General features: G+C 37.9%; 19 protein-coding genes and 1 long non-coding RNA gene across 46 annotated transcripts; 9 read left to right on the top strand and 11 right to left on the bottom strand.

Moving 5' to 3' along the window:
- Positions 1-3,387: 3,387 nt before the first annotated feature.
- LOC115766132 (protein scabrous) lies at positions 3,388-24,118 on the bottom strand. Of its 2 annotated transcripts, none has more exons than XM_030710071.1 (4): positions 24,104-24,118; positions 14,656-15,088; positions 5,058-5,594; positions 3,388-4,782 (listed from the first exon to the last, which is right to left on the bottom strand). In XM_030710071.1, the coding sequence occupies exons 2-4, from the start codon at positions 15,079-15,081 to the stop codon at positions 3,853-3,855; spliced, it is 1,893 nt and encodes a 630-aa protein (XP_030565931.1). In that variant the 5' UTR covers positions 15,082-15,088; positions 24,104-24,118; the 3' UTR covers positions 3,388-3,852. The 2 variants fall into 2 exon arrangements, with proteins under 2 accessions (XP_030565931.1, XP_030565853.1); XM_030709993.1 differs by lacking the exon at positions 24,104-24,118 and adding an exon at positions 19,398-19,913.
- A 23,215-nt stretch (positions 24,119-47,333) lies between these two features.
- LOC115766278 (zinc carboxypeptidase) lies at positions 47,334-48,974 on the bottom strand. The gene is made up of 4 exons (XM_030710185.1): positions 48,778-48,974; positions 48,574-48,710; positions 47,732-48,504; positions 47,334-47,648 (listed from the first exon to the last, which is right to left on the bottom strand). Exons 1-4 carry the CDS (start codon positions 48,934-48,936, stop codon positions 47,452-47,454), a joined length of 1,266 nt encoding a protein of 421 aa, XP_030566045.1. The 5' UTR covers positions 48,937-48,974; the 3' UTR covers positions 47,334-47,451.
- Positions 48,975-83,701: 34,727 nt separating this feature from the next.
- On the bottom strand, positions 83,702-89,401 carry LOC115764131 (alpha-protein kinase 1). The gene is made up of 6 exons (XM_030707006.1): positions 89,308-89,401; positions 87,935-88,275; positions 86,766-86,838; positions 85,608-86,695; positions 84,032-84,689; positions 83,702-83,927 (listed from the first exon to the last, which is right to left on the bottom strand). Exons 1-6 carry the CDS (start codon positions 89,399-89,401, stop codon positions 83,761-83,763), a joined length of 2,421 nt encoding a protein of 806 aa, XP_030562866.1. The 3' UTR covers positions 83,702-83,760.
- An 11,428-nt stretch (positions 89,402-100,829) lies between these two features.
- On the bottom strand, positions 100,830-102,880 carry LOC115760407. Its single transcript, XR_004017640.1, has 3 exons — positions 101,898-102,880; positions 101,590-101,773; positions 100,830-100,953 (listed from the first exon to the last, which is right to left on the bottom strand). It is a non-coding gene; the product is annotated as an uncharacterized LOC115760407 (long non-coding RNA).
- Positions 102,881-107,198: 4,318 nt separating this feature from the next.
- LOC115771249 lies at positions 107,199-115,813 on the bottom strand. 2 transcript variants are annotated; one of them, XM_030716853.1, is made up of 7 exons: positions 115,680-115,813; positions 114,547-114,724; positions 113,025-113,444; positions 112,283-112,854; positions 108,552-110,048; positions 108,384-108,496; positions 107,199-108,324 (listed from the first exon to the last, which is right to left on the bottom strand). In XM_030716853.1, exons 2-7 carry the CDS (start codon positions 114,702-114,704, stop codon positions 108,109-108,111), a joined length of 2,976 nt encoding a protein of 991 aa, XP_030572713.1. In that variant the 5' UTR covers positions 114,705-114,724; positions 115,680-115,813; the 3' UTR covers positions 107,199-108,108. The 2 variants fall into 2 exon arrangements, with proteins under 2 accessions (XP_030572713.1, XP_030572723.1); XM_030716863.1 differs by lacking the exons at positions 107,199-108,324; positions 108,384-108,496; positions 108,552-110,048 and adding an exon at positions 110,297-111,356.
- A 314-nt stretch (positions 115,814-116,127) lies between these two features.
- On the bottom strand, positions 116,128-116,579 carry LOC115760237 (ubiquitin-like protein 5). The gene is made up of 3 exons (XM_030701495.1): positions 116,500-116,579; positions 116,304-116,442; positions 116,128-116,233 (listed from the first exon to the last, which is right to left on the bottom strand). Exons 1-3 carry the CDS (start codon positions 116,536-116,538, stop codon positions 116,190-116,192), a joined length of 222 nt encoding a protein of 73 aa, XP_030557355.1. The 5' UTR covers positions 116,539-116,579; the 3' UTR covers positions 116,128-116,189.
- Positions 116,580-116,646: 67 nt separating this feature from the next.
- Positions 116,647-117,250, top strand: LOC115760226 (anaphase-promoting complex subunit 15). Its single transcript, XM_030701483.1, has 3 exons — positions 116,647-116,845; positions 116,901-116,988; positions 117,049-117,250. The coding sequence occupies exons 1-3, from the start codon at positions 116,726-116,728 to the stop codon at positions 117,186-117,188; spliced, it is 348 nt and encodes a 115-aa protein (XP_030557343.1). The 5' UTR covers positions 116,647-116,725; the 3' UTR covers positions 117,189-117,250.
- A 6-nt stretch (positions 117,251-117,256) lies between these two features.
- On the bottom strand, positions 117,257-118,759 carry LOC115760216 (succinate dehydrogenase [ubiquinone] iron-sulfur subunit, mitochondrial). The gene is made up of 3 exons (XM_030701471.1): positions 118,583-118,759; positions 117,899-118,332; positions 117,257-117,839 (listed from the first exon to the last, which is right to left on the bottom strand). Exons 1-3 carry the CDS (start codon positions 118,643-118,645, stop codon positions 117,446-117,448), a joined length of 891 nt encoding a protein of 296 aa, XP_030557331.1. The 5' UTR covers positions 118,646-118,759; the 3' UTR covers positions 117,257-117,445.
- Positions 118,760-119,156: 397 nt separating this feature from the next.
- Positions 119,157-119,958, bottom strand: LOC115762775. The gene is made up of 4 exons (XM_030705161.1): positions 119,807-119,958; positions 119,560-119,686; positions 119,449-119,502; positions 119,157-119,380 (listed from the first exon to the last, which is right to left on the bottom strand). The coding sequence occupies exons 1-4, from the start codon at positions 119,928-119,930 to the stop codon at positions 119,230-119,232; spliced, it is 456 nt and encodes a 151-aa protein (XP_030561021.1). The 5' UTR covers positions 119,931-119,958; the 3' UTR covers positions 119,157-119,229.
- A 29,827-nt stretch (positions 119,959-149,785) lies between these two features.
- LOC115762564 (rap guanine nucleotide exchange factor 4) lies at positions 149,786-212,091 on the top strand. Of its 3 annotated transcripts, XM_030704884.1 has the most exons (20): positions 149,786-150,272; positions 152,736-153,379; positions 159,027-159,169; positions 159,316-159,410; positions 194,462-194,608; positions 200,556-200,607; positions 201,210-201,304; positions 202,155-202,241; positions 202,307-202,448; positions 202,557-202,749; positions 203,096-203,241; positions 203,930-204,074; positions 205,811-205,987; positions 206,183-206,344; positions 207,943-208,304; positions 208,366-208,619; positions 208,686-208,856; positions 209,808-209,941; positions 210,009-210,358; positions 211,170-212,091. In XM_030704884.1, exons 2-20 carry the CDS (start codon positions 153,345-153,347, stop codon positions 211,298-211,300), a joined length of 3,021 nt encoding a protein of 1,006 aa, XP_030560744.1. In that variant the 5' UTR covers positions 149,786-150,272; positions 152,736-153,344; the 3' UTR covers positions 211,301-212,091. The 3 variants fall into 3 exon arrangements, with proteins under 3 accessions (XP_030560744.1, XP_030560823.1, XP_030560902.1); XM_030704963.1 differs by lacking the exons at positions 149,786-150,272; positions 152,736-153,379; positions 159,027-159,169; positions 159,316-159,410 and adding an exon at positions 190,149-190,208; XM_030705042.1 differs by lacking the exons at positions 149,786-150,272; positions 152,736-153,379; positions 159,027-159,169; positions 159,316-159,410; positions 194,462-194,608 and adding an exon at positions 200,391-200,419.
- Positions 181,748-186,134, top strand: LOC115762126. Its single transcript, XM_030704235.1, has 4 exons — positions 181,748-182,860; positions 182,928-183,331; positions 184,332-185,460; positions 185,526-186,134. Exons 1-4 carry the CDS (start codon positions 181,759-181,761, stop codon positions 185,942-185,944), a joined length of 3,054 nt encoding a protein of 1,017 aa, XP_030560095.1. The 5' UTR covers positions 181,748-181,758; the 3' UTR covers positions 185,945-186,134.
- A 2,939-nt stretch (positions 212,092-215,030) lies between the features above and the next one.
- LOC115772089 (aldo-keto reductase family 1 member B1) lies at positions 215,031-216,178 on the top strand. Its single transcript, XM_030718053.1, has one exon. It carries the CDS (start codon positions 215,152-215,154, stop codon positions 216,085-216,087), a length of 936 nt encoding a protein of 311 aa, XP_030573913.1. The 5' UTR covers positions 215,031-215,151; the 3' UTR covers positions 216,088-216,178.
- Positions 216,179-216,773: 595 nt separating this feature from the next.
- Positions 216,774-217,542, top strand: LOC115759775 (CDGSH iron-sulfur domain-containing protein 3, mitochondrial). The gene is made up of 4 exons (XM_030700845.1): positions 216,774-216,883; positions 216,945-217,104; positions 217,190-217,283; positions 217,342-217,542. Exons 1-4 carry the CDS (start codon positions 216,836-216,838, stop codon positions 217,463-217,465), a joined length of 426 nt encoding a protein of 141 aa, XP_030556705.1. The 5' UTR covers positions 216,774-216,835; the 3' UTR covers positions 217,466-217,542.
- A 706-nt stretch (positions 217,543-218,248) lies between these two features.
- LOC115772106 (microtubule-associated protein RP/EB family member 1) lies at positions 218,249-226,510 on the bottom strand. 11 transcript variants are annotated; one of them, XM_030718110.1, is made up of 8 exons: positions 226,396-226,510; positions 221,972-222,124; positions 221,759-221,904; positions 220,639-221,041; positions 219,328-219,482; positions 219,189-219,271; positions 219,058-219,130; positions 218,249-218,995 (listed from the first exon to the last, which is right to left on the bottom strand). In XM_030718110.1, exons 2-8 carry the CDS (start codon positions 222,090-222,092, stop codon positions 218,945-218,947), a joined length of 1,032 nt encoding a protein of 343 aa, XP_030573970.1. In that variant the 5' UTR covers positions 222,093-222,124; positions 226,396-226,510; the 3' UTR covers positions 218,249-218,944. The 11 variants fall into 11 exon arrangements, with proteins under 11 accessions (XP_030573970.1, XP_030553845.1, XP_030553863.1 ...); XM_030697985.1 differs by lacking the exons at positions 220,639-221,041; positions 226,396-226,510 and adding exons at positions 219,861-220,128; positions 222,600-222,720; XM_030698003.1 differs by lacking the exons at positions 220,639-221,041; positions 226,396-226,510 and adding exons at positions 219,861-220,128; positions 222,600-222,720 and having other exon boundaries at positions 219,346-219,482.
- Positions 226,511-226,730: 220 nt separating this feature from the next.
- Positions 226,731-228,902, bottom strand: LOC115762813 (probable methylcrotonoyl-CoA carboxylase beta chain, mitochondrial). The gene is made up of 4 exons (XM_030705174.1): positions 228,667-228,902; positions 228,349-228,602; positions 227,405-228,291; positions 226,731-227,348 (listed from the first exon to the last, which is right to left on the bottom strand). The coding sequence occupies exons 1-4, from the start codon at positions 228,802-228,804 to the stop codon at positions 226,873-226,875; spliced, it is 1,755 nt and encodes a 584-aa protein (XP_030561034.1). The 5' UTR covers positions 228,805-228,902; the 3' UTR covers positions 226,731-226,872.
- A 258-nt stretch (positions 228,903-229,160) lies between these two features.
- Positions 229,161-234,434, bottom strand: LOC115759426 (putative homeodomain transcription factor). Its single transcript, XM_030700328.1, has 9 exons — positions 234,187-234,434; positions 232,812-232,879; positions 232,611-232,750; positions 232,049-232,541; positions 231,086-231,987; positions 230,727-230,905; positions 230,451-230,671; positions 230,259-230,388; positions 229,161-230,190 (listed from the first exon to the last, which is right to left on the bottom strand). The coding sequence occupies exons 2-9, from the start codon at positions 232,835-232,837 to the stop codon at positions 229,705-229,707; spliced, it is 2,577 nt and encodes an 858-aa protein (XP_030556188.1). The 5' UTR covers positions 232,838-232,879; positions 234,187-234,434; the 3' UTR covers positions 229,161-229,704.
- A 1,069-nt stretch (positions 234,435-235,503) lies between these two features.
- On the top strand, positions 235,504-265,475 carry LOC115761853 (putative leucine-rich repeat-containing protein DDB_G0290503). Of its 13 annotated transcripts, XM_030704243.1 has the most exons (27): positions 235,838-236,042; positions 238,310-238,466; positions 238,545-238,711; positions 239,215-239,250; positions 244,232-244,414; positions 244,537-244,680; positions 244,746-244,879; positions 244,941-245,121; positions 245,195-245,509; positions 245,959-246,273; positions 246,331-246,975; positions 247,036-247,218; positions 247,284-247,421; positions 247,490-247,672; positions 253,505-253,636; positions 253,840-254,163; positions 254,223-254,411; positions 254,476-254,613; positions 255,095-255,364; positions 255,884-256,066; positions 262,031-262,162; positions 263,137-263,293; positions 263,359-263,525; positions 263,584-263,740; positions 264,248-264,414; positions 264,499-264,681; positions 264,757-265,475. In XM_030704243.1, the coding sequence occupies exons 1-27, from the start codon at positions 235,838-235,840 to the stop codon at positions 264,942-264,944; spliced, it is 5,373 nt and encodes a 1,790-aa protein (XP_030560103.1). In that variant the 3' UTR covers positions 264,945-265,475. The 13 variants fall into 13 exon arrangements, with proteins under 13 accessions (XP_030567130.1, XP_030566400.1, XP_030561664.1 ...); XM_030705041.1 differs by lacking the exon at positions 255,095-255,364 and having other exon boundaries at positions 264,757-264,944; XM_030705804.1 differs by lacking the exons at positions 239,215-239,250; positions 244,232-244,414; positions 244,537-244,680; ... (1 more) ...; positions 244,941-245,121; positions 245,195-245,509 and having other exon boundaries at positions 235,506-236,042.
- Positions 265,476-266,731: 1,256 nt separating this feature from the next.
- LOC115764124 (zinc transporter ZIP1) lies at positions 266,732-267,622 on the top strand. The gene has a single exon (XM_030706996.1). The coding sequence runs from the start codon at positions 266,732-266,734 to the stop codon at positions 267,620-267,622; it is 891 nt and encodes a 296-aa protein (XP_030562856.1).
- An 814-nt stretch (positions 267,623-268,436) lies between these two features.
- Positions 268,437-269,748, top strand: LOC115764118 (zinc transporter ZIP1). The gene is made up of 2 exons (XM_030706985.1): positions 268,437-269,508; positions 269,669-269,748. Exons 1-2 carry the CDS (start codon positions 268,437-268,439, stop codon positions 269,707-269,709), a joined length of 1,113 nt encoding a protein of 370 aa, XP_030562845.1. The 3' UTR covers positions 269,710-269,748.
- Positions 269,749-270,189: 441 nt separating this feature from the next.
- Positions 270,190-286,096, top strand: LOC115762163 (tubulin-specific chaperone C). Its single transcript, XM_030704318.1, has 3 exons — positions 270,190-271,137; positions 285,046-285,684; positions 285,766-286,096. Exons 2-3 carry the CDS (start codon positions 285,439-285,441, stop codon positions 286,078-286,080), a joined length of 561 nt encoding a protein of 186 aa, XP_030560178.1. The 5' UTR covers positions 270,190-271,137; positions 285,046-285,438; the 3' UTR covers positions 286,081-286,096.
- The last annotated feature ends 2,262 nt before the right edge of the window (positions 286,097-288,358 follow it).

Genomic DNA, 288,358 nt, shown 5'->3' with positions numbered 1-288,358 from the left:
CCTATCAAAATCTATACTATAAATAATAACAGCATTTTCCATAGAAGGCAGCTTGTGTTCACGTTGTTTAATCCAATGTCGCATCAAGCTTTCGATTTCAGCATATATAAGACCTTCAAGTCAAAGAAAACTATATGCTTTAGAAAGTTAATGTGGCTTCCACATTTAAGTAGCTATTCAGAAAATTCAGCTACCTTGTGCGTGGCTTATTGTTAATTGCCGGAAGTGCGAACGCACAGGTCTCCAGGCCTCGGACTCGGGACGCCGTGGTGCTTACGACCGCAGAACCATGAATAGATTTGCATTTTAAATGTGTGCAACAGCAGCAGCTTTCGGCTTTTATTTGTGCTCCTTTTACTTATTTAAGCGGTGGTGGCCTTTGTAAATACTTGTATAAAAAAAAATACGTATATATGAAATAAAAAAAAAGAAGCTAGACGGAAGGCTGGTTTGGGTTAGGGGTCAGTTCCTTTTGATTTTATTTTTATTTTATTTTTTTGGGGGCAGTTCACACTAAATTTGACTTTATACGCAGAGATGTTCTTAGGTTAAATGGTGCAGAAGCGCTGTCAACTGTTGACTGACCTAAGTAAAGTTAAAAAATGTATATGTATGGCATTTCTAAATGTTTATAAATGCCACATTTAGTGGGTGTGTGTGTGTGTGGGCTGACTCAAGAGTCTCGCTCGAGCACAGCCCAAATGCCAAATGTTATTTACTTTTTTTTTTGTTTTCGCAGCCAGCAAATAAATGTCAAGCTTCAAAAAAAGGCAACAACAGAAATATACTTATAAATAAATAAAATAAAAATTGCCATGCAATATTCTTATTTTTTATATTTCCTTGCGCTTGACAGCCTTGCATTAGCCTGAAGTTTTGAGGGCAAAAGTGTCAGCAAAATAAATGCATAAATAAGGATCAGTGCGTCAATCTACAATGACATTTTAACTTCTACCATGCCACGCCCAAAGCGCCCTTATTGCTTACCCAGTCAAAAAGTCAATGCTGAAAAATATTCAATATTAGAGTCGAGCAGCAGCAGCAGGCGCAGGGCACGGGGAGTTGCAGTCGGGAGCAGCATAAAAAATGCGCACTCCTCCATTATTAAAGTGTGTGCTCTCATGCTTGATAAATTGTAGCTGAGCTTTTGCTTGAAGGATTTGCTGCAGCTCTGGTGTGAAAATGTCTTATGCTTCGGGGGCTGCCATGCATATAAGACAGACAGCGAGACAGACTGCCAGACAGCCATACAGACTGTGAGACAGTCAGACATTCAGTCAGATGTATCAAACAGTCTGGCAGCTGGCATTTCTCTATGGAAATTCACAGCTAAGAATTTGCACTGCTTTACGCACTGCTTGACTGGGCAGAATATAAGGCAGACAAAAAATCATAGCATACTTTTTAGCGCATTTTTTGGTAGCAGTTCATATTAACTTAGGAGTTAATAGCTAATTGCACTTTGAGTCGAATTGGCTGTGATTTTTTCTAACTATATTGGGCTGGCAAAGCTAAGTGTACGCTGACAAATAAAAAACAATAGAGTCAAATACGGCAAGCTCCCAAAAACAGCTGTGGCCATTGTTCTCGGCTTGGCGTTCAGATTTCTCAGTTGCCATATTTCACATTTTTTTGTTTTGGTTGCTTTTGTTGTTACCCTGTGGGTGCATTTTTTATGCTACGCTTTATACAGATTCCCTGTGTGACTCTGTGCGTGTGCGTGTGCGTATGACTGTGTGTGTGTGTGTGCTATGCAGCCATAAATCTGCGCATCCAGCATGGTTTGAATTGTTGTTGTTTTTGTCATTGACAACACTCTGAGAGCCGCAGCAGTGCATTGTCATGTAGCTTACATGCCAAGATTTACGTTGCGCCTTTCTTTTTTTTATTTTTTATTCCCTTGCAGAAGGTATTATAATGCAGCATGTATCAAGCATTGAAAGCGGCATTTCCGACATAAAAATATATTTGTACGCATAATAGAAAATGTTTCAAATGCCTATCAACTTTGAACAGTAGTTGTTCGCCTTCAGGAATTTCCTCTTTCACAATCGTTTTGTTTTTTTTTTTTTGTGAATAATTGTTTTTTTTTTTTTTTATTTTCTACAATGTCTGCCTAAAGAGTGAAATTTCTTATTTGAGAGAAGGTTAATGGAACTTGATTTTGATAAAATTTCAAACGGTAAATCGCGATACATTTTATTTAAGTTATATATAAAATTAAGCAAAATAATAAGAATAGAGAAAATTAAGTTCACATATATCTGAATTACAAGATCTCTATCAGTTTGAGCAAAATGCCTGTTAGGTAATTTAACTGTTTTCAATCCTTACAAAGTAATTCTTACTTGTTGTTTTTCTTACTTAACCAGTCGAACGTTGCTTAAGAAAATACTTTGCCAGTCCCTGGGAGATAAGATGTTTTTGCAGCTGCCGAATGCCATAAAGAAAACCCGTTGCTGGGAAAAGATTTCACATCAATTCATTTATTGTAAAATACGCTGGCTATGGCCAGTATTTTTCTTCTTCTTTTGAGTCGCTTAATATGTAACGTACATAAAATTAATGTATACAGGTATATGTATATATAGATATATATATATATATATATATACTTACACAGGCATATATATTTATATGTGTATATATATATTTAGTTGTTGCTTGACCAGGACTTAAGCTAGCTGCAACTTTTATTATTATTGTTATTAATAATATATTTTTGTATTTATTTGTATTTTTTGGTATATGCAAGACTGCAGAAAATAGTTGGTTTTTGTTATTATTATTTTTTATTTTTCGTTTTTTTTGTTTTTTGTGAGGGGTTTTATTTTTGCTCTCGTTATCTTTGGCATATACGTTGGTTGTTGCATGAGTGAAAATGAGAGAGTTAAGCTGAATCTTTTGTATTGGGAGCTAAGCAAGCATGAATAGGATCTGATAGCTGATAACATTTATAATACAACAATTACAAATACCAACTGTTAAATTACCATTAGGACTATACTTAATGACTGTTTCAAGTCTACACAATGTACTTGATATGGACGCTTAAATTGTAAACACTAGAGCATACAGACAGCACACAAAGTTTCTCATAAAAATGCATTCAAGAGAAATAATCATATTTTGAAGAATTTTCGCTTTGTGTGTGTGCGACTGTTTTGACATTTAAGTATATATTATTATTTGTCTGAGATGCCTACACTTAAGACTGGCTTTTGACTTAGAGCTAATGTTATTATGGAAATAACTGCAAGACATACACGCACTTATATTTGTTTTGCTCATGATATATGCCCAAATAGAGGAGAGTTTTCTTTACATCATTTTTTTTTTTTTTTTAGTTTGTTTTTTAATGTGTTTGAGTGTTGGGCTTGGAGTCGTCGAGATTTTTGTATCAAATTTGAGCTGCGCGAACTTATGCCTCTATGAGATCTGCTGAAAGACAAAACAAATATGTACGGGTTGCATATTTCCATGGACAAGATACTCTCTATAGCTAGATTAACTAGATTACGCATACGCCTAGTGTACTCTATTGTTAAGCACTTTCTCTTTTATGTTTGTTTTCCTTCCATTTTATTTGACGAGGCTAATAAGCTCCATTGATATAGTATTAACTACAACTTAGACAAGAATTTAGCTATTTACAAAAGAAACACGCACCACAACTACCCTAACTTGCCGCCTGCTCTGCTCGCCGAGTTTCTTTATGGTAATTTTTTACACATATATATTTAAGTTTTATTTTTTTTTTTTGCGCGTTTCACACGCACGCACTCCAAACTATAGTAGGCATGGCTCTGGTGGTTCACTGTAGCTGTTTAGCTGGTTTCGGCAGCTGTTGGCTTACGCCTGCGCAGCGGCAACGAACTGCACCACAGTGTTTGGCCGTGTGCTCGGCACGACAGTTTTCGTTGTTGTTGTTGTTGGTGTCGTGCCAGCAGATGCTGATTTAGTTGTTGTTGCTGCTGCCGCCACTGTAGGCGCCTCATTGCCATTGCTCGGCGCACATTCATCGCTGGGCCGCCGCTTGACCAGCATTTGGCTTGACCTGACCGCAATCCATTCGTTGCGGCCGGCATCAAACCAAGTTAGGCCAAGATTGTAGCGCCCATTGAGATTGGCGTGCTGGCAATGAGAGAACCACCAGCCACCCTCATAGTTAGCAGCACAGTGCGTCTGTGATATATCGCGATCATCGTCAATGGCCGAGAATTGCATGCCCTGCTGATAGTTGAGCGCATCGGATGCATTCCCACTATACTCGCCAATATGCAGTCTATAGCCATCCGAGCGAGATGAGATATAGAAATGCTTATACTCAGCCACCCAATTGTTGTCATAGATGTCCTGCATATGCACGCGCAGCTGGGTGCAGTTGTTCAGCGTCAGATGATGCAGCTGCTCATTGCCAATCCAATACTCGCCGCCCGGTGTGCCAAAGCCCTGGGCATAGTCCGCCCAGGAACGATTAAAATCGGCGCTGCCATCAAAGCGACGCTGCACTGTCGTCCAGCCATCCGCGTTGCAGTGCGTCATCAGCGGATGATGCTGCCCAGCGGGCGCTATTAAGTGCAGGCCATCCACTTGCGTTGACAGCTCGCTGCAGTCCTGCGGCAGTTTATTCACAATCGCCTCATACTGGGCCTCGACGTTCTCCAATTCGGCGACCAACGTTTCGGCCAGCTCATTATCCGTTCTCAGATCTGTCAATCCTTGCGGCTGCTGCGGCTTCTGATGATGTGGACGCTTGTGCGGCTTGTTGAGGTGTGAAAGCTGTGGGTGACAAAAGAAAATAAAGTAAATATGTTTACATGCCGGAAATCGAGCGCAATTTTCTTAAAATTAAACAAATAAAACGATTGCAAAGCGAAGTTTTGAAAACTTATGGCATTGAGTTAGGTTAGCGTTTCCAGATGTAATTATATATACTATCGGCATCGAAGATAGGTCTGCCGATTATTGAGTGTATCGATTAATCATCAATAAATACTGTTTAGCTGTAGCCCTAGTCAAAGTCAAGTTGACTATATGCTGTTGCGACTTCTTACCTTGTTGTGCAGCTCGTCGTTAACAAGGGATTGTATGCGATCCACATTCGTTTGCAGCTGGTCGACATTGCTGACCAGCTTCTTGACACCCTCACGCTCGTCCTGCAGCACGCTGACGCTTACGGCCATGGCCTGCAGGGAGCGTGCCGCATTTTTGTTCTCCTCGCGCACCAAATTCTGCTCGGAGCTGATTTGCGCATTGGCAAACTCCAGCTTGGATATCTCGTGGCGCAGCTCTGGTATGCTTTTGTCCATTTTACTCTGCAGCCCCTCGACGTCCTCCAGCAGCTCCAGCATCGAGGTGTGCAGCTTGTCCAGCGTCGCAATCTGACGGCTCAAATTGAAATTGGCATTCGCGATGCGATGCTGCTCCAGCTCAATGCTGCGCACCCGCTCGTCAATGTGATGGTACTTCAGCTCGTTCACCTGCCGGCGCAGGCTGCGCTGTGCTAGCTGCAGGCTGTGTATCTGCTGCTGCTGGAAGCGGCAATGGCGGCGTCTATGGTCGGCCAGTTCGCTGCTCGACATCGACCGTGACTGCAAATGGAAATGGAAATGGAATGTGTGCTTGGGATTAGTTTGATATGCTCAAGTTGCGTGTAAAGTCGCTTAAAGCATTCACTTAAGCACTTTTGCCTGATACCCTTTTGCGTTTGATAGAAACTAGGTATGTTGGCTTGGTGGGAATTTATGATACAGGCAGAAGGAGGCGCCCCGTAATATATGCCGATTTTATAGTTAACTTTATTTCATATTATCGATAACTTTCCGTCTTTCGTATGTATCAAGAGATTATGATTCAAGGTACCTGTAAATGGCTTTAAGTTTAACTAGATTCTAAATTGCGCTTGTACAGGGTATCGCCTGGTCGTGCGCTCGCGACTGGAGCTCTTTTGTTTGGTTTGTCCTCGTTGTCGTTGTCTTGGCGCACTTGTAATATGCATGTGTACAGAATTATGTGCAGGGAATTGAATCCTAAATCCATTTATAATAAATGCATTTCATAACGCACCGCAGCAGTGCCATACAACTTTGCCACAAATACACGCACACACACACACACACACACACACATACATATACAGATTGAGGACTTACAAGGATGAAAGGCGTGTACAACAATAATGTCAGCGACAGCAACGCGCTAAATCCCTGGCGTTGAGTGTGTATGTGTGGGTGTGCGAGTGTTTATGCATGTGCGTCTGTGTGTGCATAGACACGCCCACAGACACACACACACATGGACATTAACCTAAGGCAACTTGGCAGCTGTCTATGTTAGCCTAAAAAAAAAGTGTGTAAGTAGGGTATATAAGCTACTTAATCGACATTTTTATTTTTTAGTTTTAAATAGTTGGATAAGAAATGCTTATTGGGGGTTGTATGCCGATAAAAAAAATTCTAGAAAATTCTATTAATCTCTTCTCTCAAAGTTAAATACAAATTTGGTGTTAAGGCACTTGTGACACGTCTACAGGGTATTAGCTAGTCGTGCACTCACTATTGCAGCACTCTTTCTTGTTCTTTCATAGATGCAGAGCACCATATAGTAATATAATTTATCTGAGTGACAAGCGTTAACCAAGGTAATGTCATTTGGGTCACATTTGTGATTTGTGAATGCAAATGTAATGAATACACCAGCAGCATTGAAACGTATACAGATGTAGATACAGGTACAGATACAGATACACATAGAGATACAGGTGCAGATACAGATACATATACACGCAGATATAGCTATATACATTCCTGTAGCCTGCACGCTTCGCTAGCCTTTCATTAAAACAAGAAAAATGATAATAATTATAATATTTCGTATTCCATCCGAGCTTTTGTACATCCCCCAATTGAAATGTCTCTCATAATTGCCTAATAAAGCAACTCTCAAATACGAAAGTAAAAGAAATATGTTGCTAATGAATAAAAGTAGACGAAAATGTGAAAAGTGAAGAAGTGAATAGCTACTTTTTTGCACACTGCTTAATTATGCGACACAGAAATGAAAACAAAAAGCTATTGCGATGGCAACAAGAGACAGAGACAGATAGAGAGAGAGAGAGAGATAGATTATAGAGAGCGAAAGAGAACAAAAGTTGATTACAAGCTTATAAATCAAAACTTTTTAATACGCTTTTTGTTTTGTTACATTTACAATAACAAAACAGGCAGCTCCATTAATTCGTTATTATTAATAGATGACTTTTTTGTACTTGTTTTTTAGTTTTTTGATTCTAATAAATGGATCATCATTTCTAATCCATATATCATTCAAACATTTACATAGGTTTTTTGTAGAGTTCCCACTAGATTTATTTATAAATGGAAAACTATTTTTGGTATTTGAAATAATTGAAACCTGTTTTTATTGAGATCATCTTTCATTTAACTGCATTCTGATTTAGTTGTGATGTGTAAAATTTGGTAAAATATATTATATATTTTTGGGTATTATTAGGCGACTTGCTGAGTTTGTCAAAGATACGAAAAATGTTTAAAAATTATATTAATAACGGTCGGGTCCCAATTCCGAGCAGTTATGAAGGTTTATACATACATATATAAACAGAACAGCTTGGTAATGTCAACCCGAATGCGTTCGACATATTGTCACAATTATTTAAAATAAATATTTATTTTGTAAATATTTTTAGCACTTTCAATGGTTTTAAATTCAATTATTCAGATCTTTGCGAAAAATATGAGTTTTGCGAGCATGCCAAACTTGTGCTGCCAATCCAAGTGCGATTGAACGAAATTTTTCAGCTCCTGCTTATGTTTGCCTTGCCTCAACGCACGTCTTGACGGGGGGCAAGAATTTGCGAAGAGGTGGGTGAATGGGCCACTTGGCAAGGACGTTGTGCATGGTGAAAAAAAAGCGAGGAAGCGCCGTTTGCTGTTTTATGCGAAAGGTCACGCACATTGGTAATACGCCACGTTCGACAATGAGTCCAATATATATGCATATGTATACCTATATACTGCTAAAGTATATATATAAATTTATATGTGTTTAAATGTGTAGCTGAACAATGCAGGAAGTCGGCTGCGACTATCAAATAGGTGCTGCACGATTTACGGCGTGGCGACGTCAACAATATAATTAAATGTGATTTATGTGCTAACGTCCACTGCCCCCTCGCCCACTGTGCCGGCAGCCTTAACGTTTACCAATTAACAAACAGTCAAAGGACGAGGCCAAATAAACAATTTTAAAGACATCTTGTGGCAAGTGACAGCAGCGCTAATTGAAATCGAAATTGAAGCATAAATATTTTATGCACGTGTGTACGTCTGTGTGAGCGAGTGTGTGTGTGTGTTATAACAATTAAGAAATGCTAATCAGGCAAAACGAGCAGCCGCTGGGCTAATTAATTTTCAAAGCCGCACACACACATGACACACACACTTGACACTAACGCAAACACACACAGAAACAGAGACACACACATAAAATGCATAAACCGCTTGGGTCGCAGCAAGGATTAAAGTGAAATTTTACATGTTGTGCTCAAGTGAAGGCTAACAAGGATTTGCTATTAGCGTCAGCTATGCAGCAGCAGCGCTCTATGTGTGTGTGTGTCGGTGTGTGTATGTATGCATGTAAGTGTGTGTGTGTGTGTGCAGTGCAAATAGAAAAAAACCTCGCCGGCTGCTGCTGCTGCTCCGCGCTGAATTGTCGTAAAAATTTAATAGGACTTTTGTGTGCCGCTCAAAAAGTTACACACACACACACAGAGACTATAAGCGTGTATGTGTGTGTGTTCCTGTGCCACAAAATGCCATTAAGTTAATGCGCATTTAGGTGCCAACATTGGTTGGTTGGGAAAGCTTGCCTATTTTTTCATATATTTAATTTAAATTTTTTGTGTCCAAATGGCAAACGTGTGCAAAAATTGGAATATAGCGCGCGCACTTTTCGAACTAAGAATTTTAATCAAGAGAGTTGCTATAAAACTCAAGAGGCGCTTTCAAATTAACGAAAATTTGACAAACCAAGGTTCACGCAAATACCAAGCACAAAAGCACCGCAAACATAAATTTATGCATGCATGCAAATATGTACACATAAATATAGATGTTTACAAGCTGCGCCGCTTGGGAAACTTAGAAGCCCGACCGCCCGCCCAATAATAGAAACATGACGCACTGCCACACATATGAATCTCAAGTGTATGCCAAGTTTCAATAAAGATAATTTCGCTCATAAAATAAATATCAACTACGAGCACTGCACATGTATGTAAATGTAGACCCGAAATGAGGAAAAACAAAAAGGACAAAATATGTATGGCAACCAGAAAATACAAGCACTCCAACAATCAAACAAATTGCCAGCTGCAGCTGAGTAGCTGGAAGGTGGATATCGGTGGCAAGGAAAGTAACATAAAACAAAAGCCAGCACAAATATCAACATAAATAAGGTAAAATGCTGGAGCCCACTCGTGTGCTACGGAATACAACAAACCAGAGCAAAAAAAAAAATAAAGTAAAGAGAAACAGGAAAGAAAATCAGATAGCTTTCAGCTTTCGGATGAACACTAGATACCCTATAAAACATTTCCGTGATTAAATATATATATTAAATATATGCTATTTACTTGTTTTATTTGTATTCATGTGTTACTTTGTATTTATATTTGTGTGTATTTATTTATATTTATTTTTATTGATTTGTGCTCATATATATATTTTATTTATTTTTATTTATTTGAATACAATTATATGTATTTGTATTTCTATCCATTGATAGTTCCCATTTAAATCTATATATCATGCAGATAAAATATTTTTCAATAATTTATTTACAAAGGTGAGAAACTTTAGCCTTATCGACGCATCTCCTAATGTTGATCATGAATATATATGTTTCAACACATAACTGTCTTTCTTTGCCACAATATTGGAATACCCTCTGCAAGTGATACTCTAATAAATCCAAAAAATACATTTTTTTTGGTCTCTTGCGCCCGAAACCGGATCCTCTTGTCTTGCCGATGGCTGCTGCTGTCTGTTGCTGTCTGATGCTGTTGCCTTCTACTCCTGTGCCTGGTTTTGTGTCTGTTCCGCATTTGTTTGCCTGGCTAATTTAACAGCAAGTTTCTCATACACGATATATGTTTACCCATATATTGCCAGTTGCCACTACTGCTGCTGCTGGGGCTTTTGCTTTTCTTTGGACGCCCCAATGCTGGCAACAGTCGCATCAATAACCAATGATAAATATTTGCGTTCAACTGTTGCTAGTGACAGCTTCCATCATGCGATTTGTTATGCCAGCCTTCAGCTCGAGCTCGAGTTCGAGTCCTTGTGTGTCTGTTATCATCTCGTAGTACAGCATTTCGCTTTGTTATAAATCTGCACACATTGCAATTAGAACATCATTTTTTTTTTTTTTGTATGTGCTTGGGTTCAATTTACGGGCCAGGCAACTTGTCACTGGCAGCTGCTCCTTCTTGATGTTGCCAACAGTCAGTTCTGGGCCTAGGCCAGTTGAAAGGTCTTGCCATCAATTCGAGTTCAATTAGTATCAGGCAATTCGACTAAGTGCCAGCCAGCAGCATCAAATAAACATATACAACGGCAAACCAGCAACCGGCAACCGAAGAGGCTTTTACAGTCAGCTTCTCATAGCTGTCAGAATGATTGGCAATTACCGCAACCCCTGCCATGTCCGATACCCAAATAAATATTGTCCCCAATTTAAAGTTGTCTTGATACAAATTCTTTTATCAGTTAAATAAGTTGTTCAAGCAACTTGATAGACGGTTTTCGGGTGGCCTAAAGTCTATAAAAGCTGACTACTTAGTACAAAAGTTGGGGCGGGGCGCAGTCATTGTCTGTGAACATTTGTCCTTTTTTCGTCATAAAATAAATATAAATAAAAGCAGCACTTCTACAATTTGTTTGAAAGTTTAAGCCGAACTGTTTGAACTGAACTTTCAGCTGCTTTGAAACTGTTTCTAAAACCGACTTTAACTAGTTAAAGCTTTCTTTTATATTATTTCAGACTACAACCTAATTATTTTCTATAAATAAAATTGGCTGGAACTTCCATACATACTTTATCAACACTGCTTGAATTTAGTGTTGAGTCACGCCCAAATTGGTTTTATATCATTTTATTCCCATTTTATTCCCATTTGATCATAAGCTCAAAAAATGTAATTCAATTCGAACTAGTGTATCTGTAAACCATTTAAGACCCGTTTATTTTTTAATTCCGCTTTATGCGCCAACAATATACTCATGCATGTACGTTTTTATATAGCGCTAACCAACACTGAAATTCAATTGTAAGCCTTGCGCTTCTTCTAATTTAGTTCTTTCAAAGCATTCCATTGGGGTTTTTTGGGCAACATTTTTGTGCAATTCACTTGCTTTCCTTTTTTTCGGTTTTTTTTTTAACTTTTAATCAAATTAGGGACAGCTGATTTAATTTAAACATACACGCACACACACACACACATACACACACACTGACAGAATTTTTTGTTAAATTTATTTTTATGCATATTTTTGCGGCCACCTGCGCAATTTGATTGTTGTGCCATGCGCTTTGTTCTAATTTAATCTAATTTCTGCTTTGCTGCGCTTTTATGATAACAATTTTTAAGAATTGCTTTTTCTTTTGTTTTAAGTTTATTATTTTTTTTGTCTAGAGGTAGGAACAACAACTGGTGTTTGCTGTTGGTCCCTGCTCGGGTGCCGCTGTCCGTGAGTGAAATTTGGTGGGAAATATGGCATTAAAAAAATAAGCAAAATAAATAAAAAAAACAACAGCAACAGAAAAAACCTAAAAAATTATGAAAAGGATCAAATTGTGCTGAAGCATTGCGCGCATCATAAACGCACACCAACACACAACAAATACATGTATAAAACTGATTATCAAGGCACTCAAGAGCATCTGCTGTTGGCTGGCCAAAATAGGGACCTGTGCTAGGGGCCCAAAGTTGTTGGCCAGACAAAAGACAGCAGCCGTCACTGGTCTCTGACAGCGCAGCTGGCGTTGTATACCAATTTCTGCACCCCTCCCGCCCCCACTCCTTCCCATCAGTCCACCACTTTGTATCTCCCTATCTCTTTGCCACTGAAACGCTGAGGGCGATTAAAAGGTGATTTCCTGCTTTTTGTTTGCAATTTTTAGCAATTTCATTCTATATACAAAAAGTACGAGGCGTGCCCTTTAACATTATATTAATGTGTGTATGTCGAGTGTGTGTGTGCGTGTGTATGTTTCTGTGTGTGTGCTTTCGCCTGCACTCCAACAGATTCGAGTGCGTTTGTTGTGAAAGCCGCTTAAACCGCCTGACTGCACGTTTTATCGTTTTCATCGGTTTTATTGGTTTTGTTTGCCCTTTTTTTATTTTTTATTTTTTTAAAGCAATTTGTGGTCAAAATTTTTAGTGGCTGCTTGTGAATGTAATTGCTTTGTGTGCTCAACGAGGTTCACTTTTCAATCAACTAGCATTGGGGAGAGGTGAGCAGGCGGGAGCCAGCCAGCTACTACCCTAAGCTAGCAAATTTTCGGCTAAGCATGTTCTCTGACCAGTTCGAAAACTTCAAGGCAAAAGGGCAGCAGCTACTTGTAACTTATAAAATATTACAGGCGAGCAGCCTGAGGAGTGCTGAGGTGGGTCAAGCAGAAAACATATGGCTTTAAACCAGTTTTTATTTTTTATTTTTTTTGCATACTTTCTTTGGCAACCGCATGAATATGGACGTCACTTAATCCTTTTAATGAAGCACAACGTTCCAATTTTTTAGCATTGTTATACTCGCTCACAAAGTAGAGAGAGTTTACTGATTTTGTGAGAACTTATGCTTGGAATATGTTATGTTTAATATGAGAAATATCTATATCTTTCACAATTGGAGTGGAAAACTGTTAATAGACTCTAAATCAAAAGAAGTTAAATATACATTTTTTTCTTGAACTTGTGAAATTCCTTCTCCTTAAATCTGATATAGGGCCGCGTACGGGCATTATGCAGTCGGTTAAAACCAACCGCAACGTGTTGTCTTTGTTTTTGTTGTGGTTTTATGTTATGCACCGCTCGCATTTTGTCCGCCCATCTCTGGGACACATTTTGCGGCTTTACCTGTTGATTGTGCTCAAATATCTCTGTAGTTTGTTTGCAAAATGTACAAAAAGAAAGACAGAAAAGGTCTACTTGGCTCAAAATTTGATGTGCTTGGTCAACAGATATGCTTTTTAGTTAATCGAAAACCAGGTAACCTAAGGCTTGTTAAAGTGTTGTGAATACATGAAAAGTGCTGTAAGCAAAATATCAAGTCAGCCGAGCTTTGAGATTTATTATTTTGACTTAATACAAAATAAGTCTCGCTTTAAGCTTTTTTGTCAAAATAAGGCAACATTTTACGCCTTATGAGCAATAGCAAAAAGCAAGCTTAGAGCAAATTTTTGCAAAACTATTTTATCTTAAAACTATTTGGTAAAACAGAAACTAAACTTTCTGTGCATGCAAACTCTTTGAACAAAATGGCATTGTTTGGGCATAATTAGCAATTTTTTGGCTGCACTTTGAGCCTTGAAAACCAATCCTAAGCATGCCTTTTACTCTTGCATTGCAAACTTTAGTGTTTAGTAATTTACAAAAACTAACAGCACTGTTTGCTGTTTAACATATCAATTAGACAGCACTGAACTGTTATTGCACTGTTAAAGCGAGTTTTCCACTTTACAGCACTATTTACATTTGATGCCAGCAGCTGCATTATGTTGCGTAATACGTCAAAAGACAATTTTAAACTAGTTTGTAACACTGTTTACGACTTAATGCCAAAAGTGGCAACCTTTTGCCAATTTTCATCGCATGCTTGAGCATCATTTTATATAGCTACTGCTTTTTAGCTACAGGGTATTCGGCCGTATGCCCTTGAACATTTAATTTAACTTTCACTTTTGCCTTGCGCATTTTATTGACTTTAATTATAATTAAAAGTTGTTAGCATGTTGTTGCTCAGTCTGCGTTGTCTGCGATTTGCCTGACCTTAATGTTAATGATTCAGTTAGGTCGGGAAGACAGGAGCGGTTAACAATGGGGACTGTAGTCTGCGTAGCCTAAGTGGTTGCCCGGGGCGAGGCGTTGGCATTAAATATTAAATATGTTGACGTCCTGCGGTGCGTATGAGTAATTTAAGCAGCATATGAGGCGCCATTAAAAAGTAAGAACACCCACAAACACACAGAGAGAGTACTCCACTCGGCTTGGGCACTCGGCTCGTTAGCACATCGTGTCTCAGATGGCGCCTACTAAAAACGAGAGTCGCCCCCACAAAACAAAAAAACACGGGCAGCTATGGCAGTCAGGTATAAAATAAGGCATAAAATGGGCAGATAATGGCAATGGGGCGGCAGGGACCAGGCTGCCGGCGCGACGGGTCGCTTTATGAGCGCACTTAAAACGGCAGCAACAAAAGCAACATTTCAAAGCCATAAAAGCTGAAGCACACCACCTGAGCGTACATGTGTGTGTGTGCGTGTGTGTGAGTGCGTGCTTATCTGATCATTAGCATAAAGTTGGCCGACAGTCAGGTACTACAGTATGTTAGTATGTGTGTGTTTACTCACCTCTTGGCTGGCTTCCTGACTGCTGCTATTCTCCTCAATGCTGGCCGACTGCTCTACTGTCTGCTGCTTGACAATTGCATTGGAATTGGCTTTGGCTATGGCCTTGGCATTTAGCTGCCTGTTCAGCTCGTGCTTGTATTCCTGCTCCTGCTGCAGCAGCTCCTCGCGCAACTCCTGCACAATCACCTCGGTTTGCTGTTGCCGCTCCCGCTGGGCGGCCAGCTCGAGTTTTAGTTGCTGATAATCGTTGCGTATTGTTGCCAGATCCTCGTAGGCGGTGCCCTCATGTCGCACATCCTTGGCAACATTGGCGGCAGTGCGCTGCAGCTCCACCAGTTGTTTGCGTATCTCCGATATCGACTGCTGCAGCCACTCGACGGTCAGGCGCTCCTTGTTGCCGCTGTGCGTGGCGCGCAGCGTTTCCATTTCGCGTCTGTTATATGCAAAGAACATGTAAAGAGAGCAGCAAAAAGAGAATTAGCATATTTTTTAAACCGTCCAAACGTATTTTGTAGTTGGCATGTTTAATTAGCCAGCCAGCTGGTGGGCCGCAACGGCGGCGGTGGCCGAGGCGACGACGACGGCATGAATATGCAGCGAGCACACGGCGTATGCGTAACATTTTAATTGACTTTGAAACGGGCAACGTGCGCTGTGGTGCTGCGTTGGCAGAATCTAATTTAAATTGACATTTTCTGGCTAGCGGATGGCTTAATTGCCTGTGTGTCCAAAAGCAGCGAGTTAATGGGATCGGGATAGAGCGTGAGGCTTACATGAGAAAGCAGCGTCATTTTCATGCAGTTTTTCAATTAGGCACGTTTAATGGCGTTGTTTAAGCCTTTACAATAAACTCGTGCCTATGCAAAACTCTCGCAACTCTCGCCAAATAACTGCCAAAACAATTTCACACGCACGCACTTAGAAATCACAGTCAGAGTCAACTGCAATTCACCAAACGAAGTAGGAGGGAAAAAAATATAAAACTTTGCCACCACTTTACAAACGAAAAACCGAAGAACAAGAAACATGAACAACAAGTGCGAGAGCATGAGAAAATATTGTTCAAATGTAGCAAAATAAATTTTGCTTAGCCCAAAAAACACAAAACAAACAAAAACAGTGGAAAATAAAATTGTTTTAGCACTTGTGGCAGTTGGCAGGCCAGCCTCAAAGCTTGAGCGCATTTTTGTGGCATTTCAGACAATTAAAGTAGTCAGTCGGAACAGCTGAAGGCAACCACTTGCAAAGTGTGAGAACGTGAGAGAGCGTGCTGAACGGCCAAGGGGGGGAGAGGTGGGACGGAAGGGGGAGCGGGGGGGTGTCTTTCAAGTTCTGCTGCGCCCCACTCTATCACAAAGAAAACTTTTTTTCGGAGGCTGCTGCCACAGCTGTTGCCCCTACTGCTTCCCCTACTGCTGCTCCTACTGCTGCCCCTACTGCTATTTTATTTTTCACTGTCAAAAGAGCAAAGCTACATGAAATTTTCATAAAAAACTTTTTCGTTCTACAACATTTTGGTTGGCAATGTTGCGTATACGTAATATTTCAATTTGCGTGCGGCTGACTTATGCACGCGTGCATCTGTGTGTGTGTGTGCGCGTTTGGTGCATGTGTGTGTGTGTGTACACTGTAAATTTGACGACTTGAGAAGTTTTTCTGGTTTTTAACTACACGCTCAGTTACAGCTGACTTGAGCGAGCAAAAAGTTGGTTAGTTTTTATAATTATTTAAGTAGGGGAGCATTTAATTTAAAAAATCTGCTACTTCTTGTTAAACTGTTAGCAATTATTAGATTATTAATAAGATAAGTTAGTTAGTTGTGCTCGCTTGTGGCTTGTGAAAGAATCAGCTCCATTTGCATGGCCAAATATTATTTTGCAAATACAAGACTATTTTTGTATTTTTTGCGGACAAATACATTTAACATTTTATTCAAATTGTAAAGCTTTTTTTGACAAAAATGTGTATTCAAATGTTTCCAAATGGAAAGCCAAATACTATTATATTTGGGGATATTTATTTTTGTTTTTTTTGTAACATTTGTAGACATATACCAAAAAATATTTTTGCACAATTTTTGAATAAATATTTTGTTACATGTTTTTATATGCAAGGCCAAATATTATTACATGTGAAGAAAAAAGCTTTTATTAAATTTTCTTTAAGTCTATGAAAATGTGAAATCAGAAATAATTCGGTGCTTCAAAATTTATTTTAAATTCTCATTTTTGATTAAAAATAAAAACCTTGAAATATTTTATTCTATTATGAGCTTTATCTGACCGACAACACACAAGGTTTAGAGAACAACATCTATAAACAATAAATGGCATTCATGTTCGATCAATTGTTACAAAACAAAATTTAATTTATGCCAAGGATAAAAACTAAAATTCTTAAAATATATTTTAATATATTGCTATGCAATTTAAATTTGCTGCACAACCAATTTTTGGACAGCATTCGTTGGCTCGTTTACATGTCAAAGCTCAATTTATCTAAACATTTGATAGTAAAACTAAAATGAAAATAAAAAGAAAGTCAACTATTGTGCGCTCTACGCAGCACACAAAAGCAACTACGAAATTTGCACAATTTTTCGCATGGCTGCAACAGTATATTTTTGCTGCGCTCTTTTCATTTTTTGCACCTTTTGTAAACAACGATGAAAGCCAAATAAAATAAAGAAGAGAGCGCAGCACACGTCATTCAGTAAAAATTGGAAATTCTGTCAATGACATGAGGCAAATTGAAAACACGCAGGCAAAAAAAAAAGAGGACGACTGGCTGGCTCTGAAGAAAATTCGATGTGTGTGCGGGTGTGAATGTATGGTGTGTGTTGGGAAAAATTGTGAGCGCTGCGCGCACATTTTAATTATCAAATGGAAGCTGCAATGGGAAATGCGCTGAATGCCTCATCAAATTTAGACCAAATCAGTAGCGGCAAATGGCTGCCAGTTAAATGGATTACAGCAGTAGAAGCTGCACCCCTTCACCCCTTCCCACACCCTATCCATGCATATGTCCCTACGCAGAGGTCTGGCTCGTGCCGCAATCAAATAACGACTTAGTGGAGCGCAAGGGGGCACGGGAATCACATAAACCATAGTTGACATGACGTTTGACTGGCCCTGGCGACTTGTGTGTGTGTGTGTGTCTCAGCACACACGCGTGTGTTGAATTATTTACGGTGTCAGTGACAAAGTTTACGACGTTCACGACATGAGCAAACAGCAACAAAAAAGCTGCGAAACTAACCAAAGCTATTTGTACAGTAAATTAAGTGAGCGCCATTTTTGTTGGCCTTTGCTCTAGATCAACAGCGGTGTGTGTGCGTGCGTTCGTGTGTGTGTGCGTGTGTATGTGCGTGTGTCTCTGTCGATGAGACAATCATTATTAGTCAGCCAGTCTGCAAAGACAACGACAAACAAATCGAAAAGAAACTCGGGGCTTGGCTTGGCCTAGGCCTGGAAATCAGAAATCATCTACGTGCCGACCTCCCAGCGATTTCTTATCAAATGTTAAGCTGCTTAAGGAACTGGATTTTGGACAGTTTCTTATTTGTTTAAATTAACTTGCGACAAATACAAATAAAGCAAACCCAGAAATGGCAACGAAGCTCCAAATGCCCTTGCACACAATTGGCAGATGGGACTTATAGATAATGCGGAATTATTTATTGATAATTGCAAACAGATATATATTCGATAAAGTCATGCGATTTTGATTGGATTTTAGTTCGATTTTAGATCTGATAAAGTGAGCTTATCCTGATAGGATATGTGTTCTTTGCAAATGAGTTAAAGATTTTTGAAGAAACAAAAGTTCTTATACTTTTACTTATCTTCCTATAAATTTTACTTTTGGTGAGTTTAGTTCATATTTTTTTATTAAACTTCTACCTAAACTATGTTAGCTATATATCGTTTAGATCGGACCTCTTCAATGACATGTGCTGTCTGTAGCAAAAAGAAGCATTTATATTATTTTTCATAAATTTGTGTTTAAATACTTATTAATTATTTATACTTTCAGTATTAATTTATATTAATTTATATAAATATGTGCGTAGATCTGAGCATTTGACGCATATTCAGTATTTATTAAAGATTAATAATTCATGAATATATTTTCTAAATTAATCAAGTTTCTTGACATATTTATATGACCAAAGTATTATGTATCATCATTTTAACCTTTTGACATTGCTTTGCATAAAAATTAAAAAATTAAATATGTATCTGCAAAGTTATTTTGTGCTATTTGTATGGCCATGCTGCCCGCTTAAGCGCACGGCAAAATGCCTGACAAACTAACAATACACTCGGTTAGTGTATTAAATGAAAGGAAACAAAAGAAAATCCAGCGAGGCGCAAAAGTGTTGCCTAATTCGAGGCGCTGCCAAATTGGCTGCCCGCGTCCGCACAAGACTCGCACATGTGGGGCTGTAAAAATTAGCAGAGACACGCCCACTAAATGAATGCACGCCTCTGGCCTAGCTGTTTGCCTGCCTGTGACAGACAGCATTACGAGTCGGAAAAAGTTTTTGTTGAACAACTTCAGCTGGAAGTTAAGCCAAGTTGGGCCAAGTAAGAGCCCAAGTTGCCAGCTGCAAGTTGTTGCAAGTCGCAAACGAATTGTGGGTCAGCATAAAAAATATGCTACAAAATAATGCAAGAAGCGAAAGAAGAAGAAAGCGAAGAAAGTTTTGCCCGCAATAAAGCTATCACTTTGCAACTCACCTCAATTGATCCAATTCGCTGCGCATATCCGCATCAACGCTGGCCGCATCCGTGGTGAGCCGCAGGGATTTGCGTAAATTATGCTCCAGCAATTCGTAATCCTCGCGCCGACGCATCATCAGCGCATTCAATTGCTTGGTCAGCAGGCGCACCTGATCGCCCAGCTTCTGATTATGCGGCACATCCTGCTGCTCGTCCTGCCCCTTGTTGCCCCCTAGCTGAACGCCATTCGAGAGCAGCTCCAGCTCCTCCTCATTATCCTCATCGTCGACAAAGCGCAGCAGCTCAACGCTGGATGGTGGCAATGTTGCAGCTGCAACTGGAGCCGAGCTGCTTGCCTTGGCATCGCGCAACATGTTGTTCACATCGCTGACGACGCCGCTGGTGGCGCCACGCGCGCTTGCCACCGCCAACGAGACGATCAAGAGTATCAAACGCAACATTTTGTAGCGGCACACACAAGCGCTGCGTATTCAAGTACAATTTTATTTGGCTTTACTTTAAATTCGAGTTAGAATTTGTGGTGGCACAGTTTTTAGTATTTTTGTGGCATGGATTATTTATGCAAATGTTGGCCACGTTTCATGACGGGCCACCTTATAAAATGCGGCGCTAACAATATTTGAATTATGCTCGGCGCCTTCTCTTGTGCTGCTTGCCGCACGTTTTGTTTAGCTCGCGCTGCTGTTTTGTTATTCGCCGCCGCCTCCTTCGCTAAGCGGCTTTAAGCACACAACACAAAAACACACGCACGCACGCACACTAAGACGACACGACTTAACTTCCCTTTGGGAAACAGTTTGTCTGACTTTCACTTGATTGGCTGCAGCTCGCTGCGTACGAAGCAATCGGCGCGACGTTTGTCATAGGACTAAAGCGGCGCGCAGCAGCTGCATCCTTTTATAGCCCGCCAGCCGCTGCCGACGCGTTGCGGCGTCGCTCAACTCAAAAGAGAGACAGACAGAGACAGAGAGAGAGAGAGCGAGAGAGCATGTGCCTGCCGAGTGTTTAAGCGAGCGAGCGCGCAAAGTGTGAATGATTCGTGCCTAGTTGAAGAGCATGCAACAAGCAGCCAAAACAGGTTGTCCCAGCAGGAACAACTCGACCAGTGCTAAGAGAGCGCCAAATGCGAAGGCGAGAGCGAGAGCGAGCGGGCACAAATTTAAGAGCGCATTTGCTTGGCTCGCACGCTCTTGATTGCCTGCAACTATGGCAACTATTGGCGTCTGTTTTGTAAGCAGCGCAGAACTATCGGTAATTGATAATAATTGTTGTTATGATAAACAATTATGTTTAATATATTTACTTAACCTTTGCTCTGCTACAAGCTCACGTGTCTTACCTTATTTTCTTTGCAGTTTTCTTCGGCTCTGGTGTGTGTCTTTCTGTGTGTATGTGTATGTTTTTGTGTATGTGTAGCCTTCTGTTTTATATCCTTCCGCATATCCTTCTGGCACATGGCGCGCCTGCGGTGAATCAACAAGCAACAGCAGCAGCAGCAGATGGTAGACCTTATGTGCTCGACCAGGTGAGTTTAAACGTGTGTGAGCGCGTGAAGATATTAAATGTACTTGATAAGTAAGGGTATCCGTAATAGGTATCAGATTTTTTTTATATTTCACTTAATAATAATTGGATTTGAATTTGTTTGCTCTCTTGTTTGCACAGTTTTGCAATAAAAGTATGATCTATTTTTATATAAATTTAATCTAATACGCAGTCTTGCAGTTATTTATAGAGTATCTACTAGTCACGCTCTGTCTACTATAGCATTCCTAGGTATTTTAAATTGTATGTATGTTTACATGGTGATATGATATAAAAAGGTTATCTTTTGGCACTTTAATTTTACTTTTAGAAATCAATTTAGTTTCAAAAAAATATTTTTATATAATTTCCAAGCTGTCATTCGAACAAACAGGTTAAAGAAACATGTAATATTGCTCTGGTAAAATAGGTACTGCACTTTATAAGCAAATGAATTTAAAAGTCATCTTGCACTACCCACACCACAAAGGGCCTCCGGGTAAGCTCGATGTTCGGGTAAAGCAATTCAACCTAACTCTAATCCTTTTAAAGTTTTTGTTATGCATACCTGTTAAAATTCAGATAACTAATTCTTCACGTTTTCCGCGTGATTCTCAGATGTTTTGAGAGGGACATTTAAACGCGCCCTCTCTCGATTTACTTTAGGAATACTTTGTTCGTCGACTTCACAATGTTATATCTTTATCTGCATCTTCTGCAGTTGCTCGAAAAACAATTTTTCACGTCTATTGGCGAATATTTTTGAGTTTTTGCCGAGTGCAACTTTTTGAATGCAGAACGCAAAAACTGAAAGTCATTTGGGCAAAACTAAAAGCTGAAACAGCTAAACCAAAAAAAAAAAAAAAAAACGCAACTGAATGAAGTTTATTTAGCGGCATTGTTGGCCAGAGTTGGTGTGGAATTTTCAGCATTTGTGCTGGGCCAGAATGGAATATGCGAAAAATGGCGCATTCGGTAGCCATGTGACGGGTGCGCGCACCTATAAACCACCAAGGAGCAGCCGGCGGGGGCAACTGGACGGACGCCGGGTGAACCCAAAAAACCAACCCATTCTGGGTGGTACGCTTCGCTGCACACAGCCAAAGGCGGATGCGGGGCGGCGGGCGATGCGGACTTGATGGCCATGTCGTGTTGGCCAGTTGCAACAGTTGCCACCTCTGCTCCTGCACTGCACTCCCCTCTCTCTTCCGCTGGCATTGTTGCCATTTTGTCTGCGCTTGTGTATTGCAATTTGCAATATTTTCGCTTTTATTTTTTAATGCAGCGTCTGTTGGGCTTGCCGCTTCGTTCACGAAGTTGGGCAGGGGGCAAAGTTGAGGGTCAGAGTGCTGACCAGCTACATCAATGGGCTTATAATCAACTGCCAGTGCCACATGAGTTGTTGTTGCTGTTGTTGTTGTTGTTGTTGTTGTTGTTGCTCTTATTGCTGCTGTTTGCATATATTTTAAGCGTTGCATGCAGTTTAGTTTTCCCTACTTTATTTTTAATTTCTGTTGCCTTTTGTTTTGTTGTCAATTTGCGGCGCGGTGTTCTAGCTTGTTGCACATTGCATTAATGCAGGCAACTCGTGCGGCTAACAGCGCATCCGGCAATTCCCCACATCCCAATATAACCAGCCAGGAACGCTAAGCCCCCCTACACTTGGGCGTGGTGGTGGTGATGGTGGTGGTTCTGCCCTTTCAACTCTGCAGCTTGCAACGCGTCAACTTGCAACTTGCTTCCATTTGCATTGAGCTCTGCGTGCTTTTTACCATTTCATTGTCGCCTGCTTCTTGCATTTGTTGCTGCTGTCTGTTTATATTGTTATTGTTATTGCTGGTTTTTATGGCGTTGTCTCTCTGCCTTATGCGGTTCACGTTATGGTCAGACCATATTAAGCTAATGGCCTGGAAGTAAACCTTCTGCCGTCTGCCTTCTGCCAGCTCGCCTCTACTGCGGCTGCTGTTGCTGCTGCTGCTGCTGCTGCTGCTGTTATTGTCGTTGCATTTAAGCCATTAACGCTCCACTTCGAGGTTGCGAGTACTTTTACATTTGAGTGTTTTAGAATTTTATACAAGCTACCTCAGCATGTATTCACAGCTGACAGACTGCATGTGTTGCCTCAAATAAATATTAATATTCATGCATTTAGTTTTATGGTTGGGAAAATGTTTAAAAGGAAACCTATTCAATTACATTTAAAATTAAATATGCATTTAATGTTAGTAATGTTGCCGTCTTCTCATTGAAAATAAAATATATTATTTCTTTTATTTTTATTGCCTACAAACTTTTTAACAAATTTTCAAAAGATTTGATTGTCCTTTCAAGTCTTAAAAAAAAAAATAAAAGAGTAGAAAAAAAAATGAAAAAAAAAAATTGTATTATATAAGAATATATATTGTATGTGTTACATATTCAAAAATATCCTGTGCCTAATACATCAAGTGATGTTTTACATCGAATAGTGGACACATAATATATCGCGCAGGTCTGTTCTGCTTTGTAGGGAAACTGATTTCTTTAATCTCATCAATAGCTAATCATATAAAAAATCTAGAAACGATTTTAAATATATTTTATATATATTCAAAAATTTTAGAGTAAATTAAATCATGTTTAATACCTTAAATCCGACTATATATGCTTGCCTATAATTTGCAATTCAAATATTTATGCCGTTTATCGCAATTAAAATAACAATCAATGCCTGGCAAAAGGTGCGCGCAAATTAGCGCAGGTGTTTTCGGAGCTGTTCTCGACTGTTTAGTGAGCTTGTTTTGATGAGGGTAAATCGCCCAGAGACGACTGTTGATTCTTTGCATATAAACATGCAGGCAGGCACAACTCACACACACACGCACAGTGGAACACGCGCACAGTTTGTTGACCAATTTGGGCCCGGCAACGCCTCGATACAAGCTGCAATGTGCGTGGACAGGTTTCTGGTTTCAAAGGCAAAAAAAAAAAAACGTAATACAAATACAAAACGCACGCGATGCGCCCGTCTACAGTTAACCAAAAAAGTATCTGCGCAGTCGCAGCTTGAAGGCTGCGCACTAATCATCTGGATGACAACAACACCAGCAACAATAACAACAACAGCTGAGCAATGCCAACCGGCTGCTGGCTAACGGCAGGTGCAAAAAATTTTTACCACTCAAACGAAAATTTCTTACCTGATTTAATCTTAGCCGCCGTTGCTTGCGTTTCGCTTCAACTTTTGTTCCATTGTCGGGTTGCCTTGTTCTTTGCCTACGTGTATTTTTGGTTGCCAAGGTTTCGTATTGCTCTTGTTGTTGTTGCCGTGGTTGTTGCTACTCCTGTTGTTGCTGTTGTTGCTGCTACTCCTGTTGTTGCTGCTGCAGTTTCTGGGTTTCATCGCTTGCTCCTTGGCATGGCATGTTGCCTGCATGCTTCGCTGCTCGCACACACATACACACTCACGCACAGACATACACACACAGCGTACTCTGATGATGTTATCACTCAAGGCTGTTGCTGCATGGCTGCTTCCAGTATATTTGTTTTTGTACTTTTGTTTTCTTGGCAACACCAACCCAGGCAACAGCAGCCGGCAGCCGGCAGCCAACAGACAGCAGGCACCAGGCACAAGCAGAGGCAGAGGCAGAGGCAGAGGCAGCTAGCGGCATCGAGTTTTGCTTTTAGCCAGAATTTTATGCTGCGTTCCCCTAATGAATGCCCCACGCGAATGCGAAACGCTGCCAACGCCTGACAGCTGCCTACACTGTGATAAAAAAAAAAAAAAAACAAAAAAAAAATAACAAAACATGCCGAAAAAAAAACACGTGAACCAATTGAAAAACCATAAAAATCCTTTAGCTATGGCACAGACTTTAGCTATGTGTGGTCGCTGGCTTCTGTGTGCGTGTGCATCTTTGTGTGAGTGTGTGCGTGTGTCAGTGTGTGTGTGTGTGTGTGTGTGTGTGTGTGTGTGTGTGTGTATGCGTACGTAGTCAGAGCCGCAGCGACAGCTGCATCTACAACGCACATCCTAGGCATAAACGGCACAAAAAAGAAGCAAATATACACCAAGCGACTAGCAGATACCCTGTAAGGAAACTTTGTCTTAAGTGGTCCACTGTTATTGTGGTTATACTATATATAAAGAAGTGGGTATGCCAGAACCATGATACTAAGCCTAACATATGTAGTTTTTATAGTCTCCAAATCGGAAAAGATGCACAGACTGCTTCGTTTTTATTATGGGATGTTTACAAAATTTGTGTAAAACTTTATTTGTTAAAAGTATTGGAAAACCTACATCCCAAATCATATATATCTCACCTATGTGGGCATTGAAATACTTACTTCCATTTGGTCTTGTCCAGAGTCCGGGCCACTGAATAGGCTCACACAAACCTCAGAGCTCGTAACAACCTGCTACCTACACTTGCAGCAGCTGATGCAACCCATTTTAATGAGTTTTTATGGGCTGCAGGGTATGCAAAGGATGTTTTTGCAAGGCTGACTCCTCTAAATATCCAAGCAGCTGTCGAGCAGTCGGCCATTCGGTTGTTCGGCCAACAGATTTTCACAGCAGTTAATGGACAAGGTGAAAGACAGCTATGGAGAGCAGCAGCAGGACGACTTTTGTTAACACACGCTCACGCACACACACACACACACACTCTCCCAGACTGTGTGTGCGTGTCTAGGCGCGCAGTTAACAATGCAAATGCCAAGCTGCGTGCTGGTTAGCCCGCAAAATGCAGCTGCCTTTGAGCGAAGCGTAACTGATATCAATCGCCAGCATTCATATGCACTCCAAGTACATTCCATCTACCATATGAAAGTCAAGCCAAGTCAAGTGAGCAGCCCTTAAGCTGCACTTTACACATCAATCATCGTCTCACAACTGACAGCCAAACGAAGAAAATCCATTAAAGGGTTTAACTAGTTGATTATTGAATCATTCATTTTGGCAACTTGCGCCTGGAAAAGTCTAGAAAGGTGCTTCATTTTTCATTGCGTTTCACATTTATAACAATACAAATATTATTATTTTACTTTTTCATTAAGCAAAACAATTAATAGTTTTTTATAAGTTTACTGGTCACAATTACTATTTGTATTTTTTGTATTTTACCATTAAATTATTGAAATACCATTTAAGAAATGTATTCTTTAAAGTTTCTATTATTTCACAGCTATGAATGATCAATTTTATAATTAATTCAAAGTACAAACTGTTCAACCTTTTACTAAATTATTATTAATGTTTTTTTTTTTTTATATTATATTATTTATTAAACGGCTTTATTGTATTTCTATTTTTCTGGTTACATGAAAGTTTCGGCTTTCTAACAATTTATTTATTTATATATAGCTTATGAATTATTACAAATAAGCTGATTTATAAATTGGGCTATGGCAAAAAATATTTCTAACAATATTTTAGAAACTGGAATTGATGTTTGTTCTTTAATTTTTAATGAACATTTTTTAGGAGTTGATTTGCTATTAAAATTAATTTTAAAACTGGGACGTAATACAGACTTTATTTTAATTTATTTTATTTTGTTAATTCTCTTATGAATTGCGTGTAAAACGGAAAATACAATTAATAATAAAATTAAGTTAGCAAATTGTTAATCGAACTATAGCCAAACGTTATATAAATGTAGCTGCCTTTAGGGCAAGGATGAAAGAACTGTTCTTGTATCGTAGTATTTAATGTTAATATATACATTTAATTATAAAGTGTTTTCTCTTTCTGTATTATTCAACGATTGGCTTTCGATATCAGTTCCGATTCTCTTAAATCTTGCTTGAATTACACGCAATTGAGCCAATGATCCACGCCAATTGCGTAGCGAAGCTTTTAGCAAATTTACGGCTCTTCATTTAAATCACGTAGCTCACAGCAGTTGAAGCCAGCAGCAAAAAAAAAAAGCTACGCTCGCATTCGATAGAGTTAATAACAAGCTGTAAACAATGCTGCCATTTGCCTCTTGGAGCCGACCTCCTGCCCAAACAACGCCCCAAAAAAAAAAAAACAAAAATGAAACAAAACTGATTCGAATGAAATAGTCGAGGAAATATTGAAAAGCACGGCATACAGAAAAATCTGCGCTGTTGTTGTCCTTGTTGTGTGTGGCACATCGAATGCAGCCCAGATGTCGCTCAGATTACGAACTTAATTGCCCCAGTGCAGGATATGAAACCGTTTCGCATGCAACACACACAAAAAAAGGATCCCTCAAAATGCAAACAGCACAAAAAAAAAAAAATACTAAATGGGGATAGTGCAACATTTTTGGCTGGCTGCTGCGGACGCCGCCGCGAGCAAAAACAAAAACAAACACACACAGAGAAAAAAAAAACAAACCAGGAAACGACAAAAAAAATAGTGAAAAATGTCTGGGGTAAGCATTGAATGTGAAATGCGAAATATTCTGGCGTACCTCTCGTAATGCCCAAATGCGATTTGTAGGCCCCGTGTGCGAGACGCCGGCCCTTTGGGCAAAATTTGCGCGAAAGCGGCTTTTGAATTTTTTAGGCATCAGCGAGCTAAAAGCGTCCTCCAAAATATTATGGCAATTGATATGTGGAGATAAATAACTAGTGAGTGTGTGCGTGGGTGTGTGTTGGCTTTCCATTTTGCTATAAATGCAAATACTGCATGCTTATTCAAAGTACAACCAACAATTACCTCTAGGCACTTGTTATCGACAAACGCTTTAATGCACATTCAAGTTGAACAACTCGTAAACTATGTGAATATGTGTTAGTTCCATACTGAAAAATATATGTGAGCAATGGATCAAAGACCTCTAACCTCTAAAACTTGTCTCGTTTTATAAATAAAAATGTGCATATCAAAAATGTTTATATAACGTGCCAAAAAGTCTTCTAAAGACTTCGACCCATGCTTTTCATTTCGATTGCTTTCATTAGTTAAATTGTTAATACTTTGCGTATTGCCGAAGCTCTACAATAAGGGGCTTAACATACTTTAAATTAATTATAAGGACTTCTTTCTTTGTTAACCTGGCTTATCCAAGTACCCGGCTGGGGTGGCTCCTGTGAAGAGACCTATGCTAATGATCATTAATTAAAAATACTTGATATATCAGATATGTCAATTCAAATGTGTGTCTGTGATTTACATTAGACTTTCAAGATCATATTTTGTTTAATAAATTGAATTTGAAATGTATTTACGGTAAATAAAATACATTTATAACTGTAATCTAAGACTTAAACCATATTTTAGGCAGAAGCCGTGTTGAGATTCGAACCAGCAACCTTCATGATAGATACTCATAATTAAGAACAAATCCTGAATTAAGATTGCATTGAAGACAGCTTAAACTGACTTTCAGTTTCACTGTCAGAGTGTCAATTTCTGCAGTTGTTACACATTATGCCCTCAATCCTTTTACAGGGTATACGCAAATGGATTGCTTTCAACTGCCACATGTTTCGATTGATTTGTTATCGGTTATGGCTTATGGGTTGAGCCTATACAATCTCAACTCACAACGCCCACAAGTGCTGGTACTTATACTCAATCTCAATAGCCTTAACCGTGTGCATTGTAAATCTTTGCAATTTAAATCAACCTAAAACGTTTGTCATTTTGACTAATGGCTTATCAAACCCGAAAACCCGAAAAAAAAAAACAGAAAACAAAGAAAAACTCCTCTGGGTCTCGGCTGCGCTACAACTTCAAATGTTTGACAAAATTTATTGTATCGTAAATTTCGCATAACACAGAGGACTACAAGAGAAAAAATAAATAAAAGGGGGAGGGCAACAAAAACTTTACACACAGCTCGCAGCTCGTAAATTTTCACGAAAATTGATGTAAACTTTTGTGAGAAATTCGTGATGTTTTTGGTCCTAAGGTGATTTGCTCTGAGACATGCAAATATGCTATGCCGGGTTACTGGAGGACCAAGAGGCGCTAGGCTATAATGAGCAGGACATGCACAAGTGGCGATGGCTATTGCCATGGCTGACGGCACAAAGTCTATTGAGCAGGTCGCATTTTTGTTTATTTTGCCGCTCAGGCAAAGAGGCACACTATAAATTAACAAGCAGCTACATAAATATTTCAACGTGCAACGACACCAAGTCGATGCCGTCTGTGCGAATCCAGTTCTAACCCAAAATGAAAGCAAGAAATGAAAGCAAACAAAGCAAAAAGGAAATGAAAACTGTGCGCAATGATGAACGTTTAGTGGTGGGCCGAGCTTAAGAACAATAAAAGCCGGAAATGCTTAACAGCAGCAGCCGTACGGAGACCCACAAAACAACCTAACAATGACAAAGTTTCCGTTTTTTTTTTTCTTTGGGCAACTTCAGCTCAGGACCTGTCTACGCCCACCTTGTTGTGCATTGTGTCAAACTGGCGTACAATAAATGCCAACAGCAACAACAACAACAATACCTTCAACAAAAATCGGACTACAATAAGCTGCTTCGCATATGAAGGCAGGCGCCTGCCTTGGAAAAATATGAATCGCGTGCACATGGCAAAAGGACGCGCAAGAACAAAAGCTCAGGACAACTAAAAGTTTCGCTATGCTTGTTATTGTTGGTGCCATTTATACCCAGTCAACGATAAAATGAATAAAAAAGCAGACAAAATTTACCCTGTAAAGTAAACACACGTAAAGAGCAGTCATCTTATAGTGTGTGTGCAATTGTGTAAGTGTGTGTGTGTGTGTGTGTGTGTGTGTCTGTCTGTTAAGATGCTTAGAGCCGAGGAACTATAAGAGCCAAGCGCACGAAACTTGGAATATGTCGGCTTATTTATTATCATTATTTATTTTGAAATTTAATATGCACATGAAAGTAATAAAATTTTATTGAATATACAAATAATATAGTTATTTTATATTATTGTTTATTTATTAATGGTCGACAAAACGAGTATCAGCCAAATCATTTAATATTATTATTTAATACATAAGAATATAAAAATTCAATGCAAGAGGACTAATTAGAATACAATTATTTATAATAGCATCACCAACACGATGCTTAATTTATTTTTTTATATTATTAATTTTGTATATATTATTTTTAAAATATTTTATTAGCCTGTCCGGCCAGCTATGCCCCTTTTTACAGCCAATTTGGTTGTTTATATAAAGTTAAAAGTTGACATGCCTTAAAAATTTTTATTTTTTCTTAAACAACTAAACATAACTCAGAATCTTACTGAGCAAGGGCTAAGAACAAAAAATTATATTATTCCTTTTTAATTTTTATTTTATGCACAATAGCACTTTTTCCTACGGGGTATTTTGTGGCATATAATACAGCTTGTTTTTCCATTTACTTTAATTTTTTCCTTGTTGTTGTGCCATTATTATGTGCCATTATTATGTGTGAGCGCTTGTGTGTGTGTGCCTGCTTTTGTTGTGATTTATTTATTTTGTTGTTTGCCGCTTTGTTGTCACTTTATGCTTTTATTGTGCCCGTGCCCAAAAATAGCAACAAAACAAGTATACGACGCATGGGCCGCCCACTCAGCCCGATGCTGTTCTTGTTAGCACTTTCCTTGTTGTTGCTCTCTGCTAAGCAAGAAATCATAAAGTTAAACTTTTCTTATTACCTTCACAACAGCCAGAGTCACAGCAAGCCACAGCCCTGGCCACAGCCACGGCCACGGCTCGGCTGTGCTCGCTCAAGTGCCATTAGAGTTATTAACAATTGGGCCTCATAAATTTGAAGAGGACAGGCGTCCAGGTCAATGGCTTCAATTAATAACTCTCCAGCAATGATTGTGTGTGTGTGCGACAATTTGATTGGCATGATGTATGAGGCAGTCCGAGCTGCAAATACGGGCAATATGAAGAAGCAGCTGCTGATGCAAATACCCTATAAATGATAGCCAACGGAGAGCAGAATGGGGGCCATCAGTTCAAGGGAAAAGTCAAATCATAAGCCGGAAATCGTTAGGTATATCACCTGCTGCTCAGTTACAGCTAAAGGAACAAATGCGAAGCCCAAAGATGAATCGAAATTGAGGGCAAGCTGCGTGTGAGTGTCTATGTGTGTGTGTTTGAGGTTTCCTGCGCATATCCGCTCGATTTGCAGCTCGAAAAAGAAATGTGTGAGGATAAGAACTGTCAGCTGCCAGGCAGGCAGGCAGCCAGCCAGGCAGCCAGCCAGGCAGCCAGGTATACAATAAGCAGGAGTCTTGTTTCCGTTTGCCAATAACATATGCGTTGTCTCAACTGTTATCCTTGTGCATGCACTCCCTCATTCATTCATTTATTCACTCATTCATTGTGAAGGCTTCTCCCTATATATTTCTCTTCTTTTTCCAATTGCTCGATTTTTATTTATTTATTTTTAATTATGAACGAAAATTTTTGTGCACATGAAAAATCACTTTTGTTGACACTGAACTTTTGATTAATGCAGCAACAACAGTGTTGCATCACCAGAGGCGGCTGTGTGGGCGTAGGCGTGGACGTGGGCGTGGTCGTGGCGTGGTCAACAGTTGCCGTCTGCTGTTGGCGATAAACAATGCGGCCCGGCTGCGTGTCCTGCTGAATGTGTCCCGGCAACCGCACATAAAATGCCAACTTCATCAGTTGGAATCAGTGTAAGCAAGCGTCGCCCACACACGCATACCCACGCACACACCCACACAGTTGCAACATGCAAACGACTCACACACACACACACCCACACATTGATAGATTGGGGCACATAGCCGGGAGTCGCCGCATACGGCTCGCTTACCGCATTGTCCTGTCAGCGTCATTGAGAATGAAATATGAACAGCACAAATGTGAAAAGTGTGGACATTGAACGGCCAGTGGACGTTGTTCATTTGCTGGATTGGTCAACGTGGCTGGCATTGTGTGTGGCATGCCCCAGTATATTCAGTGCCCTGGGTCCTGTATCCTGTGTGTCCTGTGTGCCCTGCACGGCAAATTGCATGCGGTAGCGAGTTGCATGCAACAACAACAGAAGCAGCAGCAGCAGCAGCAGTTACATGGAAATCATTTAAAATGTTGCATCCGAAATGCTGGACGCCCACTTATTCATTTTTGTTGGTTGCAACCGCAATTTAAACGTTGACAGGCGCTGCCACGCCCACAGCAATACACGCCAACACGCACACACACACACACACACATACCCACACAACGGTTGAATTATGGTCGAGTGGAAATCTGTTGTAAGCCCTGCCATTTAATTTCTGACTGCCATTCCAAATGGTTTAATGAGTTTAGACTTTTCGGCCCAAATGCCATGAAATTAACTACTCATTTAGGGGCAACGTCTATAGCGGCATTCAGTCCCGACTGAACCCTGACTTTACAGCTTGTAGTTAAGGCCATTGTCAAGCGTACATAAAACTCAACAAAAATTAACGTAATTTTTTTGTACCCTATGCCCATTTAAGGGTTCAAAATGGGCGTGATAAAACTGTGGCAGACAGCAAGCGCTCCTTCAAGTGTTTAATCTGGATCAAAAGGTCGATATTAATAGATGTGATCAGATTCCTGACCGCTAGAGGCGTCAACTTTCACCTCCGATTTTCACGAAGCTTGGCGTTTTCTTCATGGTTTTCCCTCTAGATTAATCTGGCATTCAAATCTGAACATCGATTTTTAGTCGAAATTCATGTCCAAATCTTACCCCAAGATTCGTATCTAGACATGGGTCAAAAATGACCACCCCCATATCTCGGTCAAATCTCATCCGATTTTCACGAAGCTTGGCGTTTTCTTCATGGTTTTCCCTCTAGATTAATCTGGCATGCAAATCTGAACACCGATTTTTTAGTCGAAATTCATGTCCAAATCTTACCCCAAGATTCGTATATAGACATGGGTCAAAAATTACCACCCCCATAACTCGGTTAAATCTCATCCGATTTCCACGAAGTTTGGCTTTTTCTTCGTGGTTTTCCCTCTAGATTAATCTGGCATTCAAATCTCGACACCGATTTTTTGGTCGAAATTCATGTCCAAATCTTACCCCAAGATTCGTATATAGACATCGGTCAAAATTTAACACCCCCATAACTCGGTCAAATCTCATCCGATTTCCACGAAGTTTGGCATTTTCTTCATGGTTTTCCCTCTAGATTAATCTGGCATTCAAATCTGAACACCGATTTTTTAGTCGAATTTCATGTCCAAATCTTACCCCAAGATTCGTATATAGACATGGGTCAAAAATTACCACCCCTATAACTCGGTTAAATCTCATCCGATTTCCACGAAGTTTGGCTTTTTCTTCATGGGTTTCCCTCTAGATTAATGTGGCATTCAAATCTCGACACCGATTTTTTGGTCGAAATTCATGTTCAAATCTTACCCCAAGATTCGTATATAGACATGGGTCAAAAATTACCACCCCCATAACTCGGTCACATCTCATCCGACTTTCACGAAGCTTGGCGTTTTCTTCATGGTTTTCCCTCTAGATTAATCTGGCATTCAAATCTGAACACCGATTTTTTAGTCGAAATTCATGTCCAAATCTTACCCCAAGATTCGTATATAGACATGGGTCAAAAATGACCACCCCCATATCTCGGTCAAATCTCATCCGATTTTCACGAAGCTTGGCGTTTTCTTCATGGTTTTCCCTCTAGATTAATCTGGCATTCAAATCTCGACACCGATTTTTTAGTCGAAATTCATGTCCAAATCTTACCCCAAGATTCGTATATAGACATGGGTCAAAAATTACCACCCCCATATCTCGGCCAAATCTCATCCGATTTTCACGAAGTTTGGCTTTTTCTTCGTGGTTTTCCCTCTAGATTAATCTGGCATTCAAATCTGAACACCGATTTTTTGGTCGAAATTCATGTCCAAATCTTACCCCAAGATTCGTATCTAGACATGGGTCAAAAATGACCACCCCCATATCTCGGTCAAATCTCATCCGATTTTCACGAAGCTTGGCGTTTTCTTCATGGTTTTCCCTCTAGATTAATCTGGCATGCAAATCTGAACACCGATTTTTTAGTCGAAATTCATGTCCAAATCTTACCCCAAGATTCGTATATAGACATGGGTCAAAAATTAGCACCCCCATAACTCGGTTAAATCTCATCCGATTTCCACGAAGTTTGGCTTTTTCTTCGTGGTTTTCCCTCTAGATTAATCTGGCATTCAAATCTCGACACCGATTTTTTGGTCGAAATTCATGTCCACATCTTACCCCAAGATTCGTATATAGACATGGGTCAAAATTTACCACCCCCATAACTCGGTCAAATCTCATCCGATTTCCACGAAGTTTGGCATTTTCTTCATGGTTTTCCCTCTAGATTAATCTGGCATTCAAATCTGAACACCGATTTTTTAGTCGAATTTCATGTCCAAATCTTACCCCAAGATTCGTATATAGACATGGGTCAAAAATTACCACCCCTATAACTCGGTTAAATCTCATCCGATTTCCACGAAGTTTGGCTTTTTCTTCATGGGTTTCCCTCTAGATTAATGTGGCATTCAAATCTCGACACCGATTTTTTGGTCGAAATTCATGTTCAAATCTTACCCCAAGATTCGTATATAGACATGGGTCAAAAATTACCACCCCCATAACTCGGTCACATCTCATCCGACTTTCACGAAGCTTGGCGTTTTCTTCATGGTTTTCCCTCTAGATTAATCTGGCATTCAAATCTGAACACCGATTTTTTAGTCGAAATTCATGTCCAAATCTTACCCCAAGATTCGTATATAGACATGGGTCAAAAATGACCACCCCCATATCTCGGTCAAATCTCATCCGATTTTCACGAAGCTTGGCGTTTTCTTCATGGTTTTCCCTCTAGATTAATCTGGCATTCAAATCTCGACACCGATTTTTTAGTCGAAATTCATGTCCAAATCTTACCCCAAGATTCGTATATAGACATGGGTCAAAAATTACCACCCCCATATCTCGGCCAAATCTCATCCGATTTTCACGAAGTTTGGCTTTTTCTTCGTGGTTTTCCCTCTAGATTAATCTGGCATTCAAATCTGAACACCGATTTTTTGGTCGAAATTCATGTCCAAATCTTACCCCAAGATTCGTATCTAGACATGGGTCAAAAATGACCACCCCCATATCTCGGTCAAATCTCATCCGATTTTCACGAAGCTTGGCGTTTTCTTCATGGTTTTCCCTCTAGATTAATCTGGCATGCAAATCTGAACACCGATTTTTTAGTCGAAATTCATGTCCAAATCTTACCCCAAGATTCGTATATAGACATGGGTCAAAAATTAGCACCCCCATAACTCGGTTAAATCTCATCCGATTTCCACGAAGTTTGGCTTTTTCTTCGTGGTTTTCCCTCTAGATTAATCTGGCATTCAAATCTCGACACCGATTTTTTGGTCGAAATTCATGTCCAAATCTTACCCCAAGATTCGTATATAGACATGGGTCAAAATTTACCACCCCCATAACTCGGTCAAATCTCATCCGATTTCCACGAAGTTTGGCATTTTCTTCATGGTTTTCCCTCTAGATTAATCTGGCATTCAAAACTGAACACCGATTTTTTAGTCGAATTTCATGTCCAAATCTTACCCCAAGATTCGTATATAGACATGGGTCAAAAATTACCACCCCTATAACTCGGTTAAATCTCATCCGATTTCCACGAAGTTTGGCTTTTTCTTCATGGGTTTCCCTCTAGATTAATGTGGCATTCAAATCTCGACACCGATTTTTTGGTCGAAATTCATGTCCAAATCTTACCCCAAGATTCGTATATAGACGTGGGTCAAAAATTACCACCCCCATAACTCGGTTAAATATCATCCGATTTCCACGAAGTTTGGCTTTTTCTTCATGGGTTTCCCTCTAGATTAATGTGGCATTCAAATCTCGACACCGATTTTTTGGTCGAAATTCATGTCCAAATCTTACCCCAAGATTCGTATATAGACATGGGTCAAAAATTACCACCCCCATAACTCGGTCAAATCTCATCCGATTTTCACGAAGCTTGGCGTTTTCTTCATGGTTTTCCCTCTAGATTAATCTGGCATTCAAATCTGAACACCGATTTTTTAGTCGAAATTCATGTCCAAATCTTACCCCAAGATTCGTATATAGACATGGGTCAAAAATGACCACCCCCATATCTCGGTCAAATCTCATCCGATTTTCACGAAGCTTGGCGTTTTCTTCATGGTTTTCCCTCTAGATTAATCTGGCATTCAAATCTCGACACCGATTTTTTAGTCGAAATTCATGTCCAAATCTTACCCCAAGGTTCGTATATAGACATGGGTCAAAAATGACCACCCCCATATCTCGGCCAAATCTCATCCGATTTTCACGAAGTTTGGCTTTTTCTTCGTGGTTTTCCCTCTAGATTAATCTGGCATTCAAATCTGAACACCGATTTTTTGGTCGAAATTCATGTCCAAATCTTACCCCAAGATTCGTATCTAGACATGGGTCAAAAATGACCACCCCCATATCTCGGTCAAATCTCATCCGATTTTCACGAAGCTTGGCGTTTTCTTCATGGTTTTCCCTCTAGATTAATCTGGCATGCAAATCTGAACACCGATTTTTTAGTCGAAATTCATGTCCAAATCTTACCCCAAGATTCGTATATAGACATGGGTCAAAAATGACCACCCCCATATCTCGGTCAAATCTCATCCGATTTTCACGAAGCTTTGCGTTTTCTTCATGGTTTTCCCTCTAGATTAATCTGGCATTCAAATCTCGACACCGATTTTTTAGTCGAAATTCATGTCCAAATCTTACCCCAAGATTCGTATATAGACATGGGTCAAAAATGACCACCCCCATATCTCGGCCAAATCTCATCCGATTTTCACGAAGTTTGGCTTTTTCTTCGTGGTTTTCCCTCTAGATTAATCTGGCATTCAAATCTGAACACCGATTTTTTGGTCGAAATTCATGTCCAAATCTTACCCCAAGATTCGTATCTAGACATGGGTCAAAAATGACCACCCCCATATCTCGGTCAAATCTCATCCGATTTTCACGAAGCTTGGCGTTTTCTTCATGGTTTTCCCTCTAGATTAATCTGGCATGCAAATCTGAACACCGATTTTTTAGTCGAAATTCATGTCCAAATCTTACCCCAAGATTCGTATATAGACATGGGTCAAAAATTACCACCCCCATAACTCGGTCAAATCTCATCCGATTTTCACGAAGCTTGGCGTTTTCTTCATGGTTTTCCCTCTAGATTAATCTGGCATGCAAATCTGAACACCGGTTTTTTTAGTCGAAATTCATGTCCAAATCTTACCCCAAGATTCGTATATAGACATGGGTCAAAAATTACCACCCCCATAACTCGGTTAAATCTCATCCGATTTCCACGAAGTTTGGCTTTTTCTTCATGGGTTTCCCTCTAGATTAATGTGGCATTCAAATCTCGACACCGATTTTTTGGTCGAAATTCATGTCCAAATCTTACCCCAAGATTCGTATATAGACATGGGTCAAAAATTACCACCCCCATAACTCGGTTAAATCTTATCCGATTTCCACGAAGTTTGGCTTTTTCTTCATGGGTTTCCCTCTAGATTAATGTGGCATTCAAATCTCGACACCGATTTTTTGGTCGAAATTCATGTCCAAATCTTACCCCAAGATTCGTATATAGACATGGGTCAAAAATTACCACCCCCATAACTCGGTCAAATCTCATCCGATTTTCACGAAGCTTGGCGTTTTCTTCATGGGTTTCCCTCTAGATTAATCTGGCATGCAAATCTGAACACCGGTTTTTTTAGTCGAAATTCATGTCCAAATCTTACCCCAAGATTCGTATATAGACATGGGTCAAAAATTACCACCCCCATAACTAGGTTAAATCTCATCCGATTTCCACGAAGTTTGGCTTTTTCTTCATGGGTTTCCCTCTAGATTAATGTGGCATTCAAATCTCGACACCGATTTTTTGGTCGAAATTCATGTCCAAATCTTACCCCAAGATTCGTATATAGACATGGGTCAAAAATTACCACCCCCATAACTCGGTCAAATCTCATCCGATTTTCACGAAGCTTGGCGTTTTCTTCATGGTTTTCCCTCTAGATTAATCTGGCATTCAAATCTGAACACCGATTTTTTAGTCGAAATTCATGTCCAAATCTTACCCCAAGATTCGTATATAGACATGGGTCAAAAATGACCACACCCATATCTCGGTCAAATCTCATCCGATTTTCACGAAGCTTGGCGTTTTCTTCATGGTTTTCCCTCAAGATTAATCTGGCATTCAAATCTCGACACCGATTTTTTAGTCGAAATTCATGTCCAAATCTTACCCCAAGATTCGTATCTAGACATGGGTCAAAAATTACCACCCCCATAACTCGGTCAAATCTCATCTGATTTCCACGAAGTTTGGCTTTTTCTTCATGGTTTTCCGTCTAGATTAATGTATCATTCAAATCTCGACACCGATTTTTTGGTCGAAATTCATGTCCAAATCTTACCCCAAGATTCGTATATAGACATGGGTCAAAAATAACCACCCCCATAACGCGGCCAAATCTCATCCGATTTTCACGAAGTTTGGCTTTTTCTTTATGGTTTTCCCTTTAGATTAATCTGGCATTCAAATCTCGACACCGATTTTTTAGTCGAAATTCATGTCCAAATCTTACCCCAAGATTCTTTGAAATTACGGCTCGAACTTTTCCTTTGATTGCCGACATGATTTCGATATTTTTTATTATTATTATTATTTATGTTATATTAAAATGTATGTTAGATTCATGTCTGTTCAAGTCATGAAAATTGCATAGAAAGGCTATAAAAATACTTAAACTTTTGAAAATCGCATAGAAAGGCGATAAATCAGACATACAATCTGTTACTATCAAAGCCTTTTAGCATTACTTGAATTCATAAAAATGGCAAACAAGTTATGCGAGAGAGTACAGGGTATCTGACAAGCGAGGCACTCTTGACTGCGGCCTCCTTGTACTTGTTTTTTAACTTATTACTTGCCGCACGCAAGTTCCACTTCGTTAGGCAAGATAAAAACGGCCAAGCGAATATTTTATTGGGGTGCCAAAGGACTTGAGTAACCAGCACTGCAAATAAAATATAAACTGAACCTAGGGGCCAGTCAAGACAAGGGGGCACAAAACCGCTGAGTCAAAACATATTATAAAATGCATAAAGCAAAATAATATTAAATTAACTTTCATAAAAAACATAAATATTTGCATGAACGCAATTTAAATAAAAAATTAAAAAGCCATTTGGCCTTTGATCGTTTAATGTTTTGAACAAACTATCAAATTATTTATAATCAATTGTTTTTGCTTTCGATAGCTTTTTTGTCAGTTGATAAAACAATATTTTAATTAGCCTTGTTATATGTTTGTTTGACTTTGTGACTTTGCCCAAAGTAATACACATTAAATACTTTTACGAGAAATAATTGAAATCAACAAACACAAAGTTCAACAAACGTCAAGTCATATATAATTTGTTATTTTTATTGAATACGTTTAATTAATGTTAATTCGTGTTAATTATAAATGTAATAAAGAATATAGTTAACGCATTTAATGCAAATTGAATACATTTTTCCAGCTTTCACTTTGAGAAAATATCTGAGAAACCAGCACAAAACACTTTACTAAGTAATAAAGACAGAATATTACTCTGACAATTTTTTCTGATTATATTTTATTTCTCCTTTCGCATTTGAGGGAACAAAACATTTCTATCTTATAAGGCAAACCCAAAAATGTTGATAATGCATGCAAATATTTTAAAAAAATTTTTATCTTAATATCCCGAAATCGCGGCTAAAACATATTAAACATAATTTATTCCGTTAAATATGCTTAATAAATTGAATTTAGTTTGTATTTTTACATATTTTTATGCCATACATTTTTTGTTTAACAATTTAAGGTCAGCTTTCGCCAATTTAAATATTGTTCATATTTTTATTTTCATTTGTTTTTCATTCATTATTTTGCTCACATGGCTGAGTCTGAGCTAACAGAAACATAAACCAGGCCCTAATGTTTGGTAACGGACAAAAATTGTGCATAATTAAAGGTTTGACATAAACTACAGATGGGGGAGTAACGAGAATGGGGCGTATGCATGTGTGTGTGTGTGTGTGTGGGCGTGTCAACAGCTCCAAACCGCAGACAAATAGCCGGCACCAGGCAAGAACTAAATGCAAACGGCTAACGGCTGCTCTTGTGTGTTTACATGTGTGTATGTGTGTGTGTGTTGGTTTTGTCCACTCAAAGTTGCTTGTCATTGAACCATGAACTGTGCACGAGACCAGTGAGACAGAGATGGCGAGAGAAAGAGAGGGGGAAGCGGTTGTGGATGTGAAGTACTCATCAGCAGCTCAACAACTGGAGGGCAGTTGCCGCTCCGGAGTCGTTATTCATGCAGGGACCATGCCAGCAGAAACAACACGAAAAACCTCACGTGTATTTTGGACAGCGCGTATTTGCTTATGCAAAAGAACAGACGAGGGGACACGGTGCCACATGGCCGGGCTTGGGCGAGTCCAGGGGGCAAGCCAGTTGGACGCGAGACTCTTACGCTGTTTGATTTGCCACAGGCGGAAGGAAGAGGAATAGAGCTAGGGGCAGCGGCTGCAGGTGCTGTTAAAAATGAGCATGTGGCAAATACTTAAATATTTATATTGAATTTACATGAAACCGTCAGAGCGGCATCAGCATCAGCATCAACGCAACAACCTGCATTGGAATTTAATTAAAAAATAGTCGTCGCTTTATTTCGGAGCCATACATATTGGAGGCGCTAGAGAAGGGTCTTATATGCAGTCCTCGCTGGGCATATGAAACGTGCTGTGCGGCTGAATGATTAATGCCAATTTAATGGCCATTAATTGAGGACTCACTGCTTTGATTGATGGCAAGAGCAAAAAAGAAAAACAAAAATTTAATTAAAAACAAAATACTATGAAAAGCAACAAAGAGTCAACTTTCAACTGGCGACCTTTAAATACACTTGCAGCTTTGTGATTGACATAAACTGCAGATATATATATATATATACTTGATCCGTATCCGTATTGACATAGTATTGACTGTCTCTTTATCTGACTGTCCATTTAGATATCTTGATAAAACTTTAGCTAGATTGGTTAGGTGCATTGGAAAAGTATATAGATAAATATATGTTCGATCTGTCCGTGTCGACAAAGAAATGACTGTCTGCTTGCTACTAAGGAAACTAGTCTAACTAGTCTATATATATAAGATAAAACTTAGCCTAGGTTGGTTATGCAATATTTTGCATATTATATACCCAAATCTCTAAGATCTATCTAATAAACTATTCTTATGTAGATGCTGCTTCAAAGTCTTCAGTTTGGTTAGGAAATACTTAGAAACCGAAATATATACACAAAACCTTTTTTAAGCAAAACTTCCTACATAAAATAGTTAGTAGATTAACTTATAATATATTGCCTGCAATAAACAGTAGGGTATTCAAAAGTTGTTATTAAATCAGATTGAAGCCAGGGCAAGTAGCTTACAAAGCAAACGCAACGCATATAACTTCATACATTGTACATACATATTTCCATTGAATCAAATTAAACTCCCTCAGTTTTGTGGGGCCCTCTGGAAGGGTATTAAATTAACATAAACTGAAAAACCATGTGCACTTTTCTACAGTTTTGGTTTAATTGGCATGCGCTAGTGCGGCTTGCAACTTTGTATCTGTATCTCTACCCAAGTATCTGTATCTGTAGCTGCAATCTAAATTATACTGGCTTAACGCAGACTCATTCACAATTATGGCCAATGCAAATATACCCAGGATACACAAGCACACACACACGCAGACAAACACACACAGACACACACACACACACAGAGACATACACGGTCTAGTAGGGTGTATGATATTATTAAAAGCGCATTTATATAATGGACGCCTGAGAGAGTCCAGTCGCAGCAGTTAGCCAGGAGCCCCGAGCACTTGCGGCAGTTGAAATTGGTCACGCAGCGCACAGGAAATAACGTTGCAAGGAAGCAGCTGCCTGGCTGGCCCGGCAGGATAACGGCGCATACAACGGGTAGTATGAGGTATCTACTCTTTTATCTCTTATCTGCAGTCTGTTTGAGTTGTTGTGCATTAAAATGCGCGCACTCGACCGTTAAATGCTGGGCTTTTATTATTGAAATGCATAAGTGCGCATTAATGCGAATATTATGCCAAAATATGAACGATTGACAGACTGACGAACTGACGACAGACTGACAGACTGACAAGCTGACAAACTGACCGCTCTGCCCTGCTGTGTGTGTGGCCTTTTAATCATTAAGCACTTGGCTGCGTTTGCGCTTTAAATAACGCATGTAATCAGAAACCTTTTGTTTTGAAATTGGATCACTGCAAAATACGCACAACTGGCGTCATTTATTGGGGGCACACTTCAAACAGCTGTCGTCGCCAGACACACACACGCCTCCTGCTGTTGCTTTTGCTGTTGCTGATACCACAAACCACACGCAGTACACTTCTACTCTCTCTCTCTCTCGCTCTCTCTCTAGCTCGTTCTCTTTCTGTCGCTGCACTGCTCTCGCCATATGGCTAACTATTTAGCCACAGGCCTCATGCCGCACCGGCTGGCCACAATTTATGAATATGACACCGCCCGCCGTCAGCGTTTGTTGGTCGCCTGCAATTAATTGCAAACTTGGCCAAAATTGATGTTCACTTTTGGACATTTTTATGCCCTTGCAATGGGTATTATAATTGCCGCACAAGATGTGTAACCAATCCAAGGTGACATCTACGACAACATAATTTATATATGTGTTGTCAAGGTTCCAGATCAATGGGCGGTTCGATGTACAAATAAATATAGAGTGCCAAGTATTCTTGAATGAACCCATACGAATGTTATTATTGCATATTGACCAAATATTATCAACATCGTGCTTTTATATCAGATATAAATATACAAACTAGCGAAAACTCATATAAGAAAGGTAATTTTCTGTTATAAAATTGTATTGTTTGCCGAAATATCTGGGAAATTATACTAAAAGAAAAAGAGGATAGTTGCGTATCCAACTGGTCTGTGGGGTAACACATGAGATAGAGACGTGTTGGTATTATTATTGGTATTATTTATATAATTAGAGTATTAACTGGTAGAGTATATTTGGTATTTCAACATCTCTCGCTCCAGTTTTTCGGCAATGCCGGTTTTGTCAGGTGATAGAATGCTGCTAGCGAATTGAATTTCCCTTGGACCAAATGACAGCACAGCGACCTTTGTTACACTTTTGTGGGCGTCTGGGCGGGGGAGGTAATTGCAGTTTCAGGATATTGTTTTTATGGCTGCAGAAAATGTCTGCCCGTCTGCCCGTGGCTGCAGCTTCAGTCATTGCATGCAAATGTCAAAGGCACTAAAGCGCTTAACGTAATTTCTGGCATGCCATGTGCCAAAGTTCGGCTCCAAAGTTGGCCTAAACAGTTTTGCCAAGTTACAAGCCATTGACAGGCCAAATGGGTTACAACAAGCCGAGGAAAGTTCACTGCCTGCAGCGGTGCGAGGACAACGGGTGTGACGGGGGCGGCGAGTTGTCAATAACAGTTGCACGCAAGGTTTCAACTTCATTTTGCCCCGTAACCAGTTGCCCGTCGGCTTGTTGGCCTGTTCGGCTTTTGGCCTGTTTGCCCGTCGCCAGCTTATGTCATGTCCTTTCTTCTGCTGTTTGCAGCTGAACTCACGCGTGCACTAATCCTTTTGCAGCTGCAATCTGCGACTGCTCCAAGGATCACGGGAGTATCCTGCCTGCCTACCAGCCAGCCAGTTCCGAATGCAATACATCAAATTTGGCAGGCTGCCTGCCACATCGCGATCAGCGGCAGGTGCGTCTCTCCCCTACACGCTGTGCTGATTGTAGGGGCCATCAAACAGATTGCAAAGCACATTTGCAACATGCTACGTGCCACGTAAGCTGCAATTAAGTTTTGTTAATTTTAATGAAGCTTTGTCGCATCTGCTGTTGCCTGCTGCTGCCTGTTGCGGGCTTCTGCTGCTGTTGCTGCTGCTCCTGCTTCACCTGGGGGTTAACAACAACAGAAAAAACTGGCCACAGCCGTTGGGCAACATTTTGTAGGGATTCAACGTTTTGGTTTTCATGCGTTGCGCTCTCTTTTGGGCAAAAGCAATGCAACAGCAACAGCTGCTAAACTATTTTAAGGGTTGTTTTTCAGTTGTTTTCTTTTTAATTTTTTTTATATTTTTTTTTTCGCCACGCCTTTGGGCATTTAGTTAACGTTTTTTAATTAAATGTAAAGTATGTCGGGCTAAAGGTGGTTCATTATCTAGATTTTCGATAACAACTTCTTGTTAATATAATTAATATGATAAAATACAATAAAGATGGAAAATTTTTAAAGCAAAATCAGCCATATCAAAATGTTATAATTTATTTATTTTTATTTCATTATAATTGTCAGCAAAGCGAATGTCAACCTAAGTTTTAAGTGCATCAATTTATAAAAATTTAAAGCTAAAAGCCTGTTCAGAATACAAAAGTGTAGGAGTTGTTAAGGGTTAGCTAATCTCCAAATAATAATTCCTTATCTTTGCTGATAAATCTGTGCTTCTCATTCATTTTTTAACATTCTGAAAAATTTAGTGTACATTATAAAATGAATATATTTTTTAGATAAGCTTTATTGTTAAATTTAAATAATTTGTTCTTTACTTTAAACTTTTCCAATTTCGTGCCTGCGATTCTCGATTGCTGTTGCACATTTTGTTTGCCCTGCTGAGATTCTAAATCAATTGTCAAAGTTGGCTAATCGCCTTTATTTCGCCATTACCAATTGATGCAACATCTCCTTAGCTACTTTACCTGTCGGCAGTGGCAACCAAGTGCTTGCCACCTGGCTGCAGGAATAATAAAAATTGATGTTTAAGCTTTGCATGTGAGCTGCAATTTTTGTTAACGTTCGCACTTTGGCCAACGGCATTTGCCGGCAACATTCTGCGGCATGCAGCAAAACTTTTATCCAAATGCAGCAAATACCCAAAGCCAAAAGCTGTTGCCGTGGCCGTGGCCGAGACCGAGGCCGCAGCGGAAGTCCAGGGCCATCAACAGCAACCGGGGGCCAACATAAAATTGCAGCGACTACAAAGTGGTTATTTTGTTTGAAGTAATCCACAAGAAGTCGTTAAAACTGTCGTTGGCTCTAGATTGATGATGGTTTCACGTGTCCAATGCAGCCATGCCAGTCGCATCCTAGCGCCAAGCCAGAGCCTTGCTTTATCCTGCCCTGCTATTTATGATAGAGTTCCCGTTGGTGCGTGGGTTGGGGGGCGGCTGTATTGGGTTGTATGCACTTGAAGAACTTCACACGCGCAAAATACATTTCGCTGCGATAACCAAGCAGCAGTTCCTGCCCGCACGCACACATAATGAGGCATGCCACCATATAGTACGATCGACTTTAATATCGGCACATCATTTTCGTCTCAATGATTTTCTAGCTCTTTGACATGCAAATACTGCAAATATACAAGCCGCACACGGGATACATGTATACACATGCTCTCTATAAAAAGAGAATGCCGGAAATGCGAGAAATGTGCTGCCTTTACACATGCTGCACTCGTATCACTAGCTCGCCTTTGACACCTGATAAGAGTCGCTCTCAAAGTGTGCGAACAACATACCTCAGCTTCTTGTAATCAAATATGCAAACCAAATAACAACCCAAAGATACAAATCCTGTAAATATAATGTAGGCGGTTATCTTTGAGCTGGCAGCATTAACGCAGTCAAGCAGATTCGTTTTCTTTGACTTGCGAACATATTTTCAATTAACTTTCGCCTTTTTATATCGCGTGGGCGCAGCCAGCGAAAACAATAGCACAAAGCGTCTGAGAAGGCACAGGTTATTGGCAAAAAAAGGTCCCCTATTTCCTACATATGCCACCCAAAAATTAACATAAAAGAAAACCTAGCGTATAGCGTGAAACTTTTATGCTCATTGCCACATAATATTTAGTGGGGCCAACAATATGCATAATTTGTGCCCTTAATACCCTTAAATTGGGTCATCAAATGTTAGCGCATTTCCGAACTGATTAGGTAGCCGAATTGAGAAGCTTAAATTGAAGAAGAGCTGACCAGTGTGTCATATATGAGGTAGTTATAGTATAAATCGGGTGATCAATGAGCTATAGTCGTTATATATAGTTAGGCACCAAATTTTATATTGTTTTGCATGCATTTCTTATCATTAAGTCCTTTAAGAGAGAAAAATATCTTAACTATATATAATTAGTGTAATTTTATAATAACAAATATATTTAATAGTTCATATAACGTATACTTAAGCGTATTCTTTTAATAATGAATATAAATAACTAAATCCCTCTGCTAGCGTATTTCATCTTCGACGAACACTATTGTTATTTTTGTGTCTGGATATTTTCTACTTTTTTTTCTTGGCGCAAATGTGCGACACGTGACCAGCCAAATGAAATCAATGGAGCTCAAATTCAGCTTGTGAACCTGCCGTGACTCGCTCAGCTTAAGTCCTAATGCTAATGAGCCAGATAAGAGGCCACACTTTTGTCATAATTGTGTGGCAAAAGTAAAGTTGCTTGGCTCAAGCGACATAAGTACATGTTATTCTGACAAGCTACACTTAAGTTTGTGACTTAATTGCAGCTGGACGCTAACAAGAGTGTGCGTTGTAATAAGCGAGCCAATAAGAGGGTGTTAAAGCTAAGTGGAGAGGCTTTTAAATAAGACCGAAAACCACTTGAAATCTTAGTAAAATAATGTAATCTATATTACAATGCTTTGTTATCTAGGGGTTATAAATGAGCTTGTCAACAGAGCGAAAAATGTTTGTTCAAATGGCTAAAACTGCGTATAATATTTCATTCTTAAATAATGCACTGTATTTTAACTGACGTCAACATTAAATTGAGAAAAATATAAGGGGTATTTCCATTAGTCTTTTAAATAAAAAAAAATTAATGTATAATTAAAATTTCCTCAGCTAAACTTAACATTTATTATATAATTTCTATCATATAATTATAACATACAATTTCATTTTTATTTATTTGGACATACCGCACCGTTATCAACATTCAAATATTGCTTAACAGGCTGCAAATATAAATTTAGCAGACTGTTAATCAACAGTTGCTGTTAAAATTGTTGTCCCAAGCTTTTAGTCAGGACCTCACACAGCTAAATTGATTTTAAGCAAGCAGTGTACAGGCGCACTGTTTTCCGTACAGCAGGCACTTAAACCGGAAATTGAACTGCTTGAAAGGCGCTATGTATGCAGTACTCTAAAGCCCTTTACTGCTTTCCAACAAGCAGTGCACTGCCTACTCAAATATTACTCATTCGCTGTAGCGCAATTGGAATGCTCATCATATTAAAATATATGTATATATTTTTCTATTATTTATAAATAATTTCAAAAGCGGCTGCTACAATCTAATCCATTTGTTATCGGCATTTGAGAATTTTAAAAGTTTCCCACTCGACCGATTTCAATCGAAAATGCCCTCATCATTTGCCTTGGCAACGAGCGATTTAAGACCCTCGGTGACCTCGGTGCCAACTTCCGTAATTTGATTGGATGGCAGGAAGAAGCCAAATGTGCCCTTATCACGCAGCTCAATGGTACAGGTGAATGGTATGCCTTTAACCCCGTAGGCCCAGTCCTTAGCAGCGCCAGACACAACATCTACAATAAAGGAAGGCAGCGCGTCAAAGGTCAATAGCATTTCGCATGGCAGAATTCGTGTACAAACAGCATTCAACACTTACAGTTCAATAAACCGCTGGCGCCATAGGTAAAAACAGAGCCATACGCATCCACAGCGCCATCCGCAAAGGCGGCCGCAATGCGCATCATCTGGTCATAGTTGGGCGGAAATTCTGTGTTCGAGTGTCCATAGGGCAACAGCACATACTGCCCATAGGCATGGAAGGCCATGTAGGCGCGTATGTAGCCATCCTCAAAGGAGCTAACAAAGTCCTGCAGTGCCAGAATTTCCCTTTCGGTATTCGGCTCATCGCCACCAAACCAATGATCGCAGGGATCCTCTATATTCCAGCCAGCGCCGCTCCAATGGAAATCAAAATTACGATTCATATCGATGCCAAAGCAGGGACCCGATGTGTTCGTATATCCATTGGGGCGACGATTCTTGCGCCACAAGCGCTCCACCTCGTGCGTATAGACAAAACCATCAGGATTCACCATGGGCACGACAATCCAATCGTACTCCTCCGTCAGGCGCTGCATCTCAGCATCTTTCGAGTTAATTAACTGGTTCAATATGTAGGTGACTGTGGCCGAGGATATCCATTCCATGGCATGAATGTTGCCCTCAATTAAAATGGCCTTGTTGCCCTCTCGCTTCGACAGCTTAACGCTTTTGATGGGCCGCCCTTCATGGGAGTGACCTATGACCTTACACTCGAGATAGTCGTGCTCAGCGCACTGGTCATCCACCCAGTCGTAGATTGTACTCAACGGATGATAAGTTTCCCAGTCCATGGGCGCATCCTCATCAACTGACGACTCGTCAAGCAAACTAGACAAGCAAATTTTGAGTTTTACAGCTTGTTTTCATAAAAAAACAGAGATTGAGCCTAAGCCTTACGCCTGCAAATCCTCGACGATTATCTCATATTCCACCTCCAAATCGTGCAGCACTTTCTCAAAGGCTTTCTGGAAAAGCGGGCCAACAATAACATCATAGCTGCGGTTAGATCCGCCAATCTCATGCAGTATATGAACCTAAAAGTGGCGAAAATTGTCATTTTTTTTCCAATTCGTTATCCGTTTTTTGTGTCGCTGCACCTACTTGTATGTGTTGATGAACTTTTTTAAACTCCTCCAACTGTTCGTTATCCTCAACAAAAGCTCGGTACACTTTGAAATTGTCGTACCGCGCAGCCAATGGTTTCCTGGCGTTGGCCAATGCTGCCAAGGACAACAGGGCTAAAACTAGCTGCACTTTCATTTTTGATATCCCTTTGTTCGCACGTGTTTGTTTTGTGAAACGTTCGAACGTTCATTGTACCGTGCATATTGGCCGGGCACTGCCTTTTATATGGAGCACTTGGCTCTCGTGTCGATTAGCTCTGAAGTGCATGCTCGGAGTGTCGCTGACAGAAAGTGCAATAACATTGTGTTATCTAATAAGTTATTGATAGGACAAGCTTTTGATCAACCATCTGCCATTGTTGCGAATTGCAGAGTGCGCGTCTGCAGTGGCCTGTGCCTGCGCCTCTTTGTTTCTCTTATCTGCATGCGACACTTAACCTACCACAAAGTAGCAGACACAATGTCAACAAACCAAATTTCTTCTGATTATTTCGTCTACCCTTGAAACGAAATGAAAGAAAAAAGCACAGTCAAGTTAGATCCACACAGTATACAAGTGCAAGTAAAGCTACGGTCAGACAGGCTGATTATTTGTAAGCGAAACCCTTTCCTTGCTTTAGGCCAGACACAAAGTTGGCTATTTAAACTGCTGCCGATTAGCTGTCTAAACAAAATCGTACAGACTAGTTTTCTAGCCTTACCGATGTCACATTACGATTACAGCACTAGCTATTAAGCTTTTAAAGTCGCATAAATTACATAAATCACATTTTTAAATTCTAATTGTAAGAACCTACTAGACCCAGCTCGCAAACCCAATAAACTTCTGCCGCTAGACACTGCAAATAAACATGAAAGACCAAAGTCGTCGGATATCTATCTAGCAAACCGATTTGTCTAACTTTAGAATGACTACACGTTAATAGTCGGCTTGTCTAACCGTAGTCTTCTATACTCAATACTTAAAGACTATATTCCAAAAATAGAATCAATAGTAATCAGAATTGAAAGGAATTCTTATTCTAAATAAACTGAGAACTAAGATAAATAGCTTAACTCTTTGGAATGATATACTTATCTGCAGTAAACAGGTTTGAAATAAAATAGAAGATGCAAATAATAAAGAGTTGCATATATTTTATAACCCACATATATCACAACTATATCATTTGTAAAATATTTGATTTTCACAAGTTTTAGCCCTCATGCAAACAAAATCTGAACAGCGCTTTTAAGGCTGTAATAAAACTAAGTCCCCAATCCACACCATTTCGCCTGCATTGCGCAAATACACTCTCAGATATGTTTTTATATCAGTTGCGAACCGGTTCAGACAAATATTTGTCAACGTAATTGATAAGATATGCTCACGACTGTTAAGAAGAAGCACTCATTGTGCCAACCTTTTTGATAGCCCAATGTCTGCGCGTGAAGAAGCACTTTTCAAGTGGCACTTGACAAAAACAAACAGAAAATGCCCCGAAATTGAAGGGCATTTGAGCGGGAATCGTCATCTTGCGTTGAGTGGGTGCAAAGTTTGCAAATGCTTTTTAATTGCCTGCATTCAATTATCAAGTTTAGATTGTTTAAATATTGATTACAATTTAACTGATGCGCATGCTGCAGTAACCAGCCAAACAAATACAAATACAAGCCATGTTGAAGCGATTGACGTTTTCAATTGATTATGCAAATGCATTTAATTAAAGGCTAAACAGCTTTGTCAATATATCAACGGATTAGTGGACATTATTGTTAAGCCAGGAATTCAATTACAAATTGCAGACCAAATCATTTTGACGTTTTAATTGAATACGGTAATAGGGAATAATTTAATTGTTGACGTAAATGTTTTTATGCGTTTTGATTTTTTTTAATATTTAACAGTACTATTTTTTTAACTTGATGTTTTGTTGAAGTAAATAATTGATTGATTGGTAACAATTACTTTTAATAACAGACTGTGAGAGTAACATAACAGCGCTGCAGCTGTTAACAGCCGGAACTGCTTAACAGTTGCAGAGAGCACTGCTTCATTTGCCGGTCTCAGTGAAATGAAGGAGTGGGAGAGAGAAAGTGCGCTCAAAAGATATAATGAGTGATAAATTAATAAAATTCTTTGATGCTGTCTAATAAGAAAAGCGATGATTGCAAATTGAAAATTGTTGCCAGATTTTATAAAGCCATATTTCTAGTCCCAGCTCCTGCTAACCTATAAAGAGACTGTGCATTAATTCAGTGCTAGACTTTTATGTTTAATTAAGCAGCGCAATGATTACAAAAATGAGTATTCGAGGCATTTGTTAATTAAAAGCAAGTAACAAATATGCCCACGACACCCGCGACTCATGACGCCCTAAAAACACGTGCTAAATAAATACGCCAAGTTGTTTAAGTACCAGCAGCCTGTCTCCCTGATACACGACCTCCCGCTGACGACACGCTGCCTGCAACGAGTGTGTCGTAAATATACACGCGCTTTTCTTTGTGAGTGTGTGCCTCAGTTTTTCTTTTTACTTTTTTGATGCTTACACGAAAAGAAATATATGGAAGGCGGCACCAAAACATGTTCCTCTTTTGTTTATTTTTCGGCTGAACGTAAATGTGTAAATTGATGAGTCGTAAAAAAAACTGTTAATTAGCTTTCTCGAGCAATAAACTTGCGGTTTTCTTTGTGCCAAGTTTGCAATATTGAAAATTTGCAATTTATAACTCATACGCCATGTGGTTGGCCTGGCTGGGCAGGGCATATGAATAGCTAGCGTAAACTTTTTGGACTCTGCATAAATTGACTTTCTTGTTGGCTTTGGCTCAACGACGCTTCAGATGCCAGCAATAGCTAAACGTGTCTCTGCTCAAACTCAAATTGGCAGCAGCACCAGGGGTGTCCCAAGAAAACGGGGTGGCCAGCTGTCTGAGATGTTTGCTCTGCCGGCTATGCCCTGCCATACAAAGGCAAATATTTACAACAGGCAGGCAGCAGGCAGGTTGAAAGCTTCCTGAGGGCTCGACACAACTTTGTGGTCCTTGTGTGCATAGTTTCATGGTTTCGGGCATGTGCGAAAGTTAAGATCGTATGGCCCAGACCGCCCCCACGGGTGCGACAAATAGCGTGTTTTAAGCAGCACTGGCAGCAGACGAGCCGGAAACTTCATCAAAAGCGCACGCAAAAACAACAACAACAACAACAACAAAAACAACCAGAGGAGCAGGCACAAAAAATAGTTTGTTCTTTGGCACATTTATGAAATGTGCACCAAAATACGTGTGTGTGCGCTGCGTATGTGTCTGGGCGTGTGTGTGTGTCTGATTGTTGTCAACACACAATAACTTTCACTTCGGTTGATCTCTAAGCGGCTTAAAAACTTGCCCAAAACTGTTGAGCTGGCAACTGAGCCAACTGGCAACTGCCAAATATTTGTGCAGATAATGAAAGTAATACAATGTTTGTGTCTGCGTGTGTGCAAGTGTGTGCAAGTGTGTGTATGTGTGTGCTAGTTAACAGTTGAACAATGTGCTGAATTCTGCCGCGTGTGGCATCATCAGTTAACAGTTTGTTGGCTGCTTTTGATTTTATTGTCAATTCACTTAGCAGCAGCGGTAATTGACCCTAATGCGTCCTGTCGCTTGCTTCTTGTCTTTAAATCAATACAACACAATTTTTTTTGGCAGCAAAATTCAATTTTCTAACACACACACACGTGCCTCACACGACACAACACACACATACACGCAAACACTTACAGACTGTGGAAAATGTCAAAAAAGCACGTTTCAGTGTTTTGGGATTTTGTTTTTGCATGTCATGTGCCGCCAACTTTGAACTCTGCACAGTTCCTGTTTTTTGTGTTTGTTCTTTTTTTTCAAGCTGCTGTTGTATCTGTTGTTGTTGACTGTCGTTGTTTAAGTAGTAGTAGTAGCAACTACGTGACTATCATCAAACATTTACTTTTTGCAATAAATGTCAGTGGAGTTAGGCGAATAAATGTAATAACCATAACAATAAAATGAAAGTCGTCATCCAGCAGCTACCGCTCTTTCCCTCTCAACAGCTTCTCTCATAAAAAAGTTATGCCATTTCTATTTATTAAGCCCTAATGATATTATCCAAATATGACGCTGAAGTATACGATTAATCTAAGTAGAAAAATTCAAATTGTTTTGTTTCATTATCATATCAAAGGTATACATACATTAAGATAATCATAATATAATGTGAACAAATAATATATTTTTAGACTAGACATTTCTTAGTGCCAAATATTGTATCTTACTGCTAACTTAAATCTTTGACTCAACTTACTTAACTCGCTTCTCTCGTAGGATCTTTATTGCCATACAGCTCTCATGTGTGAACGTGTGCTTTCAGCTAGTGTCATTCGCCATTTGGCGTTCGCATTAGCGAATTGTGTTATATCAATTTGAAGTTTTATGGCAACTGAAAATAATACGAAAGTGTTTTCACAGGCGCCGCATCGATTTGAATGGCGTGAATGCGTGGCGTGCATAACACAATCTTATGGCCTTTGCAGAATGCTCACATATCCAAACGCACCAGCGCCCCTCTCTGTGGCAACCCGTCTTGCTCTATGCATTTAGCATTGTTTCAGTGCAATCGTCTGTGGCTAATCTGCAGCTATTTGCTCTGCCGTTTGTCTATCTACGTTTGGGTGGGGCTCTCTGTCTGGCTGGTTCTCTGTGCTTTCAGACAGGCCCGGCCCGGCCTGGCCCATAAATTAGGCAGCTTCACAGCCATGGCTAAGTGCTTTCGGTGTTTGGGCTCCGATGACTACTCCTGTGACTGCTTTGGCGACTGCTGCCTGCTTTGTCGCCATTTCAAACTGCTGGGCTCCTGTTTTGGCCATTGTGCTTGGCAAGATTTATGCCCGAGCTGCACACTTTCACATGCTGCCGTAGAGTCAGTTTTAAAATGCCAAACCACGTCGCGCAGTTGTGTGCAATTTCTATTCATTTCAGTTCCCGACAGCTATTCGCAATGCTGCTTTGAATTCATATATTGAAATTAAAGAATGGCCATAAAAATTGCCATCAATTCTATTTTATATATTTTATAAATGTGGCTACAATTGATTTGTTTACTTTGCCTTTGATTTTAATTCTTTAACATTTTCATTGTTGCATGCAGTTTTTGTGCTAGCTCAGGCATTAAATTTAATTTCGTAATATATTTGAACATATTTTTTCCTACAATTTTTCAAATGAAAATATTTGCTTAACAGTTTCTGGAAAACTTGTTTTAATTTTATGCATATTTTGTGCACGTTTATTGAAGGCATTGTTTGGCTTTTCACCAGCTGAATGTTGTGCAATTAGTAAAATAACAGCAGCAGGGCGTATTTTTGTTCTAGTTCAGCTTATTGAATAGCCCAAAACTCAATTATCACATGTTCAGTAGAAGAGAGCTTCACCTGTGAAACACCTGCGACAAGAGAATCGACGAGACGAGACGAGACGAGCTAAGAGACAAGAATTGGCTTTTTTGCCAGTTTCAGTTTATTTTGGCCAAATGTTAATTAAAAAGACCAGCCTTTGCAACCTTTGGCTCTCCAGCCTGGCATTATGTCCCATTTTCTATTATATTTCTTGCCTGACCGTTTCCCGTTTTAGATAACTAAGTTCAGAGCACTTGCTGTTGCCCGGGCCAGTGTCCGGCTTATAGCGCTTAAATAGGCCGCATTTTCTCATGCAGCCAACACCCATCAGCAATCAAAAAGCCAGCATGAAACAGATAGTTCATATTTCTGAAAATTACCCACATGCCAAACAGACCGCTGGCAAGAGTCTGTCCTCAGGACTCAGACAACCAAAGAAAAGAAGCTAAAAAACAGACAACACAAAAAAAAATGGACAAGGTTTTTATGCAACGTTCAAATACCCTTTTGTGTATGCTAAAAATATATGTATTCCTTAAACGTATGAGTTCTAATATAAGTTTATTTAAAGACAAAGTATAAAGAGACCAAAAGAAAATTGCCAAAAATATCTTAACGAGATGATCCTTCTTTTACAATCACAGTGCTTACTAAATTTACAACTTTTTAAGGAATTTAAAAAATATTTATTTAAAATATGTTAGACTTTAATATAAATCATTTATATAATAAATATCGTCTGATTATTCGTCTGTTGAAAACTCGATAAAAATAATAAGCATGACAAAACGCAAATAAAACAATAATACAGCAATAAAATTCATATCCATAAATTTATGAGGTTTTCTTTTCTTTTTTGTTTACTATATTTAATTTTTATATAAAGTTATCAAACTCAACAGTTTGTATTATTGAAACAAGTTTATATTAAAAAACTTTTTATTTCTGCAGTCTTCTCTGTCAACCATATTGTCAAGAGAGTCTCTGTCGAAAATGCTCAAAATATTCTCTTCATTTTAGTTAGTATATGAAGTAGTTGTATCTATGACAAGGACATAATTACGAGCACACACACACACACAAACACACACGCATACACATACTCACACTCACGGTTTGTGTAACTACAAGCCAAAGTTCTATATTTTTTTCTCCGTTTTTTTTTTGTTTTTGTCATTTTTGTTTTCAATTGCTGTGCTGCTTGTGTGTACCTGCATACACACACACACATACTTTTAATTACACTGCACATTTGCACTTCAAGTGCAGAGCAACCAGCTTGACAGCAGCTGGCACATATGGGCAGGGTGTATGGGCGTGGGCATGGGCAAGGGCGTGGCAGGCTAACATTCATGCCACGTTGCACAAACACAAAAAACCGCAGACAAGGCAAAGAGTGCAAAACATGCCGCATCCTTGCGTCAACAGCCTTGGACTGTCGTTGCGAGTATTTCGAAATTGGGAATTTTGAAATTCTTAAAAGCCATTGAAAAATAAAACAGAATCTCAGCTGGATTTACGGCAAAAGCAACAACTGTTCAGCCCCAAATATTTATGAAAAAAAAAAAACAAACCAATTTGTTTGGCCACGCGACTTAATGCTCGCACCTGCGACTTGCTTTAAATTCATTTTACTTTTTTCCCTTATTTTTTTTAAATTAGTGTCCGGCTGCTGGCTGCTCGCATTTTTCTTAATATTCAACGTTTTATTTTGATGAGACTTCATTTATTTTCATTGCCCTGCAGGCGTGCGCGCGCTGTGTATTATTTAAATGAATTTACGCAACAAATTTAAGATTCAGAATTTAGAACTTAGCAGCTGCTAAATTTAACCTAATTTCATGAATTTCTTGCACTTATTAATTATCTGTCTGTTGGCTGTCGTTCAGCTGCCTAAAGGGGGCTCTACCCAGGAAATCAAGCCAGCAACAAAAGCTGCTGTTGGCTTAACAAACACTTGACAGCCAGGTATAAACTCCAAGGTAAACACGCGGCGAATGTTAAGTGTCTGCCACGCCCACACGCAAACACACAGCAATTTGTGAGCTTTAGGTCGTATTAGCTCAAATGTTTGCCATAGAAATGTTTAATCCCAACTTAACTGAGCATTAAATCAAATATTACGCATACGCGGCGTAGGCCAATCAAATTAAATAAATTGCAGGCGCTTGCATTTTGTGGCCAAAAACTCACGATTTAATTATAATTTAACCGTTGAAAAAAAAAAAACGCCACAAAAAAACCGCAAATGTTTTTTCGCTATTTAATTAAAAAATAACAATTTAAACATTGTCTATTAAATTGATGCTAATATTTTTTGCATTTATTTTTATGTGACCTTTCAAGCGCTTTTTTCTGTATCATATTTTTTTCTGCTTATTATACTGCATAAACTCTCAATTATTTGACATTCAATGGAAAGCTTATGCTGCCTTATGCATAGAACTGTGGCAGATGCCAAAACACAATGCATGGCACTGATTACAATGCCCGAGCGATATACAAACTTGACTTGACTCCGGCACGCTCGATAAGCGTGCAACAATAACTCTATGCAACAAATAAGCAAAAGAGAAATGCAGAAAAAAAACGTATAAATGCGGCAAGTGGAGTGTGCCAGACTGAGAAATACGATGTTAATAAATTTGTAGTAGCATAAACTGCACCTAATATACAGTATATCTAAAAGCTAATTGTATACTTAGTCAAAAAAATTAACATTCTATTTACAATCAGATAGTTCATTTAAATTTAGTAAGAACTCGACTTGAGATCAGGGGTCTACATTTATAACTGTGCTCAAAAATAGTTCTTATATTTGTTAAACCTTGTTCTGACAGTAAACTAAATTGAAATGAAGATCATTCTATAAATTTGATAAAGCTCTCATCTGCTATAAATACGTACTTAACTTCCTTTTTGTGTTTACCCTTAAAAGACATTTAAACCAAATATACAAATTCCACATAGAGTCAGATAGATCTGAGTGTATTTTTCTTCATCCCATTTCATAAATACAGGGTATAAATAGGGGGGCAAACCTTTCGGTAAACAAAAAAAAAGAGAAAAACATCTTCATCTCAAAGTATGCTGGCAGCTAGTCAACCTTTGGCTTTTGGCTTGGCAGCACTGATGCATTAGTAAATTGAAAGCAAAGTACGTTGCCATTATGTAGACGACGTGCAGTCGAGATACTAACATAAATACGCATACAAATACAAAGACATAACTGTAACTCTATGTATGTGCTCAGGTATAGGTGTGTCAGTGTGTGTGTGTGTGTGTGTGTGTGTGTAGCTAGACAACAAGTCAGGTAAACGAGTTGTAGATGCTTTTCAGCTCACTCACCATTCAATCAAATCAAGCACAAGTCCTGAATGCCACTTGAACTTTGTCATTTGCCTGGGAAAATCATCAGAGCTTAATGATGTGCGCGTTGACCGCATTTTCAGATTATTATGCGTTGCTTCTGTATGATATGTATATAAATATAAATTTAAATATATATAAATATATAGTCTATCTAAGAAGCTGGAAATATGCTCGGCGCACTTAAACCTAAATGAATTATCAATCACTTGACAGCTGGAAGTGTTAAGAAATTTGCATAAACGACGCGCTTAGAAAGTTGCCTCTTCATGCTTTTTAAGCCCTAAATTTTTTTTGGCCAAGAGTTTTGGGCCATATTTAATCAAGTGTGCATAATGCGCGTTTGTGCCCAACTGTCAAATTTAACACTTTGCTATTAAAAACGAATGGTAATAAAATTAAAAACATAAAAAAAAATCGAAAAAAGGGCAACGAAAAATTAATCAAGCGCATAAAAAGCGTTGGCCAAGAATTTTTGCAGCGTCATTTGTTTTTGCTTTCTTACTTCTTGCAATACATACACACACATATACATATACTTATGTATGTATACATATTTTTTTGTCTATCTCTAAGTGGCGCGTTTTCATTCTCATTCTCATTTCCATTTTCATTTTCATTGCCATTTGCTTGGAAATTGTTTGCTTGTTACTGACAATTAGACGCACGAGTCAGCAGAAAGCGTGTGGCAAAAGAAAATGTTGTTAAACAGCAGGCGGGAAATGGGTGGGTAAAAAAAAAAAAAGTGAAAACTAAATGGAAAAACGCGCCCCTCTGCACCCACACGGCCAAACGGGTGCTGAGCATAAAACAAATTGGAAATTTACAAGGCTTACAAATGTATAAGGTCAGCTTTTATGGAAATTGCCACGCTGCACTTAGATGTTACGAAAGGATTTTAATGCGCATTTACGCGCAACATATTCCGTATTCATATGAGGGAAAAAGAAATCAAGAAAAAGGAAATCAACACGGCAACAAGTTGATGCCTGCTGTTCAATTACGCACAGGACTCAGTTTTAGGTCATTTCGTAGTTAGTAAATTAAATTGTCAGACATAAAATAAGCCTGAAAGTAAGACAAAAGGGTCACAGTGTGGCAGGCGAGCATGCTGGGAGCGAGAAGGACCGTCGAGCTGGCAAGCAGGCAGCTCTTTCAGTTATTTTGGCAGCTTAGCAGGCAAACAATAAACCCAACCTTGTGGATACTGACAGCTGATGTTCGTCGTACGGTTCATACACAAACTAAACACAAAGCACAAGCATTCTCATGGAAAACCCAATTCATAAGCTCTGACATGGCCATCTTAATATTAAAGTGCGTGTGATAAACGGTAAATACGAAATGACCCAATGACGGTAGCTGCCAGCGGCTCTAAAGCATTTGGCAATATTATAGTGTTGAGAAACGGAAAAATATGTGCTTTAGGCAATAATATAGTGTTGGGTAACCCTAAAAGATGTGATTTCAATTTTATTTAACGCCACTTACAGAACACACAAATTTGTTTTCAAAGCATATGCAAGTTTTAAATGCTCACCTTAAAGATGCAAAAAGTACTAGAAAGCTTTAAAGCTTTTTAAATACTTGTTATTTACTCATTTATAATAATTCAATTTATATATTTCCAAGTATTTCAAATAATCCACTTATATCATTCCAATTATTTAAAAGCTTCAGCTTAAGGCTCATATTATACACTTATCAATTATTCGAAAGTTGAAAGGTGCTTAAATGTCCAAAGTTTCAAGCGAGCTTTTACGTGCTTACTTACCATTTTACTGTCCGCATCCAGTTCTTGTTTAAGCGGGCGTAATAATTATACAATTTAAGCTGGTGTCATTAAACTATTTGCCTTTGACATGGAAATTTCAATGTGAAAGTGTGCGCAAAAACGATGAAATGCTTACAATTTTCAGGCAATCAAGCTGAAAATGAAGTGCCTGAAATTTAACGTAATTTGCAACGCGATTTCGCAGCAATTTGTGATGATGTTGATGGAAGGCCAAAGCCACAGCCAAAGCCAAAGCCAAAGCCACTGGCAAAGCTGAGGCCGCATGACCACAAAACTAACAACAAGAAACTAATAATAAAAATGTAAAAATAAATCTTTTTGGCTTTGGCCTTTTTCTTTCCTTTTCTTTTTTTAGTTTTTTTTTTTTTACTTCGTGCTGCAGTGAAGTTTCAATTTCTCGCCCTTTCTGACCCATCCGCTGCCACCCCCCCGAAACTCTACACTTGTGGGTTATAAAGCAGCTCAGATTTATGCTTTGGCTGTGTGCATCAGGCGCTGTTTCTATTGTGTCTTGGATATGAACAACCCTCTTATATTTTATGCGCATAATGGCCAACTACAACAGCAGCAACAACAACAAAAACAACAGCAGCAGCAACTACAGTGCGCACTCATAAAAAGGCAAAGCAAAATGCTGCTCGTGAGTGGTTTTTGGGTGGTTTGGGTGCGGCCAACAACGTAACGTGGCCGTCAAACCGCTGTCTGTGCCTGGCCTGAGGTTGTTTTTGTTATTTTCATGTTATTTACACAAAATTGCGCCTGGGGTCATTCTCGGTAGCTGTCATTGAAGGTGTTAAAGTTCAAATTGTGTCGTTTTATGAGTGCGTCTCCCTTCCTCTTACTCTCCCTCTCTCTCTCTCTCTCTCTCTCTCCCTCTATGTGTGTGCCTTTCGGATGATTACTAACCATAAAAAAAGAACCCAAGGAAATGCAGACTTTTACTTTTTACTCTATGCAAAAAGTGTTTCAAATTTATGCAGCTGACGGCAGTTTTTTGGATTAAAGCCACACATAATCCACGTACAGGGACTTGGAACATATTACATGTGCTTTATTAAATTGTAAGCTGCTAGCGAAAGAAAAATTTCAAATCAATGTTGCAGTTGTCGATTTGAAGCCAGTGCAAAAAATGCACAGAACTAACACAGCTTCTCGGAAAATACAACTAAAATACACGCACACACCCGCACATGTTGCCCCATTAGAGCAGATTGGGTACGTCTTTAGATTTACCAAGCATAAATGCAACATTTTCAAAACTGCCAAAAACAGGTTTTCTTTGAATACCTCGTAATCTCTAATTGACCCAGAAAGAGTTGTAAGCTCAGCAGGTGCACACGGTAAACCAAAATTAAGCATTATGTAAAGATCGTCTATTCCTCGATTTCTGTCGGTTTCTATTTTTTATTATTTTAGACTTGGAAACTTGTCTATACTCTCAGCTGTATTACAGGGTATCTCGATTTCAAGAATATAACATTGCCTTTTTTTCTGAGCTTGTAAGTTAGCAAGAAAAAAATATGGGATACATGCTGGGAGCACACAATTCCACATTTGCTGATACAGTTGGTATCGATACATTGATGTAAAAACATACATACATAGGCATATGCCACATACTGTATTATTACGCATATATAGTTACGCAAATGTTAAACTGCACTGTGGAATCGTGTATTAAAGGCCAATTACCGTGTCCGGTCATGAAGCTAATTGAATTTATGCACATGAGCGGCGCATGAACTTATCCATGCATATTTATATTAATAACACATAGCCAAGCCTCGTTGTCTGACATTTAAAATTAAAAAGTAAAAGCTCAACATGTCATTCAATTATCGTTGAAGGGTTTTTCGAGAGCTTTCGTAGTAAAAGTCGCACAACTCTTAACTACAGGCAGTTAGGCAAGTTTTTGTGGAAATCAAGTTCTTACTTGTGCTGCCTGGGACTAGCCTGATAAAAGGAACGGGGCAGCACAGAAATGTATTCAAGTTCCTAGCTTAAGGTATTTAGCACATGTTTTAGGCTGCACCCCAAAGCAACCAAAACATTATGTTGTACACCCTTTAAAATAGACAGCTGTGCAGGCTATATTAGCTTTTAAATAAAGCATGTAACCTTAACAGAAATATTGAAAGTCAAAGCCACTTCTGTTTATACTAATATTAATTTAAATTATTAATACAAATTAATTAATTGTTTTTATTAAAAAATTTAAGTTTAAAATGCTAATAAAAGGCATACTAGCATTTAAATGTTGTTTGTTTATTTCTTATTTATTTAATTTAAATTAAGTTTAGTAACGATAGTTAATTATAGTTTGGAGAGAAATGGATATCAAAAAACAATCGGGATTAGATGAAAATAATTTTGATAGTCTGTTCACAATAACGAATGATCATTAAAGCATTTGAAGCATATTTGAAAACAAAAATAAATTATAAATTTAATATTAAAATTATTATTACAATAATTTAACAAACTTCTTTCAAGTTATCCCACAAACACATCGAATTTCATGTATGTATATGTGTTGTCTTCCAGAATATTTTATAGGGTAACTGTCAGCTCAGCAACGCTTTAAGAAACATTTTTGCTTTTTTGGCCCTTCAATATGTATTTACTTTCAATTTTTGACTAAAAAATCATTTATTACAAGCAAAAGCGAAGACTAAAACAGACACCACAAGCACACATACACTCATAAATAAATATATATAAATATATATACATTATATATGTATATATACAGTATGAGCGAATAAACACACGACACCCACACAGACATTTGCCGCTTATCACTTAGGCAGCATTCATGTACAATTTTCATTTGCAATAGGGAGCTGCGGGAAGAGAGGGAGAGAGAGTGTGAGAAAGAGATACATGAGTCAGGATCCTTCTTGGCTCCACAACCAATACTTGCACACAAGAAATGAAACAGCGGCGCAAACAATGTAAACAAACTGGGGCAAAAACCAGGCGACTGCAAACAAGCCAAAGACGCAGAAAAGCGAAGAAATTTTCTTGTTAACAAATTGCAAAACATTTGCTTTTGAAGACAAATTACTCGGTGGCGAAACAAATTGCTTTGCAGCTGCTGCTTTTGAGAGGCGTTTGGGCCAACGCGTTGGCCACATTTAAATTTATTTATTTTTTTACTTTTTTGAAATATTGAGCGACGCAATTGATGAACTTGAACTTGAATGCGCGGCAAATGCGCCGTTAGCTTATCACACAATTTAATATTAAATATTTCGCTTTCGAGTATATGAGCAATATGCACTTAATTGGCCAGCACAGTGAAAGGAACCTGAGATAGCGTCTAATTAAGTAGGTAAATGGACTAATAATCGATTACAAAATCAGGCAAAGCTGGTAAAATCTTCAAGCCGAAGTGCGGACTAATGAGATTGCAATCAAGCGTTGCCATAAGCGCGCGTCAAGGACTCGATGCCTGGCCCATTGTAGCACAACGCAAACTGGCAGCTGATGGCTGACAGCTTTCAGTTGGCTCCATTGAAAACTAGCTGCCAACTAAAAATCTAAACGAATATCCCCAGCACAGCATACAGCCCCAGCCCTCAGATGCCCACCCGGTTTTTGTTAGCCATTGGCAAACTTGCTAAACCCATTTTCAGGGCCAATGCAACTACAACTCCCATAGAATTTATGTTTATGGAAATAATGTTGGTGAAACCGAAGCGACTTAATTGCATTGTGGCAGACGTCGGCTGAACGGGGCGTATGAGTAATTCGGCATTGCCACAAAGCGCTGGCGAATTGCAGCAGCAATTTAATTGTTAATTCTTGCGTACCGCATCAAAATTGAGTAATTAGTTTTGTTGCAATGGCTCGTCCTGCCTCATCTCCCTGCCTTCTATGCATATTGCAAAACTGCATCGACTACAGTTCGCGGTGGCTAACTAAGCGTTGCCTTGGTGACAACTGTGATCCAGAATTCTGCCGCACTAAGTGGTTACGGGCATGCACCGTTGCACTCTAGCCAAATGTTAGCAGCCAAATAGCAATAAAGCGTAACTTCGCTGCGATTCCTAGCTACGGGATTGCTTTAAAAGCTACTAACATTCAAATACTAGCAATAATTATGTTTAAATAAAAAATCATAAGGATGTTGTATACATAACATAATAACATATATATAACATAAATATATAAAGGAATAAACAGATACATGGACATATACAGATAAAAATACAAATACAGATACATTTGCAAACACATATACATGTGCATGTGCAGATACATTTTCGTGTATGTGCATATACACCTTCATATACAGATCTTCGCCCGTCTTTTATTTATTCATATAAGTATGTTTATACTTACAGAAATCTTTTCTTTTTTTTTTAAATAAAGCAAACTCAAACATTTAGCAACTTGTATTTGCTCTCATTGTCAAGATATGCCCTTTTCTCATATAGCTACTTAAAATGTTTCAGCTTAATAGAAATGTTCAATACACTTGTCCCACTTAGCGAGGGGAAGTTATCTCGCACAGGTGCGAACATTCGCAGTCACGTTAACCGCCCAAAACTAACAGCTAAAATCATCTTCCGCATGCCTGAGCCTCAACATGCACATAAATTTAACGGCTAAGTGATCTATTTTGTGGAGGGGTCCCTGTGTCTGTGTGTGTGTGTGTGTGTGTGCGTGTGCGTGTGTGTGTATTTGTCGGTGTGTGTTCGAATTCGTGTGTGGCATCATTAGAGCAACGCATCGGTCCCAGTCACGAGCTGACCCAAGTAAACAGTGGAGCATTCATTTAAACAGCAGAGGACAGCCAAAAGCATACAATGAAGCTCCGCTATAATGGACCTTAAAGCGATGCGTTGGTTAAAAGTAAACAGATGCCACTTTTAACACTTTTGCCATTTCGGCAGTAAGAGTTAAGCCCTTGATATACAAGGCATTAATAAGTTAAACCGTGTCTGACTGACTGATTGACTGATTGACTGATTGACTGATTGACTGACTGACTGACTGACTGACTGACTTACTGACTGACTGAGGGGGCGAGTGCACACAGTGAAAAAATTACATGGCTGAGCGCATAACTTGGCCGTCGGCTGTGCCTTGCATAATAAAGTTAAGTGCGGTCTCCTAGCCGGTTATGCTCAACCCGTTCAACCACCTCTCCCCCTCCTCCTGCCCACCACAATCCTGCCCAGAAATTGTGGTAAACAATGCGGTCGCAATATGCAAATGAGAAATATTGATAAAATGAGCCGCTAAATTTGCATAATTTTACGTGTTGCAAAACTGTTTTCTGTTTCGTTCATTTTTATCGCCCTCTGCTCAGCTGAGAAATGATTCCAGTGAGACCCTAAAAATAGCAAAACGGGTACTCGTAATATGCGTATATTTGATTATCAGGCTAGTTAGTTGATTTGCCAGCGCACACTCATAGATTCACATTAACACCCATCACTCACACACACACAGACACACACTCACGCACAGTTTCAACGTACAGTAACGCAGAATTTATATTCAAGGCGCCATGTGCATACATAAATATAATTCCTTTTGCCAGTGCTGCCAACTCGTATCGATTTATGCCACGCACGTGCTGCAAGCGTGCGGCTTCCTCCATCTTTGCATTCGTGGCGAGCGCTGCTGCATCGAGTCACGATCCGCACGCTTATTGGCATTTGTTGCACTTTATAAAAATCCGCTTAAGGCTTTTGCTCTTTTTTATTTTAATGTTACTTGAAACTATAAACGCAATCAGAGTGAAAATGGAAAATATACAAAATAAAAGCAATAAATAACTACATCAACAATAAACGTAAGCCACAAGACTTTTGTTGCAGTTGAAAGGCAGCGTCTTCCACCCACACCACAACAGATGTGTCCAGCTTTGGTGTAGTGCCATTGAAATATCAATTATAACGAGCACATGCAACACATGCAACGCGTATGCAACATGGTGAGTTGCACAAAAGCCAGCCGAGCATTAAAATGCCGCTTAATTGTGTTGCGTGTTCGAGTGGGATATAAACACATGCACATGCACACATACATATATAATGCATATACATTCTCTTATTATACTTTAATGCTATTAACTGTAATGCTACAACAGAATTTATGCCTGCGTAATTGTGCGTTGAGCTTTGCTCACAATTCGCCCAGTCAGCAAATATTTGTAGCATACTTTGCAGGGCATTCAATTTAACAACTGTATCACAGCACTCAATGAGCATATTTCATTATGAATTTTTCCGAAAGTATGCTAGCATCGATATTTCAAATTCCCTTTTTCTTGTAGAGCCGAAAAACTAGTGAGCCTACTGCCACATGGCAGTGATAAATGGAGCTGTCTACTCCATTGATCAAATTTCACTTCCCTTAAATTGTCTCGCACTCTCTCATTTTTGGCTCGTTTGTAATAAGTCGGATAGTAATTAATATGATTTAAGACGGGGCAGTTCGTAATATCTAGAAATGGAATTCATCTCCAATTCCATTATTATTGTATCTTTCACATCGCAGTTAAACTTATTGTTTTAGTTTATGTCCCAATCCTCAAATAATCGAATATTTGTTAAGTGTTTTTAAGCTGCTTTAACATAGATATAATTACAGATTTATAACGGAAGCACTTGAAATACATATTATTTAAATTTTAAATATATCAAGATACTCAAGATATAATATCCTTGCTTTTTTATTTACTTTTTTTTTAAATATTTAACAAAATTAATTTCTCACTCAAGGTAACTATATTCAATTCCACTCGTTTGTCATAAAAAAATTTGTATATAAGATATATTAATTAATTTTTTTTTTATATATTTATTGTAAAGCATACAACATACTTTTATAGCGTTTTTATTTACTTTTATTTGAAACAAAATCTTAAAAAGATTAATTTCGCATTCAATCTCTTTCGTTTGTCATAAACATTTTTTTATATATGAAAAAATTATATTTTTAATATCCCTAAAAAATGAATATAAATGGAATTTTCTTTTATTATTTTTCAGCAATGCTTAACGAAAACCCATTTATAATAATTGGAATTAAAAGTTTGTCACTTGTACTATTTATGAGATTTGGCTGGGGCTGCTGCGCCTTCGATTATCATATTTGGAATCCATTGTCAGCGAGTGAGTACATCAAATCAATTTGTCATAATTATGCTGCTGCCTATATAGAGGCGGCAAACGGAAGATTCTCATAAATAATTCCATACACATTGTAGATTTGCGAGTTTATACTTTACACTTAATCAGCAAATTTAATAACTGCCACGTGCAGAGTCACGGATTTTGGCAGAGTTCGAAGCAAAGCGTGAATTCAATATAAAATCGTATCGTCAATCACAGCCAGGTCGTTGCAATGACGCGGGCGGGGCAGGCACAGGGCGTGCACAGGGATCGAAGCCAGACAAAATAAAGGCCCAACAATGGCATTGCCACTTGACGGGCATTATTCAAATATGCGAGCCAAAGTCAGCCTGGTGCAAAGGGGAACTCGGCTGAAGTAGGGGGCAGAAATGGTGGCCGCCTGTGACAGCCGCTGAATGTCACGCGCACGCTTCAAGTGGCTGTCAGAACACGTGCGGGGGGGGGGGGGGGGGGGGGGGGGGGGGGGGGGGGGGAGACGGTGTATGGTAGGGATGGGGATTGTAGGAGACGCTGTGTGGCTCCTTCATCTGTGAAGCACGCTGATATTGTGCATCCACTGCACAGTTCTTGGAAATTTGCAACGTTGCAGGCTCAGATCCAGTTGCTAAGCTGCATTATGTGTGCAACCCCCCCCCCCCCCCCCCCCCCCCCTCTCGCCACTCACTCCCTACCATGCCCTTGCGTATCCCTTGTAAGTGTATGGCTAATAAAAATTATAAATGCCCTGGCAATGGCACTGCACAAATGAGCAAAACTCGTTTAGAGTTAAGCAATTTATGGCGCTTTTTAAATGCTTTATTAAAAGACATAAGTTAAGCACAGAAGGAAGCTTATGAAAAATGCGACAGACATTTTGCTGAAAAAAAGGGCGAAATCTTTTAAAGCGCACGACAGGCAGATACCCTAAGCTAAGGATTCTCTGCTCTTGATGATGTATTTATTGTTTTTTCATTTAAGAAACGGGTAAAGCTTCATAACAAATGTTCTGCCTCTACCTCTAATAATGGGTTTTGGAATCTAATTATACAAAATTAATATTAATAATCATACTTGAGATCTTTTAAGGCAAGTTAGGCCAGCTCGTCTAGCAAATAATCTATGTCCCTCAGTCGTTCTCGCTTGACTTTCTCCTTCAAAACGAAACAATTTATGGTTTATAGAAATCATAACAAAAATTTCAGGCGTCTGTATTTGCTTGTTTCGGTGGATTTTTGGGCGAATTAATATCTACCCATCCCTTTTTTTATGTCTCCCCTTTAAGCGCAGATGAGCTACTGGGTATAAATGTAGATACTTATCATGCAGTTCGCACTGAGACCCACAAACAAACACACGCAAGGCCACACACACAAACACACACACGCACACAGACATGCAGCGGAGACCATTTTAAATGAGTTTTCAGCTGACTGCTGGAATTTACAGCTGGACAAAATAAAAAAAAAAGAGGAAAAAGACTTTGAAAAAAAAAAACGGTTCTAAACACTTTAGCCGAGCTTTGTAAACTTTTTTATGGCCCGTTATTTAATTTATGGCTGGAAATACATTTCAACAACAAAATGCCAAAGCGCACCTGTTACACATCCACAGTCACAGCAACAACAACAGCAGCAACGACAACAACAACAAGCTACAACAATGGCAATTAGACGCTCAACACACAAGCTACAATAATGTATTCATAGCATGGTGTATGAGTGTGTGCGGGTGTGTGTGAGTGTGCGTATGAGTGTAGCTTTTAGCCCTTTTCATTATTATCAGCTGAAATATGAACTGCCAGTTTTTGGCAACTTTTGTGCGCTCGCCGCACGCATAACTCGTTCTTCTTTCTGTTTTGTTTCGCATGGGTAATTAATTGTTAACAATTGCTTTTATTACATATTCATTTTTTGTGTTATTTTTTTAAATTTGTTATATGTTTTTTTTTTTTGTATTATTTGCCGTCCACACACACACAATCGGTGAAGTGGCATGCAATTAAAGTTTTGCTCAGCAGCTACGAGTGCAGCTGCAGCTGCATAATTGAAAAAAGGTTTACATTTTGTGCCAAAAATTTTGCAAATATGAACGTTGGTTACAGCGCGCACACACACACACAAGCAGCAGCTGCAGACACTTTTGGCCAAACAGCACTTTGACGTTGAAAATGTCAACGAGCAAGTATAACAGCAGCAACAGCGAGCGGCGACAACAACAACAGCAACAACAACATAAACAACCAGTCAGCAGCCATTCAACACTCACACACGCACACACACACACACACACACACATACACACACACACATACAAACACACTCGTGCTCACATAAAGATGTCAACTGCACATGCAATGTGCGAACGAAAACTTTTCTCTTGTACTGTGTGCAGCAAAACAAAATTTAATAAACGCCAACGTTTTCATATTAAACCCCAGCGACAACAATCAACAACAAACGATAACAACAACAACAATAACAATAACAACAACATAAATAACAACAAACAATAACTTGACTTTGAGGCATGCAAGTAAATAAAATATAAAACACACAACAGGAAAAAAATTAATACAAAATTCAATAAAGTTTGTTTTCGAGAATTTCATATGACAGTCAACGCACAAAATGTTTAGCAATAATCCTCGTATACACAATGTATATACATATATATATATATAAATATATCCATAGATGTGTGTATATCTTTATAGACAGTAACGTCAAGAGTTTTTGCATCCGACAACCTAAGTTCGAGACAATAAAAGCGAAAACTTCAACAGTCAACTGGGTTGCATTGGCGGTTGTATACACTCTCGTATGCTTATTAATTTTTTAATACAAATAAGATTATACTATTTTTTTTATATATAAAATTTGTTTTTTTTTCTTACCATCTAAACATTTATTTGGGTGACATGAAGAGAGCTTTTTAGATATGAATATAATGACTTATTACTATTTTATCTGTAGGACCTTACATTTTTTTTTCTCGTTTTTCGAATTTTAGTTAGACTCAAAAATAATTAACATATTTGTATGTGTTTGTTTTTTTTTAATTTTGAAAGGCTTTATTTATCGTAAGAAATATAAAATATATTAGTCTATATTCTTAGTACTCTTTAATTCACATATCATAAATTATTTTCATAATTTTCGAAGTCGCTTGCTTTTGCTTTCACTAGAAGCTGCATTGTCAAACTTTATGACTAGCTTATTATATCCTTCCCGAGTGTAAGTGAAAAGTGCATGCCCAAAAAATCATCGCAGTCTGTGTGCTTCTTAACCTCCCAACCCCAGACGGCTTCCACAGACCCCACACATTCGTTTTTGCCATCACATCCAATTGAAGCTGGTAAAACTGAGCGTAGAGCGAAATTGTTGGAATTTCATTGTGCGCTGTGCGATTTATGTTATTATTGATTTCGCATAACACGAAATTCACAATCATTGCCGAACTGCGTATGTTTCTGTGTGTGCGAGTGTGTGTGTGTGTGTGTGTGAGAGAGATTCAATTGATTCAAGCAATTTAATATTCATTTGTGCGTGTAAATCAGATTTGCAAATGCAAACAGCTAAAATCGACAGCAAATAATTGATTTGTCGAGCAGCGTAATCAGTGCAAAAATTATTTTGATTATTTTTATTACAAAATGCGTTAAGCGCTGGCAGATTTTAGGCATAAATATATGATTACCCAAGGGTTGGGAGTTGGGGGAACAGCTGACAGCTCAAGTCAAGTGTTAGGCACGTGCTGTTTCATATGAGGCACACTTAATGCGTATTGTTGCGTACTGCTGCTGCTTGCTGCTGATTTATTACTGCGAACTGATTTATTAATCAATTTCATGCGCCAGTTTTAACATAATCAGTGCCAGGGCCTAATTTGATTATGATTTATGATGGCCTGATAAACCTGACATTTTATGCCTTCGCTGACATTAGTTCGTTGTGTGTGTGTGTGTGGGTGTACGTGCGCGTGTGTATGTGCGCGCCCGAAGGGCTGATTAAAGGCTTAGTTACATATGTGCAACTATAATTATACACTAACTCAGTCAATGAATCGCAATTATCAGCCTTTCATTTAAATCAAAGCCCAAGCACACTGCCAAGTCTCGTTAACAGCCCTGTTAATGCTGCTTCAGCTGTGTTTAGTACGCTTTGCGCTCACTGTTAACTTGGCCAGTTGCCTCGCAGCTAATGCCATAAGCGAGGCATATTAATATATGCATTCTAATCAGCGCTGGGCTCTGGTCGCTCAGTCGCTGTGCATAACAAGTTATATTACGCATACATCGCGTTATCACAGCCCGCTTATTGAAAATGATGAGCTCAATGTGGTCATAATAATGCCGCACAGATATGATGTAACTATGGCTAAATATGTGTATGCTATGCCCTCTCTAACTCTCGTCTATCTGTCGGCTGGCTTGGGCAATTTATGTGCCCTGCCACAGACACTGAAACTCTACTAATTTTGCAAGCTGCGAGCTGCCAGTCTCGAGCTCTTGGCTCTTTGCCACTTTGTATACACAACGTCGTCGCGTTTATTTTTGGCTTTATTTATTTGCCTGTATTAAATGTCTCTGTCCTGTCCTCCACACCCTGCCCCCATCAGACAATTCTCGCTCTATCATTTGCAGTGTGACTGCGACAAGCAAGCAAAGAAAAAAACCCATTTGAATTTCTGCATGTTTGTATGTGTACATATGCTGCTGGCGAAAACGCTCTTTGTTGGCACAGTGTCCGTGTCTGGGCCAACAGCCGGCATTAGTGCGGCTAATGCTATGACATATACATACATTTATATGCATATGTATATACACATGTATGTACGACAGGCAGATCAGTACGAGTATTTTGTCTGTTGTGTAGTTCAAAGCGCGTTAACTCACTCAACCAAATCGGTCTACAACAGCGAATGGCAATAAGTAAAAGTAAGTTGTCAATAACAGATGAACCACATGTTATCCTATACTCAGAGCTATTCAATGTATATTTTCACAGCGCTATCAAAACTAAATCCATTACCAGGAGAAGTACATTTTTTTCGGCATTTCAATATTATTCATTATTATACTGTTGCTTGTACGTTATTTTTGACCGATTTTAGCTTAAAAAATTATCTTAAATAGATTTTGAGGTAGGCACGAATTATAAACATCAAAAATCGTTCGCTTTCATGAGATTTTTATTTAAATAGGATGGATGTAACAGGTTTATTGCACTTCTTGCAAATGTACTACGAAATTAATATAATCACAGTCAGTCTGATTTTGTTTTCCGTCAGACTAATTCAGTCTAAGATCAATCTAACCTTTTTGACTGCCAAGCAGGGTGTACCAATACCGAATCAATTAAGCCCATTGAGCATTGCAGAGACTTGAGCCCAAGGACATGATCCCAGGGGGCCCGCATCTTCAAGGTCAACATTTTGGTCCCTTGCAGCTCACTTGGTACATTCAACTTGAGTTGTGGCCATGAGATTTAGCAAGAGAGAGGCCCGCATCAATGTGCATTTTTCTGTTTTTCAATTTCAGTTGAATTGCTGTTGTTTGGCCACAGTGAAAAGTTTGCTCATTTGGCCTCGTGACATTTTGGAGGCATTATGTTGGCTGGATTTGCGGCATTATCTTTTGATTACCTCATTTCCTTTCATCTGCCTAATGTGGCACACGTGTCCAATGACAATTTATATTTGCCGTTGCTTTGGCGCCTTAGCTAAATCAAGTGTTCCATTCACAGTTTTTGATATTGTTTTGGCGCTGCTTATGAAAAGCCGCAACTAAAAGTCACATAAGACTGGCCAAGTCAAGTTGAGGCAGTTGACTTCGTTTTCTCAGTCGGTTTCAGTATTTTCTCTTTCGTTTAGCCAGCAATAAACTTTGGCAACTCTTTCAATTTGTTGAATGTCTTTCTGTGTGTGTGCTTGGGTTGTGAAACGACTTCTTGTTTAGTTGGCAGTTTTGAGAAGCAGCTCGTATTAGCCCCAGACTGCTCAGAGCACCTTTGGCACAAATTGCTTAAAAGTGTTTTTTGTTGTTGTTGGGCTCACACACACACACACACACACGAAAGAAAAAAATGGAAAAATAAATGGCTAAGCAGTAAATCTTTGTCGGTTTAGGTTATTGAATATTTCATGCTCCAGCTGATTTATTATTTATTTCTTTTTAATGCCACTGCCGAAGGTCAAGCAAAACGTTTTTCGATGAACCTGAAACCCGTTTTGATGACGCCCGCCCACCACACAAACACACACACACACACACACACACACGCACATTGAAAGCAGCCCCAACTGCCGACCAATTGCTGCCTGCCTGCATCAGATTTGCTTCATAAACGTGGCCAATGTCCCAAATGTCAGCTCAGCCATGGCCACTGTCCATCCGGAGTTGCGGCGCTTCCTGCTGCTTGCAGCGGAAATACCAGCTACGATTTCCGCAGCGCCATTGTTAAAGTTCCGCAGACAACAAAAGTCAGTTGTGAACCCCACCTGCCCCTGCCCCCACTGGCTCACCACCCACAGCATCCACTTCCCGACATGCTTTGTTAGCTCTGGGTCGCATAATTAGAGCGCGTCCATCGCGACGGCTTGCCTAATGAGCACTTGGTTGGCTTTCAGCGCTGCATTTGATGGCCCCCAAAACTTTTCTGGCTGCGTTTTGTTCTGCGTGGGCGTTCCTAAAAAATTACAGGCCAAACAACTACGCCCACGCACAGTCAACCGCCTGCTATTAACAGGCTGCCCCTGCTGCTTAATAATGCAAGTGTCCTGCTGGCCGTGTGTTATCCTTGCAGCTCGATCCGTTCGCCGTTCTTTGTTTGCCTCTGTGGCCGTCGTGGCTGGTGTAAAGTGCATAAAAACGCCGATTTCCGGCCAGAGGCAGCCAATGTTCGTGGCATTTGCATGGCCACAAAGTGCCAAGCCCCCACTCCCTCCCAACTTGCCGATTCGCGCATCCGCCAGTGTATTGAAGCCTTGCCACCAGCCTGTTGCCACCATTTTTTCCACTCACAACTATTTGCCGCTGAGCCAACAAATTATAAAGGCTAAAAGCGCGCGATTGGAGAGGGGTTGGGGGTCAACGCGGCGCGCGGGCTGGTCTGCTGCAACTACAAGTATTTCATTTTAATATTTGCAATTATTAAGCTCGAACATTTTAGAAATTCTTGCCCATAAATTATTTACAAATCTTGCAGTCAAAGTTTTTGCATGGGAAAATGTTTATTTTAAGCGCAAGCAAAACTTTTTTGCAACAATGCAGTGTATGTGTGTGTGTTTACTCTTTGCATATGTGTGTGTCTTTATGTAAATCGGTCGTTGCGCTTTTCCGCTTTTACTGCCACTCCAAACCCACTGCCCCCGCGCCCCCTCCCCCGCCTATGTTCGGTGCCTGTTGCAGAAAGTGTTGAGTGTTTTGTTATTGAAACATATGAGTATTTTTTACATTTGTTTACATTGCAGCCAACATTGAGGTTGTATACCCTAGATCGTATGTGTACAGGGTATGTAGTACATACATTTTTGTCTATGTGCTGTTAAAAATATGTAATGTATTTATAAAGTGCCATAGAATAATATTGAGAGTTAAGTAGAAGGTTAAAGAATAGAGCTCTATTCAACTATAGCCTTTTTATTTTCCCCTTATACATCGTATATCTTTTATAGACACTGATACTTATATACTACTACTTATATACTACTAACATATTTTGTTATTCCAACAATACATTTATTGATTGAATAATATACGTCATATAGTTCTTCTTTTATTTTGTTTATTTTCATTATATTACTTCTTACAATTTTCTGGTTTTATGTTATTTAATTCTAAATCACTTTTAACTTGATATATTCAAGTCATTTTCTATACTTCATCGATTATTTTATTTTATTGCCCAATTTCTTCATAAATTTAGAAATTCTTATGGTTTTCCCAAGCCTTCAACGGGATAACTTCTAGTCGTGCGCTTAGAAAAACTGCTTGAGCTCTTGTTGCGCTTTTAGAGTAGTAAACCAACTTGAATTGTTAGTTAAACAACAAAAAAGGTAACACAAAACCGTGCCAAGATGTGTGTTCAACTTACCCGGGCCCCATAACGGCTCCAAGGTAAAGAAAAAAGGCTCAAACTGGCATGGGTGTAGGAGGCTAACGGGCTAAAGGGGCGCGGTCCTAATGTATGCGCTAAAAGCCTGAGCAGCTGCCTGGGCACCAATTGTTAGGAAGCGTATTAAAAGTTTCGAGTCTTAAAGTTTTACGCGAGTAAGCGACGCGTCACGACGGCTGCCTTGGGGCCCCAAAAACTTTGGGCGCCCGTTCAGTGGCATATAAAATGTATTTACCTCTTTCGTAGAGCCTAAAAGTATGCAGCAGATACAAACACCCTCGCACACATACACACACACACTGACAAAGGCAACTTAACACACAATTGCGCTTTTGCATATTTGTAAACACAAACGGCAACAACAACGCGTTGGCCAAAAGCAAACTAAAGCAGGCAGCTGCGATTGCCAGCGCGAAAGTTGCCAGCCGAACCGGGTCAAGAGCTGTTAGCTCGAAAATTACACCATTTTTGCATTTCGCAATGTGTTTCGCGTTTCGCTTTTCGTGTTCAGCTCTTGGGGGTATTAACAGCCAGAATTGAATATTTAAAGCCAAATCATTGGCAATCCCAAAAAGAGAACCGAATTCCCAATAAGCGCAACCACAAAAGCGCCCTACACAAAAGTCAACATGCAACATGCGGCAGCAGCAGCTGCAGCTTTCCCCTTTTTTCAGGTTGTTTTCGCCATTTAAGCAGCGATTTTTCACATGAACAAACGCCACATAAATTGCACAGTTGAGCAAAACAACGTTGACTAACACTCGCCACCATGGACAGCTTGTATTTGTTTACAACAATTTAAATCGAGCTAACACGCGCTTATCCGCAATTGCTAGGGCTCGACTCGAGTATAGGCGTGTTGTGAAGTAATGAAATAATAAAATACAATAATTTGCAAAATTTAAAAGCTTTTTAAAGTACTTGCATCTAATTTGTATCAATTTGAGTAGCTTACAAAAGTTTAATCGACTTGCAACTTATAAGAGACAAAAGGAAACTATTTTCAATGAAAGTTAGTTAATTATGCAATGAGGAAGCTTAATTTTCTTAGCTTATATGTAAAATTTAACTAGATAATTTTTCATATTTGCTATAAGCAATTAATACCAGCTACAGTTGTCTTATAATTTCAAGGTTTGTGACAACATTATTATTGCGTGAAGCATATAAAGTCCTTCTCATAAACATTGAATTTAGAACGTGGACTTAATCCTTACTTAATCTTATTCTTGACTGTGATTCTTGAGGCACACCCTTAGCGTTTCCATATATTTACTTAAACAACAGTAGCTGATAAATATTCAAAACTGTTTAAAACAAGAATTGTTTATTAAATGTAGTCGGCATTTATTATTCTCATGCTTGAGATTAATTTTTCTTTATGGCAAGAATTTTTGTTTTTTTATCAATTTATATATTACGCAAACAACATGTTCAATCTCATTTTCATCATTCAGTTTGAGTTGTATTTATACATTCATTCCAATATATTTAAAAGCAAAAAGTTACGCTCATAACAAATTCTAAAAGCTCCCGTTGGAAATTCTTTTTAGAAACCATTTCAATCAAAGTAGTCAATTAATTTGAAAAATGTTCATATTTAGTTTGCATTAATAGGACTTCCAGAGGCTTAAATATTCTCTAATTCCATTTTGCGAGCGAAAACTGTATTTTGTTAAGCCTTAAATGAGAAATTGTGCTCGTACGGACATAAAAAGTATTCGTTTTTGTAGAAAGCAAAGGCTATGTAATCCTAATTGGGATCTGGGATAGTTGAAGAGAATGTTTAGCTATATTGTATGTGCTTTAAAAAATAAATATTTTAGCAGCTTTGCCATGCTCCGTCGATTTTGATTCCTATTGTTAGGTCTAAGCCGAACGTCATGGGAAACGGATGCAAATCTCTGAAATGATATCAAATAGTAAGCTATAAATACACTACTTTTGCTATAGTCTACTTTATACAGGGTATATACCCCACCTTTGTTTAATTGTCGTCCTGGCACTATTTAAAGCTGTCCCTCTTTGCGCCCGTTGCCGCCGCTGCTGCTGCTGCTGTTGGTTGCATTTAAGTAAGTGCCTAACAAATGGCAAGCTTGAGTTCCTTGCGCCTAAGGCAAATGTGTGCAGATGAAGATGGAGATGATGATTAATTTGTATGCGGCGGCAACTCGAGAGCAGCAATTCAGGAACCATACGAGCGGCACATGGACTGGCCCAAGGTAACAAACACATCTCTGCCTCACTCTCGCACTCCCTCTCTCTATCTCTTTCTATGTCATTCGCTCTCTCCCTCGCTCTTCGGTCGCGGCGAACAATGCCGCAAACGTTTGTGGAATTTTTTGTTTTTTCCTAAACGTGGGCGGTAAACGAGACGATGAAATGGAGCGAGGCGGGGCTTGCAGACATTGTGCCAAATGAATGATGAATGCTTATAAATGAGCGTGAGGGCGACGTGTCGACCTTTTACCGCTGGGCCTCACCGCAGGGCATTGCCGTATGCAGTTGCTGGGTGTTGGGTGTGTGCTGCTGCTGCTGTTGCTGCTGCTGTTGCTTGTGGGCGTTCTGCATATTTATGACCCTTTAGACTTCAATTTGTTGCTCTGACATTGACAGCATTTAGCGTTGAGTGGCTCAAATGGCTCAGTCAACCGGCTTTTATTAAAGCGCAAGGTAACCCCAACCACCTGCGCCCTGGCACCCCAACCCCTTAATAAGCCGTAACAAAGCTGGCCTGCGGGTCGTATACGCAATGAGCCAACTTATTAATTATAGTGGCATTTAATTTGTCAAAGGTGCTTATGTCTCTGTGTGTATCTGTTTGTATGCGTGTGTGTGTGTGTGTGTGTGCTAGTGGTTTACGCGGCTGAAATGTCAGGCAGTCACACTGATACGCACTCACACACACTCACACGCACACCTCCATTGACACACACTACTAACTACACACCTATTTTGACCCAAATTGTGGCGTGACATCTTAGCGAAATGAAACCGCGCGCTTGCGGAAATCTTCATTTGATATTCGCGTTTGCTTTGCGTCTACTAATTAATGTCACCTGAAATGTGGGCAACTGGCACGCCCACACGCCCATGCGTACGGCACGTATTCATTTTTGATTTAAGCTGCAAAAAAAGGAAAAACTAGCTACAAACTTTTACCAATTCCGTAGGCAGCAAAATTTCAATTTTCAGCTAAAAACTTTGGCAGGCGCCATCATTAGCCAACGGTGGCGGCTGCTGTTAGCCGTCATTAAAAACAGTTTACAAAAGCAGCCAGCAGCTAAAAGCCTTTTTTAGAACAGGTTCGGGGTGGGGAAGGGCTGGCAGCAGCACGTGTACGCCAGGGCAGGGGAAATACATCAGCGAAATGTTTGCCTACTTTAATTCGGAGCAGGCCTTGAGAATATAGCTCCAGAAAAAAATTAGATTAGAGCGAAACAAAATCAACAATAAAAAAAACGAAAAATCAAAAAAATTAATAAGTGACATGAATAATTTCCGTCATAGCGATGAGCGTGTGCATGTTGTGCCTATTAATGAGAGTCCAAATCCATATCAAAATCATAATCTGAATGCAATCGTCTGGCTACATCCTTTGGAACGACAGCAGCGGGACAAACGCGAAGCGACCTACAACAAGTTGAAGGCCGAGAATGATAAGCTGTACGAGCTGCTCCTGCTGGCCAAGCTGCAAGCGGTGCGCAAGTGGAACAAGCGCAAAAATTTGTGAATAGCCCAAGAAATCAAGGAAACCAAAAGGATGTGGTTGGGTTATTCCAGGAAGCTGAAGAAACAGGATATGCCAGATCAAGTGTTTGCTTATCTAATCGTTCATTTGGTCGTTCGCTTATTTTATTTTATTTTGTTTTGTTTACTTTTGCCTGCTTTGCGAAAGTCAAAAATCTCTTGTATTAAATTGCTTATAGCCAGCGGGCTAAATATATAGTACGACATATATATATATATATTGTGCGCGTTGTCTTTGTGTTTGCGAGTCGAATGAAATTCATGTACTTTTGTGCCTGTGACTTTCGCTTTTCTTTCGTTTTCAGCTGTCTGCAGCTGGAAAATGCATTTTACTCTAGTGCCCACAAAGTATGCAATGGATAAGGCAATGGCTGCGGGCAATGCCATTTCTAAAGCCCACAACTGTGTGTGTGTGTGTGGGGGTATAACGAGGTCAGTGCTTTGGTACAAAAGTTGTCAACTTGAAAATTACACGTAGTGCAAATCAGTAAAAATACACACTCGCTCGCACACACACACCCACACACACACACACTCGCTCGCTCGCACACACAGACCCATTTTAATGGTGTGCGCATGTTGTGTATGTCTTTGGTTGCAGCTCGCCCAACTGTTGCCCTCTATTTGAGTTTATCAGCGTGTAAAATGCGCAATTCAAATGCAAATGTGCAGTGTAATTAAAATTGTGCAAATGCATGCTGCGTTTTTTCCCATTGACTTTTGTGCCCTTTTTTTAGCTGCCACAATTGCTCAGCCAATTTAAGAATATATATACCATTTAAAAATGTATGTATTATATTAGGCAATTACCTAAATTATATTCTTATACCCTCTGCGGAAATCGTTTTAATGCAATGCATTTTTTACCATTTACTGTCGGCCAGTTAATATATACAAGTCTAAAATGTCTATATATTTACAAAAGTAAATCTCAATAGGGCTATTCTAAACTATAATTTATAATTTATAGCAAGCATATTAGAGCCCTAAATGCTTATATATCTAAAAATGTGAATATCTCTTATTAGATAGAAAGAATAGTTAAAAAAATTAGAGCGAATACATTCCATTAAAAATAATACATCATATATGTTCTTTATTGCTTAGGAGAATCTTTTCAATTTAAACAAACATATAAGTGATATCAAATCAAGCAAACTGGCCAGACCTCTCCCTGAAGTTTTACTACTGCGGTAATGTAATCTAGGACATGCCTTTCACTTTTACTTAAACATTGGCTTCTATGTTCACCCCACCTGTCGTGTTAAGGCCAAAATTGATGGCCCATTCTTGGCTAACTAATAAAACATATATATAAAGAAAAAAGTATATTAATTGAAATATAATACTCAAAATATTGAAGTGCTTTAGTCCTTATAATTTTTTCAATGTATTCTGTTTAGAGAGAACCTTAGCTCTGAGTTACTTTCCTATTAAAAAGCTTTTCTGAATGCGCTTGGTTATTCTTAATGTCTCCCATTTAATTGTAATATTTCAATTAATTATAATATAATAATTAGCTTCTAGCAATAAAAATATGCGTATTAAAACTAAATAAAATATAATATTATATTTTATTTTGTGACAGTACGAATTCAAAAATGTTTTAGCTTTTTGTAATTTATTTCTAAATCTAGCTTACGCTTTGTTCAACTATAAGCCAAAATTTGAACTGTCTCTCATAGAGAACTCTATCAATTTTAATAACATACATTTTAATTATCTTTCTAAAATGAATTGCGTTTTGAAAATGCCACAGATATCAAACAGTCAAGCTCCGGCGTATAGTTGATGATAATTTGATTGCTTTTTGAAATTTTGTACAATTCACTTGGCTCATAATTCGGGCCAACAATATTTTCGGTGGGCTTTGAAATGGACAACGCATGTTGCACACGAGGCTGCCACTTGCCACAAATAAAGTCGTAGATATTTTTTGAAATAAAGCTGCCGTTATCACAAATTGACAGCAAAAGCATTGTGCGCCTATGTGGCAATGTGGCAGCATTATGGGGCAACACTTTGGGGCAGCTGTGCATAGCAAATGGTTGCGTTTCGGCTTTCGCCATAGACCATGGACCATGGGCAATGGGCTATGGCTTCATGCGGTCACTCAACCAGGCTGAACACTTTGCCTCGCTTCCGTTTTCGCACGCACACACACGCACACACACACATACGTACACAGATAGAACGGGTGGCACACACATTGTTAAGTGCTTTGTGGTTGCTGGCAGCGCGTTGATTGCGCTGTGGTCCAAAAATCTAATAAAGCGCCAGCATATGAAATGGGCCATAGTTTTCTTCTTCCCTTTATTTATATTATTATTTTTTTTTTTTTTTGTGGAAACGGTTGGTACATGTCGATTTATGCTTTATTAAATCATATTAACAGTCAATCGGCTGCAACGAAATGTTAATTTCCGGGCATTTCGCTCTGTTTTAAATGTCGAGTTGGTTTTTAAAATTTGAAAAAAAGAAGAAAATCATTTTGAATAAAATTTGCTAAATACTAGACAAAGCTAAACAATAAAAATTCTAAAAAATACGCAACTGAACCGAATCCGATACAATGGATGGAAGTGGCGATAATCAGCTGACGGTCCGCTACAATCGACGACCGGTCAATCGTAGGGTGCAAATAATACTCCAGGACTATCAGCGCTGGGAGCAACCGGCGGCGGCCTTTGCCAATCCAAATGTCACCCTGCATGGCCATGCGAATGGCATTGCCCTGATGAACCAGGAATTTGTAATGCCCATGCGTATGGAAACGGAGGCCGATGATTCGGGCTTTGAGTCGGGCAGCGAGAGCGATTTGTTATAGCCCAGCTATGGGGAATATGTGGTAGCCAGTCCAGTTGCATGCATAATAAATTCTATGAAACCGTGCCAGCGACTTACCTTAATTCCAAAAAGACGAGAGCTTAACTAAAATGATTATAGACCCATTTATCATAATTTGGTTTATTCATGTCAATTTGATTTGTTTCTCGGAACACAAAATCCGTTTTACACATACATATATAATACGCAACTTGCGTGTAATGGTCTGTTTGTCTGTTTGTATGTGTGTGTGTTCGCGTGTGTGTGTGTGTAAGTCCTGTAAATATGTTTGTAAATAGATTAGTTAAGAGATTTTGCAGTTACATTTATTTTACACATACAATATTTGATATATTCGCAAATATTTACTTTGTATACATTTTAAATACGGATTACGAGTACACGATTTCAATTTGTAGTTCCTTCTCTCTATTTGTTTTTACTTCGTTTTTTTTTTAAGATTTTTGTATTTGGTTTTTTCAGTACATTTATGTTGATTTTTATAAATATACATGTTTCCGTTGTTTTGATTTATATATTCCATGCATTTAGTTTCGAAATAAGTTCAAAGTTTCTCTCGTCACGTTCGTTTAGTATGCAGCATATATATAAAAATTGAGTTCCTATTCACTTTACGTTTTTTTCTTTTTATCTAATATCCATAATTGTGCCTACTTTAAAGTGAGTTAATTATCACGCCTAAAATAAAGTTTCAATTTCTCAATAAAATGAACAACGGGTTTTATGGGTTCTTTCGCTCGAAGTACAGCTTTTTATGAAAGTGAATGTTGAACTAATGGACTAAATAGTTGTTTTTTGATGACTAAACGTTAATTTGATATCATAAAAGTTTTTATTACTACAAGATATGGTGTCTTTCTTAGCCACTGTGGCTTCTAAAAACGATATACTTATATATATATATCATCCATATATAATATTCTAAAATATTAGTTTTCTTTTTTTAATTGTTACGTATTTATCATAATATCTTCAAGTAGTGATAAAATTATAAATAAGTTCTAATTAAACAATAAAAAGTTGAATTAAAATAACATGAATCAATATTATCTTAAACTAGCTGCAACTGATTATACAGATACATAATTCATTATTTGTCATTGTTCAGTTTTTACGTTATGGATATAGTTGCTTAAAATACGCTTCATTTGGTATATATTTTCGTATATAAATATATCGTAAATTAGTATGAAATTATGTAAGAGTGTTAGAGTCGAGAGGGCTCGACTAGAATATACCCCGTACCCAGTGCGGCAATGTACCTAATGGCTTTCTGAAGTATATACAAACTTACCATGAACTTAATTTGATGAGGTGCTCAAAACTATCGATAGGAGTGTCGATACTACCTATAGCTTTGCCCACTATTGATTATAATTATAATGCTTTGCCATCAACTGTTTAATGAATAATGAGATACCCTGGGTTTCTCAAAAATATCGATAAGATCCATAATATCGATCATCGATAACACAAACTATCGATTCTATGCACTGTCGATAAGTTTACATTAGTCTCTAGATCTTGCTTTTATAAAAACGGACCCACAGACAGATAGATAAATATGGTTACAATGATTCGAATGTTGATTTTAGTCAAGAAAAAACTTTTGTAGATTCTAGAAATTAACTTTATAAAAAATAAAAACATTTTATACCCCATAACTGGATACAGAGTATGACACGTACCTAAACACTAATCAGATATACGTACTTATGATATTGTAAATATTTATAGATTAGTATTTGTATATATAGGTATGTTTCTGCAGTATGTATGTGTATATGTAGGTATTTAATGTTGCACAGTGTGAGTGTGTGTGTGTGGGCTTTAAGTACATCTATAAATTCTTTAAAATTTCTATTGGTGTATACATTTATTTAAATTTGATTATGAGACTGGGAGGAGGGTTGAATGGCGGGGTGGGGGTGGGTAGGTTTGTTGGCTTTTTAACTACGTTTTGTTGTTGTATGTAAAATGCATAAACATTCAGCTTATAAACTAGACTTTGCTCTCAGCAATTTGATCTGTTCCACCTAACGCACATATACATATCAGCTATAAGTAAGCGAGTAACTTTATATGCATATGTGTGTTGTAGTTGTCGTTGTTGTTCTTCTTGTTGCTGTTGATAGGTTTTGTATTTGATTTAGTGAGTGTGCAATGCACTCATGATAGGGAGGGCTTTACATTGAAATCCATAAATTGTATATAGCTACTGCTGAGTTAGTTCAAAGACTGAGTTAGAGTTGAGTATGCGACTATGTGTGCGTGTGTGTGTGTTTGATAGAGAGTGTGTGTAACTGTTTAATTAGTTTTATGTGAGTTTTTGGCTGCTGCAGTTGAAATTTTAAAAATTGCCCACGTTTAATTCCAATCCAATTAAAATTCAATTAATGCGCATTAATTTGTTTTTACCTTGTTTTTGTTTCTCCAATTTGTTCAATATATGTATGCGTGTATTCGATTATATTTTGTTTTTTTTTGCTTATTTTTTTTATTTGTATTGAACTTCTGTCTCTTGGCAGATTTTACAACTTACAGCACATACCCGTAACCTCAGTAACCAGTCGCATCGAACAGATCGGGCAGGACGAGCGGCGGGCAGTTGTGGGGACTGCATGTGACGCTGGGCAGCTCATCAGGTGTTACCGCATCCGTGCAAATGCACTGCAAACAGTTGCCGGTGTCCTGTGGCAGAATTTCACCAATTTTATACAATTTGCCTGCGACAAAAATCAATAGAGGGTAGACAGAGATGAAGTGTGCATTGTTGTTGCAGTTGCAGTTGCTGCAGCTATTCGTCTTGTTGTTGTATTTGTCAACTTACCAAGCACATTGCACATACGCCCCGTTGCCATAGGCGTTGTTGTTATAATCGTTGTCAGCGTGTAGGGCGGCACACTATACTGATTGCTGCTGCTGCTGATGGCCACACGCGGCGTTGTTGTTGTTGTGACTGTTGCTGCTGGTTGCATTGTTGTTTGTTGTCTCGCAGCAGCAGCTCCCACGTCTGACGTTTGGTTGTCTTTTGCAATTAAATCCGTTTGCGCACTGGCATCAGCTTTGGGCAACTGCTGCTGCTGCTGCTGCTGTTGTTGATGTTGCTGATGTGGGTGCACATCGACAGCAGTTAGTGTAATGTCAATATTGACTACGCTGCCATTGAATTCGCTGCTGTAATCATTGTAGGAGCTACGAAAGAACACAGCATCCGCATTGTCAGCTATGTTGTTGCCGTGCCTGTTGCCATTGTCTTTTCTGCTGCTGCTGCTGGTGTTGTTGTTGCCTTTGTTAATGCCAACATCATCGATTATTGTTGATGCTGGCGTTTCCTGCTCGACAGCAACTGCTGCTGCTGCTGCCGCTGCCGCAGCTGCTGCCAAGTTATCGTCAAGCGTGTTTGTGCTGTCAACATTCAGTTCCGTCGATGTCAGCCAGCGATGAAATGCATCGTCAGCTTCCTCAATTTCCTTATCCTGTTGCAGCTATACACAACAGTCAAATTGGATTATTATAATAAACGTAAAATATAAAAGCAATTTAATGGACTCACACACACCCAAGCCCTAGCCCAGTACCCAGTCCCAGCCTAATGGCTACTAAATATTCTTCATCAACTTTTAATTCTGCTTCTGAGTTTGCTTTGGGGTCATCTTCATGAACATTAAACTCAAATAAATAATAAAACAGCTCAGGCATAAAATATTCTTAAGCAAAATGCTGTACGAACTACAGATTGCAGCGCATGTCTATTAAGTGTACGATCCTTAAAAACATAATTGGCTGCACTTTGGCAGCAGCTCGTGGCCATCCGCACTCTCGGGTCACTGACTGCAACAGCAACCACTGTCATTTGCTGTGGCTTGCGGAGTTTTATTCACACCCTTGCCGAGGGTATTTAGGCTAAGTTGCCTTGACTGTGCCGCTCTTAAGGAAACTTCCTTGAGCTCTTGGGAATATATATTATATATATATGTATATATGTACTTATATTCTTGATCAGGTCACCAGCCTCCTGATCATTTTAAACCCTTGAAGCTATAAGATAATGTGAACAGACAATGTTATCTTACATGTAAGATATCGTATCGTAATGTATGTATAACAGAAAATACTTCGCTTAATGCTGACTCATCAAAAATATAAAAAAAATTAAATTCTCACTTAGATTTTTCTTTCGGCAAAACATTACATAACTATTATTATAATATATCTATTTCTGTGGCTATCGATTATAAATTGACTTGTTAACTGAACAATTTGTTTGCTTTTCAAAGCCATCTGGACAACATCTTGTTATATGGCAGCCATATCTTTAATCTAGCGACTGTCTGCAGAGTATTCAATCACTGCCAGCCCGAAGCTAACACTTATTTCTTCTATTTTATTTTATTTGCACTCACATTTGTATTTGCTATGGCAACCGTTGTGGCTGCTGGTTGGCTGCGCGGCGTTGTCATCATTTCGATTGTTGTTGCTGCTGCTGCTGCCATTGTTGTCGCATGGACCATGCTGCTGCTGCTGTCGCTGTTGTTGCTGCTGTAACTGCTGCTGGTGGCTGTCAATGTTGTTGCTGGTCGCTTGGTTGGTGGCTCGGGCAAAATATCGCTGTCTGTTTCCGCCTCATCAAAGTTTTTATCAGTGCCCAAGTCTGTGCCGAGTTCAACAATTGCGTTCGTCTTTTGCAGTATCTTCTGATGTTGCTGGCGCAGCTGCTCTTGCTGCTGCTGTTGCTGCTGTTGTTGTTGCAGCCGTTGCTTTTCGTGCAACAAATGCTGCTGATGATGCTGATGCTGATGATGCTCATGCTCCTCCGTTTTGTAGTCGTAATAAAGCAGGGCCGGCAAATTTTCGGGAAAATTTAAAATTTTGCTGGACGAGTGAGGCTGATGGGCGTGCAAATGTTGCTGCTGCTGCTGTTGGTGTTGGTGTTGCTGCTGTGGCTGCTGCTCCTGTTGCTGCTGCTGCTGAGGCGGCGCCAATTGTTGTTGATAATGCGTTTCCTTTGCTGCTTGATTAACAGAAGCTGCTGCCATATGGAGTGGCTGCTGCTGCTGTTGAGGGGGCATCTTATGTTGCTGTTGCTGCTGCTGTTGCTGTTGCTGGAGCGTTGCCGTTGCCAACTTTTGCTGCGGCTCATGTTTGTGTTGCTTGATTATATTGTAGTTGCTGTGGTTGGCAACGCTGTCGTTCTTTTGTTTTTGTTGCTTTATGTCTGGCTTTTCATAATCCGGCGCCTGCTTGCGGCTGTGGTAAACTTCGTAGTCATTAAAATTCTTTTGATTCTTGTGATGCTTGTGCCGCTTGCCAGCTTTCCTCTCCGTTTTGTGCAGTTTTGTTGATTTTCTCGTTGTGGTCTCGTACCGATACGGATCCGAATAGTCACCGCCACCATTCGCTGCAGCTGCCGTTGCCGTTGCCTCTGTCTCTGTCTCTGCCTCAACCTCTGCCGCTGCAGGTGCTGTCGCTACTTTATTTACATTCGCCTTATCTGCGCAGAAAGCGAAAAGTTTCATCTACATTTTGTGTATTAAGCCACATAAAACTCGATTCAAACTAACCGCATTTCTCCCACCAGCAGAATATTTCGCCGTCCATGCAAAGGCAAACCTCGCAGGGATCCAAACGCGGCACCTGCCACAAAGCAAAACATAGAAAAATGGGCAAAAACAAGGGTTTAACAAATCTCTAAAATATATATATATGTATATACATTTATCAACCGAAAACAATATTGAACATGGTGTGTGATGTCACGTTGTTTGTCGTCAGCAAACAAGACCAAAATCTGTAAAATGAATATTTTGGTTTGGCCCTAACGAAATATGTGTAGTGCAACTGCATTTTAAGCTAAGGGTAAAAGCTACCTATAAATTTCAATCAAAAACGCATTTGGAGCCCATTTAAATTTCCTAAAACTCCGAAATATATTTTGGGATATATGTACAACAAAAGAGCAAGATTGATAAAAAAAACATGTTTACAATATAAATATAAATATATATTTGTCGAATCGCAGAAAATTCGTTGAATTCTGCAATTATTTTCTGACAGTTGAATAACAATTTCTGTAAAGAAAATTACATTTTATAATTATCTTTTTTAATTGGAAAATTTTCTGCGAAAAATTGAACATGCTTACAGCTTTAATTATTGCGTAAACAAATTCTAAGAAAAATTATTTGTACGCTGAAATAATTGCCATAAAATATATTACATAACGAGTTAACTGACTTTGATGCTGATATCAAAGAAACATTCTCTTTGTGTGTTGACAAATGGCATTTTCCTATTAAGGGCTTAGAACGATTTGAAGAAAATATACCAAATTCTATAAAATATATGGGTTTTATATAATAGTCTCACTTTGTAAACTAGTCGAGCTTCAGTTAATACGTTCGTATATTAAACGCTGTAGCTGTACAATATCCCTTTTATGTTAGCATATGCATGTGCTATAAATCCTTATCCGACATTTAGCAAACCTCTAACTGTATTTTCATTGCCAAATCAACATTTATCAAAGTCCTAACTGTAAAATCAAGGTCTGAATAAGTCATTTGATGTTGTAGCTGACAGCAAGAAAGCCGTTTAAGGCACACGGTGCAACCGCATATGAATATTCCTCACAGGTAACAGCGAATAACATGGCGAAAAGCACAGGTGTAGCAAATGTATAAAACACGGTTGGCTTTCTATATATCTGTGGATGTGTGTGTGTTGCGCTTACCTTTTGGCCGTGTGTGTACTTGTGGCCATTTGTGAAACATGCCGCTGCCCTACTGTGTGGCTCCAAGTCGTCCGCAGCCTCAGCTGCAGAACTGGAGCCAGCGGCAGCTGCCGTCGAGTCGGTGTTGGAGTTGGCATTGAAATTGTTGTTGTTGTTGTTGTCGTTGTTGGTGTTAGAACTGGAGATAATGCCGGATTCAATGTCTGCTCTCTGCTGAAGCTCAGCGTCGCTTAGCATTTGCTCGGACAGCAGGCGTGCATCGTATTTGGCCTGGGACTGTGCCTCGTCCAGGTCGTAGTTGAAGTCATCCACGTGCTCGTCTAAATACTCGAAAGGCAAAGCTGTGGTAGGGCCAGGTCGCAGGTAAAATGTGGGGGGTGGCCAAGCAGAAAGAGAAAATAAAGTAAAAAGGTGCCATAAGCCGCTGTTGAATTGGCTATTCGACTCTGATGTTTGTAGATGTTGTTGTTGTTGTTGTTGTTTCTGTTGCTGTTACTTTAAGGTTATTTAAAGCTTCGCTAGCTGGTCTAAAACCGTTTTGTGGGCCATCATGGAGGCTAAGCTGCAATCAGCAGCCTGTCGCCACCTTTCGAAAAGGTCATAAACTGCCGACAGCCAACTGCTTACTCACATTTTTTTCGTTCTGTTTTTTATGCTGCTCACATATTTGATAAATTATCATAAAAAATAATGAAAAGCATAACATTTGTGAGCACTTGGAAATAAATCAAAAGCTCGCATAAAACACAAATTCACACACACACACACACACACTGAAACAGGAAGAGATTTGTGGTTGTTTGTGTGTGTTTTATGGCATTTGTCATTAAATCAAAAGGCTGCGCTCATAATGACATCAAATGAAAACTTGAGAGCCGAAGCAAATCACAAATTGAAAATGTAAAGCAAAATTGAAGCGTGAGCTCATAAAATGTGCATAATTTATTTGACACAGATTTTATGCACTATACTATATTGCAATATGCGTCGAGTACGACTTTGTATTTTTGCAAAAATTTAAATGTTTACTCGATTCAATTTTTATTATTGAGAAATGAATTCATTTAATTACTGAAAAGTTGCAAACCCTATTTAAGATTTCTGGTAGTTTAAATCTACCTCTAAACAAATATTTCTTTGTTTGGAATAAGCCAAAAACATTTCAACCATATTGGTTTACTCTGTGTGGATTGTCTGTGTTCTGAAATAATATATCGAAAATCTCAAGGAATATTTCAATTTAACTGATGTCATTAATTTCTATTTCTCAATTGAATTCCGTCCAAGATTTCGTACAGCGTTAACTGTAAGCGGACTGTATAATGTATTACATTTAGCTGGCAGCTAACATCCGGGCACTTCTTGAGACTCACCCTCGGCCAGGTGCTGTTCGAGACGCAGTAATCCAAAAATGCTGCAGCTGTGGCAGAGCAGCAAACAGAGCCACAAGCAATTGATGCTTGTCATGCTGGTGCCTCGGCTGGTGCCTGCTCTGCTAATAATCCTTGGCATGCTGTTTTCGTTTCCGTTTCCGTTGCCGTTGCCGTTGTTTGTGGATTTCGTGCACTTAGTGGCACATTCTATGGCGCTTGGCTCACAAAATAAACACGCAACCTTCGCACAATAAACGTCAACAAAAACAACGACACAGTTCACAGTTTTTTCGTTGTTTATTTGCGACTTCTTTTTTATTTATTTATTTTTGCGCTGTAGTTTGTTTTTACACAAGTGTTGCAGTTAGTTGTCTGCTGCGGGGGCTTTTTCTTGTTATTTTTATCAAATGAACACGCGGCACACTTCACACGGCGCAGTGCAACTTAAGCAGGCGGATGCCCTCAAAAGTAGGCAACATTTTTTATTCTTCTCTTGCGCAACGCCCATTTATAACTGTCTGCCTTTATTTTAATCATCTATTACCATTCCCATTGCTTATATTCAATTCATTTGCCAAGTTGGTAATCGCACAACTGTGATTTGCCCTTGCTACGTGCCAGCCAGACCCCTACAAGCTGCAACCCCATCCAATCAGACAAGCAGCTAACCAACAAGTGTTTCTTCACTTTTGCGCTACGTGCCTTATGCAACCCAGGCAAAAGTTGGCCAACAGGCGAGAGGCTACAGAGCGCCAGCCCAGCTGCGCGTGAAGTAAACAATTTGAAATCAAATAAACGCCATTAACTAATCAAAAGAAATTGCTGATGGGTTATTTATGCTGCCCTCGGGTAGATAAATACATTGTTCAAATAAAAAAGCTCATTAAAATTTGAAAACATCTTGCAAAAAGGATTATAAGTTATCAAGCTGCAGAGGTAGCCAGCTTAAGTACCTTAAATATATGAGCTTTCTAAATATAATTTAAAAAAATGATAATTGTAATATTTGCACAAATACCAATAGTACAAATACTAAGAAAAATAATACTAATATTTAAAGCCCTTAATTAATTACGCCTGCATCCCTCTTGATCATATATAATGTTGTTTAGCCCTTGAGTATCCCTTATGGATATGGATACTTATCCCATCAATTGCGAAGTAAGATCAAGTATTATGCTGTTTTACTCTTGAGTATGCCTAATTAATCAGTTTGTGTATCAATTCTGTATTATACTTCTAAAGAAAATGATAAACTAGTTTCTGAAAAGGCACAAGTCCCTTTAGCCTATGATATAATATATTGTTACCCTGAGTAAACATCTGCATTAACAAAAAAAGGCGACTTTCGAGCTTGAATATCAAATTGTAAATATTTTTCAATAATTATAATATTCAATCCCCTAATCGCAGCTCATACACCAACATTTTCAATACTCAGTTAAAGCCCTTTTTAAGCCAATTCACACATCTATGATATTTACAGCATCCAAGAAACCTATCTGCAGAACAAAATGAAGTCTCTTCTCTAATAAATATTTATGACCTCTCCCTCTTGCTTTTACCCGATGGCCAAAGCTAACAAGGAACGAGCATTGAAAGGATTGCCAGAGCAGCGAGCCGCTAATGCAGAGCTCAAATTCGCATAAAGTGTTTATCGGCAAACAATGCTAAGGTAAATGCACTGTCAGAGTGCTTAATTTATGGCATAAAAGGATGGAGAGATGGGCTGGATGGCGGAAGGGGGATGGGGGAAGCAAGAGCATAGAACTGAGTAAAACAAAACACTTGAGCTAAACAATTCGCTCGAGGCGAATGCGGAAGTGAAATGCCAAAAGCGAAAAGTGGCAGAAAGAAAAAAGAAGGCAGGAAATCAGAATGTGGAACGTGAAGTGCGAGGCGATGTCAGACGTGAGAGATAAAACGGAAATTCATTGCCAGACGTTTGAAGTGTGAGAAATTAGCACAATGCACAGACACACACACACACAGTCAGAGGCACACAATCACAACACACACGCACAGTGCTTTGGATAACTTTTAGTGCCACTGCAAAATCCATGTCTGTCCGCTGGGGCGTATGCGCAATATTTGATTTACGTTTAATTTGTAACAACTTCCGCTGCACATGTTCAGCCACTGATTAAATTCCAATTTTAATTCATATGCACACATGCACAAGCTCACACACCCACATAAAGTATGTTTTTTAATTTGTTTGCATTCAATTAAAACGCTTTGATAATTACATAATTAAATTAATTGTTAATCAAATGCAGGCCATGCAAATTATGCCCTGTGATATTCAAATTTGTCTCTCTGACACTGACACTGGCGCGCTGTCTGACGCCTGACAAATTGCCTGACTTGTCACACACGGCGGGTACGTAATATTTGCTAAACGCGTCGTTAAGGCTCAACGCAGCGTCGCCCACTGTTGCCGCCAGATGCTGTGCACTGCCTATTTAAGCAACAGCAACAGCAGACAGCATCCAACAACTCAATCTGCAGGCTCTCTCTCTCTCTCTTTCTGTTACGCTCTCTCACTCTCACTTTTGCGCTCTGCCTTACGCTTTTGCTTTTTATGAATGAGCTTGTGTGCGCTAAACACAGCTCAACTGAGCGGCTCTGTTAACAGTTCGCTCACTGTTAAAAGACTGTTAGCTGCATTCTTTTGTGCGTATGTATATGTGTGTTTTTTGGGTACGTTGACTGTAAATTACATTAAAATGATTCAGTTTTGTGCAGCCATTTGCTCGGCGCTGCCTCTTTGTGCAAATTGCATCTGGGCAGCCTTTGGGCAAGTTGTTGTAGTTGTTGCTGTTGTTGCCATCCATTAAACGTTAACACTGCAACAACAGGCGCAACTGTACGCTCACAACCATATAGGTTTCATTTTTATTTTTCTTTATTCTTTTTTATTATTTTGATTTTTTGCGCTGTGTAAAGTGTAAATATGTTAATGTCCTGACACACATAGACACACACACGCATCTTGACAGAGGCTGACTGACAGGCGATGTGAAGGCTCGCACTGAGGCTGAGGCTGACGCTTGTTAGACATGACAATGGGTGTTTATGTCAGGATAACTGTCAACAGTTGCATGTTTCGCCAACTCCTCCTGTTTTACGCCATATATGTGTGTACGCTTTCAGCTGCTAATTTCTTTTATAAATTTCATGCGCTACATTTACATAAAAATCGCATAACGCATCATTTTCACATTCCTAAAGTGTCCCGCTGTCACACGCCACTTCTCACATATATTAGCCATATGCATAAAGATAAATTCTGTTGTGCACGCAACAGTTGGCACATGTCTCATAGAAGATATACGATATGCTAAATATGATATATGGCATAGATATGTCATGAATGGCAACGCAATCGATTGGTTTCCGGCCCCAAACTCAGCCAACTAAACGGAAATCAATGTGGGCTGACATCTGAAAAATGTCAATTGCCAGCAATATTTTCACTTGGCCAACAACAACAACAACAATCATCTATGTGAAATTATGAGCCATAACAGCTTGACAGCATAGACTCTTGGTTGTTGTTGTCTTTGCTGTCGGGCATATTTGATGGGCCTAATAATTTAGCTAAGTTCAAATATGTTCGCACAATAATGTTCAAAACATAAATTTCTCAAATTTATAAAATAACAATTTACGTGCTTATTTACATACAATTAATAACAGCGTTTATTCAAAGAATGTCATTAAATTTGTTTATATATATTCGAAATAGTCTTAACTGAACAACACACTCAGTTGATGAATATAAAGATATCCTTTATATACTTACCTGTAATAATAATAATAATATATTGTTGTCTTTGCTGGCAGAATATATTTTGCAAAAAAACAAGTTCCGATTACTATTTTATAGAAATTATAATTAAAAGCATTAACTAATTAAATCAATTAAATTAATTCTTAAAGAAAGTTTCTCAAAATGTTTCAATATATTTTAAAGCGAATTCCTTTAACAGACGTATTTATAAATATATTCCTATAGTTAGAATCTTTAGTATTGGCTCAAAACATATCAATAAAAAATGTATCGATAGCAAGAATCTATATCATATATAGCTTAGCTTTAATTTTGCTTGAAATAAAAGGAAGTAATTAATGTGAATTCTTCAAACGATAACAGCTCAACTTAATCAGACAGCTCAATATTATATAGGAGGTATAAATTAATAGGTTTTATGAGCATAAATTTGCCTTGAAGAGAGCTCACAACTTTTCAAGGTTTGCATAGAGATCAGATAAACGGTAGCTGGAGAATGGAAGGGTATTTGAAAAGCAGTTATCAAAAATGTTCTCCTTATTTATATGCCATTGCGCACTTAAAGTTACGACTTGAAAGAAACTTGATAAATTTCATGAAAATGCGAAATGGCATTTGCCGTGGGGGCAGGTCTCGAAAATCAAATCACTTAAGTAATTGTTTTACAGCAACCCACGCTCCCGCTCCGGCTCCCAGCCCCTTCGGCCCAGCATCCCGTCGTCCCTCTTAAAATAAAATCTATTCATAGAATCAGGCACAGGCCGGGCTAAAATTTAATAAAACTGTCAAATGCTTTTGTTTGATTTTATTAGCCATAATACTCGGTATTTATTATATATCGCTTAAGTCCTTAAAATCCTTTTGCTCCGAAAATGTCACAAAGTTATGCCATAAATATTAATATAAATTGTTTTAAATTTTTAAGTAGCCCGAAAAGATTTATAAATTAGCCAAGGCGGCTGGCAGGCCATAAAAATGATTCATTTAATTGAACATGTGTTTCCTTTTAGCCTACGCCAAGACAAGTGTGGTGACGTGGGCAGTGTGGGGGCGTGGCAGGCCAGTGTCTTAAGTTTATGCAAATTAAACAACAATTATAAATTCTAAAGGACAGCTTTGTGTAAGAGACCCTTTGGGGGCGAGGTCAACCACAACATAGAACAAAGCTCAGGGCCTGCAAATGCAAATGCCGTATGTAAATATTTAAAATGATAAAATACAAAAGCCCTTACCCCGCTCCCAAACTCAGCCCCCTTCCTCACCGCCAAAGCATTAGTCTTTATGCAAATTGTAGAGCAAATGTTGCTGCAGGCTGCTGCAGACACTTGTCAATGGCATTGTAAGGGCTAAAACCAGATTAAGATGCCATACAAAAGAAAGAACAAGAAGAAATGATTTGCATTCTGCATTTATTGGTAGTGCAAACGTATGTGGGTAATTATATATATATTTTAGGCCAATTTACTTTTAGCCAGCTTACCATATAAGATGTTTTTAATTAAATTAACATGGCTTGGTTATTTTATGCCTTAAACAAAATATTTATCCATCGGAGATACCACAAAAGCAAAACAAAAATTTACCACATTTATTGAACAAATTGCAATTCAACATTTTCAAGCCACAAATGCAATTTTGGCCGGCTTCCCTATTGTTGCCGATTTGAGGCCATTTGTTATTGTATTTTATTGCTTTTGAATAACAATTAATTTATATTTTTGATTTGCAGCTGAAAGTAATTTAAATTTATTAAATGTTTGCACAGAGAAAATATAAGAAAATCATACTTGGAGCGATAAAAGCCCATAAATGGAGTGTTAAAAATGTGCAAAGTTTTTGCTCAGTTGCCAAGAAAAGTTGACAAACAAACTTTACAAACACACACAAACACACAAACACACACACATACACACACACACACAGAGATATGTTTATATTTTAAGCGAAAAGTTCTCAAAAACTAGCTACAAAATGCAACCCAGTTGTATCACAAAAATGAACTAAAAAAACTTTTCATTTTCCACAAAAGGCATTTTTATCGCACATTCTTATTGTTGTTGTTGTTGTTGTTTTGAAAAGTTTTCTTGCACTCGGCATAAAATAAACTGACCCACAATAGGGCGGCTTAAAAAAAGGCAATTTGTGTAAAATTAAAAACGTAAACTTGAAATCAAATTATTTTCACGTTTCAATTACAAAGAAAAACTCTAATTGCAATTGCCAGAGAAAATAAGAAGGAGGAATTAAGAAAAAAGAAATGAAACGAAACGAAGAATGAAGGCAAAAACTTATCTAAAGTACCTGCAATTAAGAATCGCGCCGAAGAATTAAAAACGTAAAAAGCGCTGCCCATTAGAGGTGCAGCAAAACGAAACAAACGAAGTAGACGAAGAAACTATGAAAGATTACTAAAAGCAATTTGAGAACAACAGCAGCATCAACTATAGACAAAATGCAAAACTTGCCAGCTGCCATTTGCCATTTACCAGTTGCCAGTTCCCAGTTGCCAGTTGCCAGTTGCCGGTTGCCAGTTTCTATGGCAATTATCTTGCAGCGCGCCGTAAAGTGGCTGAATAGAAGCCAACGTCATTGGCAGCTCCATCGGCAGCGGCATCAGCGTCATATCAGCGATATCAGCCCAAGGCAAGCAATTCCAACTTGGCCGCAAGAGAGCTGCTTGTTAAATATCCGCAACCAGCAAGCTGATAAATCAAAGGAAAGGAAATCAATATATAATCAGAATATTGCCATTTCCTATCAGCAAGTCAGATTTATTTAATAGAATCTAACGTTCTATACACGAATAATTTGATTATCCTCCATGATAAATAGAGTGTAAGCTACCATTACTGAACATCCACTGTCTCGGTGTTTTTATTTGCCTTTGGAAGATATCCAGCTATGGGAGCATTCCCTATTTTTTTTCTTACTAAGTCAACAGGTGATTTTAAGGTTTAAGAAATCTTATCAGTGGTACAACCTTAAGAAAACCATTAGTAAAGGAAAGTAACATTGCTTGTAAAAAAAAGAAGCGAAAGTGTCAAAATTGTAAGCTGTGCCGCTCGATTGAAGCTGTGTTCAAATGATATGGTAATTAATTGAAATTTTTTTTTTTCAGGATTAAGAATGATGCACATAGGGGAATCAAAAAAAGAAATCTAAGCAAAAGAGGAAACGGAGTGAAGAAGGGGAGAAAAAGGACGACTATGTATTAAAACTTTGAAGATATGCTAACGATAAAACAATTAATGAGAGGCAAGTATGAGAAGAGAGCGAAATAGCACAACCTAATTGGCTTAACTGCTTTAATTGATTGTACAAAAGCTGTTATAGCAAAACTGTTTCAGCTAATATGGATATCGTCTTAACAACGTCTCGTGATTGAAGACAACAGCCTGAGGTTTGCTTTCGAGCAGTAGATATATTGCATTCAAAATATTTTAGAGAATAGAGAACACTTTTTTTCAATTTGAGTCTTTAGAATTGATTGAGCTTAGTTGCCTTTGGCTCTGCAACTCAAGAAACCGCCCACGCCATTCGCCTAACGTAAGACAATGCGCCACTTGGCGTACTTTGAGAACTTTATTAAAGTGCATGCTAAGCGCACCTGCGGCTGCAACACTCTTACGATCCGCCACAATGCGGCAAGGCACTCGGTTGAGGCACGGCCCTGTTACAGAGAGTATCCAATTTGGCTTAGCTGTCGCTTAGGCTAAAACTCTTAGTGCTCGGCTTATAAAATATGCATTGAGCACAATTAAAATGTCGCCAGCATAATAATAATAAAAGAAAAAAAGAATAAACCACATAAGCACACCAGCACACAGTCACACGCACCCACAAGAGACAGAGACCCAGAATGACCCACAGGGAGCCCCTTTGCACGTACTCGGACCCTCTAATGAAAGGGTTCATTAAACAAACAAACAAACATTTTGCTGTCCCACCTGTACGCAATTACCTTGGATAAACAATGAGTTTGCGACTTGATTTAACAGTTGTGTTTACTTTGCATTAACGGGTTTTCCATTCAAATTAAACCAAAAATGACAATGTTAGGGCAACCACCCAAGCAACCGCCCATCCACCCGCATATCCACCCACAATTATTGACAGCTATATAAAAGGTGCTCGTAACCAGGCTAATCAAATGTGCGACTCGTATTTGGTTTTTTTTATGCGAAAATATAAAAGAACACAAATATAAGGAGTGCAGTCGAGAGTGCACGACTAGCACATACCCTGTTTAAGTTGTTATTTGTTTTAAGTTCTTTTCAATATCTTTCCCATTTCTAAAGTTGTTTTTATATAACCTGCAGCCAAACAATCAAGAATGTATATTTAACTCGGATACGTCCCTCTCAGTCGGTTGCTCAACTTTTTTTTTACATCTGTTTTATGGCACAAGAAAACATTTATTCCGCAGAGTCACAGCCTTTGCGCGTCCAGTCGATGTTTTATGGCGTATAAATCAGTGTTAATGTCACAGATACAAATGCAATTGAATTGCCATCGTAGCCATGGCCAAGTACACAAGTTAGATAAGGCCATACAAAAGACGTTTCTAATTGTATTAACAAAGCTGCTAAGTCCTGGTTACGGTCGAAGGGTATACAAATGGTCCGATTCAAGCGGAATCTATTACGTTTTACTGCCTCTTTGTGCCGCATTTAATTAATAATTAATCGCACGCATGCGACAAATGGTTTAATGTTTAATTAAGTCGCCACTTAATCTAATAATTAATTGATCAATTAAAACTTATGTGTGGAATGCGCGGCTTTTTCAATTTAAATTTAATAAATACAAGAAATATTGCGCATACGCCGTGTTATCCCAGCCCGGCAGGGTTTTTGCTTGTGCTTGCGTTTTAGCGCACAGCACACTAATTGTATTAATTACGAACAAAACATGACAATTATTCAAAGTACTTAAAATTGCACACGCTGCACGTCGAGCAAGCTGAATGTCCCCTGCGAGCTGTGCCTGAAGGGATCTGCGAGACAGCTAATAAACAACACGCTGATTCAATTAATCGCAATGCAAATAAATAAATAACATCTACCCTTGCTACCCGTTCTTTCTCTGCCGCTGATTGGTCGCTTGTTTCAACTTTTGACAATGCAGCAATTGGGGAAAAGCTGCCACGTGCAACTTGCGACTTGCAGTTGGCAGCAGTTGCAATTGTGACATTGCGCCATGTGCAAACAGCTTGTATAAAATAAAAACTCAACGAACTTCGATAAATTGCAATCGCGTAAATAAAATGGGACAGCAGATATCACAGCAGAAATCACAGTGCGGAATTGTGTCAACAGCAGTTTTCCGCAGCCATGAAAAGTACTTTGCCGTGCCATGATATATGCAATACACACGCCACATATATGTATCCAGAGAGTATATATGTAATGTATGTCCATCCATTTCTTGCTGTATCTGTAACTGTTTGTATTTAAGTATCGCTGCGGCGTCATAATGATGTGGCGGCTACGGCAACTGTGACAAGTCGCTCTTAGCCATGCAGCTGCAATAGCTCTGACAGCTCTGAATTAATGCCGCAAAAAGGCTCTTAGCAAGCTGGCTTGGCTAACAGATACCCAAAGCTGAAGAACACTGAGGACTGTTGCAATATTTATTATTTTATTCTATGTAGCTGCCAATATGATTCCCAAACTGACAACATCGACTGCTCTACAGCAGAATATACCCATAATTTTGCTTATTAAAAAAACACATGTTAACATGATAGTATTTTGTATACGATGCTCTTAAGGCTGGCGAAAGATATTTTGGCATTTGTATATGTTACACTTTAGGTTTAACTTTTTATTTTCTACAATTATACCTTGCATATATTGAACACCTAATCATAATTCACACGGAAATTATCCATAAATGAGTATGTATATTCATTAACAGAATCTGCATCCGCTGCTTAGTAGAATGCACTTTAACTGCTTGATGAACTGCTTGCATTGCCTTTAACATGAGCTGCAGCAGCTGCTTACAACTACACTGAAGGTATGTAGTAGAATAGAAGTTGACTGTAAGCCATTTGCAGTTTTGTTGTCGACCTGATCTGCATTTATGTTTACATAATCAGGAATATCTCGGATATTACAAGCGATTTATTAAATTTGTTTGAATGCCAATTGAAAGTAGGGATCCGACCAAAATCAAATAGGTATAACATTTCAAAATCAGACGATTTTTACCCGAGATATTTAAAAAAAATCATCAAAACAGTTTTTATTTTTGAACCGACCCCGATTTTGAGAAAAAACGTGATGCTTGCTTTTTCGACGATTTGGGTCAAAAATTAGATTTTCATCCATCTAATGCCAATTCCATAGTACTGTTACTTACGAGCCAAAAATGACTTTACAAACGAATCGTTTTTTGGTCAACTTTTTTAAGCACATCGATTATGAATTTGTTGTTCGTGGTTGCCAATTTGCGTCGATTCTCATATCAACATTTCGTAGAATTCTGTCGATAAAAAAGAGTCACGAATCCTTAAAGGTGCATATATCTTCCCAAAGTCTAAGATAATTAAGACGATGTATTTTAGTTTAAAAAAACTAATATATTTTTCATTTTGTCTTTTTCAGCATAATCTGCCAACATTCATGGACAACATATAATCAATAAATAAATATGTCGTCTTTAAAATAACAAAATAACTTGGGAACGGCGGACCTGCGCGAGATTATGACATAATTTTGTATTTTTCAGCCAAATCTGCCACGCCCATTGACAACATGATCGCTATTTTTGGTACCTAGTTGACCTATACATCCTTGGTTACTCCATATCATGGATAAAGTCCTAGCGAACCTAAAGGAGAAAGTTCTTGCAAAATGCGTAGGAACAGAGTCCAAAATGTGTATGATTTTCTTTTACAGCCGCCCCCAGCAACAGTCCCGCCCCCTGGATGGTTTCAAGTTGACTAGCATATCCTTGGTTATACCATACCATCGATATAGTCCTTGGGAACCTAAAGGACCAGATACCTGCAAAATGTGCATTGCAATGGTCCAAAAACATGTATGATTTTTCTTTCAGGAGCCCTTTTACACTACCTGCAGCTGCAGCTGTTGTGTAAAATCCGCCTTACGGCACTTATTTTACATAAACTGCTATTTAACATTACTCATTTTAATTGAGTTACATTTTTGCCCCTTAATGCTATGCAATGAAAATTTAAGTTCAAAGCACTCGTCGACCTTCTTTGCATTTCTGTTCGCCTGGTATTTGAGTGGAATTTTAGTGCAAATTTGGGGCGTAGCTTTCGAAGAGGGCGCCCCGTGAGGGTATGCAATGAAATTTTTCGGCAAAAAATATTGTACGTCGACCTTCTGGGCATTTCTGTTCGCCTGGTATTTTTGCCAGTCTGACGCCCCCTTTTAGCAGGGGCTGTTAACACTGGTATGTTAACTAACAGCGACTTTACAGTATACGTTAAATAACAGACGCTTAACAGTGAACTGTTAAAAAACTTGCAAGTCATCATTTTTGCAAAAAAAAATTTGGTGCATCTGCTTGCTGAGCATTTCTGTTCGCCTGGTATTTTGGCAGATTTTAAGCAAAATCTCGGCAGCCAGCGGTTGCCAACAGCCGTTGCTGACGGGTAGGCAAACGACCGTTGATTTTTGAATTTTTAAATAAAAAAAACAGGTATTTCGTTTTTTATTTTAAATAATTCATTTATTTATGTTTAAATTTACAAAATTTAGTTTATTTAAACTTAAAATAACTATATCTGGATTAAATAAATTCCGATCCTGGGAAAATATGCTTTATCAGTCGTGGAGGTCCTTAGAGCTCATTGTAGTCCTTAATTTGTGAGTCTGAAAAGAAAAAAACACATTTAAATTAAATAATTATGTATATGTATATAAAAGCATTTTATGTAAGGAAAATAGGCCATAACTCGGGCATGTCCTTGCAGATTTTCAAAGGACATGGTGCGTTAGGATCCTTTAGACCCCCTGCATCGATCTGCATCAAAAAAATATGGGGTAATCTAAGAGCCCCAGGACTTGTATTTTGACTTGTAAAATTTCAGTCGCGGAGCGCACGAAAATGGCCCGAAAACACAAATCCTTAAATATCTGCCAAACTACAAGGACGATCCTAATGAAATTTGGCCAGCTTGTAGTCCTGGTTAATACAATTTTTTTGACATATGACTCGCAAGGATATGCAAGGATACAGCCGAGCTATGGCCTATTTTTAGTATGCAAAATTGTCCTTAAAACTTTTTTGTCTGAAGGACTTTCGTCCTTCGGGTTGTAAATTCTTCAATGGGAAGGAGAGGACTATCTACTGGCCAAAGGACATCCCGATAGTCCTTCAAATGGCGAAGTTAGCCGGGATATTTTCGATTTTGGCCAATTTTGCGACTAACCCCCTAGGATAAATTTCGATGAAATTTTTTGTCGAATCCTGGAAATCCTTGAATGCCAATCGATAGTTCTGCTCACCACGAGTTTAAAAATGCATATCCTTCCGATATCCTTAAGGATTTGGCCAAGTTGTGGCCAATTAAAAAATGTCCTTTTTAGAAAATTAGCCATATATCGGAAACGGCAAGGACGATTTTGTTGTCCTTTGGACAGTTTATGGTCCTTGTTTATACGATTTGCTTGACACACGACTTGTCAGGATCTGCAAGGATACGGCCGTGTTATGGCTATGTTAATTTACGAAAGAATTTTACTCATATCAAGGCTGTCTAAAGGACTTACGTCCTTTTCAATATATATTCTGAATTGGAGGGATGAGGACTTACGGTTGGCCAATGGGCATCATGATTGGCAAGGATACGGCCGGGCTACAGCGATTTATCTCTCCCGACAAAACATCTGCTTTCCTCAGCTCCTTGGAGGATTTTCGTCCTTTTTATTACATATTCTTAGTTGGCAGGACAAGGACTACGTGTTGTCCAAAGGACATCAGAATGGTCCTTAAGATGGTCGATGTAATGTCCTTTCATTTTTATCGATTTGGGTCAAAAATTAGATTTCAATGTCAATCGATAGTGATGATCCTTACGAGTCCAAAATGGTTTATATGATCCCAAAATCTAACATTATTTGTCCGACATTATTCAAAAATCATCAGAAAAGGTTGACTTTAAAAAAGAATCGTTTTTGGGCAACAGTATTCTTCAAAAGGACTCTGTTTGAAAATAATAGGTATTAGCTGAAGTGATATTCTAAATATATCTTAAGCTGTATACTCAATAAATATTATTTTAATTTGAACACTAAGATTGGTTGTTGTTTTATGTACTCAGTGTCAACAGCGGACAAACAACAGCCGGGCTTATAAACACTCCATTGTATTTTGTGTTGATTTTCATTTAAAATGTTTGTCCTGATTCCTGTTGTTCTGCAGACCCACGCAGGACATGCTGCCCGACTGACAGCATAAAACACTTTTCAGTCCGACCATTCAGTTAAATAATTGTTTTGCAGCTTAGCAGCATTTACGGTCAAATGTGAGGGCGGACAAAAGATTGGCAGGACATGGGCGGCATGTGTATTAAATAAATGAAAACAGCAAATAATAAACGCTGTAAATACTGTGTAAAATTTTTTAAATATGACCAACAACATGTGTGCTATAAATCTATCTGTAAAAATCAAACAATAAGATGCTTGATTAAAAACACAAATCAATAGAATGGCCGCAACAATCAGACAAAAAAATGCCGCTGGCTAAAAACTAAAATGATTTCTACAATTATTATTATTTGCTGCTACAAAGCTAGCAAAATAGATATGCCAATTGAAACTGTGATAGTTTTTTTATACTTTAAAGCTTACTAAAAGCTTCAAGTTGGCTAAAATACATATATGTTGAGGAGAAGGAGGAGGAGGAGGGGGCAATGAGCTGAATGTCTAGCTCTTGGCGCGTTACATTTCAATTCATTGTTGTTAGCAAAAAGTTGGTCGTTAAATTTCGCTGACAAAAACTGAGCTTGAGGCACGTTTTATTGCGATTCCCTTATGTCCTGGCGCACTTCTAAGCGTAATTGATTGATTGATGGATGGCCAAATGGATGAACGCTTGCCTGTCCACCGACCGAGCAGCTGCTTCGGGCCACAAACACAACAATCAGCAAGGACATTAAAGCCAACTTCTGCTGCCAAAGGCCGCACAATTTAGCACATTTAATCTTTAATTAAAAGCAGAGCATAGACAATTCCCCACTCCCCCCCCCCCCCCCCCCCCTCCAACCAACACTCTCCAGTCAGCGGCTTAAATGATGCGTTAAGACGGCCTTTAACTGGGCTTGTGGCTGCTTTAACCGCAACGAACTTCATTCCAAAAGTAGTTATAAGAAGAACAAGGCGTACTGTCTGAGAAATCGTTTCAGTTTCTTACGAAAATGCGCGAGCATTGCAAATAAATTGAATTACGAGCGAACAAAATAAAAGCCAATGGCCAATGGGACCCAAGAAGTTGCGCAACTGAAAACGACAAATATGCAAATGGACACTTGACAATCGACTGACGAGGCAGATGGCAGCGGCCCAGCGGGTGACAAGGGTTTGCGGGGGAGGTATGGGGCCACCGGGGTAACAGCTGCAGGGCTTGGGCCAAAGGCGACATTTTTGGGCCAAAAGCGAAATCCTATTAAAATTCAATTGCCTGTAAATGAACTGAGGCGCCGTATAACAGAGCCGAACTTCAGAGGGTTCCAAGACAGGACAACGGGCCCAGCAGCCCAACGGGACCAACGCTTGTTGTTTGTCACTTAATTAAGGTTAATGTGTGCACAAAGAACAGGACACGCCCACCCGCTGACAGACTGACGGACTAACTGACTAAGTGACTGGCAGCAAGGATTAAGTTTGGATTTGTAAACAAGTTTCATGCGTAATTTAATTTCCAATGAAAATATCCTGTCAGCCAGCTGTGGGCAACATTTATTGCATTTGACTACGGCATTCAAGCTGGAGCGGAGTGGAGAGGTGCTGGGCAAGCCAGCATAATGGCCAAATGGCTTGCGATGAAACGTGTGACAAGTTTATTTCATTATGGCCACAATGCAACAACATTTCCTCAGCTCAGCTCACGCTGGCTGCACACATGTCGAGCAGCCGGGAGCCGCAAATGGCAGCCAAAATGGCATAAAATCAATTTAAAGTCGTTCTTTCTCTTCGACCAAAACACAGACCTAACGGGCCTGTAAAATGATTTAAAAGTTAGCAACAGCAAATTTAATTATGGCCGCAACTCAAACAAATGGCTCTAACTAAGCATTGCCAACTTTCAACCACAATTGCAAAACACACACACACACACACTCATACACTCGCACACAGATACATGAATTTGAAATTTCAAAGTTTCCGCGCTGAATGTATGCGCATTTCTAATGCTCATTTGTTGCATGTCACTTCTGAGCGCAACAATTTGCGTTTATTTGCCCGTCAAACTGTTTTGAGGCGCTTTCCGACACAATATTTTAGTTAAATTGCAAAGAAAAGCAACCTCGAGCCTCGGACAATTGGGTATGCTCGACTCAAGCTGAGCCACGAGCTTAAAAGTGTGCTATATTAAGGATCAACATCTGTAGGCAAACTTTTCAAGCTAGCAAAGAGCTATTTCCTCTATTAAGATAACAAATCAATATTCTCAGCTAACGCATAACACACAAATTTCTTTAGGCTCCTTTTTTTTTAAGGATATAAAAGCATTTGAAAATGCCCTAATACCTATCTAAAAATATATCCCCCTTGACAGCTTTGTTTACAATCAACAAACAGATACTGTGACGCGTGCCGCTGTATTTCCCAGTTGGAGCTCAATTTCCGGCGGGAGTTCCCCAAATGCGCATAAAGGTCGCCGGAAACTTTTGTCCCATATTCTTATTGCAAATACTTGGACAAAGTATTTTATATTGTGAGCGCCCTCAATGGTTATCAGCAACAGCTGAAGTTGTCTCAAAGTTTCTGATTTTCTGCTCGCTGATAAGTGCCGCCTGAGCGAGGCGTAGCGAAAGGGCGCGGGGCGGGGCGAAGGTAGAAGGTAGGGCATAAACGAGGCAATAAACTATGCAATAATTTCAGTGTTTAAGCCAACAACACGCTTTATGGCTAGCACACTTTCAGTTATGGCAAATTGTTGGCCAGAGTTAGGGCACAATGCACACACACAACACACACCTACACACAGATTCAATACAGTAGAAAGGAATAAAAAAGTGGAAAATAAGAGTTGGGTGGGGCACAAACTTAAAAAGGCAGTTTTATTTGTAATGCCGCTACTTAAAACTTTTCTCATTAGTCACTATTTTTTAGCGGCTGTTTAATTGTTACACACGCACCAAAAAACTTTCTGAGTAGTTCAAGTTGTTTCCCATTTTTTTTTTGGCATTTTTTTATGTTCACTTTTTTTGCTCTGAAGGAAAGTCAAACAAATGCCGCTTGCTGCGGCTCTCAACAGCCCAAGATTTGTGTAAACAAATTAAACGTGCCACACGCCGAGCCCCGCAGGTGCAAAAATATGCCAAAAAGAAGAGGAAACAACTAATGAGCAGCGGATCGCAGCACAGGTCTAATGGGGCACAAATAAATTCCATTTGCCAGAGCCGAAAAGAAAAATTAAAAGTTTTCTTTTAGCTGCTTTTAGGCAAGTATATTGGTCGTTACCACCTACCCAATTTAAGACAACTTGCAAATAAACACGTAGAAGGAATGTGCGAGAGGTGGCTGATGCGGAAACGGAAAGGGCATTGTCATTCAGCAATTACACAGACACACACACACACGCGAACAATGAGCGAGTCACGTGAACGCGTGTCGTGTTTGCTTTCGTGATTCGAATTTACAACACACGGAATTTGGTGCGTGATAGAACTTGCGACAGATTGGGATTAATTTAATCAAATATAAGTGTCAATGATGTATAAGAAAAGATTATTTCTTTATCCATTTTTAGATCCAGACTGCAAATCGGTTTTGATCGGAACTGTTTTGAACCCGAACATTCAATTTAAATACAAAAATAGCCAAAAGAAGAATGTGGTTTGGGCCTAAAAATAAAAAGGGAAGCGAGGGAAGCTTCACGGACCGAACCTAAAGGCTGGAAGCTAGTTGGAACCCTGAACTTTGGCATAATTAAAACAGAGAGTTAAGAACAAACCTAATCCAAAAACAAAAGGTGTTTCATGTTCGTGCTTTAAGTATTTGTCACGCGCTTATCTCTATCAACACATAGCCAGGGGCACGTTCCTAAGTGAGCACCCCACAGAGCACAGACAGACACCCACCCAACCTTTGCATAGCTCTCAACAAGTTTATGCACTGCATTTTCATCTATTTTGCAAGTGATTCCTGGCCCAAAATGTAGCAAACATTTAGTCGGTCCATCAGTTAGTCAGTCCGTCAGTCAGTCAGTCAGTCAGTGTTGGGAATTCGTCAGTCTTTCCATGCCTCTGTTAGTGCGGCTTCTAATTAAGTGCGTGCCTGCCCACGCTTATAAATATGAACTCCTTTGGCAGCTCCTTGTGCCCGACATGTATGGACGCACACAAACAAACAAACATACAGAAACACAGAAACACAGAAACACACACACACACACACATGCTTATGGTTAGCCCGGTTACATCAAGTTCGTGGAATATTTAAATATATACATATATATAAATTTTGCAGTCTCGTGTGCAATTGCACAATTAATTTGGCCAAGTGGAATGGCTGACAAATAACACAATCTGCACATGTGCAGCAAATTAAATTGGAATTGAAACATGCCTGCCAGGACATTGTCTTGGCGCACAACACAATTCTAATTGGAATTCCGTCAAGCTGTTAATGAGCTTATAATGAATTAAAGCGCTATGTTGCCAAGTCAAGTCAAAATTATATTAATTGAAAAAGTTCATTTCATCAACTTGTTAAATGTGCGCTGCAAGCACTTTTCAACTTTTATGAAAAACTATGGGAAATTATAAATGGCGAGAAAAAGTGCCACGCACTTCACATTTCACTTTTCATACATTTTAATTACAATTAAATTTAATTAATTTTTTTTGCAACGCATTTATTTATATTCACTTTAAAATATAACTGAAAACTTGTTAAGCTTGTAGAAAAAAATTAAATAGCAATATATGATATTAAGTTTTCACTTATAAGTAACAACAATAGCGTGTATATAAATAATATTTAAATATGCGTTTAGTTTAGTAAGTTATCAACTATTTTTGGGTTCATTTTCTAAGCATATATTTTGAGCGTATACATTAATATGAAATGTGTTTAAACAATGTTTTCGAGATATGTGAATCCAATTCAATACAGAATATAATAACAATATTTAATTAATATATTCTGTAGAGATAAAATAGATGAGATATTTGGCTATTGAGTCGCATTTCAAAAATTTCCCTTTTTCATTTTGGTTATTGTGTTTTCAATTTCAATTCCAATTTCTATGGCATATTAAAATTAATTCGTACTTGTGCTTTAACTTATTTTTAAAGAAGTGAGCTTAAACATAACTTATATATGTAGGTATATAGCAAGCATATGGCTTAGTTGAGTTAATTACAAGCCTATGACTATTAAGTTATAAACGTTCTACAAATGGCAAACAGTTTAAAATTAATTGGGATTATTCTCTGGCTCTCTGCTGCATTGTGCTGAAAACTTCTTAAGCAACTAATTTTGTGTGCATTCATTTCTATAAGAGACCAACTCCAACTAAATCATTATAAATATTATAGGACACTGGACTGTAGACACATCTAGCTTAGCTATTCTTAGCTATTTAAATATATACAAATTCTGTGCCAACTTAAATATCATACAAAAACGCTTACGTACTATAGCCTAATGTTGTTTTTTAATTAACGTATTCCTAAGCTTAAGTTGTAAGTAGTTGTTCTGCTTCTTCTTGTTGTAAGTATTGTAAAGTTTCCTTTTTAAGGCACTGTATGTACATTATGTACACCTGACTGAACTTGAACTTAGGCTAGTTATCTACGTGGATGGCGGCGGCTTGCCGTGCACACGAAAGCGATATAGACACGTATAATCCGGCTGGCCATGATTCGTCTCGATGCGCAGCTCGACAATCTCAAAGGGGCGCTTGATGTCCACATTTTGTACGGCAAAGAATTGCAGCGAGGCGTTGTTGTCTTGATATTCATACTCACCAAACAGCACGGGTTCCTGATCCTTTTCATGTTCCAGGCCCTGCAAGTAATTTGTATAATAACTATATGCTTAAGGGCTTTCGATTTTCAGTAGCTCACCCAAACGGTAAAGTTGCGCGGCGCTGAGTCAATGCGTCCCGTGGGCGACAGACTCTTCGATATGTGCTCCAGCGTAAAGCCCGTGACATAGACCAAAGAGTTTAGTTTCAGCACTGCGTATGAATAAGAAGTTGCAAGTAATTTCCGTGTTCTACAATATTTACCTACCCAGAAATCCGGGAAAGCCCTGAAAGGCCCAGCACTCGCCGGGCTGCACATTGGGCGATATGGCCACCCTGGGCGTATTGCTGGGATACCACAGCGGTATTCCAAAGACTGAGATTTGCGCCGATTTGGTTTGATAGCTTTCCGTGCAACGCGTGGAAAGTATTTGTCCGCCAGCCGACTCCAAGGCAAAGTCGACAAGACCCGTTTTGTCCGCATCATAAATGGCCAGCACGGCCTTCACTATGCTGCGCACATCGTCCTCGTGCATGTGCGCCTTTGTCACCTGGCTGCTCTCATTGTGCTTGGCCTCCACGACCAGCAATATTTCGCGCTTGAGCCGCTCGCTTATGTCGCTCATCAGCACAAGGCTGGAGCGTTCAATCTCTGCGCGTATGTTGTTGTTGGTTTTCTCGTTCAGCTGCAGCAGCTGCTGCTCTAGATAATCCTTGGCCACAAACATGCTGCGCACCCAATTCTGCAGATCCACATCATTCAGCTTGCCGCCCGCCGTCTGCTTGAAGCCCAGGATCTCCACCAGCGTCAGCTTCACCTGCTTGTTGAGCAGCGCAAACTGTGAATCGTTCAGCGCCGCCAGCTTGCTCTCGATTTCTGCCAGCAGGCCACTAAAGCGTTGATCCTGGGCCAACTCGTGCTGCTGCATGCGTGCCAGCAAATCGTCCTGCGTGAGCTTCAGGCTGCTTATGGACTGCTGCAGATCTGCGTTCTCCATTTGCTTGTCCGACAGCGCCAGCTTGATGAAGGCTATTTCTCTGTTTAGCTGATCGATTTGCTGCTCCGCAACGGCCTGACCAGAACCCTCACCCGGCTCCTGTTGCTGCAGCGCCAGATTTATGCGTGCATCCACAAATTCTGCCAGCTCATGTGCGCCCAGCAGACGATTGAGCAGCGCCGTCAAGTCAATGCGCTCCAGCAGCAGCGTATAATGTGTCTCCTCCAGCTTGAACTCCGCCTTGATCAAGCGCGTCAACTCCTCCAGCTGCGCATGGCTGAACTTTGCCTGCTCTGCATGCCATTCGCCGGACTGTTGCAGCTGCAGCTTCAGGCGCAATGCCAAATCCGCCAGCTGCTGCTCGCTGAGCTGTGACCTTTGCTCTGCAAATTGTTGCAGATTCTCGCGCATGAGTTGAACTATAATTTGGATTTGCTGCGGCGACAGCTGCTGCTGCAGCTGCTTCTCTTGCTGCTGCAGCTTCAGCTCTACCAGCTGCTGCACATAGCTGTTGACATGATTCAGTATATTCTCATATTCCTCTGGCGTTAGCGACTTTTGTATGCCCTGCCGCGCCTGCTCCACTTGCAGCTTGATGCTGGCGGCCTCCTCTTGCTGCTGTGCCTGTGGCCACAGTGACTTGAGCGCAACTCCAGTCTGCGACAGTTGTCCACGCAGCCTTCCGAATAGTGTCAGAGGCAGCGGCAGCAACGTCTCCACGCGCTGCACATGCTCCAAACGCCGCTCCGACGGCAGCTGCAGCCAGGCTGTAAGGAAAAACAAACTTTAGTTGGGCATTCGGGAAATGGGGGGAGACACAACAGACTTATATCCTTCTACATTTGCAACTTTCTTTTGTTTTTTTTTTTTTTTTTTTTTTTAGCTTAGGTCAAGGAAACTATTCAATGGGGAATTTTGGGGCGACGCCAATGAGCACAAATGCAGAAGGATAGAGTTCTGTTCGTTGGAATATTGTTCAATTGATCGTTTTGGTTTATTTATGAATTTTACTTACCATTTCAGCTCGCAATCGCGTCGCATAGTTCAATAAAATGGCAAATAAAACATGCTATTTACTTAATTTGTTTGTTCTTAGTTTTTGTACTGTATTTCATAAATGTTTATGAAATTGTTTGCATTTATTATAAATTTATAGCTTTTATAGACAAACAATGAAAGGATTAAAATTTAAACGTTGTTTGACAACAAAAATAGGCTTAAAACGTTGCACAAAATTACAATTTGGGCTAATAGAAACAGCTGAGACTTGAATTGTGCAATTATTAACTCAAAAATTAATAAATACACAAGTTGAACTTTTTGCAATTGTTTATACGAGACCCAAAAGCAAAGTCGACAACAAACAATGAATGATATTTTTTTTTTGTTTTTTAATTATTAACTTTATGCACAATTTGAACAGCGTAGCGAGTTCTCTCTTTCTCTCTCTCTCTCTCTATCCTTCTCCATATTGCGTCATTTAGTTGGGTGAGGGGGTTTGGGGAGTGGGATTGGGAGTATCATGTGTGTGTATGTGTATGTGTGTGTGTGTATAGGTGGGGCGTTTAAATTTTAACAAAATGACAAAAAATTATATATATAGGTTGGCATGAAAATAGAATATGTAACGTGAACTGAACGAAATGTAAACGAGGAAATGCCAAACAAATGCTTGAATTTGTACTTGAATAGATCTTGGTTTTAGATTAAAGATAAACAAAACTTTAGATAAACAGCTGCTGCAGCAGCTCATGGCCGAAACGATAGCAAAATTGCTGAAAGCATTCTTTAAACACGCTCATAATAGACCGCATCGCTGTTGGCCTGAAACTGAAACAACTGACGGCCCCTGTTGGCCACATTCTGGCCGATAGTTTTCAAATAAACCAGATAATCATCGGCCCAGTCACGCACGCGCACCGCCTGCTCAACAGCCTGGGAGCGCAGCGTTTCATACTGGGCCGCATTCAAATAGGCCCCAACATCAATTTTCGGCATTTCGGGTAGTGTGAATGTGTTAAGAGTTAGGGATTTGGGCGGGAAACTTTCATTGGGATGTAGATAATAGAACAGACCTGTAAAGTTGAAAGTTGCAATTAGCCGAATATATACGTAAATATGTATGCTACAGTTAAATATCTCAACTAATCTAATGCTGGCATGGATACTTGATAGTCTAACGAAAAGACGTGAATATTTTGTTTAGGCAAAGTTGTTTAAATCAGTATTTATTGCTAGTTTCTATATTTTTCAGAATAATTTCAAGCATTCAAATTTTTGAAAAACTATCAAGTACCATTCTAACTGCGTGTGTGATGTTTTTTTTTAATTATTTAAAGATTTAATCAAATAAACTATCAACTGTAATTTAGCTTTAATTAAAAATAAAAGAGCGTATACTGGAATGACACTGCGTTTACATATAATTTGTAGACAAATATATATTCTGAATATTGTACATATGTATTTATATTTGTTTATATATTTAAATGTTTTTTTATTTTTCTATTTTTGTATATTTTTACATACCCTAAAATCTAGCATGTGTCATTCCAGCTTACTTATTTATAGCCAAAGCTGTAATGATGCTTGCCAATTCTTAGCTAACAATCACGCAGATTTGTTAGGCAGCTTTGCTATATTATTAGACATCAACATTTATATATTGCAATCTACTGGCAAGTGTCATTCCGGTATTTTGTAAAATATCTGAACGTGCCTATGAAAATGTTCATAGAAATTATGCACACATTTTCCATATCAATAACAACAGCAGCAACTGGCAACTGGCAAATGGCTGCTGACGTCAGACGCTGTCAACGACCAGAGTCGACCAGTTTTATTAATACACCCAGCAGAAAGGTGAACTATATGCATGTGGCGTTAGTTGTAGGCACGATTCAAGGTGAGCATTTGGCTGCCGCTCAATGTCAAGGCGTGCACGTTCAAATGTTTTACATAAAATACATTTATTTAAATATTGTCATCTATTTGCACTTACCCGTTAGCAGCAAGAGGGGCAGCAGTATGAGCAGAAAGAGCAGAAAACGCTTCTTCGACTTGTTATCAATGCTGCTGGATCTGAGCAGCCACGTGTCCAGGCTGAGCACCGAGGCAATGGCTATGTAGACATGGCGCATCAGGCTCAACAGGCTGCCAACTATGAGTCCATGCTGCTGCTGTTGACTCTGCTGCTGCTGCCTGGCATAGTAATTATGATAGGCACTCGTCTCTGTTTGCGAAATGCTTGTAATCCGCGTCCACATGCTGCTCATGCTACTGACAATGACGCTGATGAAGCGCAAGAGCCACCAGCTCTGTTTCTGCTGGTGGATAAAATTTATATTGTCCAGTTCATCGCCAGAGTCGTAATTCAAGCGCGTGTAATTCGACTGATAGCGCCGGCGTATGAACTCCTCTTGGGCTGGATTGCGATTGACCATGATATCGACGCGTTCATTATGATTCTCCAGACTGCGACGCGACATATTCGGCATGGCCACAATGCCTGGAGCCAGCTGGCGTCTATGCGGCGACAGCTCCGAGTAGGTATAATCCGTTTTGGGTGTTTTGCTGCGAAACATAATTCAATTAGTTGGCTTACTTTTGGCATAAAGGCGTACAAATAGCACTGGGAGCTGGGCTGACAACCGAAGAGTCAAGCGAAACCGACTGACAGCTATTTCAAGGCAACTGAGATGTATTAACTCAGCTGCTCCGAGTGCAATTCGGCAGCTACTTACTTCCAGTACTCGCCCGCATCTCTGTACTCAATATAGGCCAAATGATCATCGCTTAAATTGGCATGGGAGTTGCCATTGGAGCGTCCGCGGGTGCTGCGCTCCTTCTGCTGCTGCTGCAGCTCCTGTGTGGTATTCAGCACATTTTGTGTCGACTCCAATTGACTGCGCGGCGTGGAGGTGACAGCGGTCAGGCTGTTCAGGGCATTGCCCAGTCGCTTGCTGGTGCTGGTGAACATGGTGGTCACCGTGGATGTGCTGCCCGTTGCCTTGCGATTGGCCTCTGACATCGCATCATCGCTCGAATAGTCAGAGACTAGTTGGTTAAATGCCTTTGAGCGCGTGGCTTTATTGTTGCGGTTGCTGCTGCTGCTTCTGGTGGTGGTTGTGTGAGACTCGACCACGTGCTCCTCCACAATGGTTCTGTAAATATGTAAACAAGTTAGTAACGCTAGCGGAAACTGTATAGATAAAATAAACTACAGACCAGCATAATAAAGGCAAAATGTGAATCAAAACAAACTAGAAAATATGCTCATAAATGTTTTACAAATAAAAACGAGCCTGACCTTCAGCAACAAAAACAAAAAACGAGCAAACGGCTTTTCGTTTATTTTACTTTTTTCTATAGTTTTTTTTTTTTTTTTTTTTTGGCTATAAGCGACAACATGAAAACGAAGCTCTCAGGGCCAAATTGCCTCCGCCTCTTGCCTGATGTCGTCATCAACGAAACGGCGCGGCAAAGCAGCAGACGGCGTCAATTCATTAAGCATAAGCAAGCTACAAAGCGCACGTTAGATTCAATTCGCGCGCCAAAAAGAAATCATATTTAAAGCAACACGCGACAGCGCACCCTGTATAGCAGCTCGTCGACGATTTGAACTCAAACAAACAAATTGGCATCAGATCTGAGCGGGCATAGTTGATGATATCTTTAGGAAATGAGTCACTCCCGCGAAACAAACACAAGTGACTGTGACTGCTGGCAAGAGTAAATGATGTCATCGCTTTTTTTATTAAGTTAAAATTCTGTTTTGGCTTAAATATTTCTGCGTGCATATTAATTAATAATTAGTGCTATTTAATGCATAATATTTGATTACACTGCAATACAGTGTTGCCACTTGTTTTTTATACATAAGACTGAGTCACTGTTACTTGCCAGATAGTCACAGTGACAGCTGGCGCATCTCTTGTGTGTTAAGTATTTCAGTTGTATATTTGGAAATTAAAATTTCGCGCCGAGTGTGAATAACTAGCAGATGACGTCATGGTCACAAAAACGCACACATGCACACGCATTCATGCTGACCATGTGTCGTGAGTTGTGTTTGTAGTTGTGTGCTCAATGTTTATGACGAGCTTTTGTTTAGTTCTATTGCCAAAGTAACGATTTGTTTTTGTTGTTGCTTGGGCAACTCTCAAACTCTCTTCAATTAGGTGGCATGTTTAACTGATAAGCAGCATATTTTTGAATTGGTTTTCATTTTGGTTTATGTTTAGATACGCTCTCAAGTGTACTTACTGTACATTCGGGGGCTGAGACGGCTTCTGCTTCTTGTGATGCACATGCCCCTCCTCGCCCGCATGCTCACAATTCTCATGATCGCAGCTGGAGCGCAAGAATGGCGTCTTGGAGCGCGAACGCCGGCGCGTCTCTATCTGGTATAGTTGGTCGCTCATGGCCTGCTTAAAAAGTTTAACTGCAAACGAAAAGAATAAACAATTAATGTTTGTGGGGGGGAAATAAATAAAGGCCGACCATTTTGTCTGTGTATATGTGTACGGTTTGTTTATGTGTGCGTGTACCTGTATGTGTGTGTGTGTGACGGGCGTGGGTTGTTTACAATGTGGATTTCATTTCACAACGAGAAGGGGGGGGGGGGGGGGGCAAATGGGCATTACAATTAGTAATGAAACAAGGTCTGACGAAACATCGAACACACTTATGCGCACGCATATATATGTAAGTGCGCGCGTGTGTGTGTGTGTGTGTGTGTGTGTGTGTGTGTGTGTGTGTGTGTGTGTGTGTGTGTGTGTGTGTGTGTGTGTGTGTGTGTGTGTGTGTGTGTGTGTGTGTGTGTGTGTGTGTGTGTGTGTGTGTGTAGATAGCTCAGTTTCTTTTACGCTCGAGTGCTCAACAAATCGGGCTGTTGGTCGAAAACATTAACATTACAAAATTATGCAATGCGTGTGGAAATGAGCGCAGTTTCTTGAGATTTAATTAGATTGCAATGGGAGCGCAGCGTGCGCCTAAAAATACATAGACAGGCAGCTGCAACGGTAGCAGCATTTAGCACGCATTGCCGGGTGGGCCTTGCAAAAAGTCAGCAAAGCGCAGACGAAGCACCACAATTCACATTAGGGGCACTCAATGTGAGCATAAACAAAAAAGTAACTAGCCAACGGCGAGGCCACGCCATAAACAAACACAGATATTTGGTGGTGTTAATCAATAAAATGCGCCGCGACGCCCTTTCGCAAAAGGCATACACACTTCTACTCTTTATGTTTTGGTGAAATGCGTGAAAATCCAAACAAGTTTTCCGACCCGCAACTGCGTCAGCAAACGCCGCGTCGTTTTTTATTGTAGCGTGCCAAAAGAAAATATGGCGCACACACACAGGTGCACTCGTATAAAATATTATATACACTTACATTTCACACATTCAAGTTTAGCACAAGAATTCAGTTTTTATTTAATGTGCTTTTGCACAATTTGTTTTTGATTGTCGGTCGCGACGTTTTATAAATAGATATGCGCACCGAACAAATACACGTCTAACTCTACCGACAGAAAAATTACGAATGACTCGATAAGTCGCAGTGTACGACATATATACGATATATCGATACATTTTAGGAGCGACGTGACAGCTACGTTATTTGGGCAAGCAGTTCATACTTGACAGTAGATTTAAGTGTGACCGATACATCGTTCTGAATACTCGATATATCGACACGAAATTACATAGCAGTAAATTCGATACGATACTCGGGAATGTTCCGTGCAAAAACGCGCGAATGTTCCTTGTTACTTTTTTGGTACCCATTCCCTATGTCATGGGAAATACATTAATGTAAACGTTGTTTTCATATACATATATATTAATTTACGTTGTAATAGCGCAGAGTATAAAAGATTTTTCGTATAGGTGCTTAGGCAGCTTATTGGTAGTAGAGCTCCAGATTCATGCCGTCGTGAATTTCATCTGCAAGTACCATAAAAAGCAGGTCATTAATATTATTAATTAAAACATAATAAACTAGAAAGTAACGAACAATCAGATAGACGAATGGGGTCCTTGTAGATGGTATACCACTTTTTTAGCACAATCTTCTCGTGCTTTGTGCCAGTTTGCGCCGCTATTAGTTTTTTCAGGTCCCCAATGGTGTCGTCGGGATTGCACTTCACACGCACCTGCAAGACAAATGAAAGTCTTTATTAGGTTGAATTGTTTAAGCACAATGCGTTTACCTTTTTGCCCAGACGGTCATTGCAAGTTATTTCAATCATATTTGTGTGTTTTGTCTTCACCTCTCAATGCAACAACAAATCTATTTCGATAACTGCATATGCCTTCCATGGCAACGTTATCGATATATATTTAAGTGTTGCCGGATTGACCGGAAAATTCCCTGCAGAAATAACAAATTAGCAGACGGCAAATTCAGCACTAAATATCTAGAAAAGTCTCGCAAACATGTCCATGATTCCGTTCTTTCCAAGCATCAAGCCATCGGTGGCCAATCGTATTTGGTTTGATATGACTTCCGATGATGAAGTACAAACCAAGCGTTATGAGGACGAGCGCAGGAATTGGGTATGCCCGATATTCATTTAAAATTGGACAACATTTGACGCACTTTCTATTGCAGCGAGAATCCTTGAAAACAGCTGCCACGGATCTGCAGCCGCTGGGCAAGGTGCACACTATAACCGGCGTCGAAACCGATGATGAGGACGGTAAGTCTTAAAATAGGAGAGGGCATAAGATTTCGAAATGCTAACCAATGATTTCCAAAGCCAATGACGATAGCGAAGACACCGACAGCCACGATGAGGAGGACGATGAGACCAACGATCGGGTTATTCCAGTCACACAGGACTTCTACTCTGCCGACGATATACAGATGAACGATGAGACCTCGCCCACAGCACCGTAAGGAAAGGCTTTGCATTGATACACCATTTAGTTGATTAATGTTGCGATTACAAAGTTCCCTTTACAAACTGTAATAACATATTTCGTTTACTTTAAGCTTAAATAAATTATAAACATAATAAGCAAAAATAGTTGGTGCTGGGCGAGCACACTGGTTATTATAATGGTAACTCTGCCGCTGCAGAAGCAGTCTTCAGCCAGAAGCCAACTGATTAAGGGAGCGGATTCACAAAGAGTTTAGGACTTTAACATTTTCTTCTACTTGTGCAGCGCAGCCGTTTCCAATTTGGGCGCTGGCTTCGAGACTAGGCCGGAGAGCAATTTCTTGATCTCGGCAATAGCACGACCAGGATTGAGACCCTTCGGACAGGTGCGCGTGCAGTTCATGATGGTGTGACAACGATACACGCTGAAGGGATCCTTTAGCTTGCTCAGACGCTCCACGCTGTTTTCGTCACGCGAATCAATGATCCAGCGATACGCCTGCATCAGCACAGCCGGACCGAGATACTTCTCGGCATTCCACCAGTACGATGGGCATGCGGTCGAGCAGCAAGCGCACAGAATGCACTCGTACAGGCCATCCAGTTTGGAGCGATCCTCCACAGACTGCAAGTACTGTGCCTTGCCCTTCTGCTCAACGGCTTCGTTCCTAAATGGAATAAAGAAAATAATTAATATAAAGTTATTAGTCAGCTGCTAATTACTTACTTGCGCTGCAGCCAGGGCTGGATGTTTTTGTACTGCTCGTAGAAGTTGTTCATGTCCGGCACCAGATCCCGCACCACATACATATGCGGCAATGGATACACCTTCAGAGGCTTCGAGCTGGTCGCATCGATTTTGCTGATGCAGGCCAGGGTATTGACGCCGCCAATGTTCATGGCACAGGAACCGCAAATGCCCTCGCGACAAGAGCGACGGAACGTCAGAGTGGGATCTATCTCATTCTTGATCTTAATGAGCGCATCCAGCACCATGGGACCGCATTCGCGCATGTTAACCTCGTAGGTCTGCATGTGGGGCTTCTCGCCGGCATTGTCCGGACTCCAGCGGTAGATTTCAAACTTTTTAATTTGCGCCTCCTGCGCTGCCTTCGGCTGTGCCTGCTGCTCCAGCTGCGTTGTGTTGCTGATTGCACGTAACTGGAAAAATCACAAAGTTAATTTGGTTACTTTTGCGCTTTGGTCACGCCATAGCAATTTTTTTTTTCGTATGGCAAAAATGTTTACATAATCGCAAATTGTGATATTTTTACGACGCACTCGTCTGGCATTTTATCAGGCATTTAGGCAATTTAGTTATGTTTTTGTTAATTCTTATATAATAATAAGGCCTAAATGGCCAACACACACGCCCCTCGCGGGGATGGAGGACGTTTGGCTTGCTGCTTACCTGGTGACGTGCCGCCAAGGAGCTGGCGCGGCTCAAAACTTGTCTGGCTTCGTTGACCAACATTTTCGTACGAAATTGAAACGGCACTGCGTTTGCAATTTAAAATATTTCAAGCAAACAATATGTTGTTTTCCGAATGGAAAATCTTAGTTGCACTCAAGAAGTTGCACGACTGTCTGACAGAGTTGCCAGCTTACAGTTATCGATGGCCAAAAAGAAGCCAGCTGGCACAAAAAAAGGCTAAAACAACCAGAAGCTAGCCGCCATTAAATTTCCTATGAACAAGTTAGTAGTATTTAAAATTGTGTCGAATTACTTATGTTAGACAAAATAAATGTTAATTAATTTATATTTGCTTAGTTTTAGTCAAAGTAACCTGCAATAAACTAGAAAAGCTGGCAGCTCTAAGTAATAGCTGCAGCGTTATCGATAGTCAGCTAAAAAGATATCGGTAGCGCTTCAGCTGACGGCAAGTGTGACCATGTGTTGGGGATTTTACATTTAAATTTTAAATGTTTTAAATTCTATTTATATGTTCTAATAAAAAAAACGTATGTAGCTTGCATAAATAAATAATTATTAAGAAAATCGTGTCACAGTTTTGTTTAAATACTTTATGCTAAATTGTAAACCTTAGTAAAAAGCGCTTAGATTTGGCTAACTGTTTCGACAGCCCCTTGGTGGGTCTGATGAGTGATCGGTTTCTCACAGTTGGCCGGAAGAACGGTCAGATCTGCATTAGACATAGTTCCATTGTTAACAGCACGCTGCTGCATGGGCGGATAGGACGTTTGCATGCTATAATCATAAGATACGTACGATAAATTTGTGCATACATTTTAATTAAATTCAATAGTTTAACCTACCCAGGCATTGGAGTTGGCATAACCTGAACTTGCACGGGTATCATTTGTACATGGCTTTAAAAATATAAATTAAGTGTACGATTCAGGGAATTATCTTACTTAGCAGCTTACCTGGTGGTTCGTGCTGGATACGCATACGTTCCCGGATAGACGTTTGCCTGATAGCTTGGCGGTGGGTAATGTGTAACGGGTGCACCACCTGGTGGCCTGTGTGTGGCCGAGGTGATCGCAACGGGGGCTGTAAAGCGAAATCATTAGAAACCAAATAATAAATAAAGTAATAATGAAAAACATATAGTATAGACGCTCAGCTGATAAGCACAGATTAATATGTAGCCTAAGCATTCTTTTCACTCACTCCCCTCGCTGATCACATAGCCCACGCTTTGTTTTGCCTTTTGCTGGCGCCTGATTAAAACCGTAATTGAAACTATAAAAAATATACATATTGCTATAGAAAGTGCAATTAGAAAGCCTCCCATCTCGTCTATTCGTTGTAATGCTGACAAATGCCCAATTTGCGTTGACAAACCGTACTGAGTTTCGGATCGCCAATTGCGTTGAGTTAGTCCCCGTTCGTGTCTAATCAATGGACATTATTGCCATAGATAAGCAGCGATAACTGCTAGCTTTAAACGCAAGTTGTAAATATAACAATCACCAAAATATGGCAAGAAATTAGTCACAAAAATACACTTTAACACAGAAATATGTATATAAGCAACAATACATATTTTCAACAATGATAATAATTGATTAAAATTAACTGAACAATTCTAGTTTATCTCATACTATAAAATTGTAAGCACAGTAGCTGAGCGAATTGTTGAGTATATAATGATAATTTTTATAAATTAAGTAGATTTAGCAGTTCAATTCAGAGATTACAATTAACTTTTTGTTATGCATGTAAATATGTATTTACTTTCCTTGAGTTGCCCAGAGCTAATTTTATAATATAAATACGCAAGAATATGGAGCTCTACACAATAAGGAACTTATTTAATTTAATTGTTTTGGAAATGTTTTCAATACGAGAATTGAGTATTCAATCTAGAGAATTTTCTTAGTTCAAAAATCTAACGCTTATTTTATATACATCATTTCTGGCCCATTTGTGCAAAATAGAATTAGGGTACTTATTTCTAAAATATTCGATATACATAAAAGAGCAACCCTTTTTATTAAAATGAGAGATTTACAAGTTTGTAAAAATGTATAATAGCACTATAACACTCACGATTGTCTAGAGATAGACCCAAATTTGAGTAGAGTGCACATCAATTTAAGTAGAGTCTACAATATATATTAATTGTCTACTATAAAAGTCTAAGAATTCGCTAACAATTGGTTGGACTCAAGAGGTCCGAGATAGTGCTTAATGGCAACAACTTGTAAGTTGTCAACTTTTAATTGAGCGTGCACTGTGATAAAAAACGCCTTCAACCGCATTGTTATAGGGCGAAAGTCTCTAAAACAAGCAAATGAATCAGTGGCTTTTTAATGGCACTTGCCAAGTGCTCGCAAACTATAATATAAAACTTTTTAAATGGCATTTATGTTGGCAAGTCAAGAGCAGCGCGACTTTGACAATTGTTCATTGACCTTTTGTTGGCGCTAGCACAATATACCTTATACATATACATATATATATATATATATGCGTGCATTGTAGGCACTCTATATAGGAAAGAAAAGTATCAAGAAGCGGGCGGAAAACTTTGGGCCTCATTCTCACCTAGGCAATGGATATTTTCCAACTGAAAGGCATCAAAGCCTCAGTTGAAAAAGTCCGTAGTACGCGCTGGGTACTCTTTATGAGTTCGGATGAGGAAAAAACAAACTTTTTCAATGTTAAAGCAAACACAGAGCACACAAAGTTGAGGGACGCGGCAAGCAAATGCGGGCAAAGCAATCCCCGACCGATCCCCTCCAAGCCCAGCCCATCATCGCATTCAAGGCAAATAATATACATAAGTCTAAACAATGCGAAAACTTAAATAAAACGTTGGGTCAGGTAAGCAGACCACCCGCCACCCGCCACCCGCCACCTGCCACCCACAGCCACGGAACCCGCACAGAAACGGCAACAAAATACCATAAGAAATTATTTTAAAAAAATACAAAACTTCAGGCTTCGGATTGGTGGGCAATGACACGGGGGAGAAGGCGACAGCTTGACTGCAAGCTTTTTAAATTGTTTTGATTTGAAATTCGAGTGTTCGCAGTGCATGCAAATGACGTGAATGGTGACGAGCGCAGCTAATTAGCAGAGCATGCCAGAACGGCCTCTAAACTTTACAACCAAGTGCAGAGCCCAAGCAAATACGATTGCCTTGGGGGCACAGGAAAAAGCCCTAGACTACTTTTGAGGGCCACTTGGATAGGCTGGCAGAAAATAAAATAGGAAGAAAGAAAAGTTATCGGTTAACCGAAGAGTATATACCCTTGCAGTGCTATAGCAAATGTGAGACATATTTGCATGCTCAGAAATGTTTTTATACCAAAACTCCATTTCTAACCGTTTGTTTCTATAGCAGTAAGATGATAAAGGGGTCCTGCCTGCCCTGCCTGGAAAGGAAAGACGGACCTATGCTAAGTTTCGAGCCGTGGCTACACAAACTTTGCTTTTTATGCTTAAATAGCTCACTTTCGGATTGATCACTTCCTCTGGGAGATATATGATAAAGTAATTCTTTCCGGATACAGAGACAGACAGGAAAACGTATATGCCAATAACGACACAATTCAGATTATAAATACTTATATGTCCATACAGGTTCGCAGCTATCTTCTTCAATGCGTCACAAATTCCATGAGAAAATAATAGAGTCCTTTGCGAGTGTATGCAAAGAAAAAAGTTGGCAAAATCAATACAAAATGCTGAAAGCGAGCCAAATGAATGGGCTCGATAGACGTTTAGATTTACCAAATTGAGCGAACCACTTGATAAATGTTTTGTGGTGCGTCAAATATACATTTACGTCTGCGATACTAGATACGCCCCCGGGCCCCGAGGCCGCCAAGCCGACGAGTTTTTCTTTATCTGTCTATAGCTATGCACATTTTGCGTGTGCCATGACGCACACACACTCAAATAGCTGGATGGGTGGGTAACTGTTTAGATATAGTCATCTGTATATACGAATACGTATGTGTAACAGCTTGAATAACTGTGCGTCTATCAATGGAGAGACAAACGTCACAGAAATAGCATTTTGATTTCGCTTTCAGTTAACTGTCTGACAATATTGTCAAAGTTTTCTTCGTCGTTATTTTTTTTTGTGTGTGTATTAAAATGGCATTCATAAGGCGTCATTTCCCTGGAGTGCCATAAATAGGACCCATAGACACAGATGCAGACACCACAGACACTAGACAGACAGCCGGAAAATTGGAGAGCCGGAGAGTCGGAGTTAAGCGCAGAGTTCGAGCCATGTAATGCAATACCCTGTCCCATATCTAAATGAATTATTTATGCTCGCTTTGTGGCTTCGGGTCAATTCTGTAAACATCGATGGCTGCTCCTTATGTCTGTCTTGGTAATAAATATATCATTAAAACTGCACACATCGGACAGGCGGCACTCTGTTGCCTTTAGTGCTTGTCAATTGCCACAAATTTGCTACAAATTTGTTGCCCTTTCAATTATTACGCATACGACCCGTTGCGCTGCTTTGTCAAGTGGTATTTGTGCATTTGACAGTGGCTATTAAGCTGCTAGTTAAAATGATTAAGTGGCCATACGACTAGCTAAAAGTGGTATTTAAACTTCGCAAGAGCTGCCAATCTGCGAGTGTATTTGCAGTAGATAACTGATTGAAAAGCTTTAAGTGGCATTGAGAGCAATTAGGTGCACTTAAAGCTCATAGTTTAATTAACTGTGAGCAGAATTGGCCAGTATTTCGGTTGCATCAAGTGCTTGATCAACTACTTAAAGCTTTAATTTTGTATAAGCAAACTTTTTAAGAGCAAATTAAGCAATTAGGAAAGCACAGAAAAGCTTTGCAATTAGTTTAATCAATACAATTAAGCTTCTTAACCGTTTTCAGCTTTTGCTTAATCTCCTAACTAAAATGTTTTTATTAATTTAAAATATGAGCTTTGGAAGCTTACGAAAGCTTTAAGTCACTATACTAGAGCTTAAAGCTTAACAGACTTGACAATTAGTTTTCCACTTGAACCAATTAGCCTTGAGTAATGTTCAGAAATCATATAAGATCTTTTAATTCATTGATTAAGCTTTAAGAGCGTTGTGCCGGAACTCATTTAAAGCTCAGCTGAATAGCTATATTTAGCCCCTTTTTTTCTGGTTGGCTTTTAGTCCAGCCAGCTTATCTTTTCTTTCTTGGCAAACATACTCTGGCACAGCTTTCAGCTTTTGAACAGCTGGCGCTTATTTTCTAGGGCGACAGGTGTCCATCTCGTAAATGTCAGTGAGCGCAGTGAGTGTAAAATCTTGCTGTAATTTGAACAAGACAATTTTATGTGTGCTGCTGTTTGATGTACATTTTCATTACACGCTTTCAAGTGCATCAAATTTTATGCGGCGCCAGCCGAAGCGAAGCGGAACGAAATAAAAACTTAAACAGCTCACAGGGCAAAATTTTAAAGCTCAGCGAAAAAAAGGGAGCTGAAAAAAAAGACAGCTGGGAATGTGCACATATGCGTGTGTGTGTGTGTGTGTGTGGGGAGGGGCAAAAAGTAACTCGGGCAAAATAAAAATATATACTGTGACAGCGTATCAGCCTGTGGAATCGCTGAGCTTGTTTTTAATTTCAATCAACTTATGGGCGACAGGCGCATGTAATTCAAGGATTTCTCTATTCCTGCGCACCGCAAGAGCTCAGAAACTATTTATCAACCTGATGGCGACAACTTGTCGCCAAGTCACGCCGACTGTCGACTGACGGCTTACAACAAAATGCTGTCAGTTAGCAGCGCACAAACAAGTTATCAAAAGCGCATCTGGCTGCCCAAAGGTATTGTTGGAACTGGATATGGCAGGATGCTATAGTCACGCGCCCAGAGCTCAGATGGCGGCACGTACAAAATACAATACCAGACTACGGACTAGCCGCAGTCCGAACACGAACGGCATAAATGAGGCAATGTGAGGCAGACCTTTCCAATCATCTGCCTTCGGTTTCTACTCTAATCCTTTGCCCACAGTTGGCCCCCATCAAAAGGGGAACTACAACTTGAACTGCCTGGATATTCGAGGAATCTGCATAATATCTTTGAAATGTTATGGCTGTCTAACTGCGTCGATTGCTGCGGCAGAGAAAACAATGTGCTCTTGCTTGGCTTCACGTCTAAACAAATGAGCGTTTAAAAGGATTTTCGAATCCTTGACTTGGCGTGGCATAACTTTCAGTTCAGGTTGCGCTCATAAAAGCCGCTTACAACTCAATTTCCCCAAGTTTTGTGCTTCAACTTTAATTTTGTGTGCTTCATAAAGTTCACATGGCTTTATGACTGTAAATCTGCATTGCCCAAAAGCATAAAAGGGTTAAATGAATATTGCTTAAATGCATAAGCGGACCGAGTTGGCACGTTGGCACTCGCAGAAGCGGAAGTTTTTTATTACACAATAAATCTGAGCTGAAAGTTGGGTGGCTCTATTAAATCCAGTACAATTTTAAAACATTTAATACTCATTCGAATTTATACAATGGGAAATTGTTTAGAGAATTTATCGAAATTTTTCATTTGAAATTCGATTTAAAAATAAATTGTATGCTTTCATGCACATTATGCAGAAAAGCCGAAATAATACGATTCAAGATATTCAACATATTTGATGTCTCTGCTGGAAGTGAAAATTCAATTATTATTTATTTATGTTAATATTGGAAATTCATACAAAACAAAATGCATAGTCAACTCTTCAGCATAAGAAAATCGTAATTTATCCAATAATAATATAGTTTAAATAAAATAGAGCAGAATAATTTGTTGCCTATTAAAACAGTTTCTTTTGTAAGTTGTTCACAGCACACAGAATGTCTTGTTAATATGACAATCTTTTATAGAATTTCGCCCAAAAAATAACTTAACGCCATGAATGAATGAATTTCCTGTAAAAGATTTTATCGACCACAAGCAATCACTTACTGGTCGTTAAATCAACATAAGAACTAGCTAAGCGACAAGGCAAACTGTTTATATTTCCTTCCTAAACCTATTCCAATTCACGCTATTCAATAAAAGTCAACCTCAAAGAAAAGTTTTCCAAGAAAAGCCTACAGCTGTATGTTAGCTAATTAAGCAACTAGCGGATATTTACTTTTTATTTAAATTATATAATTAATTTCAACGACAGCCATAAGGTTTAAATGTATCCTAAGCTCTTTTGCTTTTATGTAAACGACATTTTTTATGGCACACTTTTTGGCACATTTGCAGCTTTTGTAAGTAATGAAATTTTTGCAACTAGCTTTATGGCATTTTCGCCAACACACAGCGCCGCTTGGTAAATTATTCAAATTAATTTACATATTTTAGCTGCAAAGTTTTCATTAAATTCTCATAAATAAATGAGACGATAAGTAGGTCAAGACGATAAGCGTAAGACAAACGACGCCCCAAAACATCAACTTATGCAAATATGAGCCAGGACAAACTAACCTTGAATTTGTATAGGGTATATATGTATGCTATTAGTTAGTGTGGGGAGGCAACAACGAGCCGGCAACAAATATTTGCACGATTAACGGACGTTGGCGGTCTTCATTAAATAGCCAAACAAGCCAAACGCACCAAATGAATAAAATTTGTGCAATAACGAAAACAAATACGAGGGCAAATTGAGCTGTAATCGAGCTTGGGTTCATCTCTAGCGATAAGACATTAGAGAGAATTGTTAATCCCTATCAATATCGATCGATAACTTTTATTAGCTTAGTGTCATCTCTAGTGTCAGCACACAACGATAATTTCTTATCGATAACGTGATTTGATAAAAAAAGTGTAGCCCATTTTGATGAATATGACATATTTATGGCACAAACTGTATGATATTCAAAAAATTTAATAATATATAATCACAATAAAGTAAACGAAAAATAATAAAGAAATCTGGAGAGTAGATAAAGTCTGTGGGTTAAAAACCGAAAGGGCGATAAAATCAGCTGTGATTTATGTTGATTGGAGACTTAAGCTCCAATAGATAGCTGCGCTTGTTGTCACATTGTTTATTGATTAGCCAACCCTCGCATGTATATTTACTTGTGTGACATGGTTGAGCGGGCTAATCAAACAGTTGCCAACAAAACAGTTAAGACAACACAAGGCGCCCGCACAATGAGCTATGCAAACAGCCAAGCGACAGCGAGTAAAATCACGCACCAGACGCCTACTTTATGTAGGTGCCTGGACGACCCATAGGAGAGTCTTAATGCGATTTTCATGCGTATGCGATAAGCGTCGCATAAACGCAATAAGCTGCAAATAATCAGCGGCAAGACAAGAAATCTACCCACACACACACACACACACACACAGGCACCTGCCTAAAGTGGCCATAAAAGTCGGGGGGGTGGCGCATTTGCGTCTCGCACGCAGAAAAGTATGCTACGTTTTGCAAGCTCGAGCGCGGCGCTTTAATGGCCGAAATGCTTCAGTTGTTCCAGTTAAGGGACTAGCGTAGTGCCGGGCCGGTGGGGGAGGGGAATTGTTCGCTTATTAAAGCGTTGACTTGGGTTTTGGCTGCTTGTTTTTGTTGTTGCTGTTTTATGCAAATGTATGTAAAGTGTTAAAGCGATGCCAAACAATTTAGCTGAAACCCTAAATGAAGTGAGAAAAATAAAATTAAAGCACGCCGAGCACAGCTCAAAAGGCTTCTTGCCCAGCTAACAGCAAAAGAAAAAAAGAGGGGCAGGTTGTATGTGCGCGTTCGAGGCAAACAGAATGTAAATTGTTTTGGCGTTTTCATTTATTTTTTTGTGTTTGTGTGTGTGTGTTTTGGCCAATGCCAATCGCTGTTAATGCGGCAGCGACCGTTGCACTCGCTGTAAATGCTTTTTGGGAATTTTTTATGCCCAGTCGAAGAACCCATTAAAACCCACGTCGAACGCTATTGAACTTACCGGCAGATATTTTTTCTTGGCTAAATTAGCATGGGCAGCATGTGGCGTATACGCAATATTTTGTGAGGCAAAATAAGGGGCTGAGAAGAGGCTTGTTTTAAATTTATGCGTAATTTTATGCGGAACACAAAGAAAGGTTTTGGTCCATAAAGCTTATAAATTAATTTAATGCAAGCTAAAAATAAAAATATACGATTTATTGAGAACGTATTACAGTGTTTAAAGCAACCGGCATCCCAGGACTTTCGTTTACGTAAAGTAGCAAAAGAAGAGTTCCTGGTGCTCGGAAATGTTTGTTAACATAATTTCTGCTTAACTAAGGTCTACCTCCAGCTCTTACTTAATCAAAAATCGTTTCAAATCAAAAGTAAATAAACGAAATGTTTTTCTACCATTTGAATAAGCCAAAAGTTGAGACAGTGTCTAATGAGCTCAGTGAAATGTGTTTTAAAATTAACTCTTGACTAACGACAACAACGACAACAGCAACTGTTGCAAATTGTCAGCGCCGTTGTCCTGGCTGTTGTCCTTGGCTGCCAGCTGTTGCTCAGCCCAAGACATGCTCATAATTGCGCATATAATTTGGCAAACAGCTTAAGATGGCTAAAAGCGGAGGTTTGAACCAGCCAATAGGGGCGAGGGGCGGCAGCAGAGAGAAGCAGACTGACGATTGCCTCAATAATTAACGCACTCAAAATCAAGACATTGTGTCAAATGGAGAGCGAGGCAGAGAAAGAGAGAGAGAGAGAAGGGGAGAGAGCGAAAGAGAGAGAGGGAGAGAGAGAGACAGAGAGAGTAGCCTGGCACACAGTACAAAGTTATTTTAGCAGGCCATTTAATTCAAGTGGACAGCACGCATTCACACACACACACACACACACACACAATCGCACAAGTGCATACACACACATGCATACAAGGAGCGAAAGACGCACGCAACGGCAAATGTCGTCATCTGCATGCAGCCAGGCAAAAGCCGAGGCGCCTGTCACATCTCGTTTGTGCTTGCGAAAGAATTGGACAAGTCAGGGTCTTCTTTAAGGGACGTGCCATGCCCTCGCCCACGCCCACACCCACGCCCACGACACTTGACACCGTTGACGTCGCAAATGTTGCCACTAAAAAACTAATTTCCCGCTCCGCTGCGCATAATTTTATGCAATTGTTTTCCGAATTGAGTTGTCAACTGTGCAAACGGTCACCGAAATATGTATGTATATATGAATATATATATATATATATATATATATATATATATATATACATCTGCGCACTTTGAATTTTTAATTACGTTTGCATTTCGAATGCAAACACTTTTTTTCATAGTTTTCATTTGCCGTGAATATCGCAATTAATAACATTATAATGCAACTTCTTATTGGCATTTCATGCAATTATCTGCGTTAATTATTGCTGGCTGTGCACTGGCGTCAAGTGCACCACAGGTCGTATGCGTTATTTTATCATTAATATTTTTAATTAACGGCGCGACGTAATTATGAGCAGACAAAGCTTAAATGAGGCTTAAAGTATAGTAACTACAATTTTAATTGGAAGTCTAATTATTTGCTTGGCCAAGGATTTAGGGTATTTTTATTAAATATTTTATTGATTTATTTTAAAGGCTAGAAAATCCATAGAAATCTTTTAAATTGCTTTTTTCATATAAAAGAACTGTTGCCTTTTTGTGAAAACTTGTGAAATTATCCGATCGCATTATTTATGTAGACAGTCTCCTACCTCTTCCCAGCCCTATGAATACGAATTTTTGAAAACTCCCTACTTTTTGGTCATTTACATTCAATATACAAATCTTCTGAGAAAATGTAACATTCTTATGATTATTTTTTTCAGTATTTCTTTAAATTTACTTTTATAATAAAGTGACTAAAATGCTGTTCTTTAAAATACCTCGAGGTTTCCTAAATAGAAAAGTATCCCCGGAAGCGTCACTTTAGATATTAAGCAGCTTATTTAAGCCTGTGGAATTTCTCATCTTAATCTACAAATGCAAAGCGATAAATAAGAGAAATATTAAAGTTATTCGCAGTTTAATATTCAATAGAATTTACTGCGCACAGAAAACAATAAATTGCCAGCATACTTGAACAACTACTTAAATAATTTGCCAAGTATTTGCAACTTGCAGTCAGTTTAAAGTCAGTAATTGAGCTCAAACATATTTTGGGCGGGCATAAGTAAATTATAAGACAGCTATTTAAAGAAACAGATATCAAGCACGATTTAAAAGAAATTTGATAACAAAATAAGTGCGGGGTAAGATATGAGTGTGTGTGTGGAGGCTGCGGCAAAGAAAGTAACTCAAAAGTAAGCTACGTATTTAAATAAAAACAATATCAATGAGATTGTATATTTATTATTTGGCAAAAAAATCTGTCTGAATTATGTTCATATTTTAAATATTAAATTATTATAAGTGAACAGACATGATATTTAAATAAATATGTCTATAGTTTAATAAATATGGTCATTTATAGCGTTTATTAAATTGATATATAAGTTGATGTAAAACAAAACAAAAACAAACAAGAGCACAAAAAAAATGAATACTGAATTTGTGTCTATTAACATTTGTTTTTTTTTTACAGTTTATTTACAAGGGTTTGCCCTCGCTTCCAGTTATTTCGAGGTATCTTCCATAAATAGTTAATACAAAAAATGAAAACAAATATAATGTTTTATTTAAGATATTTAATTTCCCTCCACTTTCAATTATTTTTAACGACTGATTTGAACAATTATTTCCCACCACAAATCAATTATTTAACACTCACAAACTCGATTAAACAAACGTGTTTTAATGTATTGAAATGATGCATTATATATTTATAATCGTTCCTTATTTATTTATAGTTTATTGCGTTGACTTTGCAGCTTTAAATAAATATATCTGTGCACGTATAACAGCAAATACTTGTGCCTTCTATTCTTACTTGCAATAACATAAATATTCAATTAAGCTGTCAGGATATTACATTTATTTAATTATTTTTTTAAAATATATTTTTACAGCTATAGTTTTTAATTTATTTAAATATTTGCGCAGCTCAAATTGAATAACAGCAAGCAAAAATTTTTACGAAGCGCACAAAAGTATGCTATGGAAAAAATGTAAAAATGTCTGCGGGCAACGTAGAACGCTGCAGATGGATTTATTTTTAGAGCATGCTTCATTATGCTGCCACATGTTGTACATGTTGTTGATTTTGTTGTTCTTGTTGTTGTTGTTGTAGCCGTAGCTGTTGTTATCGGTGTGTAATTGGCTTGAACAATGTTCCTATTATATGCGTGGGTGTGCGGCTGTATTGCGACTGCTCGATTATGGCCTAATCAAATTACATGGCCATAATTCGCATATTCACACATATAGATATATTTTGGTCTCAGTTTAAGAGGCAATTTGCGTTAAACGTTGATTGAATAAACGTTAATGCAACTAGCATGGAGTAAGGTGTTATGGCCTACACGCACATACACACTTACAGAATGACATCAGCTGGCAATCAGGCTATGGACACGTGCGCTGGCCAACTGACTCATCGATTGACTACTTGGCCAAGCTGTGCAGGACTGCTTACACCTGGACACGTATACAGCAACTGCAGCTCGACAGCCATGGCAACATTGTCATGCGAGAGCAATGTGCAGTAACATCAAAAACAACAACAACAATAACTAACGTCATTTAGTGTGCTAATGGCGAGCTGTACAGGAAATGCCATTAGCACAGTTTTCACAACAAGAAAATGCTTTAACGTGCCACGGAAGTTGGCTCAGACGGGCAGCTGGCAAACACATTGTGGCCTTATGACAGCGACTCGCACAGTTAGGTTTATTACTAGCACATTTATCATAATTAACGCCACGCAGACAGACAAACAATATCATCGTCTATGCTGATCCTTCTAACTTGCATGCATGCCCAAAGAACACAATTCAAGAGGCCAAAAATTCAGGGACCCATAAAATGCTTGAAATTTCATTGTTAAAGCTGACGGCTGCCGAAATGCCTGACAACGCGTCGTGTAGGGGCCATCGAGGACCAGACGACGACAGCTCATAAAAAATGCTATAGGACACGCACCACAAAAAAAGCTGCCTACGAGCGTCAAGTACGAGAGAGCAACCAAAGGAAAAAAGAATAATAATAAAAACAAAGAATTTATACGCACAGCGCCAAATGATTCATGCGGAAATAAAGGCACTCGTGAGTGCCACAAATTTTGTTGCAGCAACCGCAGCCGCAAAATGTGGCCACCAAACAAAACGTTAACTTTGCATTTCTGTTCGCACCTTTTGGGACACGCGCATGGATGAGTCCAGTTTCGGCTCTCAAGAACTGGCGCCAGTTTTTGCCTAATGGATCAAGAAATGTGAGCGTATAAAAGACACACAATATTCTTTTACAGCTGCTGCTGTTGTTGTTATTGTGCATATTTTAATTGACACATTGATTGTTTTGTAGCGCGTTTCCATTTGATGCAATTCAAGTTAACTGGCATGGGCGGGGGCGGGGGCGGGGGTTCGGGGAGGGGTGTGGATTGGCAAGGAAAGCGGATATGTGCGTGGGTGGCAGGCTGACGGTCCTGGTAGCTCGGCAGGGGCAAGCAGACAAGCAACTGTTGAAGTGTTGCGCCAATGCGTCGACTCACCAACTGAGCGCTCAACAGTTTGTTGCAGAGAGCGTCGCCAGGGCAGGTCAGCGAGCGTGAGAGGGGTGCAATAGGAGGCAGAAACAAGCGAATGTTTCAGCAACATGTTGCCAACGAAAGTTTTCGCGTGAACGAACACAAGTTTGCTTTGCTTAATAAGCATAAATAAATGTTAATTAACTTTAATTTCAGATAGTTCAACTGAAAACAAGAAGCTGACGGATTTCTGAGTTATGCATGGCTGTTGTAGGAATACAATTCAGAAAAACGAGTTGACATTTGATTAATTTTCTTTTTGTTCTTCTTCTTTGCTAATTCATCATCTAATAGCATAATATTATAATAGGTATTTTGCTTAAATCTTACAATTTAGGATTGTGAATAGATCTGCATCTGCAAGTTTTTGCTTTGATAAAGACTTTGGTTAGGAGACATATGATATCCTTTCATACGTTTAGAAGAAGCAGAATTAAATAATGATTAGCTCATATATATACGTACATATATATATATATATATATATATATGTGGAGCATCGATAATAAGGACATTTTTTGTATGCTGCGTTGGTTATGGGGACAATTCGCTCTTTTGGGGACTGACCTTAAAATTTTTAGGACTGGAATGTCTCTTTTGGGGACTTTTCATAATTCTTCATAATTCTTAGTTCTTAGAAGAAACCTAAGGGTTAATAAAAATAACAATACCTTTTCTTAACATTATCCAACCAGCACTTTGCCTGTACCTCAAATACTATAATTTTTATATTATCTTAAAGTTGGTCCACTTTATGGCGAGAAGATTTTTCGGGAACACAGATTTTAAATGCGTTTGCTGACATCTGCATAACTATGATGTAATCTGATTAGGTTTATTTTGCATGCATTTGATCATTAAAAAAGAACAAAACACAATTCGTACGCTAGTTCTCCCATAATATATGTTTTTTACTAATATGTATATATCCTCATTTGGTCGATGTGGCAACTCTACGAAATGAAAATGAAATGAAACAAACTCCATTTAGGGTAACGTGTTTTATGGGGACTCAGTTCCCGAAATACTCTCAGTATATAACACAAAAATTGTTCGTTATAATGTACTTTATATATAAGGTAAGTTTTAGGGACAAAAACGCAACGTGTATTATAAGGACACAGGAACGATGAGATTTGGTCCAGTTCACACTTCAATTTAGTAAATAACAGTCAAATAGCTGTCCCCAAAAACATACTGATTTTATATAAATATAGAGACTCATATATAGAGGTTATGAGGACTAGGGAACAGTGAATTTCGATAAAACTCACTAAACTAAATAAATATAACGCGAAACCACATAAGACTCAGCAATATTTTATTAAATTTATACATTTTAAATTTAGTGGCAGACTGGCTTAATTGAAATTAAGAGTCAAATTTATTTTGAATGTAGTTTTGGATCACTTTAGGTTAAAGTAAAATTAATAATGTGAATTAACATAAATGACGTTATTAAATACATGCATTTAAAATGAATTTTTTTTTAATTCCAAAATTTTTTAACATAAATTAATATTAATATACGAAAAAGTATAATCCACTTATTTTAAATATGGTCAACATATTTATTATTTAATCTATTTGCGGAGTTCCTTGATTTAGCCTTGCGCTGATTATCTATCCATGTTTTTACTTGCGCCGGTGTCCTACATTTTAGATATGTAGAATTATTTATAACTGTGTTGCATTGATTAAGTGACGGCAATCCTTTAAGCGACAACAGGTCGCCAAAAGCCTGGTATATTTCTTCACGCTCTTCATTCGACCACCGGTTTCTTATCGTTTTTCCAAATGATGATCCTGTTAAATAATAGAGTTTAATACAATTTAGTGTGAAAAAGAATAACGTTTTAGTAATATAGAAAAATATTAAAAACTTTGCAGTCGGTTGCAACCGTCGCAATACTCAATCATAGACCAATAACAGATTAATACAGCCTACCAGAACAATTTATTAGGTGATATCAATTTTAAACATTCGCCACGCACCCAGTCAATCGTAGGCAAACTAATTTTTATCGATCTTCAGAGTAGTCCATCAATAGTATTCATGAAAAAGTTAGTCAAGCTCTAAGATTCTGTAAGATTTGCGATTGTGCAATTTAAAACGATTTTTAGGATTTACAACGCCCCCAGTGGTCGTCATTATATAATTGTAGCACTTTACCTATCGTGGATATATACGTGTATATATTTCAAGCCCAAAGTTTCTAACTTCAATGGGCCCGCAAAATAAGCACGATATATTTTTTCACTTTGCGAATGAGGATAAATAGGACAGACTAATCGCAATGCATGTAAGCACGTGACAAAAATATGTAGGTTGCAATTCAATACTCACTACTTGGACGCTTTCCTTTTGCATTGGATTTTTCTACAATTTCATCATCGGAAATATTAAATTCGCTTTCTGATCGCTGTTCAGAATAATCTGATTCCGAATCCTCTAAAGGATCATCTGCAAAATACATTTTAAGTATAATGTAAAAACATTGACAATAGGGCTTATTGGATAAGTAATTATTAGATAAGTTAAAATATTATATTCTACACAATAACTACACTTAGTATCACTCACAACCTTGATGAATATATTTACTCACTTTCTTTTAACTGATCAAGGGCTACTGTGTTTTCATCCTCAACATTATTTCCAAGAGCTGCCATAAGCATCTGGGATACTTCGGCAATCTCCGCTACTGTTACAGGGATTCTGTAGATTTCTTTGTGTATATCTTTATGATGACCCATAAAATTGGCAAGCCTATCAATTTGGACATCTTCGACGTTAAGCATCGATGTATAGGTAGCTAAATGCTTTCGAAGCATCGTTCCCCTTAAGGCCCCTGGGCAGCGAGCCCCACACTCCAGGGCAAATCTTTTTAGAATGGGGCAAGCCCGTACATACTGCTTTGCTAAAGGCTTGGCGTTAGGCACGCTAAATATGTAATCATTATTTTTCTTAACACCAGCTCTTTTACGATATTTAAGAATAGTTTCAATACAATACTTGTCAAACGGTGTGAGCAGCACTGGCACAGTTCGATTTAGTTTTCCACGGATAGTCAACCTTGTGTATTTTTGAGCAATTTCTCTAGTTTCTTTCGTGAGACGGTCGAAGTTTTCTTTATCCACATTTTCATCGATGGCGTGGCCTGTTAGATAGTTCTCAATTGTTAGTCTTTCAATTTCACCAGCTCTACGGCGGTTAAAAATTTGAAGGCCAATTAGTGTGCTTTGTATTAACGATGTCCATGACAAAAAATCAAACTTAATTTTCAGCACACTAAGAGAATTTTCAGACTTTTTTATCACATAATCAAAAAGTTTTTTGATGTCTTCTTTACATGGTAAGATAGTTGGTAGAGCTCTCTTTTTCTTTGACTGATCTTCTATAGCTTTTTTGTTTATAAAAAGAGGGATTTCGGTTTCCCATATTATTTTTTTTTTTTCATGATTTTGTGTTTTTATGCAATGAGTCCATAATATTTTTGCGCACTTTTTAATTAAAGTTGTAAGGTTCGTTGCGACTGAAGGTGTTTTAAAAAACAACAAAGAAGAGTCCCACTGAGCCACTTTTCTGATACAAGATATCATTAAATCCAAATGTTTGGGATTAATGGCGTCTTTAAGTTCCTGTATCTCATTGGGTTCAGATTTTTTTATTTCACATAATAGTCTGCTTAGCAATCTCATGTTTGCTCTGATCATATCGTACTGAAGTTCGCCGTGCTTCATAGATTCTGCGTTTGCGAATAAAACAATCAATTCATCATATATCAGATTCCGAGAAATTGGATCATCATTTAAAACAGGCATTATTTTTGTGCGCACAACGTCGTTTGCACTTTTATGCATAAAGCCGGTTTTGGAGCGACCTTGTTTAAGCAAGTCACGAGTTCCTTTCTTATGATCGCTGCCTTTGCAATTATTAATATGACTTCGTATTGTGCTTTTGGGAAAAAATCCAGAACATCCCTTGCAACATATGAAATCAACAACTTCATTTTTAGAATTAACTCGCTTTTGACGGGGCACGATTAGAGTTCCATTATTTAACGATGCATCGATATTATGGATATAATCACCATTTTTTCTAATTTCATCAATAAGTAATCTCCGAGTTTTGTCATTTTTCGGCAGGCATATGAATTTTTGTACTTGCGGCTCATTTTTATGAACAAGCTGCAAGTGACGAGCGAATTTTGTTTGCAACTTATTGCAAAATAAGCAAAAATGTTTCTTACAATTTTTTTGGGTTTTCGCAGTTTGAATAATCAAATCCCTGACATCACTTAGTGGAGTTTCAGTTGTGTAAGTAAAAACTTGTTTATTGGTTGAATTATTTAAAATGCTGGACTGGTTAGTTATATCCGGAGTATAACTGGAATCGAATCCATGAGTGGAATCTGGACAGTTAGTATTAAGCGATTGAAATGTATCATTTATCGTTGAATGATTTTGATTTTTTGCCGATGAATCTAGCCTATCATAGCCAAATTCGTTAAGTAGTTCCAAAGATCTTCTATTAGTCGATGAATTTTTAGTTGTATTGATAAATTCTTCGGATGCATCTATTTGAATATATTTAATAATAAATATATAACGAGGAATCCATATTAATTATTACTGGACATAATTCAATATTTTAAGTAAATATTTCGTATCTAATATAGTAGCACCAGGAGCTGTGCCTATATACATATTTAAGAACATTTATTTTACTTAACTTTCAGACCTGTAAGGATGTGATAGTATGACATAGTGTATACCTCCACTTCACTTGCAGTTAATTAATCATTCGGATGTGTCTCTATTACATCTTATATTTTAATGTATACAATTATTTTTATATTACGTTAAGCAGAATGAACGTTATTAAAAAATGTATATCTGTACTGATCATGATAAGCATTTTATTTATATATAGATAAATATTTATATTTTTCATTACCTTTACTAGAAACATATTAATATGAGACGAGAACAAGACAGCTGATAGGAACACAAACTAGCTGGAACGAACACGAATCAGTTAACAAACTATAAATTGGGTGATGTCAAGTATATAAAGTTAGCATTAGTAAATAAATATTAAAATTAGCAAAAAACGGTTTAGATATGTCGGGAGGCATATAGCTTAAAAGAGAATATACTAATCCAAGTAACGCAATGACGGATTGTTTCTTTGATATAGTAATTTTATGATAAGTTAATCAGATCTTACCAATATGAAAAATTTTTAATTCATAACATATAAGGTATTGAATCTTTTAATGTATATCTTCAGATTCTGGCTTTGAAACTGTGCTAATCAAAATTATACACATTTAACGCTTAAAATTGTGAAGGATTGCATTTATTTGCTGTGTCACTATTTGACTTATCTTTAAAAGTCAAATTTAACATTAGAATTTTAAACGGACATTAATATTGCAAGTACTGGATTTATCTTCATTCGTTGCTGATTCACTTTCATTTAATTTAGTGCCTGCTTCTAGTGTCTATAAATATTTTAGGTATAAGGGAAAGTTTCCTTTCATTTTTGTTTCATAATTTTGTGTTTAATTGCAATGAGTCCATAATATTTTTGCTTACTCTTTTATTAAAGTTGTAAGGTTCGTTGCGACTGAAGGTGTTTTTAAAAAAAACTTCGAAGAACTGAGCAACTTTTCTGATACAAGATATTAAATCCAAATGTTTGGGATAAATGGCGTCTTTAAGTTCCTATATCTCATTGGAATCCGATTTTTTATTTCATGTAATAGTCTGCTTATCAATTTCATTTTTGCTCTGATCATATCGTACTGAAGGTCGCCGTGCTTCATAGAGTCTACGTTTGCAAATAAAATAACGTCACTTGCACTTTTATGCATTGGGCAGGTTTTAGATCGACCTTGTTTAAGCAAGTCACGAGTTCGTTTTTTATGTTCGCTGCCGTTGCAATTATTTATGACTCCGCATTGTGGTTTTGGGGAAAAATCCAGAACATCCCTTGCAACATTTGACAAAATATTAGTCTTTAGAGTTAACTGGCTTTTGACAGGGCATGATTAGAGTTTCGTTATTTAATTATGCATCGATATTATCGATTTTATCGCTATTTTTCCAAATCTCAATAATAAGTTATCTGCTAATTATATCATTTTTCAAGGGTCATAAAAATGTTTTTACTTGCAGCTAATTATTATGTACGAACTGCAAGTGACGAGCTAATTTTGTTTGTAATTTATTACAGAAAAAGCAAAAATAAAAGTTACAATTTTTTGGGTTTTCGCAGTTGGAATAATCAAATCCCTTACATCACTTAGTGGAGTTACAGTTGTGTACGTTGAACCTTTTTTTTTGTTGGAACACTTTATATAGTGCTGGACTTACTTATATCCGCAGTATAGTTGGAATCAACTACTTGGGTGGAACGTAGATAATTAGTACCAAGCGATTGATATGTATAGAATGCTTTTGCTTTTTTGATGGTGAGACTGGCCAACAAGAGGCCAGGCAAGGGATAAGTATTTTATTTATACATTTATTTCTTTTACATATTAATATAAGACGGACACAAGACAGCTGAATCAAACACATAATAGCTGGAGCAAACACAAAACAGGTAAGAATCCATAAGGTGAGTATTCTCAAGTATATAAAGTTAGCTTTAGTTAAAATATACAAATATATATAAATAATATAAATAATATATAATAAGGATGTACGTCAGAAGGCATATGGCGTACAAGAGAATATTCTAATTTAAGAAATGTAATGACAAATTGTGTATATTATATAGTATTTTTATGATAATTTCCTCAGATGTTGCCAATATGATTAACTCATAATACAATTTAAGACTGAACACTCAATAATAAATATATCACAATATATAACTCTGCCAGAAATTTTATGCAAATGATTTTTTATTTAGTCCTATTGGGCTTAATTTACTTATTTGCATACATACCGAAAGCTTCAAATTGGCCCGGGTTGCACTTATTTGTTGTGTCACTTTCTAAATTAAAGTCTGCTACTGGCGCGCCTTTAAAAGACAATGTTAATTAATTAATTTTAATATGACGTTAGTGTTTTACTTACTGGATTTATCTTCGTTAGTTGTTGATTCACTTTCACTGAACTTAGTGGCTGCTTCTAGTAATTCTATAAATATTTTATGTATTATTAATTTAAAAGTAACAAAATTGTTATATATGTACACACCATTATTAAGTTTCTGACATTGCTTCTCCAATATTTCTCGATCTTCTAAAGAAATATAAGAACATATACATACAAATACATATAATTATTGAAGGGAGAAATGTCAAGCCCAACTTACCATTCGAATCAATAATTTCCGCTTCAAAACTGCCTTTGCTGAATTTTGCAATGCAAATTTTACACCCTTCGTCTATTTTAATTTTTTTTTTTGGCAATACATAATATTGCTCGCACTTAATTAAGAAATACATCCTCTCGCACGCTTTCCAGAAATTTAATGGCGCCAAGTTTTCGAGCTACGCGACGAGTCAACACACGACAAGTCAAGTCATTTCTGTAAATATACTTTTAAGGCAGCTCTGCACTATCAAATTGAATACTCGAAACGCGTTCATTTTGCTCGTTTAATGGTAATCGATATTTATGCAATTAAAATAAGAGTAAAATAAGATGTGAGAAATATATTTGATTGATGATGGATGGTGATCACGAAAGCGGTCATAAAGAATAACTGCTAGCGGAAATAACTGTTTTAATTGGGAAAAAAATTAAGCCCATTTTTTGTTAATAGATTCTTATTTTCATGCTACTATCGATATCTTACTTACATGTGAAGCAAGGTTTGTATTACGTCATAATACAAATAGAAAATACATTTTACTCTTCATGCATTATTATTAAACATTTCATGTTGCTTAATTAAACTAAGTTAATAATAATGCTTATAAATATTAAATAATTATTTCACTAAATTACCTATAGATGCCCGATTAATTGTAAGCATTTTTAACTAAAGACTCTAACTTAAAAATACGTTTTACATATATGGGCCTTGTACGTGATTTGAGTTAATAAAAAAACCAAGCTTATAAATAAAAAATTTGTTTAATTTTTTTATACTAAAATCACGTACAAATATATTTATAACAAAATTTTATTAGGTAAGAGTCGATAGTTAAATTTTCTTACGATAACTTGACTTTGGTCAAGATATCTTGAAAAAAAAAAATTATTTTTTCTTACAACTTAATTATCGACCAATCGTTCCTCTAGCAATTATACGTTAAAATGGTCCGATGTTGACATGATTTTGCGTATATATGAGGAGTATAGTATAACTAATAAGTGCCGAGTTTGGTCAAGATATTTTAAAATACGAAAAAATTTGTCATACAACAACTTAGTTTTCGACCGATCGTCCCCATGGCTGCTATATGTTAAAATGTTCCTATGTTAACATGATTTTGAGGAGGAGTTAGTCAAACTAATAGGTGCCGAGTTTTGTCAAGATATCTTGAACAACAAAAATGTTTTCCATACAACAACGTAATTTTCGACCGATATTTCCTATGGTGTGTAACAGGCAGAAGGAAGCATCTCCGAGCCTATAAAGTATATATATTCTTGATCAGCATCAATAGCCGAGTCGATCTAGCCATGCCCGTCTGTCTGTTCGTCCGTCCGTATGTATGAACGCAAGGATCTCAGAACCTGTAAGAGCTAGAGATTTGAAATTTTTTGCTGTTGGACCTCCTAGGTCCCGCGCAGATCGAGTTTGTTTCCGATATTCAATAACATGCCGCGTTTCCATGTAATCGATAAAAATCGATATCGAAGTCTGATTTTTTGAGAAAATTGGGCAAATAATAAGAGCTATAGTCCCCAAATTGACTCGTAGCTTGCAGAATAGAATGTATATATCAAGTATCTTTTCGTTTTATATATATCACCCCCTCCCCTTTACTGTGTCGAAAGAAGATGGTTTAGGGTATTCCCTAGTCGGGAGCTTCCGACTAGAGCCTCTTACTTGTTTTAACATATGTTCTGCGTGCATAAGAAAGAGGAACTTTTGCAAAGTTTCATAAAAATAGTTTCAAAACGGAAAGACTAGTTCTCATAGAAACAGACAGACGAACAGGCGGACATGGCAATATCGACTGGGCTGTTGATACTGATCAAGAATATATATACTTTATGGGGTCGGAGATGTCTTCTTCTATGCGTTACATATTTCACGACAAAATTATAATACCCTCTTCAAGGGTATAACAAGGCCTACACATAAAATATTTGTTTTATTTTTCAATAAACTCAGAATACATAAAATGCCCAAATATATTTAAAATATATTTTATTGAGTCTTTAGGTAAATTTTCTTACAATTAATCGAGCATATATCGGTAATTTAGACAAACATGTATTTTATAAATATAAGCATTATTATTAACTTTGTTTAATTAAGCAACATTATAACATATAATTGCTAGAGGAACGATTGGTCGATAATTAAGTTGTAAGAAAAAATAATTTTTTTTTTCAAGATATCTTGACCAAAGTCAAGTTATCGTAAGAAAATTTAACTATCGACTCTTACCTAATAAAATTTTGTTATAAATATATTTGTACGTGATTTTAGTATAAAAAAATAAAACAAATTTTTTATTTATAAGCTTGGTTTTTTTATTAACTCAAATCACGTACAAGGCCCATATATGTAAAACGTATTTTTAAGTTAGAGTCTTTAGTTAAAAATGCTTACAATTAATCGGGCATCTATAGGTAATTTTTATTATTAACTTAGTTTAATTAAGCAACATGAAATGTTTAATAATAATGCATGAAGAGTAAAATGTATTTTCTATTTGTATTATGACGTAATACAAACCTTGCTTCACATGTAAGTAAGATATCGATAGTAGCATGAAAATAAGAATCTATTAACAAAAAAAGGGCTTAATTTTTTTCCCAATTAAAACAGTTATTTCCGCTAGCAGTTATTCTTTATGACCGCTTTCGTGATCACCATCCATCATCAATCAAATATATTTCTCACATCTTATTTTACTCTTATTTTAATTGCATAAATATCGATTACCATTAAACGAGCAAAATGAACGCGTTTCGAGTATTCAATTTGATAGTGCAGAGCTGCCTTAAAAGTATATTTACAGAAATGACTTGACTTGTCGTGTGTTGACTCGTCGCGTAGCTCGAAAACTTGGCGCCATTAAATTTCTGGAAAGCGTGCGAGAGGATGTATTTCTTAATTAAGTGCGAGCAATATTATGTATTGCCAAAAAAAAAAATTAAAATAGACGAAGGGTGTAAAATTTGCATTGCAAAATTCAGCAAAGGCAGTTTTGAAGCGGAAATTATTGATTCGAATGGTAAGTTGGGCTTGACATTTCTCCCTTCAATAATTATATGTATTTGTATGTATATGTTCTTATATTTCTTTAGAAGATCGAGAAATATTGGAGAAGCAATGTCAGAAACTTAATAATGGTGTGTACATATATAACAATTTTGTTACTTTTAAATTAATAATACATAAAATATTTATAGAATTACTAGAAGCAGCCACTAAGTTCAGTGAAAGTGAATCAACAACTAACGAAGATAAATCCAGTAAGTAAAACACTAACGTCATATTAAAATTAATTAATTAACATTGTCTTTTAAAGGCGCGCCAGTAGCAGACTTTAATTTAGAAAGTGACACAACAAATAAGTGCAACCCGGGCCAATTTGAAGCTTTCGGTATGTATGCAAATAAGTAAATTAAGCCCAATAGGACTAAATAAAAAATCATTTGCATAAAATTTCTGGCAGAGTTATATATTGTGATATATTTATTATTGAGTGTTCAGTCTTAAATTGTATTATGAGTTAATCATATTGGCAACATCTGAGGAAATTATCATAAAAATACTATATAATATACACAATTTGTCATTACATTTCTTAAATTAGAATATTCTCTTGTACGCCATATGCCTTCTGACGTACATCCTTATTATATATTATTTATATTATTTATATATATTTGTATATTTTAACTAAAGCTAACTTTATATACTTGAGAATACTCACCTTATGGATTCTTACCTGTTTTGTGTTTGCTCCAGCTATTATGTGTTTGATTCAGCTGTCTTGTGTCCGTCTTATATTAATATGTAAAAGAAATAAATGTATAAATAAAATACTTATCCCTTGCCTGGCCTCTTGTTGGCCAGTCTCACCATCAAAAAAGCAAAAGCATTCTATACATATCAATCGCTTGGTACTAATTATCTACGTTCCACCCAAGTAGTTGATTCCAACTATACTGCGGATATAAGTAAGTCCAGCACTATATAAAGTGTTCCAACACAAAAAAGGTTCAACGTACACAACTGTAACTCCACTAAGTGATGTAAGGGATTTGATTATTCCAACTGCGAAAACCCAAAAAATTGTAACTTTTATTTTTGCTTTTTCTGTAATAAATTACAAACAAAATTAGCTCGTCACTTGCAGTTCGTACATAATAATTAGCTGCAAGTAAAAACATTTTTATGACCCTTGAAAAATGATATAATTAGCAGATAACTTATTATTGAGATTTGGAAAAATAGCGATAAAATCGATAATATCGATGCATAATTAAATAACGAAACTCTAATCATGCCCTGTCAAAAGCCAGTTAACTCTAAAGACTAATATTTTGTCAAATGTTGCAAGGGATGTTCTGGATTTTTCCCCAAAACCACAATGCGGAGTCATAAATAATTGCAACGGCAGCGAACATAAAAAACGAACTCGTGACTTGCTTAAACAAGGTCGATCTAAAACCTGCCCAATGCATAAAAGTGCAAGTGACGTTATTTTATTTGCAAACGTAGACTCTATGAAGCACGGCGACCTTCAGTACGATATGATCAGAGCAAAAATGAAATTGATAAGCAGACTATTACATGAAATAAAAAATCGGATTCCAATGAGATATAGGAACTTAAAGACGCCATTTATCCCAAACATTTGGATTTAATATCTTGTATCAGAAAAGTTGCTCAGTTCTTCGAAGTTTTTTTTAAAAACACCTTCAGTCGCAACGAACCTTACAACTTTAATAAAAGAGTAAGCAAAAATATTATGGACTCATTGCAATTAAACACAAAATTATGAAACAAAAATGAAAGGAAACTTTCCCTTATACCTAAAATATTTATAGACACTAGAAGCAGGCACTAAATTAAATGAAAGTGAATCAGCAACGAATGAAGATAAATCCAGTACTTGCAATATTAATGTCCGTTTAAAATTCTAATGTTAAATTTGACTTTTAAAGATAAGTCAAATAGTGACACAGCAAATAAATGCAATCCTTCACAATTTTAAGCGTTAAATGTGTATAATTTTGATTAGCACAGTTTCAAAGCCAGAATCTGAAGATATACATTAAAAGATTCAATACCTTATATGTTATGAATTAAAAATTTTTCATATTGGTAAGATCTGATTAACTTATCATAAAATTACTATATCAAAGAAACAATCCGTCATTGCGTTACTTGGATTAGTATATTCTCTTTTAAGCTATATGCCTCCCGACATATCTAAACCGTTTTTTGCTAATTTTAATATTTATTTACTAATGCTAACTTTATATACTTGACATCACCCAATTTATAGTTTGTTAACTGATTCGTGTTCGTTCCAGCTAGTTTGTGTTCCTATCAGCTGTCTTGTTCTCGTCTCATATTAATATGTTTCTAGTAAAGGTAATGAAAAATATAAATATTTATCTATATATAAATAAAATGCTTATCATGATCAGTACAGATATACATTTTTTAATAACGTTCATTCTGCTTAACGTAATATAAAAATAATTGTATACATTAAAATATAAGATGTAATAGAGACACATCCGAATGATTAATTAACTGCAAGTGAAGTGGAGGTATACACTATGTCATACTATCACATCCTTACAGGTCTGAAAGTTAAGTAAAATAAATGTTCTTAAATATGTATATAGGCACAGCTCCTGGTGCTACTATATTAGATACGAAATATTTACTTAAAATATTGAATTATGTCCAGTAATAATTAATATGGATTCCTCGTTATATATTTATTATTAAATATATTCAAATAGATGCATCCGAAGAATTTATCAATACAACTAAAAATTCATCGACTAATAGAAGATCTTTGGAACTACTTAACGAATTTGGCTATGATAGGCTAGATTCATCGGCAAAAAATCAAAATCATTCAACGATAAATGATACATTTCAATCGCTTAATACTAACTGTCCAGATTCCACTCATGGATTCGATTCCAGTTATACTCCGGATATAACTAACCAGTCCAGCATTTTAAATAATTCAACCAATAAACAAGTTTTTACTTACACAACTGAAACTCCACTAAGTGATGTCAGGGATTTGATTATTCAAACTGCGAAAACCCAAAAAAATTGTAAGAAACATTTTTGCTTATTTTGCAATAAGTTGCAAACAAAATTCGCTCGTCACTTGCAGCTTGTTCATAAAAATGAGCCGCAAGTACAAAAATTCATATGCCTGCCGAAAAATGACAAAACTCGGAGATTACTTATTGATGAAATTAGAAAAAATGGTGATTATATCCATAATATCGATGCATCGTTAAATAATGGAACTCTAATCGTGCCCCGTCAAAAGCGAGTTAATTCTAAAAATGAAGTTGTTGATTTCATATGTTGCAAGGGATGTTCTGGATTTTTTCCCAAAAGCACAATACGAAGTCATATTAATAATTGCAAAGGCAGCGATCATAAGAAAGGAACTCGTGACTTGCTTAAACAAGGTCGCTCCAAAACCGGCTTTATGCATAAAAGTGCAAACGACGTTGTGCGCACAAAAATAATGCCTGTTTTAAATGATGATCCAATTTCTCGGAATCTGATATATGATGAATTGATTGTTTTATTCGCAAACGCAGAATCTATGAAGCACGGCGAACTTCAGTACGATATGATCAGAGCAAACATGAGATTGCTAAGCAGACTATTATGTGAAATAAAAAAATCTGAACCCAATGAGATACAGGAACTTAAAGACGCCATTAATCCCAAACATTTGGATTTAATGATATCTTGTATCAGAAAAGTGGCTCAGTGGGACTCTTCTTTGTTGTTTTTTAAAACACCTTCAGTCGCAACGAACCTTACAACTTTAATTAAAAAGTGCGCAAAAATATTATGGACTCATTGCATAAAAACACAAAATCATGAAAAAAAAAAAATAATTAAAGATTTTCTTGTTCTATGGGAAACCGAAATCCCTCTTTTTATAAACAAAAAAGCTATAGAAGATCAGTCAAAGAAAAAGAGAGCTCTACCAACTATCTTACCATGTAAAGAAGACATCAAAAAACTTTTTGATTATGTGATAAAAAAGTCTGAAAATTCTCTTAGTGTGCTGAAAATTAAGTTTGATTTTTTGTCATGGACATCGTTAATACAAAGCACACTAATTGGCCTTCAAATTTTTAACCGCCGTAGAGCTGGTGAAATTGAAAGACTAACAATTGAGAACTATCTAACAGGCCACGCCATCGATGAAAATGTGGATAAAGAAAACTTCGACCGTCTCACGAAAGAAACTAGAGAAATTGCTCAAAAATACACAAGGTTGACTATCCGTGGAAAACTAAATCGAACTGTGCCAGTGCTGCTCACACCGTTTGACAAGTATTGTATTGAAACTATTCTTAAATATCGTAAAAGAGCTGGTGTTAAGAAAAATAATGATTACATATTTAGCGTGCCTAACGCCAAGCCTTTAGCAAAGCAGTATGTACGGGCTTGCCCCATTCTAAAAAGATTTGCCCTGGAGTGTGGGGCTCGCTGCCCAGGGGCCTTAAGGGGAACGATGCTTCGAAAGCATTTAGCTACCTATACATCGATGCTTAACGTCGAAGATGTCCAAATTGATAGGCTTGCCAATTTTATGGGTCATCATAAAGATATACACAAAGAAATCTACAGAATCCCTGTAACAGTAGCGGAGATTGCCGAAGTATCCCAGATGCTTATGGCAGCTCTTGGAAATAATGTTGAGGATGAAAACACAGTAGCCCTTGATCAGTTAAAAGAAAGTGAGTAAATATATTCATCAAGGTTGTGAGTGATACTAAGTGTAGTTATTGTGTAGAATATAATATTTTAACTTATCTAATAATTACTTATCCAATAAGCCCTATTGTCAATGTTTTTACATTATACTTAAAATGTATTTTGCAGATGATCCTTTAGAGGATTCGGAATCAGATTATTCTGAACAGCGATCAGAAAGCGAATTTAATATTTCCGATGATGAAATTGTAGAAAAATCCAATGCAAAAGGAAAGCGTCCAAGTAGTGAGTATTGAATTGCAACCTACATATTTTTGTCACGTGCTTACATGCATTGCGATTAGTCTGTCCTATTTATCCTCATTCGCAAAGTGAAAAAATATATCGTGCTTATTTTGCGGGCCCATTGAAGTTAGAAACTTTGGGCTTGAAATATATACACGTATATATCCACGATAGGTAAAGTGCTACAATTATATAATGACGACCACTGGGGGCGTTGTAAATCCTAAAAATCGTTTTAAATTGCACAATCGCAAATCTTACAGAATCTTAGAGCTTGACTAACTTTTTCATGAATACTATTGATGGACTACTCTGAAGATCGATAAAAATTAGTTTGCCTACGATTGACTGGGTGCGTGGCGAATGTTTAAAATTGATATCACCTAATAAATTGTTCTGGTAGGCTGTATTAATCTGTTATTGGTCTATGATTGAGTATTGCGACGGTTGCAACCGACTGCAAAGTTTTTAATATTTTTCTATATTACTAAAACGTTATTCTTTTTCACACTAAATTGTATTAAACTCTATTATTTAACAGGATCATCATTTGGAAAAACGATAAGAAACCGGTGGTCGAATGAAGAGCGTGAAGAAATATACCAGGCTTTTGGCGACCTGTTGTCGCTTAAAGGATTGCCGTCACTTAATCAATGCAACACAGTTATAAATAATTCTACATATCTAAAATGTAGGACACCGGCGCAAGTAAAAACATGGATAGATAATCAGCGCAAGGCTAAATCAAGGAACTCCGCAAATAGATTAAATAATAAATATGTTGACCATATTTAAAATAAGTGGATTATACTTTTTCGTATATTAATATTAATTTATGTTAAAAAATTTTGGAATTAAAAAAAAATTCATTTTAAATGCATGTATTTAATAACGTCATTTATGTTAATTCACATTATTAATTTTACTTTAACCTAAAGTGATCCAAAACTACATTCAAAATAAATTTGACTCTTAATTTCAATTAAGCCAGTCTGCCACTAAATTTAAAATGTATAAATTTAATAAAATATTGCTGAGTCTTACGTGGTTTAGCGTTATATTTATTTAGTTTAGTGAGTTTTATCGAAATTCACTGTTCCCTAGTCCTCATAACCTCTATATATGAGTCTCTATATTTATATAAAATCAGTATGTTTTTGGGGACAGCTATTTGACTGTTATTTACTAAATTGAAGTGTGAACTGGACCAAATCTCATCGTTCCTGTGTCCTTATAATACACGTTGCTTATGCAAAAAGGTCTGCATATGGCAACCCTGCGTTTTTGTTCCTAAAACTGACCTTATATATAAAGTTCATTATACGGAAAATTTTTATGTTATATACTGAGAGTATTTCGGGAACTGAGTCCTCGTAAAACACGTTACATGGTGTGTACCCAAAATAATGGTTGTATATAAAATTTCTCATAAGTCACGAGGCTATGCTTCTAAGACCGTTAAAATTTCCCAGAGGTTAATTTAGAAGTTCCATCATGATTCCCCAAAGAGAAAACCCCCACTTTTTGGGGTCCCTGAAATCGATGCTCCACATATATATATATATATATATATATATATATATATATATATATATATTTGTATTAAAAGGACCTGTTTAAATAAGAATCCGAAATAAAATCTTGATTTTAAATAGCCTTGTTTTCAGACATTTTAGGTAAGGCAGCAATCAAACTGATTTTTAATATTCTAATATTTTTCTTAAAAATTCTTTTATCCTATATCATATTCAATAATCATATATTATAATTATATATGCATAGCTTATCATATAAGTTTATACAATTAACCAGATCAATGAACCTGCAATAAATTATTTTTTCACATTTAAATTGTTTGCACTTGAAATTGTAAATAATATTATGCGTCAGCTAAATGAGTTTCGAACCACTGTGACGACTGACAAACTTGTTGCTAAAAACGCGCCAAAATACAAAAGCAGCACACACATACACATAGAAACACACGCACACACAGAACAACGAAAAGAGGGCGACCAAAATGCGCACCGCAGCAGTCAACACTGCAGTCATCACGATGAGTAATTTTCACCACCCAAAAGAACACCCCAAACCTCCCGCCATCAGACGCTGCCCAGCTGTCAGCAGTAAAAAAAACTCACCTGCGAGGCGCAGGATGCCTGGCCAGATGCTTCTTCTTCTTCTTATACTACTACTAGTTTGTTTTCCACCTCTTCTTCTGCCAGCCGAAACAATGGTGAATTGAGCGATTGGCTCGTGCCTCGTGGCTCGTCTCTGCCGAGCACTTGGTCCAAAACAGTTGCGACGCGACTAAGGAACGTAACGGACGTGCGAGCGCTTACGAGAAGCTCAACGAAAAAGTTTCTGAAATAAAGCATACAAATTTTCCAAATGATTACAAAAAGCTGCAAATTTTCTAAAAAATATAAAATACAATTTTCAAAGCGCACTTTCCAATCAAATTAAAAGTGCTTATTGAAAATGTGTTAATAATTAATTAAATAAAATAATAAAAGTACGAAACGCGTGTTGAGTTTCCTGTTGCTAGAGGATTAGTTCGTCGCCAGCTCTCGAACCCAACGAACGTTCGCAAAAATTGAGCTCAATAAGAACAGAAAGCTGTTAAAATATCTGGTAAAGAAGCGTAGCTTATAGATGGATTAATTTTTTTATACTGATAAATATATCTAATTTAATACATACTCTGCACGCACGTTTTTATGATTAACTACTAGGATAGCTAGGCCAAAACCCATTAACCATTTTATTGGCACACAAACACATTATATTTAGAGGCGTATTTGATAGTTGTAAAAATATTCATATTTCCTTTATTTGATTAGTTGCTCAGTCCTCCCCATTATGCCCTTTCCAGTACAACAGATACCAGATCGAGCTATTTCCAGGTTCAGGTTCAGGTTCTTGCAAACTTCTTAACGTTTATGTTTCTCCACTTGAAAGTTTATTTAAACATAGTTGTTAGCTGAAACTTTGCTGGAAAAACATGAAGTGCAAATTACATAGAACAGATGTTGCTCAACGCACTAATTGCATTTTCCAGTGACGAATCGCATGAAAACTAACCCAAAACAAATCCTTCAACAGCATGTCAGCCATTGCTATAGTTTTTGTTTCTGTTACCGTTTAGAACCATGCACAGAACACGATTGATAAGAGCCTTATCATGTGATATCCACACACACACGCACACACTCTGTCCACTGATAAGCTGTGTTAGTAGCGATAACAATGGCAAAAAATATATCATTACAAGCCCGACCCACTCGATATGCGCACATACAATAGTTCTTCACAAATTGCCATGTGATACAAACCCAATTGTCATAACCACACGAAGTTAAGCCTTTTGTTGCATACGCAACGGCGCATTAGATTGTCGATTAGTGAATGGAAACTAGATTAGCGTAATCGAAGCAATAGTTGGGCTTTTCTCGGAGCTGATATGGAATACATTTAACAAATGAAAACTAAATACGCAGTTAACTTATCTAGTTATTACACAGAACATAAATTGAGCTGAAGGGGAATTTATAGTCTTCGCTTGGCAGTTTATGAACTGATGAATGGGCTTTGAATTAGCAGACTTTGTGGGAAAATGTAACTTGAATAATATTGTATGTGTTAGAACAAATTGCAAAGCAACACATATGGCAACTTAAATATATTTATTATATAAATAATTTATAATCAAATTAAAATCAATTAAACATCTAATTGGAACATTTTGAATTTGAATAAAATTGAAAGCAATGGAAATATAATATATATATAAACTAGTTTGAGCATACGAAAATGTGGCTTAAATATTAAATACGAATGGGGCATTAGATAAGCTTTTATGGAATAATACGAATTATTATATACATAATATATACATATATTTTTTTAGTATGTATAATATTCAAATATTTTTTCGAAAATATCAAATCAAAATGCCAAAACCCCGACAAATAACTAGTTCTTGCGGCTTGGGCCGCAATAAGTCAACCATTCAGTTTGCCAGTCTGGACAAACATATATATATGGGTTTTATACACAGAGATTAATCAATGATGATCTCCGGATTTGATTAATCTAGCCTTATAACCTTATACGTATGACTTTAAATTTTGATCTTGATGAAAGAAATAAAATAAATAAAAAAATTAAGATTTTAAAACTATTCTCATTTTTATTAATGATAGTTCAAAGAGTTATCCAGCTATAGACCTAAGGTTTGTATAATAGTTGATCATTTTCTTTTATTAATTATTTATTTTTTCTATTATTTATACAAGAGTAAAAAAAATAGAATAAGACATAAAAAGGAACAGAAAAATAGAATAAAATATAATAAAAAACTTCGCAGACAACATGGTGGTATTTTATTTTACTGCTACTCCCTTGATCTATAGCTGGTATGAAATTGATGCCAATATTAAATGACTGAATAACTGAATTGTCACGCTAGTTTTGGGAGGGGAAGTCTTGAGTATTGCGCTCAGCTCTTGTAGATTACCTGTACAGTTGTTCATATCCACACAGCTTGCATTACGTTTGTTATTTAATATGTAATATTACGTATACGTCGACGTCATGTTGTACGTCAGAACGTTTTTTTTTATTGTTAAATAATGCTATACATGTTCGCACATTTGTGATGACATGCACTCATACTCACACTCAAGCTCCCACTCACATTTCTAGACACATACATTGACATTCTATGCACAGCATTTGCTTTGTTTAGGGCCAACATGCATTAAGCCTTCTGGGCAGCTGTCAGCAATGGGCAACAAGGCCCATTAGCAAACACACACACCCACACATACACACACACACAACCCTTTGAGTCCTGTAAATAAACAACAATAACAATACGCATTAGTTTGGTTTTCATTTGTTGCCAACTAAACAAATACAAAATACATTTCTAGCTGGGCCTTATAAAGGGCCTTAAACGGAGCTCTTTTCGTGCAATATCTCCTTTTTAGACTGTCTTGTAATATAGTTTTATTATTTGTAAAGTCTTCTAAATGACTTTGTTGCCAGAGCTAAATAACTTCTAACTTAATTTGTTCAAAATTTCGTTTACAGCTGAAGCGCGGCGAGCGGAAAGCCAGTCAGAGCCATGTTAATGCTGCGGGTTTAAGCCAACTCATAAAATGGCCAATGTACAACGAAAAGAAAGTAGCCAAAACTTAACAAATTCAAAACATAAAATTCAATTTATTTAAACTGTAAATTGTATCTGTATCTTTCGGTTGCATCTTTTGGTTTTCATCTCATCTTCAAATACTTTTTGCAACAACAACAATGTTTAACATTCTGTTGCCTGCAACATTCAAAGGAATTATAAATTGAAATCCACGTCGAGTGCAAAGTGTTTACAATCAGCTTCCACCAAGCAGGGCAACAGCTTTTCGCGGCGTTTTCTTTTGCCTTCAGCTTTTAGATGCAACATTTATTTGACAACAACAATTTAACAGCTTTTTTGCCAAGGATAAACATTTTGGGTTCTTTGCATTTGTGTTAATCGAAATAAAAAGTTGTGGTGTGCTCAAGCATTTTTTTAAGTTCAAGATCTTAAGAAAAAACAAATCAACGAAGCCACATAACAGATGCGCCTATCAAAATTATAAATAATAAAGAAATTCGTAATTTACATTTATAAAATTAAATAAAATAAAACATAAATATATCGACATGGCGATGGAATGGATAACAGCTATGGACAAGCGGTGAGTAAAAAAAGCCTTAAGTTTAATCTACATTTTTGTACAATAAAAGTTTTCTTGCACAACAAAATTTCAAGTTCAACTTTTCGAGGAAAAAGTATATGGAAGTTTTTTAGGCTAGATTTCCGTTTGCGAGCATCTGTTATTCGCGTTAAATGGAGCGGCAGGCACTCAGCCGAAAAAGAAAGAGAACGAGAAAGTAAAAAATACAAGATAGGGGAAAAGGGAGGGAGCAATAAGGGCTCATAGTTGGGAGGATAGACAGTCAAGAGTATGTAAACTTTGATGGCGAGACAGTTTTTACTGAAAATAATAAGCAATTATTACTCAAATTTATGAAAATCGCATAGAAAGGCGCTATGAAACATAAATATTCATGCAATTTTGGGAGCTAGTTATCAACCTTAAATATTTAAAGTATCAAGCATATATTTTTTCGTAAGGAACGCTCAATTTATCGGTTTAATTTACGGCATAAGAAAAAATATTCAACTACCACAAAAAGTTGTTATTTTATCACACTTTTTGAAGCACTTTGTGAGCACTTTTTCAAAAAGTTAAAAAATTAATTTAATTAAAATTTAAAATTCATATGTTCAAAGAGAACACTTAAATTTGTCAGCTTATGTTGAATTTTCCACAGAATTTTCTTCTTGTACAACAAATGATGTTTGCTCCACCCGGTCGTGCCCGCCATCATTTAGAGAGCAAGAGAAATCCGTGTGTTACATTTAAAATGTTTATATCATGCTCAACATTCATCTGTCAAAAGGCAACAGCTGTGTCCACCATTAAATTGTCCTTCAGCCAGGCAGGCAGGCAGCAGGGGCAACAGCAGCAGCAGCAACAGGCAAATCTTAATCCAAATGCAGGACACGGCTGGCTACAAATTATACGCATTATTAAATTACAATGGCATTTAAAGCTCGATTCTTGGCCGAATGCAATTACAAGGCTGTTGGTCACTTTTTGAAGTGCTTCACCCACTCACAGCCAGGGGCAAGGACCTGCTCTGCTCCTTTCCAGTTGATTAGCGCACTGAAGCAGCAACAATTGAGAGCTGGCGCATAGAACGAACCGAAATTCGAGAGATTGAATTTTCAAGGGCCGCATTCAAGCGCAACTTGTGCTCATTACCAGACCAAATAAAGGAGCAAAATGTGTATAAAAATAAAATTGAAAATGTACAATACTTTCTTCGTGGCTCTTTAAAGCAAAGAAAGCCTCATTAGCTCAAGTGGCAAAACGTTTCGGCTCGACTATTTTGAGGCAGCTGCCGCTACTTGAATTTCAGCTGAGCATCGTCCCAAAAATAGCTGTAATAAAAGTCTGTCAAGGGCGTAACGGCTGCCACGCCTACACAATCAATCAGAGCTTGCCCGCCGGCGGCTTAAAAGAACAGCGTATCGTGCATAGAAACCTGCCAAAATTCAACATACAGGGTCAGCTAGCGCAAAAAGGTCAAGAGCAAAGGGCTCTAAGCTAGCACATACACACACGTGCCACACACACACACTCACACACATACACATCACACACATATTCATCAAACTGTTTGCCTTGTGATTTTGCGACGGTTTCTGTATTTCGAACAAATATTTGCGTTTTCGCATTTGTTTAGCTCGCTTTTTGTTGCATTTTTTATTTGCACGCTGAGTAAAACAATAAGTACGAACGGTTATGGCTTAAAGCAGATCAAACAGCTGGGAGTGGGGAGTGATAGACTAAGTGTTACCTACTAAATTAAATGCTTCGATATGCGGCCAACTAAAAAATACTTTACTCAGCTCCACTAAATGTTTTGCTATTTGTCAAAAAATATTTAGAAAATAAAGGAAAAATTGAGTTACATATTTCTTTTGAAATATCAATGTTATGAGTATATTGTTATAGTTATAATTTCAGGCCTGTTTAAGTTGCATGTTAAATTATAATCCTTAACATAAGTATGAGCTGTTCAGTTCTTTTGCAGTATCCCCTTATCCGTATCCCCAAAATAAAACTGAAAGACTCGTACCTATTTAAAAACTACCGTTCATGTCTCAATTTCTTAATATACTATTCCAAACTTCCCTGAAAGACTACTTTAATATACGACTATCATATGCCAGTTATTGATTCTAATTCGCAATTATATATTATCTGGAAACAGACAAATTGGCAAATTCAGTCAGTCATTTAGACAGTCAGTCAGGCTACACAATTTTAACCATAGAGATACATATAAAAATATATAAAAGCATTATAAAAGGGCATTTGTCGATTCCACTTTACCCCTTACTGCAGTACAGGGTATAATCTTACGGGTTTTTACTGGAATTTTATGCCAAATTGAATGCACTTTGTTCGTTAGCCAAGTTAATTTGCATTTTAGCCGAGTAATGACTGGCAATAAAGCAATGTCAGAGTGCCAAAATTGTCGCACAGCAATTGCCACAGAATAAATGATTTAATTTGGGGGCCAAATTAATGGCAACTGTTCCAAAGTCACGCAGGCAAATCTTTCAGCTCGTAATGCGGTAATGCGGCTTATCAAGTGCGATCCGAGCAGGTTAAAGGCGGCACAGCTCGAGAGAAATCGGGATGGCTTGAGAGCCAGCAAAGCAGCCAAGTTGCCTAGCAATTGATATTGATGATGCTTGGCCGGGGCCGTCGGTTGTAGCCTTGCGAGCTCGTGTTGACGCATATTTAGCATACGCCACGTGTGCTGCTGCTGCTGTGTGAAAGCTGCTGTGTGTATTTAAATTTGAATTCATTTTATGCAAGTCGAGCAGGTTTATTTATTTTTTGGCCCACACAGGACAATTATAAAAAGGCCGCTTTACATTTGGCAAAAACCACAAAATGCTATTATAATAAACAACAACAGGAGAGCAGGCAGAGCTGCGGGCGTGCCACCTGACACGCTTCCGGCCTGTGCCAGCCCAAACAGTTTTGGCCCATAAAGAATGCTACGTTCTTCCTGCTCACATATAAGTATTATACGGCAGACATGGCACTCAGCCGTGCCGCTGTTTGGTTAACGACAGCAACAACCAGCAACACCCAGTCGCTGAGGGGCCATACACAACATGGCCTATAAATTATGTATGAGTACGGGCGGAGACAACCTCCAGCCACAGCTCCGGCTACAGCTACAGCTACAGCTCACCTTCAGCAGCGGGAAAAGTTGCTAAGCGCAACGCGCCAAAAGTAGACACAACATTATTAAAGTAGAGTCCTGGCACACACACAATACACTCACACACACACAGACAGAGCTGGAGCACACTCAGTGAAAGCAGCTTTGTTGATTTTGATTTAGAGCAAAATTTCTCTGGTTTGCATCCGCCTATTTTATGGCATTTTTAATTAACCAAAAACACAACGATTTTAGTTAACTTGAGTGCCTGTCAGCCTGTTCTTTTACGGTTTCATACATTTTCCATATAAAGCAAATGCAGCTGAGCTCTGAAAGAGCAAAAAACAAATAGCATTAGCTGAAAGCAGCACTTTAACTTTAAATTAAATTTATGCTACAGATGAAATTTCGATTGTGAATACCTGAAGTTTTTAATGGCAAATTAAGCTTTAAGCTCTATGTGGAGCTTTAATGTGTAGTTAAAGCTGAACCTTATTGCCAGTAAAAATGTGAAATCAATTTGTGCCTAGGTGAAGTTTTCAACAGTTCGTTTAGTTTACAGTTCAAAATGGAGCTTTAATATTTCGATAAAGCTGCACTTTATGATCAGTAAAGATGATAACTCTACAGCTACTTATTGTAAACAGGTTTAAGCGGAGATTGAAGGTAGCTTATAATTATTGTGCTTTTGTTCTTTAAATTGTGCTTGAGCTAAACTTGTTGGCTGGCGAGCTGTAGTATATTCATACAATAAACAGCAAGGTCCACAGAAAATCTTATAGAATACATCCAAGTGCTTTCAAAGCTCTGTTTATAAGTGACGACAAGAGAGACAGAAAGAGAAAGATAAGAGGCTAAACAACAAGTTAATTATTCAATTAAAGGGAAGCTTTAATTCACTTCTATCTCTTGCTACGCTAATGCAAAGCTTAAACTATCGAACCGAGCTTTAATAAAAATGTAGTCTTAAGGTGCTTTGAAAGCTCATTTTACGCAACTAATTGAAGCTGTTAAGTGATGCTTACAAATTTTTAAGAACTCGTTTAAATGCGACATTTTTGAACAACCAAATGACGAAATCATATTTTCGGCTAGTGTCCTTATGATTTCGAGAGTCGTTCAGCTTTTAGCGAGCGCTACTTAAGACGGCTGTCGAAAAGGCTGCACTGTGGCTTCTCCCAGTGGAGCAAGTGTCCAGCCAGAACTTTAGACATATGATTCAATGCTGGCGTACAACCGGCCCAGCCACGAGCTGAAGCAGCACAGCGGCTACTCCTTGGAGAGAATTGAAGGATGCCAAAAAGGGGCAATACAAAAAAAAACAACAAGTGAAAGAAAACTTGTCCAAAGTTGAACGCTTGGCAATTAGTTTCTGGCTCGGCTCTGTTCGCCTTTCACTTTTTCTTTTGCCTTTAGCAAGAGCTTCCGTTTCCGGCTAGGTGGCTGTTCTTAAAGTATTTATTTATGCATTTTTATTATGTTAAAAATAAAGAAATTTAAGAAGAGAGAGAAGGCGAAAGTTGTATTTGCATATTTAATTCGAGCACAAGCCATGTCCAAATGGCATTCAAATTTTTAATTTCAGCATTGTTGTATTTTTCTGTTTCTTTTTTATTTTCCATTTTCATTTCCATTTGCATATCACTCGATGGCATTTTTTCATATTTTCCTTTATCGCTGCGTGCTGGCCTTGTCTGGGCGCAGCTAAAAAACAAATACAACAACAGTTCTGTGAATGGCACTCATTTAAAAACTGCAAATACTCAAACTCATTCGCATGCCTTATGGGCTTTGTCCTTTTTTATTTATATTTCTACTTTTATTAGGTTCTATTGTGCGAACGCGCAGTGCCTGCTGTGATTGATCCACTTTCCAATTTACTTTGATAGCTACAAAAATTCCGAAATACTTTTATAGTATATTCTAAAAATTACTTGTGTATATTATTGCAGAATTTTTAAATTGAACGAATTGAGTGGAATTATGAATGGAATGAATAGAACTTTTTAGGAAAAAGAAACATATAAAGCAACAAAATATTAATTTAATTTGAATTACAACAATTAATGAAAATTCTAGTAATGTTAACAATGGAAAAGAAATAATTGAAAATGAATATGTTACGGTTGAATAATCCAGTTGGCAATTCGACAGTGAAAAAATCAATTATTTTGAGATACAATGTGCATGTATATGGGGGATAAAATGTAGCCGTAAGACATTCCAGCAAGTTTTCAGATGAATTAACTTAGAAAACATGCGAAAGTGAAACTGCGATTTGGAATTTTAGAGCATGAAACAGTGGAATATATTGCATTGAGATTAGAAATAGGGAAAAATTACAAATATATTCAAAATTGTCATTATTTGGAATGATATTAAACTGCATTATCGAAATTATTGAACTGACAGCATTCAGTTCTTGTTCATTGAAAAAGTGCACAAAAACAAATGAAAACTTAAATTTATTTGATTTTGAGGTTGACTTAAATTTGTTTTCTGTTTACATGACGCGCTATTTTCTTGCAGTCCTTGTGATCGTAACCTACGTGATGTGGAACTAATATCCTGTCGTTTGCGTCGCGTGGAGCCGCTGTGTCGCCTGCCAGGGTCAGCCCTGCAGCAGTTGGCCATGTGCGGCTTCTACGAGGACTTGGAGAAGGGCGTCACGCGTAAGTTGCATTTTAATATTAATTATGCAATATGCCGGACTATACATATTTAATGTCCATGTTTTATACTCGAATTACATATTTTTTTATAATACAATTTTCATTCATTTTATTTTCTCTTTTGCCTTTACATTTTTTGCGTGCAGTTTTTCGCGCCGGGGAACAAGGACGTTTTTGGTATGCGGTGCTGGGCGGTTCATTAGAGGTGCGCTACCACGCACATTCCGATGCCGATGGAAAGGTGAGTGCACCCACATAAAATATGAAATATACATGGAGCATACATGCACATATGCATGTAGGTACATACAAACATATGTGTCATAGTGTCAGACATTGTGAAGCGCTTTACAAGCGCAACTGCTCTCATGTCATGTGAAAACAATGCATGGTTTGAACAATATAATTGATGGCGATTATATCGGCGGGATACGAGCTGCAAGCTCACAGTCAAGCGGCGCAAAAAATGGTTATTCATGAATAAACTGGCAATGGCAGCGAGCTCTGAGTCTGGGGCTGGTACTGAGGCTCTAGCCTGTTCAATATGTCGATACGATTGCCAAATGGGTTATGTGGTTGCGGGTGCTGTGTGGGCTTTGGGCTTTGGACTGCGGTTTATGCCCCTGCTGGTTGGCCTTTTATCTGATGTGGCAGCAGAGCCTCCCGAAACTGCTGACAGGGCTATTGTGCATGCAGATACTTGGCATGCGCCATAACAATGCTCACAATTTCTTTTTTTTTTTTTTTCTCATTTCACTTTTATACTATTGTCCGGGCCGCATACAGCCACAGCACATTAATTTCCGCACGGATATTGGCCACTCGTTTTTACAGGCTGTCGATGCCGTTGTGCTAGCTCTCTGTAGCCGGACGAGTGCATGGTTGTTTTTTTTTTTTTTTTTGCATTGGTACGAGAGTAGGTCCCCTCCAAAAAGGTGTCGGCTAATTGAAATGGGCGCATGGCCAAGCTAAGCAAACTAACTGCCAGTGTGTGTGTGTGTGTGTGTGTTTTTCTTCGTGTGTGGGTGTGTGCTATAGAAATTTGAGAATTATGTGCAAGTGGACCATGAAGGACGTTTGCTGGTAACACGAGCTCTAAGCTAATCAGCGCTGCGGTTGTCATCAGTCCGAAAGTGAGGTAAACTAATTTGGGCAAACAGTTTTAAGTATTTTATGAATTTTATGAAATTTTAGAATTTGTTTGTAGAGTGTATAACCACATCTAAGATTTACTCGTAAGCTATATAAAGCTTTTTGGTACTCAGAAGCTTTGAGTTTTACTCAGAAAAAAAGCTAACCTAAACCATGCGGACCTGGTTTGTTTTATGATTTCCGCTTAAACAAAAACCAAGCAAAAGTGTTTTAATAACCGCACAAACATAACTCCCCCTGCACTTAGCTTAAAATATTGCCTAATTACAATTAGGTTTTAGAAACGAATTTAGAAACGTAATTGAGAGCTACTTTATTCACTAAGGTAGTTCCAACGGAGATTAGAAATAAACTTAATATTTGAATATTTTAAGTTGAATCTACTCTGTAAAGGATTATGGTTCTGTTTAATTTACCATTATACTATTTTATATTATAATACTATATTATTTTAATGTTTTTGTTATTTTTGTTATTTTAATATATTTTGTAATGCTGATTTTGGCGATCTTTTCGACCTTACTTTATTAGCTGGCTCGAGGTCTGGGCCTAATGTTTCAATATAAAGAGTTGAAACCAATTTTGTTTTAATATTTATTCTATTTAAATATTAAACTATTTTCGGAATTCAGCCAAGGCAAACGGGATTGTAATATATGTTTTTCATTCTCAATAACCATTTTGATTTAAATAATGATGTCTCAAAATGCCGACACTTAATTAAAAACTAACAACCCAATTAATCCTAGGACCTGGGGCTAAGACATCACAGTGCTTATGCAGAAAATGCAAAGCCGCAAACTCGTAAAAATTAATTGGATTAAATCGGAGGGCTTATTTGACTTTTCCATTTTCAAGAATAAATAAAACACAATATGGAAAGCTTCAAGAATAAACCTCAGCCTGTGCTAAACAGCATACAATCAGTGTCCCCCGAGCAGGCGTTTTATGACCTAATTCTTTACACGTATTTGCATAATTTTTCACTTGATTTATTTAGGCAGAAACATTAGAAAAATTTAGCCACTGGCGAATGCTCGCAATTACAGGCCCATAAATTATGCATATTTACAAAGCCCCTAGGCCATGTTTCGGGCCACCGAAGAAAGAGCAGCAGAAACTGTATTTGACACTTTATAAAGAAAAAAGTAGCCGAAAGAAGCAGCAGCTGTGGCGGCAGCAGTAAAACAAGGTAAATTTAATGAATGAGCGGCGCGCGTTGAAGTTGATGTATTTGTAGATGGAAGAGCGTGTGGCGTGCGGCACGCAAAACCCAATTTTCAGTTCATATTTGGAGAAAAGGCAAAAAAATTGTAAGAGACAAGCTAAATTTAAAAGCTAGGGAAAAGCCAAAATAACAAGAAGAAGGGCTAATTGCGGCACGCCGAAGTTTAAATACACTGGTAGACACATATTATACAAAATCCGTATTTCCGAGTATGTCTGTCGGAGCTATGTGACCTGATAGTAGATCTGTTGGAGACGGAGAATAGAGAAACAGAGAAGAGAGGCTAATTGTTAAACATTTAATAATAAATACTCATATAGAACATAATATCTCTCGTAAGTACTAAGGTATCCTTAAAACATAGCAAATTTTTTTCAAAAATAGACTATTTCGGATGCAAGTTAACAAACTGACAGGGAGGCTAACAGGCAGGCAGACACACAGACAGAAGAACAGACGGGCAGACATAAATCTAAATAAGTAGACATACAGACAGACGACATGCAATTAGATGTTGATATTGATCAAGAATAATAATGCGTTACACATTTCATAAGAAAACTAAAATACCCCCGACAAGAGTATAAGAGCCAAGCACAACAAACAAACAAAAGGGGAATCCGAGAGCGTTGAGACCCTATCAATAGCCACACAATTAATTTCAAGTGCTGCGGGGCGGGCTGGTGGGGCTGTTGGGTGGCGGGCCAATGGAATTCATCAAAAAATAGACAAAATAAAGAAGAAGAACGAAATTTATGTGCGACTTGCAGCGACCATTTGGTGTGAGTTCCGCTCAACCGGATTTCCAGTCAGCACAGCTCACGTGACAAGGCAATGCGGCCGAGCGGGATGGTGCAGTGGCCTGTGGGTAAAGGGGTGGAGGGGGTGGCTGTTGTGTTGTTCCTGCTGCTGATGACTTGAACTCACGTCATAGCTGTGGGGCAAACAGCTAATTTTGATCAAATGAAACACGAGCAGCGCTTGGCAACAGATACAAATTGCAATCCATTTATATAACGTCTCACTTTGACTTCTCTAGTCGAGGGTGGCCAGAAGAAGGCGTGGGCGTCGCCCAAGAGCAGAAAAACTAATTATGTGCACCTGTAAGCCGTTATAATTGAATAACATGCAAGTGCAATGGCCATCAGCTCTAAGCGCGCCCTTCAACTATGTTGCTCAAGATGTATCTTGTATCTTGTATCTGCCAGTGGTCTCTCGAAGAGCGTCTGGGATTACACAATTAATCTTTGGTGTTTGTTGTTGTTGTTGTTGTTGTGCCGGCTCCAATTAAAATTATGTTATAATTATAGTCGGCGCGCCTGGGCATCAAATTAGTTGCGCTTGCGATGTGTTTTTCCTAAACTCATCAAAACTAATGAAAATATATAGAAAATATTGTTAACCCACATATAATTAGACGATCATTAGCCTGACAGGCAACCCAGTTACTTCCTCCATTAAACATGCCCATTGATGGCCACCCAGCACGAGCTGCACATCAACATTTTCAAGTTAAAATACTTTGAACGTAGGTGTTTCGAACTTGGCAGCTTTACGAGCTTCCTATGGTGAAAGCAAACCAAAAAAAAAAAAACAAACCACAACAAAAACAAATGTCAACGACAGCGTTTTGTGGGCGATTCAGTTCAAAAACTGGAGAAATATGCTGGCGGTCTTACACATCAAATGCAAGCAGTCAAATTCAATGAGAACTTTTTTTTTTTGGTCTAGTATGTGGAGTAAGCCGAAAACCCCATTTAAATATTGCAGCTTTCAGCGCGCAATTTCCGTCTCTGACAAAAGCCGGAAGTATTCCACTTTTGGCTAAAGTACAACAAAAAAGATCCGCCTGCCACAATAGCCCAGACAACAACAAAATAACATAAGAGATACAAAGATACACACATACACACAGATTCTTTGGCCTCTTTAGGCGCAAACAGCACTCGGTCTGGCCCCATTTGGTGAGATCTTTAATTAGTTAATAAGTGTTGCCATGCGAGCTGCTGCTTAGCCAAGTTGGTCAGTTTTATGGCCAACATTTGCATACGCCGCTGCCATATTGAGAAAACCAGTAACTCGGCATTTTCTTCTAATCAAAGTCAGAATCACAATGGCAGCAACAACAAATCAAAAACTATTAACAGTTAGAGGGAACATCAATCGTTGGTCGTCAATCAGTTCGTTAGTGGTTAACAGTGAGAAGAAGCTGGCAATTTCCTTTCGGTCTATCTAATCATTTGCTTTAATTAAACACACATTTACACACTAACTAACTGACAATTAAGAGCTGTGCAAATACTCTATGTCGTTGCCAGTTGGCTATCCAGCTGATGAGCTTGTCAGACGCAATCAAAGACAGCTAAAGAAAGAGTACACAGAATCTATTGACTTGTTTATGGTGCAATGACACCAGCTTAGCCCACTTCATTTGGAGATTAAGCATATTTGGTAGCTGGTAAAATCTGTTAAGCTTTAAGAGTCAAGCAATTAAGTAAAGAGCTTTTATACAGGCCTTTTAATGAATCTTAAGGCTTCACTAAAACTAAAGCTACTTTTGCTCTCTGGATTAATTAATAAAAAGCACATTTAAGCGTTAAAAGCTTATCTTCTTTTGTCAATGATTTGCTTTAAATAAATAAATTCGATTTAGATGATGAAACTCAAAAGCAAAATTTAATTTAAAATTTATTTATTTTATTAAAAAGCTTTATGCACGGCTCTAAGTAAGAATTGTATATGCATAGAATTGAATATTTTAAAAAACCAATATAGTAAAAAAAGGTTAAATAAAATAAGTGACCAGAAATTATCATCACACGCTTGAAATGCACTTTCAACTGGTGTCTTTGACAGTCGCTGATTATGCACATCAGTTGTATTTGACAAGAGCACACATAGCCAGAAATATGCTGAAGCCACTTGAGACAGCAATAACAACAATTTGTCGCTTTTCATTAAAAAGCGACTATATATATAGACAGAGAGAGGGGAGAGGGAGAGATATGGTATATGGTAAGATCCCAAACAGTTTGGGAAAATGTAAATGTAAATGCGAGCACAATCAGAGCAATATGGGCACGTTTTGTGTGTGTTCAGTTTCTGTCAAACAAGTTGGGCCGCTAATCTCATAGCGATCGTAGACGAAGTAGCCCACATACGAAAATGTATCTGCAAGCAGGCCTGGGCTGGGACAGCGGCACGGGCAGAGGCACGGCCAGGGGCAGACATGTATGCGCTTGTGCGCGACCGAATGTATCTTTCGGATACATTTGTTGCCGCTACAGAAATTAATACGTGCTGAACACTCCAACAGCGCACACACAACTCGCTCGGCGAGTCGGCTCTGTCGTGACTGTCAAGTCTGCGTTTAAATTCGAGTCTGCGGTTTGGGTCTGGGCGCCGGCGCGCTCTGCTTTCCGCACGTACCTTAAAGTACGTTGGCTTCAAGCAACGGCAACGGGCAACGTTCAACGTGCATCGGTATCGGTATCGGTTTAAGATATAGCCATATAGCTACACCTTATCTCATCTTACTCTCAAGCAGAAGTATATGAGTGTTCCGCTTGTAAAGCGTCGTCTTTCATTACCATCCTCGACGTGGGCGACGCTCGTTGAGACCACGCGCGGGCATACCAAATGTGTGTGTAAATATTTATTTTGCAAAGAGGAAAAAAATTATTAAGCAAAAAAAAAACCAACAGCAACCAACGAAATAAAGTTGTTAAATTATTATGGCTGTAAATGCAATCTAAATACCTGTACGAGTTGCATTGCCAATAACGAAACAAGTGTAAACACGAAACGAGGCGTACACGAAAAATTCGAGTGCAAGTTTTGCAATTATTTATGCAGCAACCGAAAAACAACAATAACAAAGTGCAATTGTTTTTAACAAATTATGGCCTGAATGAATTACATATATGTACTTACATATATGCGCAATGATTTTTGATTTCTTGTTGATTCAACGCAAAAGCCGAAACGAAATGCAACTGAATTATTTATGAGTGCAATTTGCCATCCATTCATCGCAACGAAGGCTAACTAAATATTCACAAATATATCAGTAAAAATACAAAATAAAATAAAAAAAAATATCACAACATATTTAAACTAAACAGCAGCTGCAATAACTTATGGATTTATAGCAGCATACCGAATTTAAACAAATACATAGGTTAGTATCTTGTTTACTTTAAGCTCGCCCCGTTTACTTTACATGTTATCGAAGAATTTCCTATGCTTTGCCCAAGACAAACAGCTGTAAAAAGCCAACAATTAGCTATTGTTGGCCAGATAAGAAAGGCGTCTAATACTGATAATGGCAATTGGTTTTGCTCAGTTCCTACGGCTGTTAGACAGTAGGTTGTATAAGAACTTATCGGCAAAAACGAATCTGTTTTAACATGAGTCAAGTATTTGCCTATTTGACAGTGGGCAGAGCTGAGCCATTTGTTTAGCACTTCCGGCTGTGTGTGAGTGTGAAATAATGGCAGCTAAAAATTTGGTTTATAAATAAAACTTTCATAAAATTATGTAAACATTTTGTACTCCATATTCGAATAGTCTCTCTCTACGCATAAACATGTAAAAATTATGTGAAATATCTTTATAAATGCCAACAAAAGTCAGATTCGATTTGATTTGCATAATTTTTACATGTGAACAAATGAATCAACTGTCATTTCTAATATTTGTGAGCTTGTAACCGAAATTTAAGAAAATCGAAATGCAACACAACATTTGCTAAAATGCTCGCAAAGCAGATACCCTGTACACACGGAGTTTTCACTCATTAATGTCCAGTTTACTTGAAGGAATGAATTATTAAATGTTTTTAACAATCTGAAATGTTGCACTACATGAAATTTGCACTGCTGCCTGTTTGAACCTAGTCTAAAAACTAGTTATTGCTGCTTAAATACGAATTAAAGACCGGCAAGTGACCGATTGGGTCTCATGCTCCCGATTACATAGCTTATAATACGCCCATTTTGGATACCCAAAGGGTATAAATAATGCAAACAAAGGGCGTTTGCTGTGGCTATGATGGATGATACTTTGGGTTACTAAAAAAAATGCCAACCAGTCAATAAAAATGCATAGATGAATAAACAAGCTGGGCAATAAGATAAATGGCCCAGCAGCCAACGGCTTTATCAGTCACATAACTTTGCTGACATTGAAAAAAAATAAGTATAAGATAAAAATGCAGTTGCCAATATGAAGATATATTATCATTAGCTAATTGGCCATCAGGGGAAATCAAAATATTGAGATTTATGTGAATTTCTTAATTAAAATTGATGATAACTAATTAATATGCTTGTTAGAGTCTTAGAGGCTTATTATACCCTAGAGCTTAAGTAACAGCTCAAATTTGTTGCAGCAGCGAGTTCGTGCAACTGTTGCAACAACCTTGTCAAAGGTCAAAACGCGCTGCTATCATCGCATGCACATTTGCCCAGGAGCATAAGCTACGTTGAGTGCCTGATGCTGCTCTCCCTCTCTGTGGCACATCAAATACCAATAATGCTTATGGTTTATATTTTTTATGGATCAATAAGTTTGTGTGCGTGCGGCAAAGAGCTGCCGCAGTGGTTGGGGGCAGGTTGCTGATGCGCCGGAGCCATAACAACACCAGCTGAGATCAAGGCGCTTTTAATAATCTTTAATAGGCTATATGCATGTGCCCGTAAGTGTATGAGTGTGCGTGTGTGTGTGAATGTGTGTGGGCGTGCTGCAATAAAATTGCCACATGCCCCACAGAGCTTGCGGATAGGTGTCTGCATAGCCATGTTTATGCCGCGCTTATCAAAATAACAACACTTTTTATTATTATTTATCTCGCACAAAAACAACAACAAGAACAGAAATACACTACACACAAACACTCACACACACACACACACACTCACACACACACGCACACAGACACGGAATTGTGTTTATACTTTTATCTTTATTAATTTGATTCTCCAACATCTGAAAGCAGCTCGCTGCCTGAAAACTGACATTTCCATTTGGCTTTTTATTTTCACGCACATGTTGCCGACTGGGGAAAAACCGCAAAATGAATAATAACAAAAAAACTTTAACACATCTATCCTTTTGTTGATTTAGCTTCAAGCTAACACCTGTGACTTTTTCCTCTCCCAGTAGCTTTGCTCCCGCCTTTATTAATTTGCAGCTCTTTTTATGCAAATGTTGTTTGCAATTTAAAGTTTCCTAATTACTGCCAAAAGTTCCAATTGAATTTTGTTTAGTTTTACATTTAAGCTTTAGGCGTAAAATAATAAAAAAATTGACAATTTGCTGAGTTTTACCACTGAAAAGTTTCTTTAAAAGTGTAAAACATTCAGCAGTAGTTGTAATTTTGTTTAAATACGGAAGTACGTTTACCTAAATTAGTTTTGACCATTTTAAATTACTTTTTAAAATTAAAAATTATTTTGGATCTGTGTTCGAGGATATTTAAGTAACAGGCTTTAAAATTCATGCTGTATAAATATTATATTTATTTAATAATATTATTTTGAAAATTTATTCAGTAGCAAACCGTGTTTATGCATATATATAATATATAATTAAAGCTATTTTATGGGAGCGCAACGCTTCCATTTATCTGCTGTCAAATCTCTTTTATTCAAAAGGGAGTACATATGGGATATTCTATAAACTCAGCGGATTATTTAGTAATTATAACAAATTGTGTGATTATAATTAAATTTAAATTTATCTTTTTTTATGGCTTGAATGTAAAATCAGATGACAAGTCAGATAATTTTTTAAGTAGCTTATCAGCAGCTGCCTTAACCATATTTTCAATTGTAAATTTATTGGATTAGTCGCATCAAATGTGCTAAAAGCTTAGCAGCTCGAGGAGTCAAATGTTTGCTTTATCGAAACTATAATTTATCAGACATTAGATAAGCACGTCACATGCGCCATAAAGCCTTCAGTTCAATGCAAAAAAACGAGGCGTATGTATTTATAAATATAACATAAAAGAGCCTCAAATTATGCAAATGCCCGTAATGTGATGATAAGGTGCTAAAAATACTCGCTACAAAAATCTTATATTGTATAATTTATATTATTGTTGCTCTTGTTGTTGTTGTTGTTATTGTTGCTGCTGCTGCCAAACACAAATATTAACAAATTGGAGCACAGAAAAATGGAATATAAAAGGTGTTGAGCATACAACACAAAAATATATGAAACGTGCTACTCATAAATTTACGCACGTTCGAATTCAAAACGTGCCCAAAATCTACACAAATATGAAAAACGTCCTACACATGCAAATATCAAAATTCTGCCATAATGTTGCCTATATATGTATACTCATATGTTTGGCTCTGGGAGTGTGTGTGTGGGTGTATTTGAGGCCTACAAACAACAACAATCAAAGTATGAAAACATTTATGAATGCGGCTCCGGCTGTTTTCCATGCCAATAAGCTTAATGCCAGCATTTGATGTCAATTACCATAAATACTAAGAAAAATGTTTTCAAATAGACGAATATTAAATGCTCTGGCATATTAACCAGCAAGAGTGCCAGTAAAAAATGTTTTTTAATTGAAGCTTGTAAAATATATTCAACATTAACACAAGTGAAGGAGAAAGCGAAAAAGAAAGGACAAGTTAGAGGAAGAGTAGTCTAGAAGCAGAAAAAAAGAAAGTGTGTCAGATAGAGAGAGAGAGAGAGAGAGAGAGAGAGAGAGAGAGAGAAATATGAGAAATAGACAACTCAGTATATTATAAATAAATATTACTACAATTAATAAATGCTATCAAGATTTTGTGTTGCTTTAGCTCATGAGAATCGCATAGAAGAGAAGCGCACAATCAATATTATTATATATTATTATATAATAAAAATTAAACTTGGAATAGACATTTGAATATATTATAATATGGATGTTACCACAATTGCCATCAAGTATTTCGTAAAAATAAGTTTAAGAGAATCACATAGAAGGGTAACACGCATAAAATATTAAAAATTAAAATTCATGGTTATCTAAAGTAAATATCTTCCACAGAAGGTTGCCAAAACGAATGTGTTTTTCTAAGTGCGTTACATATTTCATGGCACAAAAGTAATACCCAGAGCATTAAGTAATAATATGCAACACGGCATGACAAACGGGGGCGTTGAATGTCGAAGCTCGAATTAGATACATTTGAGGCTGACGCGTACCAAGCCGGTTGGTTAACCTTGCCCCAGACATTTGTCAAGTTCAGTGCCGTTCGAAATGTTTTGCGTTACTTTGCTAAATTAAGGAAAATCCGCTAACATGCTCAACTTTTTGCTTGCCGCAAATTAGAAAAGCAATTTTCCAGAAGCAGTCAGAGAAAAAAACAACGCAAGAAATAAAAACACACAAACTTTCTGCCAAGCAAAATCAATATTTGCACAATTGAAGAATTTTAAATTTGAAAGCTCGCTAAAAAAAAAAAATTGAGAATTTATCAAACAAAAATTGAATTCAGTTGCGTTGCGTATGCTGAATTGATTTAAGCCATGTTTGTTATTTGCCAGGCAAAACTTTTGTTTTTTTGCTTTTCGCCCGACTCTCTTCGCATTTGCATTTGGGACCAAAAGTCGGTAGCTGGCAGCCTGAAGAGCCACTTTGGCAGCGACAACTTTAAAAGGTTCGCTCTGAACCGAAAAAAATGGCAAACGTAAAAGCCAATTGCACAATTGTGAATGCAAACAAATTTATCAACGGGTAGCCGATTTTTATACATACGAATGTAGAAAATATGGGCAGAAAAAGTTGGAACAAAAAGTTTGTCAAGAGTTTGGGACAAACAGCAAGACATATCTGCTGTGAAGGTGTTCGATATATAAGTAAATATAAAAAATATTAAAAATGTTTAGACATATATGCATATATTTTTTTAATATGCAATAGACGAACAGATCGAGATCTCGGCTTTCTATCTACAGGGTATTCGACGCAGAGCATAGGAAAACATAAACATTTAAAGATTTGAAAGGTTTTATATGCGTGTTCGCTCGTCAATTTTAGTTTAAATACTTCCTGCCGAAAGACATAAAAGTTTAGATAAAATTACAAATTTAAAATTTTGTAAATTCGTAGCACGTAAACCCTCTGAGTTTTCGCTTTATTCATTTTGTATACTAATTAGATATTTATGCTTTGCTAACAGGGTATTTTCTAGTCAATTTTGATGAATTTTCGGTTTTTTATTTATGTACATCTTATAATAGAAATGCAAAACAATGCACAACCGAGCTTTAAATTGTGTATAAAGCACCTGAGCCCACTTCTCTATATATTCAAAAAGTTATTTTTTGAATCAAATCTTTTAAATAAAAATCTTTTCAAGCGATTTTATTTGCATTTTTCTTTCAACGCGATTGGCGTAAAAACCGAACTTTACTGAAACTCGCTGGTTAAATTGAAAACTTTAATTTGGTATAAAAATTGAAAACATGTGTGCTTCAGACACGGTCACAACATATCGATTTTCTGCTGACCAGATCCTGCTGGCCATATGTGTATGTGTGTTGGTTTTCTGTAGAAATATGCTTTGGGGTTTTTTATGCCTATGGCACACATGTTGATGTGTCCGATGGCGGCGGAACGTGGACTAATACAATTTCAGTTAACGAAAATAAACACGCTGAGTTATGCAGCGGACCACAACAGCAGTGGGTGGTTGGGTTGGGAATTAGGCGAATATTGCCTCATAAGCATTTGCCGGCCAAAAGGCAGCCATCGGCATTACCACAATTTCTAAGCCCAAATAATATATTTTGTTGGTTTTGTTGCCGTTTCGGTGTGGACCCTTTTTTATACACTAACAAAGGGTTAATATAGCAATACGAATTTGTAGAACACATTTGTGAAACGAAATATATCAGAAATCTAATTGAGCGGAATCTGCTGAGTCATCTGCCTCCTACAACGTTTTCAAAGATATTCAATAAAGGTTATGATTATAACCATTTTTGTTCGTCAATTTGTGCAGTTCGAAGGTATCTTGAATTTGTTATGTTATGTTTATTAAAAGAAAAAAAAATATAAAATAATTTAAATTAATAATAACTGATTGCTAACACAAGGAAAGAGTTTCATAAATTAGAATTAAAACAATTGCAAACATCTCCTAGCATTTTGTATAAAAATTCAACTGGACAATAATAAAAAATATTTAGTTTTTAGTTTAAAGTAGAATAAATATTTTTAAGCTTATTTGGCATTTTTAGACGCGTTTCATATTTATTGTATTATTTTATATATTTTATTATATCTTATATAATCGAATAAATCAAAAATAAATTATGGAATATATTAGTATCAAACTATACGTGTAGTTGATTTAATATCAATATAAAAGGCTTTATGTTTGGCACATCCTAGTGCTAAAAGATAAGATTTCTATCAGAATAACACATAAAACCACCTCTGTAAGAGTATTTGGGCTTCCCAAAGCTTAAGTTTTCTCAACTTTCCTACTCTTTTGTTCGCTAATAATTCATTTTAAATGACTTCGTAACTATTTGTTTAAGCCATGGCCCACCCCCTTTTCTGTCGAGTTAGTCACTTTTGGAATTTCTTTATTTTTGCATTTTTGCTTTGTTTATAGCTTGCCCCTAGCCCCCATTTTGAGCAGAAACTCCATGCGTATACGCAATTTTATCGAGCGCACACGCGGCTTTCACTTTTGTGACTTGACAATTTAAAATCGACACTTTTATCACCCAATAACCCAGAAATTTACCCTGCTTCACTTTGTAGCATCGTAAAAAGTACAGTGTGCACAGTTTGTGATGGTCTTGTCATTGTTGTTTTTCTTTTTTTGTAGTTTTCTTGCTGCTTCTGCTTGCAGCATAAATCATCATTTGTCATGCGAATGTCCGGTGTCTTGGCTGAGCTCGATTTAAACAGTCCAGTGGGTCGACTTAGCAATTTGTGTAGCATATCAAGCAACCCTGAACTACCACTTGGTCATTCATCACTTTGGTCAAGTTTGCATTTTTATTACAGCTTGCCTAATGCTCAATGAATTTGTCAATCAGTTTATGATTCGTGTAAAGAACAAAACAGTTCATAAATAATACATATATATGTTTGTGTGGCGCACAGCAGTTGCATTGTTCAAATTGAATCAGCATCAAATCAATATCAAGTAGCCGCCGCATTGGCTTCCAGGCCCCCTCTGCAAATGTCAGACGTCATCCGCAATTCGCGTGGTTGTCTTCTTGTCAAACAATCAGCGTGAAATCATATGTCGTGAGGGCGAAAATCAATCAGCATTTCAAGCGATAAACTTGTCAGGCAACAAGTTGAACGAATGTCACATCTGTTGCCGCCCTTCATTACATATCCTGACAATTTTCAACCACAAATCTGACAGCGTATCCTTCGGTTGTAAAGCCAAAAAAAAAAAAAGTAAGATTGTTTGGTAGCTAATTATTTGGTCTGTCGCGCAGCTCCCAATAATAGATACTGTTTGAAATTGTCCAAAATGTCGAAAGTTTAGAATTTAAATTTAGACAGATGTCCAAAGCCCCAATGACAGTGGCTGAAAGTGAGACCTAAACATAAGCTAAGGGGATTTAGATGTGGTAAAAAAAAGTGGCAAGGTGAGAGAATTACATAAAAGCTAAAATTAAAGCTGATAAACTGCTTAAACTAGAAACAATTACTTTAAAATAAGTTAAAAGCTTGAAATAAGCTGAATTTCATATTTTTTATGTTTAAGCTTTAATGCGCTTTCAAACGTTTTTTCGAGTGCAGTAGATTTCGGGCTGAATCGAGCTATATTGCCAAGCTTTCAAAGCTCTCCGTTTTCAGCTGGACCTAATTTATATCCAAGACTCGAATATATAATACAGCTAGTCGGGTGTGAACCAAATTTTATGTAAGAACCTCTACATCAATAAATACAGCCCGATAAGCTCTCAGCTTTAATGTGCTTTCAAACGAAAGGTCCTTTGGCTTCCAAGCACACAGGCTGATTATGATTTGCTCACTGATTGGGCGTATCAGCGAAGGCAACCGGAAGGATGGAGACTTCAATTTGCCTGCCTGACTGGATGACTGGCTGGCGCATGCAATTGACAAAATACTTACCACGAAACGTAAACGCACATGCACAACAAATTTTTATATTTTTATACTCGTTTTATTCGATTTTTTTTTTCATATTGTTATTGACGAAGCCAACGCCATCCAATTTGAACAACAATTGGACGACTTGACTTGAGTTGAAATCACCTAAGCATTTGTCGTTGCCAGCTGCAATGCGAATGAGTGCGTGTCTGTGTGTGTGCTGTGTGTATTCATATATAGTCGTAAAAAGCTATAGCCCTGCTCTTGAGCCTTTGCCTTTTGAGCATGCTTGGCAGTCAAAATGGGTAATCAGTTCTTCTTACATGATGCGGATTTCTTATTGTGATTTCGCTTTGAAATTTACATAATGTGGCACTGTCTTGATGCTGCCACGTCGTTTTGTCAACACATACGCACACACAACTCAGAGCATACAGGAAATGCGCACTACTCCCCATTCACAATTCACAATTTGTTTAAAGTGACTGCTTCGGGGGATAGATGGCAGATACAAACAAAACAAATTTATGCAACACAGAGCAACAAACAGAATGCTACTGAGAGACAGAGAGAGTGAGAGAGAGGGACAGAGAGACAGACAGTCACAGCGCACACACCTTGAATTGGCTAAGGCTAAGATGTTGGACCCTTTTTCTAGCATTTGCATTTAAAAGAGCTGTCTTCGCAGCGGGCTTAACACCTCCAACAGTCTCAGTTCCGCTCTTCACCCCCTCCCAGCTGTTCAAACAATTAGCCGCCTGTTTACATGCATCCACAAGATGCTGGAGCCTGCGCTGGCGTAATTAGCAACGCAGCTCAGCTCAAGTCTAGCACTGGGCGCTGGCAGGAAGGGGCGAGCCGTAGCTCTGGCTCCCGCTCTGGCTCTGGCTCTGACTTGAAGAATAGTTGGAAGCAATTGTTTGTCTGTTTGCTGTCACCTTGGCAGCAACTAAGTCAACAACAAAAGACGACAGCATCAAATCAGCTGCGCGCCTGTCTGACATGAATAACAACAACAAAAACAGCAACACAGCAACATCAGCAGCAGCAGCAGTTGCAGTTGAAGATACAGATATGCAGATGCAAATGCAGACGTAGCTACAGATGCCGCTTATTTGTATACCCTGTATCTACTAAAAATGGATAATTGGGACCTTTTTGTAGGTTTCTCATGGAATAGACACATATTGAGACTTTAAAGTAAATATAATATATATATATAAAGAATAAAAAGAAAATCTGATGACATTTGACCGAGTTATAATAATGGGAAATTTTGGTTTTGGTTTTTGTAAAAATACGAATCCTGCGGAAAGATTTTGACATGAATTTCGACCAAAATATATGTGTTCACTTTTGAATGCCGAATTGATCTAGAGGACGAACCATCAAGAAAAATGCAAACCTCGTGAAAATCTGATGAGATTTGGCCGAGTTATGGGGTTGGGAAGTTTTGACCCATGTCTGTATACGAAACTTGGGGTAAGATTTTGACATGAATTTCGACCAAAAAATATGTATTCAGATTTGAATGCCGGATTGATCTAGAGGACGAACCATCAACAAGAATGCAAACCTCGTGAAAATCTAATGAGATTTGGCCGAGATATGGGGGTGGTACATTTTGACCCATGTCTATATACGAATCTTGGGGTAAGATTTGGACATGAATTTCGACTAAAAAATCGGTGTTCAGATTTGAATGCCAGATTAATCTAGAGGGAAAACCATGAAGAAAAAACCAAACTTCGTGAAAATCGGAAGAGATTTGGCCGAGATATGGGGGTGGTAAATTTTAACCCTTGTCTATATAGGAAACTTGGGATAAGATTTTGACATGAATATCGACCAAAAATATGTACTCAGATTTGAATGCCAGATTGATTTAGAGGGCAAACCATCAACAAAAATCCAAACCTCGGGAAAATCTGATGAGATTTGACCGAGTTATGGGGTTGGGAAGTTTTGACCCATGTCTATATACGAAACTTGGGGTAAGATTTTGACATGAATTTCGACCAAAAAATCGGTGTCGAGATTTGAATGCCAGAATAATCTAGAGGGAAAACTATTAAGAAAAAGCCAAGCTTCGTGAAAATCGGATGAGATTTGGCCGAGATATGGGGGTGGTACATTTTGACCCATGTCTATATACGAATCTTGGGGTAAGATTTTGACATGAATTTCGACCAAAAAATCGGTGTCGAGATTTGAATGCCAGAATAATCTAGAGGGAAAACTATTAAGAAAAAGCCAAGCTTCGTGAAAATCGGATGAGATTTGGCCGAGATATGGGGGTGGTACATTTTGACCCATGTCTATATACGAATCTTGGGGTAAGATTTTGACATGAATTTCGACCAAAAAATCGGTGTCGAGATTTGAATGCCAGAATAATCTAGAGGGAAAACTATTAAGAAAAAGCCAAGCTTCGTGAAAATCGGATGAGATTTGGCCGAGATATGGGGGTGGTACATTTTGACCCATGTCTATATACGAATCTTGGGGTAAGATTTTGACATGAATTTCGACCAAAAAATCGGTGTCGAGATTTGAATGCCAGAATAATCTAGAGGGAAAACTATTAAGAAAAAGCCAAGCTTCGTGAAAATCGGATGAGATTTGGCCGAGATATGGGGGTGGTACATTTTGACCCATGTCTATATACGAATCTTGGGGTAAGATTTGGACATGAATTTCGACTAAAAAATCGGTGTTCAGATGTGAATGCCAGATTAATCTAGAGGGAAAACCAGGAAGAAAAATCCAAACTTCGTGAAAATCGGAGGAGATTTGGCCGAGATATGGGGGTGGTAAATTTTAACCCTTGTCTATATAGGAAACTTGGGGTAAGATTTTGACATGAATATCGACCAAAAATATGTACTCAGATTTGAATGCCAGATTGATTTAGAGGGCAAACCATCAACAAAAATCCAAACCTCGGGAAAATCTGATGAGATTTGACCGAGTTATGGGGTTGGGAAGTTTTGACCCATGTCTATATACGAATCTTGGGGAAAGATTTTGACATGAATTTTGACCAAAAAATATGTATTTACATTTGAATGCCGGATTGATCTAGAGGGCGAACCATGAACAAAAATGCAAACCTCGTGAAAATCTAATGAGATTTGACCGAGTTATGGGGATGGGAAGTTTTGACCCATGTCTGTATACGAAACTTGAGGTAAGATTTTGACATGAATTTCGACCAAAAAATATGTATTCAGATTTGAATGCCCGATTGATTTAGAGGGCAAACCATCAACAAAAATCCAAACCTCGTGAAAATCTAATGAGATTTGACCGAGTTATGGGGGTGGCAAATTTTGGCCCATGTCTATATACGAAACTTGGGGTAAGATTTTGACATGAATTTCGACCAAAAAATCGGTGTCGAGATTTGAATGCCAGAATAATCTAGAGGGAAAACTATTAAGAAAAAGCCAAGCTTCGTGAAAATCGGATGAGATTTGGCCGAGATATGGGGGTGGTACATTTTGACCCATGTCTATATACGAATCTTGGGGTAAGATTTGGACATGAATTTCGACTAAAAAATCGGTGTTCAGATTTGAATGCCAGATTAATCTAGAGGGAAAACCATGAAGAAAAAGCCAAACTTCGTGAAAATCGGAAGAGATTTGGCCGAGATATGGGGGTGGTAAATTTTAACCCTTGTCTATATAGGAAACTTGGGGTAAGATTTTGACATGAATTTCGACCAAAAAATCGGTGTCGAGACTTGAATGCCAGAATAATCTAGAGGGCAAACTATTAAGAAAAAGCCAAGCTTCGTGAAAATCGGATGAGATTTGGCCGAGATATGGGGGTGGTACATTTTGACCCATGTCTATATACGAATCTTGGGGTAAGATTTGGACATGAATTTCGACCAAAAAATATGTATTCAGATTTGAATGCCAGATTAATCTAGAGGGAAAACCATGAAGAAAAAGCCAAACTTCGTGAAAATCGGAAGAGATTTGGCCGAGATATGGGGGTGGTAAATTTTAACCCTTGTCTATATAGGAAACTTGGGGTAAGATTTTGACATGAATTTCGACCAAGAAATCGGTGTCGAGATTTGAATGCCAGAATAATCTAGAGGGAAAACTATTAAGAAAAAGCCAAGCTTCGTGAAAATCGGATGAGATTTGGCCGAGATATGGGGTTGGTACATTTTGACCCATGTCTATATACGAATCTTGGGGTAAGATTTGGACGTGAATTTCGACTAAAAAATCGGTGTTCAGATTTGAATGCCAGATTAATCTAGAGGGAAAACCATGAAGAAAAAGCCAAACTTCGTGAAAATCGGAAGAGATTTGGCCGAGATATGGGGGTGGTAAATTTTGGCCCATGTCTATATACGAAACTTGGGGTAAGATTTTGACATGAATTTTGACCAAAAAATATGTATTTACATTTGAATGCCGGATTGATCTAGAGGGCGAACCATGAACAAAAATGCAAACCTCGTGAAAATCTAATAAGATTTGACCGAGTTATGGGGATGGGAAGTTTTGACCCATGTCTGTATACGAAACTTGGGGTAAGATTTTGACATGAATTTCGACCAAAAAATATGTATTCAGATTTGAATGCCAGATTGATTTAGAGGGCAAACCATCAACAAAAATCCAAACCTCGCGAAAATCTGATGAGATTTGACCCAGTTATGGGGTTGGGAAATTTTGGCCCATGTCTAAATACGAAACTTGGGGTAAGATTTTGACATGAATTTCGACCAAAAAATCGGTGTCAAGATTTGAATGCCAGAATAATCTAGAGGGAAAACTATTAAGAAAAAGCCAAGCTTCGTGAAAATCGGATGCGATTTGGCCGAGATATGGGGGTGGTACATTTTGACCCATGTCTATATACGAATCTTGGGGTAAGATTTGGACATGAATTTCGACTAAAAAATCGGTGTTCAGATTTGAATGCCAGATTAATCTAGAGGGAAAACCATGAAGAAAAAGCCAAACTTCGTGAAAATCGGAAGAGATTTGGCCGAGATATGGGGGTGGTAAATTTTAACCCTTGTCTATATAGGAAACTTGGGGTAAGATTTTGACATGAATTTCGACCAAAAAATATTTTCTCAGATTTGAATGCCAGATTAATTTAGAGGGCGAACCATCAACAAAAATCCAAACCTCGCGAAAATCTGATGAGATTTGACCCAGTTATGGGGTTGGGAAATTTTGGCCCATGTCTATATACGAAACTTGGGGTACGATTTTGACATGAATTTCGACCAAAAAATATGTATTCAGATTTGAATGCCCGATTGATTTAGAGGGCAAACCATCAACAAAAATCCAAACCTCGTGAAAATCTAATGAGATTTGACCGAGTTATGGTGGTGGCAAATTTTGGCCCATGTCTATATACGAAACTTGGGGTAAGATTTGGACATGAATTTCGACTAAAAAATCGGTGTTCAGATTTGAATGCCAGATTAATCTAGAGGGAAAACCATGAAGAAAAAGCCAAACTTCGTGAAAATCGGAAGAGATTTGGCCGAGATATGGGGGTGGTAAATTTTAACCCTTGTCTATATAGGAAACTTGGGGTAAGATTTTGACATGAATTTCGACCAAAAAATATGTACTCAGATTTGAATGCCAGATTGATTAAGAGGGCAAACCATCAACAAAAATCCAAACCTCGCGAAAATCTGATGAGATTTGACCGAGTTATGGGGTTGTGAAGTTTTGACCCATGTCTATATACGAATCTTGGGGAAAGATTTTGACATGAATTTTGACCAAAAAATATGTATTTACATTTGAATGCCGGATTGATCTAGAGGGCGAACCATGAACAAAAATGCAAACCTCGCGAAAATCTGATGAGATTTGACCAAGTTATGGGGTTGGGAAATTTTGGCCCATGTCTATATACGAAACTTGGGGTAAGATTTGACATGAATTTCGACCAAAAAATATGTATTCAGATTTGAATGCCCGATTGATTTAGAGGGAAAACCATTAACAAAAATCCAAACTTCGTGAAAATCTGATGAGATTTGACCCAGTTATGGGGTTGGGAAATTTTGGCCCTTGTCTATATACGAAACTTGGGGTAAGATTTTGACATGAATTTCGACCAAAAAATATGTATTCAGATTTGAATGCCAGATTAATCTAGGCGGAAAACCGTGAACAAAAAGCCCAATTTCGTAAAAATCGGATGAGACTTAAACCAGTTATGGGGGTGGGAATCCAATCTGCCTATCGGTCTATCTTCCCATATCTTTGGGTGGATTGAATCTATAAACCTTAAACATATCATAGCGATCGCAGTATAATCTCAACAGTTTATTTAAAACAGTAAAGAGCAAAGAAAAGGCAACGCAACTATTAAGTAACAAAGAAATTAAAGATCTGAAATAGAGTATCTCAACAAATCGTATGTATAGTGATCAAACTTTTCTTAAGACTGAGCAACAGGGTAGCTTCCACTCGAGTACTCTCCACTTAAGAATTTATTTTATTTTTTGTATGCATTTCTCGAGGTTTTCTTTTGTGACCGCCTGGTTTTTGCACGCATTTATATACTCGTATAGTGCAGCTCTTATGTTACATTTAGATTTGCATTTTTATTTAGCGCATAAGTGCAGTCGAGCTGGGCCCCCGACGGCTCGCCCTGCTTCATAAAAAACTCATTCTTTTTGTTTCAGCTCATGCATTCATTATGGCTATGGCTAAGACGAAGCGCGTCCGTCGCCTTCTTGTGCTTGGCTGAGTTGTGTTTTTTATTCCCTTTGTTGGGCTTTGCTGCAAATTCACATGATTTGTCAGTGGAAATGGCTCAGAAGTGGGGCGTCTGGCTGACAGCTGAAGGTCAGCCTTAAAGCGTATGTGTGGCTTGACAACGTATGTGAGTGAACAATTTAAGCCTGAGCTGGACAGGCTGGGTCAGCTGTTAAATTGAAAGACCCCTTAAATAACATTTATAATTGAGCACTTTTCACACGTACCTCCAATGAAAATCCCTTTGAAAAGCTGTGCAAAATAAAATGCAGCGCACATAATTAAATAAACGTCAACGGGAAAATATTTGTTGGTAGTGCGATTGCAGGGTTTAAGCCGCACACACCGAGCACGCCTGTTGCTGTCAGTTGAGGGCTGCAAGGACTGGCCATAACGGACAGCAAAAGGACACACAAATACACACACGCACACACACACAGAGAGAGAAAAATGTCCTGCAAGAGCAGCTTAAAGCGTCGTATAGTGCCAATAATTGCGTTTACTTTGAAAGTGAACTCGAGTAAGCACTTCAAACAGTTAAACGCACAACTGAACAAAAGAGAACTTATAAACACTTAGCTGACATCAAATAATAACATTTATCTTAAGATTTACACTCTAAGCGCTTGGTCACATTATAAGTTGCTTAAGGGGAGAATAGTCATTCGCTCTGTGCCAATTAGCACAAGATTTATTCCAATTGTAAAGCAAAACGCAAAAGGGAAATATGTTTGATAATTCAACAAATTATACATAAATACACCTTTACATTACATTATTATTACCTAAGTTAAGTGTTGAGGGGCTTTATAATCGCCAAAGTCAAACTATTAGCCAAATGCTATTCCGTTTCAAAATCGGTTTAGCTTTTAAATTGCTTTAAAATTCGCGAATCCATCTGAATGACAATGTGAAGGTGTCGCTTAGCATGCCAAAAGGTAGCATGAGAAGATTTTTAATAGAGCAACCTGCCGGGTGCCTCCTCTAGGTTTCTATTGTCAAACACAACGCATATGCGAAACCGGTTCCCCTGATAACCACGACAATCGGGAGCATTCGCGACACACGCCGCTTGTCCAGTCAGTATGACTCTCAGCATAAGTCTACGGCCGGCTCTCAGATAACACTTATCAAGCTCGTTTCCACGGCAAGGCGCTCTCTCAAAATACAAAACGCTCAGTGTAAATATGAACAGCCAAAAAAACTGCTGACTCATGCTGATATATACATTAACTAACTAATAATGCGCAGTCCGCCAAACAAAATTTCTGAATAAAATAGCCAGTAGTTATCCCGACGGAGCTCAGTGTCTTTCGAAGAGTCGCAAGGAACAAATCGCAAAATGTTATTTCTAATTTATTTGCTGATCGCGATATCAGCTTTGGTGGTGTATCTGCTGCACCGCAACATGAATTACTGGAAGAGCCGGGGAATACCTCAAGAACCCCCGCATCCGTTCTATGGAAATTTGGTCGGATTCAGAAAGAATCGCATAATACATAATGCTTTGATCGAATACTACAACAAATTCCGAAAGACGGGTCATCCGTTTGTGGGTTTTAGCTTTATTCAAAAGCAGAGCGCATTTATCATGGATATCAAACTGGCAAAGAATGTTTTGATTAAGGATTTCACGAACTTCGCCGATCGTGGACAGTTCCACAATGAGCGCGACGACCCACTCACTGGGCATCTCTTCAATTTGGATGGCAAACGTTGGAGGGAGATGCGACAGAAGCTTTCGCCCACTTTTACTTCTGGCAAGATGAAGTTCATGTTCCCGTCTGTCATCAAAGTGTCTGAGGAATTCGTCAAAGTAATGCTTGAAGAAGTCCCAGCCAAATCGGGAGGCGCTATCATCGAAGTCAAAGATCTGATGGCTCGCTTCACAACCGATGTCATAGGCACATGTGCCTTTGGAATTGAGTGCAACACCCTGCGCACTCCCGTAACTGACTTCCGAAAAATGGGACAAAAGTCCTTCACTGAGATGCGTCATGGGACTTTCCTAACCGCATTTAGCTTTAGTTTTCCAAATTTGGCACGCAAACTGCGAATGCGCATGATTCCCGAAGACGTTCACCAGTTCTTTATGGGATTGGTTAAGGAAACAATAGCATACAGAGAAAAGGAAAATATCAAGCGAAACGACTTTATGGAGATGCTCATCGAGCTGAAGCAGAAGGGCAGCTTTACAATGGACAACGGCGAAGTAGTCACAGGGTTGGATGTTGGTGAGTTAGCTGCCCAAGTCTTTGTCTTCTATTTGGCGGGCTTTGAAACCTCCTCATCAACCATGACCTATGGGCTATATGAGCTGGCCCAGCATACCGATATTCAGGATAAGTTAAGAGAAGATATTAAAGATGTTCTGCAGCAACATGATGGAAAACTGACCTACGAAAGCATTAAAGCTATGCGGTACTTGGATCAAGTTATTTCAGGTGAGCTCGAAAAAAAAAAACCGGAGCTCATGGGCTTCTAAACTATTTTGAACTCCTACGTCAACAGAAACTCTCCGCCTGTACACTATTGTGCCTTTCCTCGAGCGCAAGGCTCTGAATGATTATGTTGTACCCGGTCATCCCAAGTACGTTATAGAGAAAGGCACTCAGGTTATAATACCTGCTACTGCCTACCATAGGGACGAAGATTTGTATCCGGATCCCGAGAAATTCGATCCGGATCGCTTCTCGGCTGAACAAGTGGCAGCTCGCGACTCGGTTGAGTGGCTGCCCTTCGGCGATGGCCCCAGAAATTGTGTGGGAATGCGTTTTGGTCAAATGCAAACCCGCATTGGCCTGGCTCAGCTGATAAGGAACTTCAAATTTTCGGTTTGTGACAAAACTGATATTCCGCTCATCTATGATCCCAAATCGTTCGTTTTGGGCACAATTGGCGGCATTTATCTGCGTGTGGAGCGTGTTTAGAATTGAAAAACAACAAAATCAAGCGATGTTGTTTTTACATGAGTTGTGACGATGCGGTCATATTTGTTGGAGCTTGTGTGATTACATACACTAATTTGTATAATAAGCACCTGTTTGCCCTTATATGTACATACACATAAAAAAGAAACAGGCCTACCTGTTCAACTTGTTTTAATTTTCATTAACTAGTTTTATTTATAAAGTATCAAAATATAGAGACCCAATTAAATCCTGAAGTATGTGCTAAAAATAAGCATAGTACGCGTTGATCTAACTTTTTTATTGAACTACGTTCTAATAGGTAATTTAACTTAAAAAAAAAAACACGTTTCTGTATATGTATACAAAAATAAAAATTCTTAGCAAGGGTATATACATATATGTGTGTTGCATGCAACCTGCAATAGGCCACATGCATTTTATGTCTCATTCTGACAATTACATTTAATTGACTTTTAAACGTTTTTTTGTAAATAGTTTGAAATTATTCAATGATTATTTTATGATAAATTAATAAAAAAAATACATTTTTTTGGTATATTTTGCGGTTCCCTTGTAATTTTTTCGATACAAAATCTTGAAAAATCAAAAATAGTTTTCAGAATTTTTTTTTTAGTGAAATTGAGGGGTATTCGTTGTTTCTTTAAAACATAGACACAAATTCGCAGTTTATGTGCGCCAAACAAATCGGCTCTCCAATCCGGTTTTCTCTTCAGTTAAATTCTACGACAAAACACAAAACAAATATTTGCAAAGTAAACATTAAGAAGATTTAAGATTAAAATGAAATGCGACTCTTTGATATCAAGCGCCTGGAAGAAATGGAAAGAAAGAAATGCATTTCACAGTCAGATGCCCTGCTATCTCCCTACACTCCCACACTTTTGCGGATTAAAATAATCACAAACAGATATCGTAGTAAACATTAGGCCAGAGAGAATAAAATACAGGCGGGTTGGCTCGACTGAGCTCAGTGTTTGACCAGAATCCGTTGAGAGCTGAACACAAAATGTTGTTGTTTCTAATATATTTGCTGACCGGTTTATCAGCTTTGGTTGCGTATTTTTTGCACCACAACATGAACTATTGGAAGAACCGTGGAATACCCCAAGATGCACCGCATCCGCTCTATGGAAATCTGACTGGCTTTAGAAAAAATCGCGTACTTAACGATATTGTGGAGGAATATTACAACAAATTCCGAAAGACGGGTCACCCGTTTGTGGGCTTCAACTTTCTGCAAAGACGCAGTGCATTTATTATGGATATCAAATTGGCAAAGAATGTTTTGATTAAGGATTTCACGAACTTCGCCGATCGTGGACAGTTCCACAATGAACGCGACGACCCACTCACGGGGCATCTTTTCAATTTGGATGGCAAACGTTGGAGGGAGATGCGACAGAAGCTTTCGCCCACTTTTACTTCTGGCAAGATGAAGTTCATGTTCCCAACTGTCATCAAAGTGTCTGAGGAATTCGTCAAAGTAATGCTGGAAGAAGTCCCAGCCAAGTCTGGAGGTGCTATCATCGAAATCAAAGATTTGATGGCTCGCTTCACAACCGATGTCATAGGCACATGTGCCTTTGGAATTGAGTGCAACACCCTGCGAACTCCCGAAACCGACTTCCGTAAAATGGCACGTAAAGCACTCGTCGAGTTGCGACACGGTCCGTTGCTGACGGCCTTCCACTTCAGTTTTCCCAATTTGGCACGCAAACTGCGAATGCGCATGATACCTGATGATGTTCATGAGTTCTTTATGGGACTGGTTCAAGAAACAATAGCGTACAGAGAGAAGGAAAATATCAAGCGGAACGACTTTATGGAGATGCTCATCGAGCTGAAGCAGAAGGGCAGCTTTACAATGGACAACGGCGAAGTAGTCACAGGGTTGGATGTTGGTGAGCTGGCTGCCCAAGTCTTTGTCTTCTATATGGCCGGCTTCGAGACCTCTTCATCAACCATGAGCTATTGTCTATATGAGCTGGCCCAGCATACCGATATTCAGGACAAGTTAAGGGAAGACATTCATAATATTCTGCAGTCATATGATGGTAAACTGACCTATGAAAGTATTTTAGCCATGCGATACTTGGATCAGGTTATTTCAGGTGAGCTGAAAGACATATCAAGTATTGAAAGCAATTGTAACTACCCTCTGCACTTGCTTTAATAGAAATACTCCGCCTATATACTATTGTACCTTTCCTCGAACGCAAGGCCCTAAATGATTATGTTGTTCCTGGACATCCAAAATACGTTATCGAGAAGGGAACGCAGGTCATACTGCCTGCAGCTGCCTATCATCGGGATGAAGACCTCTATCCCGATCCCGAGAAATTCGATCCGGATCGCTTCTCGGCTGAACAAGTGGCAGCTCGCGACTCGGTTGAGTGGCTGCCCTTCGGCGATGGCCCCAGAAATTGTGTGGGAATGCGTTTTGGACAAATGCAAACACGTGTTGGCCTGGCCCAGCTGATAAGGAACTTCAAGTTTTCGGTGTGTGACAAAACTGATATTCCGCTCATCTATGATCCCAAATCGTTCGTTTTGGGCACAATTGGCGGCATTTACCTGCGTGTGGAGCGAGCTTAGCTGGAAATATGTAAACGTGCCCAGTGCTTTGTTTTCAAATTCTTGAATTGTTGTCGATGTCGTCATGTGTGGCTAATATGCAGTCTGAATTACATATAGTAACAGAGATTAGCAAACATGTTTGCCTTTGTATGTACTTTTGTGAATGGGTATGTTATTAACAAACATATAATTAAATGGTGTAATAAAGCATGAAAAGGCACACTTCACTCTACCAGCGAATACTCTGTCTGCGGCCTTTCGCAACATATTTATATATTTAAACATGCTACTAGAAATAACTTTTGTTACCTGCTTCAATTATCTTTATACCACTTGATATTCTGAGAACTGATAGCAAACTGTTTTATAATAGTTTTTGTGATTGCAGCCTTTATCAGATGCTTAGGACTGTTTAAAAATTATCTAACATTTATTTATATTTATTTAAAATTATATTTAAGTCTACAATTATGGTAAGCTCTTTAATCCCTACCTATGCTGTATTAAAGTTTAAAGACCTCAGCTACTAAGAGCCCGGTTTGCATGGAAGTTATAGATTGTGCAGTTCTTAAACAACAAATATCGGAGCACAGTGAAAAACTTTTATTATTTTAAACACGGTCTCGCTTACTTAATCTGTATACAAATTTCTTTTTCTTTTCAATCATTTTTTTATTCCATAATTTTTTTTTTATATTGCTGCTTGAGCAAAAAACTTTTCCCAAAGAGAAAAAATAGTTTTTCGTTTGACGGTTTATCTGTTCAGCGTTTTACGCTTCAACTATTTTAGTTATTTACATTCGAATTGGCACTGAATGATTTAAAGGGAAGCTGCCAAACTATTTTATACCAAGTCTTGCTCTACCCAAAAGACTCCCCCACATGTGCATAGTTTTCATCGCATTAAATTCCAGGCACCAGGCGAGTTCCTTACAATCAATATCTCCCCCAAAGCACATACATCAGCATTTACATAGTTGAGGTCGGGCACTTGCTTTTGTGGGCTATGTAAATAGTTCTTGGGAAGGTAGCACAAATTTTCTTTGGCTGCGAACTTTTTCACAGCTTAAAGGCAAACACTTTGCACAAGGTTTAATGAAAATCTTCTTTAAATGTAGGTCGCGTATGCGTAAGAGTAATCATACTATTTAAAATTCTTGTAACACACATTGAAATTGTATTTTAATTATGCATGACAAGATAAAAAGTGTTTTTTTTTTATCTAATGTCATCACAACATGCAACTCGTGGAAAATGAGGCTGTGTAAAGAACTGAAAACTGCATAAAACTTTTTCTCTATCTAAAGGCGTGGAAAATTCTATTAATTGTGCCATTCTCTAACGGCGCAACAGAAAATGTCATTAAAAATAGTTTCACATGTTTTGCGGTGCTCAAATAGAAATTCACGCGTTAATCATTTAAGTGATTTCTGCATAGCATGTGCTCGGTCATAACGTTAAAAATGGGTTTTAATAAAAAAATACACATTCCCTTATATATATTTATTTATTTTTAAGGCAGCAGATTATATTTTTTTTCGTATTTTTCACTCTAAAAAAACTTAACTTAACTTTGCTGATATATAGCTTGTAATGCCCTCTAAGAGAATTTTTAAACCATGAAAAAAAAACTGTAATTTATTATATTGAAACAGAAATTCACAACCGGAAAAGCAAAAAAATTAATAAATTATTAAATAACGCCGCATTTAATAGGCTGAATAAAACGCAGAAATTGCCAGAGCACATGCCATTCATGTGCAACAAAATTCAATGTAAAACAATTTCGCGTTGCTTATGCAGATTATTTGAATGGACTGTGGATTGCGAGTATCTTACGGATACACGCAATTCGGCTCATGAAATGCTTTAGCCTCTGCTTACTCATTGTGAGCAGTCATTGACTTGTTTTGGCAAAGCCGCTTTTTGTGCTCCACCTTTACTGAAACAGGCTAAAATCAAATTAATTACTAGTCTCAAGCATGGATTGTTGTTGGATTTTGTTTTGTTTTGTTTTTTGTTGAACTCATAAAGCACTTGCCACTTAGGGAGTGAAAAACGAAATGAGAAATATATCAAATAAGAGCAGCAGCAGCTGGGAGAAGGGCAGGTTGTTCAACCTTAACAATGACAACACCTTCGCCGGGCCAACTTTAATAAATCGAATGCCAAAAACAGTTGCTTAATTAAAGGAAGACTTTGACTCTAGGATTTACACAGTTGCAGCAAATGATTTCATTACCGAGGGAGTCAACGGCTGCAGTGCACACTGATTAATACACTGTGAGAAAAACGTTAAGGCATTTTGCCTGTTTATCGCATATATTAATTATGTTGCATTGTTAAATATTTGGGGGGAGAAACCAATAATTAAATGTAAAAAAAAACTATTATATAATATGAGGGAAATAAGAAATATGCTAAAAGTAGAAAATATGCCAAAATGAAATTGAATCTCAATTAAATGTAAATTTTTGTTGAAATACAGTTAATACAATTTGTTAAATATTACAATAAATAAAATTAAGAAATTGTATTTCAATTCTGAAAGCGCAAATCAATAATATAAAAATGTTTAAGTAATTATATAATTATTGATGTGCATGCCAGAAAGAAGTAGAAAAGAACTTCATTATAAAATGTCTTTCCACAATTTACAAATATATTTAATATAATTATAAAACAGGCTCAGCAGGGCACACAATATATGAAATACAAAAAGTTGAGAAGAATAATAAACATTTTGTGCGGTAAGCCAGAAAGGTAAAAGAAATTACCAAAAGCAAAAGCAATTTCAATCTGCGAGCTTCTTCAATTGCTATTTTTACAGTGTACGCAGCTTGTCCTCAAGCCCATCTCATATTTGATTTTGCATCAAGTAACAACAATCAAGATCATTGCGATTGCCCGAAGCAGAGGCCACAGGGCAGCCGCAATATTAGTTGGAAGTGCATTACAACGACAACAGCAATTACAATTGCAGCAGCAGGCAGCCGGCAGCAACAGTTGCTGCCGGAGACGGAAGTGTTGCAGTTGTGTGCGTGGGGCTCTTCAAGCGCAGCAGCAGCTGGGCATTTGGCCAGTTAGCCGAGGTTTGGGGCACATGCGATACGAAAGCGTATGTCAATGGATTAATTGCATTTGCTTTGATATTGCTACCTGCCACAGCAAGAGCCAGTGAAAGCTGCACAACTGATGCAGCCACAGCAGCAGCAGCAACAGCAACTGACCAGCAAAAACAAACAGAGCTGAAATTTTGTTGACAACTTTGTTTGCAAGTTGCGTTTTTTTTTTCTGCCAGCGAGCATTCATGATATGAGATACGCGTATTTTGCATGCCTGATTGAGGCTGCGACTGTGGCTGCTCCAATTTGCGACACGCCACAGCAAGTGGTGGCTGCCTTTGTTGCTGCCACACTTCAGCAACTGTCAGCAGCGTTGCATAAAGAGAGCCACACCAAGACACTCACACACACACACACACACACACACACCTGGACGCCGCTGTTGTTATGTCGTGCTGCTAATTTAAACTCTGCCGTGTGACGGCACCAATTGCCAACTTCAGTTCAGTTTACGACGCGACACCGCGCGGTTGCACAACTTGCCAAGCACATCTCGCAGCGCGTGTTGCTTTTCAATTCTGTTGTTGTTTTATATAAGACTTCGTGCCTAGCTGCCAATTCAATTATGGCCATAAATCGAAAGTGGTACGCGCTAAAAAAGCCAAAAGATTTAATAATAATATATATGTATATCATACACAAAAAAGTTACATGTGCAAAATGTGTGGCATGCAAATGTTGTTGCCAATAGCTGCTGTTTGTGTTGTTGTTGTTGTTGTTGCTGTTAGCCACGAACATATTTTTTGTGGCGCTGAGCACGCTTGCAACTCATTTATCAGCGTGCCGAAAAAAGAACTACTAGCCAAATTCATATTATATAGTTTGCGGCCCGTAAACAGTGGCACACGTTTTGCGAATTTCATTCAAAAATACACACACACGTACACACAACAAAAACATTTGCATGCTATTATTTTTTTTTAAGCATTTCGAAAATTTATTACAGCATTTGACACACAAAAAAAAACAAGCAAATGAAAATTTTGTTACAAAACTAAAATAATAAAAAAAATTACAAATAAAATCTACACACAAAATACAAGCTTACAGCACATAAAAAGAAGCATAACAAATAATAGAAAGCAGCCGTGTAAAAAATGTTATTTCGTCGCAGTTGTACGTATAATGTGGAGCAATCAACGCGACATTATGCAAAGGTAAAACATTGCGTTGCATTTACGAGTATGAAAAGTATGTAAAAAGTACGTGCCCACACTTAAGTCAGATATAAATTTGCAAGTTATGTAGGGAGTGCGACTCTGTCTGTGTGTGTATCTGTGTGTGTGTGTCGTGTGCTATCGTTAGCATATGGAACACATTGAGATACAAATAAGTATATTTCTTTGATAGCCTTGTCTGATTGCGGCATGTGCTTAATGGTTCAACTCTGCAATGGACTGTGCCATTATTTTTATCCACTTGAAGGTGGATTTTGTGTGTCACGATGTTCTTGCAGGAAAAGGTATTTATCTATGTGTAAAAGATGCCATTTGCAAGACTTTTTTATCTAGCTAAATCAAAGAAACAAATCTTCTGTTTTGGATAGAAAAGAAAGAGAAAAGGAGCAGTTCCTTTTTTATTACTAATAGCCAAAGAAGTTTAATGCTTGAAAAGGCTTTTTTTTTTCAAAGAGCTCTACGTTATGCAAAATTATTAAAAAGAAAAAACATATATAGGTATAAAAGAACAAAGGCAGATAATAAACATCTCCTGCATAATAAAATGTTGCAAAATGTTTTATATCCCACAAAGCCTTTACAGGCTCTTTAGCTTATGATGAGCACTTTCTTTCCATTAGATTCCAATTAAAATGCACACAATGGCCAATGGTCTAAGCTTCAACATAACAAAGAACACCAAACATCGATTGAAAACGAACCGGCTTGGCTCAATAAGCCATTCCCAACTATCAATGGGATTTACCCAATGCAAGCGAAAAGCTCAGGAGCTGTGCGCCGGCGGGAAATTGTGATAAAAGAAACAAAACGAGGAGATGAATTGCCAATGATAGGAATTGTAGTGAGACAAGAGAGAATGCTCAACTAGCAGATACCCTGTCTGAGATATTTTAAATATATTAAGATTAATATAATAAAGAAAGTGAATGGCAATGATAGAAATTGTATTGAAACAAGAGAGAATGCTCAACGAGCTGTTACCCTGCCTCAAATATTTTAAAATATAATAATATCTTAGATTTTTTATATCCAGATCCATGTATTCATTAAGATTAGCTAAATAAGTTTTAAATGCTGACCAGAAATATACATATATACCCTGCCTTTCTGTGGAAACCTTTGGTATGCAGTCCTATTAATATACTGAGTCCAAGCTTTTGAAAAAAAAATAGCATAACACAAAACAGAAACGGAAATTAAACAGTATGTACATTATAAAAAACTAAAAACAAAAGTAAAAAATAAACTGAAACATTTAGGCAAAACAAACAGATCAAAGTTAATACCGCAAGCACGAACATTAAAAATTATTAACCATTAAAATAATTATTATTAAGCTCATCAACACAGTTACCGACTATTCTATGTAATTCAATAAAATCCAATTTCTTTCACTCGGATAAACAAATATTCATTTGGCTGCTTTTTGTGCTTTCCTCTTTTTTCTGCATTTAAAATATCAATTAAATTGATTTCCCAGTAATATGCGAATTTTACGATGTTGCGGTTCGCAGCGTGTAGCTCGATTCTATAAACGATTCACAGACTTTATCTAAATATTTAGCGAAATATCTCTTTGGGCCAAAAACTGTGGGCCAACAACAATTAGAAAGCAATCAAAATTTATGGCGTTTCACGCCGACAAAGCAGGCCAAGAGCTAAAAAAAAAAAAAAAGGAGAAGAAGCAGCGAAAAATACGTTTGGAATGTCAAAAACAAAAGTCGCCATAAATCAAGTCAAGTAAATGAAATTTTCAAATGGGACGCGTGAAATTCAAGACAGCACTTGACCAACAACAACAATAAAAAAACAACAATAATAATAACAACAACAATAACAGTAACAACAATTGTAATTACATAGCGCATAAATAATTAAGTTATGTTTTATAGCGGATCTTAAGTATTTGTTGCTGTCGCGGCATCTACCCCGGCCAAAACCCACTGCATGTGTACTAACTGTAAAGAAAACTCAAGCACAACACACACACACACCCAACACACACTCACGCACACACACACCAATACACACGCCTCCGACTAATGCGAGTTTAACAATTTTGCGGTCGTGTGTAAGTCTTGTTAAGCCAATTACATGCGCTGCCTCAGACCCAGCGCCCAGTACCCAGCTTCAAGCAGTTGGCCAAGAAAGAGAGAGAGAGAGGGCCAAGTTAAGCCCACAGAAATGAGGCTGGGCCCTCGAGCGATGCCAAGAAGTTGTCTTCTGGGAAAGTAAGAACAAACAGCAGCAAACAGCGAGAACAAACAGCACAAACCGCAGATGCAAACTTAGCAACAATCCCAACAAAATTCATTAATGAGCCTTGCTGGACAGAATGTTACTCTGCAAAATCAATTCAAATGTTTCAAAATATACAAAGCAGGCTAAAATAAAAATATGTTTTTTGTTTTTGTTGCCTTAAATATTATCTAAAAAAAAATGTTTTTAAATATATTATAATATGCAATACTTTCTTCGGCTAGACTCGCAAAATACTACCTGGCTGATACTCCTTTAAAAATATTAAATTTTCTCATTTATTTATTTTATCTGAAGTGAGACATAATAATAATTTAGAATTTTACAAATGACAATAAACAATTGCATGAATTTTGAATACACCCGTTTTTACTTTATATACACTCTACCCTATCTAATTGTCTAGCATTCTAATTTTTAATATTAAATAGACTTTAGTCTATACTTTTAGCTTTATATTAAAGATTCGGATTGCGCAAATGTGTGTTCTTTTTTGTGACTCACGAACATTTTTTATTTAAAATGTGTCACCAGAAAATACTCTATAGATAAGCTAATCTGTCAGCATATAGATTAGACAACAAGCAAATGCAAAAACTAATTCTGTTGCTAATATTTTTAAAATACAATTTTTTTTTCACAACCAAATCCATCTACACGTCTATCACACATAGATTAGACAACAAACAAATGCCCAAACGAATTCTATTGTTAATAAAAACACAATTTTAAACAATAATAAATCTCAACAAAGTACATTAACTTATTTGAATATTTCTCTTAGATCTCAAATATTTCCTTAAAAATATGATCAGACTAATTTTAAAAAGTATTTTATTATATGTTATATTTGACGCATGTAGTTTAAGGTCTTTTATGGTCCAAGACTAAAAAGGCACATGAAAGAGAAATCATGGAACGGGCCTTCAGATCGATTTCTAATGAATAAAACTAAATTTAAATCCAATTCTAAGGGATTTTGCGATACACTAACATATTATTATTGGATCAACGAAATCCAATAGCTATTCGTATACAAATTTTTTTTCTATTTGTTCGCAAATGTTACTTGAAAAAAGAAATAATCTGCCAAGCCAATTTTAAAAGGCGTTTTAACATAAAGTACCTAATAATAATAAAAGAAACAATCACATAATCAATGAAGAAACTTCTACGGTTCAAGACCTAAGAGGCGTATTTTACGAAATTTTAAATGTAGCAAACTAATTAAATCCAATTCTTTAAAAACTATATTCAAACAAATCATAAAATCAATAAAAAATTTAAGAACTTTGCGTTCAAAGATGTGCGTGACAGCCAATTGAGCTCGTGGTACATTAAAAATATTCCAATATGTGTCACAAAAAAGTCTTGATTCGACTGAAAATTCATTAAATAGTCGCATATACCCCAACTCCAAGCCAAGTGCTGAGCATTGAGCGCAGCTATGCAGAAAATGTGCTGCCTTGGAAAATGAAATGTCATTTCAATGTTGCGGTTAGGCGGCGCTTAGTTATTGTATTTTGTGTGCGTCAGGGCTGTGTTGGGGAGTTTCGAAAATGAAATTGCATTTTTTTGGCTGTCAACATTTCCGGTTTAGAACTTGACAACTTCCGTTGCGAATTTATTGGCAAAACTTGTGCGCAATGAAACGATTACAGCTGGTAAGCAAATGTTTGGCTAACAATCTGCCACAAGATTGCAGCATTGAAACAAATTGTGGCACATTGAGCAATTAGCACACACACACACACACACACACAGAAACACAGCAACACGGACAGGACACCCTCCGGTATGTCAACAGAGCTGGGTTAAGTCAGCTGTGTTTACCACAAAATGTTTAATCTACAGATGCAAACTAAACTTGAGCAGCTTTTAACTTGTAGCCTACAACCCCCAACCCTGACAAAGCACCCCTTTGCTCACTCCCCTTTTTCAACACCTGCTTTTTCCACATCTTCTTTTTGCAGAGCTCCGTCACTTTGTGTAATCTTGGCGTGGGCGCCACATTTGGCGAATCAATACTACACGACCTGCCACGGGACAGCACCGTCGTGACGAAGACAACCTGCGAGCTGCTGCGCGTCGAACAGCAGGATTTTCGACTCATCTGGGAGGTAAGCAGAAGCGCACACACATATACATAAGTAGGTACATACATATTTCATAACACAACAACTCTGAGTGCTTTGTGTAATGACACGGGCTTAAAATGGCACTTAAATTAAGCTGGGCAAAAACGAAATTTGCGTGCGCGTGACAGAGCAGTGTTGTGAAATGTGGAGAAACAATGTTTGGCAAATTAATCCTTCAAGCAAGAAGCTGGTGCTGTGCAATAAGCAAAAATAAAATAAAAAATATTTTAAAAATAAAGTTATCGTCACTCAATTAAACGAACAGCCTTTTATCTTTACTTTACTTAGCGATGTCAGTGTTGTGTAATAGCTAAAGTAAGCCTTTCTCTTACAAGAGGAACAGCAGCAGAAATGAGTGTTGTTTTATAAGGATAAATAAAGTTTTAGTAGAAAGTTATCGTCACTTAATCAAGCAAATACCATTCTATGTTTACAGGTGTTTCAACAGTGTTGTGTAATAGCTTAAATATGCATTTTTCATAAAATAGAGAAATAAAAGCAGCAGTGTTGTGTAATCAGGAATAATGAAGTTAAAAGACAATTATTATCACTAAATCAAACAAATAGATTTCCATCTTTATTGACAGCAGGCGATGGTAGTGTTGTGTAGTGTTGTGTAATACCTTAAGTTAGCTTTTTCTATAAAAGAGGGCTAATTAGTTTTCAAACTACTCTAAATGGCCTAAAACGGAATAAAATAAATGTTTAGAGCTAACAAGTGCCCATGTGTAATGCAAGGATATCGGTGTTATGTACAGCAGTTCAAATATACTGCAATCATAGATCAAAATGGGAGATCATACGAAAAATATGTTTTAAGCACTGATAGCAAATATTTCCACCTGTTTTGCAGCACTGAAAGCTTAAAGTACGCTTTAGTGCATTAGGTTGAAGCAATTTTCTCTAAAATGTTATCTCTTATTTAAAGCTTTTCTTTCTTAAGTTAAGCCTATTTTATAATTTTAGCGCATTATCAGCTCATGTCATTTGGTCTTTAAAATTTTGAGGGCGACGTCTTTGATGCCTATCTTAAGTATTTGTCGAGCACTCATTAAAAGCACACCCACATATACACATGCACACACATAAGCCCACAAACATACAGACACACACACATAGCCGAGCTTTGCTAATGAGCAGCTGTCTGCTAAATATTTGTAGCTGAGGCTTCTTGTCTTCTTGACTGGAGCCCAGCATTTGCGGTATTTGCGTCAAAATATTTAATTAAAATTTCAATTAACAATTAATGAGGCGACCGGCAGGCGACGTAACCCGCCCAAATCAGCCCGCAGGACACCAACATATGCCCACCATTTAATGGGGCAAACTTGTTGTTTGGTATTTATTATGGGCTCCACGATATTTCTTGTGCAATCACCAAAATTGAATTAAAGTCTTTGGCAGGCTAATCGATTTGCATTATTCATTAATGTTAATTAATAATATTGCGCTGCAGGTTTCAATAAGCATGAAAGGATCCAAGCTAATTAATTAGAAATTCAAATCTCTATAAGTATACATACGACTTTCATGATTGATCGCTCTTAAGTATATTGAATGCTGACGGTAAAGTTAATTGAATCGCATGCCAATTGGCAATATTGAATTTTACCTGCTTGAAAATAGCTTTTGCGGTTCATCCTAAACTAATCTTGAGTAATCAGTGACCATTATATTTGCATTAGGTTCTAGTAATGAATCCGTAATGAAAGCTGCAAAATTCGTCAACAGACTTTTCCAAAACCAATGACAAAATACCAAATGTTTGATAGATACACATACACACGCATAGTTGCCGGTTTAAAGAAGATTCCGTTTTTTAGGGCTAACCACACACAGAGACACACACACACACACACACACACGCACACTATACGCAGTTGTGAACTTGCCCCTGGGGGCAAATGTGCTCGCACTTTAAATGGAAACACGCACAAAAGGTATAAGCCAACCGCACACACACACACCCACTCACACACACGCACAAGATGAATGAATGCATATTTACCTTTTGAGTTAAAAAAAAAGAAAAAAAAAAACAAGTAAAATAAATAAAGAGAAAAGTAACCTCAAATTGGGGCAACATTGGCTAACCCATAGAGAGATATGTAGTTACTTGCCACTTGTTACTTGCCACTGTAACCTGGCTGATGGGTAATGGTAGATAACAAAGTATCTGCAGCACGCAGGGCAAACATATATTACGTATACGCAATGTGCAACAATGAAGCTAAGCGCCCACAGCGCGTGCCATAAAATGTTGCAATCGCTGCTGCAGCAGCAGCTCCTGGTAAATGCGATGAAATCAGTTTAAATTGAAAATATATTACGCGAAGAGTTGTCACTGCAAATTTTCACACTCAACTGCTCGTGCGTGTGCATGAGTGTGCTTCTCTGTGTGTGTGTGTTGTACTATGTGCTGTGCCTTGCGAGGTCCGTGGCAATTGTTTGATTTGCGCGCAAATATTTACTTTCACAGCAGAAATAGCAAAAAGCAGTTAGAAAATTGAAAGTCGGCGCAACGAAGCTTAAATACACTTTTAACCTCAGATGTCAGCTATACGATATGGCACTCAGATAGAAATGTGTTTAAAAGAAAGGGAGCAAAAAGGTTTTGATTGAAAGTAAGAAAGCTTTAAATATGAAAACTTCAATTTGTTTTGTTATAATAATTACAACATTTTGCTTTTAAATTGCATGAATCAATCGTGTAAAGGACCTTCTATTGTTTTAGTTATTTACATATTTAATTACACATTTTGACGCATCATTACTCAAGTTATTTTGATGCAATAATTACGTTGCATACTCAGGAATCCCCCAAGTAATTGCAAGTTATTTAAGTTTATTTCTTATACAGGAATCACCCAAGCAATTACTTAAGTAATTTTAGTTAAATAATAATTACAGGAGTTACCCAAAACATTTTTGTTAAATAATCAAATTTGATGTACAGAAGTCAGCCAAGTAGTTACCCAAGTAAAGTTAAATAATTGAATGCTATATACAGGAATTACCCAAGGAATTGCGAGTAATTATGGCTTTCTTTAATGTATTTCCCCAAACAGGGACATATTTATCTGCCTTATTGCTGCACTTCGCCTTAATGGCATTTGCTACAACATTATTGTGTCATTTTCTGTGGGTGTGTATGTGTGTGTATGTACTTCTAGTTCTAAGTTACAGTAGTGCCTGCAATCGTACAGAAATAAATAAATAAATAAAGCGCATGTCCAATTCTGTTGCACGCAATGGTGCATGTTGTGCAGCTGGGGCATGCCAAATAACGTTGCGCTTTTCTATTATTTATGGACTGTGCATTACGTATACCACATGTATGCCAGCTTTTTCGTTATACCAGCTGCAGGCTGTGTATTATGATATGCATTTAGACCCATGAAATGTGTCAAATTAAATTCAAATATTTTTTAAAGATCGAAGTCTAGTTTATGACTGCAAGGCAAAATAACCTATATACAAAATTGCAGATGAGTTAATTCGGGAATTCGTATTTGAATAGCAATTTGTCTCAGGCTGCGCTGCCACAAAATTCCGGGTCTAATTTCCGCAGACAACCGCCTGCCACCTGTCACTTGTGTATGTGTGTATGTGAATAGGTGTGCGTGTGTGTGTCGTGTGAACTGGAAATAATTGTGTTTGCCACGCAAATCACGAGCTCTTTAACGACCATTCAAATGCTGCAACTAGCGCATGTTCAATGGGCAGCAAATGGCCTTCTCTCACCAGGCAGACAAGTAGCAATTGCAGGACTTCCACTTGGCTTTGCTTTGTTACATAAATTTCAATTAAATAGACAACACTTTAATTATGCTACATTTACTTCGTAACTTACTTGGACCTTACGGAAAAGTTTCTAGCCCTGCTGCTACTGTGCGCAGCTGAATACTCTTACTTAGTTTTCCATTTGCTTTTCGCGAGTGGCGGTGGATTAGACTATATAAGTGAGACATGTGCTCACTTATTTCATTTTAAAAAGTCGTTTAGCCCAAACGGACATCTTTTTAACTCTGCTGTAAAATCCCATGTAAGACTCTTTGTCAAAACCGACTCGTGAATGTAACCCCGCACCTTCTATTTCCACCTTTGGTGTGCAGATGTATCCAACCTAATATATTTTAAGACGTATGCAACAAAATTTGAATCCCGCATTCCAAACACAGTTATAATAAAAATATATATTACATTTAAAGCCTATTCAATGCAGCAACACCTTTCTATCCATATTTCAGTCTTATAAGTAAAATTTTGTTTTAGACCTTTCATGAAATTTATTTCATTGGGTACAAATATTATTAAACTCATAAATAAAAAAAACTTAATGCTTGAGCATTTGGGGCACTCGAGCATGGCTTTCCTCATATTTTCCATAATTAATTTCTGTTTCCCTCTGTTAACGCATAAACAAAGACTTGAATCAAATTGACCTTGAATTAAATTGCTTGCTTCGTTATGGCCCCTAGCCCAGCTCTGCCAGACAATATGGCTCAAATGAATAGTCCTACTTATTGACAGCCCTCTATGAGCATTATTAACTAAGCATGCTTTTGTTTCCAAGGCAAAGGCGACGACGATGGCCAGCACTCCCCTCTTGCCTTGCCTGAGTTCATCATATCTAGCGACAATTGTCGCACTCGCTCAATGCTCCCGCTGTGCGTTTTGATAAGTGAAAATGAGTTTAATTAGCGTAGACGCCAATGCCAAACGTTGCGGCGCTGCGCTGCTTATCAGCTGTGCGCCAAGTGCTCTCAGGCGTAAAAAAATGAGAAAACGAATTTTCGTGGGACCGACTGTTTAATACGCCTTCCGAATTCAATAACAGATCAAAGCACGCAGATGGATAGTAATAAAATGTATAACGTTTATCGATTTATTTATTTATCGATATTTATATATATATTTATATATTTGCCGACATTTAACTATTTTTTTTAATCTTTATTTACTGTTACTGTTCATTTATTTTTCGATATATTGATTTATTTAGTATCGATTACTGTTGATATACATGATTATACATTCTGAAGAAAAAAAAATCGTGCATATGAACTGACGAACAGACAGAGATTTCACGAAACCAATATACCCTTCTCACTTTGTAAATGAACATAGTAGAACATTGTGTGGCATGCGGGCCTTTTACCCTTGCCCTTGCCCTTCAGCATAGCCTTTGATTATTTATGAAAATGTCACGACAAATTGCCAGCTATATATAGCCGCCTTATTTGGCGGGCGCTTTGGCAACCCTAGCAAGTGAAGCTGATAAGACGAAACAAAAACAATGAGACATGCAGTGGCAAGGCGCGCCTCAACTGTGCGCCCCACCAGCTGGCTTATCAGTGCGCGCGACAACGTTTGACAGAAATTACCTGCCTCAGAGCTCGCAAAAAATAAATACGAATATACTAAAAATAAAAAATAACGCAAAGAATGCGCCAAGAAATTCCCGAGCGTCTAAAGTGAAAGTGTGTTGCCCCGATGTCAGCTGTCCAATTGCGACAGCTGCAGCGCGAACAGCGCCAATTCCAGCGTCGTTCTGGCCAAGTTGTGGCCAGCGATGAGGCGGCGCTGTGTGTGCTGCTGCGCTACAGACGCCACAGCGACAGCGACAAGCAGCCAGCAACAACAGACACAACAACAGACACAACAGCAGCAGCAACAGTTGCCACTGCAACAACAACAGCAAGAGCTGGCGCCACTTCCGCTTCTGTCAAGCTGCGGCGTCGTGGGGAGCGTCAGCAGCGTCCACAATCAACGGCATTTGAAATGAACAATGTACGCGTCATCAGCAATTGCAATGAGCCATAGCAAAAACAACATAAACAACAATAATATATTGCTATATTTATAAACAGAACAACAACAACAATAACAGCTCGATTTCTAACCCATTACCTATTTGTAATTGCAGAAAAACAAGGAGTTGATGAATGACATTATTACCAATTGCAAATTAAAGAATGGTATGTAACAAATGTTTATAATAAGCAAAATTGATTTACTCGAGAGTGATAGACTTGCGGGCTACCCTGTACCCAGACACACGAATTTTACGCGCGATCTGTGCTTTCTGGCTTTGCATCACAATATGAATTTTTTAGTTTTTAAATTATTTCTGTATTAATTGTGGCATGCAGGCTGGTAGCTCTGAAAAACAGGACATACAATCGATATTTATCGATTTACCGATTTTTGTATCGATATTTATCGATTTCAGGCCAACATACGCATTATCTACACCATAAAATTAATTTTATTCATTCTAGAAGTTATATTCCAATTTTAAAGTCTATAGCTTCTATAGTCTTTGAGATCGATATAAAATAATATAATATAAGTATATTATATGTTAGCTCGGCCTGTTACATACATAAGCACCAACATTTTCAATGGGTTCAGGGTATAACAATGAATAATAATTATTTTTAATTAGGAACCAGCATTAAAATACCAGCTTAACATGAAAAAATCAATTATATATTTATTAAAATTGTAATAAAGTGTCGTCTAACCGTTGACGCACAATAGAACGTATGTTGACATTATTCTCGTTTACTATTAATAGGTTTTGGACCCGGCGTACAGCCAGCAGCTGCCACATCGCCTACAAAACGCCCACTGAGTCCGGATCATCCCAATCCAGCGCTACCCATTACCGAGGTAAGCAGACAGACTTTGCGTAGGTTTCCGTGTGTGTGTGCGTGCGTAAGTGTAATAAATCACAAAGTACACTCGCACACACACACACACACATCTACACCTTAATAAATATATGTCGTGCCAGGACCCTAGTTGACATTGAGCATATGCCACTTGAACTTCCTGAAAAATCAATTAGTTAAAACGTGCACGCTGACTAATTAAATCATTTGTCAAAATTGCGAACATTTTATTGATGTTTATAGGAACCGAGATGATTTAGTAGAACAGGCAAAATAAATTCTGATATAATAAATTAATAAATTATTGTGGTAGCTCTTAAGGAAAGAGTAGAAAATTTAAGCCGTTTGTACGAAAATTTGAGATCTACCTGAAAATGTATTTTGCATTAAAAAGCAACTCATTTATTTAAAAAACTAAAATAAAATTTAAAGGGGTTTACATTTTTGTAAAATTCATGAAACAGAAACAAGTTTAAAAAAAAAAACTCTTCAAAAAATGATTTAAATAGTTCAAACATAAAACTTTACTCTAATCTCATTAACCTTTATGTTCTGAATTTATTCCCCAATATGTTCCCAAACAATATTCATTCAATTTATTTGAATATAGATTTAAAATTGTTCATTTATTATAATTAGAATTCCAACATCTCTTGTTGTGAACCCACAAAAATATGTAGACTCGTGTTAAACAAAACTTTAATTTAATTTTTTATCAAATATTTGTAGAAGTATGTTCAGAATTTGGTTGTGTATATTTATTTGGGTGAAACCCTTTGCTATAAAAAAAAGGTGTACTATTCAATTTTCTGGATATATTTTCATGCAATTTTCTCCTTAAATACCAGACGCCGAGTCCTGCTATGAACCGCATGGGCTGGGCGCTGCGAACTTTATTGGTGGTCGATAACTCAAGCTGTTTGAAGGATCGCAAGGTGAGTAATGGCTGGCAATTAGCTTTGCACAAAGTCAACTTCTATTATATGACCAATTGTTGTAGGTCTCGGGCAAGTTAATACGCAAGTGTGCACCCGGTACAGAGCTGGTGGATTGGCTGGTTAACTTGGCGCCCATTGTGCACACACGCGCCCAGGCGGCGGGCATGTGGCAGGCGTTGCTCGAGGAAGGCGTACTGACACACGGTGAGTGCGGGCGGCAGTGAAGTGAAGAGTGAAACTTGCTCAGTTTCAGTTACAATTATTGCCACAATTAACGAATTTAACAATCGTTAACACATTGTTCTATAACAGTTAACAAGGAGCAGCCATTCAAGGATAAATGCTTTCTGTATCGATTTCGCTTGGACGAGGAGGGCGGAGCACCTGCAGCGGGCATACCAGCTGCTGAGGATCTCAGTGCAGCTAATGAGCATATACGTGAGGCATTGAGTGCACTCTTTCAACGTGGTCCAGATGCAACATTGCGCATGATATTGCGCAAGCCGTAAGTGCAATATTGATTGTGCTACTTGAGAAGCACTTATTAAAAACTGGCAATGCCAAAAGTATGCGAATGAAAAGCAGCTTAAGGCCGAAATGTTAGTTATTGTCTGCTTGACAGAAGCCACAACTAGTCACACACACACACACAAACACACACACAAACACACACATAGACACACACACAAGAGCAGATAATAACTTATGCAAATGTTGCTTTGGGCACACAGTGCGTATGATTGATATTTGCTTTTGCCTTTGCCTTTGGCTTGCCAATTAGTTGCAGTGTCGATGCAAGACACAAGCCCCGAATGCGCCTATTTGTTTTTAATCAATTTGTATGCACACAGTTCACACGAGCGCACACCCGAGGAACTGGAACTGGTATTTGAGGAACTGGTTCATATAGCAGCCCTCTCCCATTTATCGACCAGCATCAAGCGTGAGCTATCCTCAATAATTGTATTCGAGGCCCACGCACAGGCGGGCACCATATGTGAGTATCATATCAAATTGACAATTAGCTCATCAATTAAAAACTCATTTACATTAATTAACTTACAAATTAAACAAATACCATGAAATAACTATTGGCTTACAGCTGGCCAAAGATTAAATACCCATGACATGGGATAGTCCTAGAGAAATAGATCAATTTTGACAAACAGCTTTTAAATAGTTTGAGCTTTGGCATTATGAAACTGAATATAGCTTAAATTTATACCAAGGCTCAAATGTTTTTCATGGAAGAACTCTATTATTTATATTGTCGTCTGTTGTTGATTAGTTGTAGTTAATATTTGTTTATGATACCTTAAAAAACTTTTTAAATCAAGAATAACTCTTAATGCTATGAGAAAGTAATATATACTGACCGAATTATAGATTGTATGCCTTTCATCATCCAGATAAGTTTCTTCTCTCTTGATATTTATCAGAAGTGTGTACAACATGCTTTCAAAAATGGGATATTTCGTGACAAAATTCTAATGCCCCCTGCCAGGTTAAAGTCAGGCAAAGTTTGTTAATTGAATTTTCCGCAAGTTGAGCAAATAAAGCAAAAATATAAATGTTCATATAGACATGTTATATAATAAGAAAAAGCTCTTAACGCTGTTATCCCTTTTGCCGTTCATCCCTTTTTACGCGCCTCATTACATAAATGTCAACAACACGAACCATAGTATTCAATCAAGGCGACGAGGGCCGCTCCTGGTACATATTACTCAAAGGATCCGTGGATGTTGTGATACATGGCAAAGGGACTGTTGCCACACTGAAGACTGGCGATGATTTTGGCAAATTGGCTTTGATTAACGACGCACCCCGGTAAGTGAAGCTAACTGCAAACCTTTTACACTTCTGAACGTATCCATTAAAAACAACCTGGTACCACCTTTTACAAAGTGCTCAACATTTTAAACTGTCAGTTTGTTGGGCTAAAAGTTTTCGTTTTTCATTTTTTTTTGGTCCCAAAAACTTTTCTAAACGGGACGTAAACCATTAACAATTCTCTTTACATCGTTCACAACTCTTTCGCTATGGATTTTCAGCTACTTTACAGCACTTTTTGCTTTCAACCAAATACCAAATATATATATACACATATATATGTATATAGAGAACGTCGTACACACGCCACACTCTTGCAGATGGCCAAGCACAACAATGTGAGCAAAGATCCAGCAAGTGCGGCGGGCTAATAGCATTAGACACTTTGTTGCTACAATAACAATGACTGATAACAGCAGCTATTGTGCGGCATTAATAGCCATCAATTGAAGATTGCAACAAAATATGGGGCATTTACTACACTCACTTTTACATGCAGTTAATCAAAAGGGCAGCCAGTAGCAGAGATTTTAATGGTTCAGTAACAGCAGCTAAAAGCTAGTGTATTGTCAAACGAAATGTTAAAAACTGTTTAATAAAAGAATAGAAGCTGCTTTAAGCACAGTTTGACTTGTTTACACGTTTCTCCTTAAAGAAAGTGTATTAATAATTACTGTGCATGATTATTTGAAGAAAATACCAAAGCTTTTAATTTTGGAGCTTTCAAGATTAAAAGCAGATTAATATTAATCTTAAAGAAGCTTAAAAAAGCTCTTGAAATTAAAATAGCCTACCTAAAGCAAAGCTCGTATTTTTATGAATACTTTCCGCTAATGCCGTAAGCTCGTTAACATTTTTATTTATTTCCATTCAGGAAACACAACGGATTAATACAAATAAAAAAGAAATCAAAGGAAATTTTGTAAAAATTAACTGCGGCTATTTAGTTACCATAAATAAATCAATTACGGAACCACTTAAAATACATTGGAATAAAAAGTCCATAATGTTGCACTCGAAATCATGTTAATTAAAATGCACTGTTTGCTTTAAAAATAAAGCATTGCGTCGGTGGCAGAAACCGCAATGATAATATTGAAAGATGGATTTAAAGCCACGCCTTCATGGCGCAAATTGACAAATAAAGGTTATTTATGCGGGCTTTTACACACAGCCATCGATTGCTTTTATTTAACAGCTGAAAATGTTTACCGCATGCAAAATGCAATTTTCGCCGCAAAATGCGTCACATGCAGCTATGCAAATTTACACATTATGGGAAGGGAGACAGGGGAAAGGGAAAGGGGAAAGGGCAGTAGCAAAAAGTGCCCAAAAAATGTTCAACAGTTTGACAAAATGTATTTAATTAAAAGCATTTTGGCTAAAACATGATTTATGAAAAGTATGCTAGTCGAAAAATTTAAAACTCTGTAATTGGATTTAGAACAGGATTCTAATACGTGCTGTCAATATAATTTGATATAGATTAGTCAGATTGAATGATTCATTAATCAGAAAGAAACAAAAAAATTGAATATAAACGGATGTTAAAAATAATAAATAAAATTTATATTCGATTTGCTTAGTTTCTTTGAACCAAGCAATTGCGAGATCGGCACACTGAATCCAAGGTTTAGGGATCAACGCCCCGTCGTAAAGAGAAAATTTGGTTTATTAAAATAATATTTTTCTGGTATTAATATACATTTCTTTGAATATATATATATTTACAGAGCAGCCACAATCGTTTTGAAGGAGAACAATTGCCATCTTCTGCGCGTGGACAAGGAGCACTTCAATCGCATTCTACGTGATGTTGAGGCCAATACATTGAGATTGCAGGAGCATGGCAAGGATGTGCTAGTGCTTGAGCGCGTGGCCAAACAACGTGGACAACATTCGGCTTTCAAGTGAGTGGCAATTGCACTGCAAATGTATTCCCAAGCAGCCCCTCATCCCCTCTGATCACACCATCACATACATTTTTAATGGGCACGCGTTAATTTTAATTGAAATTGTAAAGTAGCAAACACTTGATTTTGATTGCGCATTTACGATTTAAGTTAAACGTGACTGAATTTCCATATATGTTTATCCTTTAACAGATATACCGTGATGTCGGGCACACCGAACAAAATGCTGGAACATTTGCTTGAGACGCGCCTGGGACAGACCGTCAGCGGCATGGATCCATTTCTGGATGACTTTCTGCTTACGCATATTGTGTTTATGCCTGTGGTGCAGCTCGTCGACGAACTGGCCAACTAATATCCTTTTTACAAAACAAATTGAAATTTAAACCTTTTTAGTTAAATCAAGCTTAGGTAGGGCAATGCTTGACATAAGTCTTAGCATCTTATTCTCCCCTAGTCAAGTCCTTTTCTTTATAGACAGGTCCTAAGATCCAAACTCCTAACGCACAACGAAGTCTCTGCCAGTGAAAAAGTACGCTAATCGGTGCTTCTTCTGTTGCTTTCAATGGTAACTTTCTGATTTGATTTGCAACCCAAATCAAGCAATGAAATTATCCAAGATTTAATTGAATTTCTTGAGCCGCCTTTTATGCATGTCGGCCACGTGCCGCAGCTTAAAAGTAACTTGACTCGGCCAGCGCCGACACTTTAAAGGCCCTTTTGAAGCTAGACCCCAAAATGATCCACTTTAAGCACAGCACTTTACAAAAGAGAAAACACACACGCCCTGCCGCCGTTTCGAACTAAGCACTCGACCATAGAACAACTGACACAGGAGTCACGTTCTCTCCTGGGCAGAGTCGTAAATAGGGGCTGTGGGCGTCATGGAAGGGAGGTCAACAAACATATCCACAGCGACAGTTTAAGTGTTGGCAGCATGCAAACCATGACCACGCCCACACATATGGGCAGAACATGAAGTCAGGTTCGTGACTCGAAAGTATCAAGAGTGAAATAACAAAATAGAAGAGAGTTCCTTGGGAAAACCGAAGACCGAATGCCCTTACAGACGCTTAGTCTGAATCTCTTAAAATTAAAAAAAAATAATCAATATGTTTTTTTAATATTTTTATTGAATCCTAAGGGTTAATTATGTGTTTTTAGTTCTGGGTTAAAAAGTTTTCAGAGACAAAAGCCTTCTTTTCTTTTTTAGATATAATTTTTATAATGTCGATTATTTTACATAGAATCTAATCTATTAATATAATTGTATATAAGAGACAGGGATCGGTTCTAATATCTATGTATCCATTTTAATTTTTGAAAATTTCCATTTCACCAAAAAAACAAGCGAAAATTTCGTTATTAACGAGCAGCTCTCCGATATATGCAACCCTTCAGGGTGTTACATATTTCATTGAAAAAAATTAAATACTCACAGAAAGGGTATCAAATAGAAAACTAACTAACTGCTACACATCTATGCGGGTTAAAGTAAATGTTGAATTCTTTGCTTCTGCATACGGAAAACAAAAGCCACAATGAAGTTGAAAATAGTCTAAGCACACACAGATACACACGCACACGCATACCCGTACACACACAATAATAACAGAGTCCTTGGACATTGGGTCAACAATTCGGTTATGTTTAGTGCAGCGGCAACAGCAGCAGAAGTTGGGTAGAACTGGGAGGACAGGAGGGACTGTGGGGCAGCGGGGACAACGGGTCTCAATGATGCTTGAAACTAATCTTCAATTTGCATTGAAATACGTGATGTGCTTAATAAGCAGCCAGTTTCAGACCCCCGAAAAGTCCCGTCCACTGCCCATTGATTGTGCGTGGTGCGTGCCGAAAGCGACAGTTCTTCGGGCTACGCAATTTTTCGAGTTTGTTTTTTTGTTGTTTTGTTTTAAGGCAACTGTTTTGATTGTTCCTTAACCACCGTGCACCTTTCATTGTGATGCGCATGAGGAGGCCCAAACGCCAGAGGATCGCGAATATATAATCAACTTTAAGAAGCGGGTCATACAGTTCATGCAAAAGTGGGTCATGGCGGTGCGTCATGCGGCCTTCGAGGAGCCGAGCGTATGCGATTTCATAGAGGATCTGGCCGCTGAGGTGGAAGCAGATCCCGATTTGAATGAGGAGACCAGCATCATACACAATGTCCTTACACAAATGGCACGCTATCAGGAGGATCGCAATCAGAATGCGGGCCAGAAATGGAAGCTGCCAACAAATGGACAACCGATTTGTCTGTTCAGCGGCAATGCGACGCCCTCAAAGACGGTCATCAGGCCGGACGATGACAGTAAGTGCAGCATTGCAGCAATTCAATTCCAGCCGACTAATCTGTACTCGCTCTCCGGCAGTCATTTTCCGTGTGTATTGTGCGGACCATACATATTGCACGCTGCGCTTTCCCATGCACACCACCGCGGAGCTAATCAAGGCCTGTGCGGCGGACAAGCTGCAATTGAATCGTGGACCCGACGACCTCTGCCTTGTCGAGGTGAAATCCAATGGGGAACGGTCCGTATTCAAGGATAATGATGTTAGCATACCCACGGGCCTAACGCTCAATGGCCGTTTGTTTGTGTCCGTCAAGGATCATTTGGATGCCTTGGTAAGTCCATCATTGAAATTCCCTCCTTTTCGTTTGCCTTTGACAATTATCTGTTGCTTTGTGCAGACCCCATTGCCGGAGCAGGAATGCCCCACAGAGGGAGTCGACATCGATTTGGAAATCTTGAGCACCAAAGAGCTGGCCTATCACATCACAATATTTGAATGGGATTTGTTTTGGGCGGTGCATGAATACGAGCTGCTCTATCACACATTTGGCAGGCATCACTTTGGCAAGGTACACTCGAACAAATTAAACATCATGTATATGATTTGTAAATTAAGTTTGGCTATGGTTAGACAATTGTCTAGTGTGATTCGATTTTTATCAGATCTGCCATTTAGGCCGAGTCGGCTCTTAACAACAATTTGGGAGAACGGATCTCTTTTGCATTTGTTTTGACGGACTTGTCCAAAAAAAAGTCTCTAAGAAAAATCTGTACGTTTTTTAAAGGCCGTCTTTCTGACTGTAATTTACTTTAGTATAACAGTCTTCAAAGGACATGTTATGTACTATAGGGAAGGGTTTGAAAAATAAGCTTTAGGGTTCAAAAAGTCTTGACAACATATATGGAAAACATTTTTGTTTCTTTTGCTTCAATTCTATCCAAATCTATCTATCTATCTATCTTGTGATTTAACCGAAGCATCGTGTGTTTAAGAAAATATATGTAGGATTCTTTTTTAAGAATCGAAATAAATTTTAGATCTAGTTTTTTTTTTATATTTTATGAAAGATGTGAAATAATATTGAATGAAGTTTCCATAAAAAAGAAAATTTAGTATAAGAATAGGTACAGAAAATTTAAGACATATTCACAACATATCTTTTCTGCAAGTGTACAGGGGGTAAGAGATATAGAAAGATAGAGCTTATTTGTGGCACACGTTTGAAATTGCCTTCGGCTGCCTCGTTGCATTGTTTGGCAGAAGTTTTAAAAGCCTTTCGGCTAATTAGGCTGTAACTGCAGGTACAGACGACTCGCCCCCCGGCCGAGGGCCATACTTAGAGAAGATTTCTAGTTTGCCGTGAACTATTTACAAGTCTGGCATTTGTCATGTAGCTGCAAATTGAGTTTTGGCACGAGTTGTCGGTCTGAACTTTCAAGGTCCTCTCAAGCAATTAAAGCTTGCCAAGTTAAATACCAATGTTGACTCTCTGACACCTCTGCTAACGCACATCCCACAGATTACGGCCAATTTGGATGTGTTTTTGCGGCGCTTCAATGAGGTGCAATACTGGATTGTCACCGAGCTCGTCTCCACGCCCAGCCTGAGCAAACGAGTGGGCCTTGTGCGTAAATTCATCAAGCTGGCCGCTTAGTAAGTGCCCAAATACCCTAACCAAAATCGAATATAGAATATTGACAATATTTTCTACCGCCTACAGCTGCAAGGAGTATCAGAATCTGAATGCCTTCTTTGCCATTGTCATGGGCCTGTCGAATATGGCCGTAACGCGTATGCATCAGACGTGGGAAAAGATACCATCGAAATTCAGGAAAATCTTTCAAGAGTTCGAAGCACTCATCGATCCCAGTCGCAATCATCGCGCCTATCGCGTATTTGTGGGCAAGCTGCAGCCCCCGCTAATACCCTTCATGCCGCTGCTGCTCAAGGACATGACCTTTGCCCACGAGGGCAACAAGACGAGCCTCGACGGCCTGGTCAACTTTGAGAAAATGCACATGATGGCCCAAACAATGCGCACTATACGCTTTTGTCGTTCCCGAAGTTTGGGTAAGTTGACCAATTATCTAGTTTTAATGACACTAGCTGAAAATTACAATTGAATATGGAATGAATTCTTATAGAGAGCTTTAAAAATTTGACTAAATTAAAAGAGCTTTAAAGGTCCAAGAAAGCTTTGGATTTGGAACCGAAACCAGAAGCTTTGTGTCCATTCTTTTAAATAAGGAAAGCACATTAAAGCTTCAGGCAACTTCATCCCATATTATAGCTTTAAGTTAATAAGTAAGCTGCAATTTGTCGCCCTAAATGCTTTAAGCTTCAACTAGTTCGATTTGAAGAATTTACTGGGCTGTAAAAATGTTCAAAAATGTCAAAATAAAATTGAATATGTGAACTTTGATAGGAGCTTTGACCATTTGATTAAATGAAAAATAAAAAACTTTAGAAGAGCTTTCCAAACAAAAAAGGAAATCATATGAAAGCATCAGGCGACTTTATACTACATTAAATAGTTTAGTTGAAATGCAGGCTAAAATCAATCCGGTTTTTAAAAGGCTGTATTGAACTCTAATAATATTTAATAATTTAATACATCTTCAAGCTTAGAGCGCAAATTAATTATATTATATTTGTTCCCACCCCAAATGCTCTTTCATCAAGTGCCTATTTAAAAAAAAAGTTTTAGATGCCCACGAAACTCAAATTAATGCATATAAGAGAATTTTGCACTACGCTCAAAATTTGTAGCGATATAAAAATTTCAAATCTTCAGCTTTTTCCCAAGCTAATTAATTTTCCCTTTTTAAAAAAAATATCTTTTAAAATATCTCTTTTTTCTATATTTCTATATCTATTTCAGGTCTGGAGCCGCCGTCACCCAAAAGCGAGGGCGAGGTGCGTGCGTACATCAGCAGTTTTCGTGTGATTGACAATCAGCGGGTTGTGACCGCCATGTCACAGAAGGTGGAGCCGACCAGGAAGCTAAATTAAACAAAATCCAGCGTTAACAAGTCGTCGTATAGTCCCCTAGTATAAACGCGTAATTAGTGTCTATGATGCGTATTTAATGGGTTTTAAACAGGCTCCATTAATTAAACTAATTAAACTGTAATCAACAGTTATGAGCTTAGCTGAGTTGTTTTTAGCTGTTGCCCCGCCAGCGACCAACCAGTGCATTCTAAACTAAGCGGCAAAACCCAAATATAAAAGTAATCAACTAATAAGCTAACTTTATTCATATTAGTCAGAAACTAAGTTATATTTATGTAAGCTTCGCAAAAAAAAAACCAACTATCTCAATTTCCAACATGAACTGAAACATAACAAGAACAACACAAAACAAAAAAAAACTTTTCGCTTTAGTACAAAATTGATAAAGCATTTGGCTTTCGGGCAGGGGGCGGGCTCAGAAACGAAATTCCCAAACCCAATGGACGCAACAAACAAACAAACAAATAAACAAATGGGCGTGTGTGATACTAAACATTTAGAGGAAGCAACAACAGCAACTGCAACTGCAACTGCAACTGCAGCAAAAACAAATGTACTAAACCTACTTCCTGCAACTTTACTAAAAAGAATATAAAACAAATAATCATTTATATATCCAGTCAAGGCTATGCACCACTTCAAAAGAAAAGGGTATACACAAGTGGAATCTATTTTTTTAATAAGAACAAAAAAACGAATAATTGGCATGTCATAAAACTAAGCGACTAAACCATATATATATAGATATATATATAAACATTATCAAATCTAGTTGAAGCTAGTTATTAAAAAAATAAGTTATGTAGCGCTAAGTCATTTATTTAAATTTTACTTTTCCTTTTATATACACACATATGTATAAACATAATTAATTTATGCAACATTCATAAATAAAATACAAACACACACACATATATTTATAGTCAGTTATTATCATTTGTTTTATTTTGTATAAAAAAAAAAACGAGTTTAGTTTTCTTTAAGTTGGATTCAAATAAATATAAATATGCTTAGTTTAAGCATATTACAAATAAAAACACTGGAGAGGGACCTTATTAGTTGTAGAATGTGTACAAAAAAATAATTAAAATGGCTTCATATTCAGATGTACATAGAATAGAAATTACTTTAAAAGAGAACCAACCTTAAAGTTCTCAAAGTCAAGTGTGTGTCTTTTCTGAGGCCCAACTTAATAAATTTCTCAATTCCCAACTAAAGTTCTCAACTGCTCTGCAGGGGTCTCTTAGAAGGCAGTGCTTGATATATAAATATATATACATATAAATGTAGTTAAACTTAGTAAGCCAGTGTAGTTACTTAGAGTATCGAAATAAACCAACTCCTCTCCCAAGAAGGTCTCTCAAACAACGATATACCACTTAGACAAGAACCACTACGTAGGCGACTTTACCCTAACTAACCGACCCTACAATGTAGATTATATGTATGTATGTATCATTTATTTAACTATTTCAATTCTCAACAATTTATGCACAATAACCCACAAGATACGAGTTCAGAGGTTTCTCCCGAAAAAAAAAAATCAGTTGTACGAATTTTTTGAATGGAACTTTTTTTTATATATATGAAAAGTATACTTAGTATGCAACGATTGTTTAATTTATTAAATACAGAATCAATTCTGAATTGATTGACAAACAACGCAAATGACACCAATTTTTTAAACAAAGCGAACGGAATGTACGAAAGTTAAAGCCTTTAATTACTTTATATACCACACAAAACAAAAACCTAAAAGGAGAATATGCTGTCCATTTAAAATTTCTAAAACAAAATTAAGAAAATTGTTAATTTTCCCAAATGAAAACTCTTCTAAATATGTAGATTAAATGTTATACTAGACGTAGACCAAGGCATTGTCTAAATGGAACGGGTTTATAGAATACAACCATTTATGCTTGCCCATAAATTTAAATCTTACGTAGGTAAGAAATGTTTCCAAAAACGTTTTGTGTCAAATATTTAGATATAAATCTATAATATATACATATACATATTTTGTAGCAAATCTTGAAATATAATTATAATAATATGCCAACCATATATATACTTGATAAAACCAACAAACAGAGAAAAATTTCAAATTTTAACTTGTGATTCGATTTGACAATCTTAAAAGAATCTGTACAACTTTTATTTATATTTGTAAAACATTTGCTTGATTTGAACCTTTTGAACTTTGCATAAATTTGTATGAATCGGGTACGAAGATCCAAGCTATAGCTATACGCATATACCTCCGTTTAACCATACCGGGCTCTTAATATTCACACAATAGCTCTAATAATTAAAGCGGAGAGTCAGTGAAGAAGTCAGTAAAAAAAATTAGTAAATGTTCAAAACCATCTAACTAAATGTTCAAATCAATGTTTCCATGTCTAACGAATACAATCTTGACAATTTTACTTAATACTATATATATACATAAATATGGGCTGCTTGGCAACCTATATAGAGAGTACTAACTATATCATAATTACTTACTTAAAATAGACTAGTTTTAATAGAAAAACGCTCAGCGGAGCTCACAGTAAGAATACAACACCAATAAAGAACAATTAGCTGGCCGAATAACAAGGCAAAAGAATAAAAAAAACATTTATAACAAACAAATAATATCTTAATGAAATAGCATAGAAATACATATTAATGCATATTTATCAAATTCAAGGAGCAGATCTTTTTAACCAATTACAATACCAACAACAATTTATGCAAAGCTAAAAATATTTTAACAATAATCTTTAAATGTTGCAAACAACCTAAGCGCATATGGACACAATTGTAACTTTGAATGTCGAACATTTTCAACTTTAACTAATATTCAAATAAACATTTTATGTGTTAGCAGAAAAAAAAATGAATATACATTTTTGAATTTAAATAAAAGCGCGCTCAACAAAAAGCTCGTGAGCGAAAGCTTTCGTGCGTGTGGGAAAACCGAGACAGCTGTGAGTTCATCGCATGACTCAACGAAAAAAACTGAAGAGCTTTTCGAGATGATGACGTGCAAATACCCTGGAAAAGTACCAAATGTGGCAGTATTTATGCTCTCAAAATATCATCAAATAAATTTTGACAAGTCAAGGTTCGAAGTTCGATAAAAGTCAACACATTAACTTAACTTTATATAATTATTGTTATTATTATTTTTATGAATATAATTATTATAATATTACAATATTATTGCAATTTTTTATTATTATTATTATAATAATATATTTTTTGTATTATTTTTATTATTATTGTTATTATAATTATTACTATATTTTTTTTTTATTATTATTATGGCTATTATTATCATTGTTATTATTTTAATAATTATTATTTTTATTATTCTTCAGTTTCAGGAATATTTAATTATGTTATTTAAGTATTTTTTTTACGTTTTTTTGACAAATTGTCACACGCAAATATTTATATATCAGCTTCATTTTGTTTATAAGACAAGCCTAATTTGACAAATTTATTTTATACAGTCCCAAAAACCAACTAATAAAGTGGAATATATACCTAAGAGGTACATAAATATATAGACAGACAATTGCATATTAAAAGCTGCTACATGCCCTGGCATACATTCGTCATACCCATTTGCATGGGTTTACGCACACAGGGTATCAAAGAGATGCGGGCTTTTTTATATGTAATTGCAAAACCAGCTGCGGAATCATATAATAGTAGAACCGGCTGGCCGAAAGACGCGCTAGTTGTTCAGTAAACCTTGGACGTGCTGGAACTGATTGCGCTATCATCGATCCACACGAAATTAGGAAGGCGTCAACAATCAAAATATATTTATATTTAATTTGTCATTCATTAACAACAAAATGACAAAAGTAGCGCCAAGAATCAAGCTTAACAATGGCCGGGAGATGCCCGTGCTGGGCCTGGGCACCTGGAAATCATACGAATCGGAAGCCTATCAGGCGACACGTGACGCCATCGACATTGGCTACAGACACATAGACACCGCGTTCGTCTACGAGAACGAACAGGAGGTGGGCAAGGCGATACGCGAGAAAATAGCCGAGGGCGTGATCAAGCGGGAGGAGCTGTTTGTGACAACCAAACTGGGTGGCATACACCACGATCCGGAGATTGTGGAGCGTGCATTTAGATTGAGTCTCAGCAACCTGGGTCTGGACTATATAGATCTGTATCTGATGCATTTGCCAATTGGCCAAAAGTTTCACAACGACAACAATGTGCATGGCACACTGGAGCTGACCGATGTCGATTATTTGGATACATGGCGTGAAATGGAGAAACTTGTGGATCTGGGACTTACCCGCAGCATTGGCCTGTCCAATTTCAATGCGGCGCAAACGTTGCGCGTCCTGCAAAACTGTCGCATCAAGCCCGTGGTCAACCAGGTGGAATGCCATCCGGCCTTCCAGCAGCAGCAGCTGCGCGAGCATGCCCAGCAACATGGACTCGTCATCTGCGCCTACTGCCCGCTGGCACGGCCGCAGCCGGCGCGTCACTGGCCGCCATTTCTGTACGATGAACGTGCGCAACAGCTGGCCAAGAAATACGGCCGGACCACGGCACAGATTTGTTTGCGTTATCTGATACAGATTGGCGTCGTGCCGCTGCCAAAGTCGTCGAATAAGGCGCGCATTGCGGAGAACTTTAATGTATTCGATTTCGAGCTGCAGGAGGAGGATATGGCCGCCATGGAGAAATATCACACGGGCGTGCGCACAGTGCCCTTTAGCGGCATGTCGGGTCACAAATATTATCCATTTCACGATCAATTCTAGAGTTACGTTTCTTTATTTAAGCATTTAAATAAGCTGGCTTAGTAATTTTAATAAAACACACAAAACACAGGGTTGTATTGCAAGAAGACTTTTGCTAATCAGCTTGTAAATGGGCACATTTGATAAAAGCCTAGTCTGCTGCGCATCTTATCTTGGGTATCTTACGTAAATGGGACTAGCAAAATTAGAAGGTTGTCAAGATTTTCTAGTATGTGTTTCATTTTGAGCGTGTAAAAATATATATACATATAGCCTGAATGATTGTGTTTAGAGATAAAGTGTACAAGTCAACTAATGCAATTGTTACGTTGACTTATTTCTATTCCCGGCGCATTGGAATCATATCTGCTAAATGCTGTCATGTTTGTCGCCGGGATTTGAAGTGTCTGTCTTATCAGTTGACGGATTTTATTGTGAAATTAAATAAATGGTAGGGGGCGAATGACCTTGAAGGCTAGCAAGCAGAAAATTATGTTATATTACTAGACGAAAAATCATTAATTATTCTTCATAATGAAAGTGAGCTGAAAACAAATATGAACATAAAAAGTCAGGGCATCAACAGGTTGGTCTGTAGCTTCTGATTATTTTTAGTATTTAAATACCACGCTTTACGGCTTACCAATTCTCGTACTGTTTAGAGTGACCATTTATTGCTTTAACTTAAATGGGTACACACTTTGACAGCGAACAGCTGTTTATATCAGCCTTTCACTTTAACGCTGCTTGCCAAGAATTCTTCACAAAAATGTCGATTATATTAAGACAAAAACTGCGTGCGCCCTGGCTGTTAAAGGTAGTTAAGCTCGAATACTCTTATTTCTATAACTTACCAACTCTCAACGCTGCTTACACAGCAAATTTGCTACAGCACCAGCGCAAAATCAAGCGGCGATGCAGCTGCAACAGCCAAAACGATACCCAAAAATTTGCTCGAGGATAAGCAAACGGCGAATTTACAAAAGGAAAACGGCGCCGTATTCGATAAGCGACCATTTAAACTGCATCTGGATAAAGGTTAGTTAAACAGCTAACACAGACCTATTGTAATATAATAAAAATATGTTTACATAATCAACAACACATGTTGCAACTTGCACAGATAAAACGTACAGCTGGTGCCTGTGCGGCAAGTCCAAGTCGCAGCCGCTGTGCGATGGCACGCACAAAAATGAATTTCTCAAGATTAAGCTGAGGTGAATAACAACCAAAATACAACAATAGGCTATCAAATAATGCTTTATCTCACCACAGGCCCATACGGTTCAAGGTGGAGAAAACAGGCGACTATTGGCTCTGCAACTGCAAACACACCACGCACCGACCCTTCTGCGATGGCACCCACAAGCAGCCGGACATTCAGTCAGCCGTTAGATAATTAATAATTATACAATATTAATTGAATAATTTGTTTAAAATGGAATGCATTTTGTAGCATATATATATTAAAAATGATAAATACGATGAACATCATTTCGAATCAAGAAGCAACACATGTTTTATTCTAGTTTATAGAACATTGTTTATACACATACATTAATAAATGCCCAATTACATACATATATTGTATGTGCCTGTATATGTAACGCATATGTGGTATGATATATATATTTATATTAATTTAAGCCATGATACGACAAGCTTTAACAAAATATTTACAGCATTTTGTGGTCAAATTAAAAAGGTTTTCACACAGGAAAACTCAAAAACAATACAAAGAAAATTTGATACAAACCCATTTGTTATTTAAATTAAAGATAAACAAACAGAAAATAAATCAAGTTGTGTTTTTCGAAATTAGAGTTGCTTGTTTTGTTTTTTATTTAAATTTTTAACGTTCGGATTTTTACACATAAATATAGAAATAAAAAAGAGTTGATAGCAAAAATTGTCTTAATAACTACTATATTCATAATATCATGCGCACACATGATTGTTATTGTTAAAGAAAATTTTGAAAAACTCAAATTGCCAATCTCAACTGCATAAACTAGCTCACATTTTACAACTTCGAACCTTGTTTCCTACACACACCACTCAAAAAACAACGAAAGTCAATGACAAGATAATTAAAACTTATAAATTCATGTTTTCAAAAAGAAATTCGCACATTGCTCTGAAAAAGCTAGTAAAAAACAAATTGTTATAAATTTAATTTAAATATTTTGTTTAACAATTTCGTGTTTTACATCGATTTCTTCTTGCCAGTTACTCCTTGCTACGCTTTTGTTTATTTTTTGTTTCTGTGTCTGTCTGTTTAGTGTTTTTTTCTTTTTGGTACCTACAACGAACAATTTAGATGCAATATGCTTATGCTCAATTTACTAAATAGCAACAGCAGCAGCCGACTGATCATGAATTTGTTTAGTTATTTCTTCAAAATGTTCTGTTATTGCATGCTTGGCAACATAACACAGCTTTGTCTTAAACAAAATTGAGCAGTTTTAACGCGTTATATATTTTATAATTCATGTTCAATCGGAAGCTGCTTATCGCCATTTAGTAAATGTTTAAGTTACATAATTACTAGGTCAAATTGTTTTGCATGAATTATTAATAGCTAATGTACATGTGTAATGTATCTATATATATATCCATGCGTATTATTTGTTATACAATACATTTCTATTTAGTGTGTTGTTCCTATGTTGTTTGTGTGTGTGAGTGTATTGGAGTTCCTTTGTTTTGAATTGTTTCTCGTTGGTTAATTGGTTCCATCTGTTGTTATAGTTGTTGTTGTTTTTGAATTTAGTTTCAGTTTAAGAGTTTAGCGCAGCAATTTGACTTAAAAGTAATCCGTTCGGTTTTGATATATGTATGCAGCAAACAATTAATCGTGGGCTGTTGACTATATACTTTAGTACTCTTCGTCCTCTGGTGGTGCATCGTCTGGTGGCGCAAAGCCATCCTGTGGTGCCAAAACAAATTGATTATGCAAGTTGTTGAATTTAGAATGAATCTCTCGCTTACCTCAGTTGCATAGAGTATGTCCAATATCTTTTGAACTAACTGAGCTGGTTCTGCCTCATCGGCTTCCTGGCAACTGTGAGGAGAGTTACGACACGTTAATAAAGGTAAATATTTGTACATACTCAACTTACAGTATTTCAATGTCGCGCAGCTTTGAGAAGTAGAAGTCACGCTCCTTTTCCAGACCCTCCAGATTTAAACGCATATCCATAACCTTTGGAAGGCGATATGAACAAACAAACAAAAATGAATACTGTTGATGCTGACTACCTCTACCTGTGGACGAACCTGACTGGACAGTTCTTCAATCTGATGATTCGATTGCGCACCAGCCGAATCATTCTTCTTTACGGCTCCCGTGGTGCCGACCGTCATTCTATTCGGTGGTGTCGCATTGTTCGTGCGCGGGGGCACCTTAGAGACTGCTTGGAATGGATAAATAAAATAAAAATAAGAAAAAAGAGGAAAGATTGAGGTTAGTCTATACCCATCATATATATCTTCTATATGCACGGTTAGCTTAAAGAAAATGGGTCTAGATTAATTATTTAACAAACGTGAAGCACGTCAAATAGCTGGCGTTCAATTTGGCGCTTTGTTGTGTTTCATTTTGTAGATTTTGTGCATTCAGTTTTGTTAAATTATAGAGTTAAATATGAGTAGATAGTTAGTTGTATAAGATGGATTAGATGAACAAATTTGTACATAGATGTGTATGTCTGGTTATGATCGGGTTTTGATGGGATTGGTATAAAAGGTGTGGTGTCGATGGCGAAACTCTAAACCAAACCAAGAGAACCTACTGGGCTTTGTGGCTGTCGTTGTTGCTGCTGCTGGTCGTGTCGCTGCCGCCGTTGGCACACGCCTGTAGGAGCTGGCGACGCCGCCGCTGCTTGTGCCTGGCAGAGATTTAGCAGCACCGGAGCCGAAGCCCATCGGTGCACCTTCGCGTACAGCGCTGGCATCATAATCTCTGCCATCGTAATTGGCGTCGAAGAACTTTTTGAACCATTGTAAAAATTCAAAATTATCTTGGAAGCGACCCTTTATCAATTTGTCTATGGGTATTATCTAAAAGTAAAATGTGTGAGAGTGAGAGAAAGAGAATAATATGCAGTGTACTTGAATGGAATGAGGAATAAACAACCAAGAACAGGAGTATGCGACAGTTTTAAACAGAACAGATTAAATTTAAAACGAAAAGAAAATTAACCAAAAAATAAAAGAGAACAACAAAAAAAATGCGATCAAATTACATATATGAGAAAAATGTGCACACTAAAACAAGAGACTAACAAACAACTCAAGAGACGATGTGTTTGCGGGTGTGTGTTGTGTTTTGTTTGGTTCTGTGTGTGCGTGTGTGTTGAGTGCCAGGATGTGTGTGTGTGTGTGTGCACAACCATATGTCAATGTATTGTGGTGTGTTTGTGTATTTCTGTGTGTGCCTTTTTGTGGTATGCGTCGTTTTTGGGGTTTGGTTTACGCTTCCGCGTGCTTCACGTTCGCTTTTTGGTTTGATTTTTTTTTTTGCCCAGACACAGATTATAAAATGATAGAAAACAAATAACACTCGCATACAGCGACTATCACCGTCACCAGCTTCTTTTTTAACATCATTAACAATCTCATATTCTTCCGCAATGTTCTTCATGGAGCCCATACCAGTTTGGTTGCGTATTGCTGCAGTGCGACCATTATTCACCGCCGACTGGTGGTGGTGGTGTAGCGGCTGCTGCTGATGATGATGCCCCTGTTGCTGCTGCTGCTGTGGCCGGCGGTGCATCGTATGCAGCTCGGTGCTGCTGCTGCCCACACCGCTGCCCGTATGGCTGCCTCCGTTGCCCAGCTTGATGCCGTTACGTTGCGCCAATGGATCATATTCACGTCCATCATAATTGGCATCGAAAAACTTCTTGAACCATTGCAGGAATTCAAAATTGTCTTGGAAACGTCCCTTAATAAGCTTATCAACTGGTATTATCTTTTGTTGTTGTTGTTTTTGACGTTGTGGTTGTTGATATTGTTGTTGTGATTGTTTGCCAGCAGTTGTTGTTGATTTGTAACGGAAATGTCAGTTAGTTACGCACAATATCAAAATTAAGCTTTAAAACAGTGTACATAAAACTTCTCGCAAGCCCAAACCCTCTAAGAACTCCCAACAAACTTTGATAATAAAAATTAAATTTAAAATTAATTTAATTGCTTGCAGCAAATGTGATGACATTCATCATTATTATCAATATTATATTATTCGTAGTATTCGAGCCCCTGCTTTAAAAATATTCAAATGTTTAGTACAAATATTGAATCATTACAGGCTTATTTATATAACAACCATTTGTTACAGTAAAACAACAACTTTTTACCGTCTTCAACAATGAAGTTTAGTCTAGAAACTAAGGGATCACACAATTGGATTGCTCTATCGTCGAGGAGACTACAAATTATAAACATATTTTTAATGCCATTAACACGTTAATGTTTTAAGCAAATATTATAATCAATGTGTGCACAAAAGGTTCATCACAACACACACAGCGCTGAGCTATTCAATTATCAAAAATATTTGTACGTGTGCAAAAAAAAATGTAAGTTATAGAGAAATAACTTGAACTCAAGCATAAAACAAATTAAATTAAATTGAAGGAGTTACTAAAATAAAATAGATGCGATAGCTAGCGGCATATACAATTTTTACCTTATCGACCGACATCTTTTTAAAGCCCGCCTGTAAGATCTTGAAGTTCTGTATGTATTCATGCTCCAGATTTGTGCGGAATTTGACACGCTTGACGGGCACTGAATTTGGGAACAACATGTCCATGAACTGACAGTAAGCGGCGCCTAAATATGGACAATTATAAATATATAACGCAGCTGAACATTAAACGCTTCGGAAGGTGAGACTTACCCGTGCAAAGTTCCTCAATTTTGGAGAATTGCGATTGCAGGCAATCGTTCACCCAGGCCAGCATATCGTGACGGGACAGATTCTCTGACGTCACATTTGTGGAGTATACGTTAACAGCCATATCTCTGAAGTCTGCTCTCTTGTTGCTCGTTGCTGCAAAACAACAACACGAATGAACAAAATTCATTTAATAAAAAACAGAAAAATACAAATAAGGAGGCAAGGTGTGTGGGTGTGGCTAAAGCTGTTAATTATGGTTGGGCTTATAATTGTTCCAGATTTTGTGAGTGTGTGCATTGAAGCGTCGCACATGTGCGTGCCGTGCCTTCAATATCAAGATCATGATAATCACACACAGAAAACAACTATCAAATGCATGCGGCATGCAGCATGTGGCATGCAGTTGATTGTTATTGGCACGAGAGTCAGACATATATATACATGTGTGTACATCATGAAAGTTGTCCGCTGCCTTTTCCTTTTAATTGTTTATTCGCTAGATTGCCAAATGTTTTCAACTAATTGCCCATTTGGAATTCAACTATGCGCAAGATGCGGTGAGTAAGTTTTTCTAACTGATTGGGTTTTTCTTTCGATTGTTAAGGCAATTATGTGGTTCTGTACATACGGTTATACATTATATTTGTTGTTATTTCTTGTTATAATTCTTGATAAACTTCTTGTTTTGTTTTTTAACTAAATTTTTTTTTTTCAAAATTTTCGTTTAGTTACGTTTAGTTATGATAGAATTGAAACAACACTTTTGAATAAACCAGAAGAAGTCAAGATCAGGGCCTACTCCAAACATGATCCAACACCCACTCAGCTTAGCGCAGAGCTTCAAACTACTTTAAATAAATTGTTTTATTATGCTAATTATGTGCATACCATGTTTATACAGCTGCCTATTATCGTGACTATTAAATTTATAGTCTTAAGAGATATCAACGATCAATCGATAAGGGGGAAGCGCCCCATAAATGAACTAATCGAAAACTATTTCTTACCACATGCTTGAAAATAATCTAAAGTAATAATTGGGTGGTAAACTACAGAATATGGAATCTTATCAAAACCTGCTGTGTTTACAAACACATATCATTTAATTTGTTGTTCGACTAGGAGATAGTTTATACCTAGCAGGTCTGTTCTAGGCAAAAGTTTGTACCCAACAGGACTTTGTATTATAAATACAGAAGATTAAGATTTTCTTATGAGCAAAACAAAACTTTTAAAATTGACATATTATATAAACAACAACATCTGCAAGCCTTACTTGAATTCCTGAGAAACGCGCAGAGCGGCGATATTTAAGAAAGGAATTACCGAGTGTTTGAAAAGAACTGCGCAAGAGAATCGCACAGAAGGGCGATATATTTAAGGAATTAAAAACGATTGATTGAAAAACTGAGATAGCGAGCTGTCGAAAGCTTTTTCTCGCTTCCTCCTTTTAAGATGAGAAAGTGAGAAACAGGGGAAAAGAACGGCATATATGATTATAGTTAAGGGCGTTAAAGAGAGTTAAGAAATTGCATAGGTCCAGATTACACAGCTAGCAAATACCCTGTACACAGGCCTCAGTTGCATTACGAAAATTAGTTTTAAAGTGGTATATTTATATAACTTTTGAATATGACCCGTTGTCACAATTTGCGTAGACAAAAACTTCCGTCAAAACGCACTACTTCATGTAATTGCAGATAACCATTTTTTGTTTTCTTCTTGAGACGCTTCTAAGCTTCAGAAAACTTAAGAGAGCGTAAAATGCAAACGCGCCCGCCAAGACACAATGAGGCAAATTTAAAATTGGAATGAAAAAAAAAAACAAGTAAAGTACAACAAACGGAATTAAAAAAACAACAACGCACAAGTAAAATGTGGCGATAGCAGCGCAATCCGTGCGAGACTGGAGCCAACGAACAATGAACTTGGACTGCGGCTGCGACTGCGATTGCTACTGCAGCGATTGCTGCTGCTGCGGCGGCTGCTGCCGTTGGGCGGCGGTTTGTCAACGGTTCGCTGCCGACGCTCTTGATGCTGCTTGAGCAGAGCAGAGCTCTTAGTCAACGGCTGCAGCAGCGGCAACAGCATCAGGCACAGCATTTTAGGCATTTGGCATTATCAAGAGCAGAAAATAAAGAAAAACATGACCAATGCCGCAACGTGGGCCACACAGAGAAGGAGCACACGTTGATAAAGAAAATTGATTCAGCCGGCATTTGGTTGGACGCCACCGAAATGTGCCTATAAATATCAGGCCATAGTTCCAAGTGAATGTGTCTCTCTCTTTCTCTCTCTCTCTGTGTGTGTGGAAATTTCGCCACGTTGTAGCTTAGTGTGGCAAGTGCATTGAACCCGAAAAAAAGGGCGCGCGCTGCGATATAAACTGAAGTTGGAGCAACTGCCGGAACTTAATACAAATGCGAGTTACAATACCCTCACAAGAGGCATTATATTATTGTCACAAAGTGTGTGTAACGCATAGGAGACATCTCCGAGGCCCATAAAGTAAGTATACACATTCGTGAACAATATTAACAAACAAGTCGATTTATAGCTACATATGTATAGGCTGGATCCCTATATCATAGGAGCAAGTTCTTGTTTTAAGAACTATTTCTTAACCAAACTGTCTTATTATGACCAGCTTAACCAAGCGCCTTAAATGAAGGACAAATCTAACCAACATCGGAGTAATATAGATACAGATAGAATATAGAAACAATCAGCATATAATATATCTTGTATTGCCATCCTTCACTTTCTATAAAATATAATTTTTGCAAGGAAAATGTTAGCTATATAACTATTCCTCACATCTGTTATATGTCTGCAAGGGTATTTCATCTGCGGCAACTCGTGTTTTTTTCCTTCAGCTGTGTTCCGTATTGTTGCAGTTGTTGTTGTTGTTGTTTATTGATTGAAGTGCGCCAACTATGGCAGGCAAAACTGCCCCAAATACACAACAAGTTGAAAACTCATTACGGGGGATTTGTTTTGTTTGCCGTTTGTCGATGGCTGACGGATAAGTGTGTGTGCATGCGCGCGGGGGTGTTTGATTGAAGTGTGCGCGTCTGTGTGTGCGTGCGTGAGTTGCAGCGGAAGTTGTGGCAAACGGCACGTCGTTGCCAACTAATTAAACGCAACTACAACACAGAGCGAACTACTCATAGGCTGAGTCTGCGATACATATTTCAACTACTTTACTAATGGCCAGCACGATATAATTATCGGCATCGATTATCGGCAAGCGCTTGTCATAATTATGTATCGATCTTTGGTCATGAAAGCAAAAGCTGTTAGCTGCATACCCCACCTAGGCACACGCACACATGTTCGTTTGTGTGTGTGCGTGTGTGTGTGAACCTCTGCGCGCTTCGAACTGATCTGTGAATGTGTGAAAAAGCCGGCGAGTTTTGTGAGAGCGTCGGCGTTGGCGTTCGCGTCAAAGCCGCTAGCTCAGCAATTTTAATGAAGCCAATAAAATTAAAAAAAAAAATAGTAGCCAGCTAAAAGACAACAAGCCAAGGCGTTCGAACCTGAACAACTATCAGTAAGACACACGCACGCACACACATGCGATTGGACAACAATGTGCGGGGGTTGACAGATAGACCACATAACGAGTTGACACACAGGCGATGACGTCATGCAAATAAATTGGAATTGGCAGATACTAAAACAAAAGCAACACCTGAGCACAGGAAATGCAAACAAAAAAAAAGATGTGGCAACACTCGTCAGGCTTAAAATGCAATTCGCTTGCGGCAGGTAGAAATGTTAAGTGGCAAAATAAAAAAGACGGTAACGGCATCTACTCGACAGATTAGCCGCAAAGGCCTGACGATTTGTAATTGCAATGCGGCAGTGGAATTTTTATGGCTGTTCCTGTTGCAAGCGCACAGCAGGCAGAAGCCACATACACACACACTCACACACACACACACATGGTAACAGGCAGCAACACGCACACATTTTATTTTTGGGCGCACACGCACACACACAAAAGACGCACAGACGCCTGCAACACACGGGCGACATTTAAATGCGTACAACAGGGATGTGTGTGTGTGACTCGAGTCTCACACACACATACAGCTGCAGCGTTGCGCATCATGTACAGATATTTTCTCCTACTTTTGCGCTCAAGTGTGCACTTGAAGTTTTCGGCAAGGCTATTTTAAAATCGCCACATACACGCGCAACTCTCGCATTTTTTTGCCGTTGAACTTTCTTTTCTGCTGACGCTACTTCTAGATTTTGCCATGCACACACTCAAGATGGAGCTAAAAAAACGCAGAGAAAGAGCCGCCTTAGCCGCAACATTCACCATCACGCACACACAGAAACACATTTATATATATATATACACTTGGATATGTGCTATGCCGCTGTTTCACTTCCCTGACTTTTTGTGCACTCACCTATTTAATTACAATTTTTGTGGTCGCTGTTAGAATTTAAACCGTACTTTTTATTATTTCAACGATATTAATGACAAAGGGAACCCAAATTCTATGACGAACCGTTTTCACGTAGTGTTGTCGACTGCTCGCCCTAGTGTTGCGAAAGCAATTTTGTTTAGTGTTGACAATGCAAGCAAATGTAATGCGCATGTTAACACGCTGTTAAGCGTCCGCGTCCCCCTGTTATTTAAGCGGCATCAATATCGATTAATCGATACGTCAACATTTTGAATGTTCAGTTTTGGTCTCGGTTTATTTAAATTTGAAAAACTTGGGCCATGCCCTTGTTTTTTTTTTTTTTTATATAAAATATGACAAATTTACAAGGAAAACATTTCACTTAACACTAATAAATGCAACAGTTACAACAATTTTGAACATTAAATGGCCACAAATGCACAAATTCTCCCTTCATAGCTTGATATCATGTTTTTTCTACATGCGGAAAACGCCAAACTTTGTGTCATGTCCGGCGTTATTAAGAGCTGCCTTTAGGCTAAGGCCCAACACTTGTCGGGTATTCGCCGGATCAATGATGCCATCATCCCACAAACGTGCCGTGCTGTAGTAGGGCGAACCCTCGCGTTCAAACATTTCCACAATGGGCGTTTTAATTTTCTGCGCCTCCGCCTCGCTGAAATCCTTGCCAGCCCGTTTTCGCTGATCCTCTGTGATCTGGGCCAACACATTAGCTGCCTGGGCGCCGCCCATAACAGAGATGCGCGAATTGGGCCACATGTAGAGGAACCTCGGCGAATAGGCGCGTCCACACATGCCATAATTGCCAGCTCCATAGGATCCGCCAATAATAACCGTAAATTTGGGTACATTGGCACAGGCCACGGCTGTGACCATTTTGGCGCCATTCTTGGCAATGCCGTTGGCCTCTGCATCGCGTCCCACCATGAAGCCTGTAGGGGAACAAATCATGCTGCTAAAAGATCCCGATTTAGATGAAACAACTCACCCGTTATATTTTGCAGGAAGACAAGCGGTATTTTTCGCTGCGCGCACAGCTGTATGAAATGTGCGCCCTTCAGTGCACTCTCCGAAAAGAGCACACCATTGTTGCCCACAATGCCGACGGTGCGGCCATAGAGCTTGGCAAAGCCACAGACCAATGTCTCGCCGTAGAGTTTCTTGAACTCCGTGAAGCGGCTGCCATCGACAATGCGTGCAATCACATCGCGCACATCGAAGCTCTTGGTCAGATTGGGACCGACAATGCCATAAAGTTCGCTGGGGTCGTAGAGCGGCTCCTCCACAGCGCCCGCAGTAGCCGGCGTGGCCACACGAAAGTTTTGCTGGCTGGAGTGCTGAAGCTGGTCGTTGTACGCATTAGTTGCATCCAGATTCAAATTGCTGACTATCTGGCGGGCCAGGTACAACGCATGCTCATCATCCACCGCGTAATGATCCGTTACGCCGGAGGTCTTGCAATGCAGATCGGCACCACCCAAATCCTCGGCAGACACCTCCTCGCCTGTTGCCGCCTTGACCAGCGGCGGTCCGGCCAAAAAGATGGTGCCCTGGCGCTTCACAATGATGCTCTCATCGGCCATCGCAGGCACATAGGCGCCGCCGGCTGTGCAGCTGCCCATGACAACGGCAATCTGTGGTATGCCCTGCGCCGACATGTTCGCCTGATTGTAGAAAATGCGACCGAAGTGCAGCTTGTCGGGAAACACCTCCGCCTGGCGCGGCAAATTTGCACCGCCGGAGTCGACCAGATAAATGCAGGGCAAGCGATTCTCCTGGGCAATTTCCTGTGCTCGCAAATGCTTCTTTACGGTGATAGGATAATAGCTGCCGCCCTTGACCGTCGCATCATTGGCCACCACAACGCACTCGGTGCTGTCAGCATGAGAAGCTAATTAAACAATTGTGAAAGTGTGGATATTGGAGACTAACCCGCACACACGTCCCACGCCGGTGACAATGCCGCCCGAATTGACCAGCTCATCGCCGTAGAGCTCATGCCCAGCGAGCGTGCTAAGCTCCAGGAAGGGTGAGCCCTTGTCCAGCAGCAGGTTGATGCGCTCGCGTGCCAGCAGCTTGCCGCGCGATGTGTGACGCTCGATGGCCTTGGCGCCGCCACCTGTTAACACCTGGCTGGTCAGCTGACGCAACTGTGCGACCAGCTTGCTCATCTCGTTGGCATTATCCTGTCGAATATAGAGTGTAGAGTATATGTAGCTAGTTCTGCATAAATAAAACACCTGTTTATACCTTGTACACGGCCGATTGCTTATCAATGTCGCTGCTCAGCACATTCGCCTCGCCCAGGTGCAATAGACGCGTTTGGCTGCGCAACAGCTGGTTGGCCATGGAATGCCGCAGCATTTGAGTCAACGGGAGCTTCAGCATTGTTTATGGCGGTGGAGAGGTTTATTTTTTTTAAATGCAATAAATAAGTGGAATTTGTCGAGTTTAAAGATCAGAGAAAATGGCAAAGCGCTGTTACGTCAGGTGTGGCGGCGTGTGTGTGCAAGCTCTGGTCACACTCCCGAACACGATCAGCTGTCAAAGTGCGAGCAGCGCCATCTGTTGTTAAAATGCTCAAGCTAGTGAATTGCTTAAATTTGATAAGCTAATCAGACGAGCAAAAGTATATAAGCAAAAGGGAATACTTTAATACTCTTCCACATCATATTTACATGAGCTGTTAATAAATAGTTTTTCACACAAGAACTTTTTGGACTTTGGTAAATTTTATTAGCTGCAACGCACTATTTTAGTTATTAATTTTTGAATTGAACTTGTGATAACGCATTTTTCTCATACAACAATTAGGAAAACGACATACATTCATTAATATTTCATTAATAGATGGTATATATAGGTATAGATAAGTTGCTATGCTAAAAGGTTCTGCGAACATGTTAAACGTGATTGTGCACGGCGCTCTAATGTCTATCAGATACGTTCATGTTAACATATATATATATATAAATAGGATATCTGTTAAAACACCACTAATAGTTGTAATATAATAATAAGTTAAGTAGTTAACGCTGCTAAACAATCACATGACAAAACATAAACATTCGCTTACTTAATTTATTAGCTATTGAAAATGTTTTCTTTAAAATATAATGTATGTGTGTATATATAATCTATATGTAGTTAATTTAGATATTGTAGATTTTTTCCAAAAAATTGTACTACAAAAATATAACATACGCCCGGGCCGTCGCATCCGCTCTATTCTGTACTTCCGTGTGTGATATTTTTATTGGATTACTATTGTTTTTTTTTTTTTTTGGCTTACTTAATTTTAATTTTGTGTAGCTTCAATTTAAAGCCCAGCACCTCGCTTAGCACGCCCGATAGCGCCGATAGGATGACCACCTTGATGGTTGTGAAAAGATATGGATTGGCACTGAGGCCTGAGATCTTGAATGGCGTTTCGAGCTCCTTTAATAGATCAGCGGCCAATTTTAGCACACTATTTGAGACCATTAATTCCTCCTTCTTCTTAGGTTTTTGTTCGATTTGCAAATACAAATTGATTTGCTCGGTGATCAGCACCGATACGCTTCGATATTTATGCTGTATCTTCTGACCGAGGGTCATGAAGCGCAGCAAATAGATGCCAATGGTAATGGACCAAATGAGCGCCTCCAGTGTCAAATGTGTGTGCAAATTCACCGAATCCTTGAGCCACTCAACGCTGAGAAAGGCCAGCAGCAGCAGGGTGACTATAAATGCGGCCGATACAATGATATCCACCGAACGCTGCGGACCCCGTTTCTGTAGGACATTCAAGTTCGTATTTAGTTAAGATATGATTCGGTTCAAGGTGTGCAATATGGGTCTACCTTTAAGTAGGAGCGCACGCTCAGCCAGGTCTTGATGTTGCGCACCTTGTTGAGCCGAAAGTGGGGCAGATTCGACTTGCGGGCGCGACGTGAGGAAGTCAGATGTGAAAATAGCTTGGCATACAAAAAACTACAAAAAAACGAGTGTATGTGAAAACGTGCGATAATTATATAAATAACGCTTCAGTTTACCGCTGCTTAAAGGTGCGCTCCGCCACAGCAAATATCATAAACAATATAAGTGTCAGGCACAGGCGCTGCACAAAGCCCAACGCCAACACGGTTCGCTCCCATTGCGCCTCGCCAAACGCAAAGCCCAAGAGTGTAAAAAACGAGGACGATGACTTCTCCCACAACAGCTGCGGCATATAGAAATAGCTTATCTCGCTGGCCTTATCCGCATCAATTGTGATCTGCAAGTACAGGTTTAATTAAGCACGAAGACGCTTTACCATGCCCAGCACGTACCTCGCATAGCCGACAGAACGTGGGTATCAGCGTCAGTAGGAATGAGAAAAAGACGCCTATGTAGATGTAATCATTGGTCACGCCCAGCGAATCGACGCGCTCAATAATACAGGAGGCTATCTCCAGCACAGACATTTGCGCCTTTTTCGCATCGCGTTGATCCCAAATGGTGCAGCTAACTGGGGTGAAGAGATGGCGATAAGAAATTCAAATAAATCAATCTAGCAGATAATAATGGTATTTTAATTAATTTTATAAAAATAATTTCAGTTTGACCAAAAATAAATTGAACTGGGTCATTCATGTATTTTCGGTTTTACTGTACAATCAATCAGTCATTCAATTGGGACACAACTTACTGCGATCCATGCTGCTGTGCGGATTGAGTATGGTTGTGGGTGTTATGTCCAGGTCGGGGATCTCCTCGTCGCTGCATGGCTGATGCTTATAGCCGCCATCCGATTGATCCAACTCGGATGTATAGCTGCAATCCTCACTGTTGGTGGTCACGCCCAGCCAATCGGTGGCTGATGTATTGCATTCTTGTGTGCCAGCCGATGCGGGACTGGATATAATATCCGCATCGTCACATTCATCGGACTCTGCACAGCTGCTCGTGGATTCATGTGTAATTTTTTCAGTTGACGGCGCATTGGTGCTTCCGCCGCCGTTGGTCTGGTTGCTGCCGCCCACATTTAGGCGCAGGCGCAGATGTGTAGGGGGCGGTGAGATGACAGTGGTTGTGGTGCTGGCACTACCAACATTGGTAACATTGGGAGAATGATTGTTATCCTCGCCACTGGAGCTTTTATTGTTCAGGCTCTCGAAGCCATCGTCTTCGCCAATACTGCGACGTGCTCTGTAGTTGGGATCCAAGCATGCGCCACTCGACGCTGGTCCGTTGCTCAGCTCAATACTGGACGAGGGCAGCTCGTTCTGATCGAATGTGGCATAGATTTGGATGGGCGTATGCCAATTGACATTGCGCTTTTTATGCGGACTGTCAGGTGCAGCATTTGCCACCTGTCTGAGATCGTACAGCGGCTCGCTGACCGTTGTGCTATCCGCTGCAGCCGCTTGATGATGATGTATGGTTATGGCAGTTGTGGTTGGGAAGGTCTCCTCGCTGGGCAAAGGGCTGCAATTGCAGGGCATTAACTCTGAGTTGGCTTCGGTGTTCAGGGGAGTCAGTTTGCTCCGTCGCGCGCTCAATGAATGATTGCTGCTGGGCTGAGAAATATCCGTTTCGGCTTGGCGCAGGCTGTGTAACAAATTTATCATTAGTTAGGGTGCGATTATAGTTAGTTATATGCTCTACTTGCCGAACAAACTTTTTGCGTCGCCGCAATCGCTGCTCTCTGGGCGCATTCTGTTTCTCGCCAAAAGCGCACATGGAAAAGCGACGCAATTTGTTCTTGTTGCTGCCGCTCGGCGACGTATTTGTTGCCACAATCTGCGAGTGTATTAAACTAATCAACAAGCTCAGCGCACAGGGTATTAGCAGCGCACTAAGCAGATCGGCACTCTCCTCCGAATGCTGCTTATCATCGACGGCAGCCGTGGCCACATCATCGACAACAGTTGTATTTGTTTCCCGATCGTAGACCAGCGGCGCCAGGCGATTGCTGTGCATGATGTATATGGCCCAATTGATCAGTTGTGTGACGTACAGGCAGAGTATAAAGCCAAAGGCATTGGGAGTCGTCTGCTTGACCCACCATTGTGCGTAGAGGGGCAGCAAAAGGTAGCGCAGAATAGCCAAACGTATGACAGTGAGCAGAGTTTGTTTTGGTTTTGCTTTGGGAAATGTGGAGCCTGTTTAAAACAATAAAGAATTAATAACATGAATCAATGCTTTACAGGGTATTGCATAGGCTAACGCACCTCGCACCAGATCTACATCGATGAGTTCTGTCTTGAGTTTGGTGTTCTTCAAATTGATGCTATTGAAGCCATCCAAAATGCGCTGCTCGACTGTTTTCTCCCATTCTTGTTTATCATAGGTGCCGATTCGTTTCTGGTACCTACAAACAAAAACATTAGTTCATCAAAAGTGTGTCAAATTGATGTGATGCAATTGCTTACCATGCGACAATTTCATCCAATTTCATAGTAATAATGACATACAAGCCGCTAAATTGTCATGCGCCCTGCTGCAAATTGAGCAAGATAAAGATTTTAATTCAATTCTTGATAAATTAGTTGTACCAGCAGCTCTTGCTGGCTCAACAATTGAATTCTGACTGAACAATGAGCGGGTTTTTCCTACAGTTTCCCTTATAAAGCCATGTAGGGTATTTTTTCTATAATAAAACTTTATTTTGTTCAATAAACTAACGATTTTAAACAGCTGCAGCTATGTTTATATTTGAAACGGGTTTCTAAGTAAACAAGCCGGGCTTAAGCACACGTTCTACTTAACAAGAAGTAAATGATATCTTTAAATTTCTGCATTTAATGATAAATGGCTTTGGTGGCAGGCTTCTGATAAAGGCCCTGGGCATTTCTTATAAAAATAAAACATTTGCTTGTGCTTCAAATATCAAATACCCTTGCAATTGAATTGCAACAATGTAAGTATAATGATATAAACAACTGGTGCCGGATATGATTATAAACAAACAAGAAAGCAAAGTTCTGGGCGAACATTCAATACACTTGCGGGCATAAAGCTGCTGTGGGATATATTTGGGACACTTTATCATAACAATTATTGTTTCTATAACAGCTATATGATATATTATTTCGATGCTAATAAGATTATGGCTACACGGTGGAGCATACTAAGGATTCTAATTGCTGAGTATATCGACTCGGTTCAAAAATATATATACATATACATCTACACATGCATCTACATCTACATATACATATTATATAATGTGCTACGAACTGGGGGACCAGATTATAATACCATATACCCTATAAAAATTCACGAATTCTGCCTAACTTTTGACAGCGCTGTCGGATTTGGCCACTCATTCGAATACACACACACGCATTATTTGAATACACTCATTAGGCATCATTAGCCAAAAAGATAGAGTATACAAATGTTGCCATGGCCAGGTGCAAAACAATAACAAAATTACATTTGCCAAAGCGTTGCAAGCAGCTGATAACTTTCACCTTCACATTGAAATGCAATAAAAAGCTTACAGCCGAAGAATAGCTGCGCTTATCAATGTCAATATTCTGCGCTAGTCAACAAATATGTTTTTATGCACATACAAAACAGCAATGGACTGCAAATCGAAGAAATCGCAACAAAAAAAAGAAGATAATTTGTTTTGGTATTTATTGCTTTGGTATGCGCGGCTGTCTGTGGCTGGGGCGTCTCTGCAATGCCTTCGAGTTCAAGGTGAACCATTTATATGTGCACATTTGGACAGTTTTTTTTCGAAATATATGTAAAACACGTAAAATCAATGCACTTTGCATTCATCGATTTGCACTTTACCTGAAATTTAACAAATTCGAATCGATTTTTATACGGTTCCAACAGACGCGCGTTATCTTTAGACTGGTTGGAGTGTTCCTTTCGTTTTTTCTTAACGCGCTGAGACACTTATTGTTTTTACTATAAATTTAGCATGCACTACGCATACCAACGTTTGGTAGTTGGTGATTTGCACTTGCATTTGCGGCCGAAACTATTAATTGACGGAATAGAGCTCTACGACGAGACGTCTTCCTCTAACAATATTTAGGAGATATGTGTGCAGTGTGACCGAATATTGAAAGCGAAAATATATCACATTGTCTACATACACGCTCACCAAACAGTATCGATAGCTGTATATCGACTTTTCAAATTAACGATTCTGCGCTGGTATCGATAATTGCAATTTAAAAATTATTTGGCAGTTATTTTTACTTGACAAGCAAAAACGCTTCAAACAAGAAATTTGAGACGATTTTTACAAGATATAATAAATGTTATAACTAGTAGCTATAAGAGTATTGAAAACAAATAAAATCAGACATTTATTACTTATAATTAAAATATTGTTCGTTACACATAACCGTTATTAAAAACGCCTTTTAAAATCACTTAACCTCACTTTCTATTGTACTTTTTTCTGTGATAACATTTGATTTATCTATCTATTTTGCTTTGACGTACATTGCTTTTGCAGTTGCAATAAATCTTAGCTAAGAATTATATTGAACTCATCATTTGCATTTATAAATCAAAAATTATGATTTTGTTTTGCTTCACATGAGCGGCCATGTGCGCGCAGCTGTTGTGATTTAAATACATTTACGCATTTCACAATTGCTTTTTATACTTTCCTTCTTGTTGTATATACAGTACAGGCAACATACATAGGTACTTTGCCAGTTTTGTTTTTACAGGAAGTTTCGTAAGACCACCGAGCGTCTCTATATATATTTAGTTGTCGAGATGCATAAACAAAGAATTGCAACGTAAAGCAGATGAAGTGAACAATTCTCGCTCGTTTTCCCAAATTTCACCACACTTTTACCGCGATCATGCAGCGGTCCATTTGGCGCTCTATCGCTCATTCCGAAAGCTATGGCAAAAAGCTAAAATGCCCGAAATATAAGATCCCTAAAGCTTGACTAGGCCTCTTGATTGGCATAGAATGTTCACCAAAAGACTTTCAGTTGCGAGCGGACCTCTGCACGGAGTGGAACAAAATTGAAAAACTAAAAAGAGTACAGTCCGCGGAAAACATTCAATTAATAGAAATATATATACATATATACATATGTATATATATATTTATATATAATCTAATTTTCTCATATATAACCTATATATATTTTTGCCTGTATATATATGCGCACAAAGTATATGTATTAGTGTACGCAAAAGAAATAAGATTTTCAACTAAAAATAGTGCCTTTATTTTCAAAAAAAAAAAAAAATCAAATTATAATTTCTAAATAACGACAACGCTAATAAACGACGAATTTTTGCTAACTTTTCAATCAAATCAATATATTTATAATAATATCATTTCAAATACATACACGCACGCATGTTTGAGTTAAGAGCTTAAAGATAATTGTTAAATACAAAAATTAATCGCAACGGCCAGGCCAAAGTAATTGATTAGAACCGTATTGAAGGAAATCGAAAGATGACTTTCACGCGATTAAAAACTCTGACATTGCTCGTGTGTACATTACTGGCACTGAGTTTTCCCGGATATGTGAATTGCGCTAACAAGAAAGGATCGCAGCCAGCGACGGCGCCGCTTGAGCCAGAGGCCGTCATCGAGGAGGTCAATGCCAAGCAGTTGGAGAAGCTTTTGGCCGACAAGGATTACGTTGCCGTCTTCTGGTGTAAGTACACACACACACACACACACGCACACACACACGCACACCCAATATTGTTGTAGTTGCCTAGTAATGGGCGAGGAGATTTGAGATCCGGACGCTGCGTTAGCATTCGATTTAATCTTCTTGAACGCACGATGGCCGTGCGACTCGAAATAGTAACAGAAGCCATATTATATAAATTTTCTCTAGTGAAAATTCTAAAAATTCGCATACAAGTGAAAATATGTGAAAAATTTCGTTGTACGAAATGTCTTGAGATTTTCATTCGGTTTAGTTTTTTTTTTTTTCCTTTTCTATTTTTTTTTTTTTTGTTGCTAGTAGTCTCTGTTCGTTTTTTTTTCTTTGCTTTTTTTTTTGTTTCTATTTTTCCCCCTAGTGGTATCTTTGCGTTCTGTTTATGAGCAGCAATCGCTTTGGCTGTGAGAAATTGCCGTCGTCTCCGTGCGTTGTTGTTCTTCTTATTTTAGTGCTTTCTGCAATATGTATCTCACAGTGTGTGTCGCCAGAGTAGTTTTTCTTGCTTCTTCTCTAGATTTGGCGCAAACAGTTTGGCAGTCAAGGCATGCCACGAAAATATTGGCCAGTAAATGAGCTAATCAATGCCAAGACCCCTCCAGCTATATAGATCGTTTTTTTTTTGCTATATTAAAAAATGGCCTCAATTTATTGCATTGCAAAGTTTACTTTCTTGCCAGTGAAATTTTTATTGAATAATTTGTTAGCTTATAAAAATATAAAAATTGAGCGCTAAATCCGCATAAACAAATCGCCGCATGCCTATAATTTATCAGCTTAAAAATAGCTGCCCAAAAACATGTTAAATACGCTTTCCAAACGTTAATCACCTTCGGACTGTGGATATTGTTACGCTCAAGGGAACATTTTCATATGGCTCGCATATTTATATGTATTTATAATCGAATGAGCAAAAATTGTCTATCAATGTCGCAAGTTAATTAAAAATCAACTTGAAATTATTTTAGATTTAGCCAAATGCATTAGTTAATGTACGAAAATATATTTTTGTTTAGCATTGACTGGTCCGCAATGATTGTGAATTTTCCAAAATGTTTTGCTTGTTGACACTGAAATTGTGAATGCAAATAAATCAAGTAAAAGTAAAAAGTATATTAATTCTAGATGAGCCTGGGTGAAGAATAGCCTACGCAAATGGCAGCACATTGAAATTGGCAATGCAATTGGCCATACAAATTTGCAGTCAACAAAATTTGTTTATTGTTTCAAGTAAATGCTATTAATGTTATTGCAATGCGTTGTGAAAATATTGCTAACAGCTAACATATATGTATATCCATGCAAACTGTAAGGAAAACCAAACACAGCAACAAACTAAATCAATTAAAGCCAAATCAAATATTGCGTATACGTAATATGGGCGCAGCATCTGTTCCATGTATTTGACGCGCATAAAAAACCATAAAATCGAGCAACAGACTGCCGGACGCTAAAGTGTTTTTTTCCCATTCGCAAAAACATATATAAACTAAACAAATGAAGTTCAAGTATTTATGCAAATAAATAGATTAAACTGGCGCAAACCGCCTTTAACTGCCGCAAATCGGAAATAAAATTTACTTTTAAATGGGGCAAAAACCCAAATATATGATATTATATATTTTTGAATAGATGCACTGTTGCACATCTTATAAATTGTATAATGTAGGGGCGTGCAACCACCCAAAACCGATGCCGCCAACACACACACACACACACACACTCGCACACACACACGTGGATAGAGCTTGTTGTGTGGGGCAATTCATTTCCCTAATAGTGGCTGCATCAATTTTTATGAATTAATTTAGCAAAATGCGGTTGGCAGTTGTGCACACACATTAATAGCTAACCATATATATAACATATGCACCATATATACCATATATATATATAAATATCTGCCATGCAAACCACATACAATATAGAAACCAATGCAGAATCTCTGCTGCTGCTGTCATTTCATTCACTAGCCTGGGCCCATAATGCCATTTGCGGTTCTTGCTCTCTATATATGATGGTTAACAGGGCGGAAGGGGGAGAGGGGAAGGGGGTTGGGGCGGCGGTGGGGTAGTTGCATTACCGATGATGCATCCTGTACCGCCATGAATAATCGCTGCGGCATTTGGCGTCACACGCGACAGTTGCTAGCCGTCAATTCATGTTGGTATCTTTATAAGATTTCTGAGAAATCTTTGACAAAAATAATCGCTTTGTGTATTATGATCAAAAATTTGTTTAATTGCTTGCAGATGCGCGTAGCTGTGTGACCTGTGATAAGGTTTTAGCGGAGCTCGAAAAAATCGACGATGACACCGATTCATTTGGTGTGGACTTTGTGAAAATTAACGACAAACGACTAGCCAAACAATATGGCATCAAGACCTTCCCGGCGCTCACCTATTTCAGGTAAACAAATGCAACAACAACAACAAACAAAAACAACTTCACAATTCAAGCGAATGACTCCATATATAAAACCATTAGGGAAAAGGAGCCCATCATCTATGATGGTGATCTCATGGATGAGGAGGGCGTGCTCGATTTTCTCACCTCGCTCGAGGCCATGGATCTGCCCGATCGCATCGAGGAGGTAAACGCCAAGATATTGCTAAAGATTATCGAGGATACCGATTTTGTTGCCGTCCTATTCTGTGAGTACAAATTGTTCTTTGTTCTAAAGACTCTCTCTCTCTCTATCTCTCGCTCTACTATCTTAATTATTATTATCTATGATTTTATTTACACTTATTGGTGGAATATTTTAAAGCAGTTGCAGTTTTTAGCGTTAAAAGCAATTTCATTGAATTGAATTAAAGAACAAATCCAGTTAAGCTCTCTTGTGACTAAAATTCATACAACTTAGGTACAAAACTTGAATACAATTTTACCTAGCTATGTACATATATATATATATTTAAATATAGCATCACAAATATATATATGTCTGTTTAGATATCTATTAACTAAACTGTACTATCTTGTTACTAACCCAATTACGGCGGCACATTAACTCTATATAAGATTATATATATCATTTGCCTATATATATAACGGCTGGGCGATTGTCGATAATCGTTGCCCCAGACATTTCTAAGCATATATTTACATAAGCCAATATATATGTATGCGTTGTATCTATTCAAACGACAAACAGGTCCTGATCATGAAACATGCCCACCCAGGGTAATGGGTAAGTTTGTGCATATGTTAATTACGGGTTGTCCTTGACTTGTGAGTCCCTATCCAAATTGTCCAGTTAAATCAATTAAAAAACCACTTAAACTCGATTAAACACAACTTTTCCAATTCATCGTAATTTTCCTCTAAAACGATTTTCTTCCCACAAACAGTATACTACACATACATATGCACAAAGCCTTGGCAATGCCGTAACGTAACGTAACGCCCCTGTATCAACTTATGTAAATATTTATAACATTTTCGTCCTGTATACATATATATATGTATATATACCTTTATAACTGTTGCCCGCCTCGAAAAGCCTGTTTAACCTAAATGTTATACTCACAATGTCCTCGGAGCGAAACGAGCAAAGCTCGGGAATTTTGGAATTTAATTGTTTGGAATCAGCCAGCTTTGGGTAGATTATAGCTTTATATAGCAATAAATATATTCAAGAAGTATTCATTTATGTTATTCTCAAAAGATTACGACCTTTTTTTTTTGTAAGGCAGCAAAGATTAGAGAGCTCTACTCAAGACATTATAATTCAGAGTATTGTGTATATATATATATGTATATATTTAAATAAATTAAAGTTAAAGTTAAATTAAAATATATTTTAAGAAAGCAAGACTTTTAAGTAGATAGTATATTGTTTATAAATGCCTAGTATATATTAATTTTATATTATAAATAGATTAATAATATTTTTAGGCAGTCTTGTGGACCCTAAAGGCTTAGGGGTTCAGGGGTAAAAGTGTTGCAAAATGAACAGTCTCATGAAAATGCAAGTTTAAGCTCAGGAATAATATAAATCTCATACTAAAAAGTGATTACGATTGTGACTTTTCAGATGTGGCAAAGTTAATTTTCTCTGCTTTATAGATTCAATTTGCTTCACATTGTTTGCCATTTGGTTCTTAAAAAATTGGTCTGAATTCAGTATCACATAAGAAAAAGGAAGCAAACATATGAGATGTGTTAAATTGATCTATTTATTGCTGATCTAACTTTGTAATTGTTTGATTCTATATATTAGCCATTTGGTTCCTATAAAATATACGTCTGAAATTCTACAAATAACATAACAGTATTAGTATTAGTAATTCGATTCAAACAATGAGCTCAAATAAATTTTTATTGATCTGTTTATTGTAAACTGATCTATCTTTATTATTTATTGATTATATATGGTATACTAGACGTAGATAGATAGTTAAAGGAAAAGGACTAATGAGATGTGTTCAATTAAATTTTAATTGATCTATTGATTGCTAACTAAACTATCATTATCATTTATACTTTCTATGTATTTGACGTATATAGCTTGCGAATTGGTTCTTATAAAATAGGTCTAAATATACATATATATATATATATATATTGAATAGATAGTATCACATTGCCCACACACAGCAGTATTAGTAAAATGTTTCCATTTGCATTGATCTAATTATTGCTAACTGATCTATCTTCATTATTTTTTGATTCTATAAACAACATGCATATGATTTTATATAGACATGCGATAGATAATGACAATGTAACTGGCAAACAAATTGGCAAAACGCGCTATCGCCGCGCACACACAAAAAAAAAAAATTAAAAGAAAAAAAGCCAAATATTACGTATACGTATAAAAATAAGACTCCAACAACAAGAAGAACTAGAAGAAGAAGAAGACAAAGAAGAAGCAGCAGCGTTTACACATGCATGTCTGGGCTCAGCGCCAGACCATGTTTTTGGCCCGGCGGGGCCGCAGCCAGCCCTAACTCGAGTGTTATAGAAAAAACACATCAAATGTAATGGCAACAAACACAGCGAGATAAATCAAAATTTCTAAAACAAACGCATGTCCGTCAATCTGTCCAGCAGTCAGATCTCGAGAATAAATAATATTTGTGATATAATTATTGTAGATATCAGAAGAGATCAGTTTCCTATATAGGCATGCGCGCACATAGCTGGAAATAAATTGGCCGCGGTTGATGGAACAAAGGAAATGAACAATTTCATAGAAAACATAAACGTATTAGCTTTTTAAAGTGTGGCTGGGGCACAGGGGGGGGGGGCGCAACAAGGGCGGCCGCAACAACAAAGTGTTGCCGTTTTATTTATTTGTTTTTGTTCCTTTTTTTTGCGCTGCTTTTTTTCTTTTTTTGTATTTTTCAACACATCAGAAGCCACCTACAATTTTTGGTCTATAAATAGAAACTCAAGCAGTTGGTTGGCCAACAAAATGATTTTTCGCTGCTGTTATTTTTGCTCAATTTTCAAACAACTAACTGTATACGCGCGTGCATATATAGCCGCACACACACACACACACATCTCCATCTGTATGTGTGTGTGTGTGTGTGCGCGTTGTCTGTATGTACACATCAATAGTACATGTATTTTTATAAAGCGCAGACAGCGCACAAAGGTCTTCGCATAGATGATCAGCATGTAGGTGAGACAAGAACAACATATTTTATTTCTGCCTTCTTCTGTTCTGCATCCATTGTTCTGCCTTTTGTCGAAATTTTCTAAGCGCATCGACAAACGCACATGAGTTTGGCTCTTGATTTTCTTTTTTTCATAGTTGGTATCTATTTTAATACCCTGTAAGCCAAATGTACACAAGCATTAAATGAATATTTACTAATTTATTTATTAACTTTTTTTTATTGAGTTAGATTTAAAAAATATATGTATATTTAGTACTCATTTTATTTTTAAAATATAACAAAATATATTTATAAATGTTTATTATTATTAATATTTTTTGTTATACTCTGAAATTAAATTCATAAAAAACTGTCAAATAATATTATTTGTTTGATTTACAGATGAAAAAAACCCTGAGTAAATAGCAAAATAATATTAATAATTTTTTTACTGTACGTTTTATAATTTTATGGCAAAAATTCATGAGCTTAAAGGCTTTTCGAACATAAAATCATTTTAGCTACGATCTAATTGATTTTTTGCACAAGAGAAGTCCAATAAAATCCGAACAATGTAATAAAATTAAAAATTAAAAATAGAAATTAATTTAGGCAATTGCAATTTTCTTTAATATTTTAAATTAATTAAATGTAATTTAATTGATTTTCTTTCACACATGAATTCAGTTGAAAAACTGCTTAAAAGCACAAACAACGGCCAACAGGCCATATTCAAACGTATCATGTTTAGAATTAATAATTAAATTTACAACAATTTAAGCAATAGTAATGTTTTTTTTAATATATTTAACTTTAAGCACTCCAGAACATTTTCATAGAAATACACAAACCTAGTTAGGCAAAGCTTGTTAAACTTTTGTATGCCTGTTGCAGGGTATCTTAAAGTACACTGTATTTGTTGTCTAGTTTTTTTTTAAATCTTTTTTCCTACAACTGCAGACAGACAGCAGTTTTAATTGCTTTTGCATACAGCAATACATCAAGATGCTGGCACACACGAGCCGGCATGGATGTCATTATGGGCAGCTCTTTAGTTGCAGCCAAATGCAAATTTACATAATAAATATATATATGTATATATATGTATATATATAGTTTAGTTTTATATAGTGCAAATGTGTGCGCCAGCCGACTGACTTGCACTATTTTTAGTATTTGCCCAAGTCTGCGGTAAATTCATTAATGCATTTTGCATACTAAATGCAAAAGTTTACCGAGAAACCTGTCAAAACTATAAACATAAACATGTTTAGTCACTGGCGCTGCACAGTAATATATGCATAAATTCTCTCTGTGTGTGTGTGTGTGTGTGTATATGTGTGTGAGTGTGTGGGTGTATGCCTGTGTGTGTGTGTCTGTGGCCTTGCCACCTTGGCGACACCCACTCGCCCGGTTAAAATAGCTGCTCCATAGAAAAATATTTATCGCCTGAAATTATTGTTCAGAATTTTCGCTAGAGGTCATGATTTTAATAAAATTTTTGTTGGGCCTTAACTTATAACAATTAAAAAGAAATTATGGACAACAAAACAAGGTTGAAACAGAGAAAAATGAAATAGACAAAACATTTTATATCAAACTTAAATTTGAAGTCAATTGATGTCAGCTGAAATATAATAAATATTTTTTTATATAATATAGATTTCTTAACAATATACAAGTTTACGAATGTCATAAAATATAAATAATTATAAGTATTTAAAATAAACTAAGCAAGCAAAAGCTGTCGAAAACTTTCAAGACACTTGTAAAATAAATATTTGAAAATTGTGCTATAGAATATTACGTATACGCAGCAAGAGCCAAAGGGAAAGCTTGCTAAAGACACACTCACAGCAAAATTGATAAATGTCGCCAGTGAAATAGAATAAAGAGCGAGCTTTTTTTATAGTTAGTTAGGAGAGGACCTAAAGAGAAATTCTTTTTTTATTTTCTGTTGAATGTGCCCTTTTATTTATAAGCAAACTGTTCTGGTTCGATTGTTGCGCAGCATGCATTTCCGTTTGCAGGGGAATGCAGACATGCAGAATGCATTTTGCAACAGGTTGTATACAAAAGATACAAATTATTTTTCCTTCTTTGTGATTTTGTAAACAAACGATTTGATTCGATTGGATAATGCGATTTTCAATACCATTGCTGGCAGCCAAATGGTCCAATACGATTCCCAATTGCTCTGAGCTCACGCTATTCCAATTCTATTCTTGTCTTGCATGCACCTTAACGTGAAATCTATTTTGTACTCTATTAACCTTAACCTTACAGCTGCGCACGAGAATGATGCGATAATTACGATACTTATATACCAAAAGAAAAAAAAACACACAAAAAAAAAAAGAAAAGCGCAGCGTGTTAAACCTCCCAAAAACAGCCCCCAACCAAAGCAATTTTAGCACGACCTTGCCAAAGAACACTAAAAATATATATGTACCATTAATTGTGCTGCAATCCAAAAACAAAAAACCAAGTCTAATGTCAACCTTTGAAGGAAGTTGATTTGCAGTAAATTATATCTAATCTTTGCACATCGTTCATCAGATAAACAGCAATGCCGCAAATGCGCCAAGGCCTTGCAAGAATTGGAGAATATCGACGATGAGGCCGATCAACTGGGCATCGGTTTTGTCAAAATACACGACGAGGCATTGGCCGATGAATACAACCTGGGCAATCTGCCGGCATTGGTCTACTATCGCCATCAGACTCCGATCATCTATGAAGGTACAGCATGCCAAACCCCGTTGATCTTCACAGTTCTCACACAACTTGTCCACACGAAACACATTTAAAAATTCATACAAAAAAGACAAACACTTTATTATCGAACCGTGTCTGTGCCGCAGGTGAGCTGCAGCGCGAGGAGGATGTCTTGGAGTGGTTGGTGCAAAATAAATCGACCGGTGATGAGGACGATGTTATCGAGGATGTCACCACCAAGACGTTATCGACGCTCATAAGCAATATCGATAATTTGGTTGTGCTGTTCTGTATGTATATTCGAATCGATAATTATCGATGGCACAACCTTTCCAAACTCACATCATCTCAACAGATGATCATGGCAATGATGATTCGATGACCGTATTGGAAGAGCTAGAACAAATCGACGATGACTGCGATAAGCATGGCATACAGTTTGTGAAAATCGACGATGCCAAGGCGGCAGCCGATTACGGAATCGATTCGGTACGGGACATCAAATAGAAAATAATAAAATAAACTCAAATACAATAATGATGATTTGTAGATTCCGGCAATTGTATACTTTGAAAAAGAAATTCCAAACGTTTACGATGGCGATCTCATGGATGAGGAACAGATACTGAAATGGTTGTTGGGACAGTTGGAACGTGATGAAATCGAGGATGTCACCGATGAAATGCTCGATACAATGATTAAAGAAGGACGCGTCATTGCAGTGCTGTTCTGTAAATATGAAATATGAAATAATATTTACCTACCACACGACTAGGCGCATTTTGCTCATCTGTTGTTTTACAGACGACAACAACGACAAGAAATCCCAAAAGGTGCTCGAAGAACTTGAGAACATTGACGACGAATGCGACGCATTGGGCATTACTTTCGTGAAAATCGACAATCCCGAGGAGGCCGTTGAATATGGCATCAATAAAGTTCCTAAACTGATATACTTTGAAAAAGGCATTCCAACTATATACGAAGGCAATCTGGAGGATGAGGAGAAGCTATTAAAATGGCTCGAAGAACAAACTAGTTCCGATCAAATTGAAGACATTACCGATGAAATGTTGGATTTGATCATTGAGAAAATGCCCCACGTTGCTGTGCTCTTCTGTAAGTTATTTCTGGGCCACAAAACCCAAAACTTCCTCCCAAAAAAACAAAAAATGTTCCGGACATATCCAATTCAACTGTAGATAATGTATAGATCGTCTATATATACTATATATAAATATTATATGTTGTATTTGTAAAACCGGGGTGTGTCTGAGTGTCTGGCAGTTAATCGTGCTCGATGTGCTTATGAATTAATTAATTTTAAAAGCGCTTCAACTAATCCATAAAACTAAAACGGACAAACTTACTTGATTTCAGGATCAAACACAATGTCGGGTAGTTATATATATATAATATCTAAATCGTTTCGTAGTATGAAGCCAGTTGCAAGTTGAGAGCTTTTCAGTAGTCAGGGTCTTAAAAGCTTTAGAAGGCCTGTATTGCGTTTTTCCTTTTTCAATCGATAACATTAGATTCCCAGAATAATCGATAACAATCTTTCGCAGATGACAAAGATCAAAAGAAATCACAGAAAGTTCTCGCAGAACTGGAAAACATTGACGATGAGTGCGATCAGAACGATATCGCTTTCGTAAAAATCGATGACGATAAAGAAGCCAAAGAATGGGGTATCGATGAGATACCCTCGATTGTGCTCTTCGAACGTGGTATTCCGCACATCTACGAGGGTGATCTAATGAAAGAAGACGAGCTGCTTGGCTGGCTGGTGCATCAGAAGCGTTATTCCGAAATTCCCGAGGTTACCGACGAAATGAAAGACAAATTGGTCGAGAACACCGAACATTTGGCTGTCATCTTTTGTAAGCTATCCAAATACTTATCGATAACATATTGTTAAGCGTTAAGCCTGTTTCCAGATGACAAGGAAGACAAACAGGACATGCGCATCCTGAACGAACTGGAGAACATTGACGATGAGCTCGAAAAGGAGGGCATTGTCATTGTACGCATCGATAATGCCGCCGAGGCCAAGGAGTACGGTCTCGATCATTTGCCAGCGCTGATATACTTTGAGAACAAGATACCCGCTTTGTACGAGGGCGATCTGATGAACGAGGACGAGGTCCTTGAATGGCTGGTGGTGCAGAAGAAAACGGCGACCATTGAGGAGGTCACCGATGAGATTCTCGTTAATCTGATCAATGAGCATGAGTATGTTGTTGTATTCTTTACGGGTCCCTGCGAGCCGGGAGAGTCCTGTGACCATACTCTGAACGCATTGGAAAGCATCGACGATGAGCTAGACGAGGCCGGCATTATATTTGTTACCACTGAGGATACGGGCGTCGCTAAGAAATACAATGTCAAATCTTATCCACGATTAGTGTTCTTCAGAAATCGTGATCCATTGCACTTTACGGGCGATTTGGATGACGAGGACGAGGTCTTAGCTTGGATCACCGATGACGAAACCCTCGAGATTCCCGGCAAAATCGAGGAGGTCAATGTGAAAATGTTGGATAAAATTTTGGCAGAAAACGATCATGTTGTCGTGTTCTTCTGTAAGTACTTCAAATCGTATTAGAAACCATAATATTCATGTTGGGGTTCGTTTTCAACAGACGCCGAGGGGGATAAGAAGGCACAGAAGATCCTTAACGAATTGGAGAACATCGATGACGAGTGCGAGGAAAAAGACATTGACTTTGTAAAGACATCCGATGACGATATTGACAAGGAATACGATCTGCCCGGTTTGCCGGCGCTTGCATTTTATAGACATAAGTTTAGAACAATTTACACCGGTAAGAAAACAATAATAATTATTATGTGAGCTAGTAAATAATCATAATGGGGCAATTTTTCACAGGTGATCTGATGAAGGAAGAGGAAATTCTGGAATGGGTTATCGATTTGCATGAGTCGACTGCCGATGTTATCGAATCAGTCGATCGCAAAACGCTGCAAGTGTTGATCAACGACGTTGAACATCTCGCTGTTTTCTTCTGTGCGTTCGAATAACGGCAATATTGTAAGCAAATAGAATTTAACAATGTCTTTTCATGCCATACACAGACGATGATGAGTGCGAGACATGCCCCGGCATCTTGGAAGAGTTGGAGAATATCGATGACGATACCGATAAGCATGGCATACAGTTTGTCAAATCGAATGATGTTAAGCTGGCTCATGAAATTGGCATTTTCGCATTCCCAGCCTTAGTCTACTACGAGACAGGCGTTCCGATCATGTATGATGGTAAGCTGACAGATCTGTAAAACCTTAAATCATATATATTGCTAAATATTATTTAATATTCTTAAAGGTAATCTCAAAAATGAAAATCGTGTGCTGCAGTGGTTAATCAATCAAAAGAGTAAGCGTTCTTGTTTCAAATGTTTTCTCTGCTTTCTAATTCACGCTCATAAGCCAAACATTCAATATCAAATCAGTTGAGCCCACAATATCTTGGCCAAAATAAAAAAAAAACAAAAAAAAAATAGAGATTGCATATCAAATCCAAGCAAGTCGGATATATCCAAATATCATTCTACCCGTTTATAGCCATTTATAAAATGACAAAACGTAATGAATACTTTCGATATATATATGATATATAATAGGCAACGATGACGATGGAAGTGATGAGAAAATTGTTAAATTGAGCTATCCAAAAGAAAGTGATGTGGATAAAAGAGAAAAACTAAAACGTCTGCAACAAACGATACGAAAAGAAAAATTACGAAAAAATTCGCGCAATGACGATGATAATGGCGATGACGATAACGATGATGACGATAATAATGAAGACAACAATGACGACGACGAAGATGACGATGACGACGACAACGATGACGACGACGATGATAATGATAACGATAAAGATGATGACAATGACAATGAAGATGAGGATGACGACGAGAATGGAGACGATGAGAACGGAGACGATGATGAAGACGAGGACGATGACGATGACGATGACGATGACGATGACGATGACGATGACGATGACGATGGCGATAATAAAAATGATGACGATAACGATGATGAAAATGACGAAGACAACGATAATGACAATGACAATGACGAGGACGAGGACGACGATGAAAATGATGAAGACAATGACGATGAAGATGAGGACGAAAATGATGATGATGAAGACAATGATGAAGATGAGGATGGAAACGGTGACGATGACGAAGACGACGACGACGACGAGGACGACAACGACAACGATAAAGACATTGACGATGACGACGACGACGAAGACGATGAAGATAACGACGACGAAGACGAAGAGGACGAGGATGAAAACGATGATGAGGACGACGACGAGGACATAAAAAACGACAAAGATGATGACGATGAAGACGATGACGAAAAAGGCAAAGATAACGACAATGATGACGACGATGACGATAACGATGACGACGATGACGATGACGATAACAATAACGATGACGACGAAGAAGAAGATATCAGCAAGCAAATATATAAGCACAAAGCTAAAGGCAGAACGATACATCGGCTTTCTGATCTATGCTCGGGTGATCTTATAGATGAAATAGGTAATACGTGAATGTGAGTTGCCATTGCCGCACTAACTGAAGTTGTTTATTGTTGTGACCTACTCCCTGACCCGCCGAACACCAAAAAAAATATTTTATATATAAACAAGTCCATACAAAATAACTCACACTACAGTATTTTAATTGTCTATCTACAGACTTGGGTAAAAGGAATTCTAAAAATGCATTTCACAAAGGTAACAAAAGCAATTTATCGCGATATATCTAAATGTGTTGCGCATAGCTTTTGTGCTAAAGTAATTCATCTACACCCACAAAACATAAAAAAAAAAATAAATTGGAGATATACACGCATACACACACACACACACGCAGACACACACACTAAAAGCCACGTCAGTGTTTGCCCTCGTGAATGTATTAAGACCTATCCAATGCTTCGATTTACCCACAATATTGTATGAAGAACCCAATCCTATAACTTCTCTAAAAAAAAGTGAACAAATTTGGTAAAAAACAAAATAATAAAATAATGCAAAAATCATAGCTGACACAATGTTTGAAAATTTATCAACAAAAAAAAAAGCAATTATACTTTTTTATATTATGAAAAGTTCTTTTATTTAATTGTTAAAAAAAAAAAAAATATTATGAACAAGAAATTGTTAATAACTTGATTATTTCGATTATTGATATAATTATTGTTCTTTTATTACTTAAGCAAACGTTTTTATTTGTTAATTTATAATTAATGACGAACCCGCTCTGCTAAATAATGATATATACAACCAAAACCAGAGGCGTCTTTGTGCAACGTGTTAAAGTAAAAACCAAATATATAAATAGTATATAAAATGAAAAAATAAGTACAACGATCCAAACATTGAAATCTAGTACAAAAACTGAATTTGGACTTAATACCTGTACAGTCAGCATCAAAAGCATTTTGTCAGTTATTAGTTGAATAGCAAAATTAATGTGAAAAAAAAAAAACGATTTGAAAAAATTTTGTTCATTCATAAAGCACGCTTTTTTTACTCTAGAAAGAAATCAATCTATCAAACTATCTATGAAGAAAATATTATGAAAATCGTACTAACTGCTCTTTGTGGTAATTTCGAAGGTGTTGAAAAATAAAAGCAACTTTTACGACTTTTATTACGTAATTTCTCGCCTACTCTTTATGCACTTTTGTTTACTTTTTGATTATCTCGTAATAAATTTTCTTGTTAGTGATTTCTTTAAATTAAAAATAAAAAAAAAAATACCAAAACAAAATGAAAAAATAAAAAACAAAAAAAAAAAAAACAAAACAAAAAATTAAGAACTAAAACAATCTGACAAAATGTTTTTGTTTGTTTGCTCACACAGATGACGAATGTTTCTATGTTGGATTGGGTCACGACGGCCATTCAGCTAAGCGCGGCAACAGTTATGTGCCCAACGATTACAAACCATTCCAATGCTGTCCAACCAAATTGGAGAGGTCAACCAAAGTTCCTAAAATGACGGCCCAGCGCATCGGACACAGCGCTGGTGAATCCAGCAAGCGTCAGGGCGGCAACTTTAAATTTGCCTCCGCATCGAGCACTCCAAGTAAATCCACCGCCAAGCCCCTCGCCCAAAAGAAGCAGTCCAAGCGCAACGATGATGATGATGACGACGACGACGACGATGATGATGATAATGTGCCCCTGGTGAAGGTGTCGTATGCGAACAAGCGAGCCGGCCAAACGTCCAAGAAACCCCTGACCAAACTGCAGCAGCAGGAGGAGGATGAGTCCGTTGAGCTGGAGAAGACCAAGAAATCGTCCAAGAAGTCGGGCAATAAACTGAACGTTAAAACCGGTACGTCGCGTTCCACCCCAAGATATTAAAAACTAAAAGTACCCAAACATAAATCATATGTTTTTAATTTTTTTTTTATTATTATTATATTTTGTCAAAATTGTAAGACACAAACCATATATACAGATTCAGTTCAGTTTTCAATCACAAGTATTTGTTGTTGTGCACACACCCACTCACACACACACACTCAAAAAAAACAGACATATCTGGTTGTAATTTGATTTGTATATTTCTCTCTCTTTTTTCTCTTTTTTTTGTGTCTTGCAGGCATTAATTTTTTCCAAAATCGACTAAAAAATTTGTATGACCTCATTTTTCAGGATATCTCTCTGTGGGAGTAAGGCAACAATTTTAAACTGAATGTTAAATATATAGAAAACAAAAGCAATTCGAATGATTGTATGATTCAGTGATATGCAATATTTAAAGTAGCACGTATACGCACTGTTGTCATGTTGCCAAAAACCAAATGCAAATAAGTTAAACAAAAACCAAGAACAACAACAACAACAACAACAAAAACAGCAACAAAGCAAAGCACGCATAAATCTAAGATCTAAGAACTCTCTGCTGTAAAAAAACCTTGAACAGCGGGTTTCTATCTATAATTAATTATCATTATGAACTGTAAAGTGTAATGTGTGATTTTGTTTGTGATTGTCATTATTATAATTTGTAAGTGCAACATGCATCCCAAAAGACAACAACAACAGCAACAACAACTTAACTCAGCAGGTTGTGTAAATTAATACTAAAAACAAGAGCCACAAGCTACACTGCCCAACAGAAATGAGTTTATTTTTTGGCGGCCAAATGCGTTACTTTAATATTAAATATTACTCAAACGACACCCGATCAAATGAAAATGTTTAAAGCGAATTTCTTGGAAAAGAAAAACGAACTGTTACTCTTTGTTCCACACGTAACTGCAGCGGTTAGAGCAGGTCAGCCTTATTGTTAATTAACAATAACAACAATAACGTTGGCCACGCAACTCAAAACTACAATTAACTAATTCACTTAACGTAACTTTTGGTACTTTTGCACTTTTGACTATTTTCCTGTCGAGGCTGCCTGTCTGTTAAAAAAAAACTGAAACTAAAACTACAACGAAAAAACTAAACTAAAACTAAATTTGTTGCATTTTGTCAATGGATTTCAATTGCGCCAACAAAACTTTGTTCAAATTAAAAGCAATTACTGCAACAACAAAACTTACTATTAACACACACACACACACACACGCACACGCACACACTCGAATATATAACCAACTTTTCAGAATTTCAGGTATATATTTAGCTAAAAGTAAATAAAAACAATTCGTAATTAACAATACATAAAAACCAACACGAAAAATTTTCAATAACTGAGCATAAACTTTTTGATACTACTTACTACTTTTATTTTGTTACAATATACAATTTACATTTATGTATGTAGCTAGTATAAACACAAAACAAATAAATATTTTTTAAACAATTTTACAATGAGAGAGAAGCGCAAACTACAATACAACTAAACTATTTACATAGCTAACTGTAAAGAGCCAAGCATATATATATTTCATATAAATCATAACTAAACTTATATTCTTTGTTGTTGTGGCAATTAAAACACAAGCAAGCGCAGATTTAAAAGATTTATTAACTAAAAACAAATACTCGCTTATATATTCATCATACAGTTCGTATACTTAATATTATGAATGGCTGTCAAATCTTTCGCTAGATTTGCAACACTGGCCTCGCAAAATGCTCGCCATATTGTTTTTTTTTTTCTCTCTTCTCTTCTCTCTCTTTTCTGAGTGCCAGTTCGGCCTGGCTCGGCTCACTGTAAGCGATTTGTTATCGATATTTGCAAAATATCGAATTCTAATTTTATTTTCCTTAGCTTATCTTGTAAGCCTTTTGTCACTGAGAGTCACATTTCTTTTGTAAGAATTTTTAAAATATTTGTTGTTGAACAGCAGCTGTAAAGATAAAAAAAAAAAAATAAAGCAAAATAAAAGAAAAACTCGAGCAAAATGTATTTTGTTAAAGTTTTTATTAACTCTTTTTAAATGAACTATTTATACATATGTAATTAATTAATGGAATAAACAAGAACATTTTTTGTAAAACTGTAAAGCGAAAAGCAAAAAAAATTGTAAATTTCACACGAACAAACAAAATCAAAATTAGGTTCTTTTTATATACTTAAGCGTTCGCACAAATACAAAAAAAAAAAAAAAAAAAAAAAAAAAAAACAAAAAGATTATTATGTTTTGGTTGTTTTTTGTTGAAAGCATTAAAAATGATTTCATTACACGCAAGCGGTTCTTATTCTCAGCTATATAAACAGATTTGTCGCAATTTATGTATAACCATAAAAGATTTTTGCATTATTTTCGAAAACAATTTAGTCACATTGTCAGCCAAATGTTTGCAATTAATTAACGCGGTCTCCAGAGCCAAAAATATTGGCGCAATGCCCAATGTTATTGGGCCAAAGCCAAAAGGGGCAACAAAAACAATATACATATATTTAAACTGAGAACGAAAGTTATAAATTTTGTTTATAAAATGAAAAGCAAAAAAAACAACTCTTGATTGATTGACAAACTGCAGCCAACAGGTATGTTCAAAACTGGAACCAAAACAAAATTTAAGAAAAACCCTTCTTTTAAAAAGAAATCACATTAACTTAAAGCATTAAATTTGATATGCAGGTAATTTGGAGAGTAACCAAGAGGTCTTCAATTGGATACTGGAGCAGAAGGCCGATCAAAGCATTGAGCTTATTAATCGAGAACAACTAATTGAATATATAGGCACGAAAGACTTTTTAGCGGTTGTCTTCTGTAAGTATGCGCCACATTAAGGTATTCTAAGCATAAAGATCTAAAAACCAAAAATAAATAAAATGCATATATAAATATATGTACTTATGAAAGTATGAATTTGCGCGCCCACTAAAAACTGTAACTGCCCAACAGAAAGCAAAAGAAAACAATTTTCATTTAAATTTATTAACAAAGTGTATTTGCATATGGATTATTTACAGACAAAGAGGATGATCCGGACTCTCCGCGTGTGCTGCGACACATTGAACTGATCGACGATGAGGCTGCCGAATATGGCATTTATATAGTCAAAATGCATGACAAGCTGATGGCCAAGAAATATGGCTATAGAAATCCGCCCGGCCTGACCTATTTCCGCAAAGGCAAATACATTAACTACGACGGCGACATCGATGACGAGGAGGAGGTGCTTGACTGGCTAACGAGTCCGGCCAATATGGAAATGACCGATCACATTGAGCAGGTCAATCGCAAGATGTTCGAGAAAATACGCAAGAATTCCGACTATGTAGCGGTCATATTCTGTAAGTACCCGACTTTATGTTAAGGTAGAGTATATGCCAATTCGTATTGCATCCAACAGACAGCGAGGAGTGCAAGCAGTGTCCACGCGTCCTGGCTGAGGTGGAGCACATCGATGATGATGCGGATAAGGCGGGCATTGATTTTGTCAAGATCGACGACAAGCAAATGGCCAAGGAATACGGCGTCTTCGCACTGCCCGCCATCGTCTTCTTTAAGCCCACATCCAAGGAGCCAGTTATATACGCCGGTTGGTATCCGAAGCACATTAATTGGGCCAGTTTTGGAATTTATTTTTGGCATTCTGCACGCAGGTGATCTTTATGAAGAAGAACAGATCCTATCTTGGTTGCTTACGCAAAAGGATCCAAGTGGAGATGTTATTGAAGATCTCGAAGGCGAACGACTCGTTCAGTTAATCGAAGAGTCTGGCTCCATAGCTGTATACTTCTGTAAGTTCAAAATGACCAAAACGTGCGATATATTTAACAAATAATATGATGAAAAAAAAAGTTAAATTTGTTAAGTTTATCCAGCGTTTAACAGCTGCAATCGGTTTGGTGACATAAACTTATATTGAGTGCAAATTGTCTTTCTATAGCATACTTTGCGGCGCCTAAATGTTGTGTCTGTCTCTCATTGCCAAACCTCTTGTTACATTATTTGTAGAGTATCCAAGTGCTCGATATAATTTATGCTCACTCTTTTGCGCAAACAGTTTGCAGTCCATCATTTCGTTTAAGCAGGTCTTTTATTCATAACATTTTAACTATAATTTAATCTTAAGCTATATTTTTATCAGCGCTCAAATGTATCTAACCAACAAGACTTTTTACCACATTTATATTTCTATTTAAAAAAAAAATATTTAAAACAAAAAAAAAAACGCCACAAATTGCACCAAACGACAAAAAAATAATAATAATCACGTAGGGAACAAGACCAAGTGCGATATTTGCAATTCGAAAGCAATGCGCAAGGCGCGCCTGAAAAAGGAGCGCGAACAGCATCAACAGGATGGCGGCACCGCCAGTGCAGCGGCCGCCTTTGGCAGCGATCCTGAGGCAGGTGGTGGCGGCGGCGGTGGTGCTGCTGCTGGTGCTGCTGCAGCTGGTGGCGAGGGCGCCGAGGGCACCGAGGGTGCCGAGGGTGGCGAGGGTGGAGCAACGGATGCCAACGCTTCAGCTGGCAAACAAGAAGATGGTAGCGCAAATACGTGTCAAATTTAATAAATTTTGTATAGCCAACACAAATGGAATGATTCCAAGAATGTTTAACCACACACACACACACACACCCACACCCACACACGCACACACGTATATATATGTACATACACCTTTGAGAATGTCTTACCCGATATTTTGCTGTAGCGCACCTGAAAAACAACTTCAGTACCCAATCCAAGCACACCGAACTTGCCAATACACTTTCTCTCTCTCTTTCTTTCTTTCTCTTTATATATCTCTATATATATATATATGTCTGTTGTGCTCTAGCTGTACTACCTTCTATGTGTTATGTATACTTTGCTGCTTTTTCTCTCTAAACACAAGTTTTCCACTTCTGTTACCCATTTTGTGCTTAGTTTATGTGTAGTGCTTGCTCGTAGTATGTTCTATTGCCACACCCCACGCCCGCCCGCCTTTGTCTAGTGTGCACTCTTTGTTATAATATGCATATTCCCGTTTTCCACAATCAATCAAAACAAAACTCTCCCAGATGCCGATGGCTGTGAGCAGTGCACCAAGGTGCTGGAGGAACTGGAGAATATTGACGACGACTGCGATAAGCATGGCATCACATTTGTCAAAACACGCGACTTCTCTGTGGCCGACGGTTATGGTGTCCACGAGTATCCGGCTCTGGTCTACTTTGAAGGCGGCATACCCAACGTTTTTGAAGGTAAGGTATTAAGCAAGTAAATGTGCTCGTATGCTCGACTAGAAGATACCCAGTTACAAGCTGCAGACCAACATTTTAGATTACTTATCTATATATATTAAACGGTTTGTCCCGATTGACTGACTGACTTACTAAATGAATGACTGAATGACTGACTGACTGACTCATAGACGTATGGACATGGGTCAAAATTTCCCAGTCCCATAACTGAGTCAAAACGCATCCGATTTTTACGAAGTTTGGCTTTTTGTTAACAGTTTTCCTTCTAGATTATTCCGGCATTGAAATCTGAATACATGTTTTTTAGTCGAAATTCATGTCGAAAACTTTACCCAAGATTCGTATATAGACAATAGTACAAATTTCCCAGCCCCATAACTGGGTCAAAACTCATCTGATTTTCACGAGGTTTGGATTTTTGTTGATGGTTTGCCCTCTAAATCAATCTGGCATTCAAATTTGAATACATATTTTTTGGTCGAAATTCATGTCAAAATCTTACCCCAAGTTTCGTATATAGACATGGCCCAAAATTTCCCAACCCCATAACTGGGTCAAATCTCATCAGATTTTCATGAAGTTTGCATTTTTGTTGATGGTTCTCCCTCTAGATCAATCTGGCATTCAAATCTGAATACATATTTTTTGGTCGAAATTCATGTCAAAATCTTACCCCAAGTTTCGTATATAGGCACGGGCCAAAATTTCCCAACCCCATAACTGGGTCAAATCTCATAAGATTTTCACGAGGTTTGGATTTTTGTTGGTGGTTTGCCCTCTACATCAATCGGGCATTCAAATCTGAATACATATTTTTTGGTCGAAATTCATGTCAAAATCTTACCCCGAGTTTCGTATATAGACATGGGCCAAAATTTACAAACCCCATAGCTGGGTCAAATTTCATCAGATTTTCACGAAGTTTGGATTTTTGTTGATGGTTCGCCCTCTAGATCAATCTGGCATTCAAATCTGAATACATATTTTTTGGTCGAAATTCATGTCAAAATTTTACTCCAAGTTTCGTATATAGACATGGGCCAAAATTTCCCAACCCCATAACTGGGTCAAATCTCATCAGATTTTCACGAGGTTTGGATTTTTGTTGATGGTTTGCCCTCTAAATCAATCGGGCATTCAAATCTGAATACATATTTTTTGGTCGAAATTCATGTCAAAATCTAACCCCAAGTTTCGTATATAGACATGGGCCAAAATTTCCCAACCCCATAACTGGGTCAAATCTCATCAGATTTTCACGAGGTTTGGATTTTTGTTGATGGTTTGCCCTCTAAATCAATCTGGCATTCAAATTTGAATACATATTTTTTGGTCGAAATTCATGTCAAAATCTTACCCCAAGTTTCGTATATAGACATGGCCCAAAATTTCCCAACCCCATAACTGGGTCAAATCTCATCAGATTTTCATGAAGTTTGCATTTTTGTTGATGGTTTGCCCTCTAAATCATTCTGGCTTTCAAATCTCAATACATATTTTTTGGTCGAAATTCATGTCAAAATCTTACCCCAAGTTTCGTATATAGGCACGGGCCAAAATTTACCAACCCCATAACTGGGTCAAATTTCATCAGATTTTCACGAAGTTTGGATTTTTGTTAATGGTTCGCCCTCTAGATCAATCTGGCATTCAAATCTGAATACATATTTTTTGGTCGAAATTCATGTCAAAATCTTACCCCAAGTTTCGTATATAGACATCGGCCAAAATTTCCCAACCCCATAACTGGGTCAAATTTCATCAGATTTTCACGAGGTTTGGATTTTCGTTGATGGTTTGCCCTCTAAATCATTCTGGCTTTCAAATCTGAATACATATTTTTTGGTCGAAATTCATGTCAAAATCTTACCCCAAGTTTCGTATATAGGCACGGGCCAAAATTTACCAACCCCATAACTGGGTCAAATTTCATCAGATTTTCACGAAGTTTGGATTTTTGTTAATGGTTCGCCCTCTAGATCAATCTGGCATTCAAATCTGAATACATATTTTTTGGTCGAAATTCATGTCAAAATCTTACCCCAAGTTTCGTATATAGACATCGGCCAAAATTTCCCAACCCCATAACTGGGTCAAATCTCATCAGATTTTCACGAGGTTTGGATTTTTGTTGATGGTTTGCCCTCTAAATCAATCGGGCATTCAAATTTGAATACATATTTTTTGGTCGAAATTCATGTCAAAATCTTACCCCAAGTTTCGTATATAGACATTGGCCAAAATTTCCCAACCCCATAACTGGGTCAAATCTCATCAGATTTTCACGAAGTTTGGATTTTTGTTGATGGTTCGCCCTCTAGATCAATCTGGCATTCAAATCTGAATACATATTTTTTGGTCGAAATTCATGTCAAAATCTTACCCCAAGTTTCGTATATAGACATTGGCCAAAATTTCCCAACCCCATAACTGGGTCAAATCTCATCAGATTTTCACGAGGTTTGGATTTTTGTTGATGGTTTGCCCTCTACATCAATCGGTCATTCAAATCTGAATACATATTTTTTGGTCGAAATTCATGTCAAAATCTTACCCCAAGTTTCGTATATAGACATGGGCCAAAATTTACCAACCCCATAACTGGGTCAAATTTCATCAGATTTTCACGAAGTTTGGATTTTTGTTGATGGTTCGCCCTCTAGATCAATCTGGCATTCAAATCTGAATACGTATTTTTTGATCGAAATTCATGTCAAAATCTTACCCCAAGTTTCGTATATAGACATGGGCCAAAATTTCCCAACCCCATAACTGGGTCAAATCTCATCAGATTTTCACGAAGTTTGGATTTTTGTTAATGGTTCGCCCTCTAGATCAATCTGGCATTCAAATCTGAATACATATTTTTTGGTCGAAATTCATGTCAAAATCTTACCCCAAGTTTCGTATATAGACATCGGCCAAAATTTCCCAACCCCATAACTGGGTCAAATTTCATCAGATTTTCACGAGGTTTGGATTTTCGTTGACGGTTTGCCCTCTAAATCATTCTGGCTTTCAAATCTGAATACATATTTTTTGGTCGAAATTCATGTCAAAATCTTACCCCAAGTTTCGTATATAGGCACGGGCCAAAATTTACCAACCCCATAACTGGGTCAAATTTCATCAGATTTTCACGAAGTTTGGATTTTTGTTAATGGTTCGCCCTCTAGATCAATCGGGCATTCAAATCTGAATACATATTTTTTGGTCGAAATTCATGTCAAAATCTTACCCCAAGTTTCGTATATAGACATGGGCCAAAATTTCCCAACCCCATAACTGGGTCAAATCTCATCAGATTTTCACGAGGTTTGGATTTTTGTTGATGGTTTGCCCTCTAAATCAATCGGGCATTCAAATCTGAATACATATTTTTTGGTCGAAATTCATGTCAAAATCTTACCCCAAGTTTCGTATATAGACATTGGCCAAAATTTCCCAACCCCATAACTGGGTCAAATCTCATCAGATTTTCACGAGGTTTGGATTTTTGTTGATGGTTTGCCCTCTACATCAATCGGGCATTCAAATCTGAATACATATTTTTTGGTCGAAATTCATGTCAAAATCTTACCCCAAGTTTCGTATATAGACATGGGCCAAAATTTACCAACCCCATAACTGGGTCAAATTTCATCAGATTTTCACGAAGTTTGGATTTTTGTTGATGGTTCGCCCTCTAGATCAATCTGGCATTCAAATCTGAATACATATTTTTTGATCGAAATTCATGTCAAAATCTTACCCCAAGTTTCGTATATAGACATGGGCCAAAATTTCCCAACCCCATAACTGGGTCAAATCTCATCAGATTTTCACGAGGTTTGGATTTTTGTTGATGGTTTGCCCTCTAAATCAATCGGGCATTCAAATCTGAATACATATTTTTTGGTCGAAATTCATGTCAAAATCTTACCCCAAGTTTCGTATATAGACATTGGCCAAAATTTCCCAACCCCATAACTGGGTCAAATCTCATCAGATTTTCACGAGGTTTGGATTTTTGTTGATGGTTTGCCCTCTACATCAATCGGTCATTCAAATCTGAATACATATTTTTTGGTCGAAATTCATGTCAAAATCTTACCCCAATTTTCGTATATAGACATGGGCCAAAATTTCCCAACCCCATAACTGGGTCAAATCTCATCAGATTTTCACGAGGTTTGGATTTTTGTTGATGGTTCGCCCTCTAGATCAATCTGGCATTCAAATCTGAATACATATTTTTTGGTCGAAGTTCATGTCAAAATCTTACCCCAAGTTTCGTATATAGACATGGGCCAAAATTTCCCAACCCCATAACTGGGTCAAATCTCATCAGATTTTCACGAGGTTTGGATTTTTGTTGATGGTTTGCCCTCTAAATCAATCGGGCATTCAAATCTGAAGACATATTTTTTGGTCGAAATTCATGTCAAAATCTTACCCCAAGTTTCGTATATAGACATTGGCCAAAATTTCCCAACCCCATAACTGGGTCAAATCTCATCAGATTTTCACGAGGTTTGGATTTTTGTTGATGGTTTGCCCTCTACATCAATCGGTCATTCAAATCTGAATACATATTTTTTGGTCGAAATTCATGTCAAAATCTTACCCCAAGTTTCGTATATAGACATGGGCCAAAATTTACCAACCCCATAACTGGGTCAAATTTCATCAGATTTTCACGAAGTTTGGATTTTTGTTGATGGTTCGCCCTCTAGATCAATCTGGCATTCAAATCTGAATACATATTTTTTGATCGAAATTCATGTCAAAATCTTACCCCAATTTTCGTATATAGACATGGGCCAAAATTTCCCAACCCAATAACTGGGTCAAATCTCATCAGATTTTCACGAGGCTTGGATTTTTGTTGATGGTTTGCCCTCTAAAGCAATCTGGCATTCAAATCTAAATACATATTTTTTGGTCGAAATTCATGTCAAAATCTTACCCCAAGTTTCGTATATAGACATGGGCCAAAATTTCCCAACCCCATTACTGGGTCAAATCTCATCAGATTTTCACGAGATTTGGATTTTTGTTGATGGTTTGCCCTCTAAATCAATCTGGCATTCAAATCTGAATACATATTTTTTGGTCGAAATTCATGTCAAAATCTTACCCCAAGTTTCGTATATAGACATGGGCCAAAATTTCCCAACCCCATAACTGGGTCAAATCTCATCAGATTTTCACGAGGTTTGGATTTTTGTTGATGGTTTGCCCTCTACATCAATCGGGCATTCAAATCTGAATACATATTTTTTGGTCGAAATTCATGTCAAAATCTTACCCCGAGTTTCGTATATAGACATGGGCCAAAATTTACCAACCCCATAACTGGGTCAAATTTCATCAGATTTTCACGAAGTTTGGATTTTTGTTGATGGTTCGCCCTCTAGATCAATCTGGCATTCAAATCTGAATACATATTTTTTGGTCGAAATTCATGTCAAAATCTTACCCCAATTTTCGTATATAGACATGGGCCAAAATTTCCCAACCCCATAACTGGGTCAAATCTCATCAGATTTTCACGAGGCTTGGATTTTTGTTGATGGTTTGCCCTCTAAATCAATCGGGCATTCAAATCTGAATACATATTTTTTAGTCGAAATTCATGTCAAAATCTTACCCCAAGTTTCGTATATAGACATGGGCCAAAATTTCCCAACCCCATAACTGGGTCAAATCTCATCAGATTTTCACGAGGTTTGGATTTTTGTTGATGGTTCGCCCTCTAAATCAATCTGGCATTCAAATCTAAATACATATTTTTTGGTCAATATTCATGTCAAAATCTTACCCCAAGTTTCGTATATAGACATTGGCCAAAATTTCCCAACCCCATAACTGGGTCAAATCTCATCAGATTTTCACGAGGTTTGGATTTTTGTAGATGGTTTTCCCTCTCGATTAGTTGGGAACAATTGTACACGTTCTAAAATCTTATTTTTCTACTGCCAGGTGAGCTCAGCGAGGAGGAGGAAGTACTTCAGTGGCTAATCACTCAAAAGACGGAGGATCGCATTGAGCTAATCACACGTCAGATGCTGGAAACCATGGTAGAGGAAACCCAATATCTGGCGGTTTACTTCTGTAAGTTGTACAAAATCAGATTACACAAAAGAAAAAGAACGAGAAAACAACTTTTCATAATGTCACACAATATCAATTATATACCTTGGCAACTCCAACACCACCGCACCACACAAAACTCAAACTCTCTGCACCACAACACCAACCACAAACAATCCGAAAATATAAAAAATACAAAAAAATAAAAACCGATATCCCAAAATCTGTAACGCCTCAGTGCCGACTGAGCGAAGGGGCAAGCCACCCGCTTACTGTCGAAGTTTCTGCTCACCCTCTAGTCTTAAAGAAAGCAACCTGACCGCCAACGCCAAACACTCATCCAGCCAATTCGTACAAAGCTACATTTCACGTAAAAGAAAACGTATCCAAAAACAAGGTATTCCGTATTCCTTCCGTCTACAAATCGCAACAACCAACAAAATAAATATCGATCGCATGTTTTTCGAGCTCCTAACAAAGATACACATTTCTGCCTAAAACAAAAACCACAAAAACTGTTCTCTTATACAGCTCTTATACAACAATTATACAACTCCTATGCAACTCTTATACAGCTCTTTTACAACTCCTATGCAACTCTTATACAACTCTTATAAGACTCTTATACATCTATTAAACCAATCTTATACAACTCTTATACTAAACACGGCTTTTAAACGTATTGACGACCAAACTAAATGCCCCGCCCACTTGACCAGGGTCTATTGCTTAAAATGTTGTCCAAAATGTTGCGAATTTGTTGTAACAAATCAAAAATTAAATTTTAGCAAATAAATAATTGAAAAAGAATTTAGTTTGGGCGCGAATACCTTTTGTTTTGGCGTTTTCTTTCTATCCACTAGCTGCGTCGCCTCTATATATAACTTATCTAACTTATCTGCTACGCAGTCTACGCTTCACATTCTTATAAAGTACACACCAAAAATTTATTAGCTAAAGTATATTCTAATGATATGTTACTTTGCTTATCGCAGACAAAATCAATTGCAATATCTGTGATCAGATATTGGAGGGTCTGGAGCTGATTGACGATGAATGCGACGTCTTTGGCATACACATGGTCAAAATACAAGATCCTCAACTGGCGAAACGTTATTCCATCAAGACCTTCCCGGCCTTGGTTTACTTCCGGTAGGTTTAAGTACTTGATTGTTGCAGAGTATAAAAGTCATTCTTGGATTATGTAACCTATACAGCAATGGCAATCCCCTGCTCTTTGAGGGCGATCTACAGAACGAACAGTCCGTCCTGGAGTGGTTGATAGACGATGACAATCGGGAGCTGGCCGATGAGATTGAGGAGGTAAACGAGCGCATGTTGGATCGCCTCATGGCCGAGTCCACTTTGCTGGTCGTGTTCTTCTGTAAGCAGACAGTCGTACTATACACTACTTTTTGGGATACTAAAACATTTCGTTCTAGATGACGATGATTGTGCCGAGTGCGAGGAGATACTTGAGGAGCTCGAGGAAATTGATGGTGAGGCTGACATGTTTGGCATTGATTTCGTGAAAATTGCCAGCGTGGAGGCGGCCAAAAAGTATGAAGTTGTCAATATACCCTCGCTGGTGTATTTCCGGTAAGTTGAATGCTAATAAAGGGTATTTTTGTTGAAAGCAAAAGCAAATGTTTTGTAGAAGGTATTTATAAGAATCTTTTCCAATATTTTTTCTTTCCAATAATTGAATTTTCTACATTATATAAAGAATAGTTTAGAATGTATAAATACTTATAAATATTTAATATAAATATTAAATTTACATTTACGAAGAATGGAAAAGAACAGGGCTGTTTTATAAATCTCCAAAGTCGATGGTAGTTAAGTAATAAAAGTTTTTAAAAATCCATATTTCACTTTAATACAAAGAGGACTTTTTCGATCAGACCTTTATATGGCAGCTATATCATTTGACTGATTGTCGGATTCAAACATTGGTCAGGATATATTGATTATATTCAAGTTAAAAACTGGTTAACTAATGTTGAGCTTCAGAAACAGCATAGCTTTCCATACAACATTTGGATTTTTCCATCGCAATATGATTTTATTTTAATCTATGACATTTCATTTATTTATTATCTCTAGAAAACAAGTGCCTGTGCTTTATGATGGCGACATGCATCAGCATGACAAGGTTATTACCTGGCTAACATCACAAGATGTATTCGAAATTAAAAACGAAATCGAAGAGGTTAATCGCAAAATGCTTGACAAGCTGCTCGAGGAAAACGAATTTATATCCGTGTTCTTTTGTAAGTACAGGGCATATAAAAATAAAATCTGTATTATAAAATTTAAATTTAAATTCCCAAATATATATATTTAATCTCTGGCAGATGAACACAATCAGCCGGATAGCATTGCATCGCTGGAGAAACTGGAGAACATTGACAGCGAAACGGATAATTTGGATATAACATTTGTTAAAATGGCCGATTCGCGTTATGCCAAAAAATGGGGCGTTACCAAGCTGCCAGCCATGGTCTATTTCCGGCGCCGTTTTCCCAGCATATACAGAGGCAGGTTTTCATTAGTATCTGTAGCTATTAGCTTAATATAAGGTATAATAATGTGTGTATGTATTCGTTGCACAGGCGATTTGCTCTCGGAGGATGAGGTGCTCGAATGGCTGCGCAAGAATCGCTTCCGTCAGCCGGAACTAAACATATTCATGTACGCCCTGATAGCCCTGGCGCTGGCGTTCGTCATCTATACCGCCTTCTTGCTGCAGTGCTTCAAGCCCGCCCCACCGCCCCCCGTACAGCATCCCAAACAGTCGTGATGTGGCCCTACTCCGTGGGTCAACTGTGGATGCTGTTGGCAAAATTTTATTGAAGAACATACGATATTGCAACTACTACAAGGGCGTGCCTGCGTGTAGAGAACGAGAAGGAGAGTGAGGGGGAGAGTGAGAGGAAGAGGAAGAGAGCAAATGAAAAACTTAAATAGAAAAACGAAGCGAAACACACAAGACACTACACACACACACGCACGCACGCACAACACACACACACCCAATCATCATCATGAAGCATTACATTAAATAACGAACTATCATCATGGAATCGTCTAAATTAGACGACTTTAAGAAATGACTTTAAAACGACAGTGCCGAATATGCTGCCCCCAAGTATTGTGCGACAGACAGAGACACAGAGAGAGAGGAAGAGAGAGAGAGAGAGAGAGAGAGAGAGAGAGAGAGAGTCCCTGGTGACAGAACATTGCAAATATTACATAATATATCATTTTCATGATAATAATGACAACAACAACAACAAACCAAATCCGTTGATTTTTACAAAATATTTATATACATTTTCCGGCTGCTTCCATATATCAATATATCGATATTTCATATATTTCACTTCACAATTATGTACTTAAACATTTAAATAAATAAAACAATAAATAATTAAAGGCAACACTCAAGTCATAGTAATTACTTTTAAAATTATATTTAAATACAATTACAAATATAATTATATAATATAAATGCAAAACATGAATAAAAATTACAGTAAACTATTACGGATAAATACAAAAACAAAAACACTAATTTAAATTCTTGAATAAGCATCTATATTTATTTGGATTTATTTAACTCAAACATAGTTCCTTTAACAATCATCGAAAGTTATCAGTCTGAAATTTTTGGAGGTAAACAGGGGGCTTTTCGGGTTTTTTCCAGGCGCGAAGTAAAATTTTAGCGCGACAGCCCCCCGTTGACAGCCTTGAATCATCGGATGATATTATTAAATACACTCATGATGCGATAAATAATTAGCTCACGTTGTTATTGGCATTGTAATCTAGGTGATATCAAATTTAGCAGGGAGATATCAGCTCTGAGCTATCTATGCCGCAGGCCTTTTTTCCCGCAATTTGAAGTTATCAGTCTGAATTTTCAACAGCCGGTTGTTTACCACGTGAAAGTTACGAAGTCCCCGACTACTTATCTCTGGTGAAATTTCAGGTTGGCAGCCAGCAGAAAAAGTTATTATCTACCGAACTACAGTGACACAACACTAACAAAAATTGTCATATAACAAAATGTAAAAAATATTAAAACAAAATATTTTATGTTGGGTTTTAATCTAAATATAAAAAATTATAAATATATATAATAAATTCCTAAGAAGATTCTTTTAGGGTCGTAGACTAAGCGTCGGACTGAACGTCGGACTCAAGGGAGAGGTCGCCAGTTCAAACCTGCCATTAATATTCTATTTTAACATTTGTTTATTTAATTTATTTTTATTAACAACAAAATAAACGAGCCATAAATTGCTTTGTTTCCTTCTAATAACACTGGTATTATCCAAAGAAGACTGTTATTTATTTAAAATATCTGTGTTTCTACAAATCAATCTCTTAGCACCGAGGTTCTACTGTAGTGTCAGCAAATTTTCCGCTTTAAAAAATGCTTAAGAGCTTTAGGATATAAGTCAAGTACTTAAAGAATAATAGCCTGATATTTGTAAGCATATATGCCTTAGTTGAAAGGCATATATAAAGCAAATGCTGGTTGAAATTTTTCAATTGGAGTCCATTTCTATTGCAGCTGGCGCCATGAACGATCACAAATTGCTGGTGGCCAAAATTGTAGTTATTGTGGTCCTGCTGCTGGTCACATTAATCTTCTGCTTCATACCCTATGTGCTCGATCGCTGGTTCAAGTGGACGCAACGCACGCAGAGCAATGCTCGGGATTTCCTGGCTGTGCTGTGCCTGCTCAACTTTGGCGGCGGCGTCCTAATTGCCACCACATTCATTCACATGCTGCCGGCTGTGCTCGGCGTGGTGAGTGCCCTGCAACAGTGCCACATGCTGGCGGCAACGCCCTTTGCTTTGGCCGAGATGCTGATGTGCACTGGTTTCTTTCTGATGTACGCAATCGAGGAGCTGATGTACTATATTGTGGGCCGACGACAACGTCGAAAGGCAAAGGCCATGCAGCAGGCGCTAGAAGAGGCACCCGAACGGGGCTCAGAGCAGGAGCAAGTCGATCCGGAGCAGCCCAATTGGCTGCGTGGCCTGGGCATTATCGTGGCTCTGTCGCTGCACGAGCTCTTTGGCGGCATGGCCATTGGGCTGGAGGAGAGCGTGGATACGGTTTGGTTTATGTGCGGTGCGATTGCGGCTCACAAGCTAGTCTTGGCCTTCTGTATAGGCATGGAGATTATGATGGCCCACACACGCTGGCTAATTGCTGTCATTTACCTGGGCGTCTTCTCCATTGTTACGCCCATCGGCGTCGGCATTGGCATTGCGGTCAGCGAGGGCTCGAGCGCAAATCAGCCGAGCATTCCGGAGGGCATACTGCAGGGCATCGCCTGTGGCACGCTGCTCTATGTGGTCTATTTTGAGATTGTGGCCAAGAATCACGCTGGCTGGCGAATATTTCTATGCTCCTTGGGCGGCTTTCTGCTTATGTTTGGCTTGCAAATTGCAGGTGAGTGAAAGAGTGAAAGATTGGCTACTTAACCTGAGCTTTGCTCTTTTGCAGTCGTCGAAGCTGCGGGAAAATCCGCATATGAATGCCCTTCTGTTGGAGGAACAATTAATAAATAAACATAAGTTTGAGCCGCATGCAGCAGCTACACCAGTTCTTTTACAACATAACGATACACGAAAAGCTGTTAAATTGAAGCTACGAAAGCTTCAAGCGTTATTTTAAGAAGCTTTTGCGTGCAATTAAGCAAAAAGCTTTGAACAGGTTACGCTATTAGCCCAGAACACCGCGTAAAATTATTGTTTTAAAAGCTTAAAGCAGCTTTGAAAGCACATAAAAGCTTTTAGTATGGAAATAAGCTTTGATTAGAGAACTTACTTATAATTTAAGCTTATATAACAATCAAATTTCTTAGAAAAGATAAAGCGAAATTTTTAATTATTTTTATACAATACTAAAAAAGTGTTGGAAAATCTGAAAATGTCTCCTAATTTAATTTATTTCAGCAAACTTAATTCTCTCAGTGTAGCGGATGTCTGTGCATAGTCTGGCTTACATAGATTATAATATATAAAGACATTCTTATCGGAGCAAATTAAAATTTCGATACCATTTCGAACAATCAAAATCAATGTTACTTAAATTAGCAACAAAGTCCCGAACCAGACGGCCGAACGCTTGGGAAGTCAGTCCAGAGGCGATCATAATTTCTGCTGTCAGTCAGTGCGCACCACCATAGTTTATGGCTACCAGATAGGGGTATAAGTGGTCGCACCGTTGGCAAATTGTTTGCACTTGTGACTTGCATTCGGTGCTGCCAAGATGTACGGAATACAAACGCCGTCGGAAGTGAATATAGCGAGAGATTCGGGAATGGGAACGGTGGATCAGCATGCGCTGCTGGTGGCCAAAATTGTGGCGATGGTGCTGCTGATTGTGATTACGGTGCTTTGCGGCAGTTTGCCGTACATGCTGGATCGCTGCCTGAAATGGACCAAACAGAATCCGGAGGAGACGCGCGCCTCGACAGTGGTGCGCTGCCTGATCTACTTTGGCGGCGGCGTATTGATCTGCACCACATTTCTGCACATGCTGCCGGAGGTGATTGAGGTGGTGGAGCTACTGCAGCATTGTGGCGTTCTGGAGGCGACGCCATTTGCCCTGCCTGAGATGCTGCTCTGCACGGGCTTCTTTCTCATGTACGCTCTGGACGAGGTGATGCATTCGTTTATGCGACGTCATCAGCAGAAGCTCAGCCGCAAGGAGTCGCTGGCCAGCGAAGCCTTCGAGCGTGGGCATAGCATTAGGCACAGCGTACTGATGCGCAGCACCAGACGCAAGAAGGACGCCTTGAAGTCCAGCACACAGGATCCGATGCCGGAGCACAAGCATTATGATCATGAGCTGCCGCATGCAGCGCCTGGTCATGGGCACAGTCATATGCCAGTGAACAGCAGTGGTTCCTCCATGCGCGGCCTGGGCATTATACTGGCCCTGTCCCTGCACGAGCTCTTCGAGGGCATGGCCATTGGCCTTGAGGGCACCGTGGGCACTGTGTGGTTCATGTTTGGAGCTGTCGCTGCCCACAAACTGGTGCTGGCTTTCTGCGTGGGCATGGAGTTGCTGGTGGCTCGCACGCGCGCCTCGCTGGCCATTATCTATCTCATAACTTTCTCGATTGTCACGCCCATTGGCATTGGTATTGGCATTGGCATTAGTCAGCAGGCGGATGCGAATCAGCCGAGCGTGCCCTCGGGCATACTCCAGGGCATTGCCTCGGGCACGCTTCTTTATGTGGTATTCTTTGAGATTCTCACGCAGAATCATGCGGGCTGGCGAGCCTATATAGCCGCTCTGGCGGGCTTTGCTTTAATGTTTGGACTACAAGTACTTTGTAAGTGAACTGATAGAAATGAAATGCCGCTATTGGTTTTGATTGACACACTCCAGCCTTAAGTTATCAAGTTAAGTTAAGTGATTGATGTCAACTAAGCCATGGGCATTAATTCTGGCGGAATTTGTTGAATGACTATAACACTCTTTATCTCTTACAGCTGACGAGGCGGAAGGTGCTGATAGTGACTCCTGTTCCTAGCGTGTGCTTGAGCTAATGCATAAATCAATATGTGTAAATTATAATTAACGTATCTATAGTTAGCGTAAATAAGCATAATAAATTGTTAAATAATCGGCATCTGTATATTGCCGGATCATAAACATGCTGAGTATATTAAACAAGCGAATATTGTCAAATTGTGAATAAAGTGCCATAAAACATTTATAAATAATTTCTCAATAAATAAGCCATGTATTCAATATGATTTAGAAGTTTTTATTCAAATTTGCGCGCGCTTGCCTTATTTCCTTATTTATAGCCTGTCCATGTCTACACACTGCTTGTCAGCTGTTAAACTAACAGGCTCCACTGCTTCCGTAACATTGACAAACACTCTCTACACGTAAGAGAGTTAACAGTTCACATGAGCCCAACAGCGCGTTAACAGCTACATTTGAGCACAGCAGTGCGCTAACATCGTCTTGCTCATAACAGTTAATAGTTGTGGAAACGAACGGTCGTGTGTACGGATGAAATAAATTGTAATAGCCAAAGTGACAAAATTCGTAAAGATTAATGTCCAATTAGCTTTCGTGTAGACGTGCTAAGTTATAAACTAAATAAAAATCGACTGATTTATATGAACTCATTCAAAGTCTGCCTAATTTGACGTACCCAAGTGAATTGCACGGTTTACGAGCGTCTGTTTTTCCCTCACACACTGCGTGTGTCTTGTATGCGTGTGTCTGTATGAGTGTTTCTGGGTGCATTTGTTTATTCCGACCGCCAAATACTACTTCTTAGTGAACTTGCGTTGCTGGGCGGTGCTGTCATTACCCCACCCTTCCGCGTGCCCTTCCCGCATGCACGCATTGTGCAGAAAAAAAAATCGAAACTCCCGCACAAGAACTGTATGTTGAGTTGTCGGAACTGCTACAAAACAAAAATTGAAACACAAAGAAAAATGATTTAAAGCATAACACGAAATTACGGTTAAATGCTAATGCGTGACACACAGCCTGCGTAAATCCATTCAAAATAGACCAAACAACTTTTTTGTACTTTTCCATAACGAAACGCATCGCACAACACTGACAATAACTGTTTACCGAATTGTTTGGCAATTTGTATACAAACGGTAGCAACAAAAAATAAGAAACGCATACCAGACCCTACTGAGCTTTAAACTAGCTGAATACATTTTATACCCAGTGTTCAACGTTTGGAGCCCACTGTGCTGAACTGTTAACATAATCAAGAGCAATAAACAAGTGCTTTAAATTTTGTTTAAATTAAGACTGCATATAAAAAGAAATCGTTGTCATTCGACCTAAAATGTAAACTGTATAAGTTTACGATTTGAACAATAACAACAAAAAGCAGTCTATAATGGTTGTAATTTAGCTAATAAACAATTTACGGACACGGAAATCACGTGGAAGCAACTTGAACTCCATTTGAGAACAGGTGAGTTTAGTTAAAACTCAAGTATTAATGTTATTATACAGTGAAGGCTTGCTTAAGCGCACATCTACGTCAGATATTCCCTTGTAAGATGATGATTGTTAACAAAATTAAAGAATTAGTTGTCTAAAAGAGATATCCGCCCAAGGAAGCTGTCCATTAGTGGAACTTTCTCGGTATACATAATGCCCCAAATATTATCCGAAGGCCCATTGACCTTGTTTAAAGTATTTATTCCACCAATTTACACGCACACATACATATATAAATATTCATTGAGGTTGGCACAAACACATGTGTTTCATACGGCTGTCTAGATATAGTTTGTATGTTTGTGTATATATGTATATTAATACATTATAGACACATCGCATGATTAATGCTTTTTGAGCGACGCATTTGTTATTGTTCTGTCGCCTGAAATGTCTTTGGAATCATGTGTTAGCTATTTTTAGTCAAGTACTGTGGAAAATTCTATAAAAAAAATTAACAAATTATTTCCAATAATTTACGTCAATGCCGCGTTTGCTCTAAAAAAAATCTGTTTTCCTGCGACGTAAATTGGAAAAGTTTTTAACTTTTGGATGGACTATGGAATTGCATTTATGCAATAATAGCTCGATACTCGTCATCGTTTACGAGTGAAAATTGATAAAAAAAAAAAAAAAAACCATTGAGCATTGCTGATAAGGCATAAGTTATAGATATGGATGGGCTATAATTAAAGGTACCCAAGCTGAAGATAAATTACAGCGAATGTTTATATTACAAGGAGAAATTCACGCTCGATTTGCTATGTTCTTGCCACCAGCAAGGCCTTTTATCTCTAATTAATTAATCTATGTACAGAATTAATTAATAAAACCGCCAAAGTGTGCCGCATGAAAATATGGCCTTGGCTGACAGAATATTCGCCAAGTTGGCCGCGACAAACAGTCTGCCATGAAACTGGGATTTTCTGCATACACAGCTTTTGGGCCAAGTTATTTGCATAAGCTGAACTCAGTAAAAGGAAACCGGCTCAGCCCACACACACACACACACACACATTTACACACGCGCCGCCATTTTGTTGTGCCTCCCTGTGCCCAACATTTGAGTTTTATTGTTTTCGTCTGCAAACCAACCCCCACGGGGCGGATTTGACCCAACTCAGAGTCAAGTGGCACATTCGTCACACAAATACATATATATATATACAGATGGATATATAGTTGTATTGATGGATGGCTGGAATTATGTATGTTGATCTGTATGTACATAAATGTCTGATGGTTGCTTACAGACACTTTGATGGTTTCGGGATAGTATTTTGGTTTTTGTTTTTGTTCCTTTTATTTTGTCTTTGTCTAGCTGCAAATTTGATTTAATGTAATCGAAAACCATTTTATGGCCACTGTTTGTCGCCGTCCTTGGCCAAAGTCTTTGCATTTGGATGGCGTAATGCACTCAGAAGCCAAAAACATTCTAAACTGGCTCCGAGTAACGTTAGATCTTAACCTAAAAAACAAGTTCTTATCTTAAGTAATACGCGCATTGACAGCTGGCAATTATTCAGCATGTTTTAAGGTTAACTTTGTTGAATAGTAAAGTTAACTTTTAATTGAAGCACGGCTTCTCGGAAACTTGAAAAGTCTTGCTAGTGCCATTAATTTCACTTAAAGTTTTTATTTTAGCATTTGTTTCAAGCCATCCATCCAGCAGAAAATAAATATTGTTCTGACTGAATTCAGTAAAAGCAAAAACCAGCTGCACAGCTGATCAGAAAACCGGTAAAGATTTTGTGTAATTTTAAACGGGAAAGAACTACGCGAATATTTAATACATTTCCAAAAAAAAAAAAAAGAGGAATTTAAAAAACACTAAAAAATAACTAGAGCATGTATCTTAAGGGAAGTAGTGAAATATACGAGCAAGTTAAAAATTTCAGATAAACAAAATTATATAGTATAATCCTCTGCTGGAGTATAGCTAGAATGATCTGTTTTGAAGGTTGCCCACACTAAGCTCCCTTGTATCCCAAATTTTTGAGAAGAGTTTCAGGTTTTTTCATAGGAGTCAGTTTGCAATAGGTTGTTCTCGGAGCGACTATATGATATTGTGTTTCGATCCGAACGCCTTCGACTAGCATATTTTCCATAACAAAAAGATGTTGCACACTTTATTAACAAAAGAAACTTTAATATAGGTATGAAAAGTTAGAAGACAAAGTACGCTTATTTTGAGTGCGGATTTCAGCATTTCTTCCTCTCCTTCCTCCCCTCATGCGTTACATGCTTGCTAACGAATTGAATATACCATTTGAAAGAGCACAATAAATGCCTGCACTCGCAATGTGTGTCAGTGTTAAGAGCCGAACAGCTGATAGCAATGTGAATACAATACACATGCTACGAATACACTCAAACGTGCTATCACACACACACACACACACACACGTGTACATGCATAACACATATGCATGCCTATAGCAGAAAATAAAAATAAAAATCAATAAAAATAAGCCCCAAACCGGTTCGCAGCTGCTGCGTGAGACGCATTCAAATGAGCTGTTAATAATAATAATGATGTTGATGATGATGATGACGATTGTAGGTGAAAAGCGCACAGACTTTAATAACATTTAAATATAGCTTTAAGTCCGCACAGACAAATTGTGCAGAGATGATAGATAAGGTCGGGTATATTGTATACCCTGCAGCTACGCTCGCAGCGGGGCATGCACTAATTAAGTTCAATACACTGTCAGGCGACAGTCAATGAACTGCTGAAACGCAGACAAGTTTTAGCTAATAATATACTTTAACAGTTGTCTCGTGATATTAAATAACCTGCACAGATAATCAGCGTTAGTTGTATTTTATGACCTCAACTTATCTAATCTCTTGCGTCATCCTAAATACGTAAATGCGTATGCAGTAAATCATATTTTCCGCACTTGGACGCCAGTTAAACATTGCATAATAAAAATAGGAAAAGTTTTGTTCTGGTAATAATAAGTTTCTACATATCACAGGGTTTTATCATGAATCGGTTTAAAATTGCATATATTGCATTTTGCAACATAAAGTCATCATTAATTATAATTTAGAAGCGATAAACACGTAACTTTTAATATGATTTATAATTGTTACTTTTCTCCAATGCATGCAATTTCGGAATTAATCGTTTCAGCTTTTAACTTGCAACTTATTTGGCAACATGGCCGAAGGACACACGAAACACGAAATTGCAACGCAGCTTGTTTGAATTAAAACTTTGTACGTTATAATTTGTTTGTATGGCTGTTTCAGGTGCTTATCGCATGACCGTTAACATTTGCATAATTTTAAACGCAATGCGGGCGAGCAGTAGAACAGTAGAAACTAAAAAAAAAACACACTTGCACTTGCACAATACACTTTTTTTGTTGCTTCTTATCAAACGTGCCAAATGAGCAAAGTATAAAACGTCGTTCGCATGCACTTGAAATGTCAACATATAGTGCAAATATAAAACTCAAGCATAGCTGGTTAAAGGCAAATCCAGATGTAAAGTTAAGATTCTCTTAAATGTAGAAACTTATAGAAAGATCTGTTCTGGTTTCAATTCAATTTCACCAATTCTCTACTGCTGATTCAAATACTAATAAAACAGTTTATATTGCATACGGACTGGATTGTCAGCAGAACCAAGTAGATATATACCCCATTCCTATATGTTTCTGGTATTTAAAGAAAAAAGATTGAGATCGTAGCTTTAATACTCAAATAAACATTTTCTGAAAATTTAGCTTCGCAATGATAACAGTAAAAATGTATTTCTTAGATCTATTGCCACTTTTAATATGGCACGTTAAATGGGTGGAGTGTGTCATTTTAGAGTTCACACACACACACACACGCACAACACGACCATGGGGTCATTTATAATGTCAACTGGTAAATTTCCACTGGCAGAGGGAAAACAAAGAGCTATACGGCAAATAGTGTTAGTGGTTGAAAACCCTATAAGGCATTTAGAAAATTAAAGACATACGCAATACAAAAGCAAACAAAGGCGAGATATGAACTGCACTCCGCATCCTAAGTACAAGGGAGAGCGGGAGAAAGAGAAAGAGAGAGAGAGAGACAGAGAGAGCGTGAGTAGAGAGAGTATGAAGAGAGGGTGTGTGTGTGCATACACTTATGATACATACATAAATCAATCAAGGGTGTGTGTGTGTGTGTGTGCGTGTCATTCACTAAGTGTCGAGCCGCATCGTCAGTCAGTCGTGATTCGATTTCAAGCTGCGATGGTTGCTCAACAACAGCAAACTTTAAATAAACAAAATCAACTTCTTATGAATTAAGTTTTACATTTCTTTTTCTTCAATTTGCTTTTTATTGCTTTGCTGCGAAAACAAAGAAATTTATCGCCAGCGGATATACTTTGCCAAGTAAGTGGAGCATTTGAGTGTTGGAAAACAACCAAACAATTCAAGAACTAGAAAAAGGATGAGATTTTGAACAATTCTTTACCATACCGAACTTTATAGTGCAATATATGTACTCATTTCAAGTGGACATGTTTATTCCAAAATGTAGAAAATTTTAAAATCTTTAAGATAAAAATTTAGTGTTACTTTTGGCCAGGGTATAAAAGAGACGAGAAAATTTGTTCATTTGATCAGTATAATATATTGACGTTGACTGCGTATGGTTTTTTTTTTTTCTTTGCTCTAATTTCATCATGTGCCACTTGTCCTTGCCGCTTGGCTTGCCAAGTCCTTGGTCCTTGTCGCCTAATAAGTCTACCCCTAACGATAATCTACAGATGGCCGTCTGTGTCATCAAGTTTGTCAGCGCGTGGTAAATTTCAAATTAAATGCGTCCTCAAAGATTCGCTTTATATAAATATTAAGTTGCTATATAAATGTATATATATATCTTAAAACCGTTATAAACTCGTTTCTCGTTTAATACCGGTGCTTCTATATAAAAGTCAACCAGCTTGTATGATTAACAAGAATTGATTGGCAATTATTCAATTGAGGTTTCGTATAGACAAACAGTATAAATACAATATTCATGAATGCATTTCAATTTCAATTTATTTCGATCAGAAAATTTGCTTTAATTTACTGTCAAATGCAAATTTAATGCAAATATGGCGTATATTGATTATTAAATTCATCAATTGACAGCGACGCCAAATTAAAACATTCGAAGTTAGGACTGAGGCAAAAAATATGGGAAAACAAGACTATATATATATCCTACCTAATATAACAAATATCATAGAAAGAATTACCTGCCAATATCTCTCTCTCTCTCCTCTATATCTCTCGCTCTCTATCTATATTTCTCAATATATCTCTCGCTCTCTATCTCGATTTCTTTAAGCATCTCTCCCTCTCTCTCTCTGTTTATATCTTGCTTTCTCTCTCTTCCCCCCCCCCCCCCCCTCTCCCTCTATCTCTCTCCGAAATTTAAATTTCTAGAAGATTCTAGAATAGAAGTGTCCGACAATTAAGGTCGACATATTCAATACATTATCTTATTGCACTTTAAGAAAAACTGTAGTTCAGACTTTCCGGAAATCTCATTAAAATTAATGTAAAATTCTAGGAACTATCAATATCTATATCTTATAGTCTCCCAGTAAGATTTTTTAACAAATCATTCCGCTGATCGAGTATTTATAGATCAACTTAGCCAACAATATATTCTGTCGTAAATCCCTTTTTAAATCTGCACATTTATTTGCAGGTCTTAAATATACTTTGAATTTGCAAATGGCAAGCTATGTAGATTACCAGTCGAGTTGTGCGCATTTGCATTTAAGCTAATTGCAATTTCAATATTAACCTTTAAACTCCCTTGACGTTTCTGACGTGCTGTGCATGTCAAAATATTAAAAAAGAAAAAAAAAAAGTAAATAAAACGTGCACCTAATGCTACCCTTATATTTTGTGGCCTTGCAGTTGCTTATAGACAAGAAAAGTATATGAAATATAAAAAAGACTCTTAAATTATAAAACGTTCTGCCTTAATAAATATACCAATAAATTTGAATATAAATAATATATTGATATGCCCAAATATAAAAATAATGTCACAATATATTGCATATATCATAAAGCTGAAAGGGATGTTTTTTAAATAAATATAAATAGATATGTGCGATGACTTCATGAACAGCAATTCACAGTTTTTTTTGCATGCAAGCCAATCGCCAAAGCTTATACGGGGCCCTGTATGAAACATTTTTCTCTTTTCATGCAGCAACAAGGCCAAATTGGAGAAATATCTCAAAAGAAAAACTCATTTAATATGCACAGCATATACATACTTGAATGAACACACACTCACAGTCACACACACACACCCGTGTTCAATCTGATATATGTGTATAAAAATCAATAGTAACCGCTTTTTGCATGTGTCCATGCGGCCACAAACTTTGTCAAGTTTAAGGCAAAAAACATAAATTATCCTTTAGCACACACAACGTGTATGCGCGTTCTCTCTTACTCCACCTCGCTCTCTCTCTCTCTCTCCCTCTCTCTCTCTCTCTTTCTCTTTCTCTCTCTCTCTCTCTCTCTCTCCCTCTCTCTCTCTCTCTCTCTCTCTCTCTCTCTTTCTCTCTTTCTCGGTGTGCCCCAAAAATGGCAAAATCGTGCGAATTCTGCCGTTTTATTCGCATTGTGTGCAAATTGTATCCTTCTGCACTTTATAGTTGCCATTTGTCAGTGTTGCAAAACGCAACGGCATGTGAATAACATCAAAGCATGCCGCCAGTCTCCCTGTATGCATGCGTGTGCGTGTGTATGTGTGTGTATATGTTCACTATGCGCATTTGACTTTGCCACAGTGACACCTTTTTTACATGCACTTGTTTGCCAGTCGCACACACACGCACAACCCATTCAAACACACACGTATATTTTACTGCAGCAGGTTTCAAGGGGCACAACTATAAAAAGTTTGCTGTTGTTGCATGCTGAAGGATACCCAAGTATGTGGCATGTGGCAAAGTAGCTGTCAGCTTTCAGTTCTCATGCGGCTTCAAATACAGCATTGCATTAAATCACTGGAATAAGCTAAGCAGATTAAAGATGTAAAATAAAGCAAAGAAACGTGGTTCGAAACTAAACATGACGACATAGTTATTTTGTGATTCACTGTACTTCGAATTTCAATTACCCTTTTCAAATGCCTCAGGAATAGACTATAAATATTCTTTTGATCAAATTATAAATCAATATCTGTGTGAGGAGAAACTATCATATAGTTTTTCCTAACGCAGAGAAAGTTAAAGTTAAACACATCCCCGGTATAAGTCGTAAAGGCATTACCCGAGCTCATGAAAATCACATAGAAAGGCGATCATCATTTAATAATAATTAGCTGTCTTTTGATAACACAAACCAAATCCATAGAACTATAAAGTATTGCTTATACGCGATAAAAATTGTGATCTGTACCCCACTCTTCCAAAATAAATCGATACCAAAATCTCGTTACTTTCCCTGCCCTTTATAAAGCACACACAAAGCTTGATTGAAGAAAAGGATACATAAATATTTACATAACTTGACTGTGGCGAGTTGTATACACAAGTGTTTTCTTAAGTATTTGTATTTGGCCGCCCGATTTTGTAAGTCCTAAAACATTTCAACCTGGACACCTCAGGGGTAGCGGCTTATATAAAATACAGTATACACTAAAAATAATATTCCATGCTAGAGAATATTAAAGCAGACAAGCTGTCAACGTGCATCTCAAATTAAGCATAATATTGTTAGCAACACTTTTGATTAATTGGATTTCGTGGAGCTGAAATAACTAGTTTTAACAGCAATTTGACATATTTATAACAATTAATTCTGTAATTGTTGTTGCTGTTTATCTATTCTCTCTCTCTCTCTCGCTCTCTCTGGCCAGACACCCCAAATCAATTAAGAAAGGGGTTTACTTGGGGGTTTCGGATAGCCATCAATTACTCGTCCCACAGCAATTAAGCAGTCAGCAAATAGCGTGTTAAAACGGGAATCAAATAGTGACAGCTTAAAAGACGGGCAATCCCAATCTTAGCCTTTGGCTAGTGAATCCATTCATAACGTTTGAGGCGTGCAAAGCTATGTGACAGCTGTTCGACCGAATTACACGCATTCACTTGGCTTATATACGTAAATGAATTGTTAAGACGTTTGAATACGTTAAACCCATTGAATATGGCTAAAAAGGGTATAATTTAGTTGTGCAGAAGGAAGCATCTCCGATCCCATAAAGTATATATATTCTTGATCGGTATCAACAGAGGAGTCGATCTAGCCATGCCTTTTGCTTGTCCGTCTGTCCGTATGTATGAACGCAAGGATCTCAGAACCTATTAGAGCTCCTCGAGACTGGAACATAGGTCTTCCTAGTGAGGTACTAGTTTCTTTCCGATAACCGATAACTTGCCCCGTTTCCAAGCTTGTTAAATATCGAAATAAAATTCTTGTTTTCTTAATAATTTTCTTAGGTTTTAATGGCCAGCTCATAGAACAGTATAACAATATATTCAGACCAAGTATCTTTCATATCATAGCTAGCAAAGCTGATTTACCGAGAACCACAAAGCCTAGTGCTAATTAGTTTGTTACTTAACAAAATAAATATATATTCAACGTAATTTGTTTTAGAATCTGTCTATTTTAAGTTTCAATTAACTGTTATGCTTGTTTATTCGACATGGCTTTGTCGCTTGACAAATTTATTGTAAAGCGAACTCAACAAAGTCAAGTCAAAAGCTTTCAGTTTCAATATATCCGTTTGCATGGAATATCTCAGATCACAAATCGAATAAGCTCCGAATCAGATCGCAATTGATTCAATTAGTTTCAAATTGTTGAGCACAAACAATTGAATCGAATTCGACAATTTCTGCATAATAACAATTGATATTTATTGCGAGTGGAGGATGTCTTGAGAATTTTCCTTTGAAGCGATTGTATAAATCTATTCCCATTATGATTGCAACTTGAGCGGGGCCAATAAAAAATTGTGAATGTGAATATGGATGTGAATGTGAATGTGAATATGAATGTGGCCAACTACGCCGCAAAGTGAATGACATTGTCTCGACGTTTATTGCGTTGGCCTAGTTCTGAGTTTAAAGACTTTGGCATCGTATAACAATTGTTCTATCAGAATTAGGCAGCAAAAACCCAAATTAAACTGGCGTAGGTCAGCATCAAACCACTTTTTATTGTTATCAGCCAAAAACGCACACACACGCACACACACACATACACACACACACACACACACACACACACACACACACACACGCACACACATGAGTGGAATAATACAGCTCAGATTAGCTCTGGTAATTATGAAATTGAATACAAGGCGTATAAAAATATTTTCGCTTTTCACGCATATTTTCTTTATCACAGCAGTTCCATAAAATTAATTAGTGTTTGACATGATTATTAAAATTTTTACTACATTTGTCGGCTTTTCCAGTTGTTGCACTAAGTTATCTGAATTGGTTGAACACACGAATTATTCTCATTAATATCGTTTCATAATGTTTCTATATCATTGAACAACTGCAATTAAAACGTAATATCGAGAGTTTTTAAATACAAATTTTGGTATTTCTGATTGATATTGGAACTTGTAATTTGCTGTGACACATGATGTTACCTGCAAAAAGTAACACAAGGTAGACTATAATTAAATGTCACAGTTGCTATTTATTTAACATCTCAATCAAGTGCACTCATTAAAAGCTTAAATTCTTAATTTACTTCAAATGAAATTTGCACTGTTGATATTATTATTAATAAATTATTGTAGTAGTAGTATATACTTGGTGAAATCATATAAACTGCTGGTCAGTTTAATAAGGGGCATCCCCCATTTGTAGATAATCAGCTTAACGAGCTATAACTTACTTTTTAAACCGATTTAACATAAATAACTTAAAGATGTCTAGTCGAGAGTGCCCGACTATTAAATGCTCCAAAACTTCTTCTACCAAAACCAGGTGCAGCTCAAGGTTTAGCAAAGATATATACGTTATCTGTATATTCTTTACGCGAAATCATTTATGTATATATGTGTGTTTATTAATTGACTGCGAAGGTCTCTCTATTAAATTTTAAAATTGGTGATATAAGCTCTTAAAATTTGAGAGATATGCTAAAAAAAAGCAGATTCTGATATCGATTCTTATCGATTGGTTGCAAGTTCTATTTAAGATTGACGCGTTCATGCATAAGGACAGATGGTCGGACAGACTGAAGGACATAAATATATCGACTCGGCTATTGATGCTGACCAGGAATATATACACTATATAGGGTTGTAGATTCTTTCTTCTGCCTTTTACATACATTTGCACAAATCCATTATACTCTTCTTTAACCATTTTCGAAAAACTTTAACCGTTTCAGAATTTTAGACGCAAGCTCGTTTTAATTAATCATTTGTTTGGGCTCTTTCAATGGAAAACTATTACTTTTATTATTTACTAAAGGCCATATACTATTATTCCCATGCAAATGTTAGCTTAAATTATTAAATTAGTTTAATTATTTTTATTCGCATGCTAATCAACAAGGTCGCTTTGATTAAAAACTATCGCCTTGTGCAGTAGAAGAATAGCGAGAGCCAAAAGTATGTATGTATATGCTATATTAAATTTAAGTTATACTTAAATCTATTTTGTAAATATGTATATTGTATTATGTGCATTTGGTGAGCATTATAATTTACGCACAAGTCGACAATCCAAATGAGCAAAGCAAAGAAACGAAACATGTAAAAATGTCCGTCGGAGGGAGAGAGAGAGTGCACGACTAGGAAATACCCTGAGAGAAAGATGAACTAGCACTCAGCTATGCTATTTTTATTAACCAAATTTCTTTACGGTATGTAGGTTTAAGAGATTGTGTGAAGAAGACTACTCGACTGGGAGATACCTTCGGCCAAAGATGACGTGCAAAAGTATCATGAGCTAAGCCTTGCACCTCAAGAGTTTCGCTGCAATAGTTTATTTGTATATTAAATCTTCTAGTCTATGTGTATACCCGATTGCACTCATAAGTGCAGGGTATTCAAGTAAAAGAGAAACCCATCACAAAAGGCTGCCTACTTGACAGCCAGAGCGACGGGAATGACAAGTGGCCGCGTGTGGGGCAGGTACTGCGATAACTGCATGCACACATACACCTCTGTGTGCATAAATGTATATGCATCTATACATATATATGTATATATATATATATATATATATATGTGTATATATGTATGGATGTGTGCGTTCATTCGTAGTACTCGTATGCCCGCCGCTTGCTGATAAGAAATTTATTAGATTAAAGCAAAAACGATTGCCGCGATTACAGACACGACATTGTCCCGCCGCCGCCGTCTCGGTTTTATTCTGTTCGTTCTGTTCTGTTCTGTTTTCTGTTCTTTTCCGATTTGGTTCGTCTTTCTGCTCGAGGCTTTCATCACCGAATCTTTCTGCTCATTTTATTAGTCTGCCAGGCAACGAGCCACTGAACTGTTGGCTGCTTCGGTCGGACTATCCGATAACTTAAAAAGGAGTTAACTTCGCGGCAATAGTTGAGAAATAGTTTATCAGCCATGTGCCTGCACGATTTTTGCTCTGTTTCGGCGCTCAAAATGCCAAGTGTGGAGTGTTTGTTAAATTTTAAATATAAATGTTAAATTTCCAAGAGAGTTCTTAAGTGAAGCGTGACCTGAAACAGAATTCTACACACAAAGAGGCGCAGTGCAGTCTTTAAAATGGCTTTCAATAAGTATTGAAGTTTACACGCGATGCTTACTTGAGATAATTTCTTGAAAGAGTTTTTGGCTGATCACGCGATAAGTTCATTGAAGTTTCTGCTATATGAGAAAAGAAGGCTCAGCTACAAATTACATTCATTTGGCTTACACTCTTAATTAATATAATAGGTAATACGTGATTCCAAAAAAAAACCTTTTCAATAAATTTTTTTTTTTTTAATAATAACAAATATTTAGTGGACGTGAATAAATAGCAATTATTTTGTTTTCACGGTGTGCATTAATTCATGATATTATGTGAAATCATAAGAAATATGTGTGCTAGATATGCGTATATTTTGCGGGACTTTATAGTAAAAGTTCCAGGAAACAAGTTCAGCTTAGTGCAAACAAAGAATTGTGCAGAATAATAATTTTCAAGTTGTAATACAATTTGTTACAATATATATATATATAAAGTTGAACAGAAATGTAGCATATTTATATATATAATTAAAAAAAAAATATTATTTAGTTGATGTAAAAAATCCAAAACTAACAGCGAATGCTAACAGAGAGTGCATATCCTGATTTCTGGCACGTATAAACTTTGTTTTAGTATAATATCAAACTTTTCAGCTATGTTGAAGTGACACTCGGGCTTCCTCGAAATTAATGAAGTGCAGTCGAATGATAAGAAAAGTGAATCGATTACCTTATTTTATAGTGAAAGTCAGTCAGTTATTGTTGCTTACAAAACATTATAAGCGAGCGTGTCCGGAATTGTAACCGAAACGAGACGTAATCTTACACGTTATCAGTGCCCGTTTAGCACTGTTGCCAAATTGTATTATAAAGATAATAATCTTAATGTTCCTTTTACTACACACTCGAATACCCTATATATACTCACATAACAATTGCAGCTTATCAGCTCGTCAAGACGCAAATTGACATTTGATAAGCAACAATTTTTAGTGGATAGTTTAGATAGAGAGTTAACATTTGCCTTTTTCTAAACTCTAATCTCATCCAATTGAAATGCGCCGCACGTTGTTTACACTGTCTAAACGTATATATTATATACTATATTTTTAGTATATAAAATTAAATGCAATCCCTATCGAGCATTGAACTTGGCACAGCTCGCAGCGTTTATTCAACCAATCGACAACAAATACGTTGAGTTATGTGCTCTCAAGCAGCCGATCCCATTGATAACTGCACAATTGGGCCAGCCAAAAGTCTTATTGGACTTGAATTGTTTTAAAAGCTCGACAATTTCGACTTTATGTCTGCCATGAACCCAAATTGGACAAGCATTTCGTGTACACATATAAAAACTGCTTTAACTTGGAGAGTTTATTATTAAAATAGTTGCTGTTGGCATAAAACAAATTGCGCGTTCCATAAAATTATTATTGGGTTTTAAAAGGTTTTTGGATTTTCTACAATTAAATTTTGTTAATCTTAAACTTTTAATGAGCTTTAAGCTCTGTTCTTGTTAATATAAGATAAATTTTATTTAATTCATTTGAACTGTTTTAATCGAAAGTTAATGTGCTTTCAAAGCTCTTTAAAGCTGTAAAAAGAAGCTTTTTTCTTTACATTTCATTCAGTTAAACTTACCTGATAGCCTTGAAAGCAATAAATGTGTTTTAAAATAAAGTAAAACACTGTTGTAAAATTTATATAGTATGTAGTATGTATTTATTTCCAAAAATACTGAAAGGTAATTGTTATCTTTTCGCTCAGTGTATGAACGCCCACACAATTGGGTAAAAGCCCAGGCCCATTGTTTTTCTGGCTTTTATGTTCAAGAGGCGTGTGCAATTCGCATATATATCTATATAAATATATATGTACCCATATGAACAGCAATCTATGCTAAGACTGGGCAAAAATATTTCTCAATGGATTGTGAAAATGAATAAAAATATATTTCACATTGTCTGCCAATTTACAAGTCATTGTGATTGAACAGTGGCGCCTTTTGTTAATAGATCTAAATGGAAATTCCAGAATAACTTGTTAAATGCTATGTAATATGAAGATGGTATTAATGGGCTTGGCGCTTGTCAAATTGGGAATCATTTATTGAGGCGCCTACAACGAATCGCAACTAATTTTTGTCTTTGTTTCTGGCTCTTTTTTGCAGCAGCAGGAGCATCGACTGTGGCAGCATCAGCTGCTAATCGACTACAACAACAAGCATAAATCATCGTCAAGCAACAACAACATTGCGATTGAGTTGCAAGCCTAAGCAAAGTGAAGCGCAAAGCAAAAAACATATAACGCATTAATCATACGCCGCGTGCGCCGCACTTGAAACGCCCTGTGAAATTTGCCCCAACGAAATGTTTGCGAAAAGGCCGCACAATGCGCCGCGCACTTGACACGCGTTGAGTTACCGTTACCGTTACCGTCACCGTCATTACCGTTACGTCCATCGATCAATCGATAAATTTGTTATCGTTTATTTGATTTTTTCGGGTTTTTAGTTTTCGCGTCGCTTGTTTTCTTATTTCGCTTTGTTTATTCGAAGTGCCGCATGTACGTGTCCGGGCTAAAAACGTTTACGGGCAGCTACAACTGCAACAACAACAACAGAAACTACAATCGAAGAGGCAGCCAATTTAATTTGCAGCCAAAATTTGCACAATTGTTTTCTTGCTGGCCAGTGTTAAATACGTTAACGTTCTTAATGAATGACTTTCGGCTAAAGTCACTTTATCGTGCCACTAAAAAGACAATAACAACAACAACAACCGCCGCAGCAGCAGCAACAACAACAGCCGTTGGCAGCTCCATTAAAAAGCAAAAGAGCAGCAGCAGCAGCAGCAACAACAAGAAATCCTCATCAACAACAACAACAAAGACAACAACAAACTTTGATAATAGCAACATTAACAATCCGCGCACTTACAACAACAGCAGCAAATCGAATAAAGTGTTTCTACATTATATACCACGCGATCCACGTCTAAGAATTTTCAATAAAACCGCCACGCTGAATAAACACTTGGCCCATCCACAACGCACTTTAAGCGAATTGAATATAACTGAAGATTTGTGCAATTATGGTGAATTAATTGGCGGCAGTGACAGTGACAACAATAACTACAATAACAATCACAATTACTATAACAACAATAAACAATTGAAATTTCAAGGTCTACTGTTCAAGTTTTAAAGCCGACAATTTCCAGTGTTGTTAAGTGCAAACACTTTTTTGTATTTTATACGGAAACTTGAGTCGAGCCGGATTACTTAGGCTGAGAACACAACAGCGTGTGAAAATAAAGGTAAGTCCAGTAATTAATTATAAGAATTATACTTTTTTAATTTAAATAATATATTGCTTAAGGTTTTTTTCATATGTATTGTTTTGTTTTTTAAGAAATATCTCCTTTTTTGGAGTTTACAAATTTTAGAAAAATTAAATAAAATAATAATAATAATTATTATTATTCATGAATTATGAAGTATTAGTATATTCAATTAATGCAATGTACGCCTTTATAATCTTTTATCATGCTTAAGATTTGTAAAAAATTACAAAAATATTACATATAATATTTGCGAACTCAGATCCCATAATTATGTCAAAGTTGTTCCTTATACTCCTTTCGCACTGCAAATATTGTAGAGAAAGGATTCCTAGGTTTCCAAATCGCATAACAATGTGCAAGCAAATCCAAAAGTGAAAGTAATCCTAGGTTTCAAAATCCTATAAATAATGTCAAAAATGGCATACCCCTTGCGAACTTAAAATAATTTAGAGAAAGGGATCCTAGGTTTCAACTTCCCATAACTTTGTCGAAATTGTTACTTAAGCCCCTTGCGAACTCAAAATATTGTAGAGATCGGCTGCCTAGGTTTTTAGAACCCATAACTTTGTCAAAATTAATCCAGCAGTATTTTTTTTTTAGAACATGGAACACAACACAATATAAAAGCAAAAACGACAAGAAGTATGATAAACAAAGTAGTTATAACTTTGTTTATCCTACTTCTTTGTCATTTTTGCTTTTTTATTATTTACATTTTTATTCTTTTTTATTTTCTTTATTTTCATTTTAAATCTTCTAATATCGATTCGCAAAGCTCTTTCATTACATAAGAATAAGCTCTTTGGCATTATTATTTGGGCAAACTGTTTGAGGCCCGAAAACTCAAGTCATTTCTGCCTTCCACTCCCCGTTAACCCCTTTAAGCGTCTACAGTGCTCTATAAATAAAAGCAGACGAGCACTTTGAGTGCCAAATGCGAAAAACGTAAACAATGCCGCACATCATAGGAAAAATACTAAAATACAATTCCCGATATTATATTCATATTTGTGAAATTCAATTTAAAATCAGCTGCTCGATCGCTGTGACGCATGTTGCGGGGCCTCTCTCGAAATACAAAAACAAAAAGGAAATTGCGCTTGTTGCTCTTTGTCGCTGCTTTTTGGCTATTTATATGGGGTCAAGTTGAAGGCGTTTGGCGAAACTTAATTTTCATCGTCAGCGGAAAATGTCGAAAATTGCCCATTCGAAAAACAGTTTCTGCGCGAATTTGCAAACGAAATGTCTTTTTGTTGTTGCTATTGTTGTTGGTCTGACAGTGGCAACAAACCCGAATTGCTTGCAAACAAACCAGAAAATAACAACAATAATAACAATAACAATAACAAAAAAAACAAACTAACCCCAAACTGTTATGGCAAATTTAAATTGTGTCTGAGGGCATTTTGAACGGATGATGAATTCGTGTTATCTTTAGCCCGAGGCTTGGCGCGTAAGTGCAACTTATGCAACTTGGGAACTAATAAAAGTGTCGCAAGTTTTGCACTTTTCTTATAGTTATAAAGCTATGACAAAAGTTTTCCAATTAATCATGCAAACTTAAAAAGACTGAAAACTTTTTGACGAGGCAAACCCCTTCGCTTAAGTTCCAATGACGCATTCCTTTTTGCTTGGGCATAAAGTGTTGTAAAACGTTCAAAATAGTGCTGTTATAAATTTTGCAACACGAAGAGAGCTTTGATTTTATAAAAACACTGAAAGCTTTTATCAATTAAGTGGTTTAAATGAAGTCTGCCTTAAGCTTTAAGCAGAAGCAAGTATATGCAAGCACATGCAAGTCTAAAGAGCTTTTTATAAGTTAAACAATAAAACAAAGCCTCTAAAAACATAAAAGTAATTCAACTAGAAAAGACTTAACATGGACTATAAGAGGTGAAAAGCTCTTTAAGGCTGCAAAGGAAATTATAGCAAATAAAATAACAGGTGTTTAAGTTAAAAGAATAAATTAAAAAGTTGCTCAAGAAAAAAGTTACAAGCTAGCTTTTACATAAATATAAATCAAAATAGGGCTCGTTCACATTGAAAGAACGTCAAGTTGTCTACAATTCAAACAAACATCTTTGAAGGAGCTTTAAAGGCGCATGAAAGCTGCACTTAAAGCTGTTTTAAAGCTTTAAA

Source organism: Drosophila novamexicana, unplaced genomic scaffold, assembly GCF_003285875.2.
Source record: "Drosophila novamexicana strain 15010-1031.04,08,12 unplaced genomic scaffold, DnovRS2.1 tig00000008-arrow-pilon, whole genome shotgun sequence".
NCBI lineage: Eukaryota > Metazoa > Arthropoda > Insecta > Diptera > Drosophilidae > Drosophila > Drosophila novamexicana.
This window is presented reverse-complemented; position numbering and strand designations above follow the sequence as displayed.

Excerpts from the sequence above, each read along its gene's own strand:
- LOC115764124 (XM_030706996.1), top strand. The coding sequence starts at position 266,732 with ATGAACGATCACAAATTGCTGGTGGCCAAAATTGTAGTTATTGTGGTC.
- LOC115759775 (XM_030700845.1), top strand. The coding sequence starts at position 216,836 with ATGTCGATTATATTAAGACAAAAACTGCGTGCGCCCTGGCTGTTAAAG. Across the intron at positions 216,884-216,944 it reads GTGCGCCCTGGCTGTTAAAG|CAAATTTGCTACAGCACCAG; the intron begins GTAGTTAAGCTC and ends CTGCTTACACAG. Across the intron at positions 217,105-217,189 it reads TAAACTGCATCTGGATAAAG|ATAAAACGTACAGCTGGTGC; the intron begins GTTAGTTAAACA and ends CAACTTGCACAG.
- LOC115766132 (XM_030709993.1), bottom strand. The coding sequence starts at position 19,840 with ATGTTGCGTTTGATACTCTTGATCGTCTCGTTGGCGGTGGCAAGCGCG. Across the intron at positions 15,089-19,397 it reads AGCGAATTGGATCAATTGAG|ACGCGAAATGGAAACGCTGC; the intron begins GTGAGTTGCAAA and ends TGCATATAACAG. Across the intron at positions 4,783-5,057 it reads ACGACGAGCTGCACAACAAG|CTTTCACACCTCAACAAGCC; the intron begins GTAAGAAGTCGC and ends TGTCACCCACAG.
- LOC115766278 (XM_030710185.1), bottom strand. The coding sequence starts at position 48,936 with ATGAAAGTGCAGCTAGTTTTAGCCCTGTTGTCCTTGGCAGCATTGGCC. Across the intron at positions 48,711-48,777 it reads AAGTTCATCAACACATACAA|GTTCATATACTGCATGAGAT; the intron begins GTAGGTGCAGCG and ends CGCCACTTTTAG. Across the intron at positions 47,649-47,731 it reads CGCCAGCGGTTTATTGAACT|ATGTTGTGTCTGGCGCTGCT; the intron begins GTAAGTGTTGAA and ends CCTTTATTGTAG.
- LOC115762163 (XM_030704318.1), top strand. The coding sequence starts at position 285,439 with ATGTACGTGTCCGGGCTAAAAACGTTTACGGGCAGCTACAACTGCAAC. Across the intron at positions 285,685-285,765 it reads CAGCAGCAACAACAACAGCC|ACAACAACAAACTTTGATAA; the intron begins GTTGGCAGCTCC and ends ACAACAACAAAG.
- LOC115762813 (XM_030705174.1), bottom strand. The coding sequence starts at position 228,804 with ATGCTGAAGCTCCCGTTGACTCAAATGCTGCGGCATTCCATGGCCAAC. Across the intron at positions 228,292-228,348 it reads GGCGTGGGACGTGTGTGCGG|CACCGAGTGCGTTGTGGTGG; the intron begins GTTAGTCTCCAA and ends TCATGCTGACAG. Across the intron at positions 227,349-227,404 it reads CTTCCTGCAAAATATAACGG|GCTTCATGGTGGGACGCGAT; the intron begins GTGAGTTGTTTC and ends GTTCCCCTACAG.
- LOC115772089 (XM_030718053.1), top strand. The coding sequence starts at position 215,152 with ATGACAAAAGTAGCGCCAAGAATCAAGCTTAACAATGGCCGGGAGATG.
- LOC115760226 (XM_030701483.1), top strand. The coding sequence starts at position 116,726 with ATGTCCATGATTCCGTTCTTTCCAAGCATCAAGCCATCGGTGGCCAAT. Across the intron at positions 116,846-116,900 it reads AGGACGAGCGCAGGAATTGG|CGAGAATCCTTGAAAACAGC; the intron begins GTATGCCCGATA and ends TTTCTATTGCAG. Across the intron at positions 116,989-117,048 it reads CGAAACCGATGATGAGGACG|CCAATGACGATAGCGAAGAC; the intron begins GTAAGTCTTAAA and ends TGATTTCCAAAG.
- LOC115761853 (XM_030704243.1), top strand. The coding sequence starts at position 235,838 with ATGACTTTCACGCGATTAAAAACTCTGACATTGCTCGTGTGTACATTA. Across the intron at positions 239,251-244,231 it reads ATGCCCACCCAGGGTAATGG|ATAAACAGCAATGCCGCAAA; the intron begins GTAAGTTTGTGC and ends ATCGTTCATCAG. Across the intron at positions 246,274-246,330 it reads ACATTTGGCTGTCATCTTTT|ATGACAAGGAAGACAAACAG; the intron begins GTAAGCTATCCA and ends GCCTGTTTCCAG.
- LOC115760216 (XM_030701471.1), bottom strand. The coding sequence starts at position 118,645 with ATGTTGGTCAACGAAGCCAGACAAGTTTTGAGCCGCGCCAGCTCCTTG. Across the intron at positions 118,333-118,582 it reads CCTTGGCGGCACGTCACCAG|TTACGTGCAATCAGCAACAC; the intron begins GTAAGCAGCAAG and ends TGATTTTTCCAG. Across the intron at positions 117,840-117,898 it reads CAGCCCTGGCTGCAGCGCAA|GAACGAAGCCGTTGAGCAGA; the intron begins GTAAGTAATTAG and ends TATTCCATTTAG.
- LOC115772106 (XM_030718076.1), bottom strand. Across the intron at positions 221,905-221,971 it reads AATTGAGGAACTTTGCACGG|GCGCCGCTTACTGTCAGTTC; the intron begins GTAAGTCTCACC and ends GTCCATATTTAG. Across the intron at positions 219,131-219,188 it reads CTGCGCGACATTGAAATACT|TTGCCAGGAAGCCGATGAGG; the intron begins GTAAGTTGAGTA and ends CTCTCCTCACAG.
- LOC115762126 (XM_030704235.1), top strand. The coding sequence starts at position 181,759 with ATGTTATTTCTAATTTATTTGCTGATCGCGATATCAGCTTTGGTGGTG. Across the intron at positions 182,861-182,927 it reads CTTGGATCAAGTTATTTCAG|AAACTCTCCGCCTGTACACT; the intron begins GTGAGCTCGAAA and ends CTACGTCAACAG. Across the intron at positions 185,461-185,525 it reads CTTGGATCAGGTTATTTCAG|AAATACTCCGCCTATATACT; the intron begins GTGAGCTGAAAG and ends TTGCTTTAATAG.
- LOC115764118 (XM_030706985.1), top strand. The coding sequence starts at position 268,437 with ATGTACGGAATACAAACGCCGTCGGAAGTGAATATAGCGAGAGATTCG. Across the intron at positions 269,509-269,668 it reads GTTTGGACTACAAGTACTTT|CTGACGAGGCGGAAGGTGCT; the intron begins GTAAGTGAACTG and ends TATCTCTTACAG.
- LOC115771249 (XM_030716853.1), bottom strand. The coding sequence starts at position 114,704 with ATGAGCGACCAACTATACCAGATAGAGACGCGCCGGCGTTCGCGCTCC. Across the intron at positions 113,445-114,546 it reads TCTCAGCCCCCGAATGTACA|AACCATTGTGGAGGAGCACG; the intron begins GTAAGTACACTT and ends ACATATTTACAG. Across the intron at positions 110,049-112,282 it reads GCCCCTCTTGCTGCTAACGG|CCTGGCTGCAGCTGCCGTCG; the intron begins GTAAGTGCAAAT and ends TTTTCCTTACAG.
- LOC115759426 (XM_030700328.1), bottom strand. The coding sequence starts at position 232,837 with ATGAAATTGGATGAAATTGTCGCATG. Across the intron at positions 231,988-232,048 it reads CGACGCAAAAAGTTTGTTCG|CCTGCGCCAAGCCGAAACGG; the intron begins GCAAGTAGAGCA and ends TTTGTTACACAG. Across the intron at positions 230,389-230,450 it reads GAGCGCACCTTTAAGCAGCG|TTTTTTGTATGCCAAGCTAT; the intron begins GTAAACTGAAGC and ends GTTTTTTTGTAG.
- LOC115760237 (XM_030701495.1), bottom strand. The coding sequence starts at position 116,538 with ATGATTGAAATAACTTGCAATGACCGTCTGGGCAAAAAG. Across the intron at positions 116,443-116,499 it reads ATGACCGTCTGGGCAAAAAG|GTGCGTGTGAAGTGCAATCC; the intron begins GTAAACGCATTG and ends TTTGTCTTGCAG. Across the intron at positions 116,234-116,303 it reads CCCCATTCGTCTATCTGATT|ATGAAATTCACGACGGCATG; the intron begins GTTCGTTACTTT and ends TGGTACTTGCAG.
- LOC115762564 (XM_030704884.1), top strand. The coding sequence starts at position 153,345 with ATGGCGATGGAATGGATAACAGCTATGGACAAGCG. Across the intron at positions 202,242-202,306 it reads GCTGTTTGAAGGATCGCAAG|GTCTCGGGCAAGTTAATACG; the intron begins GTGAGTAATGGC and ends CAATTGTTGTAG. Across the intron at positions 208,305-208,365 it reads CATCAGGCCGGACGATGACA|TCATTTTCCGTGTGTATTGT; the intron begins GTAAGTGCAGCA and ends GCTCTCCGGCAG.
- LOC115762775 (XM_030705161.1), bottom strand. The coding sequence starts at position 119,930 with ATGGGAGGCTTTCTAATTGCACTTTCTATAGCAATATGTATATTTTTT. Across the intron at positions 119,503-119,559 it reads TATCCAGCACGAACCACCAG|CCATGTACAAATGATACCCG; the intron begins GTAAGCTGCTAA and ends ATATTTTTAAAG. Across the intron at positions 119,381-119,448 it reads ATGCCAACTCCAATGCCTGG|CATGCAAACGTCCTATCCGC; the intron begins GTAGGTTAAACT and ends TTATGATTATAG.
- LOC115764131 (XM_030707006.1), bottom strand. The coding sequence starts at position 89,401 with ATGACAAGCATCAATTGCTTGTGGCTCTGTTTGCTGCTCTGCCACAGC. Across the intron at positions 86,696-86,765 it reads CTGCTGGTGGGAGAAATGCG|ATAAGGCGAATGTAAATAAA; the intron begins GTTAGTTTGAAT and ends CTTTCTGCGCAG. Across the intron at positions 83,928-84,031 it reads GCGTATGTGCAATGTGCTTG|GCAAATTGTATAAAATTGGT; the intron begins GTAAGTTGACAA and ends TTTTTGTCGCAG.